Source organism: Eptesicus fuscus, chromosome 15 (assembly GCF_027574615.1).
Source record: "Eptesicus fuscus isolate TK198812 chromosome 15, DD_ASM_mEF_20220401, whole genome shotgun sequence".
Classification (NCBI taxonomy): domain Eukaryota; kingdom Metazoa; phylum Chordata; class Mammalia; order Chiroptera; family Vespertilionidae; genus Eptesicus; species Eptesicus fuscus.
Window position 1 is genome coordinate 76,219,264 of NC_072487.1, and position 275,032 is coordinate 76,494,295.

General features: G+C 56.4%; 2 protein-coding genes, 1 long non-coding RNA gene and 2 pseudogenes across 4 annotated transcripts in view; all 5 read right to left on the bottom strand.

Moving 5' to 3' along the window:
- Nucleotides 1–41,487, bottom strand: part of RAPGEF1 (Rap guanine nucleotide exchange factor 1) — a 105,324-nt gene extending 63,837 nt beyond the window's left edge. The window contains exon 1 of the mRNA XM_054727130.1: nt 41,211–41,487. Within this exon, the coding sequence (XP_054583105.1) occupies nt 41,211–41,235 (25 nt within the window). The 5' untranslated portion in view covers nt 41,236–41,487. The remainder of the gene's footprint in view (nt 1–41,210) is intronic.
- On the bottom strand, nt 20,438–24,266 carry LOC129151626 (uncharacterized). Its single transcript, XR_008558264.1, has 2 exons — nt 23,931–24,266; nt 20,438–20,705 (listed from the first exon to the last, which is right to left on the bottom strand). It is a non-coding gene; the product is annotated as an uncharacterized LOC129151626 (long non-coding RNA).
- Nucleotides 41,488–87,500: 46,013 nt separating the features above from the next.
- On the bottom strand, nt 87,501–223,947 carry MED27 (mediator complex subunit 27). Of its 2 annotated transcripts, XM_008152500.3 has the most exons (8): nt 223,731–223,947; nt 221,711–221,855; nt 171,189–171,319; nt 127,578–127,671; nt 109,009–109,116; nt 101,483–101,524; nt 91,275–91,352; nt 87,501–87,941 (listed from the first exon to the last, which is right to left on the bottom strand). In XM_008152500.3, the coding sequence occupies exons 1-8, from the start codon at nt 223,931–223,933 to the stop codon at nt 87,807–87,809; spliced, it is 936 nt and encodes a 311-aa protein (XP_008150722.1). In that variant the 5' UTR covers nt 223,934–223,947; the 3' UTR covers nt 87,501–87,806. The 2 variants fall into 2 exon arrangements, with proteins under 2 accessions (XP_008150722.1, XP_027983039.1); XM_028127238.2 differs by lacking the exon at nt 101,483–101,524.
- On the bottom strand, nt 89,672–89,803 carry LOC114226806 (U4 spliceosomal RNA; annotated as a pseudogene).
- Nucleotides 146,616–146,728, bottom strand: LOC114226786 (5S ribosomal RNA; annotated as a pseudogene).
- Nucleotides 223,948–275,032: the final 51,085 nt, after the last annotated feature.

Sequence of the window (275,032 nt, forward strand, 5' to 3'; positions counted from 1 at the left end):
ATCCAGTGGCTAATACACAGATGACAAGGTACTCAACTCCATCTGTCATCAGGAAATAATAAATTAAAAGCATAAAGTGATACCACTGCATGCACTCTGGGACGGATTTAAAAAAAAAAAAGGCAGCACTAAGTGTGGGTGAGGGTGAAGAGCAAGGGGCACCCTCCACCCTCCGTGGCGGAGAGGGTGAGCCCGGCCACAGTGAACGCACGCTCCCCTGGCTAGCGATGCCACTGCTCTGTGCACAGCCGGAGACACGTGCCAGAACAGGAAAAGCAGCGCCACCCAGACGCCTGTGGCCAGGAGAGGGGAAAGGTGGCAGCTTCGCACACCGTGGGACACTGTGTGGCGGGACAATGAATAATCTCAGAGGAATGACTCTCACAAATGCAGAAAGAAGCCAGACAGAAAATATATTCTGTGATTCCAATTATACAGGTACAACAACAGGCAAAATTCACCTCTGATTTTCGGAGGCAAGATAGTGGTATGGCCCTAGCCAGTTTGGTGCAGCGGATAGAGCGTTGGCCTGCAGACGAAGGGTCCCGGGCTTGGCTCTGGTCAAGGGCACATGCCTCAGTTGCAGGCTCCTTCCTGGCCCGGGCCCTGGTCGGGGCACGTGCAGGAGGCAACCAATCGGTGTGTTTCTCTCACATCGATAGTTCTGTCTTTCCTTCTCTCTTCTAGCCTCGCTAGAAATCAATGGAAAAATATCGAGTGAGGTTTAAAAAAAAAAGTGTGGTTATGCTTGAGGGTGGATGGTAACTGGCAGGGGACATAGGGAGTGAGCTGTGGTCCGTTTCTTGATTGGACGGTGCTACACTGGTGGGTGGTTCCATCTGTGAAAATTCTGCAAGCTACAAACTTACGAGAGCTGTGAGAGGTACTTTTCTGATACATGGCATATACATCAATAAAAGCTGAAATAAACTAAACACAAAGGTAAAAAATTCTTCTAAAAAAGAGCCCACATGATTTTCACACGAGTCAGAGGAAGGAAATCCTATTCCCTGAAACAAACAATGCATTGCACCTGCTCCTTGCTTTCCTCTGTCTTCTCAACCCAGCATCCAGTGATCTTATAAAATGTCAGCCCTGTTCTGTTGCCCTGCTGCTCGAAGTCTCCTGTGGCACTCATCCTCACTCAGAAAAAAGCAAACCCTTCAGCCCTGGCCGGTGTGGCTCAGTGGATAGAGCGTCGGCCTGCGGACTGAAGGGTCCCAGGTTCGATTCCGGTCAAGGGCATGTACCTTGGTTTCGGGCACATCCCCAGTAGGGGGTGTGCAGGAGGCAGCTGATGGATGTTTCTCTCTCATCGATGTTTCTAACTCTCTATCCCTCTCCCTTCCTCTCTGTAAAAAATCAATAAAATATATATATTTTTAAAAAAGCAAACCCTTCAGAGGTCTGCAGGCCCTAAAGACCTGTACCCTGCGTGTGGCACTTTCAACCCCAACCCACCAGCCCCACACACATTTGAGAGGAAGCCCATCCACAAGAAACCTGCTCTCTGACGTCCCCTCGGGGGGAGGCCTGACAGTGCAAAGGGCTATGACGGGATGGGCAAATTTCGTCTAATCCCGGGACTCGGTAATTAGGAAGCTCATCTGGCTCTTAGAGCCAATTTCATCCTTCAAGCAGGCCCTTAGCAGCTACCAAGGTAATATTTTGGTTCTCATCTCCCTTGTCTTTTTCCCCAACTGTCAGAATTCAGAGCAGAAAAGGGGTTCTATTCACGGGTCCCTTGAGATCCCGATGACAATCACTCTTGCTCCTTTTGGAACCTGGCACTTAGCCCGGTAACTGGAGGGTGAAAAGTTAGTGAACACACAGGGAACAGTGAAGAGGTTCTGCAGTGACTGACAACGCTACCATTCAACCACACCGCAGCGCGATCTGACGAGCGCGGGGGACGGGATGCTTCATGGTTTACTGTGATTCTCCAAGCAGAGCCAGCACACGAGTCAGGGACAACTCCATCAGAAGCTTCTCTGGTGCGCTGCTCCAGTGTGGGTCACCTGGGGTCACAGAAGGCTTGTTGTTGAAGCTACTCCAGGGAACGGACAAGAGAAAAACCGTATCTTTCCCCTCCCCGCTAAGTCTCTAGAGGACAGTGGACTTGCTGGGCCAGTAACATCCAACAGAAACACGTGAGCCAAATGTAAGTTTAAAATATTTTTTAATTAACCCAACTTATCCACAATATTATCATTTCAACATGCAACCAAAGAAAAACTGACAATGAGAAATTGTACTTGTGGTTTTTTTCATACGAAGTCTTCAAATTCTGGCTAAATCTTTCCGGTCAGCACACCTCCCTCGGACTCCCATTCCCACGCTCTGCCGCTCTGGGCCTGGCCCTCAGCGTCCCAGCTGGGGAGGCTGGGACGTAAGACCCCGCCTTGGACTGGGCTGGTCTTACTGCTTCAGGGGGTGCTGCTGAGGTCTTAGAAATGCTCAGCCTCTTCTCAAAAGGGCAGACAGCATGGCCGTGACAGAGAGGGCACCTGCTCACCCTCAGGCTGGGCCTGCGGCCCAGGACCGGGTCCCCCATGCAGGTGCTGCAGGCTCTCACTCTAACCAAGACCTGGCACGGGGACATGCTGGAGGATGGACCGAGGGGATGACACTGGGCGAGCGCCGGAGGTGAGTGCAGAGCAGAGGAGGTTCCAGCAGAAAGCTTCTGACGAGCACAGCTTCCCAGCAAGCCAGCGGAGTGCTCTGGCGGCAGGGACCATGGACACACGTGGTGGCACTGACGTCCTAGCGACTGTGGAGACATGTAGCAAGGAGCGACGCTGACCTCCACACATGGCCCAGGACGGCCCGGGCACTCTCACTGCACCCCCACTTCTGGGGGAAGCGAAACCTCCTCAGTGGTGTGGCTCGAACAAGTGCTTCCTGGGCCTGACCTTCTCACCTGTACAATGGGCACTGTCCCCCCCTCGCTGGGCTGTGGTGAGAATGCAATCCAGGACTCCACAGTCCGGCAGCACAGTGCCCGCACGTCCCCTAAATACCACTGTTTCTGAGAAAACTGCTGTCACTTCGGGGGGACAGTGTTTGTTTAACACACTAATTTAAAAACAGAGATGACTCATTGATTTGAGCACTTTTCTACATGTTATACTTTAGTAAAAAAATAAAAGCATAACCCAATGCTACAAACAGAGGAACAGAGATGAGGAGAAGCTGAATTCTCGGTGACGTTGTCTGGGCTGTTAGATCCAACTGAACCTGAGGGGCAACTGCCTCTCAGCTTTCGGCAACCTCAGAAAGAAAAGGCGTCCCCCAGCAATCCTCTAAGATGCTTCGGCCAGTAACTGACGTACCCTAGAGGGTTTCAACAGAAGCCTCCGCCTCCGGCACACAAACGCTTACATGTGAAGAAAGCACGCAGGTGCCTCCTGGGAGGCACCCCGCCTTCAGAGAGGGCTCTGAATCACCCAGAGTTTTCAGTAGCTCCTGTTTTTACCTAACCCACCAGAAGCCGGGCCCTTGGCGGGAAGTCCACATATTGTCCCTGATCCTTACGCTAACACTGCAGGGAAGTTTCTCATTAACAGGTGACAGATGAGGAAATCAAGTCACAGGGCCCTAACACCACACCCCACCCCACGTATGTGATGTCACACGCACATCATCACAAGACAACTGTGGCCGCACCACGGGCTGTGAGCCACTCCAGGTCGGCCAGCCTGGCCCCCGGGAGGCCGTCTGCCCAGGAAGCCTCTGTCCATTGCCGTTTGGAACTGACCTAGAGATTCTCAAAGCCAGAGATGTCTGCAGGGTTTGCTTCTGGAGGCCAGAGGGGCGGGGGAGGGAGAGGAGTTTATTCTGGGCCAGAGCACATCACATCTCAGGATCCTGGCCGCAGCAGGAAGCGAGTCCGCCCTAACCTTTGTCCTTTAGGTGGAGCTGTTGGGAGCCGCCTCCTTCCCTCAGGAACTGGTATGTTGGGACTGGTGCCAGTTCAGAATTCCAATGCTCCTCAAGGGCCACAAGCATATTCTTCAGCATCATGTCACCAGCAGAGCAGTCCGCGCTGGGGGCAGGCAGCGGTTTACTTGGGGCCAGGCCACCTGTGCTGGTGGCGTGGACGCTGCCGCAGAGCGCGACTCCGTGGCCTCAGCTGCACCCGGCCTCGCTCAGGACCCTGGGAACTCATTATTTGTCAGGCCACCCTCGGGGCTTCCAGAGGAAAAACAACGTTTTCATTTGTCAGTGAGCACACATCCATTTACTTATGTCCCAGGCACCAGGGAGAGGAGCTGGGAGCCACAACCCCAGAAGCATGGGACGCTGCCGAGTGAAGAAAGTGGAGGGACAGGGGCCACCTGCAGTCCCTCCCCCTCCCTAGCACCTCAGGGAAACAGGGTGCAGAGCGCAACTATATGGTGTCTGCCTTCTCTCTCATTCATCCCACAGGTATTTCCACACCAAGCATTTGAAAAGGCTGGGGTCAGAAAGAGGAGACACAGCTCCTCCCTCCAAGGAGCCCCCAAGTTTGTGGGGAGACCGAGTGAGGAGTGCCGGGGTGCAAACAGGCCCAGCGAGATCTCACAGCCCTGCTCAGGAGGACGGCTCCGGGTGCCAGGGTCCTTGAATGGAAGTCCAGGTTGCCCCCCAGGGTGAAGGAAGAGCTGAGCTCACAGGAACAGCTCCAAAGGGGCCAGAGAGGCAGCAGAGTCAGCAAATGGCTGCTCGGGAAATTTCTGAAGACACAGAGGGCTCTGAATTGACCACTTCTCCCAAGGCACCGTTCTGGCCTCCCAGGCGCGGGGCGGGGCGGAGGAGAGGCAGCTGTGCTCTCACCGTTCACTCTGGAACAGGAGAGAAAGGCTGTGTCCCCACCCCCGACCTCAGCCTCAGACGGCACCTCTTCCCTAGCGCAGGCCTCCTCTCCCCCTTCTTTAAGCTGAAGCCTCGCACAGATGCCGTTTATTAGATGTGTTCACAACTTTGATCACCAGGGAGCAAGTCACCGCAAGAGCAGAAGAAAAGACCTCCAGGCCAGGGCTGCTTGTAAAGTGAATCACAGCCTTCTGGAAACGTCCAGAGAGGGGCTCGCTCACAGCACAGCACATCAAAGGCCTCCTGGCTGCGCTAGCGCCTGCGCTAAAAATACTGTCGGTGGCGAAGTCTCAGCACCGTCTCCTGCGAGGGGCGAGGCCAAGTTCATACACTGGTGCTCTCAGCCTGAGAGGTGGGATTATGAATGGAACCAAGACACTATTTTTAAACAGCCTCCAAAACAACAAGTTGCAGAAAAATATATATTCCCGTGCTGGCTGAAGTTGCCAATGTTTGGCTAAAAGCATTGGGAGGAGGAGGTCTGCTGAAGTCAGAGGCCTCCCAGTTCTCACAGGATGTATACCTTTAACAGCCTGTGATTCGTAACAAAAAGGCCTCACAATATATGTTTTTAAAAGTCAGTTCTCAGTGGCCAGGGCTCAAGATTCCCTCTCCTGGACCTTGGACTCAGCCAAATAGCATTCCTCTAACTCCAAATTCTCTCTCTTGTGCGGAACTACGAAAACCCACCCCACCCCACCCCAGTTGCCTTTAGGGGCAACTCCGTTGCTTTACTCTAGAATCTTCGGAGCAGAAAACGTGTGCATTTTTCGAGAAGGAATCTCATTTACCCTTATTCTCCCTCAGCAGTGGTATTCTTTAAGTCTAGAATCGAAGTTCTTTTGAAAGGACCAAACAACTCGGGCCAGTTTGGCTCAGTGGATAGAGCGTCGGCCTGCGGACTGAAGGGTTCCGGGTTTGATTCCTGGTCAGGACACATGCCTGGGTTGCAGGTTCAATCCTCAGTAGGGGACCGGCAGGAGGCAGCTGATCAATGATTCTCTCTCTTCATTGATGTTTCTATCTCTCCCTTCCTCTCTGAAATCAATTAAAATAAGTAAATAAGTAAATAAATAATAAATAAATAAAGGACCAACAGTCCCAAGGAGGCAGCCCCCTTCCTGCCGTCTGTCTGAAGCCTCCACCTCAGCAGGCCAGGGAGGAAGGACTGGCACAGCCGCATGGGAGAGGAAAGCAGCAGAGGCCTGTCCTTCCAGCCAGCCGTCTGGAAGCAGAAGGCACTTTCCTATGGAAACAATGTTAGAAACTTAATGCGGGCCGGGGCCGCCCACACACTGAGTGCAACTTGGCTGAGCTTCTCCCACTAGCCTGACGCTGGGCGTCTGGATCCACAGAAGGTCCATGGTTGAACGGGAATGGAGGCTCTGCCCTCAAGTGGTTTATGAGCTAACAAGGAAGGAAAGCCGTACACCCAGGGCTCCAACACACCATAGAGCGAGTCAAATGCGGAGAAATAAAGGGTTTACCTCCTGAGAGGTCCAGGAAAAGCTCATGAAGGAGGTCCTGGAGCTGTGAGCTGAGCCAGCCTTGCAGGATCCTCTGTGGACAATGCAAAGGGATGGGGTTGAGCTGGGAGAGAAAAGGCAGTCCAGAGAGAGACCTGCTGCGCCGGCACTGGTGCATGGTGGGCAGGTGAGTGTCTACTCCTCCTGCTAACAGTTACTGCAAGTCACAATCCACTAGCAGGTCCCCAAGTCAATTCTGTGGGTTAAACATGAAGCAGAACAGAAAACAACAGAAGGCACTGCAGGTAGTAAGGCTAATCTTGTTTCATGAAACTCACTACAACCAACGTGAACTGCTGCAGACCCTTCTCCCCCACCAGACAAGGAGGAGCTGCTGCAGGCCTAGCGTTGACCCAGGCACTAGGCGCTGGGTGGGCACCTGCCCTGCTCCGAAACTCAGGATCATGCGCCCACAGGAGGGTCATTTCTAAGGGCAGAGGCTATTGCTGGCTTTCACGTTTTTTGACCACAAACCACAGTAAGACATGGATTTCTATTAAAATCGAGTACACAAAGTATATTTAAAAATCTAAAAGATTCAAATTGGATTTCACTTTTTAACCCCCTGTAATGATCTCCTGACCCAATCCTGTGTTACTCCTTCCCTCAGTGGCAGTGAGAGAAGGGGAGGGCTGTGCAGTGGACGGCAGTGTCGACGTGACCGGAGCCGGTCAGCAGGCCATTCCCCACCCGACACGGACCAAGCGCTCAGGGTCCCTGTGGGGGGACCGGCACCTGGCTTTAACTAGTCCTCCAGGTGACGCAGCACTCAGAGACTGGGGGAAGCAGCACATCTGTTAGGAAGCTGGGGAGGGACGGAGTGCAAGTCCAGCAGAGCCCACTGCACACAAAGTGACAGGCAGGTGACTGATAGCAGGGGACGTTTTCATCACAGGCCAGACATTCTGCAGGATAAGCCCCTCCTGATCGGGAGCCGGGTTTGTAAATGCTGTGCGCCCAGAACAGTCCGAGTTATCACAGCCATGGGGCTTGGTGGGGCCAACTCCCCAAAGAGAGAGCGGCCCCTACTGTGGGCCTCTCCCCAGGTACGAGGAAATCTAGAGCTCCATACCTGGTCAAGGAATAACCTCTTCTCCTGCACGAGGTCCCCCTTCTAGGCCTGTAGCCACGCATGGCATGTGGCCCTGATGCATCCTGCTGGCCTGGGCATGGCAGGAGCTCAGAGAAGTAGTAACTGTTTGATGGTGTCCAGGTCCGTGGTCGGCAAACTAAGGCTCGCGAGCCACATGCGGCTCTTTGGCCTTTTGAGTGTGGCTCTTCCACAAAATACCACGGCCTGGGCGAGTCTATTTTGAAGAAGTGGCATTAGAAGAAGTTTAAGTTTAAAAAATTTGGCTCTCAAAAGAAATTTCAATCATTGTCCTGTTGATATTTGGCTCTGCTGACTAATGAGTTTGCCGACCACTGGTCCAGGTGGTAAATGTAAATGTCCCCACGAGGCTCCAGGCTGAAGGTGCCAAAGGACACCCCATCCATTCCCTCGGTCCTCTCCAGAGAAAACAGATGCCTGCAGAGCAGGCTGGCTGTCTGAGGTGTCATGGCACACAGCACTTTCCAAGCCCAATACTCGGAGCCGGGGCTGCAGCAGGGAAGAAAGACCCGGAGAACCCCATCACAAGGGCGATGACAGCTGCGGAAGTGGGGCGTTGGCCAGAACATTCTTAACCAAATCTGGGGAGGGTGGTGAGTGCTTGCAAACCTTGGTCTGGCTCTCCCCAGAGGCAGGCTGAGACCAGGGTGCAAGCCCGAGTAATTTCTGAGGGAGGTGCAGGAAATACTGGTGGAATGGGTAGTGAGATGGAAGGGAGGAGAGGATCGGAGAGGGGTATGCTTTAAACTCATCTTGCAAGGTGGGCGACCACACTTAACTCTGCAGGAAACTGGTTTCAACAGAAGCCTCAAAGGCTGACTGCCGATGGCCAGATTTTCGTTTTCTTTCTGGAGGGCGTTAGAGTGTGGACTGAGGGAAGGTGTTCCTGGCAGAGGGAAGAGCATGCTGGGAAGGCCTGGGCCAGCAGGGTCGTGGTGAATCAGGAGACCAGACAGAGGTCAGTATAGTAAGTAGCCTCAGGGAGTGGCAAGAGCCAAGTAGCACCACGGAGGCCAGGCCGGGAGGTGGGTGCTCCTGGACCAGGAGCCGACAGCTCCTGAGGGTGCTGGGCAGTGCATTTCCAGTGGGGGATGTGCCTGGGGCTCTCGTGCTCTCGTCTCCTGCTGTGAGAGTCCATCAGAAACCTAAGCACGGTGCCCAGCAGGGTGAGAAGCCACCCTGAGGCCATCTTCCTTTCCCCAGAGATTCATTGCCAACGTACTGGTGGTCTTGATGTTCAGACCAAAAAACGATCCCTCCAACCCTGCCTTACAGAAACCACCACAAGGCAAACCCCCATGGGCAGGGAGCACAGGGAGTGAGAATAAAGAGGAGCCTAAGACAGTGTTAGTCAGGGATCACCTATAACCCAACCTATCGCACCTCAAAGTCTCCTTCAAACAGCCCCTAATTTATTAAGCACTCACTCTGCCAGCCCTGCCAGGCAGACATCACTTTAATGGCCATTTTACCGATGAAGAAACTAAAGCTCCTAGAAAATACCTAGGCCTAAAGTCACATAGCAATCGGGAAACAGCCTGAACTCAGCTGCTCATTTGGGCTACGGGCTCACTCTCCTAATCATGACATCAAAGTGTCTTCCTTATGAATGGACGGGAAGTCAAAGAGAAAAGTGTGAGCGGGAAATGCCTACAATAACCTCTTTCTGCCCAATCAGAACAGCTTCTTGCTCCAAGCCTGGCTGCCCAGAGGGATTTCTGCCCTCTCACCCAGAGGAAAGAAAAGGCGAGTGAAAGAGCTGGAACTCCAGGGGTCTATCAAGAGTGCTCTTCCCACCAGCCTGAGCACCTACCACATGGCCTGGGAAGGCCCTGCGCAGGTGCCGCCTCCCCTGCAGACAGTGTCCCCCCCAGCGCAGACGAAGCCTGAGAGCTGCTAACATCTCCAAGGCGGTGGAAAGATTCAGGGATGCAAGTGGAAATAAAGAGAGGACTTTACTTGGCTCCAAACAAACCACTTCCTCTGATGGACTACCAGTTCAGGACCCTTCTGCAGGAGTCACTAAAGCGTCACCGAACCCACCCCCGTCCCCCGGTCCTCTTACTCTGTCCCAAGGTTGTCAGTTACCTGGGACTAAAGCCCCAGAAAGAAACTGGGGCATGTGGTCACCATAGCAGTTTGCCAATTTATAGACAACAGGATACAGCAGGTTCTTCTAATGTTGATGAGATGCCACAGGAATTTAACTCTTGTTGACTTCTGTTAGCCTGTGGTTCAACTGGTTTGTCATACGTTGGTTCACAGAACCTATCTATGACATTAAGTGGAGGACTTAATATACAGACTTCATTTATCCCACAAATACTTACCCAGTGTTTGCTGTGTGCTAGGCATTTGGGGTCACCTGGGGAACAAGCCCAAGTCCACTTTGATAGGCACCTGTGTGCAAGCTGAGGACACGGATGTGCACACAACTGCTCACTAGTGTTTACTGCACTGTGACAGGCACGCGTGTGCAAGCTCTGATCACACGGATGTGCACGCAGCTGCTCGCTGGTGTTTACTGCACTGTGACAGGCACACGTGTGCAAGCTCTGATCACACGGATGTGCACGCAGCTGCTCGCTGGTGTTTACTGCACTGCGACAGGCACACGTGTGCAAGCTCTGATCACACGGATGTGCACGCAGCTGCTCGCTGGTGTTTACTGCACTGCGACAGGCACACGTGTGCAAGCTCTGATCACACGGATGTGCACGCAGCTGCTCGCTGGTGTTTACTGCACTGTGACAGGCACACGTGTGCAAGCTCTGATCACACGGATGTGCACGCAGCTGCTCGCTGGTGTTTACTGGAGCAACAGCAGCACACCTGTGTTTGCCAGCAACTTTCCTCTTTAACCAGGATCTTCCTCCAAAATTGACTGTGCTTTGAAAAATGAGGTATTCTGCATATAAGCAGAGGTACAAGGTGCCAGCAAATACAATGTTACTGTATTCAGTGGTGAAAGGAAAAGATTATGTCTCTCCAACTAAAGTAGGCACAGAACACCAACTGGAAATTTTCTAGGAGGAAAATGTAAAAGAGAAACAGACAACATTTCTTTCCTCCTAAAACTATTTTAGTGACTTGGTGCTCACAAGTCTTGAATGTTATTCCAGGCACAAAGTCAACACCAAGTTACATTTTTAGCAGTCCATTTGCTTCAGGAGGAGGTCAACACAGGAAATGCAAAAGCAAAAACAAAAGCTAAAACGCTCTACCCTCAGAGGAAGAAACGTAACCAAACTACCATAACATTAAAAACAGAACTAAAATTAGCTTCCTGCCCTACCTAAGGGTCCTGCGAACACATCTGCCACCAGCTCTGTCAAGTGAAGGGGGGCAAATGAAAAGCAAAAAGCGAGCGGCAGGAAGGCAAACAAGTGACCCATCTGCCACAGGGCGCAGGGCTTGTCGTTAACCTGAGTGGGTCCGCACCGATCCCACAGATCCACTCCAGGTCAGAACAAAACTCGCCTCAATCAAAATTACATCATGGGCTTGACCCTGTGAGTAGAAGCAGAATGCAGAGTTCACACAGGTCAACAAGCTCTTGTCCACATGAGTAAAACACGCAGCTGGTAATGAACACGGCACACGCACTGCTGCTCCTCCTCAGAAGCAGGGTCAGAGCAAACCACAGACCCGATTTGCAAAGTTTCAAAGCAAATCTTCCCTTCGTGGTAGATATTTATTTAGGCAACACGAAAACGCAGCCAATCAGACAGTTTGAAAGAGAACAGAATCAGAAGCTTGGAACACAACTTAGCCATCGTCATTTGGGTCTAAGTTTCCTAGTAGCAAAGGGAAAAGGTACACGAGATGGGTTCATTCTGACCATCCAAAGAAAATGCATGAACTCAACAGAAAGGGAAACTTTTCCTGGTACAACATTTCAGAAGGAATTTCAAGAAGGATATAAAATGACACTATGAATTGGGTCTTCAATTTTAGTTTTACAAGCTCTACAACATTCCTCAAATAACCATTTAATGTCTGCTCTCTATTTAAAAAAAACAATAGCCCGCTAACTTGGTATCAGGGAAGGCACTTCTTAGGGAATCTAAGCTATTAATACAGCCTGGTGTGTTGTTTTCAGGCGCTCCAACGTAACCCAGAAATAACCCTTAAAGAACTTAATGGAGCCCCAGCTGGTTTGGCTCAGTGGACAGAGCGTCAACCTGGGGACTGAAGGGTCCCGGGTTTGATTCTGGTCAAGGGCGCATGCCTGGGTTGTGGGCTGGATCCCTAGTAAGGGGTGTGCAGGAGGCAGCCAATCAATGATTCTCTCTTATCATTGATGTTTCTCTCTCTCTCTCTCTCTCCTCCCTTCCTCTCTGAAATCAATAAAAATATGTTTTTTAAAAAAAGAACTTAATGAAAATCTGGTTTTCCCCCACCCATTTTTGGCAGAAATGAGATGTCAGTCACGTCAACATCGAGTTCTGAGTCTAATTCAATGTGGTAAAGCACTGATGACTAAGGTCTGACACACGTCCGTGCCCGTGGGGATGTCAGCATCCTGGTCCCGGCAGGGGCTCAGGGGCAGAAGAAACGCCTGGAGGCCAGCCTCCACAGTGAGGGAGGCAAGGACCCGGCAGCCCACTCCCCCTCAGAGAACCGGGCATCCAAGAGCCCAAGGAGTGTTACCACCCCCCAGCTTCATGAGAACTGGCTACGGCCTAGGACAGCAGCGGGACAAAACAGGGCAGCGGGCAGACAGACCAAAATGTCAGCGATGCAGCACTGGAGGCCTGTGGTGCACAAGAGCGCCATCGCCACCACGCCGCGGCCCGGCCACGATGGGGAACTCCTTACTGACAGATGGGCATGCGGGCCATGCAGGAAGTGTGGGTCGTGAAGTCTCTAGAAGCCAATCTCCGGGGAAGCCAGGCTCCAGGGGGGTCGGCTGGAAGGAAGGGAACTAGGTGGGATGTTTTCTTGGGCTGCAGCTCTACGGTAACCAAGCAGGGACAGGGCTGTGGGTCACCTGCGGTCAAGCCGGCTCCACCACGATCTGGTTCTGAAAACTTGGACAATTAATTCAACATCTCTTTAGCAAAATGGAGAAAAGAACAGCACCCGCCACAAAGGGCTGCTGTGAGTAATAAGGGAGAGAACATGCATTTACCTGAGAATTCAGCTTTTTTACACAGTAACCACATCAGACAGGGACCCTCCCTCTGCCAGCCTCTCGGCTTAGGCTCAAAATAAGCCGGAGCGACATGATCAGCAGCCCCTCTGCCCAGGGGGTGACGCAGGGCATGCAAACAGCAGCCCAAGCCAAGCCTCCCCCCTCAGAGGAAAGACCCCCCGGACCTCCTCCGCGTGAAGCTGGTGAAGCGGGGAAATGCACGCACACACACATTTCTGCATTTGTATGCTGCACACACACATTTTTCCTGAGCCACTGGAGGCTAGGTTTCATACATTACAGCATGTTCCCTGAGCACTTGGTGAGCAGTTCCTAAGAATAGGGAGACTGTTGACATCACCGCAGAACAGTTATCAACTTCATTAAATTTAACACTGACATGTGCTTTTATCTAAACTACCAGTCCTATTCCAATTCTGTCAAGTGAACTGACAATTTAAGGTCAGTTTTTCCATGCTTTTTAAATTGATTTCAGAGAGAGGGAAAGAGAGGGAGAGAGAGATAGAAACATCAATGATGAGAATGAATCAGCTGCCTCCTGCACACCCCTCACTGGGGATCCACAACCCAGGCATGTGCCCTGACTGGGAATCAAACCCTGACCTCCTGGTTCATGGGACGATGCTCAACCAACTGAGCCACGACAGCCCGGCTAAAGGACACTTCTTCAGGCAAAAAACCCTCCTGCAGATTCCCAGGGTAGCATGGACTTTGTAATGGCAACGATGAACCAGTGAAAACTGGTGTAACCTCCCGTGATTTGTATTAGTTTTCTACTGCTGGGTAACAAACGCTGCACTTTTATTCTTTGCAGTCCCTGCGGGTCAGGGTCCAGGCTCAGCTCCAAGGAGCTGCACCAAGGTGTTGGCAGGGCTGAGGTCGCGTGTGGAGGCTTGACCAGGGGAGGCCAGAATTCATGTCCTTGCAGCCATGAGGTGAAGGGCCCTGGCATGTGGCTGACTGTAGGCTGGAGGCTGCCCGCGGCCGCTTGACATGCGGAGCCTCTTACTTGTCCAAAGCTAGCGAGACAGTCTCATGTAACAACTCCCAAGCAGCGCTGAGAGAGCCCACCACCTCCGCCATGTTCTACTGGTTAGCAGTGAGTCAAGGGCCTATCCACACTCAAGGGCTAGACAAAGGTGTGAGCATCAGGAGACAGTCTGCTGCCACATGCTCACAGCTCCTATACAGCTATCAAATCAAACCAATTTACAGTTCAATGCAAATAAAAGGCAACTCCCGGACATCCTGGTGAACAACACTGATTGAACATATGGACAGTGGTTTCCTGAGACCACATCACGTTACAATGTCAGCGCGGCGTGGAGAGCGGCAGGATGGTGTTCTGGGTTCAAGATGCTCAAATGCGTGTCAAATGTCATTCTTAGCACTTTTCTCTGCTGAAATCACTGCGACATCGTTTGGCTTTCAGGTGGTGAAAAGCACTGTCCACATGGTATGTCATCAGCCTACGACGGAAGTAAGCGCACATGCCAGACGACGCACATGCCAGACGTCACGAACCTGATGGATTCGGTTAGGGACAGGGAGGAGCAGGGCAGACAGGGGGAGGGGAAGGGAAGGGAGGACGGCTATTCTAGGCAAATCGCTGTCCCTGTCCCTTCCTGAGCAGATGGCCCAGGTGAAAGGAGGCAGCAGAGGTGAGATGCCACCTCCTCAGCTCTTTCATGCCTCCGTGGTGTGAATGTCTCACTTCACTAACAAGATTCCACTGTTTAAAGATAACAGTTTTCTTTTTACAACAAGGGCCTAAACAGACAGCCAGTCCCTGTGCTTCCTCTGAAGCAGGTCAGCGAGCTTTTCTTAAGGGAAGAGTCAGCACCTGCAGCTCTGTGGGTCCACGCTGTTAAACTGCTCAACTTTGCCCGTCAGCGGGGAAGCGCAAAGCCGGTATGTGCATGGTGGGCAAGGCTGGGTTCAAATAAAACTTTATGTACGAACACAAGGAGCCGAGTGGGTGGCTGGCAGACGCTGCTGTAAGAAACAGCATTCTGTTCAATGCTGGAAGGAGAAGGGACTTCGTTGGTCTCCAATAAGGATTTTCAAGGTTTCTTCTGAGCACACACAACTGCTGCCATCTACTTTTATTCAAACCCAACCCCTGCGCCCACATAAAATACAACTCCACTACACAACCAGGCATCAACACAGAGTGCCAAATCAGCCCTCAAGTCAAAGTGAAGTCGCCACCAGACAGTCTAGAATATGCTCGCTCCTCCATCACAGCTCTGATCTTTCATATAGCTACATGAGTGTAATCAGGTGTTCACCTGGGGGCTAATTTGGTTTCTGCCTTTCTCCACTAAGGAGGGTTATAGGAGAGAATGAAGCTTAAGACCCTAAGTCCATGGACTGTAATAAATTAAACCCTCCAACTGTCCGCTGGCATTTCCACAAGAACGTAACAGGCTCTTGGAAGTGAACTCTCGATCTGCCCCTACAGTCGTCCCCATCGGAGCTGATGGCGACTCCATCCTTATAGTTAGAAAATCAGGCCAAAACCTTGCAGTCATCCTTGACTGCTCTTTTCTGCTACAACCCTCGTCCAAGCAGTCAGAGAATCCTTCCCTCCCAGCTCGCTGGGAGCCTGAGCCGGGGACTTTAAGGAAGGGCAAGGCTCCTGGGCTCCTTAAAGCAAAGTAATGCTTGATTTACCTGAATTACTCGCCTGCTCCCTCTATACAGACAGCTTGAAAAAACATTCTCACGGTAGTCTCTGCTTGCCACCCAGGCATCGTCTTTTCTGAGACTGTGACATCAGCACCCACACTGACCACCTCTCCAGCTGCTTCCCTAAGGAGCCAGCGGGGGCAGCTGCTGGAGCCCTGCTGCCAACGGGTTCTGACACGGCCAGGATGGGGGCGGAGAAACGCTGAGGCTCTTGCACCCAACTCCAGGGCTGGGCTGTCAGATCACAGAGGTCAGGGCCCAGGGCACACTGCTGACACAGAGATGAGCCCTTGCAGCTGAGCACAGACACAGGGACCCCAGCATAAACTGCCACCGCTCAAGCACGAACTAAATAAAATAGCTGCTGTTCTAAGTCCCCAAACACTGGGGTGATTTGTTCGCACTCACTGACGGCTAGAGCTACTCAACAACAAGTGGCTATTGTAATTACCACTTTCCTCTTGTCTGGTAATTCTCCCAGCCATCAACGTTTCCTTTTCTACTGCATCATTCCCATTAGCATCCAATCACGCCATTATTCCTCCCTTTTAAAAGCCTTCCCTGACCCCACTACCTTTAACCACCACCTCCTTGTCGTTGCTCCCTCTTGCAGCAAAGCTCCTCACAGACTCAATCCTATGGTCAAGCCTCAGTCCTCGTGTGCCTTGGCTCAAGTCAGCATCACCTGTCACCTTCGCTCCCTCCTGCTCCTAACTTCCTGCACTTGCCTCCTAGGGCACCAGTCCCCTGCTTTTCCTCCTACCTTACGGGAGGGTCGCTCACCTCTCCGCCTCCTTGTGCGGGAGTGTCCTGGGCTCAGGCTCGGCCCCTTCTGTTCTCTAACTCACTTTCTTTGTAATCTCGTCCAGCCTCACGTGTCAACGTCTCAAAAAACCTGACTTCTCTGAACGCCCGATTCTTATGTCTGACTGCCTACTGGCCGCCTCCTTCCCGCTCTCTGCTAGACACCACAAACCCAGTCTGCACCCAACACGACTCCTGATCTTCCCATGCTGCTCCACTGGCACCCTGCTTGTTAGAGCAGGCAGCCGCTCAGGCCAGAACCTCTCAGTCATTCCTGACCCTCTCTCCTCCCACACCCCACACGCAACCCTTCAGCAAACCCCACTGCTCTCCCTTCAAACCCCTGACAGTTACCTGCAGGGTTCTACACGATCTGCTACTCCTTGACCTTTTTCTTTTTTAAAATATACTCTTAAAATATACATATTTTTTATTGATTTCAGAGAGGAAGGGAGAGGGAGAGAGAGATGGAAACATCAATGATGAGAGAGAATCATTGATCGGCTGCCTCCTGCATGCCCCACACTATGGGATCAAGCCCACAACCCAGGAAACCCTCCTGGTTCATAGGGCAACGCTCAACCACTGAGCCACATTGGCCAGGCATCCCTAACCTCACTTCTTATCTGTAGCCCTGAGTCTACTCCACTCCAGACACACTGGCCTCGTGGTCTTCCTACAAGCGGGAGCTCCCACCGCAGGCCCTCGACCCAGCCAGTCCTTCTAGAGTGCTCTTGCTCAGACAGCTGCAGCACCTCCTCCAACTTCTCATCACTGGCACCTCCTTCCCACCTCCCCCAGCCTGGGACCGCCTAGCTCCTTCCCCGCCTTCTTCTCTATATGAAGCCTGTCACCCAACAGACTTTATATTCACTTGTTTATATGCACACAGTAAACTTAGGAGGGCAGGATGTCTTAATTTTTCATCAGGTGTCCCCCTGTGCCTCGAACAGTGCCTGACATACGACCCATTCAACAAATATTTCTTGAATGAATGAGCACACATCTATCAATAAATGAATGACTGTAGAGTTCTTAGTAGTGTCCCATTTAATGTAAAGGAAGACTATTTACGGCCTCTACATTCAATAGCACCAGGGTCTTCAAGCCCCTCATCATCTATTTTCTCATCATGTACCGATAAGAACTATGCTTAGAGACAAAGACCCGATGGGCATGCGGTGCCTAGAAACCAGAAGGCTCAGCTGAGCAATCCCAATGATAAAAAGGAGGCAGCTGGACGATGATATGTAAGTCCTCCTCTGGCCTGAAAATGTGAAGATATTTTTGGTAGCTGATGAGTCACGTGCTTCTGAGTTCCAGAGTAACAATGACAGCAGAGAGCACCTGAGCTAAGAAGACCTCGTAGAGCAGGGGTTGGCAAACCTCCGCCCACAGCCTAAACACCTCCAGCCTCCTGGTAGTTTGTGCAGGCTGCTTGTTTGTAGCCTGGCAAGCAAAGAACCGTTTTCACATTTTTAAGTGGTTTCATTTTAGCTGGTTATACAAGCACCTACATGATAGTCTTCATTTTGCCTCTTGATCCTGCAAAACCTACCGTATTCACTGTCTGGCCCTTTAAGAAGTTCACCCACTCAACACGGATGAACCATCCTGGGGCAAATTCCTCAACTGTGGCCCACAAGGTCCCCAGAAACAGTCATCTGGGTATTTCAGAAGTGACTTCCGAAATCAAGTGCCCTAAAAGCTATCGACAAAAGGTAACTATAAAGTGACCACTGGCCATTGTTATTATCTTAAATAATGTGACACCGTCTATGCAGCTGGAAAAGAAACAGCCAAACTTGGAAATGTGTTTTATGCATGTTCCCAGGGTAAAGCATATCCTAAAGCCAATGGTGAGCACAGATATTGTTCTAAATTTGGAAATATCTGATGACAAAGTGACGTTTCCTTCCCTTTTCTTACCCACACCCAAAACAACACCCCACGCTTCTCATGAGAAAAATTCCTTCACATTTATGGTTTCCATTTCCTACATCTGATCTTTCACTTAAGAAAAACACCAACTATGGAAGCCCTCAAGGTACAGCAGATCTCTTAGCACCACGCCTGGCATACAGTGAGCTTTCATCATATTGCAGTATTACAGACCAATCTATTAGTACTGTATAACTATTACATATATTATTGTGTCATTATATACTGTGTATTTGACAGCTGTATATAAAATATGTATATAGTGTACTAAACATTTATTCTATAATGCAAATATAGACCTATAAAATATATAATCATAACACATACAATATGCTGTATGTTTTGTATTAATATTATATACCTCATTTTTAAAATGTTTTTATTGATTTTAGAGAGAGAGAAGGGGAGGGAGAGAGAGAAACACTGATGTGAAAGAGAAACATCAACCGGTTGCCTCCCGCATACACCCCAACTAAGGATCGAACTCGCAACCTGGGTATGTGCCCTGACCAGGAATCAAACCAGTGACCTTTCGGTGCACGGGACGATGCTCAACCGAGCCACCAGCCCAGTGCCATATTACATTCCTCATTAATTACTATTATTTTACTGTCCTGCCCAGGAGACACAGACTAGCAGCGGGACTTTAGACAAGTTGCTTTACTTCTCTAAGCCTCACTTTCTTCATTGGTAAAACTAAGGGATCATTTTGGAACCTGTTTACCATGCCTTTCTAGCTCAAGACTATGATTCCGTCAGCATGTCACATAACCTTCGCTTTGAACACCTCTCCTACCCCGAACCCTCTTCATGGTCACTTCCAAACATGGCCCCGCACCTCACCAATGAAGAGGCGCAGGCATCGTCTTCGGTCGTGGCATTTATTCTAACACCCTGATGCTCTGCAGTTGTCTATTTAAACCACCCTCTTAAGCTGTTTAACAGCAGGATATCTATTTTAATAACAACGACTTGGTGCCCCGTCCTGTACAAGAAGCTGGGGAAAATGGTAAGGAACCAGCCCTCAAGAGAAGTGGCAAAGAGGAAGAGTGGGGTCATTAGTCACACTGGGTCATCAGTCACACTGCCTAACGTAAGCATCACGCTAACAGTGCTAATAACACGTCTGGGCTCACTCTGTCCCCTCATGTGAGAAAATTAAAGTACTTAATAATCATTGCTCCCTGGGAGGCAGAAGACAAAAGTTGTGATGGTAAACGGTATCTTCAAGTAAAGTCTCACCTCTTTTCTATGAAACACAGCACTTGATGAGATTGAACCAAGTCCAATGCAAAGGACTGTGTGTGTGTGTGCATGTGTGTGTGTGTGTGTGTTGATTCTGAAACAAAAATAGATTCCTAGCACTGATAATGGCGTTTGAACTTCCCATGCCCTTTCTCTGAGCCCCATGCCATCAAGTAACTCACCACTATAGAATTAATAAATACAGTTTAAGTTTTACAAGAGAATCTGTTTCAAAATGATAATACTCAATGCTGATGTGGTTATGGCTAACTGATATGTTTAACCATCACTCATGAAAATGTCCTGGGAACTTGTCCTAAGGAATCATCCAGTGGAATCACAAATATCTATAATAATAAAAGCATAATAGGCTAATTAGACCGGACAGCCAAACGACCTTCCGGACGTCCTTCTGGATGACCTTCAGAAGGACGGGGCTGCGTGAATCAGGCCTCTAGTATATGAGTAAAGCTATGCATTGTTGCCTTCCCTACAACAGCAAATAGGGGAAATAGTTCCAATATCCAGCAGCAGGTGGGTGACGTAATACGTATGGAACACCAGCATGAGGGTTGTTACAGCCTTCACAGTAGCTATGAAGACCACACAGAGGCACGAAATCAAAGAAACGATTTGCACATGATACAGCGACATGAAACATGCATACATGTGCAATGCTCTGGAGACGGTGAACACCCACAGCTAACACTTCTGCTCACTCGGTTTTAGGTTCTTTAGATTCAGACACTCAACATGCATTTTCTTCTTTGCATTTTGTCCATATTTTCAAAATATTTCTTTAATGTAACATTTTTACAACTAAAAAAAAAAATGCAATTTCTCTGTATTTAACCTAAGAATAACAACAATAATAAACCCTTACTGAGCACTCACTTCGTGCCGGGCACTGTTTTAAGCACTTTATGCCACCCCATGAGGCACTACATGCAGATGAGGAAACTAAGGCCCAGAAGTGAAGTAACCGGCCCAAGACGAGCCAACTAGAACACAGAGGAGCAAGGATTCAACCCCGGCCAGCCAGGCTCCAGGGGCATGTTCTTCACCTCTATGTAACTATGGGAAAAACAACATTTCACACCACTGTACTCAGAATGGGAAAACGGACTGTCCTGGTTAGTTTAATATTTTAGCTCACGAGGAACAGTTCAATTATGTCTGATCCTGTAATAACCGTTTTCAAAGAAATTCACCATAAAAAGCCCCCGTGACCATGGTGCTCAACAGAATGATGCCTTCTGCAGGTCTGAACATCTGGGGAGCACGCAGGTATTAGTGGCAGTGGCCACAGCTGCTGGGCACGGATTCACAGTCTGCAGAGACACCTCTGAGATCATCTGGCATGTGTTCCCTTCCACTGAGAGAAGGAAACAGCGTTAATGAAATGCACACTGCTAGTTGGGATGCATGATACGAGTTACTATTAATCACTGAGTGCTTACTGAATGTTAAAGGCTATGACCCCTTTACATGAATGATCTCATTTAATTCTTGCAAGGGTGCTTTGAGGGATGTGTTATTATTAATCTTAAGCAGAGACCAAGACACGGCTAGAAAGCCGCGCACGCTCTGGAGTGCTGCCTGAGAGGTGGATACCAGACACCACCATGGCCCATAGCAATGGATAAAGACCAGAAACTAGCTGGTGGGGGGGCCAGCTTCAGCTTTGGCCAGAAAAGCCTTCATATTAATTACCTGGCACACAGGCGCCCAGCAGCCCCAGAGGCTTCCTCACCACCGAGCCTGCAGAGGCAAGTCTAAACACCGTTGCCGACTGGAATCCAACCCGTCATAAAACTGCCCCTATAGCACCGGGTCCCAGGAGCACGTGGAAATCCTTCAAATCCTTGCCTCTCGACAGTCCACCCCACCCCTCCCCCACCTCGCCCAGCCAAGCTCCTTCCCAGCATTGCAGACCCATCAGCTCGGCCTGGGAAAGGCACTTTGCATAGTCAGCTCTTCCACTGAGGGTGTTAATTTGGTTAGCTCACACCCAACTGTGTACAAACATGCAAATCACTAGCATTTCCATTTAACAGGCTGGTATGGCCCGGAGCTGCTGGGATTTCTGAAGGAGATAACAATTCAATTTGCAATTACTGCTGCAATTTTTAATTCCCAAGGAAATTCTTTGCCCTTGTTGTAGTCCCCAAAGCCAAAATGACCACTGTAAGCAACTTTCAAATTATTTCTGAAAGAGAGAGAGAGAGATTGAGAGAGAGAGAGAGAGATTGAGAGAGATTGAGAGATTGAGAGATTGAGAGAGAGAGAGAGAGAGAGAGAGATTGAGAGAGAGAGAGAGAGATTGAGAGAGATTGAGAGAGAGAGAGAGATTGAGAGAGTGTGTCTTCTGAGGCGTCTGGGTCAATGAGTCATAGGGCCACTGAACAGAAGGCAGGGCAGCCTGGCCGTCCCAGCTTCCCGGAGCAAATGCACATGAGGACGTGCTCAGCTCACCGTTCACTTGCCCCTAAAGCAGGCTGACACCATGCTGCAGGCCCTGGGGCTGTCAGCATCCGCTGAGATTCACAACCTCGTGGAGCGTAGACTGAGGAATATGTACTCAGGGTCAGGGTCAGGGTCAGGGTCAGGGTGGTGCCTATGATTAATTAAATCTGGCTTCCAAATATTGCTTTAAAATCAAATTTCTAAAACATAAACAACCCTTAGAGACAGCAACAAACAGATAAACTTTGAAGGACACACCCCTGTTACTGTGGGTCCCTGGCAGGGCTTGATGGACTTTGGCTGGGAGACAAAGTGCCGTCCAGAGTCTGACCTGCGCAAACAAACCCCGACACTGGCAGAGGCATGCTCCTGGCATCGGGACCACGAAGACTTAGAAATCGGGGCAACGAGCTGCTCTTCTCACCCCCCCCCCCCCCCCCGCCCCCGCCGTCACTGTGGAGCCTGAAATCGCCACTATCAACAGCGGCCCTACAACTGCTCTCGTTAAAATTACGGAATGCAACTCAACATCATAACAACAAAAACCACAAAGCTTTCTTTAATTCTGTCTGTAAATCCATCTTCTGCAACGGAAATGTTAAGATGTTTTCACTCCGAGACATTTTCTGAGGAAAACCAGAGGTAATCTAACAGTAAGTAAATACATTAAGCGCCTGTTACAAAGGGGTGCTCTGGCGCTACCGGATCAAGGCCAGGGCTGTTGTGGCAGCCGGAGCACCAGCCCACGTGGTGCTGACGGAGCGTGCGCACACGACCCCCTCAGTGACGACGCCCCTTCTCCTGAAGGGTGCTGCCATGCTGTCCTAGCCAGCAACTGGTTTTTGGTTTTTGTTTTAAAGTAAAATACATTTAAAAATATATAACAAACCTCTTAGACCCATTAACCTGGATTCTAACACTTGCTAAACTTATCCCATGTTGCTTATCTGTAAGTATGTGTGTATGTATGTATTCATTCACGACCTGAATCATTTTAGAATAAAATTATAGACAGCATAACCCTTCACTCCTAAACACGTCAGCATGACTGTCCACAAAAGAACCTTCTCCTACACGACTCGTTACCATTATTGTGCATCATAAGATCAGCAACGGTTCCAAACATCATCTACTACCCGGTTCACAGTCAAAGTTCCTGAACCTCCCCAATGTGTTATCACTGCTCTAGCCAAACCAGGATCCGATCAAGGGCCACTAGAAATACCTCTGTCAGCGTACCTGGATGGACAAAGAATGGGAAGTCAGAGGGGCCGAAACTTATCAATTAGCCTCCCATCTACTTTTCCCTTAAAAAAATGACCCATACCCTGACCTCAGAAGACCATATTCACAAACCCAGCGTTTCCTTCAGTTTATCTTCCCTACATCCGCACACATCCGCACAGTAGCAAGCAAACGGTCTTGCTGCAGGTCAAGTGCTGGCTCTGGGTTTTTTGTTTTTCTGTGTGTCAAGTGGAGGTAAAGAGCCAGAGCTTGAAGTCCCGAGGGAACCATCCGGACAGTCTGACCTGCCTGCTGGGTCTGCCCGCGGCCGCTGGTCTGCTGGTTAACAACAGTGAACACGGGCCGCGGGTGCCCTGGGACACACAACTGCCCCGGGACACGCTGCACGGCCCGCGGCTCCAGGGGCACCAAGTGTTGCTCTGTGCCCCGCTGGCTCCCTCCACCTCAAAACTAAGACAGACCCCAGAGACAGAGGCGGTGTTACTAGATGCCGCTGACCCACATCATGGGTGGCCGGGCTGGGTAAATGAGATTCTTTTACAGAAGGTACTTTGAATCCTTAAAGAAAGGGTCTATATATCTAAAGCTATTAATAACATTCCCTACAGCAAACTCACAAAAGAGTCAAACTCCTGAATATAAAAATATTTACATAGAATATTTTTTTAATCTAAAAGTTTTTAACCAACAGACAGGTGCTACACTGCGCCATGTGATCGTATTGAGACACGAGCCATTTTATTCCTTAGAAATACCTGTTAATTTTCTTTAACCTATGCTGAGCTGAAGGTACTTCCCCAGGCAGGTTAGCTCTGATTTTGGGTCAAAATATTCCCACCGAAGGCTGCCACCTTCCTTCCTCCTGGAGACGGAGCCCAGGGCTTCTTACCTTGTTTCCAGGGACACAGCTGGCTGCCGTGCAGGGGCCCCTGTTTCTCAACAGCGTTGCCCATTCTAACGCCAGAAGATCACAGAGCCCTTCAAGCCCAGATGTCTTTGCTGAACACCCAGCAGCACCGAGTCAGCAGCGGAAAGCGGGCTGATTCATCTCTGCGACATCTCAACCCTTACAAGGAAAACCTGAATTTTATTCTGGAAGGTCCTCGCTTCCTGCCTTTCCAACCCCTCTACTTCCAGGGAGGAAATCAGAAGAAAAGGCTCGTTGCACCCATCGGTGGGCCTCAGTAATGGTCTATATTAAGCAGCTCTTTCTTTGGCCTTCCTTTGACACTATTACTCATGGGCACAGCGGCCGCCTCAGAGAATGAACTGCATTTTCAAACACTTTCAATACCGCTTTTCTTGAGTGGGGCATCAGGTGATCAAAAAGATGGAAGTTAAAAATGGACCAGTTCTGGGAGTGCCACGGGGAGAAACGCTGTCACACAGAGCCTCAGGTCACGCCTTCTGTGGAAGGTTCTCACTCAGGCCAGGGTGCATCACAGGGAGTTCCACAGAGAAGGCAAACTGATTCATTAGTGCCGTTTCCAAGGGAAAACAAACAAACACCAACATGCAAGCTACACCCGTTTCCAAAGAAGAAAAGACCACAGAGGACAGACTCAGCGAAGAGTTTGTAATCTCAAGCTCTAACCTCCCACTCCAGTTGGGACATAATTTTTCTAGAGGAAGTATTGCACCGCTATATTTTGAACAGGTTTCTTGGGACAAAAGAAGGGCATAAAATCATATCCTTTTTTGGTAAAAAAAAAAAAAGACAATGTCAAGGTAGATGGAGAGATTTCATTGATTTCAATCTCAGAGTTTATGGTCAGAAAAGCTCTTAAAGAATGCCCTGGAGCACACAGCAGGTAAGCCCGGAGCCAACCACCTGGTTCAAATCCCAGCTCTGCCACTGGTTTTACCAACTGAGCATAGCAGTCTCAGTTTCCTCATCTGTTAAATGGGCATAATTCCAGTCTCGCCTCCTATTATGAGATCCAACAAAAGAAAATGTGTATGAAGTGCTTAGCATGCTGCCTGACACTGAGGAATCCTTCGGTAAATATGTATCGTCAACATTTGTATAATCTTAGACTGTGAAACTATATTAGCTCAGATGGCAGACTTCTGGCTTCCATCAATTCAGCCACCAGCAAACAATCAAAGGGAATTTCATTCTATTGGGGTTGGGTGGTATAATATTGGAGCTAATTATAGACCTAGAATAAAACTTCGGGACAGTATTTCCCCAAAGACCCACAGGACCCAGAGACTGAGTGTAAGAGGCACTGAACAGGCTCGGGATACATGTGACACGCATGCCTGTGCTCGGAGTGCTGCCACAGCTCCTAGGTGCCCGGCGGGTCCCCAGGGAGAGAGAAATCATCCTGACAGCATGAACATGAATGAAGCCCAATCCAAACCTCTGCGTGCACTTCAGGGTCTCATCTTTTGATCTACGATCTAGAAACCACATTTCAAGACCACAGCCTCTGATTCCGAACTTGGAAAAGCAAGTAGCAGCACAGGTCTATTCCACTCCTCCAGTGATGGGGCAGGAGAGAGCAGCACGTAAGGACCACTGCCAGCTGCCCGTCCCTCACACTGCACCGCCCAGCTCTCCTCCAATCAAACTGCAAACACCAACCGGAAAAGATCAAGGGCCCGAAGTCCCACCACACCAGAGGGGGCCACTGGAACACAACAGCTGGTAAAACACCCAATTTCAACTCACCCTCACCCCACCCCCACCATTAATCACCCACCCTTTCCATACATTGGAAGATTTCAGTTTCCTTCTAAATACCATAACAATTTTCCTTAAGCAAGTTTTCAACCCGGTATGACAGCTGACCTCATTTCTTCCACGAGACATGAAGTTCAATACATTTGTAAAAGCACAACAGATCAAAAAGGCTCTACTTAGAAACCTGCATCTTAATGTCTCCTTTCACCTAAAGAAAGTTTTAATTACAAACATTTGGCAAACGACTTACCAAATGCTCTGAACACATGCCGCCCACACTAGCAGAATATCTGCACACAGTAGGTGCTTAATAGCTGCTGAACAAACAGATGGGTGGACTAAGGGATAAGCAAATGAACAGATGAGAATTCTCTCTCTCTCTCTCTCTCTCTCTCTCTCTCTCTCTCTCTCTCACACACACACACACACACACACACACACACACACTCTGACTGCCCCTACCCCCAAGAACGGGGTAACCAGACTTTCTAATTCATAAAGAAACTCTCCTCCCTGCAAGAGCCAGGAGTGGGACCTGTTTCCTCCACTGCCCCCGGCCCTCAGTGCAGGCAGTTTCCTGCCTTGGGGTCTCGTCCCTATCCTTGCTAACTTCCCCTGAGTCGGTAAAGCCCTTGAAGTCAGCAGCGGTGTTTGGGCCAGTTCTCCGGTGCTTGTGCACCAGGACAACAGGTCACAGCTGGGGACTGGGCTCAAGCCTGGTTCTGCCCTTCCTTAGCTGGGCGCTGTCACACTCTTAACTGCTGCCCTGAGAAAATGCATCCCAAGCCCCAAACAACTGATTTACTAATGAACCTTCTAAACAAACTGGACGTTTTCTTGAGAGAACAGTTTGAAAAGAGCCTGCGGTTCCACTGCTTCTCAGGTGATCATGGCCTCCCAACGTGACTGCGGCGGGCACGGGGGGTGGGGAAGATAAACAGCCTGCTCTCCCTGCTTGGGAAAGTGTCTGTTAGAGTCATCTCCAAGGCGACCATGTTCACAACCCAAACTGGGCAAGGGACCCATCTCAGGGGCACCTCCGGAGACAACCGGGGACTCGCACGGATAAGACGAGTGAAAGGAAGCGCGCCCAGAGTGAGCGCTCACTGGGCGGCCAGTCGATGTGTCGCCATGCCTCGCACACGTGGCTGGATGCTGTGGGTGCAGGCGCTGCTTTCAGTCAGATGGCATTTCACCACGTTGGCCAAGTCACTCCTAGCGGCATTACTGTCACAAGCCCCTCCCACACCTTACAGATGGGACTGCAGGTGGGGTGGGGGGGGGGGTGCATCAAGACTACACACTTAGCCAGGTCCCGCCCCAGCATTTGTCTCGGGGCCAGAGGAGGGAGCGCAGTGGGCAGGTGCTGGTTTGGGAGGACAGCTGGCCTGTCTGAGTCTCTGGGGCACTTCACAGCTGGGCGACTCTGGGCTAGAAGTTACCTCTCTGGACCCGACTTTTCCCCTGTGTAAAATGTGTACCACTGTGCCACCTACTTCATAAAGCAGTTTAGAGATTAAAGATGATGTTTAAAACTTGCTCACATTCAGCAGAAACTTACAGAATAGCTACTGTTGCGGTTTATATTATTTTATTGTATATAAACATCCAGCTTTAGATACAATACATTAAAGAAAAATCTTCAGCCCTGCCGGTTTGGCTCAGTGGATGGAGCGTCGGCCTGCAGACTGAGGGGTCCCGGGTTCGATTCTGGTCAGGGGCGTGTACCCTGGTTGCGGGCGCATCCTAAGTGTGGGTGTGCAGGAGGCAGCTGATTGATGTTTCTCTCTCATCAATGTTTCTGGCTCTCTATCTCTCTCCTTTCCTCTCTGTAGAAAATCAATGGAATATATTAAAAAAAAAAAAAAAGAAAAGAAAAATCTTCACCCTTACAAGGGATCCTTTTTCCACATCATGTAAGGCCCACTGCAGCACTCTGGTAACTAGCTCATTCCCTTAGTGCAAATAAAATGAAATTTCACTTATAAACCTTTGTTCCACGGTAATAACATTTTGATTGTGGAAAGTGACATAAACCAGGGAGGTGACATTGTGGCTAATGCGGTTTGAAACGTTTCAGAGAGCTCTACCCTCCGCACAAGGCAGTGCAGGGTTCAGAAGACAGCTGAACCAGGGAGTCCTGCAAGGCGCAGCTCGCTTCTTGAGGGAGATTAAGGCAACAGAAATGATGGCTCAGAAGGGAAAGGCCAGCGATCGCTGTATGTGCACATTCACCCCAGAGGCAACGAGACAGGCGGGCTCGCCGGGCGTCCAGGAGCTGCCATAGGCTTTGTGCATGGAATTTGTCTGCTGGGAGGAAAGTCTGATGTTGGTCACTTCCCCTCCAGAGAAAAATACAACAATACGAGGAAGCGCCAAGCACTGTGGGAATGTTCCAAGTGGGAGTTCCAGCTCAGTCCAGAACATAAACAAACGGAACGATCAGCCTGGAGGTCAGGCCCGCAGGGCACGGAGGCAGAAAGTCTGGTAGCCAATCTTCTGGGGCCAAAAAGACCCGACTTTGAAGTGACTTCCTGCGCAGCCCTGGAGGAAATCATCGAAGGCAAAGGCCCCGCTCTCGAAGTGTGTCACAGGAAGCAGAGGTCGGATTCTCTGCGCCGTACTCGTAGCCACAGCCTCAGAACGTCAGGGCGTAGGGAGAGTCGGATAACATGCACGAAGAATTCTTAGTTTCCACTGCGATCAGTGCTGAGAAGTTCCGGGTAGGGGAACACATCTAGCAGGGTGACCTAAATCTGGGAGGTCAGGGAAGGCTGAGGCTCAAAGCGTGAGCATGAGTTGACCAAGCAAAGAGGTGAAGGGCATTCTAGGCAGGAGAGCATGTGCAAAGGCCCTGTGTAGTTGGCAGTATGTGAATGGGAGAAGGCCAGAGGGGGCAGGGCCTTTCCACGGCATTTGATTAGAGTCTCAAAGATTTCCAAAAGGCGAAGAACCACAGAGCTAGCCCAACCCTCTCATTCTGAAATGAGGAGACTGAGGCCCAGAGAGGGAAAGACATGTCCCCAGGCTCTCACAGATGGCCAGGGAACCCACATCGCTGACTCCCAGGCTGGTGTTTTTCCACAGTTAACCAGCTGCCTTCTTTCTGGCAGGGGTGTGTCAACAACAACAAAGTACTAATCCTCACTGAATATTGATACTGTATCCCAAACAAGGCTGCTTTGTTTCTCTGTCCAGGCAGGACTAAAATGACACTCGACAGAAATGAACTGTAAAGTCGGCCAGGCCATCTTTCTTGGGGTCCAACCTAACTTGCAAATTACAAGGGGTTAGAACTCGCCCCCCACCTCCAATTCCAGAGCACCCCCCCAAGAAAGGCAGTCACGTCTGTCAGGGCTGGGCCAAGAACTAAATCCCGCCTGCAGGCCATGAAAGGGAGAAGGCCGCGCCTCCAATTTTGTCAATTCCACCTGGAATTGAGAGAAAAACCTTTTTTAAGTGAAAAATAGTAATTTCCTTCTCTGCTCACAGGGAGAATGGACAAAACCCCAATGCAGCTGGCCCTCCTGCGGACTCGAGGGGCTTGGCCCTGGGCTGGAACAGGCGTGTCCCTGAGTTAGCTCTCACGGCAGACCAAGCCCCTCCCCAGCACAAACTGGTGGAACTCCTGGTGGTAAATGGTTCCTCCCCCAGTGTTTCCTTATCCAAACCAGGGCGCCTTTGAGTGACAGGCGGGTGCTATTAATAACTGCCAGGACAGCAGGTGAAGCCAGGATGTGCGATCATCACCCCATCTGTCACCGTCTACATGAGCACAGTGATCCTCAGGTAATGGTCCTCTGCTGGCCGACATCTAACTGTGAGGCCAGGACAGAGCGACATTCATAAGCTGAACTCCAGAGACGGACTCTTCGCTCACAGGCCCCGTCTCGCCTGGAGGGAGAGCTCCGGCCAGTCGCCATGAGCGCCCTGAGAGCAGGAGCACTGGTCTGTCCATCCCGTGATCCCAGCACCTCTGCCAGGAACTGGAGACAGTGGGCGCTCAAGAAACCAGCTGAAAGAATGAGCCCATGTTTCATACTGAATTCCCTGATTCTAAGATGTGTACCTCTTCAGTTCAACTTTTGAAATCAGTGCATTGTTTTATAGTCTATCTTGCTAATGTATTTTATTTTTCCTTTTTTCCTGGGAAGTATTATGTGTTGGTGCTGTGGTATCAAAAAAACACAGTAACTGCCTTCCATCCAAGATTCATACAGAAACGGGTTAATGATACTCCTGGGACCAGAGACCCCATCATGGCAATCACGACCGGGCAGGCTCCGTGACCTTCAAATTCTTGGAGGAGACTTGAGCTTGCTTCTGGACCTTGATTCAGAGCTCACCCTCTCTCTTCCCCTCCTCCCAGTCAGTGACACTGTCGCACGCCTGTGGCCAACAGCCTGGAACCCTGCAAACAGCGCTGGAGTAAGTGCCATCTGTGCTGTTAACCCGAGAGGACGTGCCGACGGGGGATCCAGGCAGCGCCTCTCATGGAAGCCACCCGGAGTCCCAGAGTCTCTGCTAACAGCTGACATGCAGTAAGCACTCCTCTGTGCCAGGCTGCCCCCCCCGCCCCAGGCTCCGGGGCTCTTAGGCCCCTGTCGTTCCTCAGCCCCTCTTGGCACCAACCTACTCAGACAGATACAGGACAGGAACCAAGGCTGCCAGAGGGCAGCTCTGGACGGTACCCTGTGAGGGTCCATGAAGGAGCCCAGCACCGCTGAGAGCTCAGGTCCAAAGGGACGAGATCCACATTTGGTGGGCCCAGGATCCACCCTGGCTTCAAAGCTTCCTGCCCACAGCAGCCAGCACCTCCTCACCGCACAGGACGCTCCAGGGACACGGTTAATTGCAGGAGTCACTGCGCTCAAGAGGCGCAGAGTGCCTGTCCCGCCAGGTGTTCCCAGTTCACCTACTGTCCCCGCCCAGGTGAATTAATTAGACCATAAGCATTGGTCCCCAGTAATACAGCTGTCATATGTCATCATGTTTTTAATGTTTTAATATAATTTATTGTATTAAGATACTTCAGATTAAATAATGATGATGTAAATATTGAAAAATATGTTGTTCATGGTAATTTTTTACCAATTGTGGTAAATATACATAACATAAAATTTACATTCTTAACTATTTTTAAGAGTGTGCTCCTAATAAGTACATCTCAGAATAAGTACGTTCATACTGTTGTGTTACTACCAAGAACTCTTTTTGTCTTGCAAAACTGAACTTAAACATTAATTATGTGTTAAACATTAACTCCCCATTCTCCCTTCCCGCGGCCCCTGGCAACCACCACTGTATTTACAATTATTTTCTGTCTCTATGACTCTGATTAATCTTAGGTATCTCACTCACACCAGCGGACTTGTATAGTATTTTCCTTTTGTGTCTGGCATAATGTCCTCTCGGCTCATTCATGTTGAAGCAGGTGTCAGATTGTCCTTTTTTAAGGGTGGAAATAGCGCATTTCGTGCATCAACCACATTTTTTCCCCTCTCATCCATCAGTGGACACCTGGGCTGCTCCCACCTTTTGGCTGTGAATGATGCTATGAACATGAACGGACAAATTCCTTTCTGAGTCCTGGCTTCCATTTCTTTTGGGTGTGTGCTCAGAAGAACTGCTGGATCATATGGTAGTTCTATTTTTCATTTTTGTGAGGAACCGCCATACTGCTTTCCACATCCACCAGTGCACAAGGGTTCCAGTTTCTATACATCCTTGTCAACCCTTGTTACTTTCTGTTCTTTTGAAAGGAGCCATCCTAATGGGTGTGCGGTGGGCTCTCACTGTGGTTCTGATTTGCACTTCCCTAGTGATCAGTGATGTTGAGCATCTTTTCATGTGTTTGTTGGCCATTCGCATATCTTCTTTAGAGATGTCTACTCAGGTTTTTAAATTGGGTTGTTTGATTTTTGTTGGTCAACTGCCATCTTATCTATTTCCAGGAAACAGAGCTAGTTAACCAAAGTCAAATTCTATGCAGATAAACTGATTATGTCCATGCAATGGAATACTACTCAGCTATAAAAAGGAAACTTCCGATAAAAAACAACAACACAATAACTTCATGAGTCTCCAAGGCAGTACTGCTAAGTAAAAGAAGCACATTTCCAAAAGCTGATACCATATTATATTCTGGAAAAGGCAAAACTACAGGAATGGAAAACGGATGGTTGCCAGGAGCCAAGAGTGAGGAAAGAGCGTGGCTGCAAGGGGGCAGCCAGCATTCCCCGTGCTGGGGTGACAGGATCGAGCTCAGTCCTCGTGTGCTAGTAGCTTCACAAAACTACAAGTGAGTTCAAGTTCAGAGAACTGTACATCCCCAAAGAGTCCCATCTTCCTGTACGTAAATTAAAAATACTCTCTTCCTGAAGGGGAAAGTTTTCTCCTTTTGCCCACATAGGCATTATCTAAGCAGCGTGCAAGCATCATCTCATGAAATCCTTACAAAACTCCAGGAAAGTATAATTACTGACTAGCACCTGAACTCAGGTCTGGGTGAACCAGGAGAAATCAAATCCTGATTACTTCAGATGCCCAAGATGCCATTTGAGCTTTCCAAGACCTGGGGAGTTTGTAAATTATTATGCATCATATAATAGCAGGAATTTAGAGTTCGTAGAACCATATCCACACGTAAATGAATCTTTCTCCCTGGGGGCAGAGTCCACGAGCTTCCATCAGATCCTAAGCAGGACTTAGGATCTTTAAAAAGCTCAGGAAGCAGTGTTGCAGTTCAAGGTCCAGGAAGGGACCAAGGCCTGCCCAGGAGACACCGGGCCTGCGGCAGTGCCAGGCACTCTGGCCAGTTCTCTCTCCATCACCTGAAGAGGCCACAGTTCCAAGCATCCTCAGAGAGTGATGCACACGTGCCCCGGATGGTTCAGCCACATGATTTCCTCCCTGGTACGCACATTTCACCCACCAAGCCGGGACCAGGCAACTCTGGGTTCCCTGCAACACGGGCTGAATGCAGTCCAGGTCTCTGGCCCAATTCCTTTTTCGCATTCTACAACCTTGCACATTTAGGGTAATAATAGAGACAGCTCCTCATGAACAAACCACGGACAGATCACGCAGGGAAGCATGCTTTCAATCTGCCTTTGGTTCCCGATGAGCTCAGAGAATTAATATTTGTAAGGTGCCTGGACAAGCTGGGGCAGAAGCCCAGGAGTGCGGTCATGCTAATTCGGGGAGAGGTTCTGTCGCTCCAGGACCAAATGACTAGATAAAGTGAAGAGAGCTGACTGGGCTCACTCTGCAAACAGCTGTTCTGAACCGACCATAGGAAGCCACGCTCGTCTGCTCGCACCGATCAGGAAAGCACAGGGCAGCTCAGGCCAAGGAACTGCACAGCGAAACTCCAGCATTTCTGAATGTACCTTGATTGCGAAAATTAACCAAGGGGGGGTGTGAAGGGTCTAAAAATCACGCCGCTTGTAGGGTTCAACGGAATTTTAAGTTCCTTGCCTGCGAGGCCCTGGAACTGCCACAAAACAAAAGCATCGCGCCTTCGGTGCTGAAGAAGATGGTTTAATTAATACTGCGTCGCCTCTGCAAGAAGAAACGGAGGTGGTCTCTTGGGATGAAACAAAAATACACCGGCCAGTGGTCATCCCTGCTGTCCTTCCTCTCTTCTCATTCCACATCCACCCTGTCTTCTCCCAAAGCTCAGGGGGACGGTGGGCTGGCTTTGAACAGCATGGCTGGGAGCCTTGACTGTCAAGTTCACACCAATGGCATAAACTTTTGAAAGCTAGAAACGCCTGAACTCCACCCTTCTGTCCGCAGCCTCGGAAAGTGCCCCCCGTGTCCCCCTAACTGCCTCCCCCCTACCCCCCTCGCCCCCCGCCACGATAGACAGGCCGTACTTCTTTGCTTGAGAAGCAGGGCAGTGTTTCCCGGTCACAAAGCTACATTTGCAGTAGAGTGAGTGTGTGGAGGCAGAAAGCCAAGGAAAGCAGGAGAAAGACCACCTTTCAGACACGGCTGGGACGAGGGCTAAGCGTGGTGAAGCAGGCCCAGAGCTTTAGGGAGGGGCGGTCCAGACTGCAGGTCAGGACTCGGGTTCAGAGACCATCATCCACGGCCCAACCACAGGCTGGGAGTGGGGACAAAGAGGACTGTGACCAGCGGGGACCAGACCAGGTTCCTCATCCATTCGGGAAGGCTCTCCACTGCATCTTCGCCCACAAAGGATGAGGAACGGGCAAGAGAGACTCTCCTAAGCCCCTTGACAAAGAAAGGGGGAGTCAGGGAACCCCGACAGCTACCTCTCCCAGACCCTCAGAGAGAGCTGATGGTGCAGGGAGCTAGTCCTAAATGACACTGAGGCCACCTGAAGAAAATAATGGCGACGGGGACTCCTCCCCTGGTGCTTGGCCGGGCGGCGGGCTGGCAGAGCCGGCATGTGCCCTGGTGTGTGAATGAGGCAGGATGACAGCTGCTGCAGGGAAAGGAGCGGTGCCTAGAGAACTGGGTGCTGTGCCCCCACCCTCCCCCCAGAGCCAAGCGGTCTCTACCAGAGGCAGCTGCCGAGCCAGGGCCGCATGGGCTGTCTCTCAGCACGCCCTGGAGCCCTCTCCAGGGTTCCGGGAACTTGGTCGTGGCCTCGCCCCAGAATGTATACGGGTAACAGAGAGACCCCAACTAACTGCATATCCCGACCGGAGTACTGGTGCTGCTAATTCACCCAGAAACATACAAACTGGCAATTCAAAGCCCAGAAGCTCCATTTGAAGACAATTTTGACAGTTGGAGTCAGAAACCGAAGCTCATTCTATGACAGGACTAACTAACTTCACTCCTTCTGGTAAGGCGTCACTGAGCACTACTCTGTGCAGTGGTGGGAACCCCGTGGCCGACCAGACAGGCACCTCCCTCATGGAGCTAATGGTCTTCTACTTAAAACTCTATTAGTTCATTTTTAACTTGTAGAAAGGAAACTGAGGCTTGGTTTCTGAATGAGCCAAACAATATGATTCTACCCAAAGTGTTTATCTGGGGCCTTCCCAGGGACGTAACTGCCTGCTGGGCGAAGAGAAGGCACAGAGTCCGAGGAAGTCGGTTGGGTGGAGGAGGCTAAGAGCATCCAGGAAGTGGTTTTCACACTGTGCTCATGGAGGACCATGCAGGAGCCTCAGGGGCCACAGCTGAGCCCGGAGTGGCTCCCGTTACCCACTGCCTAACGGCCTTCTGGTGTACGGGAGGAGCTCCTGCTTTAAAACATCCCACACAAATGGGGAAGCACAGTTTTTCGAGTTCCTCCTGCTCAAGGCGCTGATGGAGAAAATGAGACCAGAAACGGGAAAGAACCGCTCAAGGTCACAATGCCAGGTTTCAGGCTATTAGTCAACTGGTCTGAAACAACTGACCGGAAACTAAAATGGCTGCAGGTCAGGGCTCGGGTCCCCCTAGAAATCCAGAGTGTGGGTTTTGTTTGGGTCTGAATTATAAAGGAGCCTCTGGGGCCAGGTGGGTGGCGTCAGAGGAACACCTGTCCCAGCAGCAGGGCGCCCAGCCGGAGGCCGTGTGGGTGCGGTAGCGGGAAGCGTTGCCAGGCCGCTACTCTTTCCAGTGCGTCATCTTATTATGGCAACCGGGACACATTCAGCCGGACTGAGGTAAGAGCAGCCTGCGTTCAAGGCACTCACAGTGCGGGCTAATTTGGGAAATGATTTTTCTGCAAGCTCATGAATGACTCATCTTTACAGGCCTCCTATCAGGTCTGCTGGCTACAAGGAATCCCATTCAAACCACCTCTGCCAACAGCTGCTCGGGAGACCAGGGAACATTTGGGGTTGCTGTGGCTGTTTTTTTAAACCCTATTTAGCCAGTGTTCATGCTATTCCTTATCTCCTTATAGTACTGCTAATGTTATTAGTATTAGTAATATATGCAGGCTAAAGACCACTCTGGGCCATCCTTACTTTAACTAAGAATATTTGGGGGAGGGGGGTCAGAAAGAAAGACACAGGAACAAGCATTGAGATAGAAAGCTGTGTCCTCAGCAACATGAAAGGCCCTAAGCAGTCTCTGAAAAGGCAGAAACGGGCTAGGGCTGTGACCTGGGCAAGTCACCAAACGTCCCTGGCAAAACGGGGACAGCCAGCCCTGCTCTAGCCCTCGGGATGCTGGGAGGCCAGGAACGAGGGCATCCACAGTGCGCTCTGGAAGCCACAGGGCACTGGAAACGTCCAAGACTGTTTGATGTCACCCTGGACTGTGACCGGGGAGGCCAGGCTCCCGGGCTCTGTGCCACTGACAGGCATCAGTGTTGGCCAGCGAGGAGGGACTCAGTAATTGCTTCAACAGTGAGTGGACGAGTGATACCAGGGGCCCTAAAATGTCCCACTTGTGGACTGGATTGCTAATGGTGGAAAAAAAGGAAGTGTAAGATTTGAGGAGTTAGAAACTGATGGGGGGGGGGGGGGATGGGAAGATATCAACCAGTGACCTCATACGCGTATATGCATAACCCATGGACACAGACAATAAGGGGTGAAGGCCTGGGGTAGGAGGTGGGGCAGGGTGGGAGAGGTCAATGGGGGAAAAAGAGAACATATGTAATACTTTCAACAATAAAGATTTTTTTAAAATTTAATTTTAAAATTTAATTTTAAAATTTAATTAAATTTAAAAAAATTGATCAAAATACAGTGACTGCTGATCCAGCCCATGTGACAGTGCATGTATTTTGTTTATCCTGAGAAAATTCATAACTAGTTACTATGAATGCAGTTGGTGTACATTTTTCTAAATTATAATGAAAGCATCCTCAGCCATTTGAAAAACATGGCACTTGAGTCTGACACCGTATTAATCCTGTCCACAGGCGTGGGTGCCCGGTGAGCCCTCCGCTTCACCTGCCCTGGCCCGAGCCTGCCCAGCTGCCAGAGGTCAGAAGGCAAAACTCCTCCACACCGTGGTCTGCTGGGAACGCAGAGCCGGGTCATGACACTCCCGTCTGTGACGTCCTCGTCTCTGTGCCGGCTGTTTTGTCTGCCAGCATTTCCCCGCCCTGGGGTGACAGGATTGAAGATTGTCACCTGCAGAAGGGAGGGCCCAGGTGCAGGGATGGAGAACAACTCCACCCTGAGGAGGTGCTGGATGACTGGAGGCGGGGGGCGGGGGGGGGGGGGGGGGATGAGCAGCTGAGAGCATGAGTGAGAGTGAAGCCCCTCTTCTCCTCCCCCACGGCTCACCTTCGCTCCTCAGGGGGGTATCCCTGACACCCTCCACCGGAAGGCTGATGTGACCCCTTGTGACCTCCCAGGGCCTCCGCATTGTCTGCTGAGGTCCCCAGAGCCTCGTAAGGCACCTGACAGAGAAGCTCAAGCAGGAAATCGAGGAATAAATCAATGAGGAAATGGGGCGAAGCTTTCAGTGCAGATGGAAAGCCAACAAACGCAAATGGCTTCCCCAAGGAAAGGGGATGCAAACTCAAATACCAACAGTCCAAGCGGGAAACGGGGGGGTGATGGCTGGGGGGGGTGATGGCTGGGGGGGTGATGGCTGGAGGGGTGATGGCTGGGGGGTGTGTGATGGCTGGTGGGGGGTGATGGCTGGCGGGGGGGTGGGTGATGGCTGGTGGGGGTGATGGCTGGTGGGGGGTGATGGCTGGCGGGGGGGGGGTGATGGCTGGCGGGGGGTGATGGCTGGAGGGGTGATGGCTGGGGGGGGCGTGATGGCTGGTGGGGGGTGATGGCTGGCAGGGGGTGGGTGATGGCTGGTGGGGGTGATGGCTGGTGGGGGGTGATGGCTGGTGGGGGGTGATGGCTGGCGGGGGGGGGGTGATGGCTGGCGGGGGGTGATGGCTGGAGGGGGTGATGGCTGGGGGGGGTGATGGCTGGTGGGGGGTGATGGCTGGCGGGGGGGGGTGATGGCTGGGGGGGGTGATGGCTGGGGGGGTGATGGCTGGAGGGGTGATGGCTGGAGGGGTGATGGCTGGAGGGGTGATGGCTGGCGGGGGGGGTGATGGCTGGCGGGGGGGGTGATGGCTGGTGGGGGGTGATGGCTGGGGGGGGGTGATGGCTGGGGAGGGGTGATGGCTGGCGGGGGGTGATGGCTGGTGGCAGGATAGGGCCATTCGTAGCTGCCGCAGGGGAACAGGGCTCAGAGCTACCAGAGTCTCAGTTTCCAAGAGAACCAGAAACCTGAGATTTCTGACCGACTTCCTGATTTTAAATATTGGCCATCAATTCTTTCTTTTTTCTTCAAGAACACTGCAGATCAAACACAGCCCATCTGTGGACGGAATCCAGCCCACAGCCACCAGTCTGTCGCCTCCACTCACAGGCAACAGCTGCTTACGCTACCGAACCGTGCGGGCATCAGCCCCTCCCTCCGCCCCTTTGCTGGAAGCATGAGCAGCTGAGACCCACCCCCACTGTGCCCACCCACAGCCACGTTCCCTTTCAGAACCGGTCCCTCTGGGTTCCTAAGGACCCGCCCCCTCTCCTGGCCAGTTCTGCCCACAAGCGCACCCCGGAGCTCCCTATTCCAGCTCCCCTAACCCTCTGGCTCCCCTCTCCCCTCTCCCTCCTCATTATCTGTGAAGATACCAGAGTTCAGAAAAGCCCCCTCCACCCGCCCTTCTTCCTGGCCCTCCGGTCAGCCTCCTCCACCAAAGGAGGACAGGCCGAAATGGACAGGGCCCGCCAGCAAACTGCCGCGCTGCAGCCCTCTGGAACCCGGGGCGTCCTCATCCCGTGAGGCCCGGGGCAGACGACTGGGAACAGCCTTCCTGTGTCCCTAGGCCAGTGATGGCGAACCTATGACACGCGTGTCAGCACTGACACGCGTAGCCATTTCTGATGACACGCGGCCGCATGCCGAGAATGAAACATTTGATGCTCCTGAGGATGACACATTTGCGAAATAATGTTTTTTTCCTCAAAGGGACACCCTACCCGAGTTATGCTCGGTTTTTTGGCAAAGTTTGACACACCAAGCTCCAAAGGCTGCCCATCACTGCTACGCGATGGCAGGCCTCACAGGAGGGCAACAGAATGCCGGCGGGCGCCACCCAGGCCAGGCACTGCTGAGTAACGAAGCATGAGGAGCAGGGCAGCCCCGAGACCTCCCGGCGGCTGAGGAGGCCGCGCTCACCAAGGACGTCCGGGTGGAAGAAGGGGCGCGCCTCAGGGCCCTACGGATGGGCAGAGGAGTTTTCTCTCACACCCAAAAACCCTGGGTTCCTTAACACCCGAGCAGGGCAAGGCCTGCATTCAGGAAGAAGGGCTTATGAGCACGTGTGAGCAACACTTCTGCTGCTTCACGTCAACAGACACGAGCACCAGTGACTGCTGGGCGTCAGGCTCCGTGACCAAGCGGGCTGCTCACCGGCTAACGGGAGCCCTGCTGCACCCAAGGGCCTGTCCTTGGCACGAACGCTCTGCCGGCAACTCACCAGCAGGTCCGTTCAGAAACTCCAACAGCAGCTCAGCTGGGAATCTCGTCGAAATGCAAGGGGACGCCCACGTCCAAGGACCAGCAGACCCGAGGAAGGTGCACCCCTGGCTGCAGGGCTGCTCCCAACTTCCTGCCGGCTGTGGGTGAGCCACAGCACAGACCTGACTCCCCGGCCGGCCCCACAGCAGGGCCAACCCGGCCTGGCGCCCTCAGAACGCCGCTTAGCTGCCTCTCCCCAAAGACACCTCCTCCTGCGCTCCCCACAGCCGTCAGCCCCTTGCACTCTGCTCTCCCGCCCTCGCCACCTCCCCCCGGGGACCTGTACCCCCTCTTCAGAGCCAAACACAACTGCTGTCCCTACAGAGCCTTCCCCTTGCCCTGGGCCCTGCCTGTGGGGCCAGCACAGGGCAGGCGGCCACAGGCCAGGTGATGCTGAGCGGCTCTCCCGCCTCGGACAAGAGGCACTTCCCGCTCTTGGCACTCACTGCAGCGCCTGGCAGAGGGAGGTGCCCGAGAGGGCCCACGGAGAAACCTGCTGCCAGAACCTGGCCTCAGGCCTCGGGGCTCCCGGTGATGAGAAGGCAAAGGGAGATGCATCCCGTCGGGGGCGGGGCGTCTGAGCCGTGGGAGCAGCTCTGGGACGACAGGTGCTTTTCATTTCGCTGCTCCTTTCCCAGGATTCCCAGGGTTTTGGCAATGGGCGTACCCTGAGTCAAAGCATGCCCTGCTCGTGTTATTTTTAAAGCAAATCACCCAAGTTTCCCACCGCGCAGAGGGCTCCTGAGAAATGCTTCACAGATGAACCCAAGGTATTTCGGGAACAGCACAGGTGCAGGGCGGCCACTCGTGGCCACTGGTCAAGGGCCGAAGACCCATGAGGGCGCCCAGGAAGCAGCGCCTGGGACCGAGGGCCCTGCGCCTGGGGAACCTCGATGCCCTGCCGCTGCTCTCCTGCTGGGTGGCCTGCAGGAGCCTGAAACGCCGCGACCAGGCCCTCGCTCACAGGGAATCTGCAAGGGTTTAGTAAGCGATACATTTAAAATGCTTAGCAGAGCCGGATATATAGAAAACCCTCAATAAAGGCTACAAAAAAATGCCCTTCCTGTGCTGAAACCACAGCCTGCGAGCTGCACTGCCTTCTGGGTCCACTCCCGGGCGCATCGCAGGAACGTATCCTGGTGTGACCTGGGGAGCACCAGCCGCTTCCAAATCCGTGCCACCTCCCCTCGGCAGCCCCCCGGGCGCCTGCCTTCCGGGCTCGGCGGCCACGCTCCGGGGGCACCCCAGGTCAGCCGCCCAGGCTGTCAGGACCCGCAGCCCTGCTCACACGGGAGCCCTGGGCTGCCCGCCCGCCCGCCTCGCCTTGGGCCCAAGGGTTCGCCCTGCAAGGTGTCGCTGGCTCAGGAGCCCCGAGCCTCGCTGCATCCTTGGAGAGACGGTGCCCGGCGCAGGCAAACACCAGGGGGGCGGGAGGCCGCTCCCCGAGATCTCCAGGAGCACACAAAGAGAGGAGGTTTGCGTGGAGACATCACTCCCCACGCCCGGCTGGCGCCCGCCGCCCTGCTTCCCCGGCGGCGCCGGAGCCCCGAGGAAGCCTCGGCCGAGCCCCGAAATGCCAGCCGCCGCCGGCTGCGTCCTTTGAAGCCGCCCAAGTAGGCGCTTCTGGTTAAATTTAAACCCGGGCTCGTTAGAAATGACCAATTGTCCGGCTCAGCCCTGTCTCCGCCCGAGAGGCGGCCGCCTGGCGGGGCTCGGGCGTTGCAGCCACCGGGACACGCGGCCGGGTGTCCCTTCCCGGTCCCGGGTCCGAGCCGTTGTCTGCGAGCCCCGCGGAGGCCGAGCGGCCGGCCGGGCCCGAACCCCGGCCGCGGGGCCGCGTCCCCGAGCCGCCCCGCCCCCCGAGCCTGCGGCCGGCCGTGCGCCCTGGAGAGCGCGGGGCGCCGCCTGCGCGGCCTCGGAGGCGACGGCGGAGGCGCCCGAGCAGGCCCCGCGGCTCCCTCCCTCCCTCCGCCCCGCGCCGCGGCCGCGCACCGCCCGCCCCGGGCCTCCCCGCCTCACCTGCTTTCTCGATCCTGCCGGACATTTCCGGGCTGCGCCGGAGGCCGAGGCCGCCGCTCCTCGGGCCCGGCCGCGCCGCTGCGGGAAGCCCAGCCGGCGCGGCCGCCGCTTGCCTCGGCCCTGACTCGCCGCGCCTCAGACCCGCGCCGGCATGGCGGGCTCCGCGGGCCGCGGCCTGTGCGCTCGGCTGGCGCGCTCCTGCCCGCCCGGGGCCGCCGCTCCCGCCGCCAGCCGCCGCTCTGCCTCCTCCGGTCCCGCCGCCGCCGCCGCCGCCGCCGCTGCCGCCGCCGCCGCTGCCGCTTCCCCAGGCCCGCGAGCCGGCGCAGCGCCGCGCCGCCGCCGCCGCCCGCCGGGCCTCGGCCGCGGCCAGAGCGCCACCTGCCGGGCGGCCGCCGCGCCGCCGCGCGCCAGCGCCCCCCGCCGGCCCGGAGCCGCTCTGCGCCTCCCGCCCGGAACGCAGCGCCCCCTGCCGGCCTGGAGTCTCCACGCCAGTGCTGGGGCTAACCAGCCCCCTGACCGCATGGAGCCTTCAGGCCAGGACCTGGGGTGGACACCCACCCGGGACTCTGCATTCTGCGCAGGCCAGAGTCCCCACTCCAGGGCCGGGATGGACACCGCATCCCCTCCCACCATCATCCAGGGCGCGGCTTCCTCTGCAGGCCAGAGTTTTCCGCCTGGTTAAGCAGGCCCACGGTCCAAGGCACAGGGCTGGTCCCTCCTCCCAAGACCTGGGTCTCAGCAGCCCCTGCTAGCCAGTCACCTGGCCAGGCCTAGGCCTGACCCCACCAAGACTCAGTGCTCCCAGCCAGCCCAGAAGCTCCAGACCTGGGACTGACCTGACCAGGGGTTCGGTCGGATCTTACCTTCCCCTCCCCCTTCTGAGACTCAGTAAACCCCGAGGGCAGAAGCCACCTGACCAGATCTGAGCCTGACTCCACCCAGCGCTCAGGGGCCCCAGAGTCTCCATGCTGAGGCCTGGACCCAGCCCTTTGCGACACAATGACCCCCTAATGGGGACCAAGGCACCCTCCAGCCTGGGGCAGCTGTGGGCCTTGTCTGGCACAGGGATGCGTTCAGCACAAGTCCCTGAACTAAGAGTCGGAGATCCCACTGGATCTAGGCACCGTGTTAGCTGCTGTGGGTCCTGTACACAGTTGATTCTTCCAGCAAAGACGTTCATATTCTGGGGCATCAAAATCAATCATATAAGACAAGTATCGACAAAAGCAAATTTTAGTAACCCATAGGGTCTTCATATATGGGAAAATCTCCCGCCCCCTGCTCGCTGTTCTTGACCCCAAGAGAGAATATAAAGAAGTAACACAAAACCAGCTCAGCTAGCTTCCCCCCCTGCTTCCCTCAAAACATGTAAATGAGGTGATCTGGTGCTGGGAGAGGATCTCCGAGAGGTGCAGGGAGAAGGAAAGGTGGTTGATGTTGCAAGAAATTCCTATTTGCATCTCCCCACTCTCTGCTGGGCTGAGCTGGCAGAGACCGCGGCCCCTCCAGGCGTCAGGCCCAGCCCTCTCGGGGTCGAAGGCAAAGCCAAAGATTGACAAATCCACTTTGCTCCTCGATCTGATGAATGGCGGCGCTGAGCCAGAGTGGCCCTGCCCAGCTTCCTTGGCAGCTTCGTTGCCCGGCCAAACTGGCCCCAGGCCCACTCCCAGCGCTCCCACAGCGGCCCCCAATTCCTCCAGTTTCTGAGCTAAGAAGGGCCAGTAGTTTAGGTCCAAAATCCTAGGTGCAAAGCAGATAATCAAACTGATGAATAGGCCCCGCCAGGGGTCCGTTAGAATGTAACCAACTATTTTTAATAAACTATGACATAGCAAGTGACAGGGATTTTTCAGACAATAAAGTACTTTACCACAGGCCATTGCTATGCATAAGGGTCCAGGACACTTGTTTAATGAAGCTTATTCGTCAGCAGTGTTTCTGTCTAGAACAGGGGTCCTCAAACTACGGCCCGCGGGCCACATGCGGCCCACCAAGGACATTTATCCGGCCCGCCGGGTGTTTTTGCCGCCGCTGCCTGTCCTGCTTAGCAGCCGACTTAGCAGTGTGCATAGGAATTTGTTCATAGGTTTTTTTTAAAACTATAGTCCGGCCCTCAAAGGTCTGAGGGACAGTGAACTGGCCTGGCCCCCTGTTTATAAAGTTTGGGGGGGACCCCTGGTCTAGAATATTCTCTCCCTTCCCCTCCACCGGGCTGCTTCCCAGTCATCTTTGGCTTCTCAATGTGAGCGTCACTTCTTTGGGGACTCTCTCCCAGTGGGGCCGGCTCCCTGTGCTGGTCAGGACGCTTGTTTTCACCGTCAGAAACCGGCTCCGCGGGGTGAGGGCTAAAGCGGGTGTGGTGGCCATCCCACCAGCAGACCTGCAGAACGGCCAGGACCGGCGCGGCCCCCTTCCGGCTCGGAATCGGCCGCAGTGCTTTCTGGGGGCTCTGTTCTCGGGGGCTCTCGCTCCCCACGGTGGCAGAGTTGGGACCAGCAGGCTGCGTTCGCCTCCTTCGAGTCACATGCCTGCCCTCGAGCCAATGACTGCAGGCCAGGGGGTAGAGCTGTGACTTGGCCAGCCAGTGTGGCTCAGTGGTTGAGCTTCGACTCACGCACCAGGAGGTCAGGGTTCAATTCCCAGTCAGGGCACAGGCCCAGGTTGCAGGCTCGATCCCCAGTAGGGAGCATGCAGGAGGCAGTCCATCGACGACTCTCATCCTTGATGTTTCTATCTCTCCCTCTCCCTTCCTCTCTCTGAAATCAATTTAAAAAACAACATAAAGATAAAATAAATTCATTAAAAAAAACCCCAAAACAAAGATGCATGCGGCCTAGTCTCCAGGAGCTCCGGGGAGCCTGGGAGTGGACCTTGGGTCCCTTCAACTCTTCTACGAAGCGGCTATGGTGGGCGGTCCCGCAGGGGTGCCCGCTGGAGGTCGGGGTGCGGAATTGGTTTCTGTTTGGAGCAACAGGAAAGGCCGAGTAGAGGAAACAAGCGTTTCAGTGACTCTGAATGGCACTGCGATTTTGTTTTTGCTGAGAGGTTGCTCGTTATTCCTTCTTGTGAGCACGAGGGCCTGGCAGTCCCCCCCACCACCACTCCAGGCCCTCCCCCCCACTCCCCAATGGCTTCTTCCTGACCCGGTGTGCGTGCTCAGGAAACTGGGGAAGTGTGCTCAGGCGCCCTCGAGGGGGCGGGGGCAGACGTCTGGGTTGTCTCCGGGGATGGAAACGCGCGTCGCGCGTCTCCCGGGCGGACCCCGCAGAGCAGGCAGCAGACGGGCGTGGTGGGACCCCCGCCCCGCTCCCACCAGTGGGGACTCGCGTGGAAGATGTTCTGCCTGTTTACACAGGCTTCGTGCTGAGTGCTCAAAGGCTGGCAGGAGCAGACGCCTCTTCGGGGGCGCACAAGGTGACACAGCTTTGAGGATCTGGTTACTGTGCGGTGGCTGAACTGCCCGTGCCAGGGGCCTGGGTGCTGTCACTTCCTCACACAGTTGGGTAAACACTGCAGATGGCCCGTCGGAGGGGGAAATTGTGCAAGAAATGTACAGGGTGGTTAGGCCACCGCAGGCACTCACGCCACGCGCCTCCTCTGCCCCCTAGTGGGCATTCAGGATTCTGAGCTCCTTGCTCCAAGCCCTCTAGAAAAAGCAGCATGCTATCATACTCAAACCTTTCCGAGTTCATCACAGAAACTATGTGCCATCGTTAAAACGGCCACGCAGAGAGCGGCGCAGTGAACGTGACGGCCTCCTCTTCACGCCTGAGGGGGAACCGCTGAATGTCTACCCTTCCAGACTTTTTCCTGTTAAAATACATCCATGCGCTCGCTCATTGGCGGGTATTGGATACAAGTGGGTTTCAACGGTACGTTCCACCCAGGCGCTGGCTGAATGCTCACCGAGCCATTTGCTGGGCACGTCCCCCGGCCTCCCCGTGCGGCGAGGTGCGGCCACGGGGACAGCGGGCTGCGGGCCACTTCCGCGCCCAGCCCTCAGCACTCCCCGCACCTGCTCCCCTGCTCTCGCCCTTCTATTTCTGCTGGGACGTGTGCTGAGGAGAGAAGGAGCCTGGGTCCCTGAACAGCTGCCTGAGCAGGCCCCGCCCCTCCCCCTGGACCTGCATCCCACGGTGGGACTGCGGCTTGCCCAGCGGCCGGCCCATCCTGTCCAATGCATCCTACAGCTGGCATTTTCTCATTAAATACATTTTTTCATTATGTATAAACAGACAGGACATCTTTCATGCCAGGACATACAAATCTGACACTTTCTAACAGTTGTATAGCATTATGGTATAGATGTATCAAAATGTATTTAATCATTCCCTTCTTGATGGGCACTCACATTGTTGCCAATTTTTAACATTATAAACAAAATTGCAATAAATTTCAATGTTGGTATAGCGGGTGCATTCATGCGGGTACTTCTATAGGGCAGGTTCTTATACCTATTATTTCAGACTAGAGGCCCGGTGCATGAATTCGTGCACGGGTAGGGTCCCTAGGCTTGGCTGGCCTGGGGCCTGCAGGCTGGGGACAGCTCCTGCGTTGAGCGTCTGCCCCCTGGTGGTCAGTGTGCATCATAGTGACTGGTCATTCTGCTGTTCAGTCCAATTTGCATATTAGGCCTTATTTTACACTGAGTGGCCAGATTATTAGGATCTCTGAACACATAATAATCTGGCCACTCAGTGTATATCCTATATAATAAAAGGCTAATATGCAAATTGTCCCTCTGACTAGGAGTTCAACCAGCAGGCAGGCCGGCCAACCGCCCATGTCCCCTCCCCCTGGCCAGGCTGGCTGGACCCCACCCATGCACGAATTCATGCACCGGTCCTCCAATACACACACACACACACACACACACACACACACACACACACTGAGTGGCAGATTATTATGATCTCTGAACGCATAATAATCTGGCCACTCAGCGTATAGGATAAGGACCCTGAAATATAACCTGGGCAGTGGAGAATGATCTGGAAGAATTCTATTTGGTCATGGCATGCATTTGCAGAGGTAATAGGGTGCAGTGTTTAAGATCCTTGAGTAAAGAAAGAGCCAGGCCCGAGTTCTGGTCCTGCTATGTGCTAAGCAGCCTTGTACAGGTCACTTAAGCCTCAGTGTGCTCAGCTCCTGGGGGCAGTACTGATGCCCGCCTCACAGCGGCGTTTCACCTGGAACAGGTGTTCCGGAGGCCGCCTGCTCCGGAGGAAGAGGGAAAGGCACTCGGTCACAGGTGCACTTTCTCCTCCCACTCTCACCAGCCAGATTAAGCAGCTCCTCCTGCCTGCTGGGGCGCAGGGGCGAGGCCAGGAGGGCGGTGCTGCCTGAGCCCCCCGCGCACGGAGAAGCAACACGCGTCACATGATACGGTTGCATCGGTTTGCTTAGCTCCTGACACCAGAAATCCTTGTACACAAGCATAAGCACCTGTTTTATTTTTTAAAGTCACTTTGGAGCAAAAAGTGTAATTACTATTATTATTATTTGTAAATCAATCAAAATAATACTTTTTTTTGTCAGGTTGGCAAAAAATATGTTTTTTGGTGGGCCGCAGAATTTTAGTAGTTAGTGTATGTGCCATGAGATGAAAAAGCTTGAAAATCAACGTCTCAGCCGTGGCTGGTGTGCTCAGTGGTTAGAGCATCGGCCCTCGGACGGAAGGGTCCCAGGTTCGATTCCGGTCAAGGGCATGCACCTGGGTTGCAGGCTCAATCTCTGGCACTGTTTGGGGCACGTGTGGAAGGCGACCAATTGATGTGTCTCTCTCACAACGATGTTTCTCTCTCTGTCTCTCCCTCTCCCTTCCACTCTAAAAATCAATGAAAAAAAATATCCTCGGGTGAGGATTAACAGAAGGAGGAGGAGGAGGAGGGGGAAAGAAAAGCACTCTCCTAGACAGATGAAGCATGCAGAGGCAGTTTGGGCCAAAAGGCTCCTGCCCCACCCCCCCACCCCTCGCCTTTTCCCACATGACTTTACGGCTCCTAGAGTCTGGCCCCGCCTCCGCGTGTGCCTTCCTGCAAAATCCAAGAACCAGAAACACGCACAGCTTTTCCCTTGGATTAGAACGGGCGTTATTGCCCTTTTCCTATTATTAAAGCGCTAACCCTTCCCCTGAAGGGAAAAGAGGGAAAAGTACGGAATAAGCACAAAGAAGGGGCAAAAGCCACAATCCTGCACTGCAGCCTTGAACTAAGGACGTTTCAAGAAAGGAAGCCGTGGCGGGTACGGGGGGGTCGTCTGGGGCTGGGAGACCCCGAACAGGAGCAGCACCGCCTCTGCGCCTGCGCCCCGCACCCCCCCATCTCAGGAGGCCCCACAGCAACCCAAGGCCTCCTGTCCTCCCCCCTGCCCTGCGCTGCCACAACAAGCAACACGCCTGCCACCCCCCCCCCCCCCCCCGTCTCTTGGCTTTCATTTTATTTTTCTATTTTTAAGGCGTAACAGACATAAAGCAGGATGATCTCAAGCGTGCAGCTTGAAGAATCTTTCTAAAAAATATATTTTTAAATTTCTATTGATTTCAGAGAGGGCGAGAGAGAGAGAGATCGAAACATCAGTGATGAGAGAGGATCATTGGTTGGCTGCCTCCTGCATGCCCCCTGCTGGGGACTGAGCCCAAAACCCAGGCATGTGCCCAGGATGGGAATCAAACCCGGGACCCTTCTTTCCACAGGCTGACGCTCTATCCACTGAGCCAAACAGGCTAGGGCAGTGATGGCGAACCTATGACACGCGTGTCAGCACTGACACGCGTAGCCATTTCTGACATGCGGCCGCTGAGGATGAAACATTTGCTGCTCCTGAGGATGAAACATTTGCGACTAGAGTCTTGGAGTTAGTTTTTTCCTCAAAGTGACACACTACCCGAGTTATGCTCAGTTTTTGGCGAAGTTTGACACACCAAGCTCAAAAGGTTGCCCATCACTGGGCTAGGGGGGAATCTTTACCTGTGTGCACCACCCACACACAATCGGGAACACTGTCAGTGCACCCCCATCTCAGTGCCGCCTCATCCCCTCCTAATCAGAACCCCGGGAGGTAATCACCATTCTGACCCCCACCGCCAGAGTCACAGAGCCTGGCTTTGAACTTCAGATAAATGGGAAGTTTGCATCTTTCCATCGCCCAACATTGTCTGAGACTTTTTTTCAACACGATGTCCATCTGTTTCTCAGCGAACGTCTATGAGATCCGTGATGCTGCTCCAGGCGTCCTTTTTCACTGCTGCCTAGTACTCCGCCGTGTGCAGCGTGTACGATGCCGCAGTGCGTTCGCCCGTCCTGCTGGGGTGCACATTCCGGCTGCTTCCAGGTTTGGGCGGTCTCAAACGTGCTCGTGCCTGCCCTCTGGTGGACATACGTGTGTGTGTGTGTGTGTGTGTGTGTGTGTGTTTCCGATTTGCAAGGGCACGCCCAGGAATGGAATCCCTGGGGCATAGGGTGCAGGTCTATTTGGCCTTGGTGCCTACGGCCAAACATTTACCCCAAGGAGCTGTGCGGATGGATGTCCATTCCCGCCTGTCTCTTGGCTTTTAGGGTGTGCAATGATGACGGAGGCAGTTGCAAAACATGCACCTGGGAGGCGTTTCAGTAAGTCCTTCGACTCCATTTAACTGCTGCTTCGGATCTGCGGGTGACAAGGGACACGGCCTGGGCTGGAATTCCATCTTTCTGTTGTCCTTCTCCCGTATTAACGCTGCCTCTGCATGCTCCTCACACACCTGCGCACACACCTGCGCGCACACACCTGCACACACACACCTGCACACCTGAGCTGAGGGGCCCAGCAAGGACTCCAGGCTGCCCCTTAACCCAGCCCGATTCCTAGGCATGCCCTCTCCCCGGGGCCGGTAAGGGGCGTGGGCTGACGTCTGTCGGGGCGGGGTTCATCCCGGGTCCCTTCCCCACAGCACCAGCTGTAGAATGCGGTGGGCGGAGAGACGAGGTGCCCGCAGACCGAGGGAGGCCCCTTCGGCGACCCGGCACTGAGCACCACCAGAGGGCAGCGCAGTCCCGCAGAAGGACAGCGCCTCCGGCCTGTGCCGCCCCCAGGGAAGCGGAGAGGGAGCGGCCGGCCTGGCTTCCCCTGTCCGAAGCCCCGCTTTTCTCTTTTCTCCCCTCCTCCCACCCTGGCGTGGAGGGCTGGGCCCTGGGGAGGACGAGGACCCCTTGCCTTCATTGCTCAAGGACCTTGGGGTTTGGGGGGAATCGTTCAATCCTCTGTGCCCCGGGTTCCATTCCTGCAAAATGGCAATAGCAACCCCTCCCTCACCTAGTGGGTCTATCGTGGGGCTTAATTCTAGAAATAAATTAACAACATGATCAACTGAGCGATTACCCGCTGCTGGACGAGGGCTGGGGATCTCCAGAATCTCACCACCGCCCTGGGCGGAGCTCAGAGGGGCGGGCGGGTGGAGGGTCCTCCCCCGGGGCTGGGTGTCCTGCTCTTGCTCCAGTGCCCCGCCCTCCCCCTCACACCACAGCCCCCCACGCAGGGACAGACGGGGCCATGGAGGGACAAGCCAGCCGTGCACGTGGCAGGAGCCAGGCTGGGCGCCCTGCCCCACCCAGGCAGCCTGGCCACAGGCCCCGTCAGAGACGCAGGGCAGCACTCGGCGGCCAGTGGCGAGGCTGGCGGCCTCCTGCGTGTGTGGCTGTCACGGCCCAGGGTCGGGGGCACCCCTGTGGGAGGGCTGCGTCGCTGGGGCTCCCGTCACCCCGCACACTGCGCCTCTTTCCCTGTCGTGGGAGCAGGTAGGAGGAAGTCAGTGCTTTGTTATCGACGGCCCTGGAGGTGCCCAGAGGCCTCTGAGGGGTAGTGGGGCAGGAGGCCGTGGGGGGAGTCCTCCCCGCTCCTACCAGAGCAGCCCTTACAGGCTTAGTGCATTTTATTCGTTGAAAAAAGAGCTCCGATGCTAAAACTAACCCAGAAGATGTTTCAAACACTAGACTAGAGCATTCCCGAGGTCCCGCCTGCTCCTAAATCCTGTCTAATAAAAGGGTACTGTGCAAATCGACCAAACAGGGGAATGACTGGTCGCTATGACACACACTGACCACCAGGGGGAAACGCTCCCCAGTGGGGAGCAGGCCTAAGCTGCCAGTCGGACATACCCCCCCCCCCCCAGGGCTCCTGGCCTGTGAAAGCGCGCAGGCCGGGCTAAGGGACTGCCCCCTCCCCCTCGAATGCCGCGCACTGGGCCTCTAGTGTTTTATGAAAACCTTCGTTGACTCTGTTCATATCTTTAGCTAAAGTTCAAACGACCTTCGCCCTCCTGCAGACTTCCTTTTTCCTTTGGCGTTTCAATCTTACGATTTTCCTTCTGCAGTTCCAGGCACCCGGGCCCCACGACCAGCTCTGGCGTCTGTTCTCCCGTTTCTGGCTTCGTCTGGTGGCCTCCCTCGGTGGCCTCAGTCCGGATTAGCGTCCTGGTCTTCCCTCGGGCTGCCCACACGACCACCTTCCACACTGCGGACCTGGCCCTTCTCTAGCCCAGATCTGCGCTGTTTCCCAAAGATGCCAGCAGCAGACAGGCGGCATTCCCGGAGAAGGGGGCTGGTTACTAATTAACAAGCGCTTCCCAGGGCAACCAGGAAAAGGCGTTGTGGACGCGTGCCCGCTTTTTCATCCCCGTTTCCTGCCTACGCTTCCAAGCTCCTCTTCTGAAAGCAGAGATAAACCCACTGCATGTGAATAAATCCCGCATTTGAAGCAGTTCTCAGGGTGTCTGAGAAAGAGGAGACGTTAGGCCCGCACACCCGAGGGCTCCGCTGGGCTGCGGGGTGGCAGGGCGCACACCTCGCCTGTCTGGAGCTCCCCCCAGCGCCATCGCTGCCCGGCTCCCAAGGGCGGGCTCCCTGTTTCTGCGGGAACTTTTTCGGGTGTTTCCATCCCCTCAAGGTCGCAGTCCCTTCACGGCCACATCTGCTCTCCCAGCCTCGGAATGGGGTGACGGGCCACACCAGCTACCGACCCATCCACAAATGCTCCTTGTCGCCTGACTCGGGCCCCGTGGTGTCAGGAGCACTGGGGGGAGGGGAAGGGTAAGAAAACGAAGCCTTGCCTGGCCCGTGTTGCTCAGTGGGTAGAGCATCGGCCTTCGGACTGAAGGGTCCCAGGTTCGAGTCTTGTCAAGGGCATGTACCTGGGTTGCAGGCTCATCCCAGTAGGGGGTGTGCAGGAGGCAGCTGATCGATGTTTCTCTCTCATCGATGTTTCTAACTCTCTATCCCTCTGTTCCTCTCTGTAAAAAAATAAATAAATCTATAAAATATATTATAAAAAAAAAGAAAGAAAGAAAGAAAAGAAAACTAAGCTCTGCCCAGCCGGCGTGGCTCAGTGGTTGAGCGTCGACCTATGAACCAGGAGGTCAGGGTTCGATTCCCAGTCAGGGCACATGCCCAGGTTGCGGGCTCAGTCCCCAGGAGAGGGCATGCAGGAGGCAGCCGATCCATGATTCTCTCTGATCATTGACTGATGTTTCTATCTCCCTCTCCCTTCCTCTCTGAAATCAATAAAATACATTGGGGGGAAAACACTAAGATTCTTGACACCCCAAAACGAATGGCGGCTTGAGAGCAACGCGGCCCTGGCTTTGGGAGCCGCTGAGAAAAGCAGCAGGAACGACGAGAGGAGGGGTCTGGAGTGAGACCCACATCTTTGCCTCGAGGCTATGCCCCAGCTCCGGCGCCCCGAAGCCCCCGGCTGCGCCCACTCTCTGGGGGAGCGCTTGGAACAACGCACCGGCTTGCTGGGCGTCTATTGGCCTGGGAGGCGGCTTGGGGCTGCCCGGGATTTTTTCCGAGGGGCAGGATTCCGAGGTGGGTGGGGCTCAGTGGGAGGGAGGCTGGGACCCCCTCAGGAGGGGCACCCGGGCTGCCCGTTGGCTCACAACAGCCCTGGCCAAAGGCTGGCATTTCCTGTTTCCTGGAGAGCGCTCCGGGGGCGGCGGGCGGGGCACAAATGAGCCCTTCTCCTGGCCAGGAGCCCCTCTGGGGGCGGGGACCCCAGGCTGGCTCGACTGGACAACAGGGAGTGCAGCCCCAGAGGCGTTCGCACCAGGCACCCCGCCCCCGGGGCCCTCCCTTCACAGGCAAGGCTCTGCCCAGGGGCTGGGCCTTCTCCGTGCGGCTTCCTGGGTGCAGGGGCCCAGGCACCCTGGGGCTGAGGGGGCGCAGATGGAGGCCTGGGCCGGGCTGGGTGGCGGCCGGCAGGTGCTGCACCTACTTGCCTGAGCCCAGGTTGGCGGGGCCGCGGAAGCCAGCTGCCGGGGGCCTGGACTGTTCGCTGCGTCCCTGCGCGCCCCCTCTCCGCTGCTCCCCGCAGAGAGGACAGGCGCAGCCCGAGGCAGGCGGCCAGCGGGCCTGACGGCGGGAAGCCTCACCCTCTTTGAACAAAGCCCTCGCTCAGGAGGCAGACCCCCCAGAGGTGGGGCAGGCAGGGACCCCAGACCCCGAAGGCCTCCTGCCCAGCCTGGCCCTGCCCTTCGAGGGCCCTCCCCGCCCGCAGCCCCTCCTCGCACTCACCATCCCCCTCGCTCTCCTCCCCCCTCCTCACCTCCCCACTCCTTACCCTCCCCCCTCGCCCTCACCCCCTCCCCGCCCTCAGTCCCTCCTCGCACTCACCATCCCCCTCGCTCTCCTCCCCCCTCCTCTCTCACACCCCCCCCCCACCCCCCTGCTCGTGCTCTCACGCCCCCCCTCACTCTCACGCCCCCCCCCCTCTGCTGGAGCAAACGCCTTTCAAGGAACACGAGGTTCTTTCCTGAAACCTCCATAAGCTCCTAAATCCAGGCAGCTTTGCTGGCTCATCTGAAAGTTGGGCCTGACAGTGAGACAGGGATGACCTGTGACCTGGGGGCAGGATGACCTTTGTTCTGGGGCCATGGAGCTGTCTTCCCGCCACCCCCTCCCGTCATGGTGGGTGGCATGGAGGTCTCTGCCATCCCAGAGGGCCACGGTGCCCCCCCACCCCTGCCACTGCTCCCCACACAAGGCTCCGCCTACTTCCACCCACTGGTCTTTACAGGGGCTCCTGAGCCCGGCTGGTGCAGCTCAGTGGTTGAGCGTCAACCTGTGAACCAGGAGGTCATAGTTGGATTCCCGGTCAGGGCACATGCTGTGGGCTTGATCCCCAGTGTGGGGCGTGCAGGAGGCAGCCAATCAGTGATTCTCTCATTATTGATGCTTCTCTCTCTCCCTGTCCCTTCCGCTCTGAAATCAATAAAAAATATATATTTTTAAAAGGGGGGCTCCTGTGTGCTGGGCCAGGGAGCGGGCGGTCGTGGCCTCCGGGCCGGGGTCAGAGCTGGAAGGGGCAGCAGGAGGGCTCAGCTGGTACCGGGCACAGGGCACAGCATGTGAGCTGACAGGGCCTCTTCCCGGCTCCCCAGGCACGGAGGGAGCCAGCAGACGGTCAGCTACACAAGCTAATACGCACCTTTACTTACTGAGCTCCTGCTGCACCCTAAACACCGACTGGATCCTCCGCCCTCAGCCCCACAGTGACTGGGCGAGGCGGGGCCCCGGTGCAGATGAGAAATGGAAGCTACGGGAGGTTCATGCACTTGCCGAGTCACTGGTTCGCAAGAAGTAAGTGTGTGTGTGTGTGGGGAGGGAGGGGGTGAGGGTGGGGGTGAGAACAAAAAGCCGGCCCAGGCCCTTCAGGAACCGAGCGGAGGTGCCAGCCCGGGAGTCTCCAGCCGGGCCCAGCCCTCCCCGCCTGTGCAAGGACAGCGTGTCCGCGGCTCCCCACGGGGAGGCAGGCTGGCACCGGGCTGCGGGGCGCCCGCCGCTTGGGCTGCAGCCACGGGGTCGGAGCCAGCCCAGCGCGAGCATCACTGAGGCCGTCCGCGGTGCCCGGCTCCCCGCGGCAGCCCGCAGGCTCGTGCCAGCGCTCCTGCGGGCACCCACTCGTGGGGATGCCCGGCCCAGGAGGAGCGCTGAGGGCACGAGATCCTTTTGGAGCACAGCTGTGGCTCCCAGGCTGGGCGCGGCCCGCACGCTGTTTTTGGGTAAGAACGAGTTGCCAATGTTTGAAAACTGGGGAATCTCATCTTAAAACTCTGATTCTACCTTCCTTTGGAAAGTGGGAGATCTGACCACAGCCATTCCATCATCGGGGCCCAGAGCGCAGGGACAGCTGCCTGTGGAGACGAGGCCCGTGGCCCCCAGCTCGCCGCCGTCCCCCCACTCCCCATGGCCCTCCCGTGTCTTTATTTCCATGACCGGCTGCTCCCATAGGGCAGGACCCAGTGACCCCTGGGGGATAACCTCCAAATTCCCCGTCTCTGCCCGCTGTGACGCTCCGGGAGCAAAGACTCCGCCCCACACCCCGCGGCCCCAGGTGGCTCCGCCCCTTCCCGCGATGGATTCTCCTCAATCCAAACTGCGGCTCACAAGCCACATGCGGCTCTTTGGCCCCTGGAGTGTGGCTCTTCCACAAAATACCATGGCCCAGGCGAGTCTATTTTGAAGAAGTGGCGTTAGAAGAAGTTTAAGTTTAAAAAATGTGTCTCTCAAAAGAAATCTCAATCGTTGTCCTGTTGCTATTTGGCTCTGTTGACTAATGAGTTTGCCGACCACTGCTCCAGATAATGCAGGTGTTCGCTGGGCGATTGCTGGGTGGTTGAGGTATTTCTAACATCAAAGCATTTTCAATCTGCACCTCTGAGCTGTTTTGCAGAATGGAGCTTAGGGTCCGAGCGGGGGCAGCTGTCGGGTCACTGCAGACAGGCTGGCCCGGCGTGCGGCTCCTCCGTGGCCAGAGGCAGCATGGGAGCTCCCTGGCCTCACATGGGGACCCCTGCCCCTCCGCCCCCAGGCCTGGCCTTGGAAAATGCACCCAAAGGGAAACCGAGGCGGAGCCCCTCCCCGCCTGTTGCTCTCCAGGTCCCCCTCCCTTCCCTCTCACTGCCGGCAGGACGCAGACAGGTGGGCGGGATGCAGAGCGCAGGTGGCCTGGCCGCTGCCCTGGGAGGGGAACGGGAGTCTGTCCCTTTAAACGCGGATTAGCCGCTCTCTCCCCGGCTCGCCTTCCTTAGAAAGAGAACTTGCCAAGGTTTCCATCAATAATAAATAGCGGTGATCGCGGCGGCGGCTCCAGCCGGAGGCTGTTTTGGTATTTTCTAGAGAATTTGTCAGCAAGCGTGCAGGCCAGGGAACACGGGGCTGGCGGGGCGGAGGGAGCGCCTTCATTACGTTCCCCTCATTTGCATTCTCGCTGTTAAATAATGTATTGATCGCTCTCCGGTCTGTGGCCCTCCCTCCTCCCCAGCCGGCCTGGGTCCCCCCTCGATGAGATGACAGACCTTGACAGCCGGGGGCGGGGGCAGGGCTGGGGCGATGTCGGGGTGAGGCCCCACCGCCCCGCTGAGCCTAAGTCCTTGCCAGGCGCGGGTCCGAGCTCACTGGTCACCGTGAGAGCCTGGTGATGGCTCCGTGAGGTGGGCTCTGTTATTAAACCCGTTTTCCAGCCGAGAAAAGAGATGCGCAGGCAGCTCACATGCCCGCCCAGGGCCGCCCAGCCAGGAAGCAGGGGGCCCGGGCCGTGAGCCCAGGTCTGTGTGGCTCAGAAGCCAGGGCTCTTGACCTCTGAACTTACCAACCTCACGCCCGCCCGGGAGACCTCTCTCACACTGAGCCGGTGCCAAGGGCAGGTGGGCCATGGGCTAGGAAACGCCATTGGCTTTGGGGTGGGGTTGAGGAGGCCAAGGTTAGGGGTGGACACCCCATGTCGCCCCAATGCAGAGTAGACACCAACATGGGCAAGTTCTGGGAGACAGATGTGGGCACCCCTCGGGAAGGACTCCCTAACCCTGGCGCCCCCTGCGATGGACGAGGCCAGTCCCCTGCACCGGGGTGTCTCAGCGGAAAACGCGCCTGCCCGCCAGTCACCCGCGCCCAGCGTTTCTATCCGAAAACACACTCTGATCAGTGATGTCTGCCCCACCTGGCGACTATGGCGTCACCGAGGACCTGTGCACCGCGGGGGTTGCACAGCCAGCAGACACGACGCGGTGCACGCGGTGAACGCTGTGCACGACCGTTGTCCCGCGGGCAGCGGCTGAAGCCAGGGGGAGCGGCCCTCATTTCTGTGACCTCGCGCCCGCAGGGGCTCGCACGCACCCCGCTGCCGGGAAGGACACCGAGGAGGCGCGGGACTCGGGGTGACGTTTCTCTCTTTTGTATTTGCCGCTGTTGCCTCAATCCCTCTGAACTTGCATTTCCTGTGCGGTTCTCAGCAGGTGGGCCGGCCTGGTGGGGAGGAAGAGGGAGAGAGGGCTAATGCGCCGGGGACTTCGCCTGGAGCGTCTGGGCTGGAATCCGGCGTCGCATCTCCTCGCCCTCTTATTACCCAAGCCCCCTCAGCAGCTCCTCCGTGCCTCAGTTTCCCCACGCCCCGTCAGCGCAGAGCGCAGTCCCGCGGACTATCCTTGGTGCTCTGCCACATCTGCATCAGGCATCCCGCCTGTGCCGGCCCCGGGAGGGAAGGAGGGACTTCAGAACAGACAGACCCTCCGAGGACTCCCCCCAGGCCACACAGCGCCGAGGAAGGGGCGGGCCTGGCCACCACACCGGGTCCTGGCGTCGTGGGCTGATCACGCCGTCCTGCCGCTCTGTCCCTCCTCGGCGCCAGGAGCGCCTGGGCCGTGACGATGCCTTCGGGCTGTCCCCGCGGCCAGGGCGGTCCTCCCTGCGTTCCCAGGACCGACTTTCACCCGCGCTGCGCCGTCCCCTTTTCCAAGCTCTCACTCACCGCCGCCCCCTCTCCTGCAGTCAGCGGGGTTTCTGCTTTCTCTCATCTGCTTGCTTGCGTTTTTCCCTGAAATGTAAATCTTTTTAAAAATGTAAGTAATTGCCTTTGATGAAAGAATTATGTCCTCCTAATTTTTCTGCTAGAATCTCTCCCCAGCTTTATGGGGATGTAATTGGGAGATATAAATTGTGTAAATTCAAGGTGTCCAAGTGTTGACTCGATAGACTTACAAACTGCAAAATGATCATCGCCGTAGCTTAGCGAGCGTCTCTACCCGGCACACAATTACCGTTTCTCCTTTGTGGTGAGAACGGTTAAGATGTACACGTAGCAGCTTTCCCGTGTAGAACAGTATTATTAGCTCAGGCACCATGCTGCATTAGGCCCCAGAGCCTCTCCATCTTACAATGGAAACCTCGAGCCCTTGGCCGACATCGCCCTCCGCGGCTCCCGCCTTGCAGCTCCTCCCTGGCACGGGATTCCACCAGGAGCCTCCTGTTCCAGTTTGCCCAGGGCTGGCTCCTTGCTCTGAGCTAGAAGTGCTCCTTGTCCTGAGGAGGCCACCGGAAGCTGCCCAGGTGCAGGGGTGGGGGAGCTGGAACCCCTCACTCAGGGGCCGGGAGACCCACTCAGCTCACGGGACGCTGGAGGTGTGCGGGGCTGCCTGGCTGTGCAGTTCCCCGCAAGCACCCAGCTCGGGGCATTACAAGCAAAACGTTGCCTGGTCGCCCCTGACATCCTAAGGAGGCAGGTGCTATTACCCCATTTCACAGATGAGTACACTGAGGCTCAAGGTCACACAGCGGAGCCAGAAATCAAACCCACTCCGTCCAGTTCAGAGCCTGACCTCAGGCCCCTGAGCTCCACGCACGGCCTCAGAGCAGGCGGTGGGGAGGAGGCGGCAGGGGCCTGTGGGCGTGGGCGAGCCTGCAGGGAGGACTGGCAGAGGCTGCTGACCTGTAGGCCCCCGGGGACCCTGAGGGCCAGAGAGTTGGCCGGCGCTTGCCCCTTCCCGGAGCTCAGGACGATCCCAGCGTTAGTGACACCTTAGTGGCACTGGAAAAGGAGTTTGTGGATCTGCATGGATTGAAGAGACCAACCTAAATAGGAGGTAAACACGTATCTAGACTGTAGCTACAGCCATACAGACAAGGCGGCAATCATTTCCTCGCGTGTCTGCTCAGCCCCCAGGGGCGTGGGGAGCGATGCTACCCCCCCCCCCCCCCCCCCCCCCCACCCCGCCCCGCCGCCCCGCCAGTGAGAAAGATGCAGCACCACCTGTGACCACAAGGGGGCGCCCGAAGGCCGGTGCTGAGCGGCGGGCGGGACAGGAGGCTCCAGGGCAGCAAAGGCAGAGATGCTGCCTGGAGGCCTGAAGAAGGGGCCCTGGCTCAGCTGGGAAGTGGGCTGGACACAGGGAAGGGGAAGGAGTCCGAGGGGTAAGGCCTGAGGGGTCTTTACACATGCACACACATGCACATGCATGCACACACACAGATGCATACATACACATATAGGTGTCCCTGAAAATTGTATACACACCTTAGCAGATAGGTTACTTTTGAAAATGAAATGTGTTTGAATAAATACCGCCTTTATAATTATTCAAAGTGTGTGTGTACGTTTTTGGACACTCTCTGTATAACTGAGGGATGATTAAGAGACAGTCCAGTGCCAGGACTTACATACCCACCTCAGCAGCTTTACGCCCCACAGGCCCCCGCCCAGGACAAGACAGAAGAGCTTCCGTCGCCCTTTCTGGCCGCCCGCCTCCGCGGTCTGGTTTTAACACCACAGATCACGCTCGCTGCTCTCAGGTTGCACGTGCACAGCCCCCCGCACTCACCGGGCCTGCCCCAGCCATCCCCGCTGTGTGGGAGCCGGCGTGCACCCCTTCATCCAGGACCGATACTGGTCATGAGGAGGAGCCACCATTTGTCCCCTGCCCCTGTTGGTGGGCATTTGGGGTTGTTTCCCATCGTGGCCGCTACAAACAAGGCTGCCCTGGGCACCCCCTTTCTGCCAACACGTGCCCTCGTTTCTCTTGGGTGAGTGCCAGGTGTGGGGGTGGGGCCACCGGGCAGGCTGTAAAGGAAACGGCCACACTCCGAGGGAACGCACACGTCCCCGGTGCCGCATCCTCGCCAGCATTTGGGGGTGTCGGCCTTCTGGCCTTTAGCCACCCCAGTGGCAGCCGAATGGAGGCGTAAAGCCGACGTGGTGTTATTGGGGTGCTGGGGGGGCTGGGGAGGCTCTGGAGCCAGTGGCATGCTGGGTTCCCTGCAGAAGGTCCTGGCTCCAGGTGTCCGAGGCCCCAGATTCTGAGATGGATGGGGGAGAAGGAAGGGAAGGCGTGGGGGGGGGGGGCGGAGTGAGGGGACAGGGGCCACCCGGAGGCCCTGGGATTAATGAGCGGAGAGGAGAGACTTGCGGGGGAGGGGGAGGGCAGAGCGGGAAGAAAGGCAGAGAGAGAAGGGCTGGAAGCCGAGTTAATGGAACTACTAAGTGGTTCATACTTCCCCGCTAATGAGGCCCCTCCGCGGGGGGAGGGGCTGGGACAGGAACGCGCCGTGGCTCGGACGACTCCAGGCCCTGGCGCTAATGAAGTCACCGGAGACTCGGAATTCCTTGGGCACATCTGACAGGGCCGTGGTGATGCCACTTTAATTCAGTCCGAGGAAGATCAAAGGAGGAGAGTCCCTGTAACATGCCGAGCGAGCGAGCAGCGAGCATGGGGAGCGGGAATGTGGAGGGAGGTGGCAGGATGGGAGCGGGGGGGAGAGTGTCTAACGGACAAAGGACCCGGGATGGATTCAGGGATCGAGGGGCCTCCAGGCAGCAAGTTTGACAGGGGACAAGGCTGCAGCGACCGGCTTGGGCCCAGGTGAGACCCCCTGTCCTGGGAGGTGCAGGCGCGGTCACGGCACCGCACGCTCCACGCACACGCACAACACAGCCCAGCACCTGGCATCTACCCAGCACCGCGCACGCGGCGGGCAGGGACCTGAGGCCTCCTCTGCCCACCTCTCACCTGGCGGCCTCCCTGCCCACCTCTCACCTCGCACCTGGGGCCTCCCCGCCCACCTCTGACCTCACACCTGGCGGCCTCCCCGCCCACCTCTGACCTCACACCTGGCGGCCTCCCTGCCCACCTCTCACCACGCACCTGGGGCCTCCCCGCCCACCTCTGACCTCACACCTGGCGGCCTCCCCGCCCACCTCTGACCTCACACCTGGCGGCCTCCCCGCCCACCTCTGACCTCACACCTGGCGGCCTCCCCGCCCACCTCTGACCTCACACCTGGCGGCCTCCCTGCCCACCTCTCACCACGCACCTGGGGCCTCCCCGCCCACCTCTGACCTCACACCTGGCGGCCTCCCCGCCCACCTCTCACCACGCACCTGGCGGCCTCCCCACCCACCTCTCACCACGCACCTGGCGGCCTCGGACCAACACCCCGGGTCCCTCCCTCGGGCCCTTCTTCCTGCTCTGGGCCTTTGCGCCTGCCACTCCCAAGCTGGGACGCTCGGTGCTGCTAACTGCTGCGCGCACACCAGGTGTCCTCTCCTCCAGGACGGTCCCGGACCTTCTAGAGCGGGACGGGGCCTGGGTGCCGCCCAGCTTTCTCGGGGCTGCTGCAACCGACCGACACCCTGGGGCCGAAACAGCAGAAACGGGTCCCCAGTGCCGAAGGCTAACGTCCGAAACCCAGGCCCCGCAGGGCTGGCCCGGAACTCTGCGGGAACCTGCCCCACGTCTCCGCGCCCAGTCTCTGGCCTCCGGCCTCCCGGGGCCTCGGCTGCAGAACCCCGCCTCTGCCTCCATCGCCACACCCTCCCCTCTGCGCCCGCCTTCCCTTCGTGTCTGATGAGGGCACTGCCACAGGATGGAGGGCCCGTCCTAATCCGGGATGGTCTCATCTCGGGGTCCTCACCTTATTCCAAATAAGGTCACATTCTGGGGGTGCGGGTAGACATGAACTTGGGGGACCCTCTTCAACCCACAGCCTGCCTGCACAGCATACTTCACAGGGACTGACGGAACGACACGTCTGAGGCCTGTCTCTCTGGCTCCACATTCAGGGCTGGGGCGAGGCCTGGGCCGGCCTATTTCTGCGGCCCCCGGCGCCCAGTGGGGCGGGCGCACTGCAGCGTCTGTGGCGTGGGTGCTGGGCTGGCAGGCGCCTGGAAAGGCGGAGAGGAACTGGGGGGTCTTGGGTGCGTTCCTTCTCCTCTCTGAGCTTTGCCCTCCCTCCCCGCCAGGTCTGGAACGTCAGATTAACAGCGTCACCTTCTGAAAGGCATGGTCAGGAAGTGCCGAGAGCACAGAGCTGCCCGGTCAGAGGAAGGGCTCGAGAAATGAAGATGCCCAACACATGCGGCGGGGAGACGGGGGAACTCGGGGGGCAGTCAACATCCCTGAGCCTGATCGCGGACGGCTCTGCAACGTAGTCCCAGAAGGCGGGGCCAGGCCTGTCCGGTCACTATGGCTACAGTCCCTGCCAGGTCCCGGCAAACAGAGGACCTCCAGGAATACGGATTGGCTGACAGAGACTGAATGAATGAATGAATGAATGAACGAACGAATGAATGGATGCCAGCCAGCAACCCTCCTTGTCCCCAGCTACAGAGGCCGATGGGTTACCCGAACACGCCTCTCTCACCTGGCCTGGTCTTTCCTGTGTTCTGGGTCCTCATCGGGCCTCCGACCGAGTTGGGGCCATTGACATGCCCAGAATTCTTTCCAGCGTCGGTTGCTGAGATGGACGCCCCCAAAACCGCCCCCCGGCTCATCCCTCCCTGCCGCTGGCGACTCTCTGAGCCTCAGGATTAATTCCCTCCAGATGCCTTCTCATGAGGCCGCGTGCTCACGCCAGGCAGCCTCCAGACCAAGGCCCTTCACCGAGCTGCCTTCTCGAATGGCTCATGCCCATTAGCCGCTGCTGGGGTCACCGCCCGGCTGGATTGGGGGTGGGGGGGCCCCCCGCAGAGCAGACAGTTCCCGCAGAGGGACGCTCTCCCCAGCTGCCCACGGCGGGAGGTCGCTGCGGCCGGACCCCGCGGCGGGGAACCTGGGAAGGGATGCTTGCGAAGGAGAAAATATGAAGACGAGCATTTGCTGTGGGTGATGCTCAGCCATGTTGACCCGCGAACATGGCAGGCCACCTGCGGGGAGCAGCGGAGGGGGTGCTCCGGGGAGAGGGTCGCAGCCAGGCGCCTGGGCCCGCCCGCTCTGCCGCTGGTCAGTGCGGTGTGGGGGGCTGGTTGTCTTGTGCTTGGAGGTGGGCACGCCGCTTCTGTGTAACCACGAGCCTCGGCGCCGCCCGCGCCTGTGCAGAGCCAGGGCGCACCGGCAGCCGCGATAACCAGCAGCGTGAATGCGTGTGCGTAACGGGCCGCTGGGGGTGCGGGGAGCGTGCACTGCCCACCACGGCTTTCCCCGCCTCCACTTCGTTGGCGGTGCTTCTCTGCAGAAGGTGCCCAGGGGCTCTGGAGACCTTGGGGGACACATGCCAGCTGATGCCAGAGCGGCCGTCTGGGACCCACTGCTGTCAGCCCAGACCGTAGGTCCGTGCGCTGCCTGCCCCGTGGGGACACTCGGAAATCTTCGTGGAGTGAACAAGGCAAAGTATCGCCAACCTCATGGGAGGCGGAGACTACGTTTTGAGAGCACGAGATGCGGGGGAAAAAAAAAAAAGTCAAGAGTGGGTCTGAGTGTGCGCCCAGCAGAGCCGTGACCCGCTTCCAGAGGGGCCGGGGAGACAGGAACCACCGGCATTTTGAGCCCAAAGTTGTGGCGGGGCGGCCCTGGCGCTCTCCGTGGTGCTGAACCAACACCCAGGCTGGAGGCCAGCGGCCTCGCCTATGCCTGGGCCAAGGGCCAAAGGAAGTGGTGGGTGGCAGGGGCAGAGGACGAGGGGACACCAGACAAGGGGTGCTGGTCAGACGGTCCCCGGGAGGGGACTGCCTTTCACATCATTGCATCACCAAGCACAACCCTCCCCTGGGGACCTTGGGCACCTCCCTCTCCCTCCCCCCCAAAGTGCTCCTGACGCCCCCTGATGGCGAAGGCCAAACCCACCCCGGTCTCTGACCAGAGGTCTGTGCTCACACTCCTTCCTCTTGTCTGGAGCTCTTTGCACACTCTGTTCCTTTCAGCCCAGGCCTTGGGCCCCTCATCTCCTCCAAGGCCCGTCCTCCGTGTCTCCTCCTCCCGGGACCCCCTGGTGGCCACTTCTCCCCCCTGTACCCTCTCGCTCCTTGGACACCGAGAGCCACGCCCAGCAAGCAGAGCTTCCCCAGCTGCTCCCCACCAGCGTTCTCTGTCCCCACCCCGCGGTGGGACCTCGGAGGGCCTGGTCCTCGCTTCCCTGCACCTCCGTCCAGAAGCACCGAGCCCGGACCGTGTGTGAACATCGACCCAGCAGCACCGTCCATGCTCTGTCTCACTGCAAACACGGTAACGCTCAGAAGCAGGTCCCATCACAACCAGCGTCATGAGGGAGGCTCGGAGGACGCGAGCAGCTCGCCCGAAGCCACGCGCACACCAGAGCCCGGCTTCAAACGAAGGTGTCTCTGACCCTCGCGTCCAGCTTCTAACTGCCCGTCCCCGACCCACAACCGAAACTCAGGCTGAAACCGCCCAGGGCTGCTGCTCAGTGGCCGTGGAGACAGACCCCAAAGGACGCGATGCCGGGAGCATCGGGGATGGAGAAGAGAGCGCCCACCTCCCGCCGCCGTCACCTTCCCGTCATGGGAAGCACACGGATGTCTACACGCACTCACTGAGCACCGCTGCATGCCACACGTCAGGCGTGATGCCGAGACCGGGTTAGACGTCACGAATCCTCGCGTGCTGACCTGCCAGCCCCACGGCGCCTCCACAGGGAGGCGCAGAAAGGCGGGGGCCCAGCCCGGCTCGCGCCCGGGCCCGGCCCATGGGGGGGACTCGACTCCGCTCTGCTCTCAGGGAGATGGAGCGTCCTGACCTGAAAATTGCACGGCTCCTGGGGAGACTAGAGGGACGTGGGGCGGAGTCTCCAGCAGCCGTTAACGGAGACACCCCTCACCTGGTGGGTGCTTTGCTTTGTCATCAGACCACCAGGGAGCCACACAGGCCCGTCAGGAGGGGTTTCTGTGTGTGCGTGTGCGTGTGCGTGTGCGTGTTCAGTGACGGTGCACACAGGCCTACATACTTCGATTCTGTTCAATTAGAGACGCATCAGTGCCGATAAGGGACAGGGCAGGAATGTGATGGAATCATAAGGTTGTTGGAGCCGGGGTGCATGATGGGGAACATCAGGTAAGTGAAGACCAAGTGTCCCGTGTGTGAGTGTGTGTGCGTGAGTGTGTGTGCGTGTGAGTGTGCATGAGTGTGTGTGAGTGTGACTGGTGTGTGTGTGTGTGTGTGTGTGTGTATGTGAGTGAGTGTGCGTGTGTGTGAGTGTGTGTGTGTGTGTGAGTGTGTGACTGTGGTGTGCGTGTGTGCGTTTGAGTGTGCGTGTGTGTGTGTGACTGGTGTGAGTGTGTGTGTGTGTGAGTGTGTGAGTGTATGTGGTGTGTGTGTGTGTGTGTGTGTGTGAGTGTGGTGTGTGAGTGTGAGTGTGGTGTGTGTGTGTGTGTGTGAGTGTGTGTGTGTGTGAGTGTGTGTGTGTGAGTGTGAGAGTGTGTGTGTGTGGTGTGTGTGAGTGTGTGTGTGTGAGTGGTGTGTGTGTGTGAGTGTGTGTGTAAGTGTGTGTGTGAGTGTAAGAGTGTGTGAGTGTGTGTGTGAGTGTGGTGTGTGTGAGTGTGGTGTGTGTGAGTGTGTGTGTGAGAGTGTGTGTGGTGTGTGTGAGTGTGGTGTGTGTGTGTGTGTGTGTGTGAGTGTGTGTGAGTGAGTGTGGTGTGTGTGAGTGTGTGTGTGTGAGTAAAACTACAGCCAACGAGAGGACATTGCTTCCTCTGCTCTCGGCGGTGGCGGAGCAGAGCAGGGCTCCCTGGGGGGCCCCGGGAGCTGCAGGGCTGGGGTGAGGGGGTGCTGTGAAGGGGCTTGGTCAAGCTCCTCTCCCTGCACACTGCCTCCCTCCCCTCGAGGTGTCCCTCTGGGTGGCTCCCTGGCCTCAGCTGGCCTCACCTAGGCCTGAACCACTCGGCAGCCTCCCACCCCCACCGCCTCCCCTGCCCCTACCCCCTCTTCCCTACCTCTTTCCCAAAGGGGCTGTCACCTCATCAAAAGCCCAGAGCTTTTTAAAGAATCTCTCTCCCCTCATCCTTTGATTCTGGCCCGGCCTCCCCTGGGTCTGCGGGAGAACAAAGTGCATGCCTGAGTGGTAATGTGTCCCCGTCGGCCTGGCTTCAGCTCCTGCCATGCGGTCTGATTGCCGGCTCAGAGGCCCCTCTCCCTGCTGGAGGGAGTCAGGCCCATGAGCTTCCCGAGAGCCAGAAGGGCCTCAGTCGCTGCCACTCAAAGCGGGATTCTTCCCCTCCCTCCACAAACACCGGCCCGGCTACACCTGCTCAGCACCATGCCCGCCGCGGGCGCGAGCAGCCGTCGCCTTCAGACGAAAGCGGAGGCTCCCGTGGGCTTGTGCTTCAGTGGTGAGTGGATAGGGGCTGACCCAGGCCCTGCCATTTACCAGCAGCGAGACTTGGAGCGAAGTACTTAACATCACCTGGCCTCAGTTTTTCCATCTTCAAAATGGACACAACGATGCCCTAGCTGGTTTGGCTCAGTGGAGAGAGCATTTGCCCTTGGACTGAACAGTCTCGGGTTTGATCCCGGTCAAAGGCATCTACCTTGGTTGCAGACTTGATCCCCAGCCTGGCCGGGTCATGTGCAGGAGGCAACCAATCGACACGCCTCTCTCACATGAATGTTCCTCTCTGTCTCTCCCCCTCCTTTCCACTCTCTCTAAAAATCAATAGAAAAACAGCCTCAGGTGAGGATCAACAACGTTGTGTCAAAAGGGACAGGGGAGTGAACCAAACATGCATCGCTTTCCTAGTGCCGCGTAACAAACAACCCCCGTCTCAGTGGCGGGCACCACGCCCAGGCCTGGGCTCGCCCCGTGTCTGCGATCAGCTAGCTGTTGGCCGTGTTAACCTGTATTACGTGTCTTCCCTTCTCCACCAGGTCAGCCCGTGCACGTTCCCATGGCGACGACAGGGCCAAAGGGAGCTCAACGCCCATCCCACGAGGGACTCTGGGGCTCTGCCGGCCGGCTGGTGCCTCCCTTGGCTGAAGGGAGCCCCCGAGGACTCCAGAGTGAGAGCGGGGGAGAGCTGCAGCCGCCGGCAGAGGCAGAGGCAGAGGGGGAAGCCTCGTCCAGTGTCACCGCCGACCACAGACTTCCTCCCCGGCCTGCTGGGAGGCGGGCGGGGGCGTGAAGCCCGGCGCCCAGCGCCCAGCGCATGTCCGTGACGGAGCTGCATCTTAGAAAAGGGCAGAGGTGTTGGGTGGATGAGAGTCCGGCAGGCCCTGCTCATGGCCCTGTCCCCACAGCCCCATCGTGCCTGCTGACTGAAGGAGCTGCTCCCCTCGAGGCGAGGGCAGCCGAGTCCGTGGCTGGTGCAGCCTCCTGCTGCAGGCGCATGGCTTCCCGGGGGGAGCGCAGAGGGACCCGCCATCCGCCTGGGATTCCAGCCTCCCGGGACTCGCCTGCCAGCCAGAGGGGCAGTCCCAGGGGTGTGCTGGGAACCCCTCCCTCTGTCAGCACTCCCAAAGACCCATGCGGGAGGCCTCCTGTGGGTGATCGTAGCACGGACCAGGGCAGGAGGGAACAGGTGACCCCTGAACTCTTCTTGCCCAAGTTTCGCCGGGACACAGAGGAGAACTACAGTTCCCAGCACTCCTTGCAGCGAGATGGGGCCACGCCTCTCAGTTCTGGCCAATGGGACCTGCGTGGGAGCGATGAAGTCTATGCCTCTTCCAGGCCTGGCCTCCAAAGCTGCTCTCTCTTTCCTGGTCTCCACATCAGATGCAGAGGGCCCAGTGAGAGGCTAAGACTCTAGGGCAGAGTCGGACAAACCTATGTCTCCCTCTGTTTTTGTAAATAAAGTTTTATTGGGATGCTGTTGTGCCAGTTCCTCTGTGTTGCCTGTGGCTGCTTTCCCACCACAGTGGCAGAACTGAGATATCTACGATCTGGTCCCTCACGGAAAAGGCTTGCTGGCTCCTGCTTTGGGGGGCAGGGGTGGGGTGGGGTGGAGCCCCGAGTTGGAGGAGCCTGGGTCCCTGGGTGGCCACATGGAGCTTGGTCTCCCTTTTCCCAAGAACCTCCACTGGACGGAGACACAAGCAAGAGAGAAACGTTCACTGCCTGAGCCCCTGAGGTGTGGGGTCATTTGCTATAGGGGTCAGCCCGCCCCGACGTGCAGCCCTCGGAGCGGCAGTCCTGCAGGGACGCGGCCACCAGTGGGCTTTCCGCGGGTGCCCTGCGGGCCAGGAGGCTGGCCGTCTCTCAGACCTGGCGACCTTGAACGAGGGGACAGGGAGGGGTTGCCTTTAGAGTGTCGGGGCCCCGCTCTCCGCGGGCGGATAAAGCCATGAGGGGGCGTGGGGAGGGGGGAGCCGCTGGTGCCCGCCCGCCGGCCCGTCTCAGCGGGCAGCCTTGCTGTCAGGACCATCGCAGGGAATCTGACCTTGAGGGTTGGCCATTACTCCCATGCGATCCCAGATAACTTCCTTGACTCTCCCTCCCCGGACTGGAGTTTTCTTATCGGAAACGTGATCGAGAGCACCGTGTCCCAGCTGCTGCGACACAGGACCTCCCACGGAGGCACGTCTGCCTTGAGTGGGGTTTACACGCACCCCATCACGTCTCTCACTCCTCCTCCACGCTCTGGCCCGGGAGCCGAGTCCCTTCTGAGGAAGCCGCCTGCCCATGCCCTCCCCCCGTCCCCCCCCCCCCCCCGGGGCAGCGCTGCCTACACAGGGCCCTGTGCTCGCCTGCAGACCGGGAGCCAGCCGCGGACTCTCCTGGGTGGGCCAGCTGAGAGGGCAGGGGAGAGGCTGCTGGGGCCAGGCTGGGCCACGGGCCAGCGGGTCAAACAGAGGGTCCGGCGGAGAGGAAGAGAGAAGCAGCCGTGGAGGAACGCAGCATCCCGCCTGAGGAGGCGTGGGGTCTGGTTGGCTCCATGGCGGGGCGGCGGGCTCAGCCTCGGTTTGTAACGTGGCCGCGGAGCTCCAAGTGTGGCTCATGCACTGGGAGCCGGCACTAAACTGCAGGGCATGGGAGTCAATTCAAATCGGACTCAGATTTGCGTAGTTAATTCCCACGTGCCTGCGGGCTGCCGTCTCACAGCCCCAGTGCTTTGCTGCCACCCCCAGGCCCAGGGGTCCCCGGCCTCCGGTGCCAGGAGCCCCCAGCCCCATGCAATCTGTCCTGAGTGGGGTTTCTTCTGCCACCCAGGGCTTCAGGACTGAGGTCAGCCCAGCGTGGGTGCGGGGCCTGCAGGCTATAGCTGTGCTCATGTGTGTGTGTGTGTGTGCGTGTGTGTGTGTTTGCGTGTGTGCACGCTTGCAGGAAGGCAGATTGACAGATGGAGGGGCGGGCGGTGGAGAAGCCGAGGTCTGTTTTCCTGTGTGTGGGTGTGGCCTTGCGCCTGTTTTCACCCTCGTCTCTGCAGAGCTCTCACTGGCAGAGCGGCTGAGCGAGCTGCTCTGGGGACAGGTTTCCAGACCACAAATTCCTTCACCTGCTTCCTTCCTTCCAGCCCACCTTCTCCCTCTGCCCTGACCTGGCGGCAGTGGGGGTGGCGGTGGTGGCAGCAGAGGGGATCTTTCCTGAGACCCCTGCGCTCACAGCCGGACCGGCTGCAGAGGGAGCGGAGGCCCAGTGAGGCCAGGGCCCCGCAAGGACCAGGTCCCCGCCCACCAGCTGCCCCACATCCTCGCCCCCAAGAACAAATGGAAGAGGCCTTGCCCCCCTGGGTCTTGCTGACTCGTCTGTTGAGGGGACAGTGTGGCTGTGACCTTGGGGGACCCTTCCATCTCCAAAAGGCGGGGTGGGACTAGCTGACCTTGAGGTCCCCCCGTCTGAAGGTTTAGAACCGCTGCCCCCCCCCCCCACTGCTGAAGGGGAGCGACGGGGGCGGGGCGCAGGGGAGGGAGGACGTCTCTTGGTGCCTCTCCATCCGGACGTGCCCTGGGGTCCTGGAGGACCTGGGTTCATTAGCAGCTGCAGCTCTGATTGTTGATTAAAAAGATGCCGACGTCCCCCCTTTCTCTTGGTTCTTTCCTGAGCCCTGAGTTCCATTTGCAGCCGCTCTCTCGCTCTCTCCGGGTGGAGGAAGGTGGGCTGGGAGCTCGGCCCCTCCCTTCCTCCTCCCCCCTCTCCCCTCCTCTACCTCCCCGCTCCCTTCCCTCCGCCCTCAGTCCCAGGCCAGGATTGAACACACCTGCCGTGGGCATCGATTGCCTGATTAAGGGGAGATTGATTGGTCCCTGCTGTCATTAGCATATAGTTAGCGGTGACCTGTCTGCTTGGCCTCGGGCTGCGCTGGGACCTGAATGGACCAGGGACCGGCAGCCAGCAGGCACGCTGGGAAATGGAGCCCAGCAAGAGGAGGGGCTCAGCGGGGAGTCCAGGCTGCTCAGGGACCCATGGCCCTCAGTTTCCTCTCTCCTAAGTGGGGAGATTGAATGCCATGCTTCCTAAAAAGGCTTTACCCCACTCAGAGAAGAGGGGGCTCTTACCTCCCCAAACTGCTCACCATCTCCGCTCCCTCCCAGCCCCTCTGCCCCGAAAGCCCGGCAAGCTGAGCACTCCTGAGGGGGGCTCTTCCTTCTGCCACGTGGGCCTGGGGAGGAGCAGCCAGCTGCGGCGGGCGTGGGGGGGCACGTGGGGGGCGTGTGCACCAGGTCCGAGAGGAGAGTGGGCCCGGTGCGCCCAGGCCACAGGCTGGGATAGGCGGGAAGTGGTGATGCTGGCGGCCTCGCGGGTAAGGTCACGTGTGAGTTTGGGAAGGATGCTGGAATCAAGTACCGCCGCTGGGCGGGGGCTTAACCAAGGAGCCTTTCGTGTCTCAATCTGAGGCCAGAATTTCAAGGTCAAGGTGTTGCAGGGCCGGTCCCTCCCCGGGGCCCAGGAAGGCCTGTTCTTGCTGTTCCCTGTGCGTCCACATCTCCGGGTCCAAGTCTCCCCTTTCCGAAGGGACACCTTATGGATGATTGGGACCTCCCCCGCCAATGACCTCACTTTAACTCAATGACCTCTATAGAGACCCTGTCTCCAGACAAGGTCACATTCCGGGGTACTTGGGCTGAGGACTACCACATATGGATTCTGGGGTCCACATTTCAGCCTAGAACGGGTGGCTTCGAGCTCAGAGCAATGACGGGAAGTGGGGATGGCTGGGGAGCCGCGCCTCGTCCAGCCTGCGGGTGGGCAGGCAGGGACCCCGGGACTCGGGAAGGATGGGGCTGCTGGCCTGGGGCTCAGATGCCGGGAGGCAGGACCAGGCAGAGCCGGGGGTGCCAGCGGGGAGGCAGCGCGGGGCTGGACAAGCTCCCTGTGAGGTCTGGGCCTTTGAAACACTGACTAGTACGGCTTCCTCCTCTTCCCACGTTGAACAAGCCCGTGGCTTCCTAGGGGCTCCCGTCTGCGCCGTCCGCCGGGGGATTCCAGGCCCTTGGCCAATCAAAACCCCAACCAGCCGTGTGAGTCTCTGCGAGGGCTGGTCCTGGGCGGGGGCGGGCCTCCCGACCCCCTTCTGGGTCCGGCCCCCGGAACGGATCTGGGACCTGCGGCCCAGGGCCTGCAGCCGTCTGAGCCAGCACCAGGGGCCGAAGGAGGTCCCGCCGAGTTGCTGGGGGGGGATCCAGCCGCACTGGCGCTGGCTTGGTTTCAGCACCTGCCGTCTCCCCGGTGGGACGCAGCCCCTGGAGGACAGTGCCCACACCTGTCCCGAGTGGTTGTGAAATGAGGATCCAGTGCCCATGGAGGGAGCCAGGGCCTCACCTGGGCTGTCCGCCTCCGGGTAGAGGTGGGGCGCGGGGGAGGCAAATCCCCTCCGGGGGTCAGAAGAGTTGTCTGCGCAGCCAAGTTTCACGGCCTTTCTCACACCGTCTCTCCAAGGAGAGCGATTGCTAATCGTCCAGGACGCCCGCCATGGCAGGCGCCAAGGCCAGAGCTTATCGCGAGGGAGCCCCGTGGTCCAGAGGACGTTTCTAGACCCAGCTCTGGGTTCAATGCCCGCTCGGCCACGGCCTCTCCGAGCAGGGGTCCTCGCCTGTCCTTGCACAGGGCGGGGCGGGGTGGGGGTGGCAGAGGCAAGGAGCCCTCTGCACAGAGCCTGCATGCGGCTCCCCGGCTCTGCCAGCTCTGCGGGGGGGGGGGGGGGGGCGGGGGCGCGGCTGGCTGTCCTAGAGCGGCCTGTCCGTCCGCAGCCGCTGCCCCGCCGGCAGGGCGGGGGCCTCAGAGACCTGGCAGGCGGCTGCCGCACAGCTGGTGGCAGTGGCTCCGCTCCAGCCCGATGGCCCTGCGAGGAGCTGCTGTCACGCCCACTGGCCGGTCCTCATCCATGGCTGGCGGAGCCTCAGGGAGAACACGGGGCCAGGGCCCCAAACCTGTTTCCTTTGGACCCTGGTCTGAGCGAGAGGCAGGTCCCCAGACCCTGCCTGTGGCCACCGCGCAGGGAGTGGGGTCACCCCAGGGAGCCAAGTGGAAAAGCCGATGTCAAACTCTGGAAGAATCACCTCCAACGGCTGCAGCCCAGCAGGTCCGCCCATGGGTGGGTGGGTGGTGGGGCGCCTTCCCGTCCAGCGCATTTTCACTGCTTCTACGGGGACAGGCGTGGCAGGCGGGGGGCGGGGGTCCTCCCCAGGTCACCCCGCTGATGGCGTGAGCAGGGCTGTGGCCTGCGCTGTGCCTCCAGGTGCGGCCCCTACTAGATGGCCATCAGCAGGGCCAGCTCACGGTGACAGGCGGGGACATGGGGCACGCGCCCGGCAGTCCTGGTCTCTGAGACGGCAGACCATGGACAGGTGTTGTCACCCCCGCTCCGGAGCCTCCTGGGGGTCAGCAGAGGAACAGACGAGGGGCAGCCCCCCGTCTCCCACACCTGCTGCCCACGCCCTTCCCGGCACCCCGCTTCGCCTGTGCTGTGGGAAGTCCTGCTCGGAGTCCGCAGCCGCTCGGGCCCCGAGTTACGTCGGCGCCAGGCGCACCGTCAGCACCTGTCAGGGAGGGGCCCGAGGGCGACAGCTCTGCGCGGAGCCTCCACTTTCAGGGCCGCTGTGGGGCCACCGCTGAGAGCCCTTGGCCGAGCTGGCGGGGCCGCGGGCGCTCTGCTCCCCACCCCTCCCCAATGCCCCGTCTACGGCAGGGGTGGGGTGACCACAAAACCCGGCCGGCCGTGTGTTCTGAGCGCATTCCAAGATGCTCTGTGTGAACAACAGGCCAGCCGGGGTCTGCCGTGGGAAGGTCACCTTGGGGGTCGGGGGGGCAGTGTCAGCCACACGAGCTTCCTGGGGAGCTGAGGAGATGCCCCTCCTCTCCCAGACCCCATCCCGGTGCCAGGCAAGCTGGCCAGGAGGGGCGCGGTGTGGCTCCTGAACAGGGGGGTCTGTCCCGGCCCCTCAGCTGGATGGGGACGGGGCGAGGGGGGCGGGACGCGAAGCCAAAGGGAGCGGCCGTGGGTGGGTGGCTGGCCGGTGGGCACAGCTGCCCGGGAGAGGCTGGAGGGCGGGAGATGGGCCTCGGAGGGCAGCGTATGCGTGTCCCGTGGCTGCCACAACAAGCGGCCACACAGAGTGGCCGAAGACCGCAGAGATGTCCCCTCGGGGCAGGAGGCCCGAGCCCGGTGTGGCGCGTGGTCCCTCCTGGAGGCTGGGCCGGGAATGCTCCAGGCCCCTCTCCTGTGTCCGGAGGGCAGCAGCCCTGGCGGCCCTGTTTGTGGCCATCCCTCCGCCTCCGCCTCCCCGTGCCTTCTCTCCATTGCACCCCACCTGTCATTGGCTCAGGGCGCTCCCTCGTTCAGGACGATCCCAGGTCCGGCCCTAACCACCTCTGCAAAGACCCTCATTCCCAGGGAGGCTGCTCCGAGGTCTGGGCGGCTCCTTCAGGGCCACGTCTCGCTCACGTGTTGGGGGACTGAGGACCCCGCTGAGCGAGAAGGCCCTGGGAAGAGGTCGGGTGGCCAGCCGGACTCAGCCGCACACCCCTGGCCCCGGGCGGAGGAGCCGTTCTGAGCTGGACGGTCACTCGGGTTTACCGTGGGCCGCAGCCCTCAGAGATGCGTCCACGTCCGGAGGTCGGAGGACACGGTGGAGCTGGAAGAGCAGTTCCCGGAAGCTCGGAAGCTCCCAGGGTTCGGATGGGGCTCCGCTGGGGTCTCTCCCAGAACGGAACCGGGAGCGGGAGAGCCTCGCAGAGCCGGGAGGGGGAGACCTTGGGGAGTCCCACCAAGGAGCCCACCGGCAATGCTTCTCCGCCAGGCTCCACGACCCTCCCTTCTGCTGGGAAGAGTGATCGCCAGCTCCGCCTGCTTCTGGGGGGGCTGCTCCGTGGCTCCAGCCCCCGGCTCCGCAGCGTAACCATCCATCACGCTGCGCGGACGGCTTGCCTCCTAAAGGCCACGTTATGAGAAGATGCCAATAAGCGCACGTACACTCGCCGCCCTCCATCGGGGCCGCCACGCAGAAGCTTCTGCTGAGTCCGGACTTTCCTCCCACGGCCCGTCCGCTCCTCGACCCCTCCTCATCGATTGCAGATTGCGTCCATCTAGGGTGACCAATCACCGGGGGGGTGGTAGGCATTTTTTTCCTTTTAATTTTCTGTATCGGCTTTAATGAAACCAAGGTGTGCCTGACCCTGTCAAATGATATCAAAACAGGACTCCCTGCAGCATGAGGGAAACATCAGCATAAATTATTGATTAATCTTCATTCACGCTAATCTATCAGCGACTTCCCCGGGCTGAGTGGGCCTGGGGAGTCCTCGATGCTTCGCTGCCAACAGCACGGGAAAGCTTCGTGTCCAAGAGGTGAGATTCACTCGTTAACAAGCGGTCACTTCAGCGGCCAGTGAGGTGGCCCCTGTGCCCGGCGCCGGCCAACCACTCTGTCCCGGGTCAGCGTCCTCGCAGGTGTCCTGTCTGCTCAGTGAGTGCCACCTGGTCTCTTCTCGGTGTGGGCAGGTGACAAAGAGGGGCTCGTGCACAGACGTGCTGGTGTAACTTGTCCACGGCTACGACACAGGGGTCAGGCAGTGATACTGAGAATCGTACAGAAACCTGTGTGATCAGAGGGAGGTCTCATGTGTGGCCTGAACTGGAGAAGACACCAGCAAGAGCTTTATGCTGATGTGTTTGAAAATTAAATGACATCTTAAAATATTTTAAAAACACAAAACCCTCAGAAGAAAAAAAAAATGCTTACCTATTAAATAAACTGAATCCAAAATGAAAACTATCTGACAAAAAAAAAAAAAAAAAAAAAAAGTCCAGATGGCTTCACTGGCAAATTCTACTAACCGTTTAAGAAAGAAATAACCCCAAATTTACACAAAATTGCCGACAGAATACAGAAAGAAGGGGCATTTTCCAAATCACTGCGTGAGGCTAGCCTAACCTTAATGCTAAATCCTGACAAGAACATTACAGTGAAAGCACATCACGGACCACTGTCCTCATGGCAACCGATGCAAACATTCTTAACAAAATATCAGTGAATCAAGTAAGACAGTATCACAGCCAAAGGGGGCATGCAGGAACGCAAGGATGGCTTCACATTCAGAGGTAAATCATAATGTAACAAAGGAAAAATAACCTGATCAACTCCATGGATGCAGAAAAATTGTTTGATGGAATTCAGTGTCATCCATGAAGAGAGAAAGCTCTTAGAAAACTAGGATGGGAAGTGAACATCCTTGGCTCGAACTGAAAGTCTTTAGCACAATCATACTTAGTGACAGGTTAGAGAAACCTCCCCCACTCCCTTCCTCTCAGTCCTGAGACTGGAAGTGAAATAAGGTTTCACACCATCATCATTTTGATTCTACACTAGAGGCCCGGTGCATGAAAATTCATGCACTGGATGGGGGGCTGTGTCCCTCAGCCCGGCCTGCCCCCTCTCACAGTCTGGGAGCCCTCAGGGGCAGGAGGCAGCCTGGTGATCAGGGGAAGGCGACACCCCATCACACCTCTGCTGCTGCCACCGCCAGCCGCGCAAGCTTTGGCCAGCCCTGGGCGGCTGGGCAGTCGCCATCCAAGGCTTGCCTGTGCCTTGGGCCGGCCCTGGGTGACTGGGGGGCTGAGGAGACTGGGGGACTCCGGAGGCAGGCGCATGGCTGAGAGGACTGGGCACCACCATCTTTGAGGGCGGGGCAGTCAATTAGCATATTCCCTCTTTATTAGATAGGATGGCACTTCTAACCAATGCAATCAAGCAAGAAAAAAGTATAAGGCTTGAAGAAAAAAAAGACTCTTTAGTTATAGATGATATCATTGTAAACATTGAAATCCCAATAGAATCTAAAACAAACTAACCGAATTAATAAGTGAATTTAGCAAGACTGCTGGAAACAAGGTCAGAATACTCAGTTTCCTTATTCTGGAAACAAAGTAGAAAATAACATCTGCAATAGCATAAGAAAATCAAATACCGAGGAATTAATCTATGGAAGGATATACAAAACCTACCACTACACTGGATAAAGCCTGTAGTCCATTTTATATAATTGTACCAATGCTGATTTCCTGGTTTGAATATTGTGCTATAATTACATAAGATGTCACCTTTGGGGGAAGCTGGCAGAAGGCTACATGGGACTTGGTACTATTTCTGCAACTTCCTATGAGTCTACCATCATTTATCTATATAAAAGACCAAATGAGCATTAAGACGGGATGACTGGCTGGTAGCTACGATGCGCACTGACCACCAGGGGGCAGATGCTCAATACAGGAGCTGTCCCCTGGTGGTCAGTGCACTCCCACAGCCAACCTCCCTCGGCCCCTTCCCCCGGCAGGCCAACCTCCCACAATCCCTCCCCCACGGCCGGCCAGCCCGCCCAGATTGACCCTGATCACAGGCCAGGCTGAGGGAACCTACCTGTGCAGGAATTCATGCACCGGGCCTCTAGTTTCTAAGTAAAAGTCTTTAAAAAGTGCATACCCTTTGATAAAGTAACCCCTTTGCTTGTGATTCTAGCTTAAGAAAAACTTGAAATGTACTCAAAGGTTTAGATACGGCTGCCATAATAAATACCACAGACCAGGTGGCTTTAACAACAGACATTGATGTTGTCATAGTCCTGGAGGCCAGAAGTCCAAGATCGGTGTCAGCAGGCTTGGCATCGCCTGAGGCCTCTCTCCTTGGCTTGCAGATGGCCGCCTCCTTGCTGTCCTCACACGGCCCTCTTTCAGTCTGTACTGTTTATGTCCTATTCTCCTCCTTATAAGGACACCGGTCATATTGGATTAGGGAACGCCCATATGACCTCACTTAAATTTAATCACATTTTAAAAATTAAAGTATGTTTTTATTGATTTTAGAGAGAAGGAGTGAGGAGAGACAGAGAAACATCAATGTATGTGTGAGAGAAACATCGATCAGTTGCCTCCAGCATGCACTCCAACAGGGTCACATTCCCAGCCCTGCAACCTGAGCATGTGCCCTTTACCGGGAATGTGGCTTAGTTGATTGGGCGTCAGCCAATGCTGTTTCCGACTTCCCCACTGGGCCTGCCGAGGCCCCAGAGGTGTCGTGGCTTAGCCACCCCCTCTGCCCAATCCTGCTTCCTCCTGCTCCCCCTCACAGGTTGATCAATAATAAATATCTCACAGTCCATTTCAGCATCTCCTTCCAGAGAACCCAACCTCAGCAAGGCTTTGCACAGTGCCGGGCACACAGCAAGCCCTCCATGAGTGTCCTGTTACCCCACCCCCATCACCATCTCCATCACTATCATCACCACCACCATCACCATCATCATCACAATCATCACCATCACCACCACCATCATCATCAAGCTTATCTCAACTCATATATCAGCTGGAAGACAAGTAGGTGAATTCAAAATTGGGTGGAAATCAAAAACCAGAGATCAAAACAAGGCGAGATGTTCAAAGACCAGGTTAAATATGTCTGAGAGAGAGGGGCCTTGGGGCATCTGCCCTCAAAATGGCCCCGACTCTCATAGCTCAGGAGCCAGAACGGGCAGTTAGAAATACACATCAATTGAGACAAGAACAAAACTTGTCTTAAAGTGCTTTAAATGGGAGGTGATGTCATTGGTCACACGCGTGGCTTCCGACGGTTTAACTTGGGCGCTGGCGATGTTTGCAGAGCCAAGTTGTTCTCGAGCTCAAATGCCAGCTTCTGGCCTGATGCTCCCGTCAATGTCACCGCCCATCCAAGTTCACGGCGGCGATGTCTCATGCTCCCCAGCACGAGCAGTGCGTGAGTCAGGCCTTGGGGGAGTTGGAACTGGGACCAGAATATCTTGGTATTTAGTGATGGTGAGAAAGCACGTGGAGAGGAAATCAAAGAACTTTGCTGCTAAGTGCCTGGTGGAAGCTATTTTAAGTGGAGCTGGGGCTTTAAGTAAATTCCACTCAGCCCTCCCATTCACCTTGGACTTGGCCATGAACGTTCCTGCTGGGGGGCGGGCGGGTGGTGGTGGTAGAGATCCAGCAGTGGTTTCTTGGGAGCTGGAGGACAGCTCTGGCCACACCTTGGGGGGAATGCGCTCCAGATAGAGGTGTGGTCTGGGGCACATCCACGTGGGTTTGGGGAGACCCCCTGGGGGAAGAGGAGATGGTTCCAGCGAGAACCTGGGAACAGCAGCTGACCGTGGGCGAGTCAAGGGCACGGCCGCTCTGTTCCTGTCTTCCTCTTGGACGACACAGTGCTTGGCATGCCGCCCGGGTGAACACAGCACCTGCCGTGAGCCCTCCCTGCCCCTCCTGTGCCTGGACCCCTGGGAGAGGCGCTCCCCTCCTGACTCGGATGCGCAGAGGGGCCTCCGGAGGGAAAGTGGCCACTTTGCTGGGCCGTCCCTGGGGCTGGGAGCCAGAGAAATCCACCAGGACCCACTCCTCCGGCAGCACAGCTTCCGCCTTTCCGTCCTGAATCTGAATCTGGGGGAGCTGCTGGCCCCTGTGGGAGCACAGGTCCTCGGACGCCGGGTGTTAGATGGAGCCATGAGAAGGCGCAGGCACACACGGGAGTCTTTATTGTAGGAAGTGGCCATGGCTGCTACAGGAGCCACCAGACCAAGCAGTTCTTCAACGCTGCCGCACACAGCGGTGCACAGCGCGCAGCGCCGGCCGGTCAGTGCCAACTTACACACACGTGCGCACAGAAGAGGCCTCGTGGCAATCAGTGCCGCTCGTGCCACATCGACTGAACAGGTTACACTCGCCGCACGCATGCGATGGCAGATTGGCCTTGATCATCCGGCGTACTCTGATTAGGGTTCCCACACCCCCTCTGGGCCTCCAGGGAGCTGGGACGCACCTGGGGAGCAGGTGTGGTCTGTCCGCTTGACCCCGTTACTCCCGGGCTTGCTTAGGAGCAAGCTGAGCCTGCTGGCGGGGTGAGGAGACTTGGGGTGTCCATGTGTGTCCGAGGGCAGAGCGTGATAATTCGAATATGCCCACCAGGTCCTGGGTGTGCCCTTCCCACGGTGGGGCCTGACGCCCTCCCTGGACTTAGTGACATGTCTGACGAAGAGAAAAGAGGACGAGACGGTGTGTGAGCCTCGGCGGTCAAAGGCTCTCCCGGACCCCTCACCCTGGGGGTGCGCGGCCGTGCCAGGGACACCAAGGAGCCCTGAGGTGCCCATCCGGTGAGGAACTGAAACCACACCCTTCGGATGACAGCATCTGCCACGTGACCACGACGCCCAACGAGACTCGGAGGTGGACCACGTGCGAGGAAGCCGCTCCCGAGTCTCACCCACGGGAACCGGAGGCAGCGAGTCTGTTCCTTCCGTCGTTAGGTGTGGGGTCATTGTTCCGAAGCACAGGAACTCACACAGAGGGGGTTCCAAACAGGCCCTGGAGAGGGCGCCCGCACGTGGATTAGACGACAGGTGAAGTGGCAGCCAAGCCCAGGACCTGGTGTCTTGTAAGTCCATCTTCTGACTACCCAGCACCCCCAGATGAGGGCAGGGATGCGGAGGTCAGAGGTGGGTCGGGCCTGCGGAACCCTCTGCCTTCGTCTGTAACGCGGACGGCAGGAACGCGGCAGGAGGGGAAGATGGGAGCGAGGGCCTGGACTGCGGAAATGAAAGGTGTTTGCTGTGACTTGATGGCTTAATCAGCCGATCGATGCCGTTCGCAGGGCAGGATTCGGGAGTGGTGAGCGGAGATGAAAAATGCATGAGGGGACAGGGCGGCTGGGAGGAGGAGATGAGAAAGCCTCCCGGTCTATTGGCACGGGCCGGGAACGCACGGTACGTGTGTGTGTGTGTGTGTGTGTGTGGCAGCTCAGAGCATGCGTGCAGCCCCTCTCGTCATGAGGCAGGACATGCTAATTAAATTCTTTTCTTGACTGGAGATGGATCCAATAACCTTTAGCAGTGTTAAACACTAGCAGAAACCGAAATCGTGTGGGTCGCAATGGAGGCGGGCGGAACGGGGGTGTTAATGATGGCGGGGGAGGCGGCCAGCAGGACCAGGAGGGGGGAGCGCCCCGCACTGCCTGGGCCTGGGGTGTAGCGGCCACAAACCCCACATCCGAGAACAGGAAAACAGCAGTTAAATGGGGCTCTCAATTAACTCCTGGGAAGGTGAGAAAGAACCAGGAAAAGCAGCTCGCGCTGAGGATTTTGTAAAAACCCGACTTCCATGGATCCTGTGTCAGTTAGGGTCCAATTCAGCGAATTTACAGAAATTCGGAACCTGAGTGTCCTGTTACACCCCTAACCGGGCGGCCTCGTTCTCTCCACGTAACCCCAAGGGCGGCACAGCTGCCCGAGACGGGCCCTTCTCCGCCACATCGGCCTGTGGCTCTACCCCTGGCCCAACAGGGCTGCTTGGAGCCGGCCCTCTGCCCGCCTCGGCCGGCAGGAGGGAGGGAGGGGCAGAGCAGACCTCCCTCCTCTCAGCTGCCCCCCCCAGAACACCGCCTAGCAGCTGAACACAACCCGAGGCCACCCCAACGGCCACCCCCAACCGCAAGGAGCTGGGAGGCCACGTCTTTATCCCAGGCTCATGGTGGCGGCTCCTGGGGAGAAGCATGCAAGTGTGGCCACTGGAAAGGCCAGGAGCCGACTCGGCCAGGTCCCGGGGTCACAATGCACTCAAAACCATGTCTCGTCTGGGGTCCAAACAAGACGTTGCCCTTGAGGGCGGCCCCAGCAGCGGAGCCTGGCAGGGAGGGAGCAGACAGAGGGAAGGACGCGGGATGAGTCACTAGACCGTGACATTGTCACCACGCTACTCACGCGACACAGTGTGCGAGGTAAACGTCACCGGACAGAAAACAAAACCTTACGCGGCCACACCGTCTCCGCTCCGCTGGCCCTCCGGTGTCTCCGCCACTCGTGCTTCGCCGTGCGAGGTCCGTGTCCGGGCCTGAGCTCCACGGCTCGGACCCCGGGCTCCACGGCTCGGGAAGACGTGCCGAGTGAAATCCTCTCACTCCCCAGTTAACCAGGGAACAAGCCGACCCCCCCTCACCCCCGCCCCCGGTTCCTAAGACAGAGCTCCTGGGTGCTCAAGCCTACCGGGACCGCCGATCGGACGCGGACTGCACAGAGCATTCCCCACGCAGGGCAGCCCCGGTGCATCCGGGACGGACTGGGCTGCGAGGGACAAGACACAAAACCAGGTCCCCCCATAGTGTCCTCCTGTGGGTCCGCTGGGCCCGGAGGGCGGAGGCTGGGGCGTGCTGTGGGCCCCGACCCCGAGCTGGCTCCCCCGGTTCCGGTGAGTGGCCTGTGTCCCCAGGTCAGAGTTCCTCGTCCCTCAGCGTGAAGGAAAGGAGAGGGCTGGTCCGTTCTGTTTTTTTGTTTTGTTAATAGTGTCTTTCTCTTAAAAAAATATTTTTTATTGATTTCAGAGAGGAAGGGAGAGGGAGGGAGAAATAGGAACATCAATGATGAGAGAGAATCATTGATCGGCTGCCTCCTGCACACCCCCTACTGGGGATCGAGCCCACAACCCAGGCATGTGCCCTTGACCAGAATCGAACCCGGGACTCTTCAGTCCGACGCTCTACCCACTGGGCCACACCAGCCAGGGCACCATTCTGGTTTTAAAACACACTCACACACTGTTGAACATTCCCTTATCGGGAGGTGGGGCTGGGGGGCCACGGTGAGGCTGGAAGGAAGGTTACAGGAAGGAGGGAGGGGGACCCCGTTCCGCGGTGGGAGGTGGGGCGACACCCACGATGAAGCGGAGCCAGGAGACCGCCCGGTGGACGGCGGCTCAGGGCGGAGGCAGCGGCTTGCTGCCCGGGGGCTCAGAAGAAACCGTTTCCGCTTCTCACGGAGATTCAGAGAACACGGCTCGGAGCCACCGGCCGGCTCGGAAAGGCGGCTTCCCGGTCAGCCCTCCGATGGCAGAGCCCCGCCAGCTGCAGAGCGGCCTGGGGCAGAGCACGCCCAGGGACGGGGGTCTTCCCTCGGGAACTGAGGCAGCGCCTGGCCGTCCAGCCGCACCCCGGCCTTCAGTCCCCCCCTCCGCACCCCGGCCTTCAGTCCCCCCTCAGCGCCTGGTCCGCAGGGCGCGGCCGCCATAGCCTCTCCCGTTGCACGTGTCAGGCTAAGTGCCAGCAGTCAGCCCTGTGTGTCTTTCGATGTGCCCGTCCCCGAACCAGTGTGTGAGTGTATGAGTGTGTATGTGTCAGTGGGAATGTGTGAATGTGAGTGTATGACTGTGTGCATGTGTGTCAGTGTGAGTGTGTGAATATGAGTGTATGACTGTGTGCATGTGTGTCAGTGTGTGAATGTGAGTGTATGTATGAGTGTGTGACTGTGCAAGTGTGTGTGTCAGTGTGTGTGAATGTGAGTGTATGTATGAGTGTGTATGTGTCAGTGAGAATGTGTGAATGTGAGTGTATGACTGTGTGCATGTGTGTCAGTGTGTGTGAATGTGAGTGTATGAGTGTGTGACTGTGCAAGTGTGTGTGTGTCAGTGTGTGAATGTGAGTGTATGTATGTGTGTGACTGTGCAAGTGTGTGTGTGTCAGTGTGCGTGTGCGTGTCTGTCTGTGTGAGTGTGCGTGTGGGCAAGGCAAGGTCCTGCTTCCTCCCCAAACGGTGACACCACAGTGACTGGATTCCTGTGATCACGTGCTCCCAGGGGGCGGGCACACTCACGAACGGGCTCGTGGTGGCGGCGTGGCAGGCTGCGGCGCTGGCCCTCCGCTGGGCTCGAGACCCCGCAACCTTTGTGCAGCGAGGGCCGTTCCACGTACTTTGTGGCTCAGCGGGGAAACGCGCGGTCCACGTGGCTTAACAGGAAACGCTCAGGCCCACGCGCAGGGTTCACCGAGGCCGCCGCAGCCTGCACGGGGCTCTGTGCTCTGAGAAAGGAGCAGCCGGCCGCTCTGGACCCTCGCTGCCCTCGGCCCTCCCCGCAGCCTGAGCGGCACCCCCAGGCCGTGGCCCCTCACTCCGGGCTGGACGCAAGGTGACCAGGTCCCCCCGCCCCTCCGAGGCTGTGCAGGCCTGTGCGTGTCGGCCGTGGCTGCGACTTGCCAGCCATCTCCCAGCCATCCCCGCCCGGAGAGCCATGCCTGCTTCCTAATGAGGCCTGCCCTTCTGGCGTGAATCTTCTTGAACTTGGCGGGTTTGCAAACGAACGGGAAGGAGAGCAAATTAGTCTGGCCTTTGGCCAACTCCCCTTTGGGAACGAAAGGCCAGCGCCCATCGGCTTTAGGGGGTCGAGTGCAAAGTCAAATATCAAAAGGCCACGGCGAGAAAGGGCCGCGTTCTAACCACGGCAATGCAGGGCGGGTGGGGGGCTGGGGCGGCGCCGCGACTGCGGTCCCTTCGGAGCACGGCCGCTCCGGAGACGGTGCCTGAACCCTGCGCCTGAGGGACGGTCTGGATGCGCAGCTGAGGCTGCTCGGACGTCCGCCGAGCTCCCGCTCCGTTCTCGGAACCTTCTCTTCCGAGCGAACAAGGAGAGGTGGGGGGTGGAGGTGGCACAGAGACCACGCCCCACACTGTGACCACTTCCCCGAGCATCCGTGCGCGTGTGCCTGCAAGGGATGCCACCGACCCCGCTCTGCCTGCCCGCTCTCGTTTGATGTTGCCTGTATGCTGGCACCGGCACCTGCACACAGTAGGTGCACAGGAAGGATCTGTGATGAGAAGGTTTGGTGTGATCTCTCACAGGACTTCCACGCTGGATGCCCAGGCGGGGACTGCGTGCTGAGAGGGATCGAGCGACCGGCCCAGTCCCCTGTTCGGGAGCAGAGCAGAGATCTGGGCCTGGCTTCCTTGTTCCAGTCAACGTTCGGCAAAGTTTATTGAGCACCTACTGTGTGCAAGGGGCAGAGCAACGCCCAAGACAGACCCAGCTCCTGCCCTCATGGAGCTGGCCCTCTCGTGGCGGGGATGAGCCATGACAAGTAAACAAATGACTAACATCCAATGCGATGGGTGCTCTGACGGACAGCCAGGGGGCGGCACGTGGACAGCGAGTGGTCAGGGAGGCCTGTCCCACAGGTTGCTCTGCCTGCGAGAACACGCGTGCACACGGCAATGTTCCTAAGAGCAGAACATTGCTCACCTACAACCCAAATTTAGACTCAACGCCTAAAGAATGATGGGTAAGTGAAAACACGCTGAGAAGGAGCCCATAGAGAGGATGAAGGGACAGACAAGCTACAGGTGGGTCAGATATGTACAAACCACACGCCTGACAAAGGAATCGTATGCAGAGAACTCTCAAAACTCGGTATTAAAAAACGATCCAGCCCAGCTGGTGTGGCTCAGTGATTGAGCATCGACCCATGAACCAAGAGGTCACCGGTTCGATTCCCGGTCAGGGCACATGCCCAGGTTGTGGGCTCGATCCCCAATGTGGGGCGTGCAGGAGGAGCCGATTGGTATTTCCCTCTCATCAGTGTTTCTATCTCTTTATCCCTCTCTAAAAAAAATCAATAAAAACACATTTTACAAAAGAACAACAAAGAGATCCAATTAGAAAATGGGCAAAAGACATGCACAGATATTTCACCCGCGACAACATGCAGATGGCGCGGAAGCACAGGAAGAGATGGGCCACATCGTTAGCCCGCAGAGACACGGACATAAAAACCAGAATGCGATGTCACTCCACACCCATCAGGACGGCTGAAATAGGAAAGAGCGACAAACCAAATGCTGGTGAAGACACTGCTGGTGTGAATGTGAAATGCCGGACTGGCATTTCCTTTTAAAACTGAAAGCGGACTCACTCTATGACCCAGCACGTGTGCGCCGGGCATGTATGCCCCACAGAAACGAAGACTGCCTTTCACGCCACCTGCACACGCGTGCTCACGATGGCTTTGTTGTTCCCCGTTTGCGAGCTCAGGAGGTGCCCGTGACTCGGCCCCACCCTGCAGACCCTGTCCCCGGCCACGGGGGTGCAATGGGGCGGGAGGACAGGGCCCTGCGTGACTGCACGGAACCGAGCGTCCGCCTGGTCTGAACCGCCCTGTGGGGCTCTAAGAGGAGAAGGGGGTGTCCACATTCTGAGCCCTGCATTTGGGGCCTCTGTGTTAGAGGTAGGTCTTTGCCCAGGGATGAGAAGCAGGTTTCAAAACGGCACACAGTAGGATCTTTTTTTACAAGTACACACACAAACGTGTCCGTATGAAAGTCTGGGAAGACAGCAACCAAAGGGCCTGGTAATTCTCTCTTGCAGGTGGGGACTATGAATATTACCTTTTTTTCTGTGTTTATTCACATTACCTAGTTTTCTTTTAAAAAAATATTTTTATTGATTTCAGAGAAGAAGGGAAAGGGATAAGGAGACAGAAACACCAGTGATGAGAGATTCACTGATCGGCTGCCTCCTGCACGCCTCCCACTGGGGATCAAGCTTGCAACCCAGGTATGTGCCCTGACAGGGAATTGAACCATGACCTCCTGGTTCAAAGGTTGACGCTCAACTACTGAGCCACGCCGGCCGCCCCATGTTACCTAATTTTCTATAAAAGGAACATATGTATTCCTTCTGTAATTAAGAAAGCAAGCCTGTGATTGAGGTGAGAGCCAAGCATTCGATGACAGTGAGCAATGCATTCACTAACAATCCACTCCGCAGCGGGCTGGTGAGGCCTGCGGGGTCCCAGGCCGGCTCCCAGCTCCCGCCTCTCCCCGTCCTCCCGCCCCCTTCTCCCCAGGGACGCCTCACTGTGGCGTCTCCGTGGACTCGGGAAGCAGCTGCAGCCGAGGCCGGCCGCGGATCACACCGAGCCCCGCACATCTCCAGCTGCAATTTCAGACTCAATTAGCACAGAGACAGGCGGGAGCGGCTCTTGAGCAACTAATCACCCTACAGCTGCCGCCGCGTTACCTGGGCTGAGCGTGAACTTCACGTTTCCCTCTTCACGTCCTAATCACAGGAAGCAGCTGACCTGCAATTTAAAATCCAACTGGAAAGTCATTTTATGAGGTTCCTTTCCACTAATTTAAGGAGCAGGGGGGAATGGGAGGGGAGGATGGCAGGGATGGCAGAGAGGCCTGCTGTCCTAGAGTGAAGCCTAATTACCCCGAGCAGGCGGGCCGAGGCTGGCGGCAGGCGGGCTGTGCACAGCCCGGGAGGGGCGGCTGCACCTTGTGGGGGGAGCAGGTGGGCGGCCCGGAGCACCCTCTCCTGTCAAGTGCAGGACAAGGAAGGCCCCCGAGGTGTCCTCACGCCGGCGGGGACGCGGAAGCTGGGGTGAGCGGACGCTTACACTCTGCCCTCCATCCTCAGACCCTGACGCTCCCACGCCTCCCGCCCCTTCCGCTGGCGGCTGAAGCGCCGTCGCTTTAAGGGTGACCTTCAAAGGCTCTGGATTTAGCAGCAGCCCCCACTCTGACACTCCGAGTGCGATGGAGACTGGCGCGTTCACACGGAAAGATCAGCACTCAGGCCGGCGTGCGGCGGGGGTGAGGTGTGAAAGCCGCCCGCCCGCTGAAGGCCAGCTCCCCGTTTGGTGCGGGAGGAACCTGGACACACCCAGGAGCTCATCCGCTCTGCCGGCCGGCGGGGCCTGCCGCCTCGGTCGCCCGGGCGCACCAGCTCGGGCGGCACAGGCGCGGGCAGAGATCTGCGCACCTGGCGGGACCTCCAGCCGGGCCGCCCGCACCCACCTGGGTGACAGTGAGAGACTCCGGCACGGAGCCCACGCAGAGCTGGCGGTGATAACTAAGTCACATGCAATCCCGCGTGGGTCCTTCAATATTCTCGGACTGCCGCTGACCACGGGAAACTGACACTGCGGAAAGCGAAACCTCGGATGGGGGGGGATGGGGACGCCGCACACCCCAATGTCCTCGATTCTGTATTTCCCTGCGGAGCCGCGCACAGCGCCTCGGGGGGAAGAAGGGACCTGCCGGCAGGTCAGGGAGCTGCATGCGCTGCTGCTGGAGGGATCGCCTGTCACGTGACGGACGGACGGGAAGACAGGAGGCAGGAGAAATCGCCAAGCCCCTTGGAACAGATGAGAGACATTCCCGGTTCACGTCCACCGGGCGCAGGGCCACCTCCTCCGGGCCCGCGTCAGCCCCCTGGGGGCTCCTTACCAGGCTGCTGGCCACCAGGGCATCCGGCCGCTCGGCCGCTCCGGGCTCCGCTGGGGCTGGTGTTTCTGCTGGGCTCCCAGGACGCCACGCTGCCGGCCACACTGCCCTCCCTGTTGTTTCCATCACTAAGTCCCTTCACCCTCGGCCCCACGCGCCGGGGGGAGTGGGAGTGTCGGCACCACACCGGGCGGGACCCACCCATTCCCTGGGCCACCTCCGAGGGTGACCGGCCGCGGGAGGGTGACCGGCCGCGGGAGGGTGACCGGCAGCGGGAGGGTGACCGGCAGCGGGAGGGTGGCCGGCAGCGGGAGGGTGACCGGCAGCGGGAGGGTGACCGGCAGCGGGAGGGTGACCAGCAGCGGGAGGGTGACCGGCAGCGGGAGGGTGACCGGCAGCGGGAGGGTGGCCGGCAGCGGGAGGGTGACCGGCAGCGGGAGGGTGACCGGCAGCGGGCCGGCCCTGGAGACGCCCGCTCTCCTCGAGAACCCCACCCACTCGGGTGACGAGCCCAGCAGACGGGGCTGGGATCTGTTCACAGCAACAGTGAGGTCCCAGCTCGGGGTCCCGGCTGGAGCCCCGGGCGGGCCCCGCCCTTCATGCGGGGTGCGTGTCACTGGTTCAGTAAAAAGAAGCACCGGCACTTTTTTCTCCAAAAGGACGACAGTTTCCGAGGGGCCAAGGGTCTGAAATGGAGGTGCCCACGTGCCCCGAGAGCAGCAAGCAGAGGAGGGGTCCTCCTCGTGGAGCACCGCGCTCAACGCCGCCGAGCGCGCGTTGTCTCCCAAGGCCGTCTGCCCCCTCCTCTGACCCATCGTAAAGGGGCGTCAGGAGACAGGAAACAGCGTGCGCTGGGGACGGGTTTATTGTCATAAAAATAAGTTACAAAACGCAACGCCAGCACGACTGCACGAACACGGCTCGTGGAAACACTGGGAACGCGGCCCCGGGGGCGATTCCCGGAGGCAGAGCGACCACCGAGCGCGCCGGGACCCTCACCCCGGGTCTAAGGTCGCTGTGCCGCCCGCACGGTGTCCTGTCCACTGGGACGGGGTCTGTCCTTCGGAGGCTCTGCCTCAGAGCCAGGCTTCCTGGGGGGGGGGGGGCAGTGGGCGGTCTGACCCGACGCGCTGGGGGTGAAGGTCGGGAGGGGCGGTCACTGCCGGCAGGTGTCGTGGAAGGCTTCGAGGGTGCGGAAGTCCCTCCAGGTGGGGGGCAGGCCGTCCTGCAGGAACTTCCCGCAGCGCTGGCACGGCGCCTGGAACAGCTTTATGTAACTTCTCAGCCAGGTCTAGGGAGCGAGGAGAGAACCAAAGACAGGAATCGGTGCTCCAAGGTCACCCCTCCTCTCAAGCCTAGTGACATCTCGGACAGAGGGCTAAGGTGACCGAATTGTCACCGGACTGCAGTGGGACCCACCGGCCACCCTGGATCCCACAGGCCCCACTGGGCCCCACAGATCACACTGGATCCCACAGGTCACACTGGACCCCACAGATCCCACAGGATCCCACAGATCCCACTGGATCCCACAGATCCCACTGGACCCCACAGGCCCCACTGATCCCACTGGATCCCACAGGCCCCACTGGGCCCCACAGGTCACACTGGGCCCCACAGATCACACTGGACCCCACAGATCACTCTGGGCCCCACAGATCACACTGGATCCCACAGATCCCACTGGGCCCCACAGATCCCACTGGATCCCATAGATCACACTGGACCCCACAGATCACACTGAATCCCACAGACCACACTGGGCCCCACAGATCACACTGGACCCCACAGATCACACTGAATCCCACAGGCCCCACTGGGCCCCACAGATCACTCTGGGCCCCACAGACCACACTGGGCCCCACAGGTCACACTGAATCCCACAGACCACACTGGACCCCACAGATCACACTGGGCCCCACAGATCACACTGGGCCCCACAGATCACACTGGATCCCACAGATCCCACTGGGCCCCACAGATCCCACTGGATCCCATAGATCACACTGGACCCCACAGATCACACTGAATCCCACAGACCACACTGGGCCCCACAGATCACACGGGATCCCACAGATCACACTGGATCCCACAGATCCCACTGGATCCCACAGATCCCACTGGATCCCACAGGACCCCACAGACCCCACTGGACCCCACAGATCACTCTGGATCCCACAGGTCACACTGGGCCCCACAGGTCACACTGGGCCCCACAGACCACACTGGGCCCCACAGACCACACTGGACCCCACAGATCACACTGGGCCCCACAGGTCACACTGGACCCCACAGGCCACACTGCCCATCTTCACTTCTGCGCCCCCCCCCTCAAACTGAGGGAGCTTTTAAATGGAAGTTCCTCCTCTCAGGCAGGAACGGCCCACAGCCGGGTGGGCCCACAGCCAGGCGGCGGGCAGTGTCTGCTGACACCGGCACGGGCCCCTCCTGTTCCCACCGGTGGTCGAGGACACGTGTGGAGGGAGAACGCATTGCTGACACTTCAGAATTCCACTGAGGCCACCACGCCTCTGCCTAATCAGATTCCAGGTCGTCGCTCACGGTCACGGTGCGGCCAGCACACCTGCGGGGAAGGGGGGGGGCGGGGACAACCCGGTGGCACCGGTAACGTAATAAGCGGCGGAGTCCCGCTCGGCGGTTCAGAGTGCAGCCCCGCGGCGTCATGCATAAGCATGAGACTCAGAGCTCCTGCCCCAGCTCAGGGAGGGTCGCTGCGAACCAAACCACCCAACCCACACCACCCGGCGCGGGCGGCCGTGCTCGCCTGAGAGCTCACGCAGCCGTCATTCACCGGCCTCCCAGGTACGTCGGTGACACGGCTCTCTGAAGAGGGCGGCCGGCTCACTGATACGACCTTCTCTCGTCGTCACAGCCGCCCGGAGGGGCAGCCCCCCTGCCACCACCGCCTCACAAGGCCCCGGGCTGGAGGTGCTGTGTGTGTGCGTGTGCGTGTGAGCATGTGTGTGTGAGTGTGTGTGTGTGTGAGTGTGTTTAATTCAGTCTCCATAGAGACTGTGAAAAGCTGCCAAGGTTTCAAGTCGTCATGGCGGAGTACGGGGAAAAGTTTTCAATTAGCAATAATCACCCCTTAGACAAACCTCATTGGCTGCGATGCTGCCACTGTGCAGAGCCGGGCTGGAGGTTTTGGCAATAACCGTGAGGAGGTCGATGGGTCATTCAGTTAAACTATTTATCCTTCAGTGCTGGTCAATTCAAATGCTCCCCAAGCCTCCAGGTAAGTCGCCATGGAAAGCAGGCGTTACGGCCCCTTGGGGAAAACCAAGCCCTTGTGCGCACCCGGAGGTGAAGACCCCCGGAGGGTGGGCCCAGAGGGAGCCGCTGGCCTCAGCCCGGCCCTGTCTCAGTGGCGCTTCTGGAACACGGCCGATTTGAGGTCCCTGCAGGCCTGACGCCCGACGACGCCACTGCTAATGCCCCCACCCACCAGCAATAGGTTACATCGCATTTGACTGTTATGTGCACACACGAGTGACCCTGGACACAGGAGTGAGCCCCTGCGGGGACGGCGCTGAGCACCTGCGTGGCCTGTTCCAGCCCCCGACCGAGGAGCCGGGTGTGTCCCCTAAGAAACGAACTGCAGGCTCTCTCAACAGCTGAACTGGGAGGCAAACCCGATCGGAAAAGGGCACGAGCAACGCCCACTCGCTGCCCACGCCGTGGACTGCTGACAGGCACGTCCTCCGGCAGGGACGGAGGCGGCCGCAGACGCGGTGAAGGCCGGGCCCACTGGTGGGACAGCATGGAGCCCACCAGCGAGGTGCAACCATGGGCGGCGCTGCCAGGCCGTGCGGAGCCCGTGGCCGGCCCTGCTTAGGCCAACTGGCGGTCACGTGACAAACGGCGCAGCGGCGTGCGGATGACCTGGCTGTGGGGTGGGGCGGAGCGGGCCTGACTGGCAGTGCTTGCTGATTTCCGTGGTGTAAACACCCAGCTCCGATCCCAACTGTTGGACAGCTGCTCGCAAAACTCTGAACGTTGAACAGGAGCGGCAGGAGCTGAGCCAGCACCCCCGGGGCCCTCCCCGGCCTGAGCCCGCTCCTAATCGGAGGACGAAATGTCTGGGAGAAGCGCAAGGCTGGCCTTAGTCACCGCGACCCTCTCAGCGCCAAGCACAGCCCGGAGCTCAGTGCCTCTGCCCGAGGGAAGCTGGGAACGGCTGGAGGTCCCTCCCGGCAGCGCAGGTTGTCCCGCAGACAGAAAAGCACCTTCGCTAAGCAGACGTCGCTCCTCCTGGATCCCTTCCCAGTGCAACATCATTCCACTGGCCACCTCCTGGGAGGCCCTCGCTGTGTGCGGACGGAACACCCACCTGCCCCTGCGGGTCCCTCCTGCCCCTGCTGGTCCCTCCTGCCCCTGCTGGTCCCTCCTGCCCCTGAGGGTCCCTCCTGCCCCTGCGGGTCCCTCCTGCCCCTGAGGGTCCCTCCTGCCCCTGAGGGTCCCTCCTGCCCCTGAGGGTCCCACCTGCCCCTGCGGGTCCCACCTGCCCCTGCGGGTCCCTCCTGCCCCTGCTGGTCCCTCCTGCCCCTGCGAGCCTCACGCAGGGGATTCAGGTTTAAATGAGCCTCCGCTCTGGGCCACTTACCATGAAGGACCGGACCACGACGTCGGGCATCTGGGGCAGCTGGTAGTGCAGCAGGGCAGTGGTGGCGTGGTCTGTCACCTGGGGACCGAGGAGAGTGACGAGTTAGAGGCCACTCCAAGTCCGCAGAGAAAACAAGACCCGCTCACTCCTTTCAGCGCAAACGAGTCCGCATGCCCAGGAGGGAAGGCGTCCGTCCACAAGGAAATCCCAAGTGCCAGGGCAGTCCGCACAGTGGGGGAGGGGCAGAAAGGAAGTGTCCAGGCCTGAAGGCGAGCGCAGGGGGGAACATTCCAGCAACCTCAGGGTCAGGAATGGGGCCACTTCTGAGGACCTTTCCCGGGGCCTCACTATAACTACCTCCCGAGGCACCTCGTCCCCAAAGTATGGTCTCTCGCCAGCCCTCCGACGGCAGTGGTTGGTCTCAGCCCCTGGAGCCGCAGCCACTCCAAGCAATGCCCCCCTCCAAGCAGCCCCCCACTCCTAGCAGCCCCCCACTCCAAGCAGCGCCCCCTCCAAGCAGCCCCCCACTCCAAGCAATGCCCCCCCACTCCAAGCAATGCCCCCCTCCAAGCAGCCCCCCACTCCTAGCAGCCCACCACTCCAAGCAATGCCCCCCCACTCCAGGCAGCACCCCCATTCCAAGCAGCACCCCCATTCCAAGCAGCCCCCCCACTCCAAGCAGCCCCCACTCTAAGCAGTCCCCCATTCCAAGCAGCACCCCCACTCCAAGCAGCACCCCCAATCCAAGCAGCCCCCCACTCCAAGCAGCACCCCCACTCCAAGCAGCACCCCCAATCCAAGCAGCACCCCCACTCCAAGCAGCCCCCCACTCCAAGCAGCACCCCCACTCCAAGCAGCACCCCCATTCCAAGCAGCACCCCCATTCCAAGCAGCCCCCCCACTCCAAGCAGCCCCCCCACTCCAAGCAGCCCCCACTCCAAGCAGCACCCCCACTCCAAGCAGCACCCCCACTCCAAGCAGCACCCCCAATCCAAGCAGTCCCCCACTCCAAGCAGCGGCTGTCAGCTGCTGCGAGCCCCTGGAGGCACTGGCGCCCAGAGGGAGCCGCTGGCCTCAGCCCGGCCCTGTCTCAGTGGCGCTTCTGGAACACAGGGCCGATCGGAGGTCCCTGCAGGCCTGACGCTCGACGACGCCACCACTGCTAATGCGCCCACCCACCAGCAAGTCAATAGGTTACGGTGAATGTGACGGTTCTGTCCACACGTGGTCTATGTGACTGTCCTCACGGGGATTCTCGCATTACAGATGCGGCGACACTCGGTGCACAAGAAAGACAGTGGTCCCCCTCGTGCCGACTCCCCGGCTCCCCCACCCGCAGCGCACGTGTGACGCACTGAGGGCCTGAGAGCCGTTACGCACACCAGCCGGGTGGCAGCCAGGGGCTGGGCTGGCCCCGCTCGCCGAGTTGTCAACGATCCGCAGCTGGACTGTGGGCCTGCACCCAAGGCCAGAGGCCACGCCGAAGCGTGAGGACCGGGCTCCCCAGCTCACAGAAAGCTCGTAGACCCTCTCCAGGCCTCAGTTTCCCCGATACAATGGCCATGCAGGCAAAGCCCGCCGCCGCCCCTCCTGCTCCCCTGGACCCTGGACCTGGCCTCTGCCCACGGACCCTCATGGCTGCTTGGTGGCCGGTGAGCCCCACTAGGGAACAGCTCTGTGGGGCACGGATCACGCCCATTCGGTTTGGGCTGTGTCCCCAAGGCCCAGAACATCACCTGGCACCTAGCAGGTGCTCAGCACATATTTGCTGGATAAGAAATAAAGTTAAAAGTGCCCACTCACCAAAGGCCACGCACCGGAAACAGCTGCCTGGCTCCCCTGCCAACGCAGCAAACCGCGCGGGTCCGGGACGTTCCCACGCAGGCCTGCCAGGCCAACGGCACTGTTTCCTCAAGTGCAGAGACTGACGACGTGACGCCTTCTTGCCAGACAGCTTTCTAACCCTCTCCGCAGAGCGATGGCAGCCTGGCAAAATGGCGGTGCTGAGCAGTGTGGTGCCAACAGCAAAGCTCGCTCGGCCAGTGGCACCTGAGCCGGAAAGCTCGCTTCTTCCCCATCGCGATGCCTCGCTCTACACCCCGGCAAGTGCCGTTTTATGAGCTGAGAAGGCATTCCTCACAATCACAGAATTTCTGGAGAATTCTTTCTCCTGCACCTACCATTTAGTTCATAAAGCTCCCCTAACAAAGCCCCGCCCCCTCAGCACCACTGTCGCAGCAGGGGACCCGGCCTGCTGTCCCCCAGCCTGGGTGTCCTCCTTTACCGGCCGTGGAAGGTCCCCTCCGGCCCTGGAGCCCCGGGGGAGGAGCCTGGATCTGCATTTCAGCAGCCTGAGCATGGCCTGGGCCCAACTCCCAGTCACACTGCCCCCCAGAGGCCACCGCCAAGGCCAGGATGCTCTGTTCAGGTGGACAGTATCTTTGCTTTCCTGTTGACAATGTTTAGCACGAATGACCAACATTTAAGTTCAGGAAACTTCACCCAACTCAGATCCCCAGCTTCTAGCAGTATCAGATCTGGGGCAGCAACCCGTGCCGCCCCGAGGACCAGTGTGAGGACGAAGCGAGTCCCCATGTGACATGCTGGCCCCCACACAGCCCCGTGGCCACCAGCAGTGTGAGTCCAGGTGGGGCGGGCCTTTGGGCGGGGCCCTGTGCCCGGCCCCCAGGGCTTCCCCCAGCCTGCTTCACCATGCTATCTGCCTGGCCCCCGTGGCCTTCGGAATTTAGGGCATCTCCCCAAGATTCTGCCAAGAACCTCTGCTCAGAATCCTCTGCTCCTGGAGTGCCTGGCTTGCGCCCATCTCCTCTTCCTTTCCTTGGCTGACCTCGGGACTTGCCCGCTCCTGGCTGTTTTGATAACTGCCTTCCAGAAACATCTAAAGTGCTCTTGCCGACCTGCTTCTCCTCCAGCTGCTCAGTGACGACACCACCACCTGCCCAGGGGTCTAAGCCGACACCTGGGCTTGTCCAAGGCGCATACTCAAGTCTCTGGGTGCGGGGTGATTCTCCCGGCTTCTTCCCACCCCGTCTAAGCTCTGCTGTTCCTCCCAGGCCTGCCTCAGCGGGGCACTAGCAGGGACCTGCTGCCGCAGGGGCAGAGGCTGTGGGCTCTGGGGGGCTGAATGGGCCTCCCCCTCCCAGCAGTGCCACCCGGGGCAGGCGCTTCAGCTTTCCTGGCTGCAGTCTTCCCATCTGGAAAATGGGATAACTGACAACACCTGCCACGTGGGTAATTGTGAGCATGAAATAAATAAAACAGCTCCTGCAGGCTGTTTGATCAACATTAGTGCTTATTCAACCATCACTCTGAACATGGCCCTCGCTGCTGAAGAGCCTCTCAGGGTGTGCGTGCCCACAGGACAGATCCCAGATGGGACCCTGGGGACCCTTCAGGCCCTGGTCCCGCCTCCTCTCCTCCCCGCTCTGCTGAAAACGCTGTGGGTCCTCAAGTGCCCCCTCCCCCCCCAGCTCCCATCCCCCTTTCGGCCAGTTCAGATCCATGTGCTCAGGGAAGCCTCCCAGAATCCCCTGAGGCAGTGGTCGGCAAACTCAACAGAGCCAAATATCAACAGTACAACGATTGACATTTCTTTTGAGAGCCAAATTTTTTAAACTTAAACTTCTTCTAACGCCACTTCTTCAAAATAGACTCGCCCAGGCCGTGGTATTTTGTGGAAGAGCCACACTTAAGGGGCCAAAGAGCCGCATGTGGCTTGCGAGCCGCAGTTTGCCGACCACGGCCCTGAGGGGACATATCTCGGGCTCAGATAATTTCTGTCGTGGCAATTCCTCGGGACCGAATGTGTATGATTATTCTTTGCAACTTTTGTTTAGTGTCAGTTTCCCTGAGTTGACTGAATTCTGAGAGGCAGAGCCCTGCCTGTCTCGCCCGACCCGGAGGTTCCTGGCCCGTGTACCGACCGGATGGTGCACTCCGTCACTGAGACGTTAGGGAGACCGGCTCATGTGAAGTGTGTGGGGCAGAGAGCGAGGCCTCCACGGCTGGGGACGAGACCGGAACCAAGGACTCTGGGCCCCGGCCTCCTGGCCGGCTGGGAACCCTGCACGCTCTCGGGCTGGGAGCGCCGGGGGCTTACCACCAGGCCCGGCCCTTCAGGCTCCTGAACTTCCCAGTTAGGTCGGTCCACCGGGCTGGCCCCAGCTGACACACTGGGATGTGATGGACGGGTGTTACTTCCCTTGGAGCCAGAGAAGGCGAGTGTGGATCCCGTGCCCTCCCCATGCCGGGTCGGGGCCACGCTCAGGAGGACTCACAGGGGGCGGTGCCTTGCTAAGCCTGGGTCCCGAGTGATGGAAGCCCAGCTCTCGGACAACTCGGGTGGTGTGCACTGTGAGCAAGAAGTAAACTGGCTGTTTGAGTGACAGACTGAGAGGCTCATCTGTCGCAGCAGCACTACCATCCCCTTCTCCCGGCTCTTCCTCCAGGACACTGCCCGCCCATCCGCCAGAGGAGCAGGCGCTGGCCAGGCCTGCAAGGTCACCCTGTGGTGAGGACGTTCCCTCAGGAACGGCTGCCTGAGATGGGGTTCGAGGACCAGCAGCTCTGGGCCCTGCCGGGACTTAGGACCAGGGTCTCGGGCCGGGCCCGGCCATCAGCCAGCCTCTGCAGCTATTCTTAGGGATCAAAGTGCAGGAGGATGCAGACGGTAACGAGCACAAGTCCCCGGGGCCCTGCTCCCCAGCAGATGCTGACTAAGGGCTGGGGTGGGGCTCCTTCCAGCCTGGACTTTCCTACAGACTCTCAGGCGCCGGCTGCTGGGGAGGGACCCGCTGCCGGGGAGGGATGGGCCTCCAGCAGCCAGGAGGTGGGGTCCAGGCACTGTGGGAAAAGGCCCCCCCATCCTCCCCCTCCCCCCGGTTCAGCTTTTTTGTCTGTGCACAACACCAAGGAGGGCAAATCTGAAGGAGAGCGTGTTGTTTTCAAGAATCAAGGTAAACGCGGCTGCTGAAATGTCACAGGGTGCCGTGGAGTGGGGTGCCGTGGAGTGGGTGCTGGCGCCATGCGGGGTTCTCCTACTCCCGAAGGTGCCTTTTCAGGACCAGGGGTTACTTACTAACCCAGTCACTGCTTTCATGGGGCCTGTGATGCTCGCGCCCCTCGCACTTCGTCCCCATGGCAACTAGCTGGGTGCTCTCTTTATTTCCGTTTTATAGAAGAGGAAACAGACTTACAGCGGGGAGGGCGATGGCTGTCTGAGCCTGTGGCCTCCCTCCCCGCGGATGTCATCTGCCCCCACCAACCAGCCCGGGGCATCTTCGGAAGCCAGAGTCCCAGCCGAGGCGCAGGTGAGATCTGTCACGTGGCTACTCCTCGAGAGCAGGAGAGAGCTAACTGGGGGGTGTTCTCCAGACTCGGGGGTCGTGCTCAGCTCTGCTCTGGCAGGTGGCTCCCAGGCAGGGCCCCTACCTCGCCTTCCCATCACTGGGTGGGCGGTCGGCCAGATGCAGGCTCAGTGAAACGTACTCCTTCAGCTGCCAAACGGTAACGGTTCTCTGGTGCTCACAGGAGCATTTAATCTCTGAGCCTCCCCATCAGCAGTTACAGAAGGAAGTTTAGAAGGAAGCGGACTCTGGCGGTTTCCCCTCTCTTCCTCCCAAACTCCTCCACGGCTGGTTCCTGGTTCCCATGACCGAACTTCAAAGCACCAGGCAAGACAGGGCTGCTGAATGTTGGAGAAATTCCCCTGCAAGGATCGTCCTTTTTGTCAAAGCAGTCCACCTTCAATATGTTTTTGTTTTACACTTTCCAACAACAAAGATGTTTTTTGCTCAGCATCCAAGACAGAAAAAAAGGGGCCTGGGGCAACAAAAAAACTTGCCATTAAGTAATTTAAATCGACTGCCAGCCCAGGAGGACAGACGCCAGGTGTGCTGAAAGCTAATGAGACTCCGCTGGGAGATGAAAGCTGCGGCAGAGGCTCAGGAAGGGCGCTGCGCTCCTGAGAATGGAGCCCTTGTGCTCCTGAGAATGGAGCCATCGTGAGCCAGCAGCGGGGCTGAAAGAGCCGGAAAGACCAAAGCAGAAGGTGAGCCCTTAAGGGGAGCGAGGGGAAGACAAAGCAACAATTAACCAGGAGATCGGGCCAGGCAAGGGGGAGGGGAGAAGACGGAGGGACACAGAGAGAGAAGACGGAGGTCCCGTCAAACCTCCAGGCAGAGAGCGGCAGCTGCTTAGTTTGGGGGGGCCTCCTGAGTCGCGGCTGGCTCGCAGGTGACTTGTTCTGGTGGGTGCCATGTCCACTGCCCGCCAGCAGATGCGCTTTGTCTTTTCTCCCTCCCCCGCAGGGCTCACAGACCCCCTCCAGGCTGCCGGAACCAGGCTCAGAGGAGAAGGGATCTTTCAGGAGACCTTGAAACAGCTGCCAGTCAACAACCAGAGGAGCCACCAGTCAAAACAAGTGTCCCAAAGCGCCTCCACCATATTGTGCGCGAGGAGCCGCGACACCTTCACGCCCGGGATCTGAGCGCTGGAGGGCACCCCGGAGAGGACAAGCTGTTTTAGCTGCACCCCCAGCGGAGCTGCCTGCTCACTGAGCACCTGCCCCGGCCAAGGCTGGTCCACACCCACAGCCTGGCGAGGGGGAGGGCACAGGCTCTGGAGCCGACTGCACCGGCGGGGGTCGGGCCTGTCACTTAAAGCCATGACCTTGGACAGGGTTACATGTACTTGAACAGGGTCTGACAAAGAGCAAGCACCCCAGGTGGGAGGGGTCCCACAAGGACCTCGTGATGGCCTGTGAGAATTTCCATTTCCCAGTCACAGGGAGGGGGTGGCCTGCCCGAGCCCAGCAGCTCCTGAGCAGCCGGCAGGACTGTGCCTGAGGCAGGACTGTGCGGGGGGTGTGTGGGGATGTCCCCACGCCAGGGCAGGACTGTGTGGGTGTGTGTGTGTGTGGATGTCCCCACGCCAGGCCGTCCCCACGCCAGGGCAGGACTGTGTGGGTGTGTGTGGGGATGTCCCCACTCCAGGCCGTCCCCACGCCAGGGCAGGACTGTGCCCGCAGTGCCGAGTGGCCCCGAGCCTGACCAGGCTCCAGCGTACCAGGTGCTCTCGCTGTGTGGGACCCAATGGCATGACTCCATTGTCTGTCCGCACACGCCCCACCCCGCTAAGCTGGGAGAGCCGGGCCTGGGATTAGAAGTCCGTCCTGCAAGATCAGTAAACAGGGACAGGTCAGCCCGAGTTTAGAAGGGGCGTACTGAAAAGAGGAGCCCGCTAGCGTGGCGTCCCTCCAGCCGACACCGCTGCTGCCCGCTGCGAGGAGGCCTCTGGCCGCAGTCACGAGCAGAGGCAGCAGGCGGACAGCGGGGACAGAGCTGCAGGAGACGGGCTCAGGCCGAATCCGCACTAATTACCTGGTGACCCGGCTGCACCGCCACTCCCCGCAGAGGACCCTGGGATGAGAGCGGCTGCGGTCAGGTGGCTGCAGGCCTGACCGCTCACCCTGAGGTGCACCTGTGCCACAACTCCAGCCTCGCAGCCAGTGACAGGAAAGTCCTTCCTTCAAAAAGACCAAGCCCATCCCCGCCGGCAGCAGAGGTGCCGGGCCCATTCTAGGAGCCCACCTGGCGCCCAGATGTGCCCTCACCCTCCTGCCCACCTCGTCCCCTGGACTTGCCTGCCCTCAGCAGCACCTGTGGACTCCCCGGCTGTGCGTGTCTGGCCCGTGACCAGGAGCCCCGGCTCGCCCAGGCCGTGCCCTGCGTGGGGGTGAGGCTCAGGGCCTCTGAGGCGAGGTGGGTGCTCAGCAGGGCCGCACGGCAGCCCTCGCCTTGCTCAAAGGGCGGGCCTGTCCTCCGGGAGCTCCCCTGCTGGGACCTGCAGTTAGCGACCAGTCCGCTGTCACATACACTCGGGACGATTGATGCTGGGCCCGGCGTGTCCAGTTTCAGGGAACGCCTCCGCAGGGTGACCCAGTCTCTCTGACTGAAAGCGCCAGGTAGCCACTCGGCAACACCCCGAGAGTCTACCCACAGCGGCCAACTCTGCACGGGACTGAGTGCATGTGTGAACGTGTGAGTGCGTGAACATGAGTGCGTGGACGAAGCTGCAGTGCAGCCTGCCCGGGCATCACCCCCACTGGACCCCACCCGGCACAGCTGGCTCTGCTGGCGGGCGGGCTGGGGGCCCCAGGACAATGACGGAGGCTGAGAGGGGCCTCCTGGGCTCCGGCCTTGGTGCTGAGCCCGCGGGGCAGGCTGTGAGCTGTGCCTGTCGCTGACACTGCCTATGTCCTTGGCCTCCCTGCCAAGACTCACGCAGGGAGTAGCTGCCCTCCCGCGTCCTAAGCTACTGGAGGGAAATGCGGTTTTGAAGCGAGGAGGTCGGAGATCCCACCAGTGACTGCCCCTGCGGAGCTTAAATGCCAGAGGAACAGGGACTCGCTGAAGCCTTTCCTGCTCTCCGTCCTCCTCCCGGTGCCGCCCGCCCCAGGCGCCTTTCTCCGGATCCCTGCTGGAGGCTCGCTGGCTGGGGAAGCCTCCTGGCCCCGAGCGAAGTGCAGGGAGCCCCTGATGAGACTGTCGGCAGTCTGGGGGGAGTGAGGGGTGGGGGAGCGGGGGGACGGGGGTGGGGGTGGGGGGACGGACACTAATGAGGAGAGGCTCGGCCCCAGGAGGAGCAGACAGGGGGTGCTCCTCAGCCCCCAGCACTGTTTTCCAGGAAGAAGGTGAGGTGAGCTAGATACACTGTTACTTCAGTGGGAATAACATGGGCACAACTTTCAAAATTGCATCCCTCGCCCTAGCTGGTGTGGCTCAGTGGATAGAGCGTGGGCCTGTGGACTGAGAGGTCCCGGGTTCGATTCTAGTCAAGGGCACATGCCTGGGTTGCGGGCTGGATCCCCAGTGGGGGGGCGGGGGCATACAAAAGGCAGTCAATCAATGACTCCCTCTCATCATTGATGTTTCTATCTCTTCCTCCCTCTCCTTTCCTCTCTGAAATCAATAAAAATATATTTACAAAAACAAAATCACATTCCTTCTCCGCATCCATCCCTTCAGCATTCCTCACTGGATTGAGAAGGAAATCCAAGTTCCGTACCAGGACCTGGGAGACCTGCTCCTCACTCCCACTCCCCCGCCCGCCACTCGCTCAGCCCGCAGGCTCCCGGCAGTCCACGCTCCCAGCACCAGGCCCGGCTGCTGCTCCCATGCTGGGACCTCTTCCCGCCGTCCACGTGGCTGCTCTTCTCACCTTCCTGCTCAGGTGAGGGTCTGCCCGGAACGGCCTCCCTCCTGTGACGGCCCCAAGATAAAGGGCCCTCCTTCCCTGCTGCTCCTGATAGCAGCCCCAGTGACACCCTGAGTTATCTCACTGCACTTCCCTGTCTGTCCCCCAGATTCCTAGCAGCTGGCACGGGGCCTGGCACGTGGCAAAGGGGCCCAATCCATAGTTGTTGCTGAACTTGAAGCAATGAATGAAATGACAACAACTTGGCTGTTTGCATGGCTGGATGGAAGCAGAGAGGATGGACGAGGACAGAGGAAGCGGCAGTGCCCCGTGGGGAGCGGCCCGAGGGCTGGGGAGGTGGTGGGACCCTCCCACGCCCAGGGGTGGAGCTGGTTCAGCAGGAGCCCTCCCACCAGCAGGAGCCGGAACGTGGATTTTCCCGTAATATTTCCCAAACAGTACTTCCCGAGGAAGCCCAATCTGAAAACGATGGCCCGGCGTAAAGGGGGTGGGGTAGGTGCGGGCGGGGCCGCCTGCCTCCTGGGCCGGCCCCAGGGAACCCACGGGCCACACTCGGAGAAGCTGAGCACAAAAACCACGGGCTGAGCCTGAAACAACTAAAAAGACTCTGACTTTTGAAAAAGGGATAATTTACAAATACAAACTCGCCCTTTGCAGGTTCCAGTCCCTTCGCTCTGAAGCACACACCCTGTCATCACCGCACAGAATGTTCCCATCGGAGCCCCGGCCCTCGGCCCGGGATCTGCTCCTGCCACCCCCAGCCCTGGGGACGCGCATCTGCTCTCTCCTCGAGGTTTTGTCTCTTCCCGTCACCTCCCGTCACCTCCCGTCACGTAAAGGAACCACAGTGGGCAGCCGTCTGCCTCTGGCGTGTGACTGTTGAGAGGCTGGGATGAAAGACCAGTGTTGACACCTCCGAGCACCGTCCTCCCCTCAGTCCCCCTGAGCAAGAAGCCGAGAGCAGAGCTTACCTTCTGGAACACTTGGTAGTTGGACTTGGACCATATATCCAGCTGTGGGGGAAGGGATGAAAGGATCGTCAGTGTCAATGTTAGAATCCGGACTTTAAAGCATGATGCTCCAGCCGCTGCTGCTCAGCTTGGAGGAGTAAGACTGATGATACCAGCAGGACGATCCCGGGGCTTTAACCGTCCCGCCTGAACGTCTTCTTTACAAGCTGCTGGGGACGTAAGGAGCCTGCTGAAGGGACACCGAGTAACTGTGACGGCTGCTCAGGTCAGAGCCTGGGACTAGGGCGCCCTGGCCTCGAACCCGGCCCAAGAGGAAACGTGGGCAGGGCTCGGCGTGAACCCAGGCCAGTCCTCCTCCGGCCACACTGGGTCCTGCAGGGGCACTGCATGGCAGTCTCACCAAACCACCCTGTCTTACAGGTCTGCGTGAGAGAGAAACTGAGGCCCCGCACTGTTTCAAGAACAAGTGAAGTCTGGCAAACAGAAGCACCCAGAGCAGACGGAGAGCTCAGGATGGGGCAGCTTAGCGGGGCCGCCAGTATGTCCTCTGGCGCTAGCAAGTCAACTTGAATACACGAGGTCAGGAGTTGAGCAAATTGAAACACCTGGTCGATGGGCCTCCTGCAACCTGCCTCTGGGGTTGGCCGGCGGTCAAGGGGGACTGGGACCCAGCTGTCTGAGCCCGTGCTGTGGTATTGATTCCGGAGCAGGTGGGCGCAGGGGCAGCAATCAGCCGGAAGATTGCTCTAAGACAGGAAGTGAAGGGCTGCATTTGACAGGTGAGAACACCAACACTTGTCCTTCTGAAAATAGTCCTTGGAAATGAAAAGTTGGGCTGTGGCCCCGGCTGGTGTGGCTCAGTTGGTTGGAGCATCGTCCCATATGCCGAAAGGTTGTGGGTTAGAGCCCCCCCGTCAGGGCACATAGCTGGGTTGTGGGTTCAGTCCCCGGGCTGTGTGGAAGGCAAACAATTAATGTTCTCTCTCACGATGATGTTCCTCTTTTCCTTTCCCTCTCTCTCCCTTCCCCTCTCTCTCAAATCGGTAAGCCTGTCCTGGGTGAGGATTGAAAGAAAAGGTTGGCTGTGAAGACAGGCACCCGCTCTCCCGGCTCCTTCCGGCTCGCAGTCAGCGTTATGTAAGTGTCACCGTGTCGGAAACCTTTTGGGGCAGCAGAAGGTTCCGGACCTCTGACCTCCGCAGGGCTCCTGCTGGCCAGGGTGGGGGTTTTGCTAACCCAAGTCCAGGAAACGTCATGGAAGAATCTGACCGACTGAACATCTGTTCAAACCCCTCCCCTCCCCCTGCTGTCCCATCCCTTCCTGGACTCCCACACAGCCCCTGGCACCCTCTCCTCTGTCTGGCTAACCGACTCTCACAAGGGTGCTGCCAATTTCCAACTTCCACCTCCAGTTAAACCAGTTGATGGGGCAACACTTTAGGCTTAGACTTTTAATTTGACAGGTTTGCAAGTTCTAGGGGAAAAGTGACACGCTACTTCCAGGGAAGTCTGGAGGAAACTGAAGAAACGTGAGTTCCCCGCACAGCCACTCCTTGGCAGGGGCCTGCGGGGCGGCCGGTCACCTCGGGGAGGTCGGTTCCGTTCCATTCCTAGGGAAGCAGTGCAGGCCAGGGCTTAGAACACGCAGCCTTCAAGACCGTCCAGATTGCTGAGTGAACCATCTTTTGTGTCTTAGTTCTAACAAATCACCGCCAAGATGACAGGAGATGACAAAGATCCCAAATCTAAATTCCAGGGAGAGTCACCTCCATGTCTGGGCTTGGAACGGACAGACCCTCCTGCCGTTCTAGCCTGTCCCTCCTGCCCGCCCCCACCGCACAGGGCTCAGCGAGACAGACATGGGCAGGCAGAAAAGAAGGAGTCTGCATACAGATGGAGGGGTTGAGGTTTTACTTTAAAAGATGAAATTATTAAAAAACAGCAACACCTTCAGCAAAATGTTTCAAAAGAGAAATCCGAGGGGAACGAAGAGCCATGACCGGCCTGACTGGCCCGAGAACACACATGCTGGTGAAACGTGTGCTGCTCCTTCTGAACGGGGCTGCACGCATCATCCGGGCCCTGGGGACGCAGGACCATCTGGGACAGGAGACGGCCACTGCGCCCTTCACCAGGTGCACACGGTAAGAAGAGGGCTGGTAACAATGGGTCCGACGTGCCAGGAAGGCCCAGCAGGCGCTGCCCTTGATTTTCTGCTAGATTTACGCCAAAGAAAGCATCTCAGCAGCGTTCTGGGGTCAGTGTCCGCCTCTCCTCGGGGCCAGAAGATTTTGGAAATTCATTTCCGGGAGCCACATCTAACCCACATGAATATTCATTAGCTCCAGCTTCTAGGCTGCAAGGCAGCAGGACTATCGACTTCGCTGGCTGTGCATTCAAACGGGAGCTTCTGGAGGCTGCAAGCGCCTAGCCGATGCCTGAGCAACTCTGACTAGTGTCCTGAGAAGGAGTGACGCCCCGCAGCATCGGGGGCCCGGGAAGGCCCTGCTGGGGAAAAGCCAACCTCCCGTGCCGGGTGGACACGCAGCCTCGGAGCAGCCTCCGGCTCTGGGCTGGATGAGCACTTCAGGGTGGGGGTACCGTTCCCAGGGAGATTACATCCGATCCCGGAGGACACCTGCTTCACACACACATCGCCCCGGGCCCGTCATCAAGCCGTCAAGGGCCCCCCAGGCACAGGAAGCACTAGTGACAACAGTGACAGAAACTTCCGGAAGAGACATCAGCATCGCCCAGCATGGGCAGCCAGGGAGTCTAACCACCGTGACGGCCACCGCCAATGACCTCCGCCACCGCCAATGACCTCCGCCACCGCCGGTGGCAGGCGCCTCTTACGACAGCTCCGCACTCGGCCGCAGGGCACCCTCCCGCCATCGCACAAGATGGTAACACAGACCCTGAGGCGCAGGGAGTGGAGCCCCTTGCTCCACATCACCAAGCTGAGGTGCGATGGCGGATCAGAACCGGGCCTGTCTCCAGAGGCCCAGCTCCCACCCGGGCAGGAAGACGGGGCGGCTCAGAACCCCACGCTGTCCCAGGCCTCAGCGAGCGCCCTTGCCAAGTGCAACCTGACAGACCTGCTTCCGGACCGCAGGTGGGACCGTCGTCAGCACCTCAACCCACTCAGCAGCCGGGGAGGGGGGAGGGGGGGGGTTGGCAGCTTCCCAGAAAGTTACCAATTTTCATTTCAAAAAACAGTGCAGAGAACTAAAAATTACCTAAAACTGACACTTCCAAATAAAACCTGCAGGCGTCCGGGACTTCAGCTTTAAAGCTTTTACTTTACCAGCAGCTTCATCTTGCGAGGTCAAGAGGTGGGTGTCAGAGGGGTGGGATGCCACAGACCAGCAATGGTGATGGGTTTCTCCGTGGTTACCCGTTTCCGAAACCATGACCTCCCTTTGGTGGTCTGTGTGTGCCCGCCCACCGCCCTGGGGAATGGAAGAGGGGGTCAGCGTCACCAGGACGCAGCGACAGGTCCACTATTTGTGAACTTCTCACTCCCATCAGGGCGCGCATCTGTCACTAAAGCTGCAGCGATCCGTCCCCGCCCAGCGCCCAGCGCCGCCCTTCCCCCACCAGGAACCAGAGGCCCCTGTTCGGAAGGTCGTCTGAACAGTTTCAAAGGCTCTAACAAATCAAAACGTTCCCTGCATCTAATATCAAACGGGGCTGATGCCAACTCTTATTAGAGGAATCAGATTCAGCTCCCCGGCCCAAACACACACACGTCCCACTTTGAAGTGGGAGAAGGCAGGGATCAGCATGCCCCTGGGGGCGGCGCGGGCTGTCTTTGAAGGCTCCCTTTGATACCCCACTTTCCCTCTCTTCGCGAGGAGGCTAAAAGCAGCCTTAAACAAATGGATGTGGGGTAATTAGTGAAGCTGTAGCACGAACATAACCTAAATCCCCTAACGAGATCAACTCAACCCAGACACCTGCACTTCCCAGGTAAGCGTGCCGGGTGTGAACCGAGGCCAACGCCTGGGCGCGCCGAGTCAGGCTCCGGGCGCCGCCCAGATGACACTGCGCTCCAGGCCAGAGAGTCGGAGCCTTCTCCTATTTATTGGAGGAGTTAGCACGGTGCTTGGTATCCAAAGTGTGCACGGCGGGTGAGGGGACAGGTGCCTGGGCCGGAGGAGGTGGGTGTTACTGCGAAGTGACAGCCCGGTGGCACTGTGAAGGGAAGGCCGGGGCGTGGGCAGTGGGTGGGGCTGGGGATCCGCAGGGGGATCCAGGAACCTCGTAGAACGTGCTGGCTGCGTTGGGTTTGGAGGACACACAGTTCATGCCCACAGAGGCCTCCAGCCCCACCCACAGGCCGCGCTGCCTCTGAGGCCGCAGCAAACACCCGGGGCCGCCCAGGCCCGTCAGCAGGTGAGGCTGCGCCCGGGACCAGCGATGTGCAAGCTGCTCCACTGACCCACCGCGAGCGCCAATGGCTCCTTCCAGATGCCACGTTTCCTCGGGACAAACTGGACATCTCAACCGTGGGTCGCAGGCATGCGTGTCTGTATGTGAAGATGTTTACGTGCGCGTATGCCGCATCAGTCCTCCAAGCAGAGCACGGATAGTGGCTGCAGGGTTTTATTTTTACTGTTTGTGAAGGGCTCTGAAAAAAGGGCTCATAAAATTGGCCGGGATTCCATTCTGGGCGGAGCAGTCATTTGAGAGCTGCTCTGCCGAAGGCGGTTGATGTCCCTTTAAGGTAACAAGCGAAGTGGGCCCTTCAGTCAGTTTGTCCCGGTGTGAGGGCACTGCCTGCAGCTGTAGAGGGAACAGAGCCTCTGTATCGCCGTGGTGATATGGAGCCGGGACGATGCAGGTTTCCGGACACGCACTCTCTCTGGGGAACGGAGAGCCCACGCCCACCACTCATTAGGAAAACCCACGTGTGCGCCTGTGCGTGTCCTTTATTCTCTGCCTCACACGCCACTCCCGGCTGCTTCCTTTAGTTCCCACCTCTAAGAGTTCACTCTCCCCCTTTTCACTCCAGGCAAAGCACTCTCACACCCCAAGTGGGCTTTCTCATCGCCCCTCCCCCCCATGTCATTGGGCTGTGCCCCAGGCCCTGAGGTCTATTCTTGGGACAGTCAGGACAGCTTGTGTCCTCAGGAGCCATGAACAGGGGAAGGTGTGAGCTCGGGCTCAGTGTGACCGCAGGTCTCAGTCTCCTTACCTGGAAAATGGGTCTAGGATTCAGTAACCCCTGTAGGCAAAGCTTGCTTGAGCACAGTGCCTACCAGACTAACATACGGATACTGTTAGTATTTTTACTACCTGCAAGATAGATGTGGAAAGAAATAACCACGATGTACTAATTCTAGTTAGAGCAAAATGTGGTTCCAACGCTGTGGATGGATGTGTGATGGCACGGCGCCGTGAGCGAGGCAAACCCAGGCTGCCGTCGCCACAGCTGTGCTCGTGAGAGGCCCTGGGAAACAGGACAGAGTGGGAAGGAGATGGCACTGACCAGGAAGAGGGCACGTTTATCCGGTGGACGGGGAGGGCATGGCACCCGGGCTAAGGGCACAGAGGGTGCCACTGAGAGAGAGAGCCACACAGCACAGAGGCTGGAGGAGAGGAAGATGGGAGGCGTGTGGCGATGGAGGCAGACGAGGTCAGGAGGAAGACGGGCCAGCTCGCTAGACGCCTGGCTAAGGAGCTGAGGTCTATTCCACAGCCGGGGTTTTCTGCAAACTGCCGAGTCACAGTGCTCTAAGAGGAAGGGGAGAAAAGCACTTGGTGGTCAGACAAGTAGGAAACCTGCACACTGCACAGCCCTCTCGGGAGACGGAGCACAGAGCAGCCAGTCTCTAGGAGCTTCTGCAGCGAAGAACCCGCCGAGCCCTCTCCATCTTCCTGACCGCATCTGCGCGGTGCCCAGCATCTAACTCCCCCTTTCCTGCTCTGGGGGGTGGGGGGCTGCTCTGGGGGGTGGGGGGCTGCTCTGGGGGGTGGGGGCTGCTCTGGGGGGTGGGGGGCTGGTCTGGGGGGTGGGGGGCTGCTCTGGGGGGTGGGAAGATGGCAAAAAGCAATGGCACTTTGGGAAGACAGCCTGGGAGCCAAGGGAGGGACAGACTGGGGAAGTAACCTGGAGACTAGACGGAGCGGCTAGTGCGGGGACTCGGCTGAGACAACGAGCCGGAAAGGAGTGCAGGACAGGAGGACCCCAGAACCCGCTGACAAACTAGACTCAGGGAGTGGGGACTGAGCAGTGAGACGGTGGCACCACTGACCAAGTGAAGGAGCCGCGGACGGAGCCGGCGTTTAGGGGGATGATGAGCTGAGCCCATCCGGAGAGAAGAGGGGTGCCACAAACCAGTCCAGGAGTGACCGGTGTGGGCGCCCGGTGGGACCTCCGGGGGATGGAGGCCAAGGCACGGGCAAGGAGAAGAGGCCGGAGCCGGGCGTGCAGGGTGGAGGCGCGGGGGGTAACGGCCCACGCAGGCACCCTTTTTTTTGCTAATCCTCACCAGAAGATACTTTTCCCATTGATTTTTAGAGAGAGTGGAAGGAAGGAAGAGGAAGAGACACAGAGAGAGACACATACATGTGAGAGAGACACATCGATTGGTTGCCTTCTGCACGCCCCCTCGACCAGGGCAGAGAATCGAGCCTACAACCGAGGTACGGGCCCTTGACTGGAATCAAACCGGGACCCTTCAGTCCGCGGGCGATGCTCTAACCACTGAGCCCCGCCGAGGGCTGGCACCTCTTTTTGAAGAACCTTCTCCACTCATCATAACGTGGCTGTTGGGTGTGAGTGCTGGAGCGAACACACTCAGGTTCACGTGGGACTCATGGAGAGAAGGACAGCCCCGAGGGCAGACGGGACAGGTGCTGGGGGCCCAGGGGGCTTCTGGGTGGTGTCTCGGCAGGAGCGCCCGTTCCGCTCGGGGAGCAAACACAATGCCGGCTGTCGGCGCCCATCAGCGTCTCTGACGTCGCCACAGAGCCATATGGACAGTGCGGTGACGGGAAATTAGGGGCTCACGGGGGTGATCTCTCCATGAAGCAGGTCACCCACGGAAGAACCCGCCTTAGTCGGTGCACCGCTCAGTGGAGCTGCTGAGGACAAGCTGCTTCCTGCGCTCCGTGTTCGCTCCGCGGAAAGATGGGCGGCGGCTTGTATGTCAAACTCATGGTTCTGGGAAAAGCAAAACGCCGAGCCACGGGCTATTGATGTGCTGGCGACTGGGCAAAAAAAAAAAAAAAAAAAAAAGAAAGAAAAAGGAAAAAATCCATTTCCTCAGAAGACACGTCTAATGAGGCACCTGGGGTCTAAGGCGATAAATTAGAAATTCAACCAAGGGCACCGGCGGAGCGGAGAGCGGAGCTGCGGAGACCGCGGAGAGGGTGTGCTGCGCGCTCATCTTCACGCGGCCACGGCCACGTCGCCGATCACCTCGGCCTCATCGCGTGTTTGAGCCGCTCGTCGGCTCCGCCACATTTGCCCCGGGACGCGGACAAGAACGGAAAACACACAAGCGGCTGCCGCCTACCTTGCCGTCTTCCGTGTAGACGTTCTCGCTGTAGCCCTTCACGATCGTTCGGTCAATGAACAGGCTCCGCATGACGACAATCACCTTCAGCACCTTTCCCAGGGTCACCTGCCAAAACACGTGTGCGAACATGAACACCACGCCTGAGCATGCAGATCACACAAAGCTGGGCCAGATGACGGGAGGACGACGCTGGGCTCGCCCTCCTGGGTCAGATGCACCGGGGGCCACGAGGGAGGCCACGGGGGAGGGCGTGCTGGCTGTCCCTGCGCTAACGTCCCGAAGCGTTTAGTAACCAACTCCCAGCAACACAAGCTCTTCCTCCACCTCTTAAAGATGGTGCGGGCCCTCCTCTCACCACCGAGTGGTTTCTAACTGGCTCATACCTGTCAGGACGCGCCCCACGTGCTTGCCATCTGCCGGGTAAGGTGACACCCCTCGTTTTCTCTGCACCGAGATGGGCTTCCCCCCCGGCTGGCCCTGACTCCGGAGCCCCAGGAGTCAGCGAGCCGGGTTCTCAGGGCCGTTGTGGCCCGTGCACCCCCGGAGTCCAGGGAGTACCCCTGGGCCAATCTGTTCCCAGTGGCTGGTCAGAGTGGCCGGCAATTCCAAATAAATTCTGACCGTAATCGGCAAGTGGCTGAATTTTATCTCCAAAAAGGAACAGAATCCTGGAAATACGTTTAAGTGCTTTTTCTCTTTCAGAACCTTCAGGAAGCATATGGATTAAAATGTACAAAAGTAGTGCAGTGTCACACATGCCAGGGAAGAGTGCCCGCTGTGCTCGCGGGAGCCCCGGCACCCAGAACGGAAATGGCGCCTCCCTTCCCTGGGGCTCCCGTAACTCCGACACCTGGAGGCCGACCCCACAGAACTGGCCCAAGGCCCGCTGGTCTGAGTGAGGACAAGAGCCCCCCCCCAGCAGCGCACCCCTGCGGCTCCGGCGTGCAGACGGCTCTGGGGGTGCTGCCCCCCTTTCCTTCCTCCCCAGTCCTAGCGGTTGTCCAACTGCCTGTCCGCAATAAGAGCCTTCCTCTCCCCTGAACGTCCCTGATACCCTGTTCCTCAACAGCTTTCAGTCCCGAGAGGGTGTCTCCGCTCTTGCCCAAATGGCACAGGATACACACCCGGCAGGAAAAAGGTGATACGCTGATTTACATTTCAGAGGAAGTTAACAAAAACACCTCACTGAGCGTATGGTCTTCTCGTTACCGCTACCCCGCAACATTACGGGTCACTTCTCACACCACCGGACCCACTAGCTAAGATGCCAATAAACCAGAGGCGGGAGCGGCCGCTCCGTCCCCAGGTCACGCTCTGTCCCCGGGTCACGTGCAGCTCACTGGCAGGGAGGGGGGAGAAGGGGAAGGGGAGGAGGGAGGCACCGAGTTTTAACTGGGTAACTCTAAGCACCGAAACGAAGAGCCTCCACCCCCTCCTGCAGGCCACGGCTCTCAGCACATGTGACCTCTCCTGCGACGCCCGGTAACCAAGATGCTGTTTCCGTAAAAGCACCCGGGTCTAGCTGACTTTACCTGATACATGGCCTTGGTAATTCTCAAGTGTCTTAGGATGGAATTCAGGAAAAAGTACACGCTACAGGTACTAGACTTTTTACTTTTTAACTCTTTTGTTTTGAAGAGCGAACTTGGTATTTCGAAGTTAGTTACGACATGAGCGCTGCTCGGTCGCGGCGCCGTCTGCAGAGGCGGCACTGCACGCGGCCTGGCTCTTCGCTGGCCACACCGGCTTCTGCAGCCACTCGCGGGACAGGAGCTGCTGCCAGTCCCCCCTCACATAAACATGGCTGCCACACACTCTCGTTCACCAAGCTTTCAAGACATTTGGGATCGCTTCTTGAGGACAGATTTGCAGAAATGTAATTATTGAGGCAAACAGTGCAAATATTTTAAGGTTTTTGATACAATCCGCCCAAGTGCTAAGCACAGGGTCATGCCAACCAGAAAGGCGCGAACACACCCATTTCAGTTTGCTCTCGCTGCAACAGGTGCTACTAAAGTAAAAGAACACAAATCACCCCTCCCGGGAGCACCAACTTAATTATCTCTTTAAATCTTTTATTAAAGAAGATTTAAAATAACAAACCAACGAACGAAATGGTATAAGGAACTCCAGGGACCCATCCCAACGTCAACAATTACAACTCTTGGCAAGTCTCTCCCCTCCCCCACCTTCTTTCCCCTTTCTGCATGTTTGCGTATTTAGTTGGTTGGTTACCCTTTCTGTATTATTTTGAGACAAACAGCAGAGTATCGTTTCCATGTGTAGATATTTCAGTCCGCATCTCCAAAAGGTACAGGCTCTGAAACAGCAGAGCATCCCCGTGACGTCATCCCCCGTCTACAAAACCAGAAATTTCACTGTTACCCACGCTCAGTGCAGCGAGCGTGCTCAGCTCCGCAGCCTCCCAGGCGGCACATTGTGAGAGGCTGCTGGTCCCAGGACCTGCACATGGACACGCTGTGACTGCCGACCGTCTCCTGAACGAAAGGCATCCTCTCTCTACCCCCCTCCACGCGATTTGCTGACGAAACCGGGTCATTTCCTGCCCGTTTCCCACAGCCGGATTCTGCTGACGGCCTCCCGATGGTGTGCTTGACATGTTCCTCTCACTCTGCGCTTCCCGTAAATTGGTGATTAGATGGCATTCCAGCCCGATTCTGTGTGTCAAGACTGCTTCCCAGGCATGTTCCTCTCCACCCGCAGGAGGCGTGCGAGGCTGGGTCTCAGAGGGACCCGCTGACCCAGCACTGACCCAGCACTGACCCAGCAGGCCCCACACGGCGGATTCCGTGCGACCCCCGTTTCCCCTCACTAACGGGACCACTTTTATACGAAAGCTTCCCTCCCCTCCCGTTTGGCTACGGAGCGGCAGGGCTCACTTTCCAGGAAAAGCAGGGTCCAGGCTCAATTCTTTTTCGTTCCTTTCCAGTTGTTGAAACAGTGCCCGGCTCACTAGCTTTCTCCCACTGCAGACGGTTCGTTTTCCTCCGCATTATCCTACGCTCTCAGACTAAACTAGCTGCTGGGGTTTTGCCTGGTGCGATTATTATTCGTGTTGAGGCTCAAACTGCCCCGTCTGCGGCTGGTGGGCACCTGCTCGACGTGGAGTCTCTCACGACCTGGCCCCTGGTGCCTCCTGCCGTGGGGCGCCTGCGGCTCCAGGCTGCTTCTTACCCCTTGCCGAGGCCCTGGCCTCCGCAGCCCTGGTTCTCGTCCTGGGAAATGGACTGCAAGACCACAACCGGGCAAGAGCGGCAAATGGCTCTGATGGGCCCAATTTTTGTTGTTAATTGCATGAACCTGCATCAGGGTGCATAGCTCCTTCCCGCCTTTTTCTCGTCCTGGATTCATCCGTACCCGGAGCGCCGCCACGCTGTGCCTGGGCTGGGCTGGGCAGGCTGCGGGCAGCCAGTGCCCGAGTCGCTCGGCCTGTGTCAGCTCTCAGGTGTGACAGGGCCGGGGAGGACCTGGCGCTCATCCAGGTGGAAATGCATGAACGAGGGCGCCTCAATGGCTAACACGGTCAATAATGCAGCTCTGCGCACAAGTGTGAAGCCTGGCAGTTGGAGGCCTGGGAGTCAGTGTCTCCGGACATCGCTTTCCTCCTGACGAGTGGAGGTGAGGACGGCTCCGTCGCAGAGTGGCCACCAGGCGCCCACGAGGCGATGCGCTGGTGAGGGTGTGCACAGGGCCGGCACAGAGGACGCCCCCCGCTGGCTCTGCCCACACCCGCCAGCACTTCCCAGAGGTGAGGGCACTGGAAGCCAGTTAACCTCAAGCTGCAGCGAACTTGCCCTGACGCTGTTTGCCCTTCTGCCCACACCTGCGGCTAAGGGATGCTGCAGAGCGAGGCTGCAGCAGTGCTGGGCCCCGAGGTGTGAACACGACGCCCAACGGTCAAGGGCACTGGGCTGCAGTCCGTCATCTGCCACTTCGGGTGGTGTGACCCAGGGCAAGTCAGACAGCCCTGGTGCCTGTACTCGGCTGGGAACGCAGGGGGCCTGCTGGAGGATTAAGTGAGATGATACACGAGACGCGGCTACGGGTGTGGCCCGCAACCGAACAAACAGCCGCTGGCCTCCGTTTCCCCGCGAGTGCAGTGAGCGGAGGCCCTCTCCCGCGCACGCCCCGCTACCTGCCGCAGACTCCGTGGGTCTGACTGCGTTGGTTTAATGTATCGGCGTGCAGCAGGTTGTAATGACCGTGAGTTTGGGAGAAGGAAATGGCAGTGGTCACACACAGGCCAACGGACTCCACCTGCAAACTAGCCAGCGCCGGCCCTGGTCACAGGCAAGATGCTCAGGGATGGGGTGCAGGTGGGCTCTTGGCAACCGCTCTGGGATCCCACAGATAAAGCTAATGCCATCTGGTAATGAAGCAGGCTTGCCGTTGCCACGGTAACCCTTCTCTATACTAAGCAGCACATTTCCAAAGAGCTCCCTCCACACCCCTCCTGCGTCTGTCCCCGCGTGTTCGATGGCAAGTTGTGGGCTCGAAGGAAGCCAGTGGGCCTGCCGGCAGGTCAGACCTCCAGGGAGGTAGGTGCCCGGACAAACGCTGTCTGCTGTCCCGGCCTCGCTCCGCACCGGGCCGGCTGCGCGCTGGGCGGCTGGGCTGACACCGCCGGGCCTCCCCCTGCTCTCAGCCGCTGCCTGCGGGGAGTCGTCCATTAAGAGAAGTCCCAGTTCACTATGGCAAGGCACGTCGCAGGCAGGAAAGGCAGAGTGGAGCGAGGCTGAGGAGAACAGCAGAAATGTTTATCTCCACTCTGCCACCAAAGGCCACCTAACACCACGGAGCGAATATGGCGCTGGACCCACCCCACAGGCCGGGCGAGACACCGAGACCTTGTCCCTCCGGGCGTGCGCAGGGGAAGGCACCGTGAACCTGAGCAGCGTCTGCGTCTAGGACACAGGGAGGCAAGCTGACCGAAGGCTTAACTGCACCAGGAACCCAGGTCATGCGTAACCCGGCACAAAGCCACATGCGTGATGCACATGTGTGACCCAGCACAAAGCCACATGCGAGATGCACATGTGTGACCCGGCACAAAGCCACACGTGGGAGGCGAGGGGTGGCACAGCGCCTGTCATTCGGACAAAGGCAGCACAGTGACCTCGGCTTCGGGGATGGTTAAAAAAAGAGAAACCAACCATATAGCCACTCACAGCCACTCACAACCATACAGCCACTCACACCACCAGCCACTCACAACCACCAGCCACTCACAACCACCAGCCACTCATAGCCATACAGCCACTCACAGCCATACAGCCACTCACAGCCAAACCACCAGCCACTCACAGCCATACAGCCACCCAGAGATGTCACTCTCCAGGACGTACGAGGCCTGCGGTTCTGTAGGTGCCGTTTTTCCAGGTGTAGTTGGAAGGTGAGGGAGGGGGAGGCAGACAGGCATAGCTACCCCACAGCACTAAGAACCTACGTATTTGTCCTAACTCCCAAGAAAAGATGGAGTGACCCCAATGAGCACTCATTTATTGAACAGATGAGTGCCTACAGCATGGGACACTCGGGGCGCCGACACGGGTCCAGAGAATCACATGACGTGAGAACTGTAAAGGATTAAAACGTCATCTGTCCAAGGCCCTGTCTTCACGGTGTCAGCAGAAGCCTCGAGAGGCTCAGGAGAGTCCACTATGGCTCCTCCTGGAAAAGGTGACAAAGCGATGCGTGACTGAGTAGGGAGGGCACCCTCCACCCCGGTGTCCCCGAGGAACCCCGGGCGGGGGGGGGGGGGGGGGGAGCACTGCCTCGTCACCCTGCTGCGTGGCACCATCAGAGGCACTTGGTTCAGCGCCTGTCCGTCATCCAGGCTCTGAAAGGTGGAGGTGGCTGGACAGGTGAGCACTCCCACCTGGTGCTCCTCCTAAGAGGTGCTCTTAGATGTGGCGACAATGTTCAGTGCCACCCAGGCTCCCCCTGACTCCTGGGGTCCTCCCCGCAAAAGGCAGACTTGCCCTGGGCTCCAGGACAAGGGCAGAGCACGCCTGTGAGGCCGCATACCGACGTCTAGGCGTCTGGCTTGAGCAGCAGGTAGATGGTCTTGCTGTTGACCGAGAGGAGATGAAAAGAGGGAAGAACAGAGGTGGGGGGCGGGGGGGGGAGGGATCACTTCCCTTTACTGAGTTTGGATTCTGCCCATTTACTGCCTACGCGGAGAGACGGTAAATGGGCAGCTTGGAGACGGGACTCATGGATGAGGTCCCGGCTAGACGGCAGAGTTTATGGATGACTTTCCCAAGGCGGCGGGTGCGAGTTCAGACGAGCTGAAACCTCACCCTGAACACACCCGAGGAGCAGCATCTGGGCTCGGGGCTCTGGGGCAGGAGGCAGACCCAGCCCCGGCGAGGGTGGTCCCCGCACTGCCCCGCCACCTGCCCCCTCCATTGCAAAGGCTCAGGGTGTCCTCTGTGCAAAGTCGCCCCCCACAGCCCCGCCCTCCTGTCCATGCCGTTCGGCAGCGCTTGGCTTTTTACCATCTCGACTGTCAGACGCGCGCCAGCTTGACCTTGATGTAGAAAATGTTCATTCAAATCAATACATAGACAAGGTCACTTTAAAATCCAATTAATATGAACGGGAAGAAGTGCCCACAGCTCTGTGAGCTGGAAAGGACCAGTTGCGAGTTAGCGACGACCAAGAGGCCTCCGCTGTTGGAGGACGCAGCGGCGGGGTCCCTTACACACGGGCTGCAGTCAGAACATCAAGAACTTTCTGGCTTCTACTCAGGGCACCGTAAAATTCATCTCGTTTGTTTGAACAAATGCACTGAAAACCGTGAATTCCTGCAACCCGATTTTAAATAAATTAAACCTGGACTTCAGCTCACCCAGGAATCCCTAGAGGTGTTACTGCAGTGAGTGGTAGCCATTTGCATTTATATAGAACAGTCACAGAAGTGGTGGCAACAATATCCAGAACCTGGGGAAAAGGAGGCCCTGGCATTTCCGAGGCTCCTTCCCACCAGGTTCCCACCCAGGACTCAGGGCGCGTCCTCCTCGGGTTTGCCACCGCGACCCTCCACTCGGCTCCTTGCGAACGAGAAGCATGTGCTGTACAGCAGGAACTGGAGAGCCGCACAGACGATGGACGTGTCGCTATCCTGGGCTCTTTCCGTCTGCTCATCGCTTTCCCACGGGGAGCTCAGCTCTCTGCCCTTGAACCAGGCGAGCACAGGCGGTAAAGGACCAGCAGCCAGCGGAAGAAGATGAACTTGCTGTGTAACTTCAGGAACGACGGCACATTATGCCCGGTTGGAACGCGGTGTTAGGGTGCCACTGAGCTATCGTTCATGAACCTCTTTCTCCATTTACTTTACACGGGGCTTTTCTAAGGGGCTGAAGGGACGGGCTGAGCTGCGCGAGGGGAGCCCCACACCTCGCGGGCTGGCCGGCCTCCAGGGAGCCCTCATGGATTTGAAGGCAGAGGTTCTGCAATGCAGGGCTGTGCCGAGAGCAGCCTGCACACCGAGCCCAGACAGCTGTGTGAGCGCGTGCACCTTCGCGGGTAACATTGCAGCAGCGAGTTAAAGCTGCCCAGCTCCTTGCAGCAAAGGGCAAGCTGCCACCTGGCATGCTGTCGCCCTGTCCTCCCCGCAGACAGCTCAGAGGACCATTCATCTGCCTTCTTCATTCGAAAGCGACACAAAACCAGCAACTCCCGGCCCGCCCCTCCCCCCGCCTCCAGCCCTCATCTGCAGCAGCAGCAATGCTCCTCACACTCATTATTCCGTAATGACGCCTGTTTGTAAATAGCAAGATGAGATGCAATTAAACCACGAGAGGCTAAATAAACACACATGCTAATTAGGACCTTTCCAAGAGATTTGTTTTCACGTAAAGACTGGAATTTACCTTTCATTAATCTAACTTAATTGCAGTATGCACCAATAAACAGTCAACGCGAATTAAGTGCCCTAAATGGCTTCCCCCATCACAGGGCGAGAGGGATCCTGGCGTTGGGTAACAAGCACCTTCTGTGGAAGGCGGGGACTGACTGGGCAGAGCCTGCTGAGCATCAGGGAAGGATTTTGGCTATAAGACAGGAACGGCACCATTAGCATGACGCCTGAATGAGGTCAAGGTCACGGTTCAAACTGCAGCCTGGCCCCTCTTGTGAGTCAGCGAGCTTTGCTCAATCCCATGGTAGCAGACATCACCTCTTTCCCGTGTAGCTTCCTTCACAGGTTCCAGGAGGGACGGAGTCACGGTCTGGATCCATCAGCTCCCATCCAGCCCCACGCCCAGAATAACAACGCCCGGACACCTGCAGCGGCAGGCCGTGCCAGGGGCTTGTCTCTGAGGGAGGACAGCCGGTATTGGCAGGATAGAAAAGTTGGCGCTTTAACCTTTGATTCCAGGTGTGAAAGATTACATACATTTGACAACGAAACGGCAACAGAACGTGATGGAGTATCAACATTGGACATCTTCTGTGCAGAGGCCTCGAGCACCGAACGATTTCCTCATTCAGCAAATATTGACGGAGCCCACGAGCAGCAGGCGCTGGGTCCGGCCAGGAAACCACCGCAGGAAACGTTACTTGTTCTGGACACTTTCCTGACAGGTCTGCCTTCTCCTTCCCTGTCGCTGCTGCTCCGTCACCTGCCACCTTCCTCCTGTCAAGTACAGGCATGCCGAGGCCCCACCCTCCCTCCTGCCCCAGCGGAGCCAGGGGCACCAGTGGCTTGGAACCCGAACCTGGAAGAAGCCCGATCCTGCAGGGTTCAAGGTGGCACGACGCTTAGGCAGCCCCCAAGGAGCTGGACTCCACGTTAAACTGCGCCACAGCATCCATGAGGCTCCTCAGCCCCTAAGGATAAAATCCATACTTGGCAAGTTCTCCCCGACAGCGTGTCCCTCAGTGTACTCCCCGGGAGGAAAAGGTCCCTGGTCAAACAAGTCGGGGAAACCACACACATACCCCCTCGTACACACTGGCAGGTTAAAGGCTCTGAAAAGGACTGCAATAAAGGAGCCTGCTGCGCTGTGTCTAACCACTGAGTGCTTCCTGTGCATATCAACCTCCTTAGCAATTAGTGCCGCAGGAAACCACCTCGGAAACTGTTCTATTAGCATCAGGAGAGAACTCGCCCGTTCCACCAGTCTCCAGCCTGGACGGTATTTCTCCACCCGACACCTCCCCTCACTCACTCCACCCCACAGCTGCCGGGAGGAACAGCCAGCCACGCCGCTCCTCTCCCCTCGCCCCAGAGCCTGGGACCTGGACCTGGGCTCGCTGTGAGCGGACCCAGAGTGGCTCCAAGATCAGAGAAGGCTCCCGGACGCTGTGGACAAAAACCTACCCACTCTGAGATGGGTAACTGCTCCCAGTTCCAGAACTCTCAAGGTTCACTCTTAAATTCATTTTTATGGTTACATTGAAGTCTCTGAGAATCCTAGTCTTGTAACAGCATCACCGCCAGCCCTCACTTAATCACTCTGGTAGATCATATATAACAACAAAACAGAGCTAAAAAAATCGCTCTGTGTTAGCGAGCAGATGTCTCGCCCATTTGCAATTAATACGACCCACTTCCATACAATCAGGCTGCTTAAAATTCCTGGAACAAGATGTAAAAGTTAAGATGCAAATGCTCTGATTTTAATGAGAATGAATGGAAACGATAAATCCTCTCTCCCTTTGAGAGGAGGTTACCATCTACATATAAGTCCCAACTGCACCCTAAATTTACCAACAAAACAATCATTTGATAAAGCCCGTGGGAAGGAAGGAAATAGAACAGGGAGAGTCAGAAATATATTCAGAAAGTATTTCCTACCCACATCAAATGCTATCAAAACCATCCCCTTTCAAGAAGCCTTTAAAGAAACCGGACTCACTGCGACACATCCCCCAGTTCACAGGTACGAGGAGCTTCCTGCATTTGTTTGGCCCAGTGACCTTGTCTCGGACAGGGCAGGGTGACGAGGCCAGGACTGGGGGCTGACTCCCTGGATCTCAAGTCACACCCCAGCTCCCGTACTCAGTGTGACCTTCTGAATCTCTCTGTTCTCTTCCATGAAACGGTGCTAACATCTTGCACGGAGGGGCTGGTGTGAAAATCAAATTGATAAGCATATATTACAGTTCCCACCACACGGCAGGAGTTACAGGGAGCAATTATTAGGATTCTACTCACGATGGCAGGGGCAGACTTTTCTAGAATCAGGACAAGTCTCACCCTTGCTTCCCTTTCTCCCTGCGTGGAAGGCCCGTCAGCTCCCTGAAATCCCACCCCTTCCGTGAGGGTGCGGCTGTGAGGTCCCTCCTGGATGGCACTGCCACTGTGTGAGCTGCCTCCCCGCCCCCCCTCCCCGAGTCAGGTCCCCCACCCCGCTCGGCTAGCTCTGGGCTGAGACTGGCCTCTAACCAGCACCAGAGTCTAGCAGTCCCTGGGCGATGGCGTGGCCTGACCCCCCCGGGCAGCGGGCAGCGGGAGCCGGTCCTTGTTACTTAAACAACCGGAAACTTGACTGCCACCCGCACTACTTGTGCCCCGGCTTCATCCACTCAGCGGCTCCTAGCGGAGGCCTCCTCTGCGCCAGGCACAGTTCTACGCCCTGCAAACATGACACGGAACAGGAAGAACTTGGTAAAATTCTATTTTCCTGGGGCTCCCAGTCGTGCAAGACAGTGGCTCAAGGCTGGGTAGAAGGGCAGGGGCAGGCTCTGTGATGCCCAGGAAACCAGGCGCCCAAAAAGGATCCAATGACCGCCACGAACCGGAGCCAGACAGGAGGCCTTCACCGGCACACTATGTTCCTAGAGGGTTGGTAGTGGCTCAGAAACACCCAGAAGCGGGGGAGGGGGCCAGGAATCGAGAAAGAACATGCACCTTGGAGTCAAGCCGACAGAGGTGAGCCCTCAGCCTGCCAGAAGTGTCCGAGCACGGGACTGAGCCGGGGTCTGCTCCAGAGAGTGCATTCTTTTTAAAAGGAAATCTATTTGTATTGATTTCAGAAAGGGAGAGGGAGAGAGAGAAACATCAATGATGAGAGCAAATCATTCATCGGCTGCCTCTTGCACGTCTCTTACCGGGGATCGAGCCCACAACCCAGGCATGTGCCCTGACCTGGAATCGAATGGTGACCTCATGGTTCATGTCGACACTCAACCATGGAGCCCCGCCGCCGGGCCAGAGCCCGCATTCTCACTAGTTTGCTCCTGAAGGGGGTTGATGGTGCTGACAACGGTGTAATGCCCACCACTACTCCTGTAACTACATGCAGCCCAATTATTTCAATTAACTTTAATAAAATTCAATATCATATAACTTATATAACTAATAATGCCACAGATCATGGCAGTGTGAACGCATACTCATCTTTTAACTCGGCTGGCAACCAAAATGGATTGTGTGTGTCACTTTTATTAAAACGACAACTGTTTTACCTCAACGCATAGGCACGGTGAAACGATTAACTGGAGGAAAAATCAACTGTGTGGACCGGGTTAGGGAATGAAGTAAAATACAGAGATAAACTGCTTTTAAAATCAGCGGAAGATTTAATGCAGCCCCGGAAGGTTTCAATTATTTACACGCTTGGTCCATGCAGTGTAAATCCGGGCTAATGAGATTCAATTGCTGGGCATAAATCTGCAGAAGACAACCGTGTCTACAGCAGCCGGCTCCGTGTTAATAACTCTTCAAAACAAAGATTATGACTCGGGAAGAGGAGCGTCATTTTGCTCCGTATTATTGACTGCAGTGGGTGTTGGGAGAAATGGCTCCATTTGGTCAAATACAAAGTGAGACAAGTTACAAGGGATTCAAAGGGCCTATTGATCAATAGGGTTGTCTTCTAATAACAAGATCAGTGCCAATAATTGACAGCGGCTCTTTGTCCTCCGGAAACGGTGAGGTCCCGGAGAAGCCCTCTCTGTAAAGTGCCCCGTGTCCACCCAGGCAGCTGAGGCCACGCACGAGGTGGGAACGGAGGTTGCTGGGTAACTGGCCAGGCCACAGACTCCTTCAGAAGCCCATCGAGGCTCTGTGCATGTGGTATGTGATATTGTAGGAGCTGTCAAATGGCATTTTATTTTAAAAAATATTTTTATTGAGTTCAGAGAGGAAGGGAAAGAGAGAGATGGAAACATCAATGATGAGAGAGTCATTGATCGGCTGCCTCCTGCACGCCCCCTATTGAGGATTGAGCTTGCAACCTGGGCATGTGCCCTTGACGGAATCGAACCGGCGACCTTTCAGTCCACAGGTCGACGCTCTATCCACTGAGCCAAACCAGCCAGGGCCCAACTGGCATTTTAAAGCGAAGGGACCCATTTGACATCAACCCATGGCCCTCTGTGCACCGCATGCCCCTGGAAGTGAGGGGGCACTTTCACTTGTCACAGTGAGTGGGGCAGCTACTGGCATTGAGCAGTTTGGGGCCAGGGATGCTCAACCGTCTGCAGACGCCGCCAGTTCCATGCAGGAGAAACGGTCCAATCCAGATGCCAACAGGCCTCCGATGAGGAGCACCAGAGAGCGCCACGGACCCCAGGCCACGGGAGGGAGGAGAGAGGTCAAAGGTAAACTGAGGCCAGGTTATAAAGACCAGGTGAGCTTCCCTAAGGAGCAGGAGGCTGGCCTGGAGAAAGGTGGATAGGGGCTGTGCGTCCAGAAACCAGGGGGCCAGCTGGCAGCCTGCGGCCAGAGCTCAGGCCGCAGGGCAGGGCGGGCAGCAGAGGCTGGCAGGCAGGGGCGAGGCTGGCAGGCAGGGGCGAGGCCGGTCTGCCGGTGTGCACGTGGCACTCTGCGCATCTGCGGCCAGCTCCCTGCTGGATCACAATGCGGGGCTGTTTTCCACAGTGTCAGCAGTAGGTGTACCGGTTAATAATGGCGGATTTTGTAATAAAAAACACCCGATAATTTCAAGAGAAATTATCCAAAGTAATAAAAGCTTTATTCAAAGTAATGTCCATCGCTAGCTACACATTTCCCCCATCTTTCAGGTAATTTGTGGATACCGTCCCAATAGAACTTTTCTTGTTTTGAGGCAAACCATTCAGAGACCCAATTTTCCACTTCTTCGTATGTTTTGAAGTGCTGCTCAGAAAGTGTGTGTGCCATCAATCAGAACAAGTGGTCATCTGAAGGAGCAAGGTCTGGTGAACACGGCGGGTGGGTTAATACTTCCCAGGCAAGATCTTTTAATGTGTCTTTAACTGGTTTTGAAGTGTGTGATGGTGCATTATCATGAAGCAAAATTACTTTGCCGTGTCTTCTGGCCCATTCTGGTCGTTTTACGATCAAAGCGTGGTTCAAATTGATTATTTGTTGTTGGTATCGATCAGTATTAACCGTTTCACCTGGTTTTAGAAGCTCATAATACACCACACCTTCCTGATCCCACCAAATGCAGAGCATTGTCTTCTCTCCGAAGCGATTTGGCCTTGCAGTCGATGTTGATGGTTGACCTGGATCAACCCATGATTTTGTGCGTTTGGGATTCTCAAAATAAATCCACTTTTCATCGCCAGTCACAATTCGATGCAAAAAAGACTTTATTTCGTGCCGTTGAGGCAACATTTTACTGATGACTTTTCGGTTTTCCATTTGTCTTTCGTTCAGTTGATGTGGCACCCATTTTCCTTCCTTTAAACTCTTTCCCATTGCTTATAAATGATCGGAAATTGTTTGCTGAGCAATGTTTAATCTTTCTGCAAGTTGTTTTTGAGTTCGACACGCATCTTCATCCAATAATGCTTGTAATTGTTGTTCTTCAAACTTTTTCGGTTGACCTGGACGTTCTTTGTCTTTCACATCAAAATCATCACTTTTAAAGCGTTTAAACCAGCGTTCACAAGTATCTTGAGATGGAGCATGTTCACCATAAGCTTCCTGAAGTATTCAGCAGCACTTTTCTTCAAAATAAAGTAATGAATTAAAACTTCCCGCAAATGCTCTTTTTTGGCACAAAATTCGACATTTTTAAGCGTAAAAATACCTATGATGTTAACACCTTCAGCAAATTTGACATATGAAGTTTTGAAGCTTGCTGTCATTACAACAAAATAGCATACATATCAAATCGCATGTATGTCAACATATGTGTAACTCCATCTATTGAAAAAAATCCGCATTATTAACCGGTACACCTGGTATCTGTCAGGAGAATGAAGATGATTGCTGGGACAGAGAGCTCTCGCGTTGGGGCAGGGGCTAAGACCAGCAGTCTGGAAACTGGGCTCCCTGAAAACAGGCCCCATTACCATGACATAAAACTGAACCGCACAAACTAAGCCCGCTAAGGCAGCCGTGGGGCAGAGATCCTCAACGCGCTTCCCTGAGGTGTGAGCACAGCCTCACGTGCCTCAAAAGAGCAAGTGCCAGCTGTTCCTGCCAGGCACCGAGTTCACAGAACGTACCCAAAGTGGTTGAAAGCAGAGGCAACACTTTCTCCCACATTCACTTCCACTACTGTACATGCCAGCCTCATGACACAGACCCGCCAGCGCTGGTAGAAGGTGCTTCCCGACTTCTGGGGACAAAGCAACTGAAAAGCGTGGCGGGAAACGAGAGGTGAGCTATGGGCTTTAAACGGTATCGTTAGAAATGATGCCATCTGAGGATTATTGAAATATTAGCATTTTGGGGGGCGGGGAGATTCTAGGGAGACTAACTGGGCTATCACTCATTTAGACTAAGTATCTGAGGGATTCTTAGGGAGACTGTCAGTTACCACTAAGTGCTAAACACACATGCCACGACAGACACGCGTGCACGATCGCCTCTGGGGACGTGCTGAGCGAACACTACAGAAACTGAAGCAGCACAGGGACCAGGTAATGAGATTGGTGCAAACAAGCAAACAAACCACAGAACGCCCCGCGCCCCCTTTGGGTGCCGTTTCCACGTGTGGTCATGTTTCCACGCGTCTTTCTCGGGGATGCTGTCCTGGCTGGCACACGTGTTCACTGGCTGACGGCTGTTGGAAGGCTTAGCTTTGTGTTCTCATTCTTACCGCCTGTCCACACTCGTGTCCTCAGACCTCCCTTTTCTCAGGTGGCACTTCAGCGTCTCATGTGTCAATCGGTGCTGGTCCCTTTAAGTCTCCTCCATCACACACACTGAAGCCGGTGAGCTCCTTCTACTGCATCTTCACCTACCCTCCTCCCACCTCGGTGGAGATGCTCTCCGCTGTGCTGGAACATCAGCACTCCTCCCTCACACACCCTTTGTCCAGTCTCACAGCGACAGTGAAATACAGGGCATGCTCCCTCTCCGTCGCAGCTGAAGTCTCCCCGCCTGTCCCACGGCTGGACGAAGCCCGTCCTCGTGATGTTCCGCGAGCTGGGCGAGCAGGCGCCGCCTTCCGTTTGAGATGGTTTTCTCTGGCCTGGGTGCTCGGAAGGCACATGCACCCTTGATTCACGCCTTTGAAAGCGCCGCCCATCACTGCCTCGTGCTTGACGCATTGATTTCGAGGCGTCTGATGCCAGTCTGATTCTCTTGCCTTGTAAGCGACTGGGCTCTTTTGCTTGGAAGCCGTGGGGACTTCTTGATCTCTGATGTCTAATAGCATCACTGGACTGCATCTCAGGCCGGGCCGTCGCTGGTGGATGTCCCCGGCACCCGCGAGCCCTGCCGGTGTGCAGATCAGACCTCCGTGAGCGGCCGCGCTCCTCCGGCTCCATCGCGCTCAGGGCTCCCGCTGCAGCCGCGGCGTCTCTTCCGGCTCTGCTTCCCTTCCCCCACCCGCTCTCTGACCCTTTCTTCTTCCTTTGCTTGTTTGATCCTCTTGGTTGTCTCCCGGCATCTCTTCAATGCCCTTCTTATAGTTCACGTGAGTCTATTTTTTTTCCTTGAGGATGTTGAAATTTAGTCAATTTCTGAGATAATTTTATCATTTCGCCCGTTTTTTACTGAGTGTAAGTTCTGTTCATTTTTTCACATTTTTGCCTGTTTCCGAGTTTCTGATTCAAGAGTAGTTTTCAGCTCTCCGTCCACCGGAGGGGGTGAAGGTCAGCGGAGAGCGATGGCAAACAGTGCTCTTCTGCTTTGTGGCGCTGGTTTCCTTGGATGGGAGGTGGGGGTGGTTCCTCATGTGCTGTTTAGTCCTTCAACACTTTTCCGATGAAAAATTTCAAACAGCTAAGAAGCTGAAAGAATTGTAAGGTGAACACCCATATTCCCATGAGCTAGGATCTATAGTTACCATTTTGTCCTACCTAATTATCACATACACTGAGTGGCCAGATTATTATGATCTCTGAACACATAATAATCTGGCCACTCAGTGTGTGTGTGTGTGTGTATTAGAGGCCCGGTGCATGAATTCGTGCATGGGTGGGGTCCGGCCAGCCTGGCCAGGGGGAGGAGACATGGGCGGTTGGCAGGTCTGCCTGCTGGTCGAACTCTTGGTCGAAGGGACAATTTGCATATTAGCCTTTTATTATATAGAATATACACTGAGTGGCCAGATTATTATGGGTTCAGAGATCATCATAATCTGGCCACTCAGTGTATATCTCCATCTACCTAGCCACTGATCCATCTTCATTTTTTCCAGGCATTAGTAGACTTCATCCCTAAACACTTAGGCAAGCATACCATTGGTAGAGTTTAAGGTTTAAACATTTTTTTAAAATAGATTTTATTGATTTTTTACAGAGAGGAAGGGAGAGGGATAGAGAGTTAGAAACATTGATGAGAGAGAAACATCAATCAGCTGCCTCCTGCACACCTCGCACCGGCGATGTGCTCACAACCAAGGTACATGCCCTTGACCGGAATCGAACCTGGGACCCTTCAGTCCGCAGGACGACGCTCTATCCACTGAGCCAACCCGGTCAGGGCAGCGTCACAGAATTTTAGACTCCGGAGCATGCCCAAGGACGGCTGAAGCTGCGCCTTGGCCTCGGCACACGGGGACAAGTCTGTGTCCTGCTCCGCGCTGCCTCCCAGGAAAACATTCTGGCATTTTCCCGGGAGCCGCACATTTACATGCGCTAAAGCAGGGCTTCTCAACCTTGGCACCGAGATGTGTCCGCGTGGCTTAAAAAAGACGTGCCATTCAACAGAAGGCATGAATATGTTAAAGAGATGGAAGGTTAGTTAAAATGTATGTTTAGAAAGATTGACAAGTGAGTTTTATTTGTTGTAAATCATGTAACATAAAGATTCAGTTATATTATATCAAGGTATCTTTCAAATATCATGGTTGAAACTTCATCTTTTCCCTACGATTTTATACCTGGTGAATCAGTCACAATTTTTAATATATTATTAAAAATATATTTTATATGTTTTTATTTATTTCAGAGAGAGGAAGGGAGAGGGAGAGAGATATAAACATCAATGATAAGAGTGAATCATCTATCGGCTGCCTCCTGCACGCCCACATAGGGGATCAAGCCTGCAACCCAGGCATGTGCCCTGACAGGGAATCAAACCATGACCTCCTGGTTCATGGGTCGACACTCAACCACTGAGCCACACCGGCTGGCAGTACATGAGTATTTTAAATGCCGAAAGAAGCCAGCTGCTTGTTCTAGTCTCTGACTCGATTAAGCGCTTACAATATTTTGACTGCTGGAAGAAAATTAATAATGGGATGTTAGGCGGTAGATGAACTGAAACTAAATATCAACACAGCTAGATTTATTTTTGGATGACTGAGCTCATCTCCTCAAAGAACGGAAATAGGATTTATTCCATCATGATATTAACATACCAGCATCAAAGAGCCCCCCACAGGGCAGAGAGAGCAGCCACAACAGAGGCTGAAAGCTTCGGGTGCATCATCCGGGGGATGGAGTGCACAGCTATGGCCATGACCTCCGACTCACAGAGACGCTGGAGGAAGTGATGTAACTTGAATTAACTAGTGTCCAGCCAGGAAAAAGGGAGGGTCAGGGTCAGGGTCAGGGTCAGGGTTAGGGTTGGGGTTGGGGTTAGGGACAGTTTTGGGATGGAACTAGTGCGATGCCTCATTCCTTCCCTCCCCCGCAGCAGTCCCCACTGCAGCCCACGCGGACACACGCATACACATGGGAGAGAAAGATGCTGTGACCTGTCACTCACGTGTTCACTCAGCAAATATTTACCGAGCGCCTGTGTGTCCTCCCCTCCTGCTCCCGCCCGTCTTCCGTGCGCATCTGCGGTCCATGCGCATGAAGAGGAGGCGGGAGTGCGTCTCCGGGTCAGACACAGGGAAGGGGCCGCCCCTCCATTCTGATGGGCTCCGAAGCCCCGACACCTCCGGGCCCACGAGGAAAGGCTGGTCAGCTTTAGATGAGCCAGACAGACCCCAACCGCCTTCGACGGAGCCACGTCTCCCCTCCCCTCCTCCTGCCCCTTCTGCCTGGGCAGGACTGCGGACGACGCAGGGCTCCCACGACAGGTCACTGACACCTGAGGCTCTCTGCTGCCCCTGGCCCAGGGTGACTGCTCGGCGATGGCGGCAAACCCAGAATCTGCCTGGGTCCACGGGCTCCGGAGTTCAGTGACCTTACACCCTTTACCATGTAATCTCGAGGCCAGTTTTCTTCCATACAGATGGTCAGGTAGAACTTACCAGAAGCATCGCTGACGTTCCGTTGGGTCTGGATAACTGGATGGACATTTCAGGAAACATCCTGTCAATGCGGCTGATCACGTCATCCACATACCTAAGCGGGAAGGAAACACGGCATGAACGGACCCTCGTCACAGGACAGACCTGCAGTGCACTGGGCTTCCGTCGGCTTCACTTGTATAATGGACTCCGCTGTCGAGAAGGCTCTTTGTAAAAATACCCCTTCCCCGTTCCTCCTCTTGCCTTCCAGTCAACCAGTCTTCAGTTAGGGTTAAGGTACCCTAACCCTAACCCCAACCCTTCCTTCTTCCTGGCTGGACACTAGCTAATTCAAGTTATATCACAATTTTTGCTTAAACGGATATTCAATGTTTACATTCTAGACTCTATGTAGAATGTAAACATTGAATACCTGAGGATACTAGTATGGTTATTGATTTGAGAGAGAGAGGAAGGGAGAGGGAGAGAGAGAGAAACATCAATGTGAGAAACACTGATTGGTTGCCTCCCGTATGCAATCCTTTGGTGTATAGGATGACCCTCCACCCCAGGGAGCCACCCAGCCAGGGCTATACATACATCTTTAGTAGCTGAGCTACACAGCGGCGCGTGAGTATGTTTATTCACTTGTTGTACAGCTTCCTGCTCTGCCTGATTTTCACTTGGTTAGTTTTCTATGCACCTTTTACCATTTTACCCCTGAACTCTCCACATGACTCTGAAACTTCTCCCTACAGTCACACAGCTGAGGCACTCTATCAGTTCCACTCTTTTCGGGGCCATTCCTCCCAAAGGAATCCTCTGTTCCTCTGGCCCAAGTGGAACCTGTCTCTCTTAAGGTTTACAATCACTGAGACAACTGACCGGAAGCACCTCGCATGGCACCTGGCGCATACGGACACTTTGGTTCTGCAAAAACGCCCCGTCTCGGTGGGTGAACGCTCCCTCCAGCCAAGGCTCACCATGGAGATGCCAAGTGCAGCCCCGGCAGAGCTGGCCTGGCTCCGACTCTCTGAGCGTGAAACCCACCAGCGTTTGTGCTCACCATCCAACCCACTGGCCACAGAGGGGATGTGTAATACAACAGCAGAGATGCAAAACTATCCATTAAGGATTCTGCATTGGATTTCGTATCTGTTGGACACGACAAATTAAATTACAGTCCATTAGATCCGGGACAGAGAAAAGCCGTGTTCTCTGGGGGGAGAGGGAGATGAGCTCTCCACTCACAACATGAAAGGCTTCAGCCTGCAACCCAGGGCCCCTGAGAGCAGCAGACAACACAATGCCATTTGTTTAAAGGCGAACCCGGGCAATCAGCTCGGGAAGGCAGACAGCAGTCCACTGATGAACTCGCAGGTTCTCCTCAGGGCATGTTTCACAGTTCACACCTCGAGCGAAGAAGGCAGGGAAAAGCTCCGAAGGCGGCACAATGAGGAACCCCCGGCAGGAAGACGCGCAGGGATCGCGGGGAGAGGCGGAGGTGCGGTGAGGGCGTAGGCTGCCGGGGAAGAGGGCGGGAGACCCATGTTCAAGTTGCGAAGCCTCCTGCAAACTCAGCACCAAACAGCTGGAAGGACCAGAAGAGGCGGCCATGGCATTCAGAAGGAACTCGTTCAGAAAGAACAAGAGGTCGTTCTTAGAGGTAAGGCCCATTCTGTTGACTTTCAAAAAGGCTAAGAAACAGCCCGGCCGGTGTGGCTCAGTGGTTGAGCACCGACCTATGAATCAGGAGGTCGCAGCTTGATTCCCGGTCAGGGCACATGCCCAGGGTGTAGGCTCGATCCCCAGTGTGGGGCGTGCAGGAGGCAGCCGATCAATGATTCTCTCATCATTGATGTTTCTCTCTCTCTCTCGCTCTCCCTTCCTCTCTGAAATCAATAAAAAATGTAAAGAAGGCTAAGAAACAGTGACTAAGAAAGCACACCGCAGGCCACACCGTCCCTTCCAGACGTACAGCTGCCTGCTGTACAGCCTCAGCTCTGAGCTTAACGCTGCGGAAGGTGAAAACATGAAGAAAGGAGGAGGTCAACTCACTTCCCATCACTCCCGATGTTCCTCGCCATGATGGAGTCACACGGCAAACTCTGCGCCACAGTGTACACCAGGCCATAGGACATTCGCATATTTCTCCCCTAAATCCGTGTACGCAGTTTAAACCCAGTTAATTCAGACTCAGCAGGAAGCAAAAATCTGCTGTCCTACGAGAACGGAGGTCATTTGCTAAGCATATGCTAATGGGGAGAGGGGGCATGTTTTCTGAACGATCCTCAATCAATAGCCATCATAATCAATAGCCATCATAGCTCCGACAGCAGGATGCAAATGAACCAGAACCTCGGCTCGAAGCAGCCTCCCGGTTGCTCTCCCGTGCGGTCACCTTGAAGGGCTCGCAGCACTTTCTGGAAAGCCGGGTCTGTAGTAGGCGAGGAGACGGGCACCGAGTAGGCTGAGCGCGGGTCTAGAAACCAAGCTCGGTGCAGATTCCAGGACGCGGGAGGAGGGGCCGGAGTCCTGGCTGCGGACCGCACGGACCACGCGTGCTCCTCGCACTGCCATCCCGTCTCCGGGAGCGCCCGCTGGTAAAGGAAGGAGGGCAGCGCGGGGGAAGGTTCCCAGGAAACCATCTGCTGCCTGGGCGGCATTGTTGTCTGCTTCCCAACCAGCCATCGCAGAGAAAGCTCAGGAAGCTCCGCCCAAAGATCTTATTAAGCAGCAATCCATTTCCAGGAGACTGTTTTTCATTCCCGTGTCTAACATAACGGAGATGCAAATTTCCTTTTCACAGGTGACATTATGTGTTTGCCAAGAGGAGAGAGAGAGAAAGTCAGCTGCCTGCTTAACTGAGGAAAACAATGTCTGAATCCTTGCAGCAAAAATCAAAACATTCATTTGCAAGCAGACACGGCTTTCAAGACGCAAACCCACCGCTGGCGGCCTGACAGAAGGATGAGGCTGCGGCAAAGCGCGCCCTCTCTCTGCGGGGGCTGGTGTCCAGGCGGCTCTGCCCCAGGTACCCCCTTGCAGGTCATCTCTGAACGCTGCCCCCACCCCAAGCCACGCCCGCTGCCACGCAGGGCTCCGCGTGCAGGCAGGGCAGGTGGGAAGGCGGGCGCAGCGCGCTCCCTGCCACACGGCACCGTGCGTCCCACTCGCTCTGCGGCAGGAGCGAAGTGCCTTCATTTCTGCCTTTGGCTACAGGCAAACCAGCAGTCACACAGCAGTGGTGACGAGTCACACTTGAGCAGATGCGACGCGGAAAGACTAATTTCGTGCCAAATTGAGCAGTGAGTCACCATTATCTGCTCACAGGGTAAGACCTGGAGGGCTCCCGCTCCTGTTGACATCACAGAGGCCTCTCCCCCGGAGCTGCGGCCGATGGCCCACGAAGGGCCAGAAACACAAACCCCTAGGAACCACGGGTCGGGTCACGGTGTGCCTCATCCGGGTATTTTCAGGCCGAAGTTCACTCTGAACAACGGAAGAACCGCACCTCCGGTCCTGTTCCGCTCCATCAGACCTACTGGGCCCCCCATTCTCCCAGGACATCCAGCGGCTTCTTCTCCAGGTCTCTGAGGCGTCCTTGGGGCTCAGCGCAGAATCAACTGCTTCCCCGTCGCTGCGGATCGGAAGCAAGCAGGCCACTCTCAGACTTCCCACCGCGTTCTCTTCTGTTTTCAAGTGGCTTGGCCTGCCCCTTTAAATGTCCCCCATTTAAAGAGCCCTGGGACCGCGGAGGTCCTCTCGTCCAGCATCCCTCTCAGTCTGGGGACCCAGTGGCGTCTCCACGCGGTGGTCTCCATCCCCCCTGCCCACCTGGGGCTGCAGTGTCTCCACCCAACCACCCCACCAGCCTGTGGGAGACACACAGGTATTTCCTCCCAACCCACAGGCTTTGCGCGAGCCGGTGACACGCTGGCTTCCCTGACTTCTTGGCCGGCCGCTAACTCTTCCGTGGGTCCCAGGTCCCTTGGAGAATGGGCTGCAAGCTACAGCACACCCCGCACAGCTTGTCCAGGCCGCCGTCCCAGCTCCGCAGCCCCTCACATCCACGCAGAGCCCAGGTTCAGGAGAGCTGCTCTAGACTGTGCTAGAGCTGAGGTACCTGCTTTCTTCTCTGTTCTCTCTGAATGGGAAAGTGTCTTTTTCAAGAAAGCTCTTTTAATTTTAGGGAAAAAAAGGTTGCAGGAATACAGAAGGGGGGCAATGAGTCTAAGAGTCGGTAATCTTAGCGTCATGCTTCCATGATGGAGCCCAAGGGCAGTGTTTGTTTATAAACAACCGTCTCCCTGTTAACCTTCCCAACAAGGTCTAGGACCTGCTTCCGTGACCTTGGAGGGCGTCGGACGTGAGGGACCCTTTCTGCCTCCACAGCCGCACTTGCCTGCTCTCTGCCTCCTGGATGAGGCGCCGTGGCTCAGTGCTGAGCGCCAGTGCAAGTCCTTGGACGGCCAAGGAGGCCCTGCGGCCCAGCGGCCGCCACTGCTCCTCTGGCCCGGCCTCCCCCACCGCCTCTACTCCCCCGGCCCGGCCTCCACCTCCGCCTCTACTCCCCCGGCCCGGCCTCCACCTCCCCCTCTGCTCCCCCAGCCCAGCCTCCACCTCTGCCTCTGCTCCCCAGGCCGGCCTCCACCTCCCCCTCTGCTCCACCGGCCCGGCCTCCCCCTCCCCCTCTGCTCCCCTGGCCCGGCCTCCCCCTCCCACTCTGCTCCCCCGGCCCGGCCTCCACCTCCGCCTCTGCTCCCCCGGCCCGGCCTCCACCTCCGCCTCTGCTCCCCTGGCCCGGCCTCCCCCTCTCCCTCTGCTCCCCCGGCCCGGCCTCCACCTCCCCCTCTGCTCCCCCGGCCCGGCCTCCACCTCCCCCTCTGCTCCCCCGGCCCGGCCTCCACCTCCGCCTCTGCTCCCCCGGCCCGGCCTCCACCTCCCCCTCTGCTCCCCCGGCCCGGCCTCCACCTCCCCCTCTGCTCCCCCGGCCCGGCCTCCCCCTCCCCCTCTGCCTCCTAGGGCGACCTGGGCAGCTTGCGCCCCTCGCACCGCCTGCACCCCGTGCACTCTGCACCCTGTGCCCGGAGGAGGCTGCTCACAGCGCCCCCCTCGTCCAGGTCAGGCCTGCTCCCGCTCCGTCTCTGGGTTCCCACTTCAATGACACTCCCTGCGGCCCCGTCAGCCGGAGCATCTCATCTGACCCTACAGCTCGTCTGAACGCTCTTCTGTGTCTCCTGTCCCCCTGTAATTAGGCAGTCTTCCCGGTGATTGTTTGTTTAGTGTCTCTCTTCCCAACAGGCCTCTCCGGGGTCGCAGGATGCCGCCCTCGATGCTGCGTCCCGCTCCTTGCCACGGGCCTGGTGCCCTCCACGCTCTCCCTCCACACCCGCTGAGCTGAGCAGACGGGACGGGGAGCCAGCCGCGGACCGGGCGAGGCAGTCACGCAACAACCCAGAGGCAGGTGTTAGCAGATGTGAGGTGTTGGGAGAGTCCGTCACGTGAGTCATCAAAAGTCAGTGATGACAGCGGCCAGAGAGCCGCCCCGACAGCCGCACCGGCAGCGGAGCCGGCACAGCCTCAGAGCACGGGGCCCGGCGCCGCCTCTGCCCCGGCAGCACCGGCCGCCCGCACGCCGCTTCTAACCGGCTCCTTCCTTCGGCGAGAACAGCAGCACGGAGCTGCGCGCCGCACACGGGGTCACAACACCAGAGCCATAGCTACACGGGCTGTGGGAGACATTTCCAAAGAGACCGGCCTCACGAACACAAACCGTCCACTCCACACACTAAAATATATTGCAAACTACTTGTTATTAAAGCCTTAAGACAATTTGCTGGACAGATGGCTCCGTTCTCTGAAGTCTGACCTTTCCTCAAAAGAAAAAAACACACCAACCAATCTGGACTCCAGCCAGCGATGCCGTGTGAGGGGGATGCTGAGCCGCTCAAACCAGCTTCCGTGGCACTTAGCCCACGCCGTGCGGGCGCGCACTGTCCAGCGCGCCCCTGCCAACTCCGAGCCCAGCAGGGCCTGTCAGTCAGCCGCATTGGGGGCGAGGTGATGCTGGGGACAGACCTTGCGCGATCTGAGTGAGTTAAGGCTCCCCGACACCCGTCCAGAATGGTGGCACCAGAGGCTCTGCCAGCGCGTGGAGACAGAGGGGGGCTGGGTTAATGCCCCACGAGGATGCGACTGCCCGAAACTACAACTATCGATCTCAGTGTGATGAAGAACGCCTGGAATCTGAGGTCAAACTTCTCCACTTTGTCATGTCCGTGAAAGATTTCTTGTTCTCTTAGAAAGAAGTAGGTTCTAAACTGCACATCACAAACAAGACTAGATGCATCAGAGACAGAGAAAGAGCTCCTGAGACCACCTACTGTGACTCTCGTCCAGGGAGAGGCAGGCAGAAACTCCACAGCCTCGCTAAGGACACTGGCCACCTCAGCAGCGGGCTATCAAGGCCAGGAAGACAGGTGCTGGGGGCCAGCCTGCAGGACTCAGGGGCCCGGGACACAGGTGCTGGGGGCCAGCCTGCAGGACTCAGGGGCCCGGGACGCAGGTGCTGGGGGCCAGCCTGCAGGACTCAGGGGCCCGGGACACAGGTGCTGGGGGCCAGCCTGCAGGACTCAGGGGCCCGGGACGCAGGTGCTGGGGGCCAGCCTGCAGGACTCAGGGGCCCGGGACGCAGGTGCTGGGGGCCAGCCTGCAGGACTCAGGGGCCCGGGACGCAGGTGCTGGGGGCCAGCCTGCAAGACTCAGGGGCCCGGGACGCAGGTGCTGGGGGCCAGCCTGCAGGACTCAGGGGCCCGGGACGCAGGTGCTGGGGGCCAGCCTGCAGGACTCAGGGGCCCGGGACGCAGGTGCTGGGGGCCAGCCTGCAGGACTCAGGGGCCCGGGACGCAGGTGCTGGGGGCCAGCCTGCAGGACTCAGGGGCCCGGGACACAGGTGCTGGGGGCCAGCCTGCAGGACTCAGGGGCCCGGGACGCAGGTGCTGGGGGCCAGCCTGCAAGACTCAGGGGCCCGGGACGCAGGTGCTGGGGGCCAGCCTGCAGGACTCAGGGGCCCGGGACGCAGGCGCTGGGGATCGGCCCACAGGGCTCCCACTGCATCTGCACACCCTTTGCCTTAAAGGCCACAGGCTCATTTCCAGAAAAACACGACAACTAAGATCCCTTCCAACCTCCTGTTGGGTTTTTACTTTATGACTCGCAATTCATGTGCAAAGTTGCTAAGTAACAGGAAGGGGCAAATAGTAAACACCTGCTTTGCATTTTATTTTTACTAATAACTGGAAGGCAGACGTTTTATAAATCTCTGTTTTTGCACTAAAAATGTATTCAGATATCTGTGGGCCCCGTTTTCCCTAAAACATTTAAGCAATGTGTTAAGCCTGGGAAAGAATTACACTTTCATTCAACACCTCCGTCCGCTGCGAGCTCTCAGATGTTATGGAGAAAAAAACACCCAACAAGGAAAACACCCATCCTGAGCGCCGACAGGTATTCAGTCAGTCATCCCGTCAGGCCTGGCGAGGCGACCCTTGGGGCTCAGGGCGGTGAGGAATGTGGGAGCAGACCGCGTCACACGGTGAGAAAGGGACCGGGACAGGGAGGACGTGGTCCCCTGTCTGCGCCTTTGGAAATGGCTGGAGTAAGAACTATGGGAAACTGAAACATGTTTACGTTAATTGAGGGTAACAGTGGTATGAATATTCTAAATTGGTAACAAAATAAAACTTTACACACACTCGGTTCATGAAACAAATATTCCCTGGCATGCTGAACTGTGGATGTGGCCAGTTTTGACAGTGAAGGCATTCACACAGAACATGGGATCAAACGGAGAGATCTGCCCCCTGAGAAAGTTACCCAGAGGCCTCTCTGCTCCTCTTCCTTCCCCTTTCTCCCTCGGGTCCAGCACCTACGCTGCGGGCCCAGGCATTCCTTCTCGGACACTGTCAAGTGCTGGTCTGCTTTTCCCTCTAAGTTCAGTCACAGTCACATTGACCCAGACTAACAATTCCAGAGTGTGACAGGCACACTCACGAAGCGGCGCGGGAGGCGATGCACACCTACGGGAGGGCATTTTTAATTCAAATATATGCGTACACAGAAAAACACGTAACTAGCCACTGAAACCCAGGAGTTCATAGACGTCACCTCCTAGAATGACGCTGTTTAAAACATGAGTTTATTTAAAGAAAAACATCATGCAGATAATAGAACAGCTGGTCCAAGATTATGGCGAAACTCCTATGGGTGGTTGTAAATGACTGAGTGTAGGAACCCCTTAAAGTAAGGCAGGTCGCAGCCCTGGCTGGGGGGCTCAGTCGGTCGGAGCGTCGCCCCGCACACCAAAAGGTTGCAGGTTCCATGCCTAGTTGGGCTGCGTACGGGAGGCAACGTATGGATGTTTTCTCTCACATCCATGTTTCTCTCTCTCTCTCTCAAAATAATAAAACATATTCTCAGGTGAGGATTAAAAAAAAAAAGGCAAGCAATAAAACAGCTTGGTTTCAAAAAGGTTTTGCTTGGCTTTGAAAACTGGTGATTTTTTTCCCCACTCTAAATAAATCCTCACTTTTATACGTTAAAAAAAAAAAAAAAAGGTTTCGTGCCTACACCTGGAGCTGGCGAGGAGCGCAGCGGGAAGCGGCCCAGGAGGGGGTGTCAGGTCCGCAATGCCGAGGCCAGGCCGCAGGTGATCCAGCTCGGAGCTGACCCCACGGGAGTCGGCAAGGCAGCTGGGCAGGCGAGGGAGGCTCTCCACACAGAACAGGCTTTCACAGGCCGCCGCCGCGGCCGCGGCCCCAACCCCCTCGCCACGTTCAAAGGTGTTAAATGGTGCCAGAGCGCGCTCCTCCCAGGGCAGCAAGTCCAGGACTGCCCCGGAGACAGTAGAGGGGGTTTGCAGAGCCCGAGAGAAACTCAGAGGGCGCCCTCTACAGGTGTACAGTGGCCTCACCAGCCCACCACCAACACGGACCCTGTCTCCCTGAGCGGAGAAGTCTACCCAGTCTTTCAACCCCTGGCAAACCTCTCTTACACTCAAGTCAGAGGAGCAATAAAGTGAACTGAGCTGACCCTCTGCTCACCCCACCCCCACCCCCACCCCACCCCCCTCTGAGCCCTGCCTACGGGCTCCTCCCCCATGGCACCCACCCAAGGAAACTTTCCTCTGCCAGGGAGGGGGGAAACTTCAGGGAACAAGCCCATCGCTTATAAATAAGGAAGTCACCAAGATGATTCACAAAAGGAAAGACGCCTGGAAGGGTGACTTCATCCAAAAGATGATCATCTTCTGGTCCCGAGAAGTCATGGAGAGCCTTGTCTCAGGAATTAAGCACAAGCAGAAAACAGTAATACCTCAAAAAAATCCCCTAGATCCGTGGTTCTCAACCTTTCTAATGCCGCGACCCTTGAATACAGTTCCTCATGCTGTGGTGACCCCCAACCATAAAATTATTTTCGTTGCGACTTCATAACTGTCATTTTGCTACTGTTATGAATCGTAATGTAAATATCTGTGTTTTCCGATGGTCTTAGGCGACCCTGCTAGCGGTTCTCAACCTGTGGGTCGCGACCCACTGCTGTAGAGCCTAAGACCATCGGAAAACACAGATATTTACATTACGATTCGTTAACAGTGTAGAAACCCCCTTAAAGTAAGGCAGGTCCCCAAGTGGTTGTCAGTAAGTCTTGGGGAGACGAGGCAGAGCCTGTATCCCTCCGGGACTCGGGTGATGGGAACTGGGTCTGTTTCCTCCACCGTGTGGGGACGGCCAGGGCTGAGCTCCCTGCAGCCCTACAGCAGGGGAGGGGCAGCACCGGGTACAGTGCCCGTGGGGTCCCCGACGGGCTCGGGCACAGCGGGCGTTTCATCACCCACAGGCCTCCGTGGGCAGGTCCGCTGGCTTCCTGGCTCTGGCTTCCTCTTCCTTGTTCTAGATGATCTCCAAGGGTCCTCCTAGCTCTGGTAATGCAACACACGTTTCCCAAGAGCTTACCATGTGCACAAGGAGGCAGTTACACAGCCCTCACGACTAAGCATCTTGAATGGCACATGGTCATATTCTAGAAAATCCAACCAAAGCGCCCCAACCCTTGGCCTCTGAGAGATTGGCATCTAATGGCCCTCATGGGTCTTAGTAAAATCCACCAGCATCCTCACAGCAGAACTCTTCCAAGTACTGGCATCAAACACACTGACTGTGACCCTGTCTGGTGTGTGTGGGGGGTGGCATTACTAGAAATTCCTGAAGAAACTTATCGCTGGAAAGGACACTGCAACCACATATTGGAAGTGAAGATGAGTGTCTTGACAAGAAGCCCAGGAAAGAGCAAATCTGTGATCAAGGGAACTGGCAGGGAGGACCTTGCCTACCCGAGTTCACAGGAGAACATTCGCGGTGGCTGAGCAGGCTGCCCCAACGCGCCGGGCAGGATGCTCGGAGGGCTCATGCAATGAGAGAGCACAAACCTAATACAATGGTCTTTCACTTGAGGATCTCAACAAAATAGACCGAACAACTACTTAAATGTCAACGGCTTAGAAACAGGGGCCAGGAGCACAGCAGCCAGGCCCTTCAGTTCTTAGATTCCAGACACCACGCTTGTAAGACCAGCTCAGTGAGCAGACCAGCCGTCACTCAGTTATCTCGTATCAACCACTCCGTCCAACGCTCCCACCACCACCAGCTGCACCACCCACCAAGGCTGTAGCTCCAGCTCTGACCTGTGAAACGGCGTGCACAAACACACACACACACACACATGCACACACAGGCACACATGTGTGCACACGGTATTTAAGTGGGCAGAGCACACTGCTCAGGAGTCAGGGACACAGCTCACAATGAAGGCTGTTTCTCTTGCTCAGACCACAGCTGTCCACGGACTGTGGAGAATCGCCGTGAATGAGTCGCTTGGAACTGTGCCGTGTGGGAGGTGACGTGTGGAAGAAGAGAGAGGTCATCACTCCATTTGGCAAAAACAGGCGCAGCACCCATGTTCGCAAGGAGGGATGGCAAACCGCAGGTGGGCACAGACGACACAGGTGCACAAAGACGTGACCACAGGGAGCGAGTGCGCCTGTAACAGAGGAGGTGACTCCGTTACCCCTGAAACATGCAAATGGAAGTGGCCAGCGAAGACGGGTCAATCACGCTGGTCGATGAGAACAACGGGAGAGAGTTCCGGCAGGGAACACTGAGGTTAAACATCAGGCAAAACTGCACAACTGGATGGAGCCAGCAGCGCAGAGGGGCTGTGGGCGGCCAGGAATGGCGGCCCGGGAAGGCACCTGCCTGGTCACCGTGGGTTATTCCTGCCGCAGTTCGGGACCCGAGAGACGTGCGTTCGAGAGGTCTGCTCTGGTCCAGGTGACAGGAGAGCCAGGAGGCCCCTCTAGAAGAGAGGGCTCTGCCCCCGGAGCAGAACTCTTGATGTCCAGACCGACGCAGGTCGTTGAAATGGGCTGCACCGGCGGCGGCAGGACACGCACCCGGGCCATGCGCCGGGAGGAGGGGCTCTGCTGGGTGTACACATCGCAACCCAAGAACGGCCTGTCCTCCTGCCCGGATGTTCTCGGCCATCTTTCCGCCTTAACCCAAAGGCTGCTTTCTTTGTTGAGTTCACAACAGCACATTACCTGTTGTGAAGCAACGTGAAGCATTTGAGCTCGGTTAGGCGGCTCAGAACCTTCTCGCGGTTCATGCGGGTTCCGAGCGGCTGCAGGTGGGAGGCTCTGGCAGACAGACTTCTCCAGGTTCCACGGAGCCACGCCTGCCCGGCCTCCGCGCAGCTCCGAGGCCAGGGAAGGAGCGCGCACACACGGAGCGCTGCCTTCCTTGGCCGGCTCAGGAATCTCGAGCCGGAGGAGCGCTTTCTGGGACCCCTTCACCCCCAAGACGGCACCGCCCACCGTGTCCACGGGGCCCCAACACCCCAGGCTAACGGCCTGCTGCGCCCTGGAAGACGGCCAGGGGAGCAGCGCACTGCCAGCACGGTCTTCTCCCCGAGGCGGAGGCGCTCCAGGGACCCACTCAGGTTGGAAATACACTGAGGCAGCTGACAGCTGTGAGAATTGGAACAGCCCCCAGGAGGCAGGTCACCCTGAAGCTGAAGGCGGGGGCTCTCCGGTCCTTCCCGCCTCCGGAGTGGAGCGGGCTGCCTCGCTGACGCCTTCCAGCGCTGTGGGCAAAGCCGGGCTTAGAACTTGGACTCGGAACCTGCTCTGGTCCTTCTTACAGACCTTTAACATGCGCTGCACAGTAACACTAAAAACCCTCAAAAACTCCTCCGAAGGGCAGAGTTAGGAGCCTTTTACAGCCGCATGTAACAAAGTTTTCACTGTATAGTTCCATTGTAGCCTTTCCAATATTCTTACCCACTCTCGCTTTTCCAACAATAAATTCTGGTCATCGCGTGAATGTAATTGGAATTACGCCACACGGTTGTGAGAAATCGTCTCGATCTGTTTTCAGGCACAGCCTCTGGAGAAATAATGAGTCTGTGGTTAAATGTATGCGTGCACGCCCTGAAATCAATCCAGGCCGGAGCTGCCCCCGCTCGATACTATCTGCTCTGGTATTTTCTGAAACACCTTTGGAATAAAGTAACAAGCCCGGGAAACGTCTCCCGTTTCCGTGGAGAGCCCAGCGTGCCTCCCTTTTGTGCAGAGCGGGGAGCGGCGAGCGGGCTTCCTTCTGTGGATTTCAGGTAACTGGCTACTGCTTTCCATTCTGCAGACGGGATGCCATTCCAGCATTGATCTGAAAGCTCTTGATTCATCTATTCTGGTGCGTGAGAAAGTTTCCAAAAATAAACCCTTAAAGGACCGAACATGCATTTCTAAAACGCCGTGCCGCGATGACCAGGAAACGCCGAAGCGCCGCGCCCCGCTAGGCCACTTTCCAGCCAGGCCTCCCTCCCGCTCGCGCCCGCCCAGCTGTTCCAAACCCACTCGGACAGTGTTCCGGGGTAACAGCCCGGACCATCCCCAGCAGCCACGCCCAGTCCGTTTCCGCAGAGCAAGTGGAACTTTCCCGAACAGATGCAGAACAAGACCCCCGAGGTTAGTGTTTCCAAGACAGAATGGCCAGAAGTCAGGGTTAGGTCGTTCCAAGAGGGCATTTTCCAAGTGTGACGCTCCACCGGGAGGCCCGCCACCGGAAACCTGACCTTTTCCAAGCAGCGCCATCAGGGTTCCGACGCGGGGACTCAGGGTTCCGGCCCCCACAGCCGCCGCCACGTCCTCACTGCCCGGCCCGGCCCGAGCCTGCGCCTTCCCATCAGCTAACGGTCCGCGCCCTCACGTCTATCTATCCGGATGCCTAACCTTCATTTTACCCATTTTTCTGAGAACCTTCTTGAAACAAAGGCCTGTCTGTTCCTCACGAGAAAGCACTTTATTTTATGAACGCCCTGCGCTTTGTACCGGCTTTCGTTTCTCCGCGGGGCGCCAGCCGGGCCCCTCGCGGTGTCTGCTGCGGGTCCGAACGTGTTGCTCTGGCAGCGGAGGCCATGGCTCTGCCTGCCCTCCTCCCACTCGGTTCTTGCCGGTGCTCCCAGTCGTTACGGGGTCAGAAACGGACAGTGAACGAGTGCCCCATTGGACACTGGCCCCCAGCACGAGGGCCTCGGTCTGAGCACTGGAGAGGGGCACAGATGGGGACAGGGCATGGAGACGGGCCCTGGGCAAGGGAGTCAGACCTCCAAGCCGAGTCCCACCACCACAGGGTGCAAATGGCACCACAGCTTGGAAGGCTGTCTTCTGTCGGAGGTCGGGGTTACACAAGGTGTTAGAACAGGGCCTGACCCCAGCGATCACTCGATAAGGACAACTGCCTGTGGCGGTGGTGGGGGGTGAGGGGGTGTGCGACCATTGGGAAGCAGTATGCAGGCACACGGTGCCCTTGCTCACTCCTTCAATGTCACAGCCGTCAATGGAGACGGCATCACGGAAGATCCCTCTGGCCACACATCACACAGGCCACAGCACAAAACCGTGGGGGCGGGAGGCGCTAATGACAGAAGAACAGGAGAAAGAAGAAAGGGCGGGAGGGGGTTGCATTGTGATGTTGTGCCCAACCCCTGCCCCAAACGCTCCCATTCGAACCTGAACCAAGGACGCGTCATTCGTAGAAGGTGGCCTGCTCGAGGAGGCGCACCTGGCCGCTCTGACGGCGTCCTTTGCAAACCAAGGACACGGGGACCACCTGCAGCTCTCCCGTGCGCTATGCTCATGCGCCTCAGCACTGTCACCCCACCGCCCAGCAAGCCCGGGCCGGTCTCAGTGCAAACTCGCTGTTTACAGGGCTGCCCCTGCTCAGCCGTTTCCAGCGCGAACGCACGTCTAGTGTGCGTGACGCCTTCCATTTGCCTGATGGCGAGCGTTCGCAGGTTATTTTCACTCGAGTCGAAAAGAGCTGGGAAGGGGAAAGTTCAGGTCCCTTCATCTTCGCTTTGGAAATAAATTATTCATGAAACTCTCTCCCTCGTTCCCGAAGGGTCAGGTTTAAGCAGCTGCTGAAGTGCGGCTGCCGGTGCAGAACACGCGCTTCGCGGTCCGCAGCCCCGAACTTCAGCCTGGCCCCCAGCGCTGAACGGCCAGGGCGCCTCCCCGGCCAGTGACCGGCGTGTGGAGACGCGAGCGCCCACCTCGCACACAGAGCGGCAGCCAGTGGTCTCTGTGGCCCGCCGTCTCCGAGGACCCCCTCCGGTGTGGCCCCGGCAGGCGCGGGGGGGAGGCCTGGGGGACGAAGCACAGTGGGAGCCTTCCTGTAGCAGGTCAAGGGCCCGTCTATTTATTTCGGATTTGTTCTTTTCAAGTGAAAACCCACTGAAGACGTCCCCAGCCACTGGCTCCACCCGCCGAGCGCTGAGACCCGGAGCTGGGCTGTCTCAGCGCCCGTGCTGACCAAAGTCTGGGCTACTGGTGCTCAGAGGTATCGCTGGGCTCCACCTCTTCTCACATAAAACCCGAAGTTAAGAAAACAGGTCAACTAACAAAAACATAGAGGAATCCATTTACACAACCAAGCCTAGGCCACTCCATTGGTCGGTATTGCCTCCAATTTCTCATAAAATGTCACTAATTTTAGACGCCGTCCCCCCTCCCCCTCCCCCCCACCAAACCGGGGACCCTCCTTTTAAACGAGCAGCTTTCCGTGTTAAAGCTCCAGTGCAGAGTGACCGGGCCCCAGGCGGCCAGGGGACAGCCAGAGTCCTCAGTGCTGAGGCAGCCGAGGGCATCCGGGGGGACGTCCTCCGCAACAGGCTCAGGCACCGGAGACTACGGGGGCCCCCGCTCCTGCTGACGGCCCCCAGGCTCCAGGCCTCAGTGGCCAGGCAAGAGGTGGGCTTGCTTTTGCTGAATTTCCGGCCACATGCAATAGGGTAACCCTCAACGTCCCTAACGCGGGGAGTTAAAGGTCTCACTCAGGACCCGTTTGCTCTTCTGGTGCCACTTCTAATGGCAGGGCTGACGGCAAGGACGCGGTGCCGGTCGGCCAGCCGCTGGAACCTGACATGTAGCGAAGACCATGGGCTCCGGACGGTGACGCCAAGTCAAACCCTCGCTCTGACACGAACTAGCGATGCGGCCTTGGCAAGTCACCTCACCTCTGTGCCTCAGTTTCCTCACTTGAGAGAAACACAGTAGTGCCACCCCCATGAGATCCAACGGCTGAAGGAGCAGAGTGTTGGGGCGGCAGCCGGCGGCCTCCCTGCAGCTCCAGAGCTCTGGCCTCGCCCTCTCCGGGCTGCCGGGCGCTGCTTCACCCTCTCGCACCTCAGTTTCTCATCTGTGAAACTTAGAAGAACGGTATCTTCCTCACTCGCAGCGCGGCTGAATACCAGCGGGTTCATGTGCGAGGCTCGGGGCCTGGTCCATAGTAGGTGTTCGATATGAGGCGGCCAGCATCGTCACGTCAGTAACCGAATACTTCCTCACGCTGTCTTCTAATCTGGCAAGAATCTCGTGCTTGAATAAACAGTATGCCACAGCTTATTCAAAATACAAACCCAGGGCCATTCCAATTTGTGGGTGTTAATTCAAAAATTTCAGAAAGGCACGGTACTATTTTCAGAACTGCACTTCGCCAAGGAAACTCTCGTAAATGTATCCCCATGACACGCACTGCGAATCCACAAAAATGCGCAGCGGCTCCTTGCAAATGGGAAGTGCAAAATGAGACGAAGTGCATGCTCGCTGAGGTAGTCCCTCGGCCTCCGTCATCAGGTCACTCACGGCAGTCGCCACCAGAAACGCGACTCCCGACTCCGGTACTTGGAGTCAGAATCCGTGGGAAGCCACCAGATCTCCATGCTTCCGGGAATCCCAGTCCTCACAGGCGAAAGGCCCCAGCCCTTCCTCACTGACGGAAGAAACCCTAAAGGCATGAAGGGGTCACGGTCAGGTCATGGTCAAGGGCACAGATGACTAGAGTCTTGCTCTGCTTCTGGCTCTAAGCCCGTCTTCCTTCCCACTAGACGGGGGCTCCCGAGTGGAAAACGACCTGTGGATCTGGAGTCACGCGTCCTAGACGCCAGTTACTATTCTTCAGGCTCCGGGCATGCGGGGCAGCGTGGACCTGGGCCACACTGGAGGTGGCAGAGAGGGCAGGACTTGGAATGTAATTGAAAAGCTGTTGCTAATGGACTAGACTGGGGGATGGGGGTGGAGAAGGGACATTTACTCTTGGCTTTGGTCTTGTCATGTCATCTGTCTGATCTGAACCTTTCCCCCAGAGAGAAGACAGCTTTGCAGGTGAGCATGGCTGACCTCCTGCAGGTGCTCCGTGCCCTGGAGCCTGCCTCTGAAAGGAACTGTCAGATGTAAGTCACCATCAGAACTCTGACTTACCTGGGCCCTGGCGCAGGCCACTCCCTGCGCAGACAGAGTTCACTGCAAGGCTAGCTACACGCTCACTCTAAGCACGCCCGGCCCTCAGCTCCACTGCAGGCATCTTCCGGCGGGACTTGTCCCATCACGAAACGAAAGGCCTCTCAGGTGAGAGCTGTGAGCCACCGCCTGTGGCTCTCGGAGCCTGTGGAGGAATGGACCCTGAACAGCTCTGTCCCGCTCCGTCTGGGCAGGGAGGTAAATCCCGAGGGTCTGACTCAGCCCGCGGTAGTTCCTGGTCCCCTGGCAGCGACGGGGACGCCCCCCAGCGCGTGTGAGCATGACCTTTCACCAAGGAGGCCGGGGAGTCAGCGCGGGTCCTGGGACACGGCCCCTTCCTCACAGGAGCCCAGGAGGCAGCCCAAGGCTGCGAGGCCAGGACCTGCGGCGGGGAGGGCGCTGGCCGAGGACAGGCCCCGGCGCGGAGAAGGGCCTGGAAGGATGGTGCCACCGGATTTCACCCAATCGTGTCTGAAATCAATCAGATGTGTTCACAATCAACAGCCTGTCACAGTTCAACGGACCGTTTTCTTTCTTAGTGGGCTGTAATGTAAGGCGCAGCTTAGAACTGGTGACGTCGTCGATTTGATGACACGTGGCACGCACCCCCCAAGTGGCCCCACCTTGGAACTTCTTATAAGTAGTCAGAAAGAAACTGTCCCACTGTTTATGTTAACGATGTGGGGCTTTGAGACGCCCGGAGGAAGGTACCAGTCTGTACGGATACACGAACCAAACAGGAACAGCACCCGACCTCCACGCTCACCCCTGGACCACAAGGGCTGCCCCTCTGGGGGTGCGCGTGTCTCACCGCGCAGGTAGGGCTTCTGTAGAGAGAAGGGGCCTTGGCGGTGGACAGCCTACTTCTCTCACTACAAGCAGAGAAGTCGCAGGCCCAGAGGGCAGTGACCGGCCCAAAGACACAACGCCGGAGGGCGACGGGGCTCGGGACAGACGGGGAGTGTGATCTGGCCGCCCAGGGCACCCGCGGGGGCCTCTTCTCCCCCCCCTCCCCGCCAAAGGCGCAGCCAGGAGAGAAGGTGGGCTAGCAGAGGGAGACACTCCCCCCACGTCCCTCCGCGCCCCTTCACTGTGTCCCGTGAGCGGCGTCACCGTCCCTTCACTAGTCACCGTGCTGGCACCACGGCCGCCTCCATTCCCCATCAGTTCAGGAGGGCACCTTCATGTGTTAAGACCAGCAAACCCCAAGGTGCCAGGGAGAACCGAGCTTCCGGGGCAGAGAGCCTGGGTGGGCATGGGTGTTCAATGGGGCCTGGGTGGGCATGGGTGTTCAGTGGCGCCTGGGTGGGCATGGGTGTTCAGTGGCGCCTGGGTGGGCATGGGTGTTCAGTGGCGCCTGGGTGGGCATGGGTGTTCAGTGGCGCCTGGGTGGGCATGGGTGTTCAGTGGCGCCTGGGTGGGCATGGGTGTTCAGTGGCGCCTGGGTGGGCATGGGTGTTCAGTGGCGCCTGGGTGGGCATGGGTGTTCAATGGCGCCTGGGTGATTTTCTGTCTGGTGCGCTTGGTTCTAAGTTTAACTCTCATCTATTTTCACGCTGACCTTTAAGCCGATGTAAAAGGTCGTAAAAAGAAACTTAATTACTTTGCAGTCATTTGTAAAACTTGTTTTGGTTACTTGTTATTTATTTTTTATCCTTTAAATGTGTGATTTGGAGAAGGTTTGCTGAATACACAAGTAAGTTTTATACTATCTTGAAGCCAGTATTTTTTAAAAGGACTGAATCTCTAACTTTTTTACCAAAGAAATGGCACCCTAGCATTACACCTCTATTCCGAGAAGTTCACTAATGGTTAAGAGGCAGTCACCCCTCTGTTATGAAGAGAGTGCAGGAATGTGGCTGGTGGGCCATCAGACCACGTCACTCTGCTTTCATTTTGTTGGCCAACCCCACCGCTTACCGAGACCTCCGGCGGGCAGAAGCAAAGACAGTGGTTTTGTGACCTGCCAGACAGCAAGGAGAGAACTGACAGACAAGAAAGGACACTAAAATCGATGGCTGTAGGGAAGTGCAGTTGGTAAAAGTCCTGAGTTCTGATCCAGTTTTCACCTCTCTATGAGCAAGCTGCATGAAGTCTGAGCAAATATCTCCCCGTGTTTTTTGTTTGTTTGTTTGTTTGTTTTAAGCCTACAGCATCCAGTATTCCGTCTCCCATCCAAGTACTAACCAGGTCCGACCCTGCTTAGCTTCCGAGATCAGACGAGATCGGGCGCGTTCAGGGTGGTATGGCCGTAGACTATTCCCTGTTTTAAATTTGAAAAAAGTAGCTATCATTCATTCTTTAACCAGCATGTACCACATGTGTACCATCCTCAGTGCAAAGATGAGCAAGGCCAGCCCCGCCCTCAGCTCACAGCCAGAGGCAGAGAAACAGCAACGCCCAGTGTCGGGCGAGAGGACACAGACAGCCACGTGGGCTGTACGAGGAGGCGGTGGCTGTGGGACCGGCTGAGACTAAGGAACAGGATCCACTGACTAAGTTGAGGGAAAAGGGAAGATCTTGGGCGGGACACCCAGACGTCTCTCACAGACGCCAGGACAGGAAGCTGTAGCCCTTGGGGACGGCGGGCTGGGGGGGGGGGGGGAAATCAAGGCAGCATCTCTCTGTTGGTCTGTCTTTATCTGAGACAACAAGTGGTGGAAGCAACAACTATCTTGTCCAGGGGAGAGAGGTTCTGTAAGGACCAGAGTGACGGTGCAGAGGAGTTAACTTAGAGCCACACTAGTCCAGCTCCTCAGAGTTAACAGCGAGGAAGCGGGTGAACGACAGTCGAGTGAGTCCAAGGTCACCCGGCTAGCTGAGCACCCACAACGGCCCCCGCCCCTGGCCTCCCACTCGGCCCAGGAGCTGGCCACACTGGTCTAAAACGCGGATGCCCGGGGTTCATGAGCCTCTCCAGCCCCCTGAGCAGGTCATGCTGAGTTATGCTCTGAGGATCAAAGGCCGAGAAAACAGGAACACAGGCCCGGGGCAGTGCGGGGTGCATGGGGTCATTTATTCCTGAAATGAGTGAGGGGCTGTTCCCGGGAGGGAGTGCTAGTCCTGTAACCAGATGTGAACAGCTGTTATCACTTGAGTCCGGGCTTCCTTAACTGATAGGCCTTGCCCATGAACCCAGCCCGACCCGCTGGGACAAGGCAGTCTGGGAAGTGAGCAAAGAAATGTGCTCCAAGTCTCTTTCCTTCCCTGACAGGCTGAACTCTGACCAATTTGCTTCATCACTTGCTTTTTTTAAAAAATCTGTAAATATAACTGTTTACAGTGATTATGGAAACAGCGATCAAAGACCTCCGACCACACAGCAAATGAGCCCAGCGCCCAGCGGAGCTGGCTGCGTCTGATCCCAGCGCCGCCATCTCATCAGGGGAGACGGAGACACGGACCATTAGGCTTGGAGACACGGCAATTATCCGAGGGGCCTGCCCCTCTCTGCGCTCCCAACCCGATCACAGCGCGCTGTCTCAGAGTCAACGTGCAGGCGCCCCATTTCACCGGGAAAAGCACTAATTGGGACTCGGGTCGCAGCTGCACGGCTTTGATGTCGGTTACAAGGATGAACTTGAGCGGAATCCTGATGGCCCCGCCAAGCCTGGGAGTCCGGGAGGTTAACCCTTAGGCCGCTCCCCTTCCAGCCAGGGTTGAGGCACCTCGCTCCAAGCTGCTTCCTGGGGAACACCCCACGCGACACATCCTCGGAGGGGCCTCTGCTGTGCCACCACAGAGCAGTCCAGTGCCAACAACGAGCCACGGACGGAGGTGGCAGGCTGCAGCCGGTTTGCGGGCACAGTGCTGCGCGGCAAGGCAGAGAGGGTGGCTTCCGTTCTGTCACCACCGCTGCGGCCTCCCCAGCATTCTGGGCCTCCCTTTCCTGTCTGTGAAAGTCAACTGGTCTAGATGGCCGCCGAGGAGTGTTCCACTCCCTGACGACCCAGGTCAGGGCAATCGGATGATCCAACCAGCCCCGGACCCACTGTCTCTCTTGAGAGGTGTCTGGACCCAGTGCACCCATCAGCTCCCCAAAAGCCTGGGACTGCTCAAGGCCATGGAAAGAATCACCCAAGCCATCTCACAAGTGAGGGTTCCTACCCCAAAATAACAAGCTTTCTTTTAAAACACTTAGGGAAAAAGCCAGTCTTAAGTGCAGGCTGCTAGGGAACCCGCTCCACTGTGCAATCTGGGTAACCACATAGTCATGGGGAAGTTGTCCTTCCGGAAGCATCCCAGCGAATGGATGAGCAATGGAGAGCACCAATATGTCAGCCTCTGCACGCCAACGAGTCCAGACGCTGAGCGGAACCGGCTGCAATGTCATCAAGAAGACGGACCCCAGACCTCCTGTGCCTCCTGAGAGGGGAGATGCCCTCAATGAGGCAGCCAGGCCAGGGCAAACACACAGCTCAAACGGGACTCCAGCCGAGTGTCTGGCCCCTGCAGACTCACACCGAGGTCAGGCTCACCACACGGCGGGGAGGGCACCGGCAAAACCCACACATGGGAACTGCCCGGGACCAGCCCCGGCCTTCAGCAACACGTGGGAGAGCGGGGAGACGAAGCAGAAGAGGGAGCCGTGGAGGGAAAGCTGTCAATTAGAGACACAAACACACAGCGACCAATCACAAGACGGGGCCTTTGTTGGGATCCGGGTCAAACAAACTGAAAAAGAGTGAAGAACCTGGGACACCCACGAGCACCCGCAAGTTTGAAGACTGGAAACTTGATGCCACGGAACCGGTGTTAGTTTTGTTAGTAAGATCACAGTATCGTGGTTGTGTATTTTGTTTGTTTATATATTTTTATTTTTTTGCACAGAAACTTTTATAAAGCTTTATTTATGTTTGTCAAAAATTGAAGCAACCAGGATATCCTCCACTCAGTGAATGCATAAACCAATGTGGTATTTCCACACAATAGGATATCCAGTGATAAAAATAAGTGAGCTAAGCCTTGAAAGACATGGAGGAAACTTAAACACATCATGCTAACAGAAAGGTGTGAGTCTGAAAAGCATAAAAGCGGTGTGATTCCAACCATATGCAATCTTGTAAAATGCAAGGCTAGAGAGAGAGAATAAAAAGCTCAGTGGATGCCGGGCGTTTGGAGGGCTGGAGGGTGTAGGTGGAGCACAGGGACTTTAGGGAAGTGAAACTATTCTTTCTTTTCTTAAAATATTTTTTTATTGATTTCAGAGATGAAGGGAGAGGGAGAGGTAGAAACATCAATGATGAGAGAGAATCATAGATCAGCTGCCTCCTGCACACCCCACAGTGGGGATCGAGCCCGCAACCCGGGCATGTGCCCTGACTGGGAATTGAGCGGTGACCTCCTGGTTCATAGGTTGACGCTCTACCACTGAGCCCCGCCAGCCAGGCTATTTTTTTTTTCATTTTCATCATTGAAAGTATTACATATGCCCCCCTTTTTTTCCCCATTGACCCCATCTAGCCCGGCCCTCTCCCCCACCTCAGGCCTTCACTACACTGTTGTCTGTGTTCATGGCTTATGCTTACATATGCAGACAAGTTCTTCGGTTGATCTCTTCCCACCCACCCACTCCCCCTGCCTTCCCTCTGAGATTCGACGGTCTGTTCCATGTTCTATGTGTCTGGATCTAGTGATCCCACTTCTAGGAACATATCCTAAGAAGCCTGAAGCACCAGTTAGAAAGCATGCATGCACCCCTATGTTCATAGCAGCATTATTTACAACAGCTAAGATCTGGAAACAGCCCAAGTGTCCATCAGTAGCGGAGTAAATTAAAAAGCTGTGGCACATCTACGCCATGGAACACTATGCAGTAGTAAAAAAAGAAGGATCTCGTACCCTTTGAGACAGCCTGGAGAGTATTTCGCTAAGCGAATGGGCACGTATTTTAGAAGTCCTTAACTCTTTTCGTATCTCTCGAACCTTTGAGATACATACTGAATTGCTGTGGCTAAAATGGTCTTAGATTTGCTTCAAAATCATGTAAGAGGCTGCTGGCTGTTGGGGTACACATGAGTTCATGACAATATTTTATCTACTTTTGTGTTATGTTCAAGATTTTCCACTAAAATGTTAAAAAACATTGGGGAAGCACAGAGATCTGGGGGCGGGGGGCTTTGAAACTATCCTATGTGACAGTATAACAGTGGGCACGTGTCATTTGACATTGTCAAACCACCGAGAGCGACCTCCATGCAAACCGTGGCCGTGGGTGACGGCTGTCCGCGTGGGCTCCTCGGCTGTAACTGTGGACCCTCTGGCGGGGCCACGGACGGTGCCCGTGGGGGAGGTGGGGCTCGGCAGGGGCAGGGAGCACATGGAAACTGCACTTTCGCTCAGCTTTATCGTGAACCGAGAACTGCTGTTCAAAACGGTTTATTAGGTTAAAAAGTAACAGGAAAAAGACCGTCCCGTGCCTGGTTCCACTCTCCCCCTGGCGTCCAGACGGGAGACACACTGCTCTCAGGTCAGTTACAGACTTGGATGAACCATCTCCAGGGGGATTTTATTCTGTTTTTAATTCCATATATACAGAACTTGCAGCAGAGAATATTTACTGCTGTTTCTAATACAGCTAGATCATCTCCATCCTTCTCCCCACAATCCTTGCCCTTCGTTTATACCACAAAACCCTACGTAGTATGCTTTATACACAGAACTGAGTGACCCTGAACTTCACACGCACTGGACTCTCCAGCTACACCTGGTGACAACGTGGGGCACAGCCCGAGCAGGTGAGTGACACACTGCAGGGGTGATGCTGTCACCTGTACCCCTCGGACCTCGGGCGCTCCCCCGGGTACTGTGGCTCTGCAGGGGCAGGGGCTGGAGGCTGTGGACACCCCAGCGAGTCAAACAGGGGGCCTAGCCCCTTCCTTTCTGTCTCCTCAACTTAAAGGACGTCGGGCCAAGCAATGGATGAAAACAGATAAGGCCCATGGTATCGCTGCCATCTCTTGATTTAAACAGATTAGGAGATTTAACCAATGCTTGAGCATCTTCCTTTCAGTATTAGAAGCGTATGATAAATATGAGCAAATATTTGTTTTTTCCAAATAAATTGCATTACTGACCACTAAATATTAAAAAACAAAAAAACAAAAAACAACACCTGAAATGTAGCACGGACACAAGATCGCGCAGGGACTCCGGGGGCTGCTCCTGCCGTCTGCTACCCCCCGGCCCGTGCCTGGAACAGAGCAGGAGCTCGAGGAGGTCGCGGCTGAGTGAAGGAGGGAATGGAGCTCTCATGTGTCGGAGATGGGGAGACACGTGACACCCCCATGGACACACATCTGCTCAGTGGCAGGGCCACTTGCCTGCTACCTCCTGTGGGGCAGCACCTGGCCTCGGAAGGACGGATGGATGGACGAACGGACCAATAGTAAAATGCACCCACGGGACTCTGCAGGATCTCTTTCTCAAAACCTTGGGCTACTTAGTCTGCCCAAACTGACATTTAAACTTCTTATTTAAAACATACTAAAACTATATATATCTCCAATTCGGAAACTCAGCTCAAAATGTAATTGTTTCTTTAAATGGCCTTTGGTCTGTCAGAAGTACAAACATGTCACTGCCAAGGAAACTGCTGTTCCTTTGGGGTGGGGGGGAAATATATTACATACACACATCACCCAAGTTCACAATATGAAAACAGCCTTTCTAAAGGGAGGTGTGTGTGTGTGGAGGGGAGTGGGGGGTAAGCGAGCTGCCACTGAACAGGAGAGGAGCTCTGGGCACTGAGCGGCCTTAGAAACGAGCCAGCCCCCGGCTCATGAGGTATCAAATGCTGGGCCAGGCAGAGATGTCTTCCCGCAGACACACCGGCCCCTGCCCCGCCTCCGGGCCGCACGGGAGAGCTGCAGGCCCGCTCAGGGCAGCCAGCTGCTTCCTGTCTGCACTGTCTTCCCACAGAGCAAATGGGACCTGGGGACCATGAGGGAAGGGGCGCAAAATAACACATCTCTCTCCGCTTCTCAGAAGATGTGACAGCAGACGGGCGTGCTTCCCAATTAGTTCTGGAAAAGCCGAGCGCAATGCGCACGCATTTTGTGAATCCTGCTCTTCTTGGAAGCTCTCTCTCTCTCTCTCTAAATGGGTTTTGACTGTTTGTAGAAAAGCTGTACAGAAGATTCGCCTGCCGTGTCCCATTTTTAAAAAGGCAGAGGAAATGATGCGCATTAACTACTTCACTGCGGCTGGGGCCCTCCGAGCTCGATGCGCTGACAGTCTCGGGAGACAGCAGTCGGCGAAGACAGTTTCTCTCCTTGTTGGGGGAGGAATCCGTTCAGTGGGGCCGATTAGGAAAGAAAACCCTGGAGGAAGAGTTTCAGTCACCCAAAATTTTTGACAGAATTTGCACATTTTAGAAGCAAGAACTAAGCCTCGGGTTTTCATCAGAAACCGGCGCAGCTTTTCTTTCTCAGGAGCTCAATCGGGACGAGGGTATCATTTGCGAAGCAGCAGGGCTCCCAACGGCAACCAACAACAGCGCTGAAACCGTTACCGAAGCACAAACACGGTTCCGAGCGGCCGGGAGCGCTCCGGGACTCGGGAACGTCATTTCACGCCTGTGTGCACGTCTGCTCACGCACAGCGATGGCGGGAGTCTTAAGGAAAACCACGATCTGTTTGGGCTAAATCGCAATAAAGCCACTGCTGCGGATTTCTGCCCAGGGTGACGGCTCACGCCGCTTCCCCTCAGAACTGGCAGAAGACACGCCAGCTCCATGGAGACCGCGCCACGTGCTGAAACGGAACCAAAGCGCCGCGCTGCTGATGAAGAAGCCACACAGGAGCACGCACAGACGATGCCCGCTTCTCCGCTCCCCCCGCGTGTTTATCTTAAACCGTGGCCATTTGTGAGAACCGCCCTACCTGAGCGAGCTGCAAGCTCTCCCTTCAGCAGCGACCCGCCCCCTCCAGGCGGCCTGGCACCGGGACTCAGAGAATTCACAACCACCGGGGGCCGAGGACACGGACACAACCACAGGGCAAAGCCACTGCGCCCCGGAACCCGCCCCGCCCCGCAGGGCAGGCGCCCGGCAGCGAGGAATGAGCGTGCTTCCTAACAAAACCAAATGGGACCCCTGACCCCTTCCTCCCACTTTACTCTGAAGTGGACGGGAAGGTGGGGAAAGGGATTCCTATGGGGGGAGAGCGTCTGGGGAAAGGAGCTCACTAACTTGAGACGCCCCCATGTATGTACCTGTTAGTAGCAGACAGCATGTAACATGCACGTCATACGTTCTTACACGTGGTGTCGGCTACATGACAGCCCCCAGGGGAACACTTCCCGGTACCTACATCCTGTGTGGTCCCCTCCCCTCGGTCCAGGATGATCTTGTGACTTAACGATCAGTGTGGCTGCCCCTGACGTAACTCACTGAGCGCCGGCTCCTGTCTCAGGAACTGTAGCCCGAGCATGCGGACCAGATCAAGAAGAACCACCCGCCAAGCCCTCCTTCCCGCTCACGGCGCCCGCCCGCCCGAGCAGGTCCTGCGAGCCTGGACGGAGCTCCTTTTATTCTTCAAAGGCCGCCTGCAGGACTGACAAACGGCTCTGCTTGGCTGTGAGATAAATACAGGGAGTTGACTACTACGCTGAACCTGGACTTCCCTTCCCGTCATTAACGACGCTTATTTTTAGTGCCTAAGAGTGCGCGTCTCAGACAGACGAGTAAACATACAGCTCCGTCCGCTGAGGCCAAGGCGGCGCGGCTTTCACTCTCAATCACGCGAGGTATGGTATGCAAGCGTTTCCATTAAGGCTAATTATAGCGTCTGTTTTCATTCCACGCAGTATTTTGCTTCTATGTTTGAAATAATTGAATTCATTTGCGCTAATAAATTTTCTAAATGGACAATTTAATAATTGAAATTAGCACATACTGTACCCTCAGAACAATTTATAAAACTAGGCCTATTGTTTATAGTGCACCAAGGCGGAACTGCAGTGACCCGCTTGGCTCAAGGTCACCATCAGTTTCCATTCCTCAGGCTGCTCCCTCTGCCTCGACTGGACGTGATCAGGGCCAGTGCTGGAGCTCTAGTCTCAAGAACGGGTCCAAGCACCTCCACGGAGTGTTCAAGGCCCAGCTGGTCCTCATAACCTTCATTAACCCTTTGCACTCGCTTGCTTTTTTCTCTATTCCTGCTACCGATGCTAACCATTTCGAGTCACACTCGACATCTGAGTGCAAAAGGTTAATTTCCCCGCTCTCTCCTGCTCCGCCTGGGACTCTTCCCCAGACCTACATGGCTAACTCCCTCCAGCTCCCCTGTGGCTGTATTTTCAGAAAGACCGCTGGCTTCGCCATCATTCGCAGGATGGAAGCTAATGGCGCTACCTTCCCAGGCCTAGGTCGGGGCCCAGCACACAGCAGGGCTCAGTACCTATCTGCTAAGGAACAAATGGACTTAGTTTACCCGACTCACTGGACTGTGTCTCTGGGTAGGTTTTAAGGATAGGCTTATGGGCTTTTCCTTGAGTCTGTGGTTTGTTGATTCATTTTGTTTTAATTGATTTCAGAGAGGAAGGGAGAGGGAGAGGGAGACAGGTAGAAACATCAATGATGAGAAAGAATCATCGATTGGCTGCCTCCTGCACGCCCCCACACTGGGGATCAAGCCCACAACCTGGGCATGTGCCCTGACCAGGAATCAAACCGTGACCTCCTGGTTCATAGGTTGATGCTCAACTACTGAGCCACACTGGCTGGGCAGTTGGTCCATTGTTGAAGTACACTGCTGTCTGCCTATGTAACAAAACTTGGCTGACCATAAGATTCCTGGGTCAAACTCTCCGCCCAAGGTTTGTGGCCCTGCTCCTGGCCCCGGGCCCTGAATGGTGCTGGGGAAGAACTCTGAGCCCCCTGCTTTCCAAGAGGTGAGGCCCCGCCCTTGCCTGACTGACAGGTGCCTCCTTTGCTGGCCGACTTTTTGGTTCTTTCATCAAGTGCACAGTGGGAGGAGCCGAGGCCTGGGAAGCTGCCGTCCCACACCAAAGCCTCCGGGCGTCTGTCCTGTCCAAAGCTCCAGGAGGCTCCCTGCAGTCCGCACAGAGGCCCCGGCCAGCATGGCAGGGGCGTTTGAAACAGGAAACAAGCTAAGGCCCTGAGGTGAGAAGCAGCGAAAGATGTGGGGATGAGCAGTGAGCAGGCTGATGCGATGTGCTATGTCCCTCAACTGGTCCCGCAGTCATTTCCTCAGCGGGGAGCGGAAGGGCGGACAGGCAGGACGCCGAGCTCCTCCCACGGCTGCGTTAAACTCAGAGAAGCTGCAGTTGAACAGGTTCTGTCTTAAAGGAAGAAATCACCACCTCCTCCAAACATCGCACCTGACAACGCCCGAGATCCAAATGCGTTCCTGATGATAGGAAGTCAGTCTTTTAGGTATTTCAAGGCATTCCTATTTTCTTACAAATTTACTCCATTTTCCATCTCCTCTTGCTTTCTGTTTACATTATCCCGACTGTCAGAAAGACAATATATTGACACAATAGCAAGCAATTAAAATGCTATGGGCCGTCATGAAGAATTATGTGCGAAATGGGTCCTCTCCCTACTAGAGCAAGTGCCAGCAACCTCCTCAGTCTGCATCCTGCTGCGGCGGCGGCGGGAAGCACCTGCTGGGCCCGAACACGACCAACCTGGTTCGTGTCCTGCTGCGTGAGTGGCTGTCCGGCCGGCCTCAGCGCTCCACTCACACAGGAGCGCGCAGCAGAGTGCGCGCCCAGGGCCTGGGCGGCCAAAACTGTTGGCAATGGTCAGGGTTCGTGTCTATTAAGACGTGGACTGAATTAGTTGACTTTTAGGTTTACAATTTTTAAAAAATATGGGCTGAGAAAATCATTCTGTAAAATACAACGAAGCACAATAAAATCATGATATTAAAGAAGTAAAACTGTGAGATTTCCCCCCCTTTACAATATTTTCTGTAGCATAGTGATTAACCACACTTTTTAATTAAAAAAGAAAATGACCAAGTGCCCAGCTGGTGTGGCTCAGTGGTTGAGCATCGATCTATGAACCAGGAGGTCAAGGTTCGATTCCCAGTCAGGGCACAGGCCTGGGTTGCAGGCTCGATCCCCAGTGTGGGGTGTGCAGGAGGCAGCCGGCCGATGATGCTCTCATCATTGATGCTTCTATCTCTCTCTCCCTCTCCCTTCCTCTCTGAAATCAATAGATATTTTTAAACGGCCGAGTAAATATTGAGAAAGTCTCCTTTGTCAGCCACTTACACAGAACAGCTGTGAACGTATCAGCTGCTGTTGACCTGCTGGAGGAACCAGGTCACTCTGCGGCCTATTTCTCCGCGGGAGGTTCAGCGTGCAGGGAGAGAGACAGCACTCGAGGTGGCTTTACACTCACTACCTCCCTAAACGTCAACACAGCTACAGGTGCAAATGCTGGAGCTCGATTCTGTGGGTGCAGAAACCAAGGCTTATGGCGATTACACGCAGTCAACCTCGGTTCTCGAACGTCTCCCATCTCGAACAACTGGCTTCTCAGGCCGGCAACCCTTTCGTGCGGATCCCTGTAGGGTCAGCCACGCATCTCACAGGCGGCAAAGGACAGGACACGTGGTATGAGTCGGTTTCCTGCTAACCCTCACATTAACATCTCTGCGCTGATTTTTATTGTTGCTTCTTATTAAATTTTCATTTTTTTATTTACAGTTCATTTCCTTTTTGTTAAATTTTCATTTCATGGTTTCAAGTGTTTATTTATAAACAGTATCATATACAAGAAAGGTTAAAACGGAATCACTTGGAGGCCTGGAACGGATTAATTCAACTTACATGATTTCTAATGGGAAAAAATGCTTCGGTTTTTTGAACAGCCTTCCAGAACGAATTAAGTTGGAGGTTACAGTGTAAATAGCTGGTGAGTATTAGAAAAGAACACATTCATAACACTGCAAATATTCCATTATTGAGACATCACTAATTAAGGTCTGCGCTTCCTACAGCAAAACCATGAAGCAAGGAGCTGGCTGGTCCCAGTGTCTCCTGGGACTCCCTCCCAGGACAGCGGCAGGAGCCGGATGTCCCTCACCTCTCATCCCATGAAAACGTGGCTTTTTTATTGATTTTAGAGAGAGACAGAGACAGAGACAGAGACAGAGACAGAGATATCGAGGTGTTGTTCCAGTTACTTATGCCTTCATTGTTGATGCCTGTCTGTGCCCTGACCGGGGATGGAACCCGCAACCTGGCGTACCAGGGCTGAAAACATGTCTGAAGAGGCCTCCGCAGTAGGTTCTGTGGCCGCCAGTCACAGTCCGATGTCACCTCTTTGCGGTAAGACATGTATTATTGTTTTAATGTGGTGAAATATACACACAAAAATTTGCCATCTTAACCATTTTCTTAAATTGTGGTAAAAACACATGACATAAAACTCTCCGTCTTAACCACCTCAAGCGCACAGCCTGGGTGCACTCACAGGTGTCCAAGCAGCGATACTATTTTCAATGCCACTTTCTTTTATGGAAATGTTGGAACACATCCAAAAGTAGAGAGCCGGATAATAAACTCCCATGTCAGCCAGCTCTACAGTTATTTCTACTGTGTCATCGCGTTTTATTTACCCCCCAACATAAATGTGCTTAAGAAATACCAAACCTAAAACAGGACACATATCCCAGACATCACTATCAACTCCCCTCTAATCTACTTCGGCAGGACCTGGTTCTATTTTAACACCCGCGTGGGAAGCAATATACTCACCTTGAACGTGCGTGAACTGGCAGTGCCTGGCGGAAACCCGCCGCTGACCGCCTAGTTAGTCCAAGTTCAGCGCGCCCTCCCGCTGCGGACGCCCACGCGGGCGGGTCCCTATCCTCCCCGTTCCCACAGGACCGCGCACCTGTCTCCTCACACTGTCCTTCTCCAGCCACCCTGCACGTCCCTCCACACCGCTGTTCACAGGAAGGAGGCCAGGGCCAGGGCCCCAGCAGGGCTCGCTGCCCCCCTCTGCCGCCCCCCCCCCCCCCGCCCACGCAGACCCTGTGAACCAGCGCATCCCTAACTGGGCAGTGTCAGGAGTCAGCCCCTCTGCAGCCTTCCTGCTCTGCTGGGCACCGTCTGTGAGTCAGTCCCCGGGCCTCGGCCTGGTTTCCCTCGTTCTGACCACCCTGACGTTCTCCAGGGGGCCCTGAGACCGGGGCTCCCGCTGGTCCCCAGTCCCTGCAACAGGATCCCCCCCACCCCCTCCTGCCCCTTCACTGAGCATCCTACCCATTTCCCAAAGGCGGGCGTGTCTGTAACTCCAATGAGGTGCAGAGCCACCGCCCGTCCTTGGGATTCACGCCGTGGCACCAAGGACGTCACCTCAGTGTCACCCTAAGAGGACGCGATCTCTGGTTCGCCCTGAACTCCAGGCTCTGCAGCCTGAAAGCCAGTGCTGCCCCGGGACCCGGGTCTGAGCAGAGCGGGGACCCGGGGGGCGGGCCTCCGGGGGGACGTCAGCTCCCAAGCTCAGGAAGGCTGCTGGCCAGCCACCGGAACTGACTCTCTTATCCGCCTCTGACCCCGCTGCCCCTTCGACCGGACGAAGCTCCTGCGAGGCAAGGGCCCGGGGCGCTGTGCACTGACCAGATGTGGAGTGCGAAACCGTAAACGCTGCGGTCGGCCATTCCAGGGCGGAGCGGGTGGGCCTGTCTTTGAAATCATAACCCGGAGGCACCACAGGAGGAGCCGGTTTTCCCTCCCAAGGCAACTCCTGCCAGTTTTCAGAGCTGCTGCTCGTTCCCAAATATCCTGAAGGCAGCATGCACAACAGACGCGTGCTACGTTCAAGTGCAGCTGCATCGCACACGGCAGGTGCCGCCAGGGCCTGAGCCTGCGCCCGCCGGGAGACACCCCTCGGTACCACCATTCGGGACCTACACTGGAAAGCAGAGCTGTGACTTCCCCCTTCCTCCCGCTCAGCCAGGAACCCGAGAACCGAGGAGCAACCGCACTGCATCAGCTGCGCAGAACCCAAGCGGTCTGTGTCTGCCTTCCCATCAGGGGCGAGGAAAGCCCGGACAGGGGTCCCCCCACACCGCGCAGAGCTGGGCCTCGGCGCTCTGTGAATGACCTGTCCTCTCCCAAACGCCTCTCTAGGCGCCGCCCTTAGTATCTACACAAGCCACCTCCCGCGCACGCGCTCTCACACCACCGAGCACTCAGCGCCCACACAGTGAACAGAAACCGGCTCACTGCTTCTTGATCACGCATCACCTTAAACGGACGCTCTGGGCCAAAGTCTGTGGGTTACTAAGAGCCTGCTGCGTGGCAGAGAGAAAGAAAGAGAGACAGACACATCAAAAGACCAAGCAAGTTACTTCCCATTCCAGGAAAGGACAGAAAGGTTTAGGGAGAGTGTTCGCTTACAAACAGCGCTGGCTGGGAAGGGCACAGGGTGAGACAGGAACAATCCTGCAGCTCTTTGTTATGCAAAAGGGACTGAGAAAGGCCAGCTGCTGTCTGATGAGCCACACCACCCACCCACCCACCCACCCACCCGGTTCCTTCCTTTGCCCAGTAATGGCCCGAGTGATGTCATAACCACACGAGAGAGCTGCCTTCCTGGACATCACCTCGTGGTGAGAAATGCAATTAGAGGGGCAATGAACGTAATTCTCCGCCGTCCCGGGGCGGCCACACTGGATGTCGTGCTTAATGGCCGGCTCTTTATCTTGCTTCTCTATTTCACACCTGCTCTTTGATTCAGTATCTCCAGACGACAGTGACCTGACATTTAGTCTCTGTTACAGCCGGGCTGAGACAACGGCACAGAGCAGCTGCAGGCGGGCCAGGCCGAGGGCCAGGCTGCAAGGGCTGCCGTCCACGTGGCGGCGGGTGGGCTCCTGGTCCCCTCCTTGCCCTCCGCTGGTCTCCCTCCACAGCCTCTTCCCACCCCGAGAATTCTCCTCTCACCCCCACTGATTACCAGAACTCTGTTTCTTCAATAACAATCCAAGCTCCAGACCCACATTTCTAAAAACATTCTACTGTGAACATTTTCAAATTTACCCAAAAGTAGATCAAACAGTATAATGAGCTCATCAGCAGCATTATGTTCTTGCCGGGCAGTTCCAACAATTAGCAACTGTTCTTATCATGCACCCTCTCCCTCCCCCAGCCCGCGCCCCCCCCCCCCCCCCCCCGGCAACACATTGGAGAAGGGGGGGCGGAGGTCTTAAAGCCAAGTGAGGCCATCCTATTTCACCCAAGGCACGAGCACCTGGTGCTGACCTGGCCCGGGACTCACTGCCTTCCTCACCTGCTTATAGGCAGAGCTCTGCACCTTAGACTGCCACTGACGGAGCGCACACCTCGCCTTGGCTGACGGAGCCCACACCTCGCCTTGGCTGCTGGAGCGCACACCTAGCCTTACCTGACGGAACGCACACCTGGCCTTGGCTGCTGGAGAGCACACCTAGCCTTGGCTGATGGAGCACACACCTCGCCTTGGCTGCTGGAGCGCACACCTAGCCTTACCTGACGGAGCGCACACCTCGCCTTGGCTCATGGAGCGCACACCTCGCCTTACCTGACGGAGCGCACACCTAGCCTTGGCTGACGGAGCGCACACCTCGCCTTACCTGACAGAGCGCACACCTAGCCTTGGCTGACGGAGTGCACACCTGGCCTTGGCTGACGGAGCGCACACCTAGCCTTACCTGATGGAGCGCACACCTCGCCTTGGCTGACGGAGCGCACACCTAGCCTTGGCTCATGGAGCGCACACCTAGCCTTACCTGACGGAGCGCACACCTCGCCTTGGCTCATGGAGCGCACACGTAGCCTTGGCCGACGGAGCGCACACCTCGCCTTACCTGACAGAGCGCACACCTAGCCTTGGCTGACGGAGTGCACACCTCGCCTTGGCTGACGGAGCGCACACCTGGCCTTGGCTGACGGAGTGCACACCTCACCTTGGCTGACGGAGCGCACACCTAGCCTTGGCTCATGGAGCGCACACCTAGCCTTGGCCGACGGAGCGCACACCTCGCCTTGGCTCATGGAGCGCACACCTCACTTTGGCTGACGGAGCGCACACCTCGCCTTGGCTGACGGAGCGCACACCTCGCTTACAGAGTGCCCAATAGACGCTTACAGAGTGAAGGGACAAAGGTCCAGATGGAAGGTCTAGAAAAGAAGCCAGGACCCAGGACTTCCCGCTGGCTTCCTGCCCCGGCCCGCACTGGTCGGGGTGAAACGGGGAGCAGAGGCGTCCCCCTGCCCCTCTGGTATGACAGTCCCGCCCAGCGACTGATCCCAGGGCGGCTACTGGCTGCACTATGCTAATGAGGCATAAGGCATAGAGCATTTAAAACAAAAAGTCCCTCTCTTTACTCTCCACAGACAGATTACTGCATTAATATTCATGAGGACTCCGCCTTCATCCCTCCCAGGTTCCTCCAGCCCAGGGAGGAGAGAGGCGATAAGTAACGTGAGCAATGAGCTCTCCCACAGCTAGAGGCCCCTCAGCTACCGCACCTGCCACCGGACTGGACTCATCTTCCTGATCCCGCCGCCACGCGTCCTCTCACCAGCCCGGGAGGCTCTCCCACGGCGGCCGGAGCCGCCAGCCCCGATCCTCCCCTCCTCTCAGCAGGGCGGTCTGACTGTGAGGCCAGCTCCTCACTGCAGGCGCTCTGTCAGGCAAGTGGCCCCTGTTCCAGGCACTGAGACACCCAGCGCTCACCCTCCCACTTCACTAAGACTGAGCAGTGCACACACAGGGCCGGAACCTCCTGTGAAAGGATGGTCACCCCACCAACTCGGGGGTGTGCACGTGTGTGTGTGTGTGTGTGTGTGTGTGTGTGTGTCACAGCATAAAGGGGACTAGCCCGTAGGGCCCATTCGCTCAGCCATCAGTACCTGAGTCAAGGCTGGGCAGCAAAGGAGTCACAGAGCCCTGGTCCCCCAGGAGGTGCAGTGGCTGTGGCCGTGGCCGTGGCCGTGGAGAGCTGCGGGGAAAGCCTCACGGGAGGTCTGAGCCACGAACCCACACTTTCCTTCCCAGTCAGTGACGCAGACTGCGAGACACGTTCTTTCTCTACCGCCAGAAGCGTGAGCACGGACACACAGAAGAAAGTGCATTTCAGCCCTGGCGGTGTGGCTCGGTGGATAGAGTGTCGGCCTGCGGACTGAAGGGTCCCGGGTTCGATTCCAGTCGGGGGCACAAGCCCTGGTTGCAGGCTCGATCCCCAGTGGGAGGTGTGTAGGAGGCAGCCTATCGATGATTCTCTCATTGGTATTTCTATCTCTCTCTCCCTCTCCCTTCCTCTCTGAAATCAATAAAAATACTTTAAAAAAAAAAGAAAAGAAAGGGCATTTCAGGGGCTTTTCTGAGGCCTGTTCCGGTCCCTGCAGGAGAACCTCTGAAAAAGCAAGAACAAGGCCGCAGTGAGGCGAGCGGGGAGGAGGACTATTCCGCCCTGGCCCCACGGTGCCTGCGACTCGGCATCAGCGCCAATGGGCAACAGCCTCCAGTGGACAGCAACCAAAACAGCAGCAGGAGGAAGTGAGACGGGCTCGTCAGTTACCCGTTACAGCCCCATCGGGCAGGCCCTGGCGGACAGGGCGGCCGCTGCACGAAGCCCTGACACCAGGCATCTGACACAAGGCTTTCTTTCCGTCACTGCGTCAAGATGGCGTGACAACATTTTATAGTGCCTCACCCCTTTCCCGCCAGTTATAAAACCTTAAACCAGCCGGCTCACCTGTCCCTAAACCCACAGCCCTGCACAGAACCAACACACCAACAGACAGAACCCTTTTCTGTGGACAAGCAGAGACGACGAGTTACAGGGCGGGTGACCCAGTCAGGTGACCTTGCAGTGAGCCCCTCTCCCACCCAGGACACTGGACAGACTCAGACACTCTTATTTTTATTTATCTATTTTTAATTTCAGAGAGGAAGGGAGAGGGAGATATAGAAACATCAATGATGAGAGGGAATCATTGATTGGCTGCCTCCTGCCTGCCCCACACCGGGAATCGAACTGTGACTTCCTGGTTCACAGATCAATGCTCAACCACTGAGCCACCCCAGCTGAGCTCAGGCGTCTTTTTGGGGCTAAGACTGGTGCCCCTGCCCTGGCTGTTCCTGGAGACAGCTCCAGTCTTGCAGGAAAGCAGCAGCGAAGTACCGAGTCCGACGCTTAAACACGGGGCTAATAAATGAGCTCCGAGGTGTTATTGGGCACTGATCTCTTCCTTATTAATACGGCCCCGCCGGAGAGGAGTCTCGGGTTCTAGAGGCAAACACTGTTTCCATCTTTAATTACATCCTCCATTTCAGCTCTGCTGGGGCGCTGCAGCCACCAAGGCCAGGGCTTATTTCTTTATTACACAGCCTCTCCGCGGCATTTCATGAATATTGTTACTTAATACTTGCCAATAGGGAAAGAAGGATTTAGCGAACTTCTGCTCAAGTTTTGATGACTTTTTCTAAAACTCAGGAAACTTCCAGCTCCGAAGTTCTCTGTGCCCTTTCGGGGACACTCAGTCCAGGCCACACACTTGCCCTGCTCCCCAGCCCAAGCCTAGGGGAGTCCGCCTGGGTCGCGCCATCCTTGGAAAAGGGGACCCAGGAAATGATGCCCTGGTTTCAGAAGCTCATGTAACGGACCAGTGGGCTCCTCACTCACGCTTTCTTCACCGGCCTTTGTGCCAAGGCAACACCCCCGATGAAAAGCGAGGCCAAATATTCTTGTCCACGTTCCTACCGCCATCTATGTGGAAGAATTTAATTATCAGCTTATCAGCATATGCAAATTCTGCCCTCGACAAAAACCAGGATCCTCCGGGGACCGAGTCCCCAAGAAGGAAACAGGGCCCCTGACGCGAGCGTCACATTCAAGTGGCACCGCGTCAGGTTTCCGTGGTGGCCCAGCAACGCGAGGCCTGGCGCCCCCTGCGGCCGAGGAAGAGTCAGCCACGGGGAGAGGGTGACCTAATGGCCAGGGCGCTACAGGAAGAGCCTCTGGTCCCGTGCGCGTCATCCGGCCACATGCCCGCCTTGGTTTGACGTCAGTGACCACGACAACAGACGCAGGCCGGGCTCTGCTCTCGGATGCTGCGGCCTCGCGCTGAGCAGGGCGGCCGGTGGGAGCCGTGTGTGCCCTCCAGTCGCGATCGGGGGAAACAGTGCGCGAGGCGGTGGCGGAGCACGAGGCCCTTTCAGTTCAACTCCCGGAGCCGCACTAGTGGCCGCGCTGAAGGCTCAGACGAGCCCCTGGGGTGCGCACTGCCACTTCCCCGTCACCTCCTGAACCGGCCACTGCCTCCCGCCCGCCGGGCCTGTGTGGTGCCACATCGAGGCAGGCCGGGAGAGCGGGAGGGGCGGGAGGGAGACGCCTGCGCTCGCGGGGGGTTAGAGAACCCCGCAGCAGAGGACAGGCTCGGGAAACGCACCGGCGGCCCCGCAAACACCCAGGAATGCTGGCCAGCGAGGAGGCGGACGGCCCACTGGCACGTACAGCACAACGGAGTCTGCAACACCAGGCGGAGCCAAAGAAACCGCTCTGCGTGAGGCCACTCCTGTGGCGTCTGCAAGAGGCACACCAGGGCACAGGGACAGAAAGAGCCAGTGCTGCCCGGGGCGTGAGGAGCCGCAGCCATGCAGTCGCCTCTCCCAGGGGGTCCCGCTGTGGAGGGGGCCGCCAGGGCAGGGGGCGATGAGCGGGGCGGTCGCCATGGAGGCGGGTGGGTTGGCGTGTTTGTACTCTTCTGGGATGACCCGGGACGAAGGGGAACACTGGTGAGGGGAGAGAGGAGACCGATGCAGGTGCTGGGCAGGTGGGGGGCGCGCGGAGGGCTGGGCTGGGCTGCACGGCACCTCCCGGGACTAGCAGAGGCGCCATGAGAGGGGATGTGCCCTTGATTTAGCAGCAGGACCTTTTCAAGAAAGAGAACGTGACGCAGAGAAACAGCCTGTCTCCACCACGTCCAGGGGAGGAGGCAGTATTTTTCACACTAACCCCTCTGTGAGACCATTTCCTTCTACTCCCCGGACCAGGAGTGAGCTGTGTGTGCGGAACGAGGACAGAGAGGAGCCCTCAGCTCCGCTTCCGCCCACACCCACGTTTACCCGCCCCAGGGCACACTGCTCCTTCAGGAAAACGATGGCGCCTTCCTCACAAGACTCCCTGGGCCCTGGTCTGGCTCAGAGCGTCGGCCTACGGACTGAAGGGTCACGGGTTTGATTCCGGGCAAGGGCATGTACCTTGGTTGCGGGCTTGGTCTTCGGCCCCAATCGGGCGCATGCAGGAGGCAACCAATCGATGTGTCACTCTCACATTGATGTTTCTCTCTCTGTCTCTCCCCTCCCTTCCATTCTCTCCACAAATCATGGGAAAAAATATCCTTGGGAGAGGATTAACCAAAAAAGACAAAAAAGCGCCTCCACGTGAACACTCGGGAGCCAGGGGAGCGAGCTGCGTGTGAGTGCCCTCTGAGAGCTGAGTGATGAAAGATCTCTCAACACGAACATCTGTCTTCCCACAAGCTCCTTTGGAGCGGGAGCCAGCTCTGGATCACTGATGCCACCAATCCTACGGGAGCACGGGGATCTGAGTGCTCCATTTTAAAAACGAACACACCGCACAAGCGGCCTGCACCCCTGCCGGGCCTGTGGTCTCGGTCTCGGCACTCAGAGCCGGTTCTGGCGCTGCAGCCTGACTGCCCTCTGGCTGCTGGCAGGAGCCACTGCCCATGCCCAGGGCCACTGCCCATGCCCAGGGCCACTGCCCAAAACCAGGGCCACTGTCCACATCCAGGGCCACTGCCCACACCCAGGAGCCCCTGCCCAATCCCAGGAGCCTGGCATTAAGAGCTGAGCAGAGTGAGTGAGGGCCCAGCCAGGTCCTTCACTGCGGCCTCCGCTATCTGAAAAGCAAACCTGCTCCCTTAATGAAGCATGGCCTCCGCCCTCCCTGGCAGACGGGAGCAGGTGGAGGATGGCTGGCCTCCCTGAGCGGGTCTCTCAGGGCCCGGCCCATGGCCGTCTCGGGCGTGCCAGGACCATCGTTAGACGTGGCACTTTGCTGGTTCCCTCCTGCTTGTTTGTGCCTGTTTCCACTCTGCGCTTCCTAAAAGCCAAAATTATACCTTATTCATCTCTAACCCCAGCCCAGCGCAGAGAGCCAACCACGTGAAGGAGGCCCGAGATGGCTGCTGGGAAATAACTGACTGGGCTCCCAGCCCCGCCCTCGCCCTCTGCAGTCTCCCGGCCGGGACTCCTCTGGCCTCCTTCCTTCCCATGGGGTCTCCTCTCCCCCCTGGCATATCCTCCCTGGAATGCCCAGCACCAGGATGGGTGGCTTGGTGCTCCGTGTCTTCTGAAGCCACGTCATCAGAAGGAGAGACTCCAGGGCTCTCGTTCCCAGTCCCTGGCTCTGGGGGAAGTCACCGCGAGCCACGTGGACACTCAAACCCCCGTGGAGAGGCCTCTGTGGCGCAGAGCGAGGTCTCCCATCAAGAGCCAGCACCAGCTCGCCCGCCATGTGAGCAAGCCACCTTGGAAGTGACCTGGGAGTCCCAGCCCGTCCGGCAGTGGCTGCAGCCCTGGCTGCTGTCCGAGCGCAACCTCCTGAGACACCCCGAGCCGCACCACCCAGCGCCATTCCGGGTTCCAGATGCGCAGAACAGGCGAGAGGCTGTGTGTGCTGGCGCTAACCACTGCGTGCTGGCGGTTTGTCAGACAGCAACAGGCAACGAATGGAGCAACCTGGGAGGGTTTAGGTGTTGTTTTGTAAGGGAGTTCCGGGGATTGTCTTAATGACAGAGCGATTTAACAGTTATGCCGTGCTTATAATACAAACTGAATTAGTGTTCTACAAAATACAACTATACCATGGGTGACTGATAAACAACCTTAAATGTTCTATATTACCTTAAATCCAACAGCTCCACCAAGAAATACTGAGATGTGATACGGAACAATAGCCAATGCTTTTTGGAGGCTGTTTTTTGTTTTTTAATATTTATACTTACACGTACAGAGAAAATAGTCTAGAACAGTGGTCGGCAAACTCATTAGTCAACAGAGCCAAATATCAACAGGACAACGATTGACATTTCTTTTGAGAGCCAAATTTTTTAAACTTAAACTTCTTCTAACGCCACTTCTTCAAAATAGACTCGCCCAGGCCATGGTGTTTTATGGAAGAGCCACACTCAAGGGGCCAAAGAGCGGCATGTGGCTCGCGAGCCGCAGTTTGCCGACACCAGGTCTAGAACAATACCCATCAAAACCTTAATAATTTTCTCAGGGTGAAAGTATTTTTTCTTTTTTGTTCTCATTATTTCCCCCAAAACCAACGATAATGTATATATTAACTAGTGTCCTATTTTTAATTTAAAAAATTTATAATCCAATTAAGCCAGCAGCAAAGTCTCCTTGGTGCTTCTATCCCGACGTCTGCACACTAAGCGGCACCCAGCAGGTGCTCAATAAAAGTGCCCTGAATGGCCTTTCGCTATAGATCCTGCCACCGGACAGCAGTTCTGTAACGGTTCCAGGATAATGTGAGCCCAGAAAGCTCAATGATGTGAGGAGGTGACAGTCAATTTCCACAGGAAATAGGCTACTCGGTATAGGAAATCATTTCCAAGTCGTATTCTTAGGACACGGCAACCACTTTTCTCTTTGAAACGGGTGTTTTGAGTGATTCGTTATAAGTGTATAATGACAGTTGTGAGCACCTCTTTTTTCTGGCACGAGAACAGAGTCTGTTGATTGCCTCGGTGCTTAAAATAGTTGCTGAGTGTCCTCATAATAGCATGTCACCTGGAAGCAGGTTTCAAGCCAATGCAAATGAGCGAATGCGGAACAGATGGACGGGCACGGACTTTTGTCGAGAGAGAGTGAGCAGCCGCACTTTCGGCTCCAGTCTTATGGGACGTTAGACAGCCTTTCACTCACGCCCGCGTCTTGCCTCAGCAGACAATCCACGCGGAGAAAATGACAAGTTACAAGGCCCATTAGACTTCTGAGAGCTGGAAGTTGGGATCTATTTATTTATTGTTTTTTGTTGTTGTTAATCCCTACCCAAGGATATTTTTCTGTTGGTTTTTAGAGAGAGTGGAAAGGAAGGTGAGAGACAGAGAGAGAAACATCGATGTGAGAGAGACACATCCCCGACCAGGGCCGGGGATCGAGCCTACAACCAAGGTTGGAAGGTGAGATTTCCAGAATCACCACCTCATCACCTGAGAAACGACAGAGTCACATTCCTAAGACGCTCCCTGCCCCACAGTTAACACTGTCTCGTGTCACTCAAGGGAGTGGCCCCTGTAGTGGGAAAATACGGCACGTGTGTCTGCAGCGGGCACAAACTGACTGGCCGGAGGCCAGCTGGTTCGGTTCACTCTATCCCGGAAGCAGATGTTAATTGTGAAGAAAACCTGAAGATGGCCGAGATGGTGGTCTACGGTGTTCGCACGAGAGGGAAAGTCCCTGTCATCCCGTCACCCCCAGCTCCCCGCTGGCCTTTCTCCTCCTCACTCTCCAAGTTTCACCCACATCCACTCCCACCACCCTCCATGTTCCCTTCCTAAGCACCAATCATAACAGAAATTATGGTATTACTGTATTTACTCATTTGTTTAAGGGTGTCTTTTTTTGCCCCACCCCCCACCCCCCGTAAAAGAAAAGCTCCAGGAAGATGGGACCATGTCTGTCCAGAGCCTAGGACAGTGCCTGGCGGACAGTAAGTACAGTAAGTATTTGCTAGTCAAACAGAAAGTAAGTGAAGGCGAACACCTGAGTTTCATCTGCAAACACTCTGGCCATTTCTAAGTGCAGCTGGAAACTGAGGGTGGAAATGAAATGCCTGCAGGGCAGGATGAGCAAGGGGATGTGTTTCAAGTCCAAGTCCAGCCTTGAAGAGGACTGCCCCTCTCGCGAGGGCACGTTCTGACAGGAAAGCTACCTGCAAAGGCTTGTGTCCACATTTCTGATCCCACATCACTGACTGAGCCTGCGTCCCCACCTAGGGGGCTCCTGGTACAAAGTAACCCGACAGGGAAACGAATGAGTCACCTGTGGCATTTTAGAAGGAATACTACCAGCTACAAAAATGAACCAACAATCTGGATGACTCAAACAGATACTATGTTGAGGGGAAAAAAGCTGATAAGAAATATTACATATTGTGTGACCCATCCATACGAAGTTCAAGAACAGATATGTTTCAAGAGTGAGGTCGGATAGTGTTACACTTGGGGAGGGAGGGGGCACGTGTACAGACTGGGATTTGGGCAGCGGTGGCCACCTGGCTTGATCCGGGCGGAGCTACCTGGAGGTGTACACGTGTCAATACCAAGCTGCACACTTTATGAGCCTTTTACAGTTCTCTCCTAGTGAAAAAAAGAAGAGCAATATATTCCTATTTAAGAAGAAACAGGTGCCCAGCCAGTATGGCTCAGTGGTTGAGCGTTGACGCACAAACCAGGCAGTCACAGTTCAATTCCCGGTCAGGGCACATACCCAAGTTGTGGGATTGATCCCCAGTGGGGGACCTGCAGGAGGCAGCCAATCAGTGATTCTCTCTCATCATTGATGTTTTTCTCTCTCTCTCCTCCCTTCCTCTCTGAAATCAATAAGAATATATCTTATCTAAAAAGACGGAATATATTAATTGACCCTCATGCCGTCACAAAGATGGCAGTGCCCACAGCCAATATGGAGGGAATATGCTAATTGACTGCCCCGCCCTCAAAGATGGTGGCACCCTCAGCCAATGAGGGAATATGCTAATTGACTATCCCACCCTCAAAGATGATGGCGCCCACAGCCAATAAGGAGGGAATACGCTAATTGACTTCCCCGCCCTCAAAGATGGCGATGCCCACAGCCAATAAGGAGGGAATATGCTAACTGACTGTCACGCCCTCAAATATGGCGGCTCCTACAGCCACAAGATGGTGGCGCTCAGTCCCCCAGGTGGGCCTGGCCGCACTGCACACCTGCCTCCAGAGTCCCCCAGTTCCCTCAGCCCCCCAGCCGCCTGGGGCCGGCCCGAGGCACAGACAAGCCTTGGAAGGCAGCTGCACAGCTGCCCAGGGCCGCCCGAGGCTCAGGTAACCAGGGCCGGCCGAGGCTCAGGTAACCAGGGCCGGCCGAGGCTTGCACTGCCAGCAGTGGCAGCAGCAGAGGTGTGATTGGGCGTTGTCTTCCCCTGATCACCAGGTCGCCTCCCGCCCCTGAGGCCTCCCGGACTGTGAGAAGGGGCAGGCTAGGCTGAGGGACCCCCCCTCCAGTGCATGAGTTTTCATGCACCGGGCCTCTAGTTTAAAATAAAAGGAAAGAAGAAGGAGAAAACAGGTGAGCCTAGTGCCGATCTAACGCCAGCCCAGCAGGTTGTCTAGGTAGCCCGTAGCCTTCGAAATGTGCTCCTGGCGGGCTGGGCACTTACCCTCTGCCGACTGTGGAAATGGCACAAGGAAACAAAGAACCAGTTATGAGGAATCTTAAAATCCTACGTGGAAAAGTCACACACAAAATACATATACTATGAGCTGTATTATAGCTGCTTCATGTAAGATCTATGCAAAATATGTTACCTGTATGCTGGATTTCTAATTTTAACAGATACTTTTTTCAGAGAAAAAAACAATCTCACAAAAATAACTTTCAATTAGCCAAAACCAAGCACAGAGCAGAGCTGGCCCAGGACAGGAGCCCTTGTTCTCGGTTACTCACTGAGGCGGCAGGACGAGCGTGGTGGGCTGCGCCTTGGGCCGGCGTTTTGCAGACACTCCCATCTGGTTCGCAGAGCGTTTCAGCGACTGTTGATTCAGAAGGCCGGATGCCAGGCCTGCGTGGTACTGCAACTGCCCAGAAACAGAACAACAGGGGAGAATGACCCTGGGAAAGGCAGGGCGCGGGCACTGAACTAGCAACAGGATACATCGTACCCCTTCAGAACATTTCAAATCATTGCAAATCCAGCGGCTAACAGTTTGCTTCAAGGAATGCATCGAGAGGGAGATAATCCGAAAACAGGAAAAGAAACATGAAGTAGGCTGCTCAGCACAGCATTGCATAATGATGAAGAACTGAAAACAATCTAAATACCCAACAATACCTGGGGAATTGGCTAGAATATTAAAAGAACTTTATCTCATTTTTTTGCCCTGAAAAACAAACTAATAGGTTACATTATAAACAGAGAAACACTCAAAAAGATGCTCTCTAAATATTAATAGTGTGTTTCTAAGTGGTAGAATTAGAGTAATTTTTATTTTTTACTACTATTCATATATGCTTATGTAAATAGGTTTAAAACCAATGTCATTTTTTATAAGAAGATCCATTCGTTCTTAAAGATAAATTAGTTCTGGGAACTCTTGCTACTGTCATGTCTTGCTTATTCTAAAAGCCACATAACTCAGAGTCTACTACAGTAAAGCAGGGGCAGAAGACCGCTTAGGAACAGATTCAAACATGTCCGGAGTCGGGGTTCAGAAGCGCTGGGCACTGTTTTCAGTGGTTAAGATACAATGTCAACCATAATACGTTCAGGAAGACGTGGACACCAATGATACAGGCTCACTGGAGAGAGGGGATGGAGGGTACTCTCACTCCTGTACACACAAATGCGTACAGAGGGGAAGGAAGCACACGCTTTCAACGGGCTCAGGGCCAGCTGCCTTTGCTTTGTTCTGGACAAACTGCTGAGCTGTGAGTTTACTTAGGAGATCATTTTACTTCTCTAGACCTTAATTCTCTGTTGGAAATGAGAAGTAATACTGCCTAATTCTAAACCAAACAGGACTTAAAAAAAAACCCACCCTGTTGAGTTACAATTTACATAAAATGAAGAGTACACGTTAAGTGTACAGTTTGATGAGTTCTGATATGTATACATCTGTAGAACTGCCACCCACATCAAGACACAGAAGTTTCCATCACTGCAGACACTGCCCTTGTGCTCAGTGCAATCTCCCAGCCCCCCAACTCCTACCACCAGGACATTCTGATTTAAATACAACTAATTCTCACTCGTTGACAAATGAAGCTTATATTCAATTTGACATGTGATATTGACTCCCACCTTCCTTTTAAAATCCCAGACTTTTGTATTTTAGATCCTAAGAGCTGTCATCGATCTGTCTATAATAAAATTATCCTTGAAAGGTATCCCAATTTTGAACAGATGTAAATAACACATTCAAATGAGCAAGTGCCAAGCCGAGAATATGGACTGAGACTATTTATAACATCTAGGATGTTTCCTCCTCCTTCCTCAAATTAAGCAAGGTCTTTCCAACACTTATTTGGAATTAACTGAACATACAAATAGTAATTCATTCCGAGTCACTGAATCAATTTCTTTTCAAAACGCTCTTCAAAGGATAGATTTCCTTTGCGGAGTCGGCTACGCGGCCTACAGCTCCTGGTGATGAAACTGGCGCGCGCCGGCTAAGAGGGGCTGGGCCCTGGATGCAAAGGGTAATAATGTTCTGAACAATGAATGGCCTCACCTACAGCCACTGGCCGCACGCACCGAGAATGAGAGAAAACAAAACCAAACGAAATGATTTGCTTCTTGCAAGTGGCTATAAACCCGAAGGTACCAGGCACCCGGGAAGCCTGAAATGTCTGTTCGGAGCATCCATATTGCTTTTTAACAGCCTCTTTTTTTTTTTTTTTTTTTTTTTTTTTAAATATATTTTATTGATTTTTTTACAGAGAGGAAGGGAGAGGGATAGAGAGCTAGAAACATCGATGAGAGAGAATCATCGACCAGCTGCCTCCTGCACACCCCCTACCGGGGATGTGCCCGCAACCAATGTACATGCCCTTGACCGGAATCGAACCTGGGACCTTTCAGTCCGCAGACCGACGCTCTATCCACTGAGCCAAACCGGTTTCGGCTTAACAGCCTCTTGATTTACGTGGTCGATTTGCTGCGGGAGCCTTACGGCTGCACAATACAAGACAAAGATGTATCACGTTCATAATAAAAATGGAGCTCCCCTCATGGTGGAAAAGGGGGGCATAATTTGGCTTTCACAACTCATCTTAGGCCAATGAATTTTGCTCAAATTTGTTTTTCTCCTACAGAGTTCTTAAATGGGAAATCAATGGCAGCGAGGGACAGTACAAGTTTGAAAGACAATGTTTCAAAATGTCAGCTACTTGGGTTTCGATCTTTCCCACCAGAATCTGCAATGAGTGCAATATGCACGGGGCTTTATGGACTTAAAGGGAAAGACAGCTTGGCAGGGGTCCCCTCCTGGCTCAGGGCGGCGGCTCTCCTTGGCTCTCCTCCGCTCTGGATCTTGTCAGGGTCCATGCAAGCTCAGCCATTCCGGCCTGCTGACTCCGAGTGGGAGAGGCCTGCTAACTAGGCAGAGTGGCGGGGCGATTTTGCCCACCTGGCATCATTTCGATCACTTGCGCAAACAAACAAACAAAAGAAAAACAAAACAGCAGAAATGCATGCTGGCTGCTGGCTGCTGGCTGTCTGGAAGGTTCCTTTGAAGCCTCTGCATCTTGGCCAGCCTCAATGGACCCGGCACCCCGAAGGGCACATGTGGGTGGAAGGACTCCTCTCCCCAGAAAGCTGACTCACGGTGATTAGGCGACATCTGTTAATCACTACACTTATCCCAGTTTCCAGGAACACCGCTCCGATGTCAAGATCTATAAGGGCCCCATTAAATATTTACCGAAGCATCTTTATAATGGGAGAAAAGGTCAAAGTTAATAAAACTGACAGGCAGCTCCTGTCCAACAGGATTTATACATTATTTAAGCACTAAATACTCCATTCCACGAAACAGTTTAGATCTGAAAAGCTCCTGGAACACGTGCCTCGGCCAAAGGTTTCAAACAGCAGAAGGAAGTGCAGCTAATCCACAAAGAAACACTAAGAACACATCACTCTCCCAAAGTCCTGCCGTAAGTTTTCAATTACAGGTTCTGTAATATTTTCTATAAGAATGCATTTCAATAAGCATCCTTTGCTCCAAATGTCTGTGGCATGGAAACAACCGTTTCAAAAAGCAACTTATCAAAGTTCTCATGTGATTTTTCTACCCAAGGTCAGTTCTCCACTCACCAGCAAGGATAAAGTGAAAGCGGGAGAAAAATGAAATGATCTGTTCTTTTAACTCCCACATCTTAGAGCGGGGAGGACGAGTGTTTATGCGGTGGGCGGGAGGGGGGGGGTCTTTACTAACTGCTAAGTTATCGCTCGGTACTAAGCTATTTCCGTGTTCCCTGGATTTTGAGAGCAATTCTCTCAGTTCCAACTTTGCTGTCTATTAATGCCCGCCCGCCTTCTTTTTCCTAGGACTGACCTGGGATTTTCTGTCAGTTCTCAACCCGAAGCCCTTCCTAATCAATATGTCTGCTAGTGACCTCTGGGCCTGGGAAAATTTCAACAATTCATAGTGATCTGGGGAACACCATTTAGAATTAGGAGAACCTCCATTTGCGGACTGGGTTTAACTAAGGCTGCTGAACCTGCAAAGGTGCCAAGCGTTGCCAGGGGTCCTGGTCAACCTGAGGGCCAGACTGAGACTGCGGGCGGAGAAATGAGGCTGAAGGCCGCCGCCGGCTCCGCCTCTCACCACAGCTGTGTCCACATCACGACCCGCCCTACGGGCACACCCTCCCCCGATGCCCGCTCTGAAGTCTGGCCCATCTGGATTTCTAAAGGAGTCACATGGGCGTTTGGTTTCACCATTGTTCTAAAGGCTTCTACCTGCTCCAAAACGGAGAGAGGATATGTTCTGCAATGGACAGCAGTTTGAGAAGAAAACAGGGTTCTAAGGTCAGAGAAAGGCCCTAGAGGTGCCCCCCCCCCCCCACTAGAGGAGACGCCAGCTGGGAGGTGACTGGCCCGGGCCACACCCACCTTAGGAAGGCAGACTACTCGGCAGTCACGGCGGGATGAGTGTGCAGCACCTTTCTACCTGGAGGAATGGCTGGCGTGTCGTCTCTGCTCCAGCAACGAGACACAGCGGCTCTTTCCGCCCGGGGGCCCCGATGCACAGGGACCCCGATGCCCAGGGACCCCGGCGCACAGGGCCCGGTGTGCCCGGGAGCTGCGGTGTCCGCATCACCACACTGGCCGGCTCCCGTCGCCCCCTCGCTCTGACCTCTAAGCGCCGAGGCACGCCTGCTTTTCCTCCCTGACTCCGGCCACCACCGAAGTGGGGAGTTTGGGGCAGTTCTGTATCTTACCATTTTAAGTTTTCATATCATTCAAGGTAAAAAAAGGAAAAATCACACCTTGGAGAAAGGAAATCAGAAATGTCAATATTGTCAGAAAATCTAAATTCTAGACGCAGCAGTAACCCATCAGCCTTGATCTGCTGTATGACGGGGCCATCACGCCAGTGCCTAGTGGGTTTTACAAGTCCCTTTACTGTCCTGAGAATCACGTGTGCAATCGGTTTCCACGCAGGGTCCTCTGGAAGTTTGTGTGACAGCCCAGGAGAGCGATGAGAAAGGACGCCATCCGTGCAGCGTCACCTGCCCTCCAACACGGACCCGGACAGCCAGAGGGGCTGGCAAAGGAACCTGCTCACAGCCCCAGCCAAGGACAATGACACCTGCATTGAGTGTGGCTGGGTGTGGGCCTGTGGCAGGTGGGGGGGGAGGGCCCCCGCTAATCTGAGGTTCTCACACAGTCCCATTTCCCCTAAACCATTAAACACCCATCGCCACTCTGAGTGGCCGACCTTTGCCCTCATTACTGAATCTGTGTTGTTTGCAGCTAATGAGCGAGCACCGTGTGATGCTAAAGCGCTGCCTCTCCCTTTGAACGTAACGCTAAGCAGAGAGCCAGGCGGCCGGGCTGGTGTTATCTGTGCCGAGGAAAACAGCCCCAGAAACCCATCTGTCTAATTGTGCTGCTTGGAGTTCTCTCTAAATATCAGATAATGGTATTAGCTTCTTCCCTCCTTTTATCTCCTAAGGCTTCTTTCAAATAGCCAACTTTTTTAAAAAGAAAAACAACCCTAGATTTGAGCCTTCCTGGGTAAATGATCTTTTTATTTGGTCAAAACACCATCAATAAACCGTCAGAAGGAAGCGTCCAATTTATTTGCCTATTTGTTCTCTCGGGGAAGCTAGATTCCAGTCCTTTCAATTACTACGAAGGCAAGACACGGACCGGGGCCGAGCCCTGCTCAGCGTGGCGTCACGGACATGCGAGTGCCATGTGAGCTTCTTTCTTCCTACATACAGATCCGCCATGTCCAAGCCTCACAAGCTGTCAAAGCAAACAGGCCGGATAGCGGCGTTTCCCTCCTTGGTACCCGTGCTCTGGGGGGTGGGGGGGGGGGGGAGGGCGTGTAGACGGTTCTCCTGGAGCACCCGGGACTCACACCTTTATTAATAGGCTGCCGCACAACAGGCCCATTTACACGACAGCTGCACGCGTGTCACCAGATGTCAAAGATGCCAATCAGCCGGGGGAGGTATCACTCATCTCTGAACAGATCCACGAACGAAGCCAATTGCGTGCGGCTGGAAATGGAGGCAACGACCTTCACAGGACTCTGGGAAAGCGACGAAGACAAGCCCGGCCGCGGGGCTCAGTGGGCGAGCATCACCTCTGAACCAGGAGGTCACGGTTCTACTCTCGGTCAGGGCACACGCCTGGGTTGCAGGCTCGACCCCAGTGTGGGGCGTGCAGGAGGCAGCCGATCAGTGATTCTCTCTCATCATTAATGTTTCTATCTCCCTCCCCGTCTCCCTCTCCCTTCCTCTCTGAAATCAATAAAAATATATTTTTTAAAAAAATATTCTTGCCCTAGCTGGTTTGGCTCAGTAAATAGAGTGTCGGCCTGTGGACTCAAGGGTCCCGGGTTCAATTCCGTTCAAGGGCACATGCCCGGGTTGTGGGCTCGGTCCCCAGTAGGGGGTGTGCAAGAGGCAGCCTATCAATGATTCCCTCTCATCATTGATGTTTCTATCTCTCTTCCTCTCTGAAATCAATAAAAATATATTTTAAAAAAATACCCTTAAAAGAAACCAGCAAACATGATTATTTAAAAATCACCATTCTGATGACTATAACCTAACTAGATACTAGCAGCTTCTTTTATGAGGCTCGAAAGTGATTCCCATGTGCCTCCTCATCAGTGCAGGGTTGGCTGGAGAGCAGAGTCTTTCTTCCAGGGCCATGAAATGACGATTTCTGCGTTGGCACCATTTTCCTGTCACCTTCGGATGCAGCCCTCAGCTCCCTCTCTTCCTTCCCTCAACCTCAGCAGCAGAAGGGGCCACGCGGCCACGTGTCCCTAACTGTGACAGATACAGAACTGTGACATCAGACACGGAAACTAACAGGAGCGGAAGCCAGCGGACAGCTAGCTGCTTTGCTTGGAGGCCTGTGAGGACAGGAGTCAGGAAACGGGAGGAAGCATTTGGGAAGACACGGTTTTTAAAACGTTTTTATTGATTTCAGAGAGGGAGAGGGGGAGAGGGGGAGAGAGAGAGAACTATCCATGATGAGAGAGAATCACTGATCGGCTGCCTCCTGCACGCCCCACACTGGGGATCGAGCCCACAACTTGGGCACGTGCCCTGACCAGGAATCGAACCAATGACCTCTCAGTTCATGGGTCAGTGCTCAACCCCTGAGCCACACTGGCCGGGCGAAAGACACATTTTTTTATTGATCATTTTTAACAACTGCCCTTTCGCTTCAAGAACGGGGGGAATAAAGCCTGGTGCCTGAGAAGTACTGGCGGGCGATGGGTCCACAGCGCAGAGGTCAGGGGCGAGGCAGCAGGGCCAATGGAGGCGGAGCTCTGCAGTCAGACACTGAGGCCGCCCCCAGCTCAGCCCAGGCTGGTGTCCCTCTCCCTCAGCCTGCTTCTCCCGCGCCCACCAGGGAGATGACGTGACCTCACAGCACACAGCTGTTTCTTGTGGCTGCGCACGCCGAGGCGGCTTTGCCAGCGCCTTTCCCGACCTGCCAGCGGCCCGGGAAGGAGGTCTGTCAGCCTTCTCCCACAGGTGAAGCAGCAGGGCAGTTGTAGGGATTAAGTGACATGATCCGCGCAAACGCCTTGAGCACAGTGGCCTGCACGCACACAGACAGGCCCGTTCTTGCGATTACCAGTCACTCTCCCAGGAATTCGCCTCCTCCAGCCATGCCCGCGATGACTGAACGCTCACAAAACTGATGAGACGATCATCTTTTAATCAAATACTGTCACCCTCAACGTCAGGCAAGAAACTGCTAAGTGGAAAGGGAAAAGGGACCCACGAGGCTTTCTGAAGGAGCTGCTGTGTTAGAAGGAAGCCCATCGACTCTGGTACAACTGAGGCTCAGCGGGGGCGGTGCCCCTGGGCCGCCCGCCCACCCCGAGCTCTCCGACCAGAGGCCCAGCGGAGCCGTGGGAAGCGCCTCTAATACGCTGCGGAGATTGTTCTGATCTACACACAACCTAGATGCCCGGGAAGCTGGCTCAGCCTTGGTGCCTTAAACAATCGAGTTAGGAAGACGCTCTTACGCAGCTAAGAAAGCGCTCAGCACCGGAAGATCAAAGTCTCCCTCCAGCCCAGAGCGCTTGTCTCCTTACAGGACCACTGACGTCTCACTGCCGATTGAAGTCTGATTGTCTGCACAGGAAGTGTGAGGAAAGGCAAAGCAGGCGCCAGCCTACGTGGTAGGATTTTCCTCTGATAAACATGGGGCTGAGCTTTCTTTCTTGTGTAAGGAAAACCAGCAACAGCCATATATACTAATAGGGGCTACGTTCTTGGTTTGAGATGAACCACAGATGAGAGTGAATTTTCTACGGATCAGCATGACCGAGGTGATCTCCACTCCCCTCCCTCTAATTAGAATGCAGGGATGGAGTCAGCTGTCTGGGTAGAAGTCACAGGGCCCTCACTTAGCCAACGGTGTGACCTGGGGTGCTGTGACCTTGGGTGCGTTACTCTACCCACGTTCAAGAACCTCCGCTCTCTCCTCTTACTGGGGTAACACTGCTGCAATATTACTGCATTACTCTAGAAGTGACTGGGATTCCACTGAGCAAAACCCACTCAAGTGCCCTCCCCGGTTTGGCTCAGTGGACAGAGCGTCGGCCTGCGGACTAAAGAGTCCCAGGTTCGATTCCGGTCAAGGGCATGTGCCTTGGTTTTGGGCACATCCCCAGTAGGGGGTGTGCAGGAGGCAGCTGATCGATGTTTCTCTCTCATCGATGTTTCTGACTCTCTATCCCTCTCCCTTCCTCTCTGTAAAAAATCAAAAATATATTTAAAAAAAACAAAACAAAAACCCACTCCAGTTCTCACAGTCGGTGAGGGTTAAGTGCATGAAAGTGCTGAGCAGCGTGGCTGGCACACAGTACACACTAATACCCGTTACCTATGATGAGTAACAGGCTGAGGTTGCTGAGCCGTGAACAACTGGACTGAGCTCAGGGGTGACTGAGCCAGTAACTGGAAGGCCCTGCTTCTGACAAAACCAACCAGCCCTCAGAGGAGGTGCCCGGTGAGGAACTGGCCTGTGTGGGGTGGACCTGAGGAAGGGAGAGTCAGGATGGCTGGCCTGACAGAGCTGGGCCTCTGCTCCATGTACAAGTGACTTACTCCCATGATGCATTGCAGCCCTACTCAAAGTTTCCAAATTCGGTTGTGACGAACAAGCAAACAACCACAACGGGGACCAGCAGCAGCCGGCGAGGAATGCCTCAAGACACTTGTGGACGCACTGACTGATTCCAGAAGCCGGTCTCTACCTGGAACCCACCACGAATACGCCAGAGGGAACCCTCAGACAAGTCGCAATTAGCTCGCTGGCCCAGCAGCTGGACTCAGGCTTTCAAACATGGGTGCAACATGCTTCCGGCAGCCAGGGCTTCCATCGTCCCAGATCCTGTGAAAACTCTGACTGCCCCGTGCACGCATTTTGAAGAGTGGTGCGGAGAGCAGGCTGGCGCCAACCACAGAGACCGAAGAGCTCTTAGAATTCTGACCTACTCGGTGCCAACTACAACTACACTTGATTAAGCAGACACGGACCATGCGTTGCAACAGTCTTCAAATAGTTAAATTTTCAATCTTTACAAAAAAGAAAATCCATCAGATTTGATTGATAAGTGTACTTTTTAAAACTAAGAGTAAAAAAGTGAAGATTGGCAACATTTTTCGCCATATAATTTGCTTTCTTTGCCTTTTTCCACAGCACTGCACATAAATCAAAGAAATGTTAAAGAGAGCCATACATCACCACCTGGCATTTCCAAACTACTTCCCACGTCTCTAACAGACACGGGCCAGGGTGCGGAGACCGCGACCAGAGAGGCTGCCCCAACGCTCCAGCACTGCCAGAGAGTTAATTAAGTTTACAAATCACTCTCCAATGAGCAAATTATGGTATTTCACAAGAACAGCTCCATGAAGCAGGGCGACAGAACAGGAGGGGTGGGAAGGAAGACAAGCCGACGGTTTCTCACACAAGAAGAATGCACATTGGAACAAGCTGCCTCTGAGTCAGCACCGAATCTGGGAACAAGGGGGTGCGGTTCTAATACAGCATGAAACGGGCGAAGAGACAAAACGAAAGGCAGGGCCCAGAAGTTGAAGGTCAAGGCAGACAGGCTCCTGGGTGACCTGCTCCTCAAGGTGGCACAGAGGTCAGGAGAGATGGGTTCAAAGGGCTGCGTTTCCCACAGAAAATGCAAGGATCCCCACAGGCAAACACAGAGGGTCCTCACTTATCATCAATAGGTTCTGTGACTTAAGCAGGACGTCCAAAGAATATCAATTTTACCAGAGAATAATTAATATCAACCAGAGTGAGTTCCTATGGCATCTCATCAACATGATAATGAAGCAACTTGCAGTGAGCAGCGCTGTGCGAGGGCCAGCTGCATTAAACTGGTGGGCTCTGTCCGGTGTCTGAGGACGGGAAGGGGTGTGAAGAGGCTCAGGATGCTCCAACAAAAGACCCCGGACCGGGTGGGCAGCCAACAGCCTTGCTTCTCACTCAGCAGACCGGAACGCCGGGGCCAGCAGGCCCGGTTCTGGGCGCAGGTCCTCCTCCTGGCCTGCACACGGCCGCCAGGTCCCTGTGTCGCTTCTTGTAAGGATACGAGTCCCATCATCAGGGACCTACCCTCCTGACCTCATCGAATTACCTCTCAAAGGCCCAGCTCCTCATCAATCACATGTGCATTGGGGGCGGGGCACAAACATCCAGACAGTAACACTGGGCGTCTGTTCCAGGCGGCACAGCCTGGTGAGTGCCCGGCCGTGTGCGCCACTCCTGGCTCCAGAGCCTGGCTTGGTCTCAGGACATCCTTCTTGTGTCTCTCCCACCACCCCCCCCCCGCCCACCCCCCCAGCACTGCCTGGCTCTCCCCACCCAGCACAAGGGAGCTGGCTCTCATTCTAATGGCGCTGCTGCTTCTTTGAAAAGTCCAGCTTTTACCACCGCCACCACCCACCAGTAAGCACTCCCGCCCTCAGCCAGGCGCTCAGGCAGCTGAGCTCTGAGCCCAGAGCAGCGGGAGAGCGCCACTGAGGCTGTCACCCAGCTGCCGGCAGCAGAGGGCCAGGGCCAGTCTTCTTCTCGGGAGCGGGTTTCATCCTCTCCCTCCTCCTACTCGATGAGCTATCACACCGAGGGGCCTCGGAGACCAGGGCCCCAGAGGGCAGCACCTTCCGAATCGCCAATGTGCAGGCGTCTGCGCGTTGCTCGGAGCATGCGGCGAAAAGGGGACCCTTCCTGGGGAATGAAAGCCCATCACAAAGAAATGTGCTTTGTAAGAAACAAAGTTAAGATGCTGCAAGTCTGTGTGTAAACGATACGTGTATTCAAAACGCGAGCTCTGCCCCGGCTGGTGTGGCTCAGTGGATAGAGTGGTGGCCTGCAGACTGAAGGGTCCCGGGTTCGATTCCCGTCAAGGGCATGTGCCCGGGTTGCGGGCTTGATCCCCAGTGGGAGGCATGCAGGAGGCAGCCAATCAATGATTTTCTCTCATCAGTGATGTTTCCATCTCTCTCCTTCCTCTCTGAAATCAATAAAAATATATTTAAAAAACCAGGCGAACAAATACACAAAACTTCTTGTCTCTTGAAATTGCTGAGCTAAATTGGCCAGAAATAAAATTCAAAATTTGATTCAATGTCAACTGTGTGAGAATAGAACAGTTATAAGGAGAAAACCCGCCGGGATGAATGGGCGTGTCCCGTGCACTCCCTCCGCACACCACTAAGGTGGCGGAAGGCGACACCCCAGGGCTGTGGCCAGGATAAAGAGCAGGAGAGGGACGACACAGGAGAGAGGGCAACACCATCTTAGAAGACAGAGGCCAATGGGCCGAGCTCCCTCGCAGAGAGAAGCACGGGGTGGGGGTGGGGCTGGAGGGGAAGAAGTCCCAGAGCAAGCAGAACCGGACTGCAGACTTCCCAAGACCGGGAAGTGGGGCGCTCAGGTATGGGCGGCCAGGCGTGGGGTGAGAATAAAACTCCCAGAGCGGCAGGTGTGCCCTCCGGAGAGGCCGACCACAGAGGCTCAGGGACCGCAGGGGCTCAGGGCGCGGGGATGGGTCTGCACTGTGGGTGGCGAGCCGCGCCCCCGCCCCTGCCCCACGAGAGGACCGGCAGGCACAGTGCCCTACACGGCTCCGCTGTGAGCAGTCTCAGAGCCCCACTGATACAGACACTGAGTATCAATTCAGCAAGTCAATGGAGAGAGGGGGTACAATGCTCAATCTTCATCTTCCAGAGCGGGGTCCAAGGTAACATCTAAAATCACAGGCTAAGTGAGTTATTTAGAAAAACATAGGCAAGTATCCAAAAAAGAGCTAACAGGGTTGGGGAGCTCCCCGCGGGCGTGGCGTGTGGAACAGGCAAGGCTGCTGCTGCTGCTGCACCCTCAGGACGACTCGTCTGCCTTCTCCCCTCACTGGATGGACATGAGGTTTCATCGGGAAAAGCGGGCCTCCGCGTGAAGCGGGGCCTGAGACAGGAGCCCTGCGCAGACCCCCATGGGGACTGCGGGTCTACTCCAGCGGCACTTAATTTTATTTCGTTTTACTGCAACAGTTAAAGGTTTTACTACAGCAGATGCCTTCCCTCCCACACATCAATTACTGTGCAAACCCGCTCAGGTTGCAGAAGTAATGAGGCGCGGAGCCGCCGCGGAAGGGGCTGTGGTGGGCGAGGTGCTGCCGGGGCTGCTGACAGCCAGAGCTCCCGGCTGGGGCGGGGTCCCGCTGCGCTAGCCCGCCAGCCCCCAGCCCGCCCAGCTTCAATCAGCATCACGATCGGAATGGCAACCGCCATGGGAAACTGGAAAACCACGGGAAAATGGTGGAGACGTGCGCGGGAGAGACAATCTACGCCTCGTGGCTTTGGGGCTCCTTTTTACAGGTTCTCATTTGGTGTTTACCACAAAGTAAAACTTTTGGGGATGCAAGGATGTGGCATCCGAATTCAACCGTGGTCTGTAATTTGGCAAAAACCACACGTTTGGTTTTTCTTCTTCTTTCCCAAAGAGCTGAGCCCGGGTAGCCAACGCCGTCTCAGAGCAGCGCTTGAAAATCGTCACGTGGCGTCTGCTCTGCCCAAGAACTGTCCCTGGCCTCGGCGTCCCTCGGCTCCTATGCGATGACCTAAGCGGGAAGATGAACAAAACGAGTTTCCTTTTCACCTGTGCAAGTGCCTCTGTGCAGGGCACCGGGTCCGCTGCAATCTCCGGGAGGAGTGACAGGTCTCAGGGGGCAGGGGACTGGGCGGGGCACCAGGCCAGCGCTCCGGGCCCCACTTGCTCCAATAAAGGGCTCTTCCTCCCCCAGCCTCCCCCTAGGCCTCTGCTGTCCGGCCCCCGCCCCCCAAAGCCTGGCAGTGAGGCCATCCTCCTCCTGGCAGTGCCCAAGCCTCCCCTCCAGTCGGGATAAACTGCCGGCGTGTGAATAAGCACTGCAAAGCCCTCCTGCGAGGAGCGCGCACACAGCCGCCTCCGGCAGCCTGGCGGGAGCGGGAACAGCTTTCTTCTTCTCCGCGGCGCGGACCAGACGCACCCCGCACGCTCACCGGCTGCGGCCCGCGGCCAGAGGCAGCCCCCCGCAGGTGTCTCTCCACACACCGCTCTCCGAATGCCCGTCAGAGCCTCCGGGCTGGAGGACACTCATTTTCTTCGCACCCCATGAGAGCAATGTGCGCTCCCCTGACATTCTCGGCCGCGGCATTGTCTGCAAAGGGCACAGGTTAACGATGTTTAAGAAAAGATCACACACAATAGATAAATCATGAGGGTTCCTGGGATGCCGTCTGGTGCAGGGCTCCAGACTCAATACCACAGAACCAGGAAAATGCACCGCTTCGCTTTCCACCTGCGCACCTCACTGGGCTCAACAAAGCACCATTAAAACCCCAACACAGGCGTTTGGGGATCTGCAATCATTTGACATTTTTTCTAAGAAAATTTAACTTCGGAAAACTTTGGTAAATTTAGTCTTGTGAAGTACCACCGCCTCCCCTTCCACTCCCCTAAAAAGGGCAAGAAAATTCATCATCAAAGGTTACCCTCCCCCGAATGCCACCGAGCGTGGCATTTCAGCACATGCACTTGTGTGTGTGAGTCTCCAACTGTGCTGCGGTCTCGGCCACCGCGGCCTGACGGATGAGTTAATAACGGAGCGGCTGTCTTCCTAACTCCTCTTCCCCGCTTCATGTCCGTCCACCTAGCTCCCATCCTGTGTTCCCTCTAGGTCTCTGGATCCTACCTGGCAGAAAAGCAAGCGAACACACCTTCCTCCCCTCCCCCCCGGCCCCCTCCCCTCTCAAGAATCCAAGGACATTCCTAACTTGGTGATTAAAAATACACTAATTTTATTTCAGAAGTTCAACCATAACACATTCTCTCCTTTAAAAATTTTATAGCATCTACACTTTCAATTTGAGATGTTTCACTCATGCTAGGTGAGCCTCTTATGTTGGGCATTAAATGCAAGGCATGTGTGAGCAGCACCATTAATAATATAACAGTGCCAATCTCAGAAGCAGCGAGACAGCACCGACACGGCCCCGCATGAATAGACGTGGGACCAGGCGTGCCAACACAATCTTTATTAAATACACGGGAACAGAGAGGCGGCTCACGGCTCTGCCCCTCCCAGCTCGAGAATCAGGGACTTTTCCTTTCTTCCCCGAAGGCATAACACATCGTTAGCTCTCATAAATGCCCACAGATCTGAAGCAGAAAACAAGTGATTACCTTTGCTGGATTCAAAGGAGAAAGGGAAGGCGAGTTTAAAAGTGTCCTGGACAAATGAAGGTTATAAATGCATCGAGCACATCAGACTCGGGACTGAGGATCACTAACGTCACCCATCACGATGGTAAAACGAAGTCTGGTTCTCACGTCTCCAAGAGCCAGTTCCCTAACAAAGCCTGCCCTTCGCGGGGGCATCACCGAGTCCGGCCAAGGAGGCCGCCGGGCAAAGCGCTCCGCGGCGGCTGCGGAAGAGTCCAGGCCCCTCCCCTCCGGGTCCGACAGAGGCTACAGGAGCGTGTGATGGAGAGCTGGACCTCGCGTGGACAGCGTGGGTCTGGACATGCCCCCGTCTTCTCAGCATCTCCCGTGCTGTGAGCTCGGGCGCCTTTCGCACCGGGTGGGTTCAGGCAGACGGCCTGGCTGCACCGTGGCCTTCACCCTCCTGCTTGGCTATGAGCACAGGTCAGCGAGGAAGACTCAAGGCAGGAGAATGCTGCGTAGATATGGGCCTTTACTACAAACGTCACATTGTCATGCGAGACAAGCGGGGACGGTGTGCTGAGGCTCAGCTCTACAGCCACCTGTGACCATGGCCTGGTGCGTTCTGGCAACTGGACGGTGGCCGAGGGGGGACGCCCTGGTTCTTGGGAGTAAAGGGCAGGTCAACTTTACAAACCAAAGGGCTACAGAGCAAGTAAGTCTCCTGGTGCCATTTCCCAACGGGAAACGCTGAGCACTTCTGAGCAATAGGGATTAACGAATGCACATTACAAGATGCTGTTACGGACGGCAGTAGAGGGTGAACATAACTTCTGTCAGCAGCGGGAGCCAGGGAAGCAGTGTGAGCGCCTTACTGCGGCCCCTGACGCTCTACGTGGCGGTCCGGAGCCGGCCCAGCACCTCCGAGAGACGCCTGTACAATCGCACGCACAGTGAGCGACGGGGGAAGGACACGCGAAGGTGGGTAAAAGCATACAGAGCTCAAGGTGCTATTCTTGTCACTTTCCTAAAAGCTGGAAAACTTTTCAAAGTTTCAGAGAGTGGTGGGTGGCGGCCAGTCCTCACGGAGGAGGCTCCACAACAGCCGGGCCGCCGCAGACCCTCTCGCTGTGGGCACGAGCGCGGCCGGAGCGCCGGCAGCCAGGACTCAGCCAGCCACGGTCCTGGCCCCGCCGGAGGCACGGCAGCGAGGTCCAGCCGGGCCCTGGTCACAGGCTGCGCGGCCCACCCGCCCAGTCAGCCAGTGTGAGCTGCATTCTGGGTGATGGCTCCGAAAAAACTGGTGATTCCTCAATAAATTAGAGTTAAAAAACAACAACAACAATGGCGAATTACATTCGTGCTGGATTAAAGCAGAAAGACATATTGGAAACATCTGAAAAAGCTATAGGACAAAAATATTTTCTAGCTGACATTTTTTAAAAATATATTTTTATTGATTTCAGAGAGGAAGGGAGAGGGAGAGGGAGAGAGAGAGGGAGAGAGAGGGAGAGAGAGAGAGAGAGAGAAACGTCAATGATGAGAGAATCATCGATTGGCTGCCTCCTGCCTGCCCCCTACTGGGGATCAAGCCTGCAACCCAGGCATGTGCTCTCGACCGGAATTGAACCCGGGGCCCTTCAGTCCACAGGCTGACGCTCTATCCACTGAGCCAGACCAGCTAGGGCTCTAGCTGACACTTAATAAATAAGAACACCTCGTTTTCCTACGCGTTCAGATGCAGTGAGAACACGGGTCTTTCCGTCTCCGCACTGTTGTTGTGACCGTATCACGGCTGATTATGATTAGTACCCCACGAGGGCCAGCGTCCCTGCTTGTTACACAAGAGCAGGAGGAAATGGTTTAGGTCTGAATCCTGGCTCTGCCACTACTACCTGGTGACCTCGGGCAAGTGACCTGACCTCCCTTGCCCAGTGTCCCGGTCACTAAGACAGGAACGATGACATGCATGCACCGAGTGGGCCATCTGCGCAACCCGGAGCACAGCCCTCACTGCAGACAGCGATGATCCTGTTCCAGGCACATGATCCTGTTCCAGGCATGGTGCTTGGTGCTCGGGACACAGCTCTGTGCCCCTGTAGCCGACAGCCTGCACGTCTAGAGAGACATTCCCCCAAACCAAAACTTAGTGCTCCTTGTGACAAATGTCTTGCCATTTGAGGTACAGGTGCTGGAAGCCGGTACCAGAAGGACATCCCAGAAGAAGGAACAGCACGTGAAAAAGCCGAAGCAAGAGGGGGCTCAGCACGTTAAAGAAAGCGCAAGAAGAAAGTACGAGACGTTTCATCGCAGCGCGGGGGACAGGCGAAGCGCTCCGCAAAGGGCAGCGGGGACAGCAGACACCGCAGAGGACAAGCACGCCCTGTACCTTATCACGGAGAACGGGAAGCGCAGTCACCACGCAATGAGCGCGCTGGAAACAAGCGCCCTTACCGCACGGTCCCTGTGTGCGGTGCTGCTCTATGCCACAACTCTCCGAAGCGCTTTCCAATTCAGCGTCACCTGTGGCATGAGGCCTGAACGGAACAGCTGCGGGAGGAGGTGTGCAAGCCACGCTCCCATTGGAGGCCTGGGTGCTGGTTCGGTCACACACCAGGCAAGGCAAGGCTTTCCAACCGGCACTTCTGGGGTTCTAACCGCTGGGACGAGGTACCGGCACACACAACCAGCAGCGAGCAGCTGAGAGCCATGGAGCGGTTAGTGACTCAGCCCTCAAACTCTAAAGCCTGGTTGGCGCAGAGCGCAGGTGGCGTGCAATCCGCAGACAAATCTGCGGCGACCACGGCCCGGGTCGGGCCTGCTGCGGTGGGCCCGGGCGCGCTGGGGCTGCCACGCTGGGGGGCGGGGGGGAATGACAACAGTGAGGCTGCGAGTCTCCGGGGAACATCACGGAACGAAAACTGGCAAAATGGGTAGGGCGCCCGCCCCCCCAAGCGACTGCAGTCTGGGCAGAGCGGCGGGCCTCGTTCGCATCAGCTCTGGCTGACACAGAGCTTGTTCCCATCAGGAATGCGATGAGAACGCGGGCCTCTGCTTCCCGCATGTCGTGTCACCTGCCTCCTCAGCACCAGCTCAGTGCTGCCTGCCCCACAAGTACCACCTCCCGCGGGGTGAGCAGGGATGGGTAACACATCCACGTGACAAGGTGCAAAGAACCCGCCGAGCATACAGCGGGAGGATATGACATTTCATCTGGCACAAGCAGCTATTTGATATTTACATGGCCCAACGAGAAAGTGGCTTCACCAGGCAACACTCATCCATTTCCTTCTTTTTTTTAAATATATTTTTATTGATTTCAGAGAGGAAGGGAGAGGGAGCGAGAGAGAGAAAGAGAGAAACATCAATGATGAGAGAGAATCATTGATCAGCTGCCTGCTGCACATCCCACATGGGGATCAAGCCCACAACCGGGGCTTGTGCCCTGACTGGGAATCAAACCGTGACCCCCCTGGTTCATAGGTTGACACTCAACCACTGAGCCGTGCCGGCCAGGCTACACTCATCCATTTCTTTCGCTTGTCCATTCATTCATTCATTCATTCATTCAAAAAATATGGGCCAGGTATCTTCTAAGCATTTGGGAACATCAATAAAACAAAGAACACCCTCTAGTAGAGGAAGACAGACAATACGCTCTTTATATTTTAAAGATAAAAATATGCTGTTTTAGAAGCAAAGTGTGTCCCGGCTTTTAAGATGTGCAGGGAAGGGGGAGTGCGAGTGGGGAATGCTGCAAGGTTAAGGCCGGCGCTAACTCTGAGCAAAGATTCTGGACTATTTGGAGGCAGAGCAGTCAGCCCCGAGGCCGGGGGAGGTGGGAGCAAGGAGGCTAATGGCTGGGCAGAGAGAGTGAAGGAGAGAGCAGCAAGGAGGTGGGGTGGCGGGCAGATCCCGTGGGCGTGGGAGCCCACCGCAAGCACATGGCTTTCCTCTGGGCGAGGGGGCGCCCTGGGTGAGGCGGGCGCCCTGCAGGGCCTGAGCAGGGCAGTGGCACGACTTGACTTTCCAGCCTCGGGACTCTGGCTGCTGGGCGAGCACAGGCTGAAGGAGCAGAAGAGCCGCCCAGTCCAGGCAGGGTCTGAACAAGAAGGTGAACGTCCACCTGGTTACCATGGCTTCCAATGGTGTGACTGTAGTCCCTTTGCTTCCGATTGGACTTCTGAGCTGCGGGGATGCCACAGGCCGAGTAACTCCCATGGAATGGGGCTGATTTCGAGATGGAGACCGCTTCCAGGCGGAAGCAAAGTGAGAGGCCAGAACCCCTCGGAGCTGTGCGTTCAGTGCTTTCACTTTCCGTCAAACCCGTCACTTTCCGAGTGGGTGCGGTGCCAGGTGCTTAGCTGAGAGGCAGGAGGCTCGGCTGGTGAAGGGCGTGGTTCTGGGTCCAACTTCACCACCGCCAGCCAAGGACTTAAGCTCGCCGCACCCACCCAGCGCCTCGCATCTTAAATGAGTCATGTAACAGCTGTGCACACGCCGTAGGCTGCTGTGGGGAGCAAGTGCGTTCATTCGTGCACAGCGCCCAGCCCAGAGCCCAGAGCCAGAGCCAGAGCCCAGAGCCAGTGCCCAGAGCCCAGAGCCCAGAGCCCAGAGCCCAGTGCCCAGCCCAGAGCCCAGAGCCCAGTGCCCAGTGCCCAGAGCCCAGTGCCCAGTGCCCAGAGCCCAGAGCCCAGCCCAGAGCCCAGAGCCCAGAGCCCAGTGCCCAGAGCCCAGAGCCCAGAGCCCAGTGCCCAGAGCCCAGTGCCCAGAGCCCAGAGCCCAGCCCAGAGCCCAGAGCCCAGTGCCCAGAGCCCAGAGCCCAGCCCAGAGCCAGTGCCCAGAGCCCAGAGCCCAGAGCCCAGTGCCCAGAGCCAGAGCCCAGAGTCAGAGCCCAGAGCCCAGTGCCTAGTGCCCAGTGCCCAGTGCCAGTGCGCGCTAAGCTTCAGCCCTGTCGCCATCAGCTCCCACCGCGCAGTCCTCCCCTCTGCCTGTGCGAGGGAAGCCCTGAGGCAGGCCCTCGCGGGGAGGGACACGGAACTGACCTCACCCCAGCTGTCTGCTGTCCCCTTGGCAGGGGGAGCCCTGCTTCCAGAGAGGCCACAAGGAGAGCGAGTGAAGACCCCCGCATCCAAGGATGAGGCAAGGAACCAGGAGGCGGTATTCACCGGCCCCAGGACGCCATGAGCAGGGGCCACAGCCATGTCCCCTGGGGGCCTGGGTCCCCCTGGGGGCTTTCACCGGGAACACCTTCACCTCTGTGACCAGGGTCCCTCCCTCATAGAAGAAACTGGCTCTATGGCCTCCCTTCCGGCTCTGAGCTGTCATGACTCCGTGTTTGGTTTCCTAAGACCACAGAGGGGGGAACGGTATCAATACAAAAGCAGGACGTTTTGACAAAGTGAAAACAGACAACAGATATTCCCCCTCACACAGACTCTGATACGATAAATCTCACTCATACCACCACTCCAACACCCACTCCGCACACAGCACCGTTCACAACGCCGTCAGGTACAGATGGATCACTTGTGAGATTCATCGTGTCCGTGGCCTCCTAAGGCGGCATCGGTCCTCACGGGGCCCGGGGACCCTAAACAAACGGGCCTTTCAGGCGGCCGGGCCTCACTCCCGTCCCTGCGGCAGGAACCGAGTTATGAACGCGGACAGCCGGGCCGCACCTTTCCGCTCCAGGTCCCTGTGGGAGGGTCGTTTACACTGCACTCCGCAGAGGCCGCATGGCCGCGAGCTAGGAAGAGCCATGTAGAGGTCAGACATCACAGTGGACACGGGGGTGGGGCCAGGATGAAAGGGCTCACGCAGAAGGCATCACCTGACGGGCTGTCCGTGCAAATGTCACGAGAGACGATAAAGAGGGTTTCAAACCCAAACGTCGGGCAGCCGTGCGATGCGGCAAACAAATACTAAGACAGCACGTCTGCTTTCGGCAGAATCGGCTGGGAGCACCGGACGCCCAGCCCATTAGGCCTGAGCTCCGGGCCAAGGACACAAAGGCCCGAAAAGGCCTAAAGGAGACAAGTACTCCACTCACGCGGCAGGTGCTGGTCCCTCTGCTGGCGCCTCCCCTGCGGGTGCACCCCCCGCAGGTGTACCCCTCCACTCACACACGGCAGCCCCTGGGACTCCAGCAGGGCCCCAGCTGCAGTTACACCCCTTGTTTGGCTGCGGACACAATGGATGCTCGCCTCAGTCCTCTTATCTCCTGCTGACGCTAGGCTAGAGCTGAGCTACAGCCACAGCCAGGACCAGGGCCTGGGCCACCGGGATCGTGGCTCCCGGGTGCCACTCACAGTCTACCCGTGGAGCCGGGAAATGCGGTGGCCGTGCCCGCATTAGTCAGGAGACCACACTGTGGCAGCGGAGAGAATCAGAGGGAGGAAAGAGAAAGAGAAAATGAAGTAGGAGGCACAGAGAACAGGAACAAAGACAGGCAAAGGGGGCACTAGCTCCTGCACCCCTCAGCCCCTGACCTGGGCGCCAGGAGGCGAGAAGGGACGGGAGGGCGGGATGCGCTGGCAGAGAGGAACAGGGCGGGGGCCGAAAGCAGTAGGGTGAGCGCCTCGGCGGAGCCGGGCGTGAGCGGGTCTAACGGGGCTCCCCGACGCCTGGACTGGAGTCTGAGTGTTTCCACTGCCTCACATGCACGCCCCTTCACCATCAGCTTGGGGACTGGGTGCAAAGAGTGATCCTGTGGACAATGGCCTTTGGAAAGATGGAGGGAACAGTGTGGCGGGCAGGGGAGTGGCACTGACGATACATTTCACTTCTGGGCACCGCACGGTGAGCAGCAGAGTGACTGTCCCGGGGCTGGCTCAGTGCCAGCAGCTCCGCCCCGCCCCCAGGGCTGCAGGCACAGCCCCACGCGGTCAGTCGGTCGGCCTGCCGTGTTCATGTGCATTCGGTGTTAACCCTACCGCCGAAAAATGTCCAGCCACGGGATTTGTGGACCACAACAGATTAGGTTAAAACACTTCGTTAATATTCAGTGTGGCTTACAACCTTAGGACCCAAGTCCAAATGAGCGCCGTGTGGCAAAGAGAAGGGGAAACTCTTCCCGAAGCAATTAGGTGCAGGCGGCACGGGGTCCGCCTGTGGCGGCAGCTGCCACCGCCGTGCTTCTTCTCAGGAATGCAAATGACGAGGCGAGATCAAATACCTACTTTGCTTAAATACTCTTGATAATGAGGTTCTTTCCTTCTTTTAAGGATGTTTGATGTTGGCAGTTGATGGATCCTGAGTTAAATTGTTTTAATTCAAAACAGCACCATCTGTTGTCAGGATCTGCCGGCTCAAGAGGGGAGGCGAGCAGCAGCCGCTGAGAGGCAGGGAAGGTGACAGGTAAATGGCTGTGATGTGCATGGGGGGGGGGGGGGGGCACCGCAGAGGGCCAGGCCGGACTCCGGGATTCTTGTCTCAGCTCAGCCTGAGTGGCTGTAAGATGGGGACTCAGCTTCTCCCGCCACAAAACGGGGGGCTGGCTGAGAGACGGCGACCACAATGCAGCTTCCATCACCAGAGCACGCTGTGCCGGCGCGGAGACCGGGGCTGACGTCACCGATCTCATTTACACTCTTTATACCTTGTTTAAACTCCTTATGCCAAGAGTGTGTGTACTAATGTGCCCGTTTTACAGGTGAGGAAACCAGACTCCGAGAGGCAAAGACACGTGCCCAAGGTCACACAGCGGGGAGCGGGAAAGCCAAGATATGTGTGACTCCAGACGCCGCCCTGTGACCACGCACTGTGCTGCCCAGGCCTCAGGGGGACAAGCCCCCCATTCCTGTCCGCCCAGCGCCTAGGGTGCAGCAGCCGGGCCCTGCCTTCGCGCCGAGCCACCACCTCTGACGCTGGCACTGGGTCTGGGAGCGACTCCGCCGCGCCGGTTACTGCGAGAGGCGTCTGTTCCTGAGCTCCACCTCCACCTCCTCTGTGAGCCGAGCGCTGACGGCGCTGTGAAAATTAACAGAAAGTGATCTAATCCAGCGGAAAAGCCCCAGGACTGGGGTTTTTGAAAGGCCAGCTAAGTATCTTCCAAACACGTTTACTCCCTGGAAGCATCGCATTCACGGTGTAAAGGGAGTGAGGGTGTTGGCATCACCTCCACCGACTCCAGACACGGGACCAGGCAGGGCCACACGTGCAGCCCACACACCAGTTTCCTTTCTGAGCGCGAGGCCAGTTTTCAGTTTCCCAATAACATCTGAAGTCAGTGTAACCCTCAGGTTTGAATGTGAATAAAAGCACTACTTCCAAGAAACAACTGACTTCACTCTTCAGAAATCGATGTGGTGAAAACGAGGAGGAAAATGCCATACTATAGCCAGTGAGGAGGCAGTCACGTTGAGAGAGAGAGAGAGAGAGAGAGAGAGAGAGAGAGAGAGAGAGAGAGAGAACCAGACACCCCAGACGCAGGTGCCAGGACCTCAGCTATTTCTACTGCCAGGCCCTGGGAAACTCACTGAACCTTTTAAAGCTTAATTTTCCATCTAAAAAAAAGAAAGGAAATAACTCAAAACTCAAAGCCCAGAACACTGCCTGGGGCAGCAGTGTCCTTGGGGAGCTGCGGGGGGGCGGATCCTCAAGGGGGTGTCCTGAGGGGGGAGTCCCGAGGGGGGGCTCACACGCACCTGGGCCGGAGCTGCTTCCTGCTCGTTCTGAAGCCAGGAGTGGGTCCCCTGGTGCTCCCCTTGTTACTACGCCACCTTTCATGAATGAGCAGATTCTTGTTTTCCATAGCAAGTCTTTCCTGATTTTTTAAATTTTTTTAAAAGGAAAAACTCTTCTGATTCCCCTACTGTGGAGAGCAAATGAAAATACATGCTATCAGGAAAGAGTAAGCTAAGCCCTAGCCAGTTTGGCTCAGTGGATAGAGCTTCGGCCTGTGGATTGAAGGGTCCCGGGTTCGATTCCGGTCAAGGGCACGTACCTTGGTTGCAGGCTCCTCCCCAGCCTGGGCCCTGATAGGGGGGCTTGCAGGAGGCCACCAATCGATGTGTTTCTCTCACATCGAGGTTTCTCTTGGTCTTTCCCTCTCTCTCCCCCTCTCTCTAAAAGATCAATAGAAAAATATCCTCGGGTGAGGATTAACCAAAAAAAGAAAAAGTAAGCTGAAAGAAACGGCTCATTAAAATGTAAGTTAACAGATTTGAACAGGAATTCTAATGGGAACACAATTCACGATTCAGAAAAAAGATTCTCGCGGGGAGAGCACCAACAGTGGACAGCGTCGTGGACGGGCCGTGGCTCAACAAGAAAAGCCACAAACCACCCAAGCGAAGGGGCAAAATCAGGAAGCAGCGATGTGCACGGAGGCGCCAGTGCCACTGCCTCCCAGGCAGCGGGAGAGACTTCCTTCTGGTAACTTCCCGCAGTGACCTGAGCGAGGGGAACGGCCTTCACACACTCTGGTCAAGGGTGCCAACGGCGAGTTGTTTTCTTCCTCATATTTGCTATATCTCCAAATTTCTATACTAAACCTGCTACTTTCTAAACTTAAAAGGTAATTTTTTAAGTGACTCATAAGGTAGCAAAGAAGAGAGGAGGAAAGGGCGAGAGAACACAGGTGGAGGGAGAGGCGGGAGGGAAGGGGAGCTCGGGAGCGGGCTGGGGCAGCACCTGGCACCTGCACTTGGGGGCTGTGGCCCTGGCGCAGGTCCCGACCCTCCCGGTTCAGTGTTCTCCTCCGCGAACAGGGACCACAGTGCACACATCAGAGCTGCTCCCAGGGTTAGACATAATGTGACGCCCCTCGCCCACCATCTGACCGTCCCTGAATGCGCAGCCGATGCTCTTCATTATGATTCTTACTCTAACGGCCACGGCTCTTCCCGGGTCTTCCAGCCGAAACGAAGGAGGCAGACGGTGCCCAGGAGGCCTGTCCCGAGAGGGAGGGCAGCCAGGCCCACTCTCCCGGGGGCAGGCGGGCGGGCGCGCCATTGGCAGCCGGTCGGCCCGCTGCACCATATTTCAGTCTGCAAACTGTTTCTAATTATCTGCTTTGCAGTTGGATCTGCTGACCTCACATCTGAAGGACAATCCTGTATCTGCTTAAGTGATAAAAACAATGCACATTTCACCCACAAATGCCATGGCTGGAAAATTACCTGGAGAACTAACTCAATTGTTTTCATTTCTGGTCAGTTTCCAGTTAATGAAGACATGCTATTAACAAGGCAAAAATGAAATTCACTTAATTCAGTGGAAATGCATTAAAAACAGGCGAAGTGTTAATTGAGTGTCACCTCATGCCATACACCAAAAGTAATTTTAGACCAATTAGACCGGGGTTCCCAATCTTTTTTGGCCACGCCCCACCTAAGCATCTCTAAAATCCTGATCCCTCCCACCCCCATGACATATAATTCTTATTATTCAAAAAGTGAACTCCTCTTCACATGGAGGAATCCTAAAAGGCCATTAACTTGGTCTAAACAAGCTTCCAAAGAACATGGCATCCATGAAAGAGAAAAATAAAAGAATGAAAGGACAGTTGAAGTACTGAGGAAGAAATCACTAAGAAATTGTTTAAAAAATAATAATAATATGAAGTGACTAGAGGCCTGATGCACGGAATTCATGTAAGAGTAGGCCTTCTTTCACCCAGCTGCCGGCACCTGCTTCCCTCTGGCACCCGGAACCCAGGCTTCCCTTGCAGCCCCGGCTTCATCCGGAAGGTCGTCCGGAAGGACATCCGGTCTAATTAGCATATTATGCTTTTATTATTATAGATAGATATGAAAAAGCAGCAAATAGTTTCAAAACATATAATAAAGAACTGAAATGCATAAATATGTCACAATATATATTTACATACTGTATAGAAGGCCCCTACAACCATAAAAAATGCAAAAAATTCACTGTTAATAACTCATTCTAGAATTGCCCCCCTCCGGGGCGTGTGCCCCATGCTGTGAACCACTGGATTAGAGTTAAAAGTATGAAATCAAATCACAGAAAAACATGGGAGAAAAACGATGTGAGCAGGTCACGACAAACCACTTTGTTAGTTCAAAAGAGAGAAGACACCAAGAAAAGGACAACAGACCTGATGAACGAACCCTTCAGACAGTTTGTGTGAAAAGAGAACACGCGCCCTGGCCGGAGGCTCAGTTGGCTGGAGCGCCGCCCGTGCACCAACGGGTTGCAGGTTTGACGGTTGGCCGGGGCACGTATGGGAGGCAACTGATCAATGTTTCCCCTTCACATCCATGTCTGTCTGTCCGTCCCCCCCACTTCCTCTCTCTAAAAAGCAGTAAAATTTAAAAGAAGAACACAATGAGGTCTAAGGCAAACAACAAATTGGGAAGATATCTGCAAAAATGAAAAAGCTTAATGTTAATAGTGTTAGAAAAACAATGAAAAATATTTGTACAAAGTGTGCCAAGCTATGTTTTCAAGAATATCCCCTGCAACATATTTTCAAGTGAAATAATTAGCCAACCCATCTATCAAGAGGAAAGTTAAGTAAATCACAGTACAGCCATATAACAGAATAGCACATGAATGGTGTGCTTACATGTGATGCTAGTGAATGAAAGAAAATTATAAGAGAACTAGAGGCAAGGTGCACGAAATTCGTGCACAGGTAGGGTCCCTAGGCCTGGCTGGTGATGAGGGCCGATCAGGTTCCCCACCTCCCCACCTCCTCCTTCCCTTGCTCCCTCAGAGCCCCGCTGCAGCCACCGCAGGTTGCCCACCATGTTCCATGCCACCCCCTGGTAGCAACGCACATCACAGGGAGCAATCGAACTCCCAGTCTCCTGTTGAACTCCCAAGGGGACAATTTGCATATTAGCCTTTTATTATATAGGAGGATATGTTTAGTAAGATCCCACATTTGTTTTTTTGATCGCAGATTCATGTGCTTGCGTGTACACACACACACACACACACACACACACACACACACACACACACACACACACAAAGGTCTTGAAGAACTTTTCATCAAGCTGCTAACAGTGGTTACATCTGAGTGTAAAAGGAAAGGGGTCCAGGGAGGGAACCCCCCTCCAGCCACTCACTGTTTCCTTTTCAGACCTCTATGTTTGCTTGTTTTATTAGAAACAGATATTCTCTTCTAGTTCTGGAAAGAAAAAACAGATACTGTGGTAGCCACTGCCAACTGCCCATCACTATCCAATCTCCTTTCCTTTCTTAATAACAGACCCCAAGTTTTTAAACACACCCTTTGCTGTCGGGCCAAAGACTCTCTTTCTCAGCAACCTTTATAGCCCGGTAGAGTCGGGTGTCTGTGTAAGTTCTGACCAATAAGATGCAAATAAAATGTTCTGGGCAGGTTCTGGGAAGCCATCTTACAAGTTACTGCTCCTTCATGCCTTCTTCCGGTTGTGCTAGGAATGAGAAGGCGATGGCTGGAGCTCCAGCAGCCACTGTGGAGAGTTGGGGACAGAAGCTGTGCTTGGCAAAGCAATGCGGTAAGTGGAACACGGGGTCCCTGGAGACACGGAGCTCCCTAGCAGCCCCGGGCTATCTTGGGAGGTCTGTGTGATTTACACCCAAACCTGACCCTGATGTAAACGTATTTGTCTAAATTAGCTAAGTGATAGGCGATGGACCTGAATTAACAAGTGAAAAGAAGAAAAGAGCCACACCTCGGTAATAAATAAAAAGGCGGAAGTTTGATCCTAATCACTAATTAAGGAGACTGGCCGGTAGCTGCAGTGGTTCGTTCACCTTCAATAAGCAGAGATGGGAGTATGTTTCTCTGTTTGACAGTCTTTCCCAGCAGTCTTTCCCAGCGCTCGTGAAGTGCACTGAGATCGGCCAACTCACGTGGCAGGAACTGTAAGCTGGTGTGGCCACTTGAGAAAGCAACCTGGTGAGAGGCACCGAGAGTCTAAAAAGCCATCCTCATCCCAGGTCCAGGTCAGACAGACGGAGCATCCTCCCTGCCTCTCCACCGGGTGCAGCCACAAGCGGGGCAGAACGCACGGAGCAGCTGAGGGTTCTGAGAGGCAAGCGGTAGCGGGGGAGGAAGAAAGAAGCCCCACTCCGAAGTACCACCGAACCAGAGGTGCGTTAGCCATCCCGCTGCCCTCCAGTACGCCCAGCTCAACTCGCCGCTGCCCAGCCTGGAGTGCAGACACACACCCAGGCCAGCGGGCGGACAACTGGGGTTCCAGACAGCCCAGTGCCGCTCCAGGAGCGGAAAGGTCCCCAGTCAGACCGAGCGGGCATTTCCTCTGTTGGTTCTTTCTTCTCTCCGATCCCCAAGCCCCGCCCGCAGCATGGAGCATCTTGCTGAGCTCAGCGTTAGCAGCTGCCATGGGAGCCCAGAAGAGCGTCCGATTCTGAGGCAGGAAATGTCCCTTCCCATCGGGAGCGGTGGTCCCAGGAGAGAAGGGACACTCCCTGCCCCCTTTTATTCTCTCTGCCGCCCGCTGCCTTGTCCCCGGTGCCACAGAGAGACGTGCCCGCTGCCTGGTCCCCGGGGCCACAGAGAGACATGCATGCAGAGCAGCGCAAATAGAGGCCCGCTTCCGGCCAGGGCCCGGAAAGGAGAGGCCCCGACAGCAGCAGGTGCAGGAGAGACTGCAGGAAGGAAGGGCCGGAGAAGTGGCGTCGTGCGGTAGTTTAGGAACTCCTGCTCCATCCAAGCTAGACCAGCATCGATTGGACCTTCCAGAGAAGGAGAAGGACTAGCAACTGAACACAGGACAGAGGACCACCGAGCCACAGGCACTGAGCGGCACACATGTGAGACGGGCTGGAAAAAACACGCAAAGTCTTTGAAAACAAAGCTAACACTGAAACCTGAGCCCACAGAAGGCTGACCTGAACTTGCAGCCTAACCCCAGCAGGGTTGCCTACCTGCTACCCCAAGTGCATCCCTGTTCTCTGTAGAACTTCAACATCTCCTAACAGAACATCAACAATGCCTAGGATACAAGCCAACATTACTTGGCTATCAATGATAAGGAAAACCTCAATTCACACTGGTAACGATGTCACTACAGAGGTCAGAGGCTCTGGAACTTTCTGACAGAGACATCAAATGGTTACTATAGAAATCCAACGAGTAAAGGGCAAACACTCTTGAAATGAATAGAAAAAGTTTCAGCAAAGAAACAGAAGATACAAAGAGGAGACAAATGGCATTTTTAGAAGAATAGACACACACACACACACACACACACACACACACACACACGTCCACCTGGCGCCTCTGCAGTGGCTCAACTGGTGAGCTATGGTTTTATACATAATAAAGCTTATCCACGTCCTGAAAAATAAAACAGCCCAGTCCTCTGACACAGTAACTCTACTCCTGGGACTCTCCCCTTAGGAAGTACTCCTGAACAAAGAAAAAGCTGTGCATGGAGACAGTTATCCCATCCACATTTGTAACACTGGTAACCTAACTGAATGTCTGACCTACCAGGGAAACAGTATGGGAAACTATGAGAAAGTCACACAATTTTTAAATGTGAAATTTTCTGAGTACTATATAATATCACCACATAACAGCACAACAATTCTTAGGATATAATTGGAAATAGAGTGGGCGTGGTTTCCATTGCATATGAAGAAGAATGACTACAACACATCTAAACACAAACATTTATGTAGAAAAAAGACTAAAAAGACAGAATATTAAGCTGCAGACCGTGCTACACTTTAAGTGGAGAATTACAGATCCATCTCTTCTTCTTTGTGCTTCTCTCTGTTTTCAGTTGGGATAATGAGCACTTATTACTTTGAATATGGTAATTAACTACTTCCTGCCAAAAAAAAAGTTTCCTACCTTGTGAACATTCACAACATTATCTCTCAGGATACGAAATCATATTACAGAAATTTTCCAACCAACACTTTTCTCTCAAGAATGAAAATCATGTTTCTTGACTGCAGGAATCTCAATTACTCGTTTCTAATCCTCTGGTCAACCATGATGGCAAGAAAAAATATTCCTACTGCTGATGGTTAATAAATAATGTGAAATTATTCCGAACTATCCAAATCAGACCAGTCCTCCTTATTAGGAAAAACATGTCACGTGGCACATTTGCAAGAACACGTTCCAAAGCAGCGTGGTCTCGGCGGACAATTACAAATGTCACGCTGTCACACACATGCAGTAATGACTAAACTGTTCTTTTGATTCCTCTCACTTAAAGGTCCCACCCTCCCAGCCTGTCAGAGGCCCCTTCCCCTCCATCTGTTCTTCAGCACAGGCTCGACGTGAGAGGCCAACGGCAGGACCCCCTGGGCCTGTCAGCCTGGCCCGGCAGCCGCACAGATGACCGGCCCACTCGGCGGCCACGGTCCGTCCTGCACCCCACACCCTGCTAACGGGGTGGAGCAGGGCTTCGCAGCACCCCGGGGTGTCAGCCAGTCACATTAGGATTCCCGTGAGCCCAACAGACCATTTGTGAACTGCAGCGGGCGAGCTGGGGCTCAATTTCAGGATGGAAATGCAGAGCGGGCCCTGGCCTTTAAGCGCTGCTCTAACTGCCTAGGAAATGAGAGAAGGCGGCTCAGAGCAAACAGCCGCGAAGGAGAACACGGGGCCGACCAGGGCACCTTCCTCAATCTCCCCAAAATGTCATTAAGCGTGACCTTTAAGAGCAGCGGGCCAACCAATCCACTGTGGTGAACAGCCCTGCATGTGACACAAGAGTGTGCCCTGCAGAGGGAGGGACCTCCGGTGGCGGCAGGCCCCGCCCCGCTCGCCGTGCAGGAAAAGTTAGCGAGATTTATCTCCATTGATTTTACTTGCAAGAAAAACACATCATAAAACTGCAACCTCAGCAGGACACTAAAGGTCGGGCTCGGCTTCTTGAGGGATGAACTTGACATCAATAGTTATTAGGACACATCATACAAGATACACAGGAGAGACGGAGAGAAGCTGCTGGTAATCTCACTTAATCCTGATGCGGCCTAAATCAGGCTCCGCAGACTGTGGGAAAATCAAGGAAAGCTTCAATATTCTGCGATGAGATCTGCATGCCGGGGCTCATGCTCGGCGCCTGAAGAACAACACAGCCCCGTGGGGCGTGGCACCGTGCCAGGAGCCGGGTCGCAGGAGCAGACGCGTCACTGGTCCTGACCATTCTGTGACCAGCCGGGGAGATCTGGTTGAATGTCAGCAGAGTGCCAGGTCGGCCCAACGAGGAAAACATGCAGGATCACAGGAGGTCAGATGTGGGCGCGGCTCACAGTTGGAAAGGGAGAGGAAGAAGAGAGACAATGCGAGCAGGCTCCCAGAGCCCCCATTAGCCTAACCACACCACACACTCAGTTCTCAGGACAAGTGGGAACTGAACACACTGCCAGGAAGAAATGGAGGAAATCAGGAGAGAAAAGGTAAAACTTCTTCAAAGGAATCCAGATTTGGGAGATGTGTGTGTATATATGTATACACACATACACACACACACTTATAGATTTTGTGTGTATACATAACGCATATATATATATGTATATATATAACAACACAGAGTCTTTGAGTTCAAGCCCAAGAAATTGGAAAACACGTTTCTTATGTATTTAATTACCAACTCAACAAATATGGGGCATTACTTGTGATTTCATACCCACAGGACGTAACTAGGAATCAGGAACTATGGGTTCCAGTCACATGCAGATGAGAGGGACAGCGCCCCAGATGAGGGGAGGCAGCTGGGTCCTGGGGTGGGGGAGCTGGAAGGAGTGAGGAGAGAAGGGCATTGGGAAGAGGTACCACGTCAGCAAAAGGGAAAGGTGGGAAGAACAGCTATGGCCCAAGGAGAGAGAGTGAACAGTTTGGCTAAAGGAGGATGCGTGCCGGGCACTGGGCGGGCGAGGAGAGGCCGCAGGGTGGGCTGCAGCGCCAGGCCGGGAGGGCTGCGAGGGGTCACCACTGAGGACCTGGACAGGCCAGCGGGAGGAGCGGCCGCAGGTGGCGGCCACGGGCAAGCTGACTCGGGCTGAAGATGTGCACCAAGGGAAGTCTGTCAGAGCCAGGGCCGGCCCTCCCGCACTCCCGGGGACAGGAGGTGGGAGGTCAATGTGGACTGTAGACAGAGGCATCTCCTGACACAAAGGCACTAACAGCACAGCTGCAGCCAATGCCTTCCCAGCCTCCAGGCCGGGTGTGCCGTTTCCTCTGTGGAAGGCTCTCCCAGACAGCTGCACGCGGGCCCCTCCGCTCCACACACACACACACACACACACACACACACACACACACACGCACACCCGGTACCCCAGCCCGGTCTCCCCCAGCCCCTCCTGCATCCTTGTCTTTAAGGCACGTATTACTACGTGGTGCTGTCTACATGTTGTGTGTGTCTACCACCAGAATGGAAGCGCCACAAGGGCAAGGACTTAGAGGCTTTTTCATCTTGCTAACACCTGGCACATGATGAGCGCTCGGTAAATCCTGGGTGGATGCCTGAAGACTCAGCCATGGCTCAACCAGTGTTTCTCACTCATAATTCACCCAGGAAACCCTTGGCTCAATACATACAAACACACGTGCAGAAACACATACACCTGCCCGCACGCTGCTGCACATGCTCTGATCAATCCATCTTTTCAACTGAGGTGTCAAGACAGCAGTCTTTCTAATCAACTGGGAGGTGCACCCCAAACAAGGGGCTGACAGTAACAAAGCACTGAGGCTGTCAGTTCCGCACTGAGCACTCAGCGCGGACTCCGGGCCCCCCTGTAACGCGTCCGCACTCATCTGCAGTGCAGCCAGCGTCCCCGAGTGGGAGCGGGGAGCGGGATCCCAGCCAGCTGCTCCATGGGCCTCGGGAAAGATCAGCCCAAAGGCCTCGCACTGGGCTCTAAAACCTGACGATGCTGGGGAGAGGGGGCTTGTCCTGCCACAGACGGACTCCCTCTAGCTGAGGTCTGCGCTCTTCCTCCTCCTGTCATCACAGTCACATCAGCCAGTGCTTCTCAAAGACCTGTGCCGCCCCGCCACCCCGAGCTGGAAGCCAGGAGACTGTCAGCTAAGTGAAAAGGGGGTTAGTACCGGTTGTGTGGCCCGGGGTTCCTTCCAGCCTCTAGATCGACGTCTTCCCATCTAATGGCTACTGGCCACGTGTGGCTATTTAATTTAAATCTAATTAAAACTAAATAAAACGTAATCCCACAGTTACACTAACTACGTTGCAAGTGCTCACTAGTTACGCGTGACTGATGGCCAGCATCTCGAATAACACAGCTGAGAGCATCGCCGTCATCAGAGTTCTGTGGGCGGCATGCTCTGCACCCAGAACACGAGCAGGGCACACGCCACAATGCGGACAGAGAGCTCCAGGGGAGGAGAAGGGCCCTTGCCACCTTAACTATAAAGGGGCGCTCAGCTTAGGATCAACTGGACAAAAGACGAGCAACAAAACAGGACAAATGAAAGTGCCCGGCCGGCGGGGCTCAGTGGTTGAGCGTCGACCTATGAACCAGGAGGTCACGGTTCGATGCCCGGTCAGGGCACAGGCCCGGGTTGTGAGCTCAATCCCGGGTGTGGGGCGTGCAGACGGCAGCTGATCCATCTCTCTCTCTCGTTGATGTTTCCATCTCTTTCCCTCTCCCTCTGAAATCAATAACAACGTATGAAAACTAAACAAAACGACCTGTGCTCCAGGAAAGGGCACCAGGAGGAAACAGCAGGGCCATCGCTCAGACTCCTCTCCGCCAGCCCAGGCCGAGCTGTCGCATGCGGCCCCGCGCTCACAGGCAGCGATGGTGGCCGCTCGGAGAGGGGGCTGTGAAAGAAGAAAGCAGCAGCAAGTAGCCGATGTCCTGGCCCTGAGAGGCAGGCACCCGATGACAACTTTATCCTTTTACGTTTCCTTTAAAAGGGGGCACTACTTGTCTACAAACTTCTGCTTCACAAGCAAAAGAAAACCAAACATCTTGGAGAAGAGCTGACATTTCATCTGCAAACAGTCCCTGCGTTGAGGTTTAATAACAAAAGATTAATTCAGAGCGGCTATCTGGTGGCTGTGCACTCGGCATGTTTTTGAAGTACATAATGGCTCCGGGATGAAGCCTAATAACCCTTTGTAGAAGGAACATTTCAAAGGAAGGCTTAAAGACACACCAGAGAAACAAGTCTCGAACAAAGCCAGCCAGACTCGGGCGCAGTGCGCCTCCCAGACGCACAGGTCAGCTGGAGGGACCGCTCCACTGTGCTCTTCGGGGTGCACAGCCCTCAGGATGCCATGAGGGGGCTGCTCAGAAACCTGGTGGTTGGCTCGGCCATCAAGAAAAACGCGTAATGGGAAAGAAAGCAATGCAGCCGGAGGCGCTCATTTCCTTAGGTAAGCACCGAAGACGGGAATACATTGGGAGGGAGGGAGGGAGGGAGGGAGGGAGGGAGGGAGGAGGGGGGGCGGGGAGGAAAGGAGGGATGGATGGATTAGGGGAAGCCGCTTAAAAACAGAAACAAGGACACTAGTGAGAGCTTACTATGTGTCAGACCCTACAGGGTGTAATTTACAGATATCATCTCAATTCCCACAATAGCCCAATAAGGTAAACACTGTTAAAACCCCATTTTACATGTGAAAACTGAGGCACAGAGCTATAACAACATGCCTGAAGCCGCACAGCTAGGAAGGGTCTGTAACTCCCGTGCCACACCCATCCCCCAGCTCTGCTCCTCCCGCTTCCTCTTCCCAGGCCTCAGTTCCAGGCAACAGCCACGTCTCCGCAGACAGAGCTCACCAAGCGTGTCAGATGGACCGCTGGTGTCTACCAGGTGACTGCTGGGTACTTCTCAGGCGAGCACTGTTTTCCATTTTAGTAGCTATATATCATAACCTCTGTTAAAGAGCACATATAGCCCTGGCTGGTGTCACTCAGTGGTTAGAGCATCGGCCCATGCACCAAGAGGTTGAGAGTTCGATTCCCGGCCCCGAAGGGCACGTGTGGGAGGCAACCAATGCATGTGTCTCTCTCATATCAATGCTTCTCAATGTCTCTCTCCCCCCCCCATCCCGCCTTCCTCCCTCCCACTCTCTCTGATAATCAACGGAAAGAATATACTCAAGTGAGAATTAACAAGACCAAAAAACACACACATACAATTAATTAAATGTCATAAAGTTTCATTGTTAAAGCAAATGTATTAAGAAAAATAGTTAATTTATCTAAAAGTTATCAAGTAACCAAAGTAAAAGTGATATGGGAATTATGGCCCCAAAAAAGCAAATTCCAGAAGGTGGCCTGGGAAGCTCATGGTTGGGGCGTCCTGCTGTGCACCACTGGCTGGAGGCACCCTGAAGGCAGGGCCTGTCTTCGCTAGGCTCCTCCCCCAGCCGAGCACACAGCTTTGCACACAGTAGGCCCTCAAGAAGCGCTTCCTAAATGACCTGTTGGCACTCCCCCCATCCTTCTCAGAAGATGAGATTCGGGATTCCTCACATCTGTCAACTCACAGGAAAAGGCAGAGAACAGTCATGCCCCAGGTAGTTCTTGAAACGAAGGACTCCAGCAGGAATGTGCCAGCCAGATCTAGAAAGAACCCGAAATCCTTCTCCTGCTGCCCCCCAAGCTTTAGCGCAGGTCTGCAGGCTACCCTGGGACTGGGCCCTAAGCCCTCCGCGATGGGCCCAGCCCTCTACGAGTACTCTATAAACAAAACACAGTAATTAACCCTGGGACCATTGAAAACCACATGAACAACCAGGCGAAATTAATATTTACAAGATCAAACAGGATAGCAAAGACGATTAAATCAAGGAGGACTTAGATGTGGGTCAACTGGTACTCCAAACCACAGATGAAACCTGCCATTAAGATGCCTTACACTCCCGCACGGAGGAGCTGCCTCCACGGCAGCCCGTTCGGAAGGCAAAGACCTGGGTGAGCATCAACACAGAAAGGACTCCCCATTACCATCCGCTCGCGGAGTCAACAGAGCAGAGGGAACCACCAAACCCTCACAGGATGCAACCTCTCATGTCAGTCAAGCTACACCCACCACAGTGCACAGTCACACTGAATCAGGCTAAGAAAGCGCTGCTCACTGAGCCGCACACCATTCTCAGGCCGTGGCATGACTCCCTGGGCTCCCGCCGCCCAGGGAGGCGGCTGCTGAGGGCAGGCGGAGACGTTCGCCCCAGGACACTAGGAAGGGAACGGCGGAGGCAGAGCTTGAACCCGGCGCCAGAGCTCCGTGCTTCATCATCAGGTCACTGTGGACCTGACTCTGCAGGCTGACCCTCAAAGGTAACGGCGTGACAGTCGCTCCCGTCTGCAGCACGTACTGACCATTTCCTGCCTTCGTTCCGGTAACTTCGTTACCAGGGCAAACACGGCCATTCTCACAGCTCATTAGTCCTCAGCACACGCTGCTCCTCGGAGGGACCCAGGATTGATCTGCTTCCTCCATCTGAGCGACTCCTCACGGTCCCATCACCACAGGGCAGGGGAGCACACCTCCATTCACCAGGCGGACGGCGCGCTGGTAAGCGATCCGACGGTCACCAGCCTCCCACCCACCAATGCCGAGAACTGCCGGGTGACGATATCCCCAACTTCCAGGCGGGTCTGAGCCATTCCGAAAAGCAACTCTCCGACCTTCTGAGCAGAAAGGGGGAGGAACAGACTCACGACCGTGCAGGGAAGCCTCTGGGTGGTGCGGCATGACCCCTCTTCTCTAAGAACTGCCCCCGACTCCATGGACACCACTGGACCAGACAGACGGCGACGCCAGCTTCCCTGGCGGACAGTGGAACTGAAAGGTGGGTTTTCATCGGCCACCCGCTCACATCAGCGGGGCGACGGAACGCCGAGGCCGGAGGCCGTCCTGTCCCACCCCGTGCACCTGCTGGAGACGCATGAAGAAGCAGGACCAGGGCCGCGGGTCCTTGAGTGCCAAGCCTGGCAGAGGGACGGCTCCGGCCCCCGGCATCTTTCTGGCTCTGTTTCCTGACCGCTGGTCCCACAAAATACCCAGTAAAGGCCCCCTTTTTGCTCCCATGAACTCAAGTGAATCTTTTCCTTGCAAACAGGAGCCCAGACTAAGGCCGATGCAAACACTGGCCTGCGTCCCGAGGTAACGCTCAGCACTCCCCTGAGCAAGGTCACTTAGTGGCATCTGTCCGGGCTCCTCGACCTCTAAGGGAAGAGAGATGGGGTCGTGGAAAGAGCCCAGCGCGGGTCGCGCTCAGCAACGCGTTTGAACACTCCCCGCATCTGTAGCCGTTGCCTCCTGCCTGAAATGATCGGGAGTAACTTGGGAGGGGCGCAGGAAACTTCATTTACCCGAGGATAAGTAGACGCACAGAGCAAAGCAGGTGGAGGCCAGAATTTCAATTTCCCGGATACTAAGCCAGCTGGCCACCAGGAGACCCTGCCTATCCCGGGGGGTTCCTAGCAGGCGGTCCCAGCATCACTGGCCGAGGTGAAAAGACTCCCTGATCTAGTACTCGTAAGCCCCTGGGAGCGGAAGGCTGAGCTCATCTTGCTTCCAGATGCCGAACCATCGTGTCCCCTCCACTTCCTCAGCCCTTCCTTGTTGGCCATGATGATGCCACGACTGTGACTCCCAGGCAGTGCAGCAAATACAAGGGAATGTTCTGCGTGCAAGGGGAAAAACCATCAAAAGTGACAATGCTATTTTTAAGAATTATATAACCCTGGGCCACCAGTTTTATTTATTTATCTCTTTATCTATCTATGTATTTAATCCTCACCCGAGGATATGTTTTTATTGATTTCAGAGAGGGAGAGAGAAACATTGACGTGAGAGAGAAACATCAATCAGTTGCCTCCCGTACGCACACAGACTGAATATCAAACCCACAACCTGAGTATAAGCCCTAACTGGGAATTGAACCTGTGACCTTTCTGTGTACGGCATGACGCTCCAACCAGCCAAGCCACACTGGCCAGGGCTTGGCCCCCAATTTTAAAAGTAAAATCTTTAGATTAGGCTGAGTGAAAAAATAGGAAAGTCATACATAAAAAGCATGACGTAACATGTATAATAGGGGGTTCTGGTCCCCTCACCTAACTGCACAGACAGGCCAAGTCCATTACATTTTCAGCAAGTGGCAGGTCATGCGAAGGACACTGTATGACAAAAACATCTGTGCCCTTCAAATCCACCCTCCACAACGTCGGTGAAAATGTATCAAAGCTGAGCATTTTATAACTAACTCCACTCTCAATCTACCATACTTCACTTGTTGTAAAACCTGCAGAAACCACTCTGCGCCTTTCATCATGACGTCCGGAGTTATCTCGGTGGGGCTGTCTGTGTCAGTGGTACACGAAACAGCAATGCACCTACAACCAATGGCATCTGGCAGTCAGGACAACAGAGGGACTGGGGAACGTGCCCCACCATCCATACCTCCTTCCCAGCCCCGCAGAGAGCTGATAACCTCCTAGCCTCGTGCTGAAACCCACTTCATGTGGAAGAAGGAAGCCGCAGCAGCGGGCTGTGCATCCTCACCGCGTTAGAGAAAAGGAATTTAACTCACACGCAAAGACAAAAGAGAAGCGCTCTCCAGAGCGAGCTGTGACCTGCGGATGGGAGTGCAAACTGTGCTCTCCTTACTTAAAAGCTCCTTCCCGACTCCAGCGTTCACCTGGGAGAGGCGGGGGCCTCGGGGAGGCAGGAGGAGGAGGAAGGGAGCCTGGGCTTGGTTACAGGGAGACAAGCTTGAAGTTTCAACAGTAATTTGTGCGCGATTATCCTCTCAGCGATACAAGACAGTGAGATTAAGTAAATTAATCAGAGCAGGAACTGTGCTGGCAAGCTCCAGTGCCCGGCTCCAAGCCCAGCCTGCCAAGCTCCGAGGCTGGTGACGGGCGGCCGAGACGCAGCCATGCGCTGAGCCGAGGCGGAGGGCGCGCCCTGCTGAGCCAGCCGTGACAATGGAAACCTTAAGCACAAGATCCATTACAGCCTGAACACCCACGGCCACTGACACATCACGGCGGCAAATAAATCCTCGGAAAGCGAAGGCCGAGGGGAGGCGGACATTAATATGCTTTGCCGAACCACAGCTCAGATCTGTCTGCCACGTGAGTGCTGGGCGCACATCTCTCCCCCACCCTCCTCGCCTGGAACCGCCGTTAGGAATCCGTCAGTGTCGGAAATTAGTGCCAGGCCTCACTCACCTATTTCAGTCGCGTGCTCCTACCATGTATTGAGCCCTGGGCTAAGTTCCTTACCAGCATCAGCTCACCGAATCATCACAAAACAACAACAAGGTAAGAACTATTATCCCCATTTAAGATGTGAAAACGGAGGCTCAAGACAGACCAAGGTCACGAGTGAATAAACACAGAGCCTGATTCGAGATACCTTCACTGCCAGGGAGGGAGGGGGCTCAAGGTGGGAAAAAATATTAACAAATTCACAAAAGTTCCGTTTCTGCTTCTTTTGTAAAAGAGTAACTGATGAGGATAAGCCTGACCCCACGTGCGGAGACCTCGGTGGCAGATGAGGAGGCCCTGCTATGAGGTGAAGGAGCCTCGGCTCAGTCCTGCAGACACGCAAGCACGTCGCCACGGCAACCTCCACCAAGACCAGAGGTCATGCCACGTCCCTGAGGTCTGCAGAGCTAACTTTGCTCTAGCAGCTAACTTAAAGGCAACGCCACCCCATAACCAAGCCTGAACATGGACGGCTGCGGGTCAGTCAGGGCATCAGTCCTTGTGACTTACACAAGTGCTCAGGACACAGGCCTCACAGTAAAGTTAGTGACTTCGGAAGTTTCTATCCAAGAATTGTTCCTGCAAGATCAGCCACTTCCTAACAAGGCCCTCGCCATAAAGACACCCCGTGTTTGTTCTCCGGAACGCAGCGGCCAGCGCCTGCTGCTGAGACAAGGGCCCAGCACAGAGAGGACGGCGGCAGGTGACAGGACTCTCCTGGGCCCTGACAACCTGGAGCTGGGCAGGTGGCTTAACTCTGAGGAGTCGGAGGCCCCTCTTCGGGGAAGCCAGGCGCGTCGGTTCCTAGAGAACGGACGGTGGTGATGACAGCTACGTGGACCAGCCATCTTCTGAGACCTCGCGACGCCCCGGGAGACCAGCTCTCCCCCTCCTCTGACAGAGCAGGCGCCAGGACGCGCTCCCAGGCCACAGGAGCAGAGGGGGGAGCGGGACTTGAACCCAGGCAGTGGGCCCAGAGCTCACGCTTCCCACGCCGCCCTCCGCGGCCTATGCTGGGACGAGACGATGCCACTTGTGCGTGAGAACCGGTAAAGCGCTCAAGGAGCTGGAAGGCACTTGGGGAGCTCACGCTGTACCCTTTCTTTGCCCTTTCCAGAGTTGCCTCAAAATAATCAAGAGAATCTGCCTTCTGTTTGTCTCCCCAAACTAGTTTAAAAGCCAAAAACCGCACAACTTAATATGATTACCCTCCAGCAGGAAGCCGTGAGCGGAATACACGCGCCGAGGAGACGCCTCACAGCTGTGGGCTCAGGACACGCAGCGGTCAAGTGTCACTCCCCCCAAACCAGCGAGTCGTGGGCCTGCAACCCCACCTGTGCCCGCTGCCCCTCAAAGCCACGCTGATCAGCACTGCAGTAGTGACTGCAAAGACAAGGAAGCCACTTATTTCACTCAAGTGTTTTGTGATTTGTTTTGTTGGTGGGCCTCGCTGGGCACAGTGACCAGGCAGGCAGGGTCCCTGTCCCTGTCCAGCCTCAGCACTTACAGGCCAACGTGAACCCTGCCATGATGGGGGGGCAGGGCTGCTGAGCTCAGAGGGAGCTGGGAGGGACTGTCCCACGTACGTGACTACAAACAGAACTGGAAAGATAAAGTGGGAGGTATTAGCCAGACGGGGTGGGGGTGGGGAGGGGGAGTCGGGAGCTGAAACAGCCTCAGGGAGGGCAGGAGGCACACAGGCTGAGTGCCAGGGGCCAGGGCCCTGCGGGGCCAGCGGGACAGCTACATTCGAACTGGGTCCGAATCCTGAGCACGAGAAGGGAGTCGGCTGCACGTTTTCAGCAGGAAACAGGCGATCCAACGTGCATTGTCAAGGGCACCCTGACTGCGTGGGGCAAGACAGAGGCCGGGGAGGAGGCGGCTGCAAGTGCCTGGCTCTGGGAGAGGCGGCTGAAGCGGGACAGGAGGGAGCGTCTGCGCGTCCATGAGCAACACACACTAAGCCCGGCAGGGCCAGCTCCAGCCGCGCCGGAAACCAGCGCGAACCACGCTGGACTGGCTTGAGGCTGCTGGTCTTCCTTACTCGCCTGAGCCCGGGTTCCCAGCTCCCCACTGGCAGCAGCTCTCAGCTGTCACCTCCCTCCCAAGGCTGCCTGGGAGAGGAATCACTGGGAACTGCCCTCCCGTCCCCCAGGTGCAGATATTGTCAATGTTCCTTCAGGACCCACAGCAGACCGGAGGCGGGCCGAGGCCTTGCCCATTCTGTGACTCATCAGCACAAAGCGACTCCCTCGGAGGCGCCTCTGCTAAGCAGAAGCCTGGGGAACCTTCCTCGAAAGCTCTGCACGCCCAGCGCTGTGCCTTAGAAGGCAACGCAACGCCCCACTACTCGGGGAAGCCTCGGAGGAGCCGCACCCCCGGAAGCGGCCTGCTAGGAGCTGACGGCCCAGCTTTAAAAGCCAAGGTCCCCGGCACAGGATTTTGGCCAAGGATCCCAAGGAACTGCCGGCAGTATAAAGTGGTTACGCTATCCGAGCTACTGTGAAAATGCATTAAAATCTCAATGTCATGGCTCATCTGAGCAATGAAAGTTAACTTGGACTGCTCTGTTTTAATACATTTTTGTTTTCTTTCTTTTTAGACAAAGAGAAACAATGCGAGAGAGGAACATCGATCGTTGCCTCGCATAAGCACCCCAACCGGGGATAGGACCTGAAACCTGGGTATGTGCCCTGACTGGGAACTGAACCAACAGCCTTTTGGTGCATGGGAGGAGGATGCTCCAACCAACTGAGCCACATCGGCCAGGGCTGGACTGCCCTGTTTAGACTGGGGAAAGCAAGGGATAGGAGTGTGGCCTCCATGATTCTGTTCCTTCTTTTAACATTTTAAAGGTATTTAACACCAGCATTTTTGCTATCCAAACCACCCAGTGAACCAGGGAGTCTCCCTGGCCGGAGTTCAGTGCGTGGGGTGGAGGGCACAGCAGATGGGAACTTGCAGTGATGAAAGAAAAACCGATGCCCAGCAAGTGCCTACCTACTATGTGCGGGCCCTGTGCCAAGCGCCTGCAAACTCATCTTGCAGGTGAAGAGGGTGGAGCGTGGTGAGGAACTCAGCAGACTGAAATGGTCCCAGTAATCTTACAAGGAAAGCTGCTTCCACCCATCCCTTAAACAAAACGCTGCAACAATCGCTGAGTCATCTGCTCACTGAGCAGCAGAGGTCGAGAAGTCATTCCATCTGGAGACTCAGGGTGATTCTAATTCTCATCACAAACCCAGGGATGATGTAGGATTTGAATCAGTGCATTTAACTCCGGGAGGTGTACTGAACTATAAAGTGTGAGTTTAAATGGTGAGAGAGAGAGATGATAGGATAGACAGCCCATCAGAGGGAGCACAGTGCACCGAGTGGGACCCCGACCTGCTCCTGCCCCTGGGTGAGGGACTAAAGTTGGTGCATAAGGCCAATCCCACCACATGCAAATCATCATTCAGGGCTCCAGGCACCAAAATGAAATTTAAAGACCCCGTCATAAATACAGGGACTAACACATGTGTAGTAAGTGCCCTTTGCTATAGAGTCACTAAACCACATGATGAAGAACACGCGGAGTTCTCTTATGACAGAGACAGACCAGCTGGCCAGGATGAAGCCCAAGGTGTGAAGGAAGGCAGTGCCCTGAAGCTGACCGGACGACTGCTTTTTCCCTCTGGACACAAATGTCAGGTAAGTATTTACTGCTCTCAAAACCGATGAGAACCCTTAAAACAAACACAGCTTCGGCTGGGTAAGAGAAGGGCTGACTGGTGCCATGCAAACGAACCAGAAAAGTGTGTATTACTAGCAAAAAATTTGCATTTGCATTAAGCATGTGACAGAATTAAAATGCACCAAGCTAAACAAACAGGATGATATTTAAGATATCAGGACTACAAGACAAAATTCCCTTTGTTCAGACAATAGTTAATCTGCCAACTAAGTCACCCAGGACTCCACGAGTTATGCTCCTTTCTGACAGTAAAGACTGGTGAGCTGCGCTGGCCGGGGGGGCTCCGTTAGCTGAGCGGCATCCCATGCATCAAGAGGTGGACGGTTTAATGCCCAGGCTGCAGGCTCAATCCCCAGTAGGGAGCATGCGGGAGGCAGCCGATCCACCTTTCTCTCTCTCATCGATGTTTTTCTCTCTCTCTCTCCCTCCTCTCCTTTCCTCTCTCTCTCCAATATGAACAAAAACATATTTTTTTAAAAAGACTGGTAAACTGAGGCATATAAAGGCCACTGACTAAGGAGGAAAAAGGATCAGCAACAGAGCCAGGAATTATTAAAATCAGGTGGCTTGGCACCTAACTTCTCTGATCAAGTCAGAGAATTGATATAGTCTAGGTTCCAAGAAGATGGGAATTGATCAGTTTCATTCGCTGTGCCAGGACATAATAGGTGCTCAGCAAACATGTCCTGGGTAGATGGATTAGGTATTTTCCTAGCGAGAAAAGCACACTGCTCAAACACAGTTTGGAAATGAATAACATGGAGCATTTACAACAAGTGGATTTTCTGGCACGCGAAGGTACGCACATACTCCAAACTCTCCCTGCAAAATCCACCATGAAGCCATCAGGAGACAGCCGAGCCCAGAACGCTTAGTGGTGGCAACTACTGACAAGCTATCAATAATCAGAGTAGCCTACTGGCTGGAAATGACAACGGTACAGTGTCACTCTTCAACCTAAGACACACAGACGCACGCAAATGAGGAAAAGGTAAGAGCAACTGGCATCTGGGGGACTCGGCACAATTCCTGTAAAATGGGAAAAGGGCCCTAGCCGGTTTGGCTCAATGGATAGAGCGTCGGCCTGCGGACCAGAGGGTCCCTGGTTTGATTCTGATCAAGGGTACATGCCCAGGTTGCGGGCTCAGTCCAACTTGCAGGAGGCAGCCGATCAATGATTCCCTCTCGTCACTGATGTTTCTCTCTCTCTTCCTCTCCCTTCCTCTCTGAAATAAAAAATATATATATATTTAAAAAAGGAAAAGGGGGGGAGTGGTCTGATCCTTACACAGCCACCCTTAGTGTCCCCACCCCTGTCAGTAAGGGATCAAGGCAGTCCCTTTCTCTGCATGAAACGCCCAGCAAAGATGCCAGTTAGTTGCTATGATCCCAATTTACTGTATTCAGAGCTCAAAGCAGCTGAGGGCGCCTGCCTCTAGACACTAAGGGGCTGGGCTGGGCTGCTCTGGAGGTCAAGGTAAGGCCCTGAGCCATGTCCCCGCGGAGCTGGGCCTGCACAGCTTGCTCTGCACAGACTGCTGCGGTCACTGGATCGCACCGATCCCTGCCGGTCCCGATGTGCCATGTGGCCAGCCCACTGCACCTGCTACTGCCGGATTGGCAGCCGCAACACCACAGGAAGAGGCAGCGCTGTCACGGCCTCGGGGCGGGAGGAACCTCTGCTTTTCTGGCCACCCCCACCCAGTGTGTCCCAGCCGCCCCGCACTGCAGGCCTCAGGCAGAGGGTGGCGGCGGCCTGGGACGGTCACTCTCCATAAAATGAGGGTGATGACCTACGTGATCGCTGAGGTTGCCCTGGGACCTAACACAAAGGAGGCACAGTTCCGAGTCTGTTTGGAAATGCGGCAGGGGACCTCAATGACTAGGTCCTTCAACGTACTAGATTCGAGGTGCCGGAAGGTGATGCCGAACCCCAGCCCTGGAGAAGACGGGACAGACCTGGAGCGCGAGCAGCCACAGCACAGCTAGAGGCCGTGGGCAAAGCCAGAGATCGGCCCTGCCCGGTCACAGGGAGGCTTCTCTCAGCAACATTCGATGCGGCTGAAGGAGGAAGCGAGAACACACTCGGGAAGGGACACTGTGCTCCTGGCAGAGGGCTGGCGCCTCGCAGGGCTGCCACAAATAGAGCTGAGGCTCAGAAGGCACCTGCACCCACAGGGCTGAGGGCACGCTGACACTGCTCCAAAGGGGGAGGCGCCGGCACTGCCTGGCCAGAACCTACTAGATGAGTAAGCTGCCCGGGAGAGGGAGGCTCGTGGGGGTTCAAGGAAAAGCAGAAGGCGAGCCGAAGCCCTGGCCCAGGGAGCGGTCCCACCAGCAGCTCGGCCAAGCCCAGCAGGCTGCAGTGAGCTGGAGTGTCCAGGACCAAGTGATGCAGCACAGCCCGCGGAGCGAGGGGGAGGAGACGGGAGCTCCGGAAGCCAAGGGCAGGATGCTGGGCTGGGCTGGGACACGCCGCTGCCTCCCTCACAGGGCCCAGGTCCCTGAGATCAGGGCACAAAGGCCAGAATTCAGGATGAACCCTAACTTCCCCTTCTGTTCTCCTGTGGCCAACAACAGCAAGCTGAGCAAAGTCAAGGTGAAACACACAGAAGCAGATTCTACGGGGAAAAAACGCAAAGAATCTAAAAAGGAAAGAGAAGGGATTTAGAGGCTTCAACTGAGCCGTCCAATGCTGTTTTCTGACTCATTGGAAATAACTACTACCAATAATTGCTATTTAAATGCCACTAAGTATCCTACCCCAAACTAGAAACTTTATACACATTTTCCCATTAGCCTCTCAGACCCATCCTAGGAGATCGGTATTATGCCCATTTCACAGTCCCGCAGATTAAGGCTCAAAGGTGTCAGATAACGTTCCAAAGTTATCTAAGTCTTAACATAGGACAAGGCTTAACCTTGTGAGGATGACAAACAGGCAGAGTGGGATAAAAGCAATGACAGGTGCGAACACAGGGGCACCTGATTTGGGCACATCTCAGAAGACTTCCCGGAGGAGGCCGAAGCTCAGCTGAGGCCTAAGGGACGAAGAGTAACAGGAAGCTGCCGGGCTCTGTGCTTAGCCCTCCAGGGCAGTGCTCATGCCGTCCCCACAGTTCCCTGAGCGGCAGGACCGTTCGCCCATGTGAGAGCTGGGGAGGCTGAGGCTAGGGGATCTGGCCACGGGCTGTCTGCTTCTGGACTCGGGGCCTGAGCACGATGACCAGGTGCCTGCCAATGCCAGCCGGGGAGCTGGGCTGGGTCCGAAGGACGGCAGGGAAGGCACCGGGAGTGGGCGTCTGCTTTACAAAGACCCTGGAGCCAGGCAGGGTGGGAAACGGACTAGACGGGAGCTCAGCACCGCCCAGCAGCAGCGGTGGAGATGGAGAGGCTGGAGACGGAGGCTTAAGGGGTGGACTCAGCAGGTCCTAGTCAGAAGGTGTGAGGCCTGGGCCCCTGGCTGGGAAGGTGCCCACCACGAGCAGCAGGTGGTGGGCGCAGGATTTTAGTTCTGGACCCACTCGGAGAGCCTGGAAGTCTGAGTGCAGATGCCCGCCGCCACGTGGATCCGCGGTCTGGATGTCAGGCTGGTGACAGTGAGGTGTCATTACCGTATGGCTGGCAAGTGACGCTGCTGCCGAAGCGACAGCTGCCACAGGACCCCTGACATCAGGTGATCGGCTCACGAGCCTGACTCAGACAACTCCAGGATTCCACCAAGTCCCACCCCCTCCGAAGCACCGGCTGCCAACCGGCTCCCAGAAAGGGCACACCAGGTGGCAAAGACACAGCTAAAACTGCTAACCTCAGCCCTCGGAGCTTATCCCCGGCTCATCACCTGACCTCAGCCCGTCCTTCCCAACGCCCCTCTGGAACCCAGCACGGCCGCTGCGGGCTCGGGCCTTTCTCCATAAGGGACACAGCCAGGCGCTCGGGACGGGCCGGATATAAAAATGCCCGACCGCACCGCACCAAAAAAGCCAGCGAGCAGACCACCGAAGGGGCTGTAACAGTGGGAGCTCCTCTTCAGCCTCATTCATTCCAGGCGTTTCAGCTGAACGCTTACTGTGCGCCAGGCACCGGGGCAGGTGCAGGCGACTCCCGCGGGGTCCAGCAGACAAAGCAGCTCTGCGGGGGCTTAGAGGAGGACAGGTCCCGAAAGGAAAAGGCTGTGTCGCAACTTAAACAACGCCACCCGGTTCGCGCCACGGTGCCAAAGCGTGCCGGAGCGGGAAGAGATGAACGTCCCGGTCACGTAAAACCTTAAGGAACTAGATTCTGGTAAGAAGAGTTCGGGCGGGTAGAGCAGAGGAAATGTGTGGGACTTTCCAACGCGACACTCTGGGAATAAAAGGGGCTTTTCTCCAATAAACATGTAAATTAAGTGTGTAGAAACGTTGGAGGCAGCGGCAGCAGCTTCGGCTACCCCCCCCCCCCCCCACACACACACACACAGGGGAGAGTGGCTGCTGGGTCTTTGCTGCTCCAGAGAAAGGCTGAAGTCTCAACCTGCTGGGCAGCCTTAAACCAGCAGCCTCTGCCTCCAACAAAGGAGGGAAGCCCAAGCCCCCAACAGCCTTCGGAGAGGGGCCTCGGATGAGCCGGTCTCGCGTTTCTGAGCAGAATAAGCGATAGAAAGTGTGCGCCGAGGACTCTGCAGCGAGCTGCGCTGCCGCCAATTATTCTTGTCCCCCACCAGAGCTTGTCATCCCGCAGAACCATCAGCCACAGGAGCCCGAGAGTTAAAAGCGAGTTCCTTCCCCATTCAGCATGGAAAAGTGCTGCTCACAGCAACCTGACATCGTTTCATTCGGTGAGATTAATTTTTAAATGTGTTATCCTAACAATTATGCCAACTACCACGTAATTAATATTCCAACTGACGCTACAAAAATTACAAAATCCCCTGAAGGAGATAATTTGTTATTAGGCGTGAACGAGACTTCTACGGCCACTAGCGCCTGAGACGGGGGTTCATCACAGAACGGGTGGCATCGCTTCCCGCCTCCTCCCCCTCAGCCAGCGCAGAGCTGACAGTGGCAGGCTCGCCCCGACTTCCCCGCACACAGTAAGGCACTTGCTGGTTGAAGCTCTGGGAGGCTAGAGTGATGAGCGCTGAAAGCCCAGCCGTGAAAAAGCCCTTTTCATTTGCAGGAGAGGCGAGATTAACACATAGGATGAACATATACACTGAGTGGCCAGATTATCATGATCTCTGAACGCATAATAATCTGGCCATTCAGTGTGTGTGAGTGTGTGTGTGTGTGTGTGTGTGTGTGTATGTATATATTAGAGGCCTGGTGCATGAATTTGTGCATGGGTGGGGTCCAGCCAGCCTAGCCAGGGGGAGGGGACATGGGCGGTTGGCCGGCCTGCCTGCTGGTAGAACTCTTGGTCAAAGGGACAATTTGCATATTAGCCTTTTATTATATAGGATATACACGGAGTGGCCAGATTATTATGTGTTCAGAGATCATAATAACCCGGCCACTCAGTGTATAGTCATTTGCTGCCTCCATAGCCTCAGCTGAAAATTAGAACACTGGCTGGCTTATTCCTTGGGGTTACTTCTCCCGTTTTTAAAGAAATGTACCTAAGAAATCCTTACCCTTGTTTTCCTCTGTTCTTTTATGACACAATCTCAGAAACATCTCCATCTATTTCCAACCTGAGCATCACCAGAACAAAAGACTCCATACACATATTTCTTTCCCTTAATACGATCTCCTTCCTCCTTAGGGCAGGGCAGGCACTTCTATTTTCATTCTCCAACTATTAAATCCGTTGAACAATTAAGCTACCTTCATTCAAAAGTTAAGCATCATCATTTCCATTTAACACCAGTCACTAGAGTCCCAGTCACGTATGCTTTCAGGATCAGCTAAGTGTTCCCACCGCTGACAAGTCTCCATCGCTCTAGCAAGTTCCAAGAACAACTTTACCACGTGATACATCGACCCGGCTCCCAAGTCCAAACACCAAGAAGCAGATGAGGAGTCCGACCAGAAGTCAGCCCCGCCATGCGCTGAGGGCCCCACCACCCACCTCACCAGCTGAACTCCTGTGAGATGCCCGAGAGAGAGAGAGCGCCCCCCCCCCACCCCCGCGCCGGAAACAAGGAGGCACCACAGGAGGGCGAGGGGCGTGCTGTCTGTGAAGGGCTGGACAGTCTCTGGCCTTGGCAACTGCAACAGACACAGAGAATTTTGTTGTCGGCCTGCACACCCCCTTTTAGGAACTGCCTCTCGCCAGCTCCAAGGAGCCCCACTTCCTGTGCTTCCTGTGATCCAGTGAGCTGTGTTGGCCAATCAGAGAAAGCCACCCCCTGGATTTAATGAACTGTCTTGGGGCCACTTACCAAGCAGGGCCAGCCCCTCTGCCAGGGTCTGATGTGGACACCAGGAGGTGACCTCCTTTAAGGGCCATGCAAACCTACGAATGCAGGGCTCTCTCTTCTACCACGTGGACACCAGGCCAACTCAGGAGAGCGGGTCTGGAGGGCAAGAGAGTGACAGAGCCCACAGCACCTGGGCACCCCGATCCTCAAAACCAAACTGAGTGTGCCACCAGCAGCCCAGAGTTTGGGGGACAAGCCTTAGAGGCTAAATGTATGCATCCGAGACCCAAGCTCTTTCTTTAGCACCCCATGATCAATCACTTCTCCCTAAATCTCAGACTCAGTTTCCAGGGTTCCACCTAAAACCAAAGCATACTAAATGCCGCCAGAGAGAAGTTCAAAGAAAAAAACTCTGCACAAGGAAGAAACTGTCCAAGCTCATCTCTCGTCCAAGACCTGCGGGCACGGCCGACAGGAAAGAGGAGAAAAGCAAAGGGTAACTGGAGGGCGCAGAGCAGCTCGGCCAGGAACTGTGAGGAGTGTCTCCAGGGCGGTGGCACAGACGACAGGGAAATGCTTCCAAAGTCATCCCACACATACCTCCGCACTCTCTATCAGCAAGAACAAGAAAGAAACAAAATAATACACAACCCACAGCACCCAACAAAAGGCACTTGTCGATAAACAAACTGCTTCCAGGCTATGAACCTAACTTCCTGTTATCTTTATTTTTTCTTAATATTTTTTATTGATTTCAGAGAGGAAGGGAGAGAAGGAGAGAGAAACATCAATGATGAGAGAGAATCATGGACCGGCTGCCTCCTGCACGCCCACTTCTGGGGATCGAACCCACAACCCGGGCAAGTGCCCTTGATGGGGAATCGAACTGTGATCTCCTGGTTCGTAGGTCAACACTCAACCACTGAGCCCCGCCGGCCGGGCACCTGTTATCTTTAGACTACAGTTTAGTTTTCCTTTCTCAGCTGCCCCAGGGGTCTCTGCCCCCGGCCTGCCGACTGAGGAAACCGTATGTAGCAAATTCTGTGACGCGTGTACAGAACAGTCTCGCTCAGATGGAGCCTCACGTGATTAGAGAGAAATCGGAAAGAAATCTACCGAACAGCTCTCTAGTGCTCCTCACCAAGGACGAGGATGACAGCACAAGCGGCGCGACCAGGCTGAGGGCCAAGCGGGTAGGCCACCAGGCCCTCACCTCGCGGGGCCAGGGCCCCTCTGAGGAGCTGAGGAAGCCAGGGCATCTTCCCCAGGAAACGTGTCCACAATATTATTTCGGATATAATTTCAAGGGGTTCATAAAAGCTGCTTCCTAGGGCCCAGGCCGGGCGGCCCATGTGGTTGGAGCATGGTCCCATACACCACAAGGTTGTGGTTTCAATTCCTAGTCAGGGCACATACCTAGGTTGTGGGTTCGAATCCTAGTCGGGGCACCTATGGAAGGCAACCCATCGATGTTTCTCCCTTTCCCTCTCTAAAAGCAATAAGAATCATATCCTCAGGTGAGGACTGAAAAAAAAAAAAAAAAAAAAAAAGCTGCTTCCTTAGCCAGCCTCCAGGTTAATTACACTGTAGATTTTTTAATTTAATTCCCTGAGCATCATGACTAAGCCTCAAAAACTTCCAAGGACTTCAAAGGACACGAGCTCACAGGGAAATTCTAAAACTCCCAACTCTGTAACCCCATGCTGAATCAAGAACAAAAAAAGAAATGAAAACCCTCACCTCTGCACTCAGGAGACGCAAGGAACCTGGCTTTCCCCACGCTCGCTCGCTCTGACTCCGCTTACCTTGTTGGACCACTTGTAGGCTTGCAGGAGCTGGCTGTACAGGGGCGTTTTGTCCTGCACGGGGTCCAGGCTCAGCAGGCCGCTGTTATGGAGCGGATGGTTCTCGGACGGCTTGCCCACCAGGTTGCTCAGACGTTCCAGCTCGCTGCAAAGAGCGGGGAGAGCAAGCCTGAGTCCCCGGAAAGGCCCGGCTCGCCACCACAGTGGTCAGAGGCTGCTCTCCAACTGCCCGTCAGAAGCCCCGCAAAGAGAACCTTTTTTTGGTGAAAAAGATTGGGAACAATCAAGAAAACCCCTATCAGGGCGCTTATTTTAAAACCCGGCTCTCAGTGCCGTTCCAAAGGAGGGGGAAAGCTAAGAGCACCTGAATCAGTACGACGCCTAAAACTGGGATTTTACAACTCGCGTTCCTCTCTGCGAGGGGGGAGGGGACGCTCGGAATTTTGGAAGGTGGTGAATGAAACACTGCTCCTCGCTGAGTTTTCAGGCCCACCAACAGATCGTTACATTCGGCAGAACAGCAAGGACCTGAGTAAATGATGATCGCTTGCCATTCACAGGGATAGATTTGCCCCTGGTGCTTCCCAGATGGTAAAACTTAACAAAGAGATGAAATAAACAAATGGCCTGGGAAGACCCTGCGGAGGGGCTGCGTCCGTCTAGCAGGAAAACTCCAGAGGAACTGGGACAGTGAGCCAGGAGCACCGTCCGAGGGATCCGAGGGGCCGTCCCAAACTGTCCCCAGGAGCCGCCCAAGGAGCAGCTGCTCAAGCCACGTTCCTTCAGAAGCTCCGTCACCTTCCTGCAGAAAGATCTAAGCAGGCAAAGGGGCAAGGCAGACCTTCCTACACCCTCAAACGGTGACGGGCACAGCTTCCTGAACGCTGCCAGGGGAAGCAAATCGGGAGGAAATGGGAGAGGAAGGAAAGGGTGACCAACCCAGCCCCCCGGGCGGGAGAGTCGTGACTGGCCGGCGCCAGAAAACAGCCCGTGATGTGCGAGCTGAGGAGGGGGTGCGATTCCCTGGCCTTCCCCCGGAAGAGAAGGGCACCTACTTAGGGGGGTGGAAGAGGCACCCATCACTTGGCCACCACCTCCCCCCGGTTCTCCCTCCCTCTTCCATCTGGTGACTAAGGAGACAAGTTGAGAAGGAAGAATCTAGCCACCCCAGAATTCAAAGGAGGGTAGCTCACCGAGTGCCTTTCCCTGCTCAGCTCAGCTCTGAGAAATAAAATGCGAAAATCCGGAAAGGCTGGCTCTCTCACGGAAGGGAAGACAACTTGAGGACCTAACCAAGTAAAAGTGCCTACTATGTGCATTTTACAAATGCCCTCCCAATTAATTGTTACAACACCACTTATAATGTGGAAGGAATGAAGGTTAACCTGTATGAAAGAGAAAGAAATGTACAACCCTTCACCTTCAAGGACCACAAGTTAATAAGTGAAGGGAGGGGACGGGACGTTGAGTGATTCCACTGGTTACACCTGAGCCTGGTTCTGTCCTGGGAGGGAACTGGGCCGGAGCAGGGAGAGGGAGAGGGACGGGGTGTTGGAGGGGGAGACTGATTGTGGCCTGTTCGGTGGTGTTTGGGGGTGGGACAGGTGGGCCTGAGGAATTCGGGCTCATCAGTTGGGGTGCACCTGGGCTTGGGGCAGGGCCGGTCGGTCCCGGCTGGGACCATCAGTAGTTGGGTGAGGCCGCTGGGGCACCGAGGGCTACAGGTGAGAGCCTGCCAGGCTGACGTGCGGAGTGAAGTTCAAGGAAAGGCGTGTCTCCTCGTGAGGAACGGAAAGGCCCCGAAGGGGTCCGGGCGGCGGCGGCAGCAGCCAGGACGACGAGGCCCCGAGCAGGGAGACAAGACCGCGGAGGTGGGGACGCCGTGCCCCCGAGGGGCAGGCAGAGGCGTGGAGGCGGAAAAGGGGAGCAGTCCCCGAGGAGGGAGACTCGCGCGGGGGCGGGACGGTGCGCGCCGGGCCGGTCCCGGCCCCCGACCCCGGCCCCCTCGGCCGGTACCTACTTGAGGTCCCGGTTGACCGAGTGCAGGTTGTCCTGGAAGTGCGCGATGAAGGCCTTCTCCCGGCCCTCCAGCGTCTCCTTGTTGCGCATGCCATCCTTCAGGCAGTCGAACACCCTGCTCACGCTGGAACGCAGCGCCTGGATGGCACTGATGGCCTGGGAGAAGGCCTCCAGGTTCACGCCGATGCTCAGCGCGTCCGCCATATCGCCGCCGCCGCCGCCGCCGCTCCAGAGCCGGCTTCTCGAGCGAAAGCCGCGCTCTCTGATGACGCAGCGCGCGGAGGCCTCTGGGAAATGTAGTTTCCGCGGGGCGGGGCTGCTCAGGTGGTCTGTGCGGGAGAAGTATCCAAAAAAGGGATTCTAATTTAACGACACGAATACATGGGCAGGAAAGTGATCTCCATTTAGGGAAGTAAAGCTGCACGCTGGGATTTATTGGTGGTGACAAGGAAATACAGAAAGTCCCCGCATTTCCCCAAACTGGCGCTCTTGAGAGTTACATGGAAAAGAATTGCTCAGAGCGATAGTGTCCATGGAGTAAAGAACTATAACCCCATGAATAAAGTGAGTCCATACCCATAAATAAGTGGGAGATATGGGAAAGTTATTTCCTACAGTGGAATGCCAACTAATAAGTGTAGAGGGAACGATGCAAAGGAAATTACCATTTGGCAACATTGGAGTAATACTTGATGCAGATAGGACCGAGGGATGCTAAAACTAGTGCGTGAACGTGTGAGGAATAACAGGATATTTATATAGTCTCAGAGTATCACTCCCAAGGAACTTATTAATGAAGAAGGGAAAAAAGTAAGGATCTAGTGATTTCACTTCTGGGCACAGATCCAAAAGAAGGGAAAACAAACTGGAGCAGATATTTGCACACGTGTGTTCATGGCAGCTTTACTCACAATATCTAAGAGGCGGAAGCAACCCAGTCCATCCTCAGATGAATATTTAAGCAACCTGTGATGTCTACATCCAAAGGAATAGTTCAGCCTTAGAAAGGAAGGAAATGTTGACACCCGCTACAATATGGATGAACCTTGAAGACATTATGTTAAATGAAATAAGTCAGGCACAAAAGGACAAATACTGTGTGAGTCCACTTATGTGAGGTACCTGGCATGGGCAAATTCATAGAAACAGAACGTGGAGCGGTGGAGGAGGGGCCCGGGGGAGGGGAAATGGGGCGTTGGTGATTAATGGGGGTGGAGTTTCAGCTGCAGAAGATGAAAAAGTTCCGCAGACGGCGGTGAAGGTTGCACAACGTGGATGCACTCGACGCTACAGAGCTAGACACGTAACAGCGGTTAAAATGGTCAATTTTATGTTACCTATATTTTACCATATATTTTAAAATTCAGTAATGTAAAAGCGGGCAGGGGTGGTGGTTACTGGTGACTACAAAGCAGAGAATCCTGGCAGACCTTATTCTAACCAAGAGATCAGAGGTCAACATCACTTCCTGAACTGATGCCCCAAGAAGAGGGTAGCATGACCTCTGTGACAGTCCTGCCAAAAATGCCAAACCTGAGCCTGGTCAGGACGTCAGACAACTCAAACGGAAGGACATTCGACTAAACAACTGACCTGCACTTTCCCACAAAGCAGGTGTCGTGAAAGACAAAACAGGACTGGGGAGCAGTTCCAAAGCCAGAGAGACGGCAGGAACAGGACAGCGGGATGACCTGGGGTTTCCTTTTGCTGACAAGCCCCGGACGATCAGTGAAACCTGAGTCAGGCTGTAGAGGAGTTAATGGTATTTTATCGGTGGGGACTTTATGATCTCGATCATTGTACTGTGGCTCTGGAAGAGGATATCCGCATTTTGGAGAAATGTACCCTGGGAGATAAAGGAGCATCATGATGTCTGCGTGAGGAGGAAGATGGGGTGGATACGTTTACTTAGAGAAGGATAAAGCAGAGGCAGTGAGATAGTAACAGTTGTGGAATCTGGATGGAAGATATATAGAAATTATTTGTACTATTCTTGCAAGAGTAAGACTGAAATTATGTGTAAATAAATTGTTTCCAATGGCTATCAAAAGTGAGCATGGACAGTGCAGGCACAGTCTAGGTGGTAAGAAAAATCTTGTTTGCCAGGCTCTGTGGACCAGGATCTTAAATATTATGTAGTTTACCTTAAACCCACTTCCTTAATAGTCCCGTTTCTTCTCCAACCTCACTCCCCCTCCCCCAACCCTGGGCCATCTCAATTCCACTCCTGTAGTTCTGGAACTGTGAGGATGAGTCCTGCTCAAAAAACTGGGCCTGCCCTAACCAGTTTGGCTCAGTGGATAGCGCGTTGGCCTGCGGACTGAAGGGTCCCAGGTTCAATTTTGGTCAAGGGCATGTACCTTGGTTGCGGGCACATCCCCAGTAGGGAGTGTGCAGGAGGCAGCTGATCAATGTTTCTCTCTCATCGATGTTCCTACCTCTCTATCCCTCTCCCTTCCTCTCCATAAAAAATTAATAAAATATATTTTAAAAAAACAAAAATGGGCCTGATGTTGCTCCCCGTGAGACAAACAGCTCATAAACACCATTCGTGAGGAAGAAAGGTGCATGTTGTCTTGGGTTTATACAATTCCTTTCATTCCCTGACATCTGCCTCACCTTTAGAAGTATTGCCCTTTATAGGTTTTTGTCTGTTTTTAGGGAAAGGGGTAGAGATAGCAGGAGACTTCTAGCTGTGAACTTGGAACAAGTTACGGAACCTTCTGGGGCCTCAGTTTCCTCATCTGTAAGAAGACTGATGATGAGACCTGTTCCGACAAAACGAGTGTGTAATAATCCCTTGCAGGCACGGCTCTTGACATGACGCTTCACAAATAGTAAACACTCAGACGATGGCAGTGGGGAAGAGAACGCGCCGAGAAGGTTCCTCGGGGGTCACAGGCCCATGCGTCTGTCTCCAGCCCAGGACCCTAAGCAGAGCCAAGCGAGGGTTAGCAATGGGTCTATTCCTCCCGTGACGGCTAACGACCTGACCCTGCAAAGGGCAACTCTGAGATACAGCAGCTTGTCAGGGAACTGTGTCCTTCAGTCACGATTTTGGGGTGGCCTTTTTCTCTTTTTCTGGAGTGCAGGGTTTTTCTTTCCTGAAGGTTATTTTTTTTTTTTCCAATTTGGATTTTTAAATTATTTTTATTGAGGTGTAAGTAGCACACAACCATTACATTAGTCTCAGGGGTGCAACTAATGATGCGATGGTTGTGTATATTGGGAAATGGTCAGCATGACATCTACAGCCACCCATAGTGACAGGACTTTTTTTCTTGGGGGGAGAACTCTTAAGATGTACTCTCAGCCCGGCTGGTGTGGCTCCGTGGTCGAGCGTCGGCCATGAACCAGGAGGTCGTGGTTTGATTCGAGGTCATGGTTTGATTCCTGGTCAGGGCACGTGGCCGGGTTGCGGGCTCGATTGCCAGTGAGGGGTGTGTAAGAGGCAGCCGATCCATGGTTCTCTCTCATCATTGATGTTTCTCTCTCTCTCTCCTTCTCCCTTCCTCTCTCTGAAATCAATTTTTTTTTTTAAAGAAGAAACGCATATTTAAAAAGTTGTACTCTCTTAACAACGTTCAAATATGCAATGCGGTGTTATTCCCAGAGTCGCCGTGCTGTTTTTAAGGTTTTTGTAGAAAATATTTGTCTTTACCTTCACAAAGTGAATAGCTGTGCTCCTTGGCTTGTCGGGGTTTTGGCTTCAGTTGGGCCATCCTTTTCAGGGGAAGGTTAGAGAAAGCAAACTCCACTTTCGAGTTGATTCACCTTCTGGGGGACCCTGAAGGCTTAGAGAATGTGGCCCAAGCCGTAGACCTTATCATCGGAAAAGAAGTACCATCTATTTCTGCCCGTTCCGATATCTACCTATAAACAGGTTTTGCATATAATTTCAGGGCGATCATACTCCCCCTAAAGCTTACACATGGGCCCTGGTTAAGAGTCATGCTCTAGGCAAGCGCCCTGGGGTATGGCTCGCGGCCGCAGGGTCTCCCACGCCTGGGGACACAATCCGTGCTCCGTGTAAGCTGAAGCGGAGAGTTAACACGCTCTGTTATACTCGCCTTCTGGACCCTCGCTCCAAATTATTCCATCTCTTTGTCTACTCAGACATCATCTCTCCTCCCTCCTGCTCAGCCTCCCCAACCATCCCCCCGCCACACACACACACACACACACACACACGCACACACACACACACACGCACGCACAGTGAGATTTCCCTTTGTCTCCGTCTCTGTTTCAGTGGTTTAGACGCTGGTTGGCGCAATAAAGTCCAAATGCACTCTGCTCCCACCGCCATTCGTTTCCCAGAGTTCTCCGTGGCCCTGCTCTTCGGGGAGACTCGGAAATTGATCCGTGGAAACACACATTTCCCCTGAACCCAGTCAGGAGTCTTTCATCACCTGGACAGAGAAGGTTTCATTTTGGAAAGGCGCGGACAGAGCCTCTCCGAGGTGCTGTAAATTCTCGAGAACGTTGGCACATATATTGCATCTGTGTGTGTTTGTGGGGTATAAATTACTTTAAAGGAGTTCATTCTGAACAATACAGGGTTTTAATTACGATGATCTCATGTTTGGGTAAAAGGCAGCGCCCTGCTGCTAATATCTTCCAAAATGAGCAAGCCATTAGCCTGGTGCTCTCGGCCCAAGCGTATTCGAGGGAGCAGTCGAATTAAAGTCGTCGGTATTTAATTAAAATACGCCGCAGCTCGAGCCTTATTCAGAGGGCACGTGGCTTAAGCATTCAGGCGGCGAAAGCACCTCATCAATTAATAATTATTAAGGATTCACTCGATGCGGAGCCGCGCGTTGGACGGCTGGCCAGAATGTCACCAGAAGGATTGAAAAGCAATCTGCCCGGATAAGCCACCAGGCAGGAAGTCACCGGTCGCAATCAGCATGGCCTGATGCTTAAGACCCGCGCTTGCTCCGAGGATTAAATCGAGGCAGCACACAGTCCTGGGCCGTGGCAAGCGTTCGAGTCAGTCATTCAATAAGCAGAGATATTTACTGTGCTCCACAGTGTGCCGACCGGCTGGGGAGCCCACGCTGAAACCAGGCCCGGCGTCGCCCCAGTCCAGGCCACCAAGAATACCTGGGTGGACTGGGCTCCTCGTCTACCTGTCTCGGCCTCAGTGCATCGGTCACGTTCAAACGCTGCGAATCCGATTTGTCAGCATCCACCCAAAGCAAGAAGGGCGAGCACCGCCCCTCCCCGCTCCGGGTTTCCTCTCTTCTCCTGCCTGACGTGGTTTTGACATGACAATGACGGTGATGACCACCTCGACCCCAAGGACAAGCCGATTCAGGGCGTGGGCTCAGACTGGGCCTCCGCCCTGACGCTGTCTCTTGGGCAAATGAGCTCGTTCTTCTGGATTGCAGGCTTGGCCTCCAGCCAGTCAGGAGGCGGCGGTCCCTCCAGAGGTCACCACCCCGGAGCGTGAGTTCAGGAAGGAGGACGGAGCACCGTTCACCGTGAGCTCGGATCGCAGCCCCGCCCCAGGACCCCTGCACTCCCAACCCCCTCATGAGCTCGGCAACATTCCGCAAACAGAAGGGTTACGGGAGGATCCACACAGAACGAGGTCCTCTCCCGTGGGCTCGCTCGCGGCCTAGCAGGGGAGGCAGCCACAAATGCAACGTGAAGCGTGAGGAGGTTCAAGTGCAGAGACAGCTGCCCAGAGAATTTGGGGTCTCTAGAGAGAGTGACCCGTGTCCTGGGCAGGGGGCGGGTTGGGGGGGGGGCGGGTGCCCGGGTCCGCCTGCCGGTGACAGGGCTAACGAGGGCGGTGGGGTGCAGGGAAGTGCGTGTGACCTGCGCCTGCGTAGGTCCCGCTCTGGCCGTGGGGAACGGGCAGAGGCCAGAACGGCAGGCAGATCTCCGCCTGCAGGGCCCCGCCCAGGGACCACACAGGAGCCATATCCTGCCCATCCCAGGAAGCCGGGAGGCGTTTGAAATCTTTTAGCCCATGATTAATCGCCCATTTGCAGGCTCACCTCATCAACCGCCACGCGTGCTATTAGGGGCCTCCACTTACTGCCACGTTCATACGTAATTAAGTGCGAGACGCCTCAGGATCGGACCCTTTCACCAGCACATTAGGCCCGATCACAGCGGAGGAAAATGCAAGCTGCGTGCAGCCGACCGCAGCCCCTGTGAGGGAGGCGTCGCCTTCCTGTTCTTTGCGGGGCGACGTGGACGTGGACGTGGGCGGTGGGGCCGCCAGCCGGAAGCTACTGAACCTGGAACCCTCACCCGGCAGCTGTGGGCACCGGGCAGATGCCCGCCTGCAGCTCCCAGGGGGCAGCCCGGCGTGTGGGTGGCCTCAGCGGCACAGGGGGCTCTGTCCCAGGGCCTCGGGGGGGGGGGGCAGCACCCCCTGCAGCCCCGCCCCCTGTCCTCCGGCTTCAGGAGAGGCCACAAAGGAAGGGAAGCATTTTGTTTACCCTTTAACAATGGGTAGACAGCCCTGGCCGGTGTGGCTCAGTGGATAGAGCGTCGGCCTGCGGACCGAAGGGTCCCGGGTTCCATTCCGGTCAAGGGCACATGCCCGGGGTTGCAGGCTCAATCCCCAGTAGGGGGCGTGCAGGAGGCAGCAGATCCATGATTCTCATCATTGATGTTTCTAGCTCTCTTTCCCCTCTCACTTCCCCTCGAAATCTATCAAGTAAAATAAAATAAACAACTGGTGGACAGGGGGGCGTCTGCACGTTTTGGGCTGTGACCCATCGTGCCGCTCTGACACACACGCAGAGGAACGGTGTGGGCGCCTGCTGCCAGGCCTCGGACGCTCACCCAGGAGTGGAATTGCTGGGTCACCAGTGACTCTGTTTAAATTTTTGAGAAACTGCCAGGGTTTTTCACAGCGGCTACGTCATTTTACATCCCCACCCGCAATGCAATTTCTTCCCATCCCTGCCAACACTTTATTGCCTGCCTTTTTTTATTGCAGCCATCTATAAAGTGTCACGTCGGGAGGGATGTTAAGGAGGAAAATAAAGCAGGACGAGTGGACAGGGCGACGGGGAAGCGGCCGTTCAGGGAGGCTGGTCTGGCAAGGAGACCTCTGAGTGGGAGCCTGGGTGAGGCCGGGGGCGGAGCGGGGTGGGCGGCGGGGAGAGCGTCCCTGCGGGAGGGAAGGGAAAGGAGAGGCCGCGGGAGGCGAGGGCACGCGGGGCCCTTCCACGCAGACAGCGCCTGTGGGCCGCACGCTGCCGACGCGGATGATGGATGCGTTCCATCAAGTCTTGGTGGGAGTCCTCCCGTGTCAATTCTGACATGTTGGTTGGCGTGTCTCTTCCTGTGGCGGAAGAGAGAACAGGGAGGAGCAGGTCTGAGGGCCTGTGTTTGAGAACCTCTGTCCCGGTCAGTCTGGTTTCCGGGGCGGCCCGCACCTCCGGGGAGAACGAACTCAGGGGCTGCGGAAGGCATGAAAGGGTTAGGGTTCGAGCACATCTGGCTCCACGGAGGTCCGATGCCTCTGTGTCCTGTTGTCCACCATGAGCAGGCCCCAGAACATGACTGTCTGCTACTCGGAGCGCCGGCCCACGCCGTCATGCTCCGTCCGTGGACGAGCTGGTGTGCTCGGCTGGGAGCAGAGAGAGGCCGTGATGGTGACCTTCAACTCACCTTCCTGTCAACCGCCGGGGAGAGTCCTTGCGTGATCCGGGGGCAATCCCAGGACCCGTTCCAGGGAGGCTGTGGGGGAAAGAGTGCAGCCTAACGTTGCAAAGGACCGTCTACAACAGGAGCGGCCGTGAGCTCCCTGACTGGCTCCAGGTAGAAGGCGGGTGGACATTTATCTGGGATCGGCGCACGGCATTCCAGCACCGTCTGGGAGCTGGGAGCAGAGGCCCTCCGGAGCTAAGACGCTATCACCTATTGCACTGTCTGCCTTCCAGGTGGAAACCAAGCCCGAGCGGGAATGACGCCCTGGGGGACACGTGAAGGCCGTTTCCGGGGCACCCCGAGTCTTTTTCCTCGAGCTGCCTGCTGCGGGGGGGCTTCCGTTAAACCTCCCCCTCCAGGCGCGCCCGGCCTGCTGGTGGTGAGCGCAATATGCCGTCCCAGAACATGTCAAGCTTCATTTGCAAAATATCAGACTGCTGTGTGCTTCCCAGAGCCAATCTGCGGAGTAATACGTTCAATAACTTTTGCTCTTTTTGCTCTCAAAGCTAGGGCTCTTTTTGGAGTTGGTGGCGCAATAAATGCGGAATCTGGTGCAGATTCCAATGGGAAGAAAAGATATTGTTATTTAAAGGCCAAATAACGGCTTAAAATTAGAGTCGCGAAGGCACTGAAAAACACCAGACTTGCCAGATGGCGTGGAGATAATTCACTTTGCACTCAGTCCGCTCCCCGCTAAAAAAAAATCCTCTTGACTCTGTTTCTCCTCCGATGGAAAGTCAGTGCCTGCTTTAAACATATGTGCTTCTCTCTTTAAATTTAGCTCTGAGTCATGTTGTATTACATTAGGGATGCAGCAGGCAGGCACTTGGAAAATGTACATCCATGCGTTTTATTTTTAAATTATATAAAAATAAAAATATATGTTTAAATAGATTAGGCTGTATTTTTGCCCAATTTCAAAATGGTTGCTCTGCAGAGCAGATTCGATAGAAACAATAATAAGGATGATGACACCGTGATTCTGGAGCCCTGCCCGGAGCAGCTCGACAATTCCTGCAGCGCCTTGCCCTGCGCCCAGCCAAGTGCGATCGGGATTCGTCGCTGCAGCCTCCTCCCCCGGGGCCCGGCGGCTCCCCGAACAGCTGCAGGGCGGCCTAATTGAGACGCCCCGGCCGCCGTGTCAGGTCCGGGTGGAAGGCAGCCAGAGGCAGGCCCAGGCAGACAGTCTGGAGGGACGTCTTTAGTTTAGTGGTTAAACTCGTGGGATTTCAGGCTCAGACAGACAATGCCGGGTGCAGATCCTGGCCCTGCCCCTCTCATCCACGCCTCCTTGGGAAAGTGGGGGGGCCTCCTGTGTGGCTTGGTGTCCGGGCCTGTGAAATGGGGCTGCTGTGAGGACTCCTGGTGATGATAGTTGACTCATTTAGTTCTTCACGCGGCACAAATTCATTAACATCGAAGAGACGAAAGTGGTGAATAGAGTGAACAGACCCACAGTCCGAGCCCTCGGGGTCCAGTGGGAGGGAGACACGTCAGGGAGACGCGCAGCCATCATAATTTAACCAGAATTCCAATGAATGCAACGAGGGGGAGCTTGCAACGCGGGGCCCCTCCTGAGCTGAAGGCTCGGAGCGTCTCGGCAACCGTTCATCGACGTAAACTGTTGGGCAGGGCCCAGGCACGTAGTAGGTACTTGTCAGCCCTGCATTGGGTTTCTGTGGCTGCCATAACAAATGGCCACAAGCCTCGTGACGTAAAACAACACACACATCTTCTCTCGCGGTCCTGGGGGTCATAAGCCCGAAACATCTCACTCAGCTAAAAGCCTGGGCAGCGGGGCTGTGCTCCGTTTGCAGACTCCAGGCGGGGGCCCTTCCTGCATCCCTTGGCTCTCGGCCCCTTCCTCCGCCTGCAAAGCGCAGCGCTGTGACCGCTGCTTCCCCGTCCCCTCTCCTTGTCCTGCCTCGGACCTTCCCGCCTCCCTCTTAGAAGGGTCCTGGTGATGACAGTGGACCCACCTCAGTAATCCAGGCTAGTCTCCCTGTCTCGAGACCCTTAACATAATCACCTCTGCAAAGTCCCTTCTGCCATGTCAGTTAACATGCAGGTTTCAGGGATTGGGGTGCAGACATCTTTGGGGGGCAATACTCTGTCCACCACACCAAGGTATACCGATATCCAAAAACAGGATTTGCAAGCAAAAAGAGCAGAGAGAATAGAAGGGAGGAAATTATTTCAAAAAATAATACCTGGCAATTTCCCAGCTCTGTCGGGCATATGTTTCAAGATTTAAGGAGCCTTCAGAGTGCCCAGCACGGACGTGGGGCTCAGAGCCCGACATGTGTTTACAAAGCAAATAGGTTCCTGAGGTTTTTATTATATTAACAAGAACGTTATAGTTATGGAGGAGAGTTTAGAGATAAACTATAGCTAGAAAACTAAGCGACCAAAAAATTACTAGCCCCGAGAAACATAAAATTGCACCAAAAATGCCATCATAGTGCATCGTGGAAAACGATATTTACATAAATCACAGGACAGTAAACACTGACTATTGATCTAACTAGAATCTATGCCATTGGGAGGGTGAGGAGAGGGATGGTGTGTGTGCACACAAGTGTGTGTGTGTGTGTGCGTGTGCGTGTGTAAGAGCACAAGCCTCATTTTCTCCAGCAGGACGTCAAGTAGATGGTGCCTACAACGGAAAAAGCCAAGATCGAGTTAGAAGAGCTGAAGGTAGCTGCCTCTGGGGCAATGCATTAGGGTCAGCAGGTGGGGCTCTTACAAAATATAAGCCTTGTGAGTCTAGTTAAATTATGGGCATGTATTTCTTTAAGGAAAAACGTTTGGCTTAACGAGAAGGAAGTTCGTGAATGCTTTCTGGAAGGGCAGCAGGCGGGGGGTCGGGGAGGGCACCCCCTCGGTGGTTCCAGGTTTGCTCTGACTCAGCCTCAGACCACAGGAGGGAGATGACCTCCGCAGAGGACCGCAAACCCGCGGGCGGTCCTGCGGGGCCACGACGCCCTCCGCCCTCCGCCCTCTGCCCTTCACCCTCCCCAGGGATCATGGCAGCTGCTGCTATGACAGCAGAGGGTGGAGGACAGGGTCCGTGAGCTGCGGGCACCTGTCACTGCCCGGAATCCTCCCAGCAAGCCGGGTGGCAGAGGTGCAGGGGTCAACTTGGGGGTGACTAGGCTTCCGGGGACAGACCTGGGTGGGGAGGTGGAGAGGGAGGCCTGAGAGCTAGGGCGCTCGGCCTTGATTCCACCCTGACACTCGCTGGGGATGTGAACACAATTCTGCCTCCTCTGCAGCCAGAGACCCCTCTGCCTTCCGCCGTCCGCTGTCCGCAGCTCTCTGCTCCATCTCCAACTCAGAGATCTCAGGGCAGGGGGCAGCCTGGCGGGGGTTGGGGAGCCAGAGGAGGTGCTGGCCTCCATCAGCAGTGAAGTGCCTGGCGGCTGAGAGGTTTCCCTGGGATTCGAGACCCCGGGCAGCGCTGGCGCCGTGGAGCTCAGCACAGTCGATCCGAAAAGTGCTGAAGAGTTTGAAGAGCAGGTCACGTCCGGCCTGGGAACGGGGCATGGCACACGACTCTTCCTGGTTTCCTCTGTCCCTCTTTTAAAATTCCATGACAGCCCGGCCTGTGGAGCTTCGACCCATGCACCAAGAGGTTGCTGATCCCATTCCCGGGCAGGGCACCCGCCCGGGCTTGTGGTCTCGATCCCCAGTAGGGGGCATGCAAGAGGCAGCCAATCGATGTTTCTCTCTCATCAATGTTTCTATCTCTCTCTCCCTCCCTCTCTCTCTAAAAGTCAATAAACATATTTTTTAAAAATAGAATGATGGTCAGCATCACATTATGCTGGGCGCTCACAAGTAAAGCACCTGTGAGATGTGCTGTCTAAATATTGGAGCCCACGCTTCAAGGGCCTCAATTCTCAAAGGAGACGGGGGCCCCTCAACCGTGGGCATTGCCCCCTTGAACCCGAGAAGGAATAAGCTTGTCCCCCACATTCTCCACGGACCGGAAACGGCGTTCCACGGGGACGGCCTAGCCCTGCCAGTACCCACGTGAACGTACGCGGGAAACGGGGAGCTGTCCACGGTCAAATACCAGCAAGTTTGGAAGTTCTGGGTTCCAGGACGGAAATGGCAGGAACGCTAAGAAAGACCTTCCATCCCAGAGCAGGTTGTGCCTTTTGAAAGTTGCACCTGTTCCCTAGAAGCATCCCGTGGGATTGGAATCCCCACGGAACACACTTTGGGAAACACTGGCCAAGCACCCCGAGCGCCCGAGGGCGTGGGAATCCCGAGCCTCTGCCTGTCGTGTGCGGTCGGAACTCACAGCTGAGTTCATTGCCCCCAGCCCCGCCCGGCCAGGCCACCCCCAACTACGGGCAGGATGGACTCTGTCCTTTTCTCCGCACCGGCCGTGTGGGCGCTGGTTTTCACACAAGGTGTCTTTGTCTGAATCGATTTCCTTAGGCGTGGAGAAGGGCCTTGGGAAAGAGACCTTAAGGAGCCTATTCTTCTGGTTCTTTCTTGATATCTTTTTCAACCCCCCACCAAAACAAAACAAAACAAAACAAAAACAAAAACAAAAACAAAAATCACCACCCCCGCCACCAACCAAAGACAACATGAGATGTTTTTAGGCCAAGCCCTCCTGAGCATCAGAATTGTTTAGTTCCAGCCTTACTGGTAGCTCTCAAGAGCCAAGACATGCATTTGCTAAGAGCCCTCACTCAAGAGTTTCAGAAAGAGCCCTTTTGCCTTTTCCAAAGGCAGACTCCCACACGGCCCCCAGCGACAGAGGCTGCTCACGCAGCGGGCACGCCTTCGAGGTCACGGAAAGTTGCGGATGACAGAGGTAACCGCACGGGTGTCCCCAAGGCCATCAACTCTGCACGTCTGAGTCTGGAGACGCCTCGGCTCCATCCATTCATCCACCTGTGCAACGTACACTTCATTAAGCACCAGCGTTGAGCCAGGCCCTGAGCGAGGTGCTTGAACACAGTGGAGAACCAGAGAGCTGAGTTTCCACCTGGTGGAGCTGACAATCCAACTTCATAACCGACCTTAAATGGCCACGCCCTGCAGCTCCGCTGTGGCAGCCGTGCGGGGTGGGCACCGCACCAGGGGTCCGGGCCAGGGGACAAGTGGGAGCTGAAATCCCCCCGGTGGCCCATTCACCAAGACAACGTGGTTTGCAGCGGCATCTGCCTGGAGGCGCACCTCTTTCTACCTCGCACCAGGGTGCTGCCACGCGGGTTACAGTAACCCCGACTGCTTGTAAGGTTACAGGGTGTAGAAGCTGGTGGGTAGCCCCAAGTCCATGGCTTCTGGGTGATTATTAGGGTCTTCAAGCCCCAACGTTGAGCTGAGCGGTTAGACCCACACCAAGGGCAGCAGGCCTGCATTAGCTCGCCGAGCGGTAAGAGAGGGAGTTAAAGTTTCACCAATTATAGTAGAACTGGTGCCCATTGTTTCCTAAGGCGGGCTCATGTCCTCTGGCCGCCCTGTGCGGCACCGGGGCACTCAGCCTGAGGCACCCAGCTTTGGGAATAAAACCGCCCCCTCCCCCCGCACACTCGCCCCACGTCCCTGATCCGCCCTGAATAGCTCGGAGGACACACCGCTGTCCACAATGGCCACTGGCAAGTTTTACCCCTTGGCTTCCATGTCCTCTCACTCTGGGGCGAGTGCTCGTTAAAAGCTGCATCACAGCATCTAAGGAACTGCTGAAGACAGACTGGGGGAACGCAACGAACGCTTGTATTTCCAGTGTGCTCTGTGCTTGAGAGTGAGTGTGTGTGTGTGTGTGTGTGTGTGTGTGTGCGTGTTCCCGGGCTCAGTGCCTCTCACGTTTCATGTGTAAATGAGTCACCTCGGTGCTTATTAAAATGAGTCATGATTCCGCAGGAGGCTTTCTAACAAGTGCCCACTGAGCACCGAGGCAGCCGGGCACGTCGGGTGCCAGGCTGTGGGCACGGGCTCCGCCTCCGTCCCCCGGGTGAGCGTCCCTCTGCCATTCACTCCCGTGGGACCCCAGCGAGTCCTTTACCTTCACCTGCCTTAGCTTCTGCCCTGAAGAGCAGACAGCCGAGCCCCTGCCTCACACGCCGTAGGGTCCCACCAGAGGGTGCCTGGCCGTCTGGCACCTTGCTGTCACTCAATCCGTGTGGGCATGAACATTCCCTAACACCCCGCCTCTTAAAAAGGAGTATCAGCCTGGCTGGTGTGGCTCAATGGTTGAGCATCGACCTATGAACCAGGAGGTCACAGTTTGATTCCCAGTCAGGGCACATGCCCAGGTTGTGGGCTCGATCCCCAGCAGGGGGCGTGCAGGAGGCAGCTGATCAACGATTCTCTCTCATCATTGATGGTTTCTGTCTCTCTCTCCCTCTCACTTCCTCTCTGAAATCAATAGAAGTATATTAAATAAACAAATAGATAAATAAAAATAAAAAGGAATATCAGAGAAAGGGAGACAATGAAACAAACCCTCAGCTGTCACATTCACCTGGTCTTTGTCACAGTCTAAAACTCAGGGCTCACCACCTTTGTGTCTAATCCCAGTCCTGGCGCGTGGCAACTGCTCAGCTAATGGTTGTGACTGAGTGACTACCGCTTCCGTCAATAACAGTAGCCGTAGCTGGCAGGGGGGCCCCCTTCTCCCTGCGCAGAAAACTTAATTTTGCCTTCTCTAAAATCACCCATTCCTCTGTGCTGCTCTTTCATGTGAGCCCGAGAGGAAAGAACTGCCGGGGGGCTTAGAAGCCGCTGTCAGCTGCACTGGGGAGAAGGGTGACCGCCTGGGTTCCCGGCCTGGAGGCCTCGCAGTTCCTGGATCTCCTCCCTGGGCTGAGCCAACGCTCTCCGCAGGGCTGGCAGGTCTCTGGCTAAAGACTCGGGCATTGCCACCTTCGCCACCTGCCGTCACCAGCATCCCTGGGCGCCCTGCCCCACCCCGCCCATCGGGAGAGGTCTGGGTGTCTGTCCCCAGGGCGGGAAGGGGCCACGCCTTTGCCCCGCTCTCCGAGCCACACTGAGCTGTCTCCGCCGCTCATGCTCTCTCTGTGGGTACAGTCATGCTGACAGCTACCAGAAACCAAATGTGTCCCAGGCGTTCAGAACCCTGTGGCCCACGAGGTCCCCTCTCATGTTGTTTTCCCCACGACTACCATGAGCGCAGTTGTCAGGAGGAAAACCTCAAAACGTGGTGAAGAAACAGCAAACTCAAAAAAAAAAAAAAAAAAAAAAAAAAAAAAAAAAAAAGAAACAGCAAACTCAGCGTCCCAGCAATACGTTCCCCTTAGACCCGTGGTCGGCAAACTCCTTAGTCAACAGAGCAAATATCAACAGGACAACGATTGAAATTTCTTTTGAGAGCCAAATTTTTTAAACTTAAACTTCTTCTAACGCCACTTCTTCAACATAGACTCGCCCAGGCCGTGGTATTTTGTGGAAGAGCCACACTCAAGGGGCCAAAGAGCCGCATGTGGCTCGAGAGCCGCAGTTTGCCGACCACGGCCTTAGACTAACACCGCACTCAGGCAGCCTCGGTACCGAGACCTCCTGGCAGGGTGTGCCCCGCTCTGTGCGGGCCCAGGGCGGGCGCCCGAGCAGGGACCTGTCCCGGGAGCCCAGGGCGGACGCAGCCCACGCCCAGGTGAGAGCCGGGCGGAGGGCGGTGGCAGCCAGGACGGGGCACGGGGCACGGGGCAGCGGACCAGTCGGTAAATCATCAAGAGCTGCAGCTCAGAGCTGAGCACTGGGAGCAAAAAAGACAGCCAGGGTGGCGGCCCCTCTGAATCCATCAAGCCACACCTCTCTGCCAGAGCACTGCCTTCCACTTACTTTTTGTCTTAAAGGGTTTTTTTTCTGATTACGAGTTATCATTCCCTATTTAAAACAACTTAGAAAACAGAGAAGTGCGAGGAAAAGCAGCAAACGGCTCGCAATTCCGCCTCTGTACTCTCGGTCTATGTCCTGTTGATGTGTTTGCACCTGTGCTCGCCGACCCATCCCGTGTGGTGAAGAACCCTGAACAACTGTTACATAAATGCGGCCCTGCTACCCTTCACCCACGGCAGGCTCCCGGGCGCTCCCGCGTGAGGAGCAGCCCAATGGCAGCGCGGCATCTGCAATTCTGAGCATCACGCTCACGACCTTTAAGGCTCATATTAGAACTGGCTCTTTGTTTTCTGCATCCACAGTCACTTGGTATGTGTGGCGTGCCACCCAATCAGTCATCGGGCTCTGATGGTCCTGCCCTCGCAAGGTAGCTGGAACCCAACCGTCGCTCACCACCCCCTCTGGCGCCTCCCGGGCCCATGTCACGGTCAGCCCTCGTCTGGAATGCTACTTTAGCTCTCTCTCTGGTCTCTTTGCTTCCCATGCCCAAAGTTTCTTTCAAAACTGTAGATCAGGTCACGTCATCCCCTGCTTAAAACTCTCCTGTGACATCTCATGGAGCTTAGAGTAAATCCCAGGCTCAGCGCCTGGCCCAGGAGGACGGAGCGCTGCTCGGCACCTCGCCTCCACCACTCTCCCCTCTGCTGAGCCGTTCCAGCCCGGCTGGCCTGCTGGCTGTTCCTTGAATAGGCTACGCTCATTCCCCAACACAGGACCTTTGCATATCCTGTTCCTACTCCTGAGAATGCTTTTCCACAGATTTTTGTATAACTCAAGCTTTTTCTCCGTGGAGCTATTCTCTAATCTATCTCTCTCTCTCTCTCTCTCTCTCTCTCTCTCTCTCTCTCTTTTTTAAAGGTAACTCTTCAAGCCTGTTTTCTTTTTTTAAAAAGAAGTCATTACTATAAAATTACTGTTAAAGTGCACAAGTACTCTCAGGGAATCTTAAGTTATAGACTTCTAGAATTTGAGAATCATAAAATTGTGTAATCCAAATCTCATAGTCATGGGATCTTCATTACGTCAAAGCGGAGAGTCCAGGATTTCAGAAACCAGCCAGTCTAATAGATTCAGGCCCACAGGGATTGAATGGCTCCCTCAAGGTCAACAGCTAAGGGCAGAGTTAGGAGAGAGCCAGGTCTCCCAACTTCAAGGCCTTGCTATGCATCTGTACCAGTGGTTTTCTTTTCTTTTTCTTTTTTTTTCTTTGCATTAATCCTCACCTGAGGATATTTTTCCATTGATTTTTAGGGAGAGTGGGAGAGAGAGGGAAAGACAGAGAAACATCAACGTGAGAGACATCGATTGGTTGCCTCCTGCACTAGCCCCAAGCAGGGCCCGAGCCAGCGAGGAGCCTGCAACCCAGGTACGTGCCCTTGACCAGAATTGAACCCGGGACTCTTTGGTCTGCAGGCCGAGGCTCTAGCCACTGAGCCAATCCGGCTAGGGCTGTACCAGTGGTTTTCAAAGTGGGTTCCCCAAGGCACCAACATTCCTCAGAAGTATCATGAAGGTTCTGTCTCAGGGTATAGGTCAAGAAGGGATGGTCATGGGGTGGGATGGGGGAGGGGTCAGTTCTCAGGCCCTCTTCAGCCAAAGCAGTTCTACTTTTCTCCCGTTTACATCCAGACCCGAGTAGCTGTCTTTTTAGAAAAGGGCTTTTTTGCCCCCAACTTGCAAAAATTTCTGTACTAAATACCATTCAATAAATATGCATGAGAAACAACAAACAAATAAATAAGCCAAAACCCCCCAAAAAACAAAACTCCACACACAACCACTCTGGTAGTAAAATGACATCTCTTCCGGTTCCGCAGTGCAGTGGCTGTGAGGTGCCCCTCACAATGACACCTTAGATACATTCCTTAGCCAAACCCGCGGATCCAGCCCACCTGTTCCCACAGGCAGTGCCGGCGGTGATGGGGTGGTTAGGACAAGAACTGTCTACAACACAACAGAAATCTGCCTCTGAGCTCCCTTCTCGGATATCCCGGCGATTTCAGGGTCTGGGTACAGAGGGGTGGGGGCGGGGCTGGGGGAGGGACATGTCCTAACATGTCCTTCTGGCACCGTATCGGGAACCACACGCATTTACAAAGAAAGGAGACACGCCTCAGGAACCGTCCTTGACAATAATACCCTGGAGGGCTGGATCCGAACCCTGGTGAAGACCTTCAGCTGCACAAATGAAATCTCTCATTGATCAAGATGGAATCTTCCAGTTACCGCGCCCCCTAGAATGCATGTTTCCCATCCTGGGGAGGCAACCCCCCCCCCCCCCCAAATTCAAAGTTACCAGATCAGGATTCGGAAAGTAGCAATCAACAAGAAATGGATTAACAGCCGGCTGTGGAAAGACATTGGTCCAGGTCTGCAATGCCAACCTGTGAACATGAGAGCATCTTCATACGTGAGCTGCTTCCCTCGGGGACCCTTTGTGGGGAGGGACTGGGCACCAGGGGCCCACAGCTTTAGCTCACTGACTTTCTCCTTGCGAACGGTCTAATCCAGTGGTCGGCAAACTGCGGCTCGCGAGCCACATGCGGCTCTTTGGCCCTGTGAGTGTGGCTCTTCCACAAAATACCACAGCCTGGGCGAGTCTATTTTGAAGAAGTGGCATTAGAAGAAGTTTACGTTTAAAAAATGTGGCTCTCAAAAGGAATTTCAATCGTTGTACTGTTGATATTTGCTCTGTTGACTAAGGAGTTTGCCGACCACTGGTCTAATCAATAGGCTGGTTAGAAAGACACACCTGGAAAATGTTTCGTGAGACACCTGGGCCCCCGAGATGGGAAACATCACTCCGACTTGGCTTGGATCGAGATTTTACTTCACCGAAGTCCAGCGATCCTGTGACCGCTGGGAGATGAAAGACGTGTCGTCTCCGAAAAGCAACAGGGAGCAGAAGCCATTCTCAAGAGGGACAAGACCCTGCTTTTAGCAGCCTCTTCGTTTCTAGTGGGTTTTAAACCAACTCCTTTCCTTTCCTTTGTTTTCCTGTTTGTGGTGGTTTGTGTTTCACACACATTCAACGAGGCTCTCGAAAACCCTTGCCCCACAAGGCAGTGACAAAGCACTTTCTTTTTTTAAATATGTTTTTATTGGTTTCAGAGATGAAAGGAGAGGGAGAGAGAGAGAGCAACATCACTGATGAGAGAGAATCACTGATCGGCTGCCTCCTGCACACCCCCCACTGGGGATCGAGCCTGCAGCCCAGCACGCGCCCTGACCGGGAACTGAACTGTGACCTCCTGCTTCCTAGGTCGACGCTCAACCCCTGAGCCCCGCCGGCCGGGCAGGTTACTACTTCCTTAGTCAGTCCGGACGATATGCCCTGGTCCCTCCATCAGATTCGAGTGTTTCTGAGTCAGCGAGGCATTCACGGGCCCTTTGTCAGGGAGCCAGCGTCGACCTGTGTATGTTCTGTGCCGATTCCACTAGATCTGCACTGAGATCCGCCTGGGGGCACCTGGCCCCGCTCCCTGGTGACTGACTGCAGACCGGAGGGCTTTGGGTCCCGCCTCCAGTGCTCTCTCCTGGCCCCTCCCCCCCATCTGCTCCCATCCTCGATAGTAGAGGACCTTTTACTGGGCACCAGTCTCCTCTCCAGCATAATTGCCAAGTCCTTCAAGTCAGGAACTTGGTTTTCTCCTTCTCTGAACGCTCTATCTCAAGCCCCGACCGTGCCAGGCACACTAGAGCAGATTAATATTTGATTACCTTTGGCCATAACTTGACGGGGGAGGGACGGTGTCTCCAGCCTCTCTCTCCGCTCGGAGAAGAGGCGACGCATTGCTCCGTGGCAGTTCTGCAAGCCTGTGTCCCCGTGACCGGCGTGCCGCAGGCACTGGGCGAATGCAGCGGACACAGTGTGCCCAGCTATTGGAATATTCACTGAGTCAACCGTGATCGAGGATGGGGCTTTTCAGGGGTCACTGAGCCTGCCAAAGAGGGTCGTGGTTTGCCCAGATTCACACAGGGCCTGACACGCTCGCCCAGGTCCGCTGCCCTGCCCTGGCTCCCCGTCACTGGCCATGTTGCCTCGTTGGCCAACGGGTTGACGATGCCCACCTCATGGGCTACTGGGAGGCGCCTCCAGCTGAGAGGGTGCGTGTGGAGGTCTTGGTGCAATGCCTGGTCCGCTGCCCCTCACGGCGCGGCTGTTACTATTGCTAAGCCAACGTCCTTCCACCCGATGCCTCTGAGCCCGAAAGAGTGAGGCTGGTTTCTCGCATTTTTAATGACTTGCACCTCACAGGGCCCCGCAAGCCTCTGAGGCCGATCCCAGCCATCTGATGGCTCCGGTAGCTCCCATAATGCACTGGCTCTGGCCTCTCGTCTCATGGGCCATAGGATTGAATCTGGGGGAAACTGAGTTCCTATGTGACTTCCATTAGATAAGACTCTAAACCTCCCCCTGCCTCCATGTCCCCATGTGGCTTCCCGAGCTTGGCCGGAGGAAGACGGCACAGCCAGCCTGGCCTGAGGGATTCCTCAGGGCCGGGGAAAGGGCCTCCGAGGCCAGCGCTGTTATTTAAAGAACACTGATGGGAGCGTGGAGTTAGGGATGCAGACCGTCCTCGGAGGACCGGCACGCGGCCAGTCGCGGCAGGGCATTTAGAGAGCTCACTCCCTGCATCAGTATTTAAGGCCTTCGCAGAAGCCGCATCCATCTTCCACACGGAAAAGAAAAAATGTGCTGCGTCTTCCTGCTGTCCGGAGAGTATTTAGTGCTCGGGCCTCCACACGCTTCTGTAGGGAGACGCAAAGATAAAAACGCGGTGCATCCAAGTGCTGATCGTTTTTCATTGTCACTCAGTGACGGGGCAGCCGGAGTCAATCGCTGCAGATTTATGCTTTGTGATATTGATTGTGTGTGTGTGTGCGCGCACTTAAGCAGTTTGCAAATACCTGGTCCCATCAACCAGGGGGCAATGCAAGGGGCGGGGGGAGGGAGGCGCCCAGCGGGAAGCCTGCTCCCAGTTTTCTGCGGACCAGCGTCTGGGTGGGCGCTGCCGAGAAGGTCCTGGACCAGGAGGCCCAGGCACTCCGACCATCACATGCCTGGTGGGTGAGCTGCCGTTTAACCGTCGCCCAAAGCCCCTGCGGTGCAAGGGACAAAAAGGAATGGCCCGATACACAGTCACCAAACTTTGGGAGACAGGAGGGACCTTCGCGGTTACTGAGCATCCAGCCCTCCTGCTTTACAGGTGGGGAAACTGAGGCCCAGAGAAAGGATGGCCTCAACAAAGTGGCAAGATCAATGTTTTCAAGACAGTTTGGCCTTTCGAATAGAAATAAAGATAAAAATTAATCATATTGAAATAAGTCACTGGATTTTGTTGGATGAAATAATGCATTTTCCTGTCCCCGTCAGGTCATTTGACTAGAGCTGTTAGCTTCCTGCCTGCTGTTCACTGGATACTTCCGGCCGGTCACGTAACTCATTCCATCCTTCCTCACAGCCATCCCGGGAAGAGGGCCTGTTCTCCCCATTTCCCAGCTGGAAAGACTGAGGCTCAGAAAGGTTAAGTAACCCCCCACCATCACACACTAGAGGCAGAACTGGGTTTCAAATCCAGGGCTTCCTAACTCGAAGCCCATCCCCTCGGTCTAGACGACATTGGGGACAGAAGTCAGGAGAGTAGCAAGGACGCACGAAGAAGCTCACACCTGAAAGATGGAGGAAGAGAAGGCAAGTGCTGTCTTTGGGGGCAAGCCTCTCGGCCCCGGTCCCCAGGATCTAGAGGGCGCCGCTCTGCGTGGAGTCCTTTCTTCCGCACCGGGAGCGTCCTGGGCACAGGGAGGGGTCCCCTCGTCTCTGTACCCGCAGAGCTTGGTGCAGAGAAGGCGCTCGTGCGTGTTGGGGGTTCATACACAAAGAGCGTGGGAAATGACCTCGCCATAGGGAAGACCGGGAAGCAAAAGTGCCTGCCACCCAGAAAACACCCGCAGCCCCGGCCCCGCGGTATCACACACCAGGGAGGATGTGAGCGTGGCGACCTCCCCCGGAACAGCCGGCGGGCAGAAACACGTGGCCGAGACGCTCCCCCGCAGATGCTCAGGAAAGGTGGGTGTTGCCGGTTGTCTCGGGCCGAGTAAGGAGGTCCTGAGCGTCGCGGTCACTGAGTGGCTCCCGACCCAGTCGATGCAGCGCTCCACTGGAGTCCCAACCCAGCTCCCGGGAAGTGGGTGCCGTGGAGGGTCCCGCCGTCCAGAGGAGGGAGCTGCGTGCCGGAGAGCTTCCGCGGCTGGCCCGAGGTCGCACGGCTGGTAAGAGTTGCAGCTTGAACTTGACACTCAGTCTGCTAACTCCAAAGGTCTCTTGACTCCACGTTATTGGCCGGCCGGCCTTCCCACTGAACTGCAGACCAAGCAGTCACATTCCTACGGAAAACGCTGTCAGCATCGGCGCGTTAGGACTGGACAACCGTCCACAGCCTCCTGTCCTGTTCATTTTTCATCTTCGTCTTTCCAGGTCCGCCTTCTTAGTTGCTGCTTGTCACCTGGTGGTCTCCTGGAGTTTGGGGGGGAGGGCAGAAAGGTTTGCGCCGTTATCTGAAGGAGGGTCTCTTCCTAAAAAGATCGCCGCCTCGCTGCCTCGTCCCCATCCCTTCCGGGGCGGGGGCCTCGAAGCCCCAGTGTAAACGCTGAGCCGAGTCTAAGCTCCGGGGGCAGGGACCGAGTCGGCTTGGATGCCTGGCATTGAAGTGGGTACTCACAACATATTGGCTGAGCGCATGAGTTTTATCCGACCAGAAACGGTACTGGCACCTCTGAGCAGAGAAATCCAGTCTGGGACGCATTTCCAGAAGCCACAACCCCTCTCCCTTTGGTCCAGAAAACCTCAGAGGGTCAGCCTCACTAGCCCGAGTCCACTGGCCGTCCAGGGGCCAACCTTTCCTGGCCGAGAGGGTGCCGCTTCTGGGAAATGCTCGCCTCGCCTCGGGCAGCCAGGATGACCTCACCGTGGAAATCCCCTGCAGCCGTGTGCGGACACTGATGGAGTCTCGGGCCCAGGACCCTCCGGGAGGGCGGGGGGGGGGGGGGCCACGGGGCGCCCACCAGTGGCAGTGCAGATACTCCTTTCTGAATGTCCTTCACCATCCTGACCATTTCCCCCCGGGCACTTCCCGCGGAGGCCGCTCTCTGCCGGAGCCGCTTGCAGCATTATTCCTGCCTCGTCCTCTCCAGGGAATATCCTGCCTTAGACGTTCCTCCCAATTGAATTTGCCTTTCTCCCTCGGAGCCAAATCTCATTTTGTGATTTTCCATCTGTATCGCCAGCCCCCTGTGAGGCAGCAGCCTTGCTCCCCTGCCCTCCCTGGCGAGAGCGACACCTCCCGTGAAGGCCCGAATGCAGATCTCACGCGTGTGCTGTGTGCCCCGTCCTGCAGAGCGTCATTAAGGATGTCACACGAGAGCAGAACAAACTCCGGGTCCCCACCCACCCCTTCGGCGGGACGGCGCCCTGCCACTTACCTTTGCTGTGTGTGCTGCGCTCCATTTGCAAAGGCTTTCTCCATCCCGGTTCGAACTCACTTCATCGGAGCATTGCATCACGAATGACGGTGATGCCTTCATGCGACCTGCCCTCGTCGCTCTCACAGGCCCCTGCGTCTTGGGGCCCCGGGGGAGGGGGCGGGGGGGAGCGCGCCCGGCACCTCTCACTTGCCTGAACGCTCCCGTTGCCAGGCGCCCAGGGCCTTGGGGACGTTCGCCGAGTGTCCTTGACTGCCCTTGGCCGACCAGCCAAGAACAGGCACACAATCCTCCCGGAGTCAGGTTCCCACCTGTGCCGGGAAAGGGGAGCCACGTGGGAGAGGGGGCGCTGTCCTCAGGAGCCTCGCCATCCAGCTGAGCCCCACGCGGAGAGAGGTGAGCAGGTGACAGAAGCAGCTGCCGTTCAGGTACAGGTTGCGTTTTAAAATATTCGAATGGGGCACGTGTTTGAAAACTTGAACTTTTTTTTACTGTGGAAAATGCCCAACATACACAAAAGGCAGAATGAATATGAGCCTCCACGAAGCCATCGACCAGTTTCGAGGGTTGAACCCGTTTGCTATTTTTATGCCATGTCCTTGCTTTTCTTTTTCCTTCTTTTTCTTTTTTTTTTTGGGGGGGGGGGGCGGGGGGCACTTTAAAGCCAATTCCAGACATCTTATCCTGCGTCAGTAATTGCTTGGGAAATCACCTCCAACAGATCAGGCGTTTTTGGAACACAGCCATGACGCCATGATCACATCTGACACAATTACGGGTAATGCCTTGTGCCATACCCTCGGCCACCTGGGTCCTGCTCCGATGGTCTGAAAGCGCGTCTTTCTCCAGTCGGTCCACTTGAATCAGGACCCACATAAGGATGACATTGTACTTGCCTCTGCCCTCCTAACCGGCAGCATCTTAAATGGCTTTTAGTTGCGGGAGAAACAAAGTCATTCATCTTGTAGAATTTCCAAATGTAGTCTTGTCTCAAAGGGCATTTGTTATGTAAAATGGAAACAGAGAGAGATAAACCAGGAGATCATCTAAGATAAACTCAGGATACACCCCAAATGCCAAGCGAGGTGGCGCGTGGGCCCTCAGCGTTAGAAGGAAGCCCAAAGGCTGCTCACCGTAAGGCCCCTCCCCCCAGGATGCGGCAGCCCCATGGGCACTGACCCTGACAGCTGCCCGCCCCCTGCACTTCACAGGGAAACTCACTTTGGGACTCTTTTGTAAGGAAAATCATTCCTTGGTAGATTAAAAAAAATATTATTCGGCTTAGCAATGATTACAAAATACATTTATACAAATCCATAGTAAAATCTATTGGCCCAGCCCGGCCGGTGTTGCTCAGTGGTGAGCGTCAACCTATGAACCCAGGAGGTCAGGGTTCGATTCCTGGCCAGGGCACCTGCCTGGGTTGCGGGCTCCAATCCCCACTGTGGGGCGTGCAGGAGGCAGCCGATCCATGACTCTCTCTCATCATTGATGTTTCTCTCTCTCTCTCCCTCTCCTTTACTCTCCATGGAACTATATATTTTTTAAAAAATCTATTGGCCCGAAGGCACTATGCCTGGAAGGGCCCTGAGAGAAGGGAAGAGGGAGGAGAGGGAAGGGACGGCAAAAAATGAAAGGAAGCAGGTGTCAGGGATACAAGGACAGAATCAGAGAGGTTGATGAGGCCGAGGCTGGGTGGTGGTTAAAAGCAAAAGACGATGACGTCTGTTGAACTTGACTGTGACCCTGCTACCCCTCAACTCTTCTGAGACTCCGGGTCCCTGGGGTGAGAGGAGGCAAGGCCACGTGCGCACCGTCAGCCTCCACGGCTCCGTGCCCGGCTGCCTGGGACTCCCACCTCCGGTCCACCTCCTGGGCCCCCGTCTTCTCCTCGTGACCTGGGCTGACAACTCTCATCACAGGGGCCGCTGTCCAGGTGAAGCCAAAGGGCGCAGGAGGGCAGCCGGGGGCCGGGAAGCTGTGTGCGGGCTGGTGGGGCGCAGTCCTGTCTGTCCCACACCAGACACGCAGCCTGTTCACGCCACTGGACAGCAGGTCGTTGCCTGGGGAGAATCTATCAACTTGACTGGCTCTTGTAACAATCTATCAGGTTGATTGACGGCAGGTGGAGAGGGGGGCGCGGCAGGGAGTAGTGAGGGGGTGTAAAACATTCTCCTAAGGGGAAAAAGGGTGTCGTTAGTTCCACGTGTCCATGGGGCCTCGGCCGGCGTTTCAAGCCTCGGGGAGGCCTTGAGAACAACCCCTCCGGTTTTGCTGCAGATCACCTTGCACTTCCGGTCTCGGCTTCAGCCTGTATCGTTTTCCCGAAATACTAAGTAGGTTAGGCAATTCCTCCAGGGCCCTCGGATGCTCCTGTCGCTGCCCTGCTGATGTTGCATTTGTTTACCCAGAGGGATCCAGGTGAGCGAGAGCCCGGCCCGCCTTCCTCCGAGTCCCCTCCCCACACGGGGATGCCTCTGCCAGCAGCACCCGGAGACCAGGGAACGCCCTCAGCCTGCCCCCCTCGCCCCTCCGGCCCCTCCACAAAGGACTTGGAGGGAAAAGCCGAAAGCCTGCTCAAGGGTGCAGGCAGCACGAGAGAAAGACAGGCTGTTACTGGCATCATCTGCATTGATCAGGGCTCAGAAAGCCCAAGTCCGCGTTCTTATGCGGCTTTCTGAACTCCCAGCAGCCGTCAGTCCTCGTTAGTTTCAGCTTTCTGTTGAAACCAGGGCAGCGGGCAGCGGGCACCTGATGGTGGGTCCCCTCCGCCTTTATGAGCAGACCCCGCCCCTCTGGTCTCCCCTTCTTAGCAGCCAGCCCCCGGCAGATGGCTTGGTTTCCAGAGGCCACCAGAGGGACGACAGAGCTTTTCCATGCCCACTGGAAACGCGTATTATTTACAGCGGCCGCGCCTACTTCCTCCCCAGTCCCTCCCTCTCCTGTGACCGTGACCGTGACCGCTAAGATCCTGTTTCAGGAACCGCGTGTGTGGTTTCCGGAGGGAAAAGGCCCATGGGCACCCAGGATGGGACTCCGTGAGCCGTCGGATGTCAGAAGGAAGGCCTCCTGCGTGGGAGCCGAGCCAAGCGGGCTCGCACCAGCCTCGTCTCAGCCCCAACTCACCTGCCGGCTCAGGAGGCTCTCTGGTCCTGGCGGGGAGAGAGCCAGGAGGAAGCGACGCTGCGCCCTTCAACGCCAGCCATTCAGACAGAACTCTTTACTGCCATCGATCGCCCGTAATCAATAATTTCTCTTCAATAAGCAAGTCTCACAGTCCCCCCGCCCTCCACAGCCTCCAAAATAAGCCCAGCCGCTCCGAAGAGCCTCTCCTTTAAGGTGGGAGTCTCCTCCGCCCTCTGCCAGCGGCCCCCGTGGCCGCAAGTATGGAACAGAGCTGTGTTTGCGATGAATAAGAGCAGGGACGGCCCGCCAGGCCCACCAGGCCCGCCGCCTCGCCAGAGATTTGCAAGTGCGCACGCTCTCCCTCGCACAGCCAGGCCGCGGAGGCCCCATCCTGGCTCCCCCACCACGTTGTCCCTTTGGCAATAACTCAGCCCCCCCGAGCGGGTGGTCTCTGCTGGCGAGTGGCCTCGGGGCCTCAAGTTATCAAAATGCTAAATGCGACCGATGCATCAGAGTGTCAGAGGTTGTGGGGGAGGGGCGCCGTAATAACAGGGATGACCTTGGCACCTTGGCCGATGGCGATCTCTGGCCTGGCCTGTGCCCTGGCCTTCCTGGGACCCTCCACAGAGGACTGGCTCAGGCCTGGTGTCAGTTAGACCCCCCTCCCCCACCCTCAGGGACCAAGGGCAAAGGAGGGCTGGATGGTGTGGTAAACCTGGCGGTTCTTAGGATTCCTGGAATCCGGCACAGGGAGCCCCGTGGAGCCTCCTTATGGATCATCTCACCGCCTGCCAACGCGGGGACGCCGGCCCTGGCGGCACGGGAAGGGCTTCAGCGGCTCCGGGCACCATGCTGAGTAGCGTTAAGGCACAGCGAGCACGCGCCCTTTCCAAGCCTCTCAACCTTCACGGCTCCAAGGGAAGTTCTGACTCAGGTGCTCCTGCGCCTTCGCCTCTTCCTCGTACCTGCTGGCCTCCCTCCTCAACGCGACAGCGGTCCTCGGGCCCGGCCTCCGCGGGAACGGGACTCTAGCAACTGGCCCCAGCGTTTGGCTTTGGTGATACTTGTTTCTACAGTGACCTCACGTTTGCAGCGAGTTGGACTGAATTCCCGTTTGCTTTCATGACACCTCGAGTTCCCGTTTAAAGCACATGCAATCAAGGTAAACTCAGAGGAGTCGACATTTAAAATTAAATCAGTACTCGCCTGGGTGGTATGGATATAACCATACAGGGAGGGGTGAACGTGGGTTTGCAGTTGAGTACGTGGAACGCAGTGTTTATTCTTGTGTTATTATTTATTAATTATTCTACTCTTTTCCATCCGAACGACCGTAAACCTGCTTTTGCCCCGCCCGGTCCATGGGAAGGAGGTGTGGGGAGGGAGGAACCCTGGGTCTGCTCGAGTTGTCACAGGAGACAAGGCCCTTGAAAACCGCCCCCCGAGTGGTGCTGGGAGAAAAAGGGGGGGGCTATTCAGGGAAACTGAAAACGCCCCCCGCCCCCCACCCTTCACCTCCCGATACAGGTGGGGTGTCGTACTGGACAAACAATATATACTTCTTGTCCACCGGGTGCCCGCCTCCCATTCTCCTGGCATCAAACTCATTTCCTTCAGGGAGCAGCAATGACTGGTCCATAAGTGGGTGTGTGACTCACGCCAGACCAATAGAGCTCTTCCCTGAAAGTCTTCATACTGAATCTGGGGGTGGGGGTGGGGGGGTGGTCCTCTTTTTCCCTTGGTAAGAAAATGGGGCTCCCCACAGAGAAGAGCTGAGATGAGAGAGAGAGGCAGAAAGAAAAACCCCCGATCCTATCCAAGTCCCTGGACCTGGGGGACCCCTCCACCTGCCTCTCCGTGGTCTGCTTCCCGAAACCAGCCTGCCAGCTGATGGTCCTTGACCAAGGGGAGAGCGAGGACCTCAGAGGCAGCGGCTGCAGGGCTGGGACCTGGTGGCGGTTGGTTGCCCTTTGGACCTGGGCCTTTTATTTTGCATAGAATTTAAATATGCAGATCAGGAGGGCGGGAAGGAAGGGCCTGTGGCAGGGGAACAACACAGGCAAAAGGCAGAGCCGTGGCTCATGTGCCAGAAGTGACAGGCGGTTGAGTTTGGAGTGAGGGATCAATGGGGGGGGGGGGGGAGGAGGAGCTCCCCCAGGGCAGAGGGGTGCCTTTTCTGAGCTCCCCCAGGGCATTCCTCCCATGATAGTCCTCGGTAACCACTCATCGGCTGCTCCTCTCTCAGGGCTCTGAACGTCACTCCTGCCAAGACCGGACTTGTACCCGGTTGTCTCGTCACCTCTTCTGTGCACACAGGAGCGGGAGTGAGCCTGACAGATGCCAGCACGTGGGCCGGTGTCACCGGCTGCCCACTAACCGACAATAATAATAGCCGGCCTTCGTTGGGCCATCCCAGGGTGCTGGGCTCGGTGCCTCACACCTACGTGCCCAGGTCATGGCATCCTACCCCACCCAGGACGTGGGGGTCATTCCCCTTCACAGATGAGGAAACCGAGGCACGGGGAGTTTCAATACGCCGATTAGTCACGTATGATTACTAATTCATTCTAAACCATCTGCTTGGCGGGTCCCTTGCAGGCAGCGTGAATGAAACGTGGGTACACTGTGTCACTTCCTGTGGGACACAGATGATAGACAGAGGAAGTCATCACAGCTCCCCGGGTGCCGAGGGCCAGGCGTGGTCGGAGCGTCCTAGGCACGGCCTGGCGAGTCCTTCCGGGGCTGCCATGAGAAACACAATGGGAGCAAGTTCAGTGACTGGCCTGAGGTCACTAGTAAGTGGCAGGATGGGGACCCAACCCCGAGGCCATGTGACTGCAAGTCCCGCCTCCCTGCCTGATCAGTATGAGCCGCCTTGAGCACGTGGCACAGGGGGTTGCCTGCTGCTGAGTTGTAGCCCCAAGTCCAGTGGCCCTTGCACCAGCCAGGCGCCCTGCCACGGCCGAGGCTTTCCTGGACCCCCACCCCTTCCCCGGCTTCTCCTTCCAGCTCTCCTCGCCCCCCAGCTCTGCAGCCCTCTCTCCCCTCTGACCGCGGGGAACGGGCTCTGTGGAGAGGCTTTTAAACCTTCCTGGTCGCAGCCCGTATTGATCCGCCTTGTTCCTTAATGGGATTCTTCTGCTTCCACCGCCTCCCCTCGGCCCGCCTCCCCTCGGCCAGCCCATTACTCCGGGCCTTTGCTGCTTCAGACCTTCTCAGTCCCGACTCTGATCGATGCTCCTCAAGGGGAGGGGGAGGGGGGTAACGGGGAGACAAGCGAGCCGACCGCGGCCCAGGCCAGGCTGACCTCTCCGTCACCGGGATGGCTGTGTCCAGGCCCCTGTCCCTGGCCCTGAGGCTGCTGGCTGCTGGGTGGCTGCCCATGAGGGTCAGCCCTCTCCTGCGCCCGCTGAGTCCCAGCCCCCCTCCTCCCCTCCGGGTCCTGGCAAACGGGGACCCCATAGGTGGGGGGCTGCCACACAGCACCAGAGCCTTCTCTCCTTTGTTGTCGCCAAAGAAGCGCCCCAACGTGTCATTTGTGAGTGTTCGCCGCCTCCTTCCTGGGCTCCTCGCCCGCGGCAGTGATGGCAGTTTGGGGGCCGTCTGTTGCTATGGAATTCGAACGCACGGCAACGTGGTACCGTTTCCTTGGCCGCCTGCCTTTGATTCCCCGGCTTCCTTTACAACGAAGTCAATAACAAACGTGCCCTCGCCTTCCTCCCGCGGGCGACGGTGCTTCAGATCAATGTGAGGCCGGAGCCGGCGCGGCCCTCCAGTGGGCTGCAAACAGGGCTCGCGTGCCCGGGGCCCGGGAAGCGAGCCGAGCCTCCCCACACGGCGATCTCTGATTTACAGACGGCACCGTCCGCCTCTGCTCCAGCCCGTTGCCTTCCCTCCGACCTCAGGGGCTGCGTGCCCACGCCTTGGCGCCCCGTGTGTGCCCGTGTGTCACAAGCAGCCTCCGGTCTTCGCCAGGAAACCAGCCCCGGAGAGCGGTGACCGCGTGCAGAGCACCTCCCCTAACTGCCGAGAGGGGACATCTCCGCAGAAGAGCTGGCCCACCCCCTGGCACACAGAGGAAGCGGCCGGGCCTGCTCCTGGCCGGTCTGGGGCGAGAACATGCTTTGCTGGGGCCGTGTCCTACTCCTGGTGGCCAATCAATACTCTGGCTGCAAGTTACCGTGTCAACTGCCCTCGCTGTCCATTCTCCCACAGCCCGTCTCCGGCCATCGACGGAGCGGCAACGAGGGTCACCTCCAACGTCGTGCTGGCTTCAGGGCTGCTTCCCAGGCTGCGGGCACATCCCCTGCACCCACACAGATCACGGCCACCGGCCATGAACACACATCACGCACCCCGGAGCCCGGAGCCCTGTCGCTGCTCTCGTCCGCGTCCTCTGGATGACGATGCAATGGGGATAAAAAGATGACCGTCCGGGCTTTCGGAGCAGAGGGCCCGGCAGGGCAGGGTGGGGGCAGGGAAGGAGTCAGGGCTTTTCAAATAGGTGATCGTTTAGGAAGCGACAGAGCACAATGGTTGGGAGCCCGGGAGCCGGAGGAGCCTGAATTCGGGCCTGGGTCTGCTACTTCTCAGCTGTGTGATGTGGGGCAAGTGACTTAACATCTCTGAGCTGTTGGGGTGGTTTTCTTTAATCAGTAACTTGGGGTTCATCGTAGTGCCCGGTTGACGGGGCTGGTGGGGGGTTAGAGGGAATAATACAGGCAGAGTCCGGCCTGCACGTCTGGGCCAAAGAAAGCTCTCGGTCCCTTTTAGCTGGTGTTTTTGTCACGGTGCACGTGTCTGCCCCTCGCTCTGTGCCAGGCACGCTTCAGCACTTCCCTGTCCTTCCCTCCCTGGATCCTCCATCGTGAGACAGCTAGCCAGCCGCCACCCAGGCCCCGGGAACACACCTGTGAGAGCCTGGCGGCGGCCGTGCTGGCTTCAGAGGCTCCTCTCAGCGGGCGGAGGGCTTTCGGCCGTGAGGACGGCGGCTGGGCCCGTGCAGCCTGCGTCTTCTCGCCTGGCTTCTCACCCACTCCGTCTTCTCTCACCTTTTGGGGTGTGTTTTGTGTTTTTTTTTAGGTGACGTTCACGTAACATAAATTAACCATCTTAAAGTGAGCGGTTCGGTGGCGTTTAGCACATCGCAGTGCTGTGCAGCCGCCACCTCTGTCCAGTTCCCAGGCATTGGCACCGCCAGCCAAAGCCCGCGTGCAGCAGCAGCCATCCCCGCGCCCCCGCCCCCCCCACCCGCTCGGTCTCTGTGGATCCCCCTCTTCTGGACGTTTCACGTAAGTGGAATCCCGCAACATGTGGCTGTTTGTGTCTGGCTCCTTGCACTCCGCACCGTGGTTGTGACATTCATCCGTGCTGTCGCAGGGAACAGCGCTCCATTCCTGTCCGTGGCCGGGAACATCCCATGGCACGGGCCGCCGTGTCTGACCGACCTGCCCTCGCCGGTGGACGCGGGTTGTGCATCGCGGCTGTGACCGCGCGTGTGCAGCTCACACGCTCTTCTCCGCACCACGTGCTGTTTGTTCTCCAACCTGTCGCTTCGCCATTCCTGCCTCTACCCCGGGAGCCCCCTCCCTCTGGTGCCCCTTCAGGGCTCAGCTACATGCCACTTGCTCCAGGGAGCCTTCCTGCTGTGCTTGGAGGGGGGGCGGGGGGGTGGTCCCCTTCTGGGAGGCTCCCGTCGCGCCCCCCAGCTCCGGGCGGCCCTTGTGCGGGCGGTTGCAATGGCTCCTGCGTCTGTCTTCGCTGACAAGGGGGGGCTGTGATGGCTGCGACCACGGCTGCCTCCTCGGGGCCTCGTGGCGGCCGGGGTGCACGGTAGCGATTTCTAAAATGTTGTCGAGCGAATGCAGTGACCAGGTCTGGGTGGCAGCCTCCGGGGAGTCTCACTGATCCCCGCGGACTGGGCTCCTTTGGGGGAGGGAGCAGGCGCCCCCGGTTCATAGTCTGTGGCGAAGGCCCCTCGGGAGACGCGTTGATTAAAAATACAGCATGGAAACGGAAGCAAAGCTGCCATTAGAAACGATTCATTAGAGCCCTGCTCATTATTCTATTTGGAACAATGCTGTTAATATTAATGACCCTTAAACATGCTTCCATACCGGCTCTGGCTCTGTTCCTGCTCCCCCTGCCGCGCCTCATCCCTTCCTTCCGCGCCTCATCCCTTCCTCCGCGCCTCATCCCTTCCTTCCGCGCCTCATCCCTTCCTTCCTGCCGCGCCTCATCCCTTCCTTCTGTGCCTCATCCCTTCCTTCCGCGCCTCATCCCTTCCGCAGCCTCTGCGGCCCTTGCATTCTTCCCCCACGTTGTCCCCCTGCAGGCCCAGGCCAGAGCTTCGGCCACTCACCGGTTCGGTCTGTCACCACTGTTTCCCCACCCCCGGCCACCGCACTGGGCAGCTCACTGGGCAGCCACTCCGGCCCAGAGGCTGCGTGTGCTGGGTTGTGAAGCGCAGGCCAGGTGGGTTCTGGGAAGAGAGACAATGCCTGATCCTGGGGGAGAGCAAAGCTTCCCTAATGAGACGGCAGCAGAAAGATGACAGGAAGGGAAGGCCCTGGGCAGGGAGATGAAAGGCCATCATCTGGGGAGGCAGGGTGAGACGCCTGGGGCAGCCTCCTCCCGCGCTCCAGCTGGGACACCCCCTCCCCCAAGCACAGAGAGCGCCAATTAAGAACATTAGGGCACAGGACACAGGGCCTGGTCGCCGTGGGGGCGGCAGCTCTGTTCTCTGAGGAAGGTTTGCAGGGAGACCCTGCAAGCAACTGGGGGAGGCAGTGGTGGGGACTCGGTCTCGCTCACTGACGTGCCTGATCCGGTGGAAGCAAAAAATGACTGTCTTCACTCTGCCTGTTTTGGGCCCTTATCTGCCACGTAGGGCGTCCTGCCCCCAAGACCAAAGGCGATGGCCTGGCACGGGCCCGGCAATTACGTCCGGGGGTGGGCACCCTGCCCGCCTTGCCCACCGGTGCCCAGCACGGAGCCTGCTCACAGCCGTTGCTCTGTACAAACTCGCTGAGTGGCACTGATACGTCACGGGTGACGGCTCCCTGATTCGCTATAAGCAGCCCTCGAGTGTCTTTGAAAAGGGGCGGAGACACTTAAACGTCTGTTTGTCCAGGGAGCGTGTCTCTTGAGCGGACACTTGGTAATAAATGTATACACACCAGGAATCTAGCAGCCATTTTCTGTGTTAATTACCTTTTCTCCTTTAACGATAACTGACATTCACCGGACGCTGGGCCCGCACCCGGGCCTGCTCTGAGGGCTTCCGTGCGCGAGTTCACGGAGCCCTCCACACGCTGGGAGGCAGGCACGGCGGCCTCACTCCACAGCCAGCTGAGCACAACTTAACCGGTATGTCCCAGAGGTAAATCACCCCCCTCCCTCACCTGCACACACGCACGTGCACACGCACACGTACACGCACACACACGCCGCTTCATGGCCACATTGAGTAGTTAGCTGATATAGAAAGGGTTACAAAGCATCAAATGTTGAAAGAATCCCTCACCTTCCCCAATAGGTACAGTCCTTGCCTGTGACTGTGAGCAGAAAACCGAGGCTCAGAGAGGGTAAGTGGCTTCCTGAGGTCACACAGCTAGGAACTGGCAGCCTGTGGGATAGGGTGTTTATTTTTAAATGCAAATTTATTTAAAATCTAGGCTGATGGATGGCCTTCTGATTGGCTGTGATGGGAGCCGCTCCCAGCCTTTCCAGGGAAGCAAGCTGGTGTTCTCCCGGCCTTGCTCAGGGCAGCCAGGAGCAGCTGCCGGTGGCAGTGCCCGCCCTCAGCCCCGCGCTGCTCACCTTGTCAGATCGCTGCAGTCCCTCCTGACGCTCAGGCAGGTCTTCCCCAGCCTCCTCGTTCTGCCTTCAGTCCTCTTTAATTAAACAGCAGCTCTCCCTGGAAAGCAATTGAATTATCCAATTATGTGCTCCTAACCTGATTGCTATCATTATCGCCAGGAACTCTGGTGACTCAGGTGTTGATGGGGCTCAAATAGGAACCAGCATGAATGAGTAGCAGTGATGGATGTGAGCTGAACACCTACTGCCCTCCCCGCTCACTCCACCTGCTTCCCCGCCAGAACCCCCTCCACCTGCTTCCCCGCCAGAACCGCCCCCTCCACCTGCTTCCCCGTCCAGAACCCCCTCCACCTGCTTCCCCGTCCAGAACCCCCTCCACCTGCTTCCCCGTCCAGAACCGCCCCCTCCACCTGCTTCCCCGTCCAGAACCGCCCCCTCCACCTGCTTCCCCGTCCAGAACCCCCCCTCCACCTGCTTCCCCGTCCAGAACCGCCCCCTCCACCTGCTTCCCCGTCCAGAACCGCCCCCTCCACCTGCTTCCCCGTCCAGAACCCCCCCTCCACCTGCTTCCCCGCCAGAACCGCCCCCTCCACCTGCTTCCCCGTCCAGAACCCCCTCCACCTGCTTCCCCGTCCAGAACCCCCTCCACCTGCTTCCCCGTCCAGAACCGCCCCCTCCACCTGCTTCCCCGTCCAGAACCCCCCTCCACCTGCTTCCCCGTCCAGAACCGCCCCCTCCACCTGCTTCCCCGTCCAGAACCCCCCCTCCACCTGCTTCCCCGTCCAGAACCCCCCCTCCACCTGCTTCCCCGTCCAGAACCGCCCCCTCCACCTGCTTCCCCGCCAGAACCCCCCTCCACCTGCTTCCCCGTCCAGAACCGCCCCCTCCACCTGCTTCCCCGTCCAGAACCGCCCCCTCCACCTGCTTCCCCGCCAGAACCCCCCTCCACCTGCTTCCCCGTCCAGAACCCCCCTCCACCTGCTTCCCCGTCCAGAACCGCCCCCTCCACCTGCTTCCCCGTCCAGAACCCCCCCTCCACCTGCTTCCCCGTCCAGAACCCCCCTCCACCTGCTTCCCCATCCAGAACCGCCCCCTCCACCTGCTTCCCCGTCCAGAACCCCCATGGCTGCGCGCCGCCCCCCCGCCACACACACACACACCGCCCCAGGCCTCGCTGCCATGGGACTCTCCGGAGTGGCTGCTCCCCGACTTGTCCACGTCTGCAGAGGAGGGGCGGGTAGCACAGCCTCCTGGAGCCCCATCACTCGGGCTGGGCTCCCTGGGTGGTCTGTGGCACCTTCGTCCCGCAGCTCCCAGAGGCCAGGACCCGGACGGGCCTGGGCGAGGAAGCCTGCTGTCACCGGGCCACAGTCTCCAGGGACGGCCCTCACCCTGAGGCCCGAGTGGGGACGTGTCGGATTCCCCACCGCCTCCGCCGGGGTTCCGTCCCGATCGCCACTCGGAGGATAGTTCAAGGCAAAGTCTGCACCCCTCACCCAGTTTCCCTGGTTGTCACCCTCCCACAGGACCACGGCACCACATCAAAATGAAGAAACTAACATGAACTCACACTGGTAACTGGAACTCAGACTCTGGATTCCACCTGTTTTTCTACAAATGCTCCTTTTCTGTTCTAGGATCCCACTCGGCACTTGGCTACGGCCATGTTCATCAGGCCTTCTCGAGGGTCACCCAGGTGAGGTGACCCTATGCTCATGCCACTTTAGCTTCCTCAATAACGCTGCGATGCGATATGATGCAGGCGCGTGACTAGGCCAAGATCACGGCGGAAATGAGGAGGCGGGACTCCAGCCATCAGTCAGGCTCCCGAGCGCCCCCTCCCTGCTCAGCGTGGAGTGTCACACGCACCCGTTCTCTCTCTCACACACACCCATCACACGTACACACACTCAGACACACAGCTTTATGGCAATATTTAGCAATTGACTGGTATAAAAACTTTCACAAAGCGCACAACGTTAAAAAAATCTCTCACTTTTCCCACCAGGTGTGTTCCTGAAAAGTTGGCTGTGGGAGAGCGCACCAGAAAGTTGGCAGGGATCAGTGATTGCTAGGAGCTGAGCGCTTTGCGTATATTTCTTCACTGGATCGTGCACAACCGTTGGTGGGAATGTGCTGTTGTACCCATTTCACAGATGAGAAAACTAAGTCACAGGGAGGAGAAGTGACTCATTCCAGGTCGAATAGCCAGGTAGTCGCAGAGCTGGGATTCAAGCTCAGCCTCCACTACCCTGGTCCTTACCCACCAGGCTCTCCTCACTTCCGGGTCCTGTGGGCCCTGGTCCGGTGTCGGTCAAGGACGCCGGTGGGCGGCCCAGGAGGCTCTGGGGTGTGGCGGAGCCAGGCTGCTCCGGGGCCCCTTTGCCTCCAGAGCCAGTGCCACGGTGCCGCTCACAGGGAGTATGCTAATCCGCGGGCTCCGCTGTACCAGGGCCCAGCTGGTAGGAGCTTTTATTTGCGCGAAGTGAGAATGCTGTTGCCATGGAATGCAGCCTGGTGCCCAGGGAGCAGGATTGCGGCGGGAGAAGCCACTCCGGGCTGTTCTGCCTTCCTCCAAATTTCACTGTCCTCTGTGTCTCACCAGGATTTTCATCGTCCTGTGCACGGGAAACTGGCACCCCTCTCCCCCGCCACCCCTCCTGGGGCGGGAGGGGTGAGATCCTCTTTTCCCACCGTGCATAAAAATAGCGTCCGAGGAGAGAGCGGGGCAGGATTGGTCGAAGTCGCCAAACATCAGCGCCTCTTTTTCCATAGGGTGGCGGCCCCCCGACGGCTCCTCCCCACCCTCGGCTGCTGTTGAACCTGCTTTAAAGTCTCTTCCATGAGGGAGAGGTTGGGGACCCGGGTAGGATTGGCGTGGCGTGCACACACAGGGGGCTGCCCTTCTCCAACCCTGTGCGCGGTGACCTTGAGGCCCAGCTCAGGGTCAGCGGTCCTGGGTTCGTTTCCCACTCGCTGGGTGACCTGGGGCCAGTTACTCAACTACTCTGAGCGCCAGTTTTCTCACTGTGAACAAGGGGGAACAGTGACGGCACAGAGCGGGGGGCCAGGGTGGTGGTTACAAAGCACAGGGCCTGCCGGAACCAGCTGCTGGGATGGTTCTTTCTCTTACCATCTCCCTCCTTCTCTCCTCTTCTTCCTTCCTTCCTTCCTTCCTTCCTTCCTTCCTTCCTTCCTTCCCTCCTTCCTTCCTTCCCTCCCTCCCTCCCTCCTCCCTCCCTCCCTCCCTCCCTCCTTCCCTCCTCCCTCCCTCCCTCCCTCCCTCCTTCCCTTCCCTCCCTCCTTCCTTCCTTCCTTCCTTCCTTCCTTCCTTCCTTCCCTCCTCCTCCCTTCCTTCCCTCCCCTCTTCCTTCCTTCCTTCCCTCCCTCCTTCCTTCCTTCCTTTCCTTCCTTCCTTCCTTCCTTCCTTCCCTCCTTCCTTTCCTCTTTAACAAAGGGGGTGAGTGTGAGGTTGGAGGGAATAAAAGACTACATGGCTCAGTAGCCCAGTCAGCGGGGCTCAGTAGTTGAGCGTCGACGTATGAACCAGGAGGTCAGGGTTCGATTTCCGGTCAGGGCACAGGCCCGGGTTGCGGGCTCCAACCCCAGTGTGGGGCGTGCAGGAGGCTGCCGGTCCATGATTCTCTCTCATCATGGATGTTTCTCTCTCTCCCTCTCCCTTCCTCTCTGAAATCAATAACAACACATTTTTGAAAGACTCCGATGTGTCCTAAGTGGTCTTCCTTCAAGTTCTTCACAGCCCGAGACTGGACCCGAGCCACCGCCCAGACGCCGCAGTGCATGTCGGGCCGTGATCACAACGCACGCAAAGCCAGTGTTGGCGGGGCACTGACGACGTGTGACACGCGGTTTGCAGCGCGCTTTGTGCACCTGCTCCCTCTCTTCTGTCCTCAGGACAACCTTGTGGGGAGGGGCTGGTCTTATTCCCATTTTGCAGATGAGGAGACTGAGGTCCAAAGTCATAGGCTGCCCGAGGGTGGGGCTAGGATTTGAGGCCCATTGGCTGTCTGCAGAGCCATGAGCTTCGCCACTGCACTGTGCATCTCCCCACAGAGCGGTCGGGGGGGCCTCGGCGTTCTTCCAGGCTGGAAGGCCAGGGACAGCTTCTCAGAGGAGAGGGCGTGGGTGCCAGCCTCTGAGCCACGCAGGAGGCCCCGAGACAGGGGAGGCAGGGGCCTGGGCTCGAGGCTCACGCCCCTACTATTCTGTTCCCAGTGGCCCACAGACCCGGCAGGGGACACCGGGCGTGTATGGGGAACAGCCGGGCGCCCACTGACTAAAGCAGGTGGGGCAGGGGGCGTCATGATGGGGAGGGCGAGGTAAACCGGGCTAGTGTTTCAGGGTTACCTGGCACCCCGGTTTTCTAGGCGATGGGCGGTGAGAGTGGCTGGCTGAGGAGTAAGAGGGGCGGCGGGGTCTGGGCATAACGCATCAGGGACAGTTATTGGGGATGACCTGTCTTCTGGAGGGTTTTCCGGTGCCCTCCCCGACGGACAGAGCCGCCCTGCGCTGTGGCTGCCGTCACCTCCCAGCTCACACAGAGCTCCCCGAGGCCAAGCGGAGGGGCAGTTCTCGGGCCTGCCGGCGCATCAGGGTCAGATGTCCAATGATTTGGTGCTGCTCGGCGGTGTCACTCCTCCTGCCGTCCCCCAGCTGGCCCTCCGGTCTCCCACGGCTGCTACCTCCCAGTCCTCCTCCTCCTCCTCCTCCTCCTCCTCCTCCTCCTCCTCCTCCTCCTCTCCCTCCTCTTCTGCCTCCTCTCCTCCTCTCCTCCTTGTCCTCCCCCTGCCCCTCCCCCTCCTCCCCTCCTGGAAGTGAGACGGAGGGAACCGGCCGGACGCTGGACATCGCCGTGGGCCGTGGCGGCTGTGTTTTGCCTCCTCCGTGTTGGAGGTTCTTGGTGGCCTGGATCTGCGTGGGGATTCCAGGCGGGCGGCAGAGCTCAGACGGGCGGTTTTGAAGGAGCTCACTCAGACCTGTCTCTCCTTTCTTATCAGATCAGTGAGAGGATTCCAGAGTTGTGATGGTCAGGGCTCAGTGTGTACCTTGGCAAAGCTGACAGCTACTCAGGAGAGGGAGGGAGGGAGGGAGGGAGGGAGGGAGAGAGAGAGAGAGAGAGAGAGAGAGAGAGAGAGAGAGAGAGAGAACCAGCATGCGCACCATCAAGAACAAGAAGAATCTGCCGAAACTGGTTTGGCTCAGTGGATAGAGCGTCGGTCTGCGGACTGGAAGGTCCCGGGTTCGATTCCGGTCAAGGGCATGTACATTGGTTGCGGGCACATCCCCCGGTGGGAAGTGTGCAGAGGCAGCTGGTCGATGTCTCTCTCTCATCGATGTTTCTGGCTCTCTGTCCCTCTCCCTTCCTCTCTGTGAAAAATCAATAAAATATATTAAAAAAAAAGAACTAGAAGAATCTGATTTTACTATTCCAATTAGCAGCCATGCTGATCTTATTAATCCACTAATGACTCGGCCTCACCTGTGTACACAGGAGTCATTTAACATCAACAGCATCCCCCGTCTTCTTGCCCATCGCTGGTCCATGCATCCATTTAGCAAATGTTGACTGAGCCCCTGCGATGGGCCAGGCACTGGGAAGTCTGTGTTGCCCCAGAGAGGCAGAGCCGCCCCACAGGGAGTGGATGGTCGTCGGGGGGTTGGAGGGGGGATGTGGGGAGGGGCACGGGGACCAGGAAATCACGATACAGTGTGGGAGGGCTCCACGGAGCGGGGAGCACAGAATCTGGTGGGAGCTGCAGGGTCTTGGGGTCCCCCATCCCAGGCCCCCTGTGACGTCTGCCTCCCAAGTTCACGGGTGGAACTCTCCGTTCTGGCCCTGCCACCCCCGGCGGTGATTGGAATGGTCCGTGGGGCCCTGGGCGAACGGCCATCACTCTGTGACCCCTCCTAGGGGTCAGCCCTTCGCACCAACAGCCTGCACAGCTGCTGTCCTGTCTCCTTCTTGTGAAAAATGAGGGGCTGAGGGAGGTGGCGCTTCCCGCGGTGGGCGAACGAGGGGCGGGGCGGGGATTTGAGCCTGTTCTCTCCCAAGGTCTTATCCCCTCCCCTCTTTCTTCCAAAGCCAGACCTCTTTCGTCCGCACCTGCTGCCTCCTGACCGCCTGGCAGGGAGAGGCTGGGGCAGGGAGAGGCTGGGGCAGGGAGAGGCTGGGGCAGGAGAGGCTGAGGCAGGGAGAGGCTGGGGCAGGAGAGGCTGGAGCAGGAGAGGCTGGGGCAGGGAGAGGCTGGGGCAGGGAGAGGCTGGGGCAGGGAGAGGCTGGGGCAGGAGAGGCTGGGGCAGAGAGAGACTGGAGCAGGAGAGGCTGGAGCAGGAGAGGCTGGAGCAGGAGAGGCTGGAGCAGGAGAGGCTGGGGCAGAGAGAGACTGGAGCAGGAGAGGCTGGAGCAGGAGAGGCTGGGGCAGGAGAGGCTGGAGCAGGAGAGGCTGGGGCAGGAGAGGCTGGGGCAGGGAGAGGCTGAGGCAGGGAGAGGCTGGGGCAGGAGAGGCTGGAGCAGGAGAGGCTGGAGCAGGAGAGGCTGGGGCAGGGAGAGGCTGGGGCAGGAGAGGCTGGGGCAGGAGCCTCTGGGGCAGGAGAGGCTGGGGCAGGAGAGGCTGGGGCAGGAGAGGCTGGGGTAGGGAGAGGCTGGGGCAGGGAGAGGCTGGGGCAGGGAGAGGGCGGGCGGTGAAGGAGGAGGAGGGACAGGGCGCTCCGGAGTCCAGCAGATCTCACATCTTGTGATGCTGAAACTCAAGAGCCCCTGACTCAGCAGGATGTTGGCAACACTGGCCGGTCCCAGGAGGGCAGCCTCAGGGAGCAGCAGGGCAGGTGCATCCCTGCCCGGAGGCAGCACCCCCAGCTGTGCTAACCTTGCCGGTCCCCCCACGCCGGGCTGGGCGCCTCCTAGAGCAGATGCTGGCCTGCCTCTCCAGCCCCAGCATGGAGCCGGCATACAGCAGGCGCTCAATGAATAACTGTGGACGGAACTAAGGAACAGAAGGGCAGGTGCATACGCGGACCCTCAAATTTCCCAGAAACCTTGCTCCTTCATCACCTGGGTCATGGCTCATAGCATGTGCTCTGTGCGTGCAGGCCGCCTGGTGCGTGTCTAACGTAGCCTCCAACCAGAAGCATTCCCGGGCACCTACTTGTATTTGATCCGATTCTGGGCTCTCCCTCAGCCCCGGTCCCAGACAGACATGACAAATCCATCGCCAAACAGCCATGACTAATCGACGGCGGCACCGTGTCCCTGTGGGGGGGCGGGGGGGTCCCGCTCAGCACAGCCTCCCGGCAGCGGGCAGCCCACCTTGCCCACTGGAACTGGCCCTGCTCAGAGGGGACCCGGGGCCGGAAGGGGGGGTGCACCTGGCTTCACGTCGGCCTCCCTCGGAGAATGAGTTACGCTGGGTGGGGGGACGGAGGGACGCCCCCAACCTGACTCCCTTTGGCTTCTGGTGTCAGTCTGGTTGGCTGTCTCCTGAGTTCAGGCCGAGGGCGGCACTGCCCGTTCAGGGAGCCCGAGCTCGTCGGAGGAGCCATCCTGGGAGGGGGCAGCACGGGCATCCGAGAGGTCACGGTGGCAGCCGGCAGAGTCCAGGGAGCGAGGGCACAGTGGCGGCTGCGAGCCGTCTCCATCCATTAGGCCAAGGGCACTCGGCCGGAGATCAAACAGGTTTCCAAGATCCAGAGTCAAACGTTACGCTGGGCGGTAGCTGCGACGTCCCAGGGACTGGGAGTAGAGAGTGAGGGAGGAGAGGGCGGAGAGGGACGCGGCCTCACACCCAGGGCTGCCCGAAAGCACGGCCGGGGCGGGCTCAGGAGCAGCGCCCGGTCCCCTGAAGCTGGACCGGGACCCAGAACAGGGCCCGGCGCCCCGGGCAGCAGGGCTCTCAGGTCCCAGTGTGTTTTTTTAAAATATAGTTTATTGATTTCAGAGAGGAAGGGAGAGGGAGATGGAAACATCAGTGATGAGAATCGATGACCGGCTGCCTCCTGCGCGCCCCCTACTGGGGATGGAGCCCACAGCCCGGGCATGTGCCCTGATGGGGAATCGAACTGTGACCTCCTGGTTCACAGGTCCATGCTCAACCCCTGAGCCTCGACGTGTTTCGGTGGTGAGAGGTCTGCGTGCCGCGGCAGCCTCCCAGCGGACAGCTTAGTGAGGAAATGGTTACATACAACTCGGCGCCATGAGTCTGAGACCAGGAAGGAGGCGCGAGGCCTGGCTCCGCTTCCTCCCCTCTCGCTGTGGCTCTTCCAGACTCGCCAGCGCCTTCGGTTCGGGACTCTAGCCGTCAGCTTGTCCGCGTGAGGACGTCCGTCTGCCCAGGACGCTGCATGTTTGCCCGTGGGTGCCTTTGGAGTGGGCCCTTTCCAGATGACGCCAACGCTCAGGGGAGCCCGTTGGGGGCCTGAGTGGGGTGCGGGGCCCGGAGGCATTCCAGGATCCCTGGGCTCATGGGGGGCGGGCGAGGCCGAGGCGCTGGAGCGGGCATTGCTACGACTGCAGAATGGCTTTGTGATCAGCGCACGGGGAGATGGAGACCGCATCTGCTGTGGCTGCGGAGGCCGCCCCGGCTCCCTGAGGAAGAACAGTGTATCCTCCGGGAGCGGAGTCTCCGGTGGGAGGGGCCGCAGGAGGGAGGCAGCTCCTGCTCCCGTGGGCTCACCACCTTCCTCTAACACGAACTGCCCTCCATTCCCCAGGCCTGTCACCGCTGCGCACCAGCTCACAGACCGGGGGCCTCAGTGAAGGTTCCCACCTGCCAGGGTGGGCGTGGCCCTTCCTCCGCTCCCCAACACGGCTGCCCAGAAACAGTCCCCAGTGCTGGAGGCAGGTGTGCAGGGGGGAGCCAGGGGGAAGGCAGGGGGGATGGGAGGAGAGCTGGGGCTGGCACCCCACAGCGCCCAGACCTGATGAACCCTATTATTCTCTGACACGAGCGTGTCCTTGGCTGGGTCCTCACGGAGGAGCGGAGCAGCGTTGCTGGGAGACGGGGCTCTCCTGGGCTGAGCTCTCCCTGCCATGCTGCCCTGGGTGCAAGGACAGGTCAGCCCCCCGTGGAAGGAAACCCAGCCAGCATGGGGGATGGGGGTGGGGGATGGGGGTGGGGGATGGGGGATGGGGTGGGGGGTGGGGGTGGGGGAAGACCCAGGGCATGACCACCACTGTGCAGAGCCTGTTCTGAGGGCTCGCCCACGCCCACTGCTGTGTGCCCCGGAGAAGGCACCGGCCCGCTCTGGGCCCCAGGTCTCCTGCTAACAACTGGGCATCACAATGCCAGCCCCTCCCAAGTCTGTGGGGAAGAAGCAGCCTCAGAGCAACCCGCTTAGTTCGGAGACCGCAGCTCAGGGAGCCCAGCCCCGAGGCCTGGGGGCAAATGCCACCCGCCCGACCCCTCCCGACTCGCCAGGACAGACTCAGCCTCGGAGCTGTCATCTGAACCGTGTGGGAGAACAGCAGCTTTCACGGGGTAAAGCGGAAACTGAGGGGCACGGGGCCTGGCGTGAGATACCAGAGCCACCTTGTGCGAAGCACTTCCTGAAGCCCAGCAGCTCACTAAAGCCCCCCTAAAGCCCCCCGAAAGCCCCACGAAAGCCTCGGCATCGAATGCTATCCTCGTCCCCATTCCCAGAGGAGGCAGCTGAGGCTGGGCAAGGTGAGTCCTTTACCCAAGGTCACACAGCTGGGAAATGGTGAGCCGGGGGGTGCGTCCAGGGCTGCTTGGCTCTGAAGCCCCAAATCCCAACCATCACTATAGCAAGTGCTCATCGAAGGGACCCTCGAAGTTGACCGGACATCCCATTTTACAGCTGAGAAAACTGAGGCTCAAAGAAGAGATTGGCCCTAGTCACAGTGCTGCTGCTGGAAGCAGGCTGCTCACAGTTACTGAGCACTTACTGTGCGCTTTCTGTGCAACATCACATGCACATTGTACAATTACCCTCGAAAGAGACAGACTTTTATTCATCTCGATTTTCATTTGGATAAACCGAGGCAGAAAGGGGCAGCAGCTCACTCAAGGTCACACAGCTGATTACCAGGAGAGGTAGTCCCGAAAAGTCAAGCCCCGGTCCAGCGCCACTTGGGACACTGCCTCCCTCAGAGCCCAGGCCGCCCTGGCCCAGCAGCCCGGGGCCGGGCACCTTCCCTGCCAAGGGGGTGGGGTGTGCAGGCCCCCAGGGCACGGCCACCGCGGGCGGGCAAGGCAGCGCGCAGCGGGAGCCCTGGCTGGGAAGGCGCTGCCGGAGCTTCGCCGCCCAGGGGGCTGGCACGGAGCTGGGGCTGGCGAGCCCAGTTTGCCCGACGCCATCAGCCCCCTGCCTCTGGAAGGGAAGTTTATCCAACAAAACGCCGGCGAGCAGAGAACACGTTCTGCTTCTGGCTCTTGTAGGCGGTGCACATCTTGGGAGATGCGTGGCTGAAAGGCGCCATAGCAAATGCAATCAATTATGGATCACCACCACTGAATTAATCACAGCGTGATTAATAAGGTAATAATAATTAATGGGAGTATGGTCTGGAGATTAGAGCGGAGAACTGTCAGAGAGGAGTCGGGTGCCTCTTGGGGCCTCTGCCACCGCCTGGAGGTGTCACCTTGGGGACGGAAGGCTTGGGCTTGGGTCTTGGTCTCTCTCCCTGCCCCGGCCCCGGCCCCGGCCCCTGCCCCGTTGGCGTGGAAGGAAAGGGCCCAGGCTTGCCAGATAGTCCTGGGCTGGTTCCCAGGATCTTAGCACCTACTGACAGCCGCCTCTCAGCTGCTCAAGGTCAAGGGGACAAATCAAACTCTTGGTCTGGCTTCACAGAGACGGAGTGAGCCAGCAAAGGGTGCGAACATGTAGGCGTGGCTTTTGAGTTTCCACTCGCCTTTCATCAGTGGTGTGAAGCTCATTTCATCTGTCTGTCCTTTGTCTGTCTGCACCAGGCTTGGCGGAAATCTCCAGAGGGTTGGACCTCACCTGTTACCTCTCATTGCAAAATGAGTAGATCACTTTTGTGTGTGACTTTATAATTTCCCGTTACACATCTACCCCATTTATGCATATTTCCTCACGGCTAAGGGGTCCAGCAACACAGACAGGACATGTGGAATGAAGCCTGCCGTTGCCCCATCTCCCTGTTCATACTTTGGTATCTTTATTATATACGTGTATATCTCTCTCTCTACATATGTAGAGATATATTCATATATCTCCGTATAGGTCCTTTTATATATATCTCCTTTAAAAAAAAACCCAGATGGAATAGAACTAAATGCATTGTTCTGGCGATGCTTTTTGATTGCAGATTCCACACACACAATTCAAATTAAAACTGTCCATGGAGCCAAAATCCCACCAAGGAAGAGGGCGATTAGGCTGCGGCGAGGGGGAGCCAGTGATTATTTGGGGGGAGACTCATTAACACTTCCCTGCCGGGAAAGGTCATTTGTCAGAAGGTGCCGTAATGAAGTTTAAGAACGGGCGTCCCCTGCCCACCTGGTCCCCACGTGGCTGGAACCCTATTGTTTCCCATCCTGGGAAACAGCACTTCATTGTTCACCTGGAAACTCGTCTCTTGGAGGTTGCTACGGCCTGGCCTGTGGCCAACTCAGGGTCAGCGTGCAGGGCCCTCCTTCCAGAGCCAAGCCCCTTATTATGCGGATGGAGAAACTGAGGCCAGGAGCGGAGACGTGGTGACCCCAGGCCACAGAGCTAGTTAAGGGCCGAACCGGGAGAAATCCATCATCCTGACTCTCGGGGCAGTGCCCTTTCCACGCCCCCATAATCCCCAGGGTCCGGAAATGGGAAGACAGAAGACAGGCTCCGGAATGGGTCCCCGGAAAGGCCTGTTGGCCTTGACTTGTGGGAGAGGCAGGGAGTCCTGGGGAGGGGGGCGGAGAGCTGTTTTAAACCTGTTCTGCAGCAGCACCCAGACACCCTCTGGCAGTAACAGGACAAACCGGTCCCTCCCCGGCGTTTAAAGAGCCGCAGTAAGGTCCTCCGCTCCTCCTTGGCTGTTCTGACAGCAGCCAGTCTCCGTGATGATGGAGGAGCCGGGCGTTTCCCAGGAATCGATGACCCTGCCTGGGGGGGCGGGGGGCATCACTCACCCTGCCTGCCAGGGAGCCCCACACCAGGCGGGCACTTCAGCCTGCAGGCCCAACGCTTAAACACCACAGGGAGCTGTGTTCTTGGAGGCGGAGCTTCCGCCCGCTGGACCCCGGGAGGCCTGGGAGCAGGCAGCCTGGGCTGGCCAGCATCTGGCCACAGAACAGCTCCGGGGGGCCGGCCCGCGCTGGCGGGTGGGTGGATGGGATCTGAGCCCGTGTGCAGGGGAGCCCCCTTGTTTTGACCCCTCCTTGGGAAAGGAAGACTCACTCTTCGCATCTCACAGATGGGGAAACCGAGGCCCACAAACCATCTGTGTGGTGCCCCCCGAGTTAACCAGCAAGCCAGGCAGTGGCAGAGGACCGCCTGGGGTCCCGAGAACCCTGCCTCCCAGGTGAGAGACTTCCTTGGCTGTGTGACCTTGGGCAAGTAACTTAACATCTCTGAGCGTCATGTGTCCCTTGGCACGTGGCTAACAGGAGTTACGTCACAGGGCTGTTGGGAAGAATCAGTGGCTAATACACCATCTGGTTTGCATGGAGCCTGGCATAAAGCAGGTATTCAATACATGTCAGATATTATTATTATTATTATTAAAGCACGTGGCAGTGTTTAACGCTGCACCCTCTGCCTGCTCTGTGACAACAGTGGAAGTGGCATCAGCAGCGCAGCCCCCCTCCAAGCTGAGGGGAGCCGAGAGTGGAGGTAGGAGATGGCAGAGGGTGGGCGCCAGGGGCCACATCTTGCTCCTATGCCTGACACCCTCTGTGACCTTGGAGGAGTCTCTCTCTCTCTCTCTCTCTCTCTCTCTCTCTAGCCTCAGGCTCTTTGTTCTTGATGCATCTAAATGAGGGTGCTGCCTGCTGTGTGCTGCAGAGAGAAACCACCTGGAGGGGGCCAGGAGCCCCTGAAAGTCCCAGGGAAGGCCTGAAGCTCTGCCCACCGCCCTGCCAGGCAGCCTGGCAGGAAAACCCCATGGGGATTGAGAGCCCAGGGCTGCCAACTGGTGGCCTCTGCCCTGGCCCCTGCGGGAGTCCTCCCACACCCTCCTCCCCTGCTAACCAGGGACTGAGCCCCTCCTGCCCCCCTACTCTGCTCTCCCTCCGGAGCCGCTTGGCGGCTCCAAAGCAGGGCCCATCAGGGTGGAGGCGGCATGTGTCAGCTGGTATTCAGGCTCTGGTTGTGCGCTCACATCGCTCCCCCTCCCCATCTCCCCAAATCCACCCACCCACCCCTTTCCCCACTGCTCCGGGCCTGCTGGGCGGCAGCACTTGGCGGAGGGAGTCAGAGCAGCGCCTTGCGCCCTTGGCTGGCGTGGTGGGCGGACTGACTCACTCGGTCCCCTCCCCGGTGCCCATGGGGCAGCCCTCACGCCCATGGGCGCGGGCACCCCATCAGGCCCCTGGGGTTCGGGAAAGGAAGCTGCCGCCCCGGGCCTGACCCGCGCTGGCTGAGGATGCGCTCTGCGCGGGGAGGAGATGCTTAGCCAGCGACCCCCCGGCGCAGGCTCGCTCCCGCGGCCGCCTGCTGGGGCCCTCCTGGCCGCGGGCCCGCCGGGACGCCCCTCCCAGGGCCGTGGCGCGTCCCCCGAGTCTCGCAGTATTTCCTCGCTGCACCTTTAAGAAGACCGCTGCTCCGTGGTGGGATGGTGCGTTCGAGCCACACAGAGGAAGTTACGCAGCCCGGATCAGACCGAGAGATAAAAGCCGATGGCGATCGGGGTGATGGCAGGCGGATTTAGCCTCGGCTTTAACTTGGAGCCGAGTGCAGGGGGGCAGTGAGGCGCCCCGCCATCTGGCCCGAGCCGCGCAGGGGGATGCCCCGGCGCCCCGAGGACCAGCCGCGAAGCCCACCCGGGCCGGGGGCAGCCGGGCGCCCGAGCGCGGGTCCCCTCCGCGCCGCCCAGGGGGACCCAAAAGTTTGCACTTGTTAGCAGCGACCTCCCGCTCGGCCGGGGCGGGCGATGCCGGCGGCGCGGGCGGCCCCCTCCCCCGGCCCGCGTCTCCGGGACGGCGGCGAGCGGCCCCCCCGGCGGCCGGAGGGCTCCCCAGCTCCGCTCTGACGGCCACGGCGGCGGCGGCGGGAGCCGGGAGCGGCGCGGGAAGCAGCACGGCCTGCGGCCCTCCGCCCTCCGCCCTCGCCCCCACCCAGCGCCGCCCGAGGGGGAGGCGGAGCGCCGGCGGGTGGCGGTCCGCGGTCCTCGCTCCTCGGCCTCCGGGTCTCCGCGCCGGGCAGCCGCTCCGAGCTGAGCCGGGTAAGGCGGGCGGGGAGCCGGGAGGCGCGGGGGGAGAGCGGTGCGGCTTCGCCAGCCCGGCTTCCTCTTACGGGGCTTCGCCGCGGGCAGGCTCTCCGCGGAGCCGGGCAGACAGCCGCCGGCGGAGCTCGGATGAAAAGTTATTCGGTGGCGGCTGCGGCCGCGGGGCTGAGCGGAGAGGGGTGCGAGGTGCCCCCTTAAAGGAGTCGCTTGTCTGGAGGCCGGCCTTCCCCCAGGGTCTCCCTCCGGCGCGTGTGTGTGTGTGTGTGTGTGTGTGTGGTGGGCATGGATGTGGCGAATGCCTGGGTGTGTTTGCAGAGAGGAAACTAACCCTTCTCTCGAGCCACCCCCCCCCCACCCCATGAATTTCCACAGCTAGCGCCCCCCCCCTCCCCGTGTCTCTGAAACCGGGGACGTGAGAGCTGCGGAGGGGAACTCCTGGCCACCAGGACTGGAAACTTCTTTCCTGCAGGGGCGGGGCGGGTGCAGGGGAGGGGGGTGTGCAGGGCCCGGCGAGGGGACCCTGTGGAGGCCGACCTCGGACGGGGCGGCACACAGATGGGGGAGCCGGAGCCGCAGGACGGCGGGAAGAGGACGGGGGGCTCGCGGCTCCCCGATCCACCCGGAGTAAGTTGCCTGCCCGTGGGAGGCGGGGAGGCGGCCGGGGAAATGGTGCAACTCAGGGTGGCGCTTCGCTCGGCGTCTTCCAGGTCGGGGGGCTGTGTCCGGCGAGGGCGCACCGGGCCGCCCGGCCTTCGGGAGGAGCGTGGTCATTGACTGTCCCCGCGCCTGGCCCTCCGCCTCGGACGACAGAGGCAGCCGCGGGCTCACCCGCACGTCCGTGAGCTGCGCCCGCCGTTCGCGGCGCCCCGGAGCGCGGACCCACCGGCCCGGGGCTGAGCCGCGGCCGCCTCCCCGCGCCCCGCCCCCCGCACTCAACTTTCCGGGCTCCGCGGTCTCGGAGAGGGCGTGGGTCGTCGGGAGCCAAGGAAGGCTCTTGTTCGCGGGCTGGGGCGCCGGCGCCTCCGAACCCGGACGCCCGCAGAGCCTGCGGTGAGCGGGGCACCCACTGGAGCCGGCCCGGGGCGGGGAGAGGTGGGGGGGGGGCGGGCGGTAGCCCCGGTGGACTCCCCCTTTCTTCCCGGCACCACCCCCTTAAGGCAGTTTCACCCTCCGCGGCTGCCCCGCCGGGAAGGGAGAGGGAACCTCGGGTGCGGGGTCCCTGGAGAAGCCCCCCCCCCCCCCCCGGCACCCCCTCCAGGGGCCCTGGGCGGCGGGCGGCAAGTTTCCCACGAGGCGAGGGCGCAGCCGGCAGGTCGGGGAGGAGCCGGCCCGGCTCGGAGAGGCGCTAATTCAATCAGACAGAGAGAGCGGAGTTCAGAAATCCTGGGAAAATCTAATTTTCGGGTTTTAATACCCTGGCTATCAGCCCCCCTCGGCTCCGAGGACTCTTAAAAGAAAATAAAGCGCATCGATCCCATTTGTTTCGGGGGCTGCAGTTTCTTAATAATATCAGGGGAGATTTATTTTCCGAGGAGAAACCGGCCCGCCGGGACACAGCCTCCTCCTCTGAAGTCGCCCTGCCGGCTCTCCCCCGGCTCTCCGCCTCCCGATCCGATCCCGGGGGCTGTGGCGGCCCCCCGCTCCCGCCCCGTTTTGCTTTTTGGCAAAAACCGACTGTCATATTCTCGTGCTGAGTTCACAACTCCCCTACGGCGGCGCCCAATTGATTGACTAGTTGTAAACATATCCATTACCCCCGCCCGCCGGCGGGTTTCGTTGTTGTCCGCCCCATTTTCCAGGGAACGCGTGGCATGGAAGCCAACAGAACTGCCCGGCCAGGGCTAGATGTGCGCGTAGCCCCGGGCGCCGCCTGCCCCGGCCTCCGGCCCCGGCCCAGTGCCCACCCGGCGCCCGCCCAGCGGGTCCCGCAGGGGAAGGAGCCCGGAGCCCCCGCTGTCTCGGGAGCCCTACCTGTTAGGGAACAGTTGGGACTCGAGGCTGGAAGGATTCATTGGGGACCTGCTGTTTTCTGGGCGGCACAAAGCTCACTTGGGTAGAAGCATCCAAACCTTTGCAGGCCGCGCTATTTTATTTTTACTACAATTTCTCGGGTTGTAAAAATAGTCGCCAGGCGGGTTCTTTCTGAGAGTTTTCTAGCCAGGAGCGGATTCAAGGCCGGGCCGCCTCTATAACAGGTTTCTCTTAACGGCCAGAGGTGAGCCGGGAAAATGCGGTCCCCTCCCCCTCATCCATCTCCATCTAGCGGCTTCAGCCAGCCAGCGGGGCAGGGGCCGCCTCCTTAATTCAGATTTACGACCTGGGCCTGGAGCTCAGGGCGCTGGCTTCTCCTCCCCCCTGGAAGGTGCTGAGTGGCCAAGCCCCCTGGGGACCATGCCCGCCCTCCCCGTGTGTCCCGCGGGCAGGAGTGCGTTCGTGTCTGGGTGGAGAACGGGGTTTTGTGGGAACGTGGCCGGAGCCGGCTCTTCAGCAGCCCTCTCTGTACAGTGGCTGGAGCGGGTGTCGGGGGAGCCTGGCTGGTTCGCACCGAGCTGCAGCCCTCCGGGGACTTGGCTGCAATTACTGCCGACATGAGAACCAGAATCCTTAGTAACGCAGGGCCTCCGCTGTGACTCACGGCGGTGACCTTTGCCCTGTTGGCTCCTGTTTCTGGTCGGGCTCCCACGCGGGCTGGACTCCTCCTGGTGATGTATCTGTGCCCTGCCTGGGAGCACAGCACATTACCCGGCTCGTGTTTTTCGCAATAGGACATCCGTATTAGTCACATCTATTTGGGCTTTTTAAGATAATTGCCAGGAGCTTAAAATAGGAAAGCCATAATCATAATAGTGATCCGTTTATAAACAGGCCCTCTACGGATGGTTGCAAAATGTTGGCCTCGATCAGAAAACCCAAATGACAGAGTGTTGTCACTTCTGTTGAAGCCG

What these genes read in the sequence shown, in the direction of transcription:
- MED27 (XM_008152500.3), bottom strand. Translation starts at nt 223,933, where the DNA reads ATGGCGGACGCGCTGAGCATCGGCGTGAACCTGGAGGCCTTCTCCCAG. An exon ending in TCGGTCAACCGGGACCTCAA is followed by an intron (nt 221,856 to 223,730) that starts GTAGGTACCGGC and finishes CGCTCTTTGCAG; the next exon opens with CGAGCTGGAACGTCTGAGCA. An exon ending in TCGTGGTCCGGTCCTTCATG is followed by an intron (nt 87,942 to 91,274) that starts GTAAGTGGCCCA and finishes CTCGCTCCCTAG; the next exon opens with ACCTGGCTGAGAAGTTACAT.